This window comes from Globicephala melas, chromosome 2 (genome assembly GCF_963455315.2).
Source record: "Globicephala melas chromosome 2, mGloMel1.2, whole genome shotgun sequence".
Taxonomy (NCBI): domain Eukaryota; kingdom Metazoa; phylum Chordata; class Mammalia; order Artiodactyla; family Delphinidae; genus Globicephala; species Globicephala melas.
In genome coordinates, this window is record NC_083315.2 from 81,401,079 (window position 1) to 81,642,578 (window position 241,500).

At 38.1% G+C, this 241,500-nt stretch overlaps 3 protein-coding genes across 5 annotated transcripts; 1 reads left to right on the top strand and 2 right to left on the bottom strand.

Moving 5' to 3' along the window:
• Positions 1–9,344: 9,344 nt before the first annotated feature.
• Positions 9,345–170,880, top strand: DMXL2 (Dmx like 2). Of its 3 annotated transcripts, XM_030850330.3 has the most exons (44): positions 9,345–9,726; positions 45,371–45,496; positions 48,289–48,360; positions 52,731–52,809; positions 53,642–53,777; positions 54,443–54,509; positions 68,993–69,171; positions 70,905–71,088; positions 73,762–73,936; positions 75,597–75,833; positions 76,385–76,656; positions 77,296–77,992; positions 78,330–78,451; positions 94,760–94,849; positions 97,215–97,332; positions 101,687–101,806; positions 105,064–105,291; positions 107,445–109,121; positions 112,102–112,212; positions 122,535–122,704; positions 127,814–127,911; positions 128,350–128,515; positions 129,839–130,103; positions 140,741–141,819; positions 142,224–142,415; positions 144,421–144,497; positions 146,268–146,398; positions 148,238–148,486; positions 151,411–151,589; positions 155,276–155,406; positions 155,900–155,985; positions 156,416–156,617; positions 157,718–157,835; positions 161,125–161,187; positions 162,308–162,394; positions 162,479–162,600; positions 163,739–163,877; positions 164,538–164,598; positions 164,732–164,859; positions 165,414–165,491; positions 166,283–166,374; positions 167,080–167,132; positions 168,447–168,664; positions 169,391–170,880. In XM_030850330.3, exons 1-44 carry the CDS (start codon positions 9,640–9,642, stop codon positions 169,598–169,600), a joined length of 9,171 nt encoding a protein of 3,056 aa, XP_030706190.1. In that variant the 5' UTR covers positions 9,345–9,639; the 3' UTR covers positions 169,601–170,880. The 3 variants fall into 3 exon arrangements, with proteins under 3 accessions (XP_030706190.1, XP_060150245.1, XP_060150244.1); XM_060294262.2 differs by lacking the exon at positions 161,125–161,187 and having other exon boundaries at positions 9,346–9,726; positions 146,271–146,398; XM_060294261.2 differs by lacking the exon at positions 161,125–161,187 and having other exon boundaries at positions 9,347–9,726.
• LOC115849273 (RAD52 motif-containing protein 1-like) lies at positions 168,983–218,269 on the bottom strand. The gene is given in 10 exon segments (XM_060294265.1): positions 168,983–169,518; positions 171,274–171,339; positions 205,760–206,095; positions 207,517–209,541; positions 210,990–211,075; positions 212,721–212,819; positions 213,777–213,945; positions 214,320–214,442; positions 217,603–217,794; positions 218,174–218,269. Coding segments are annotated over 7 exon segments (867 nt in total). The 3' UTR covers positions 168,983–169,518; positions 171,274–171,339; positions 205,760–206,095; positions 207,517–209,439.
• On the bottom strand, positions 215,689–240,807 carry LOC115849279 (leucine-rich repeat-containing protein 37A3-like). Its single transcript, XM_060294264.1, is given in 6 exon segments — positions 215,689–215,797; positions 219,016–219,134; positions 227,689–227,759; positions 228,304–228,375; positions 234,570–234,650; positions 237,980–240,807. A coding segment is annotated over 1 exon segment (888 nt). The 5' UTR covers positions 239,696–240,807; the 3' UTR covers positions 215,689–215,797; positions 219,016–219,134; positions 227,689–227,759; positions 228,304–228,375; positions 234,570–234,650; positions 237,980–238,807.
• Between the last annotated feature and the right edge of the window lie 693 nt (positions 240,808–241,500).

Sequence of the window (241,500 nt, forward strand, 5' to 3'; positions counted from 1 at the left end):
CAATGGACACCACAGAAATACAAAGCATCTTAATAGACTGTTACAAGCAACTGTATGCCAATAAAATGGGCAACCTGGAAGAAAGAGACAAATTCTTAGAAAGGTATAACCTTCCAAGACTGAACCAGGAAGAACTAGAAAATATTAACAGACCAATCACAAGTAATGGAATTGAAACTGTAATTAAAAATCTTCCAACAAACAAAAGTCCAGGACCAGATGGCGTCACAGGTGAATCCTATCAAACATTTAGAGAAGAGCTAACATCCATCCTCCTCAAACTCTTCCAAAAAATTGCAGAGGAAGGAATACTCCCAAACTCATTCTAAGAGGCCACCAACACCCTGATACCAAAACCAGACAAAGATACTACAAAAAAAGAAAATTACAGACCAATATCAGTGATGAATATAGATGCAAAACTCCTCAACGAAATACTAGCAAACAGAATCCAACAGCACATTAAAAGGATCATACACCATGATCAAGTGGGATTTATCCCAGGGATTCAAGGATTCTTCAATATACACAAATCAATCAATGTGATACATCATATTAACAAATTGAAGACTAAAACCCATATGATCATCTCAATAGATGCAGAAAAAGCTTTTGACAAAATTCAACACCAACTTATGATAAAAACTCTCCAGAAAGTGGGCATAGAGGGAAACTACCTCAACATAATAAAGGTCTTATATGACAGACCCACAGCAAACATCATTCTCAATGGTGAGAAACTGAAAGCATTTCCTCTAAGATCAGGAACAAGACAAGGATGTCCACTCTTGCCACTATTATTCAACAGAGTTTTGGAAGTCCTAGCCACGGCAATCAGAGAAGGAAAAGAAATAAAAGGAATAGAAATTGGAAAAGAAGAAGTAAAGCTGTCACTGTTTGCAGATGAGATGATACTATACATAGAGAATCCTAAAGATGCCACCAGAAAATTACTAGAGCTAATTAATGAATTTGGTAACGTTGCAGGATACAAAAGGAATACACAGAAATCTCTTGCATTCCTATACATTAACAATGAAAGATCAGAAAGAGAAATTAAGAAAACAATCCCATTCACCATTGCAACAAAAAGAATAAAATACCCAGGAATAAATCTCCCTAAGGAGGTAAAAGACCTGTACTCAGAAAACTATAAGACACTGATGAAAGAAATCAAAGATGACACAAAGAGATGGAGAGATATACCATGTTCTTGGATTGGAAGAATCAATATTGTGAAGATGCCTGTACTACCCAAAGCAATGTACAAATTCAATGCAATCCCTATAAAATTACCAGTGGCATTTTTTATAGAACTAGAACAGAAAATCTTAAAATTTGTATGGAGATACAAAAGACCCCGAATAGCCAAAGCAGTCCTGAGGGAAAAAAAACGGACCTGGAGGAATCAGACTTCCTGACTTCAGACTATACTACAAAGCTACAGTAATCAAGACAATATGGTACTTGCACAAAAGCAGAAATACAGATAAATGGAACAGGATAGAAAGCCCAGAGATAAACCCATGCATCTATGGCCAACTAGTCTACGACAAAGGAGGCAAGGATATACAATGGAGAAAAGACAGTCTCTTTAATAAGTGGTGCTGGGAAAACTGGACAGCTACATATAAAAGGATGAAATTAGAACACTCCGTAGCACCATACAGAAAAATAAACTCAACATGGATTAGAGACCTAAATGTAAGACCGGACACTATAAAACTCTTAGAGGAAAACATAGGAAGATCAGTCTTTGACATAAATCACAGCAAGATCTTTTTGATCCACCTCCTAGAGTAATGGAAATAAAACCAAAAATAAACAAATGGGACCTAATGAAACTTAAAAGCTTTTGCACAGCAGAGGAAACTACAAACAAGACGAAAAGATAACCCACAGAATGGGAGAAAATATTTGCAAACGAATCAACAGACAAAGGATTAATCTCCAAAATATATAAACAGCGCATGCAGCTCAATATTAAAAAAACAAACAACCCAATCCAAAAATAGGCAGAAGACCTAAATATACATTTCTCCAAAGAAGACATAAAGATGGCCAAGAAGCACATGAAAAGCTGTTCAACATCACTAATTATTAGAGAAATGCAAACCAAAACTACAATGAGGTATCACCTCACACCAGTTAGAATGGGCATCATCAGAAAATCTACAAACAACAAATGCTGGACAGAGTGTGGAGAAAAGGGAACCCTCTTGCACTGTTGGTGGGAATGTAAATTGATACAGCCACTATGGAGAACAGTATGGAGGTTCCTTAAAAACTTAAAAATAGTATTACCATATGATCCAGCAACCCCACTACTGGGCATATACTCAGAGAAACCCATAATTCAAAAAGACACATGCGGGCTTCCCTGGTGGCGCAGTGCTTGAGAGTCCGCCTGCCCATGCAGGGGACACGGGTTCGTGCCGTGGTCCGGGAAGATCCCACATGCCGCGGAGCAGCTGGGCCTGTGAGCCATGGCCGCTGAGCCTGTGCTCCGCAACGGGAGAGGCCACAACAGTGAGAGGCCCGCGTACTGCAAAAAAAAAAAAAAAAAAGGCAAAGAAAAAAAATATGTGGGTATTAGACCCATCAAACAAATGGACTCACTTGGGAAATTCAATATTTAAAACATACAGATAGTTCACCAATAAAGAGCTGATAACAGATATATCAAAGGTCAGCATTACAGCATTCTAGATTTACGAGTAGAACTTCCAATTACCTCTGAAGGTAAGAAGAAGAGTGACACAAATGATGCCCCTTAATGCTTGAAGATAAAATCCTTGAGTTCTAGGTGTGGTAGTCAGCCTCCAAGGTGGCACCAAGTGATTCTCATTTCCTGGTATTCACTCTTTGGGGGAATATTCTCCCACACTAAATCATGGCTGGCCTGTGTATCTAATAAAATATGGTAGAAGTGATGGTGTGTGACTTCTGAGGCCAGGTTATAAAAGACATTGCAGTTTCCACTTTGGTCTCTCTCTTGGATCACTTGCTCTTGGAGAAGCCAGCTGCTATGTCTTGTAGTGCTATGGAGAGGACCACATAGCGAGGAACTGAGGCCTCCCCTCCCCTCCCTCCCTCCAGCTACCAGGATCAGCTTGGCAGCCAGAGAGTCTGCTATCTTGGATGAGGGTTCTTTAGTCTCAGTCAAGCCTTCAGATGACTGCAGCCCTGGCTGACACTTCTTTTTTAGATAGCTTTATTGAGGTTACAGTTTATTTATGATAAAATTCACTAATTTTAAGTGCATAATTCAGTGATTTCTAGTAAATTTACAGAGTTGTGCAACCATGACCACAATCTATTTTTAGGATATTTTCATCATGCCAAAAGAAACCCCATGCCCCTTAGCATTTACTTCCCATTCCACTACCAGCCCCAGGCAACCACTAATCTATTTTCTATGTCTATAGATTTGCCTTTTCAGAAAACTTAATTGAAATGGAATCATGCCGTATGTGGTCTTTTGTGTCTAGCTTCTTTTATTATCTAGCTGACATTTTGAGACACTCAGAACCAGAACGTCCCAACTAAGCCACTACTGAATCCTTGAGGCACAGAAACTTTGTGTTTATTGTTGATTTTAGCCACTAAGTTTTGGGGTAATTTGTTACACAGTAATTGATAACTAGTGCACACGAGTATGTGATTACTGCTGGGAAACTAAGTACCTCAGACATCCAGTGTTCCATTAAACCCAACCCCAAAGGTACAATATTTGTTACTATTAAAACTTGTAGACTTCTAGTTATAAAATAAATAAGTCATGGAGATGCAAGGTACAGCATGGCAACTATAGTTAATAATACTATATTGCATATTTGAAGGTGCTAAAGGAAGAGATCTTAAAAGTTCTCATCAAAAGAAAAAAATTTTTCATAACTATGTGAAGTCATGGATGGTTATGTTAGTCATGGTTAGCTAGACTTACTGTGGTGATCATTTTGCAAAATATACAAATAGCAAATCTTTATGTTGTATACCCGAAACTAATATATAACAATTATACCTCAATCAAAAACAAAAAGTTGTGGACATGAGAAGCCATACCTTACAGTTGTATTGGAATATTTTGTTAATGATACAAAACTGATACTGTTTCTAATTTTTAAAAGAAAGTCATTTCCAGATCAGAAGAAAGAATCCCCACTTTATTTTTAGGTCCATGCACAATGTTGATGAACAAGGAAGAAATGACTGTGGACAGTTAAAATGTGGTAAAGCTGTCCTAGTGGGTGGGCTACTAAGAAAACTTGCCATATTAGTCTGGAATGAGTTTTGGTTGATCAGATTGGACAACAAAGGTTTGGCTGTAATTCCAGGAGACTTGACCAGCCAGTTACAACTTTGAGATCAAGAAGTCATTTAAAGGATTCATGAGGGAAGAGAGGTATAGGTACATTCAGGCTTCAGATTTTGAGTTGATACCAAAAGGAAGAGGCCTCCAATTTCACAACTGTGTGAATGGGCCAAAACTTCATGGAATGTTGTAAAATGAGAGCCAATTGTAAAATGATTTAACTAATGTGAAATTAAAAATCCTATTGACAATCTGAGTATAAGTTTTTGTTTGGTAATGGTTTTGATTCAGTTTTCTTTTTTTTTTTGGCTGCACTGCCATGTGGCTTGTGGGATCTTAGTTCCCCGACCAGGGATTGAACCCAGGCCCTCAGCAGTGAAAGCACGGAGTCCTAACCATTGGACCAGCAGGGAATTCCTTGAGTCTGGTTCTATTTTTTTTGGACGCCTCGCACAACATGCGGGATCTTAGTTCTCTCACCAGGGATTGAACCCGTGCCCCTGCAGTGGAAGCACAGAGTCTTAACTACCAATGGACCAGCAGGGAAGTCCCTGACTCAGTTTCTAATGGAGCAAAAGTTGAAGATTAAGAAACTCATCTAAAATCCAGTAGTGGCAATGGGTTTCAAGCTTTGAAAATATGGGTTTCTAGTTTTGAGGGTGAAGATTAAATTCTTTATGACACTTACAAACAGTGTTCATTTATTTATTTTTTTAAGGGAACTATCTATTTATGTATGTATGTATGTATGTCTGAGTCTTCATTGCTGCGCACGGGCCCTCTAGCTGCAGTGAGTGGGGGCTACTCTCCGTTGCGGTGCTCAGGCTTCTCCTTGCGGTGGCTTCTCTTGTTGCGGAGCATGGGCTCTAGGCGGTCAGGCTTCAGTAGTTGCAGCATGTGGGCTCCGTTGTGGCTTGCGGGCTCTAGAGTGCAGGCTCAGCAGCCGTGGTGCACAGGCTTAGTTGCTCTGCGCCATGTGGGATCTTCCCGGACCAGGGCTCGAACCCGTCCGCTGTATTGGCAGGTGGATTCTTAACCACTGCGCCACCAGGGAAGTACCCAGTGTTCAGTTCTTAGTATACAGCTATTACTCACTAAAACAGTAGCTTCTATATCATATTCATTTTTTCTGTTATTCAACATGTATTACTGTTTAGTAAAATATCTGCCTTTATGTATGAACATGATGTTGGAATTTCTTCAAATCTATTAATTTGTTGTATGTTTTGCTCCCTTAAAAAATTTTTTTATTTTAATTTATTTTTGGCTGCGTTGGGTCTTCATTGCTGTGCGCGGGCTTTCTCTAGTTGTGGTGAGCAGGGACTATTCTTTGCTGCGGGGGGTGGGCTTCTCATTGCAGTGGCTTCTCTTGTTGTGGAGCATGGGCTCTAGGCGCGTGGGCTCAGTAGCTTTGCGGCATGTGGGATCTTCCTGGCCCAGGGATTGAACCCGTGTCCCCTGCATTGGCAGGCAGATTCTTAACCACTGTGCCAAAAGGGAAGTCCCTGTTCCTTCTTATAAAGGAATTTATTTAAATTTATTGTATCTAACTGCTTGCTTTATACCAATTTTTACTGATATATGCTGTATATATAGGAATTACCCCAAATTTATTTGATGCTGTCGCATGCTGTTTAGTTGCTAGTACCAAGATGCAGCACCAGTATTTGCCTTTGTGGTACTTCATGCATAGTGTGTGCATTTTGTTGTCTGCAATATTTTCACTATTTTTAAAAAAATGTGGCTTAGTACCTTTATTCATGGTTAGTAGTATACAATTAAATATACAGAACTTGTGATTTCCTAGAACCCAATATACTGTACATAGTATACTCCATTAACATGAGTATGTACTACTTCCTTCCACAAAACCACTGAAAATCATTTAAACAGTTTCACACACACAAATAAATACATGTATACTAACAGGTTCTTTTTTACCCCATAAATTTTTCATGAAAAATTGGGTGATCTTATTCACTTTAAAATCTTTTTTTTTTTTTTTTTTTTGCGGTACGCGGGCCTCTCACTGTTGTGCCCTCTCCCGTTGCAGAGCACAAGCTCCGGACGTGCAGGCTCAGCGGCCATGGCTCACAGGCCCAGCCGCTCCGTGGCATGTGGGATCTTCCCGGGCTGGGGCACGAACCCACGTCCTCTGCATCAGCAGCTGGACTCTCAACCACTGCACCACCAGGGAAGCCCTAAAATCTTGTAGGTCAGTACAAGTAAAGTACTATGATTCAGGCACCTGGGACACAGAGAAAATAAGATACTGATCCTGACTTGAAATATCTACAACTCTAGTAGAAGAAACAGACACAAACCAACAGTTTGATTGCTATGTGATATGTGTGTTTCAAGAGGAAGAAGCCTCAAGGTGTTTGGGGCTAGACAAGAAAGGTTTTACTGAGTAAGTGACTTTTAAACTAAATTGTGTTTTGTCAGATCGACAAGGGCAAGGAGGTCATTTCAGACAGAGCAAAGAGCAAAGACTGGGAAGATTAAGAGAACACAGTATGCCCTGGAGACAGCAAATAGCTCAGTGGGGCTGAAGCATAGTGGGTGTGAGGGAACAGCCTGAGATAAAACTGGAAGATTAGGCAGAAGCTGTAGGGAGTGGAGATTTTAAGCAGAGAAATTTTTCCCTTAAAAAGGTTTCTCAGGCCGCAGAGCTGTGGATGGATTGGAGAGCACAGAGTTGGAAGGCAGTCAAACCAGTTAGGAGGCTTTTAGGGTAATTACATGAGAAATGATGAGGTCTAAATGAAAGTAAAGGGAAGTAGGTATGATGAAGGGCATGAACTAGGGACCTCGAAAAGGGATCCTTGGATATAGACAACAGAGAGAATGGGGCTGAAATTGGCTCTGCGGTTTCTAGTTTGGGTGACTGGGGGAACAGTTACGCCATTAAATGCAAATGAAAATGCCCTAGGTCATTGGGAATTATCTTTGATTCCTTCTTCCACTCAACAGATTACCAACTCCTGCCAGGTCTTTGCCTGCAATCTTCCCCACCCTTCTAAATATCCTTCACACTGATATGAAGTTTGTAAGGTCGGATCTTAACAAACGGCACCGCGAAACAGAGGAAAGCTTCAAGTGAGCTTTATTAGGGAGCGCTCCCGGGCGAGGTTCACTGGTCCGAGAGAAAGCGGCCAGAGAAGTCGCACCCGGGCGAGGGTTGGGCAAGACTTTATAGGGGAAGAAGGGAAAGGGGTGTGGTGAATCTGGGAGGGCGCAGGGTATTCCTTATTTGGTGGTCTTTTCGGGTATCCTGGGGGACCGTTAGTCCCGCCCCTCGAAAGGCGGGAAGGCTGGGCGGGGTTCAAAGTCCCCAGGTCAGTTCCTGGAACTGGATGGTCCGGAATGTCTCCAGGGCAGTTTCTGGGACTGGGTGGTCCGGAGATTTTCGGTCTGATGCAACCTGTGAATCTGATTGTGTTCCCCTGCCTCGGGCCAGTTGGCCTTACAAAGTTACCTTCCTAAAGCAGCTGAGTGTATACATTACTGTTCACAGGGGCTTCCCTGGTGGCCCAGTGGTTGAGAGTCCGCCTGCCGATGCAGGAGACACGGGTTCGTGCCCCGGTCCGCGAAGATCCCACATGCCGCGGAGCGGCTGGGCCTGTGAGCCATGGCCGCTGAGCCTGTGCGTCCGGAGCCTGTGCTCCACAACGGGAGAGGCTACAACACTGAGAGGCCCGCGTACAGCAAAAAAAAAAATAAAAATAAAAAAATAAAAAATAAAAAAAATTTATACATTACTGCTCAGAAGCATTTGATGGACCCCCCCCCCCCCCACTGCTGCACGGGAATGAAATCTAAGCTTCTTTGTGGAGCATTCAAACCTCTACATGTTCAGGCTGGCCACAAGCTACCTCTTGGATGTATCCATCTCTTGTTAACTACCATTCCTTTTCTCACCCTACATATCTTCAGCCTTAAACATTAATCTAATCATTGTTTCTCTAACACATCCTGTCATTTTACACTTCTAAGCCTTAGCTTAGGCTATTTTCTCTATTTGAATGCAGCGTTTATGTCAGTTTCTCCATAACACTTTACCCATCCCCTTAGTCAAAAGTATTCTTCCTCTTCTGTGGTGCATAGACTTTTGTGTCTCAATCGTAACACTTTTTGCGTTCTGCCTGTTTTTATAGATAGTTGTAACTTAGTCCCTTCTACTTCCTTGCCCCAGTGACTTAATCACACACAGTATAGGCTTAAAGCCTTGTGACGAATTGAACTGGAGCATGGATCTGATCCCTGTATCAAAGGTTAACAGTCTGGAAAATTCAGGCGATTCTGCAAGAATCCATAACATCGCGCATGAAAAAAGAGCCTAGAGGAGTCACTCATTCCAGGGGCCCTTTCGCTGTCTAGAACAACCGTTACAAAAGGTGGGAACAAAATAATTTGCTGTTAGGGGAGTACGGCTTCTCTACACAGTTGCAAGATGTTTTTATTGTTTACATAAAGTAAAATATCTTATGCACTGTACTTGAAAAAAGCCCTAAGGGATCTAAGATTTCCCGAGGTGAATTTTCCGCTGACGGGTGTCCTCCTGAAGTCAACTGCACTGACCATCATGCAGTGTACTTGGTAATGGATTAAAGACTCATCGAAGCATACTCGCGGTGCTTCTCCGGAGAGGGACTGCGGCTTGGCCCGGAGCGACCTCCGCTCCGCCCTGCGGCCACCCCCACGACCGCCCCCAGCGGCCGCAGCCTGGAGGCTCCAAGGGAATTCCCGCACCTCTGCGCGCGCAATCCCGGGACAAGGATGCGCGCGGCGCGCGCAATTGCCCTGGAAACCTCTGCGCGCGCACGCGCAAACGCGGGGCGGGGGAGGACTGAGCTAAGGGTTTAGCAGCGGAAGGAGGGATTTACCCTTCCAGTCGACTGGCGCTGCCCCCAGGGTGGACGCGCGCTCCGCCCATCTCCCTCGGGTGGAGCGTCCCTTCCAGCACGCGCCCGGCCGCGCGCTCCCCAGCCCCTCCCCCTCCGCCCTCCCCACTTCACAAGCACCCTTGCCCTCCTCCCGCATTTGTGCGCCGGTGCAGCAGGCAGTGGGAGCATCCGGGCACTTCCGCAGCCGAGAGGCGATCCGGGCGGCGGCAGCTGCGGCGGCGGCGGCGGTCAAGGAGCTCCCATGGCTGGGACCAGGCTGGGGGAAGGCAAAAGGGGGGCGAGGCCTTAAGCCCGAGCCGCGGCGGGGTGGGTCCCGAGGGAGGCGGAGCGGGAAGCGCTCTCGCGGGCGGAGGAGGGCCGGGAGCGGGGCTCGTTCAGTCTTCTAGTGCGTTCGCCTGGCCAGCCGGGGCTCTGGAGATGCATCTACATCAGGTCCTCACCGGAGCTGTCAACCCTGGAGACAACTGCTATTCCGTGGGCAGCGTCGAAGATGTCCCCTTCACGGTGAGCGGTGTCCGGGAGCCCGAGGGGGAGAGACCGCAGTCTCTACGCGGGGGCCAAGACCCCCTGTCCGCGGCCCACGCCTCCCCGGGAGGCTGCGAGGTGTTGGTAGGCCCCACCCGAGTCCCCTTTGCACCCCAATTTAGCGGGGCGGGCCGTGGGACTGTGATTCCTGCGGCTGCTGTAGGAAATTGCCAGTCAGGGGAAAGGTTGAGGAATCCACCGCCCTGTCCGCCCTCAGCAAACGGGCCCCGGGGGTGACTGCACCAGACGGTTCGTCTCCTAGGATGGCCCCGGGTCTGTGGTGGAGGAAGGTGAAACCGCTGAAAGCCCAGAGCGTCCGTTTCGCACCTGCGTCCGTTTCGCACCTGCTCTGGGTTTGGAGGCGCAGAGACTCGGTCTTGTCTCCTCGCGGAGCGTGGAGGCGATGCTGCGTCTGGCTCCCCCTGCCCGTTGTGTTAGGACATTGAGGAGCCGCTGGAGCCGGTGGCTTTAAGCCCAACCCTCCGTACCTCCTGATATGCAGAACCTTAATTCCAACAAGAAAATGGAAAAATTAATTCTCTGCCCCCGAGAAATTTAGAATAGAATAATTAGAGTGACAGCGGTCTGGAGAGCTCTTATTTATGACGAGATCACGGTTTGGTAACCTCCCTAGATAATATTTTAATCCGTTTGCAAGGTAGGCTGGTTGGTTTGTTTCAAAGATAGGGCAATGTGAAAATTTTATGACAGTGTTTTTCCTGTTTGTGAGATTAAAGTGTATGTAAACGATAATGTGTTAGAACCTCTTAAAAATCTGGATGAAATAGACATGTTTCTCAAGGAGCTTGGATGGATTAATCCTTTTGAGAATGGAATGTTGTTAGTATAGCCAATTCAAACCAAGCTCTAGAGCTTCATTTACCCACAGAGAGACTCCCATGGATTAACATGAGTTTCTTTTTTGTGTTAAATTTAGACATGGTCCTCCTTGGAAGGAACTGTAGACAATTAGACCTCGATTAAATACACATTGTTGTTAATAATCATTCTCTTTGATGAAATTGGAAATAGCATAACGGTATGTTTTTAGACAAGGGAAACACTCTGATCTGATGTCTGCTTTCCAGTAGCATGTTTTTAAAGCTGCAGAAATAAGAAAAGCTTCTGCAAAACTGCAGAATCATTATGTAGCACAGTGCATTCAGGAGCAGAGTTTATCTAACATTGTGATACATTAGAAATAACCCCATAAGATTGTTTTCTGGCCATTTTAATTTTAAATGTAATCAACTTGGCTTTGTACCAGTTTAGAATGAACCCTTAAAAAATATAATTTGCCTGACTTATATTGTTACACCTATCCCTACCAATGGTGTCATCTGTGTTTTGTGTACTTGTGACCTGAAAGACCATATAGTGTTGAGCTTGCGCTTCAAGTGTGTAGACAATTTGGGGGGCATAGAGAGAAGAAATTTCCCTCTCCTCTAGTTGTGTATGTGGGGAGGAAGTTCCCCAGGCTTTCTCCATCAAGAAATGAATCTGGACTCTTGGCTTATGGGGTATCTCCACACTATTATGGTCGTGGTAGTTTTCTGTTTCCATCTAAGGTAGAGTGGTGTCTCATTGTGAGGCTGGTATATAGGGCTAAACAGGTTCAGGTGCAGTCTGGAAAAGCCAATGCCAGAACCATTAGTGCTGCACAGGTGTGGTTATGCTGTAGGCTGCTCATGACCAGGTCCTTGGAATCATTTTCAAATCTTTTTCCACCTCCCTTTCAACCTGTCACCAAATCTAGCTGACTCTCTGCAGTGACTACCAGATTTACCCCTTTTCATGTCCTTAGTTACCAGATTATTGTAGAACCTTATTTGTATTACTTAATATTAAAAACTTCCAAACTGGTTTCCTGACATCTCTGATCACTTCAATTCATCCTCCACACAGCTGCTGGTATAATAATCTTCAAATAGCATTTCACCATATCATTCTTGGCTCAAGAGTATGTAGTTGTTTCTAAGAGCTGTGGTGTGAAATTTAAATTTGTCAGATATTCTTCTGCCATCTTTGACTTTACATTTGATTATATATACTCCTCACCTTGGCCCCTCTGCTCTAGACATACCAATCTTCTCACTCTAGCCTACATTTTTATGTTGCAACAAGAGAATTCTTGCGTTTTGTTTTCCCAAATAATGACTCAAAATTTACCTGGTTTAGGATGCCTGCCTGTGACACTGATTATTTTGGCCCTTTGGCATTTACACACCCATGTTGCACACCATTTCATTTTAATATCTTAGTTTTTAAAAATATATTTATTTATTTATTTTGGTTGTGCCTGGTCTTAGTTGCGGCATGTGGGATCTTTAGATGCGGCATGTAGGCTTCTTAGTTGCGGCATGTGAACTCTTAGTTGTGGCATGCATGTGGGATCTAGTTCCCCGACCGGGGATCAAACCCTGGCCCCCTGCATTGGGAGCATGGAGTGTTACCCACTGGACCACCAGGGAAGTCCCAATATCTTAGTTTTGAATACACTGATCCAGTTATAATTTTGCCTTGAACTAGAAATGACCTTTTGGACTCTATGAAGAACAGAGTTGCTTGAAAAAATGAGAACAAGCTGTTTTCAAGTACTCAGGAATCAGCTAACAATTATTTCAATGCCTGTGTTAGTATAGTAAAAATGAAATTAAAAGAAAAGGTAAAACTCCTTTATGTAGAGCATGCCATTTGATTTGTATAGCAATCAGATGAAAAAACTTTAGTTCTGGGTCAGATGACTAACAAGGGGACCAGCCGGGACTGGAATGGAGGTCTTGTGACTTCTCATCTGGTGGGCTTTTCTCTGTAGCATGTTTCTTTCCTGTCAGAGTTCTTGCTCTGAAGGGTGTGTATATGTGGGGAGGGTCTAGACATGGCCAGTGTAGAAGGTAAGACTGTCTTGGAGCTAGCCAGTGGTAACCTGAGGACCTTTTCAAAATAGGGCAGATCATTTATTTCAGAGTCTATAAGCAAAGTTTTTTTTTTTTTTAAATTTTTCGGTACGCGGGCCTCTCACTGCTGTGGCCTCTCCCGTTGTGGAGCACAGGCTCCGGACGCGCAGGCTCAGCGGCCATGGCTCACGGGCCCAGCCGCTCCGCGGCATGTGGGATCTTCCCGGACCAGGGCACGAACCCGTGTCCCCTGCATAGGCAGGCGGACTCTCAACCACTGTGCCACCAGGGAAGCCCCAATATAAGCAAAGCTTTTGAAAAGGAATTGTTCTAAAAGAATTTTGAAGTGTTCATGACATTGTAATTGAAAAACAATCTGTTATATATATATTGCACTGTGCATGGGAGGTGGTGGGTGGTGGTGGTGTGATCGGCTGGGCAGTGAATGTCTGCTTGGTTATGTTGTCAGGGCACGATCTCTACTGTGTTGACATGGTGATGCAGTTGGTAGTGGACAAACCCAGTGATGAATACTTTTAGTGCTAGCATGTGGGCTGTGATGGTTTTTACTTGTGTTTTGGCAGTTAGGAGTTTTTTAAAACACTCAATTGTAATTTTATAAATACACTTGTATAAATATCACCTTTTGATCATTCTGTTCTTTTCAATATAAGATCTAAGTCCTGGGAAATATTGTTATCCTGTAATAAGTCAGGTCCCAGGTAGTCCAAAGGTTGATGTATGAGCTTTGTTGTAGTTTATTTTGCCATCGATACATTTCCAACTACCTTCTTACAGGTAAGTGGCTGTTTTAAGGCTTATTGCAACAGATAGTTTAAATTTCTCCTTATTTATGTTGTTTATTACTTTCTGAAAATAGTCCTTAGTTTTTTTTTATTTTACTTTTCTGTAAGCATTAGAATATTAATTAAAATAGTGATGGTACATGATGATTATTAATATAATTAAAATATTTTTTTCACCTAAGGAGTACAGACTGTATTTTCAGACATATAGGGGCAGTTGATGTTACTCCATTCTGATATGAATTCAATACATTGATGAAAAAAGTTTACAAAAATTAGTAAGTCATTTCCACTTTCAGGGGGCTTATAATATACTGGCAGAGATAAAAAATGATGTACATAATTACAATGTAAGTCAGGTGAAAGAGATCACATGTAGTTGGGAAGATAAAAGATTTCATGAAAGACTGACACTTGGAAAGACAGAGTAGTATTAAGCATTTCTAGATGGTAAGAACAACAAAAGCCAAGGAGTGGTGTGATATAAAGGATACATTATTGGGTGACTGTTCCTTCACAAAAGTGATTAAAAAAACAAAACAAAACACAGGACTTTAAAAACACCCCACAGGCCTTCTTTATTAAGTAGCGAATACTGTTAGAATTTTGAAAAATACGATTTGCAAACATTACCCTTAGCTTTTTAGGAAAATATATTTGTATTCTGACATTCTTGACTTTTGTTTTTGTTTTTTCTAGTAGTGAATGAAATGAATGAAAAAACATTTATTTAAAAGTTAGAAGATAATGTTATGTTACATGTTATATATGTCATATATGACCTTTTTTGGCATTTAGATATATTTTTATTCTACTGTAGCATAATAGCATTCTAGTCCTAGAATTATGGCAGCACCGAACTTTGAAAATAATCAGCTTGTTTATACATTTACAAATGTTTGCTGAACACGTGCATGTGTGTGGCTCTGTGGAGATTAAAAAAAATAATAAAAAAGAACAAAAAAAATAGTCCAGATTTCAGGGAGTTTATTAAAAAAGCTTAGGAAGCTGGTAATCTATCTACTAGGGGAGTTAAGATGTATACTTAACCACAGCAGGTCAGCTGTGTGGTATTGTGAGGCACTTAAATTCTTGTGGGAATTCAGAAGGAATAAGAGATCACTTTTGGCCAGGGGAATTGGAGAGTTGGACAGAAAAATGCTTTTGTACTGGCTAGTTATCAATAGGTATAATGACTTTACCTATTGACAGCCTATGCTGAGAATAAAGGGAAGGACAGAAGTCAAGAATTTAGAACGGGCTTGTTTCCCAAGAGAAATTGGCCCATTTATTCTTGGAGAGTAGCTTCTTGTTTATTTAAATTGATATCTTTTAGAGTTTGTGGCCTTGTGTTTGCTGTCAGCCTGTAGGTGAATATGAGGTTCTATAAGTTTTTACTTATGTCCCTAGGTAGATTGTTAATTAGCCTGCCTTCTAGAGTGAGAAGACTCCTAGCAGCTACCCTGAAACTCCGGTATAACCCCAAATAATGCCTTCTCAGAAATGGGAAGTCAGAGACCAACTACTTATATGACATTGGCCAAATTGCTGAAACTTTTTAGGTTTTTCATCTGTAAAATGAGGTTCTTAAATTAGGTTCTCTTTAACTATTCAGACCTTGGATGGCATTTATACAGACCTCTCTAGAGATTTCCAAGGGGCAAAGAGAAGATGGACCAGAAACGTAAAGTGATTGTGGTGAGGATATAGGTCTAGCGCCTCTGTGCCCTGCCACTTGTATGTATGTACAAGACTGTTGGTCAGACTCTACAGTCAGGGAGCCTGACTTCCTTTATCCTCAGGGATTAAGCCATGCAGAGCCTTTGTGAAGTAGTGGTTCTTCTTCGGGCTCACAGTCGAGAAGGAGGCTCTTGTTTATGATTGTATCCTCAGTATCTGGTAGATGGTACTGTCAGAGTACAGTGCAGAGTGGGAGATGGGCCAGGGTGATGGTATTCAACCACCCACTAAATAGATTTACTCCTTTACTTTCTGTTCTTAGCTTTTTGAGTATTTGAAGGATGACTTTAGAAATTATCTAAAAAATTGATACAAACGAACTTATTTGCAAAACAGATATAGACTCACAGACATAGAAAACAAACTTATGGTTATCAAAGGGGATAGTGGGGATGGGGGGAGAAAAATGAGGAGTTTGGGATTAACATACACACGACTATATATAAAATAAGTAAACAACAAGGACCTACTGTAGAGCACAGGGAACTATACTCAATATCGTGTAATAACCTATAATGGAAAAGAATCTGAAAAAGAATATATACATACATATGTATAACTGAATCACTTGAAACTAACTGTACACTTAAAACTAACACAACATTGTAAATATGTAAATACTTCAATTAAAAGAAGAAATTATAATCAGTATCTTAATTTGGATCTTGAGAAACTTTTAGAATAAATCAGAGTCTCAGTATTTTTTTTTTTTTTGCAGTACACGGGCCTCTCACTGCTGTGGCCTCTCCCGTTGCGGAGTACAGGCTCCGGACGCGCAGGTTCAGTGGCCATGGCTCATGGGCCCAGCCGCTCCGCGGCACGAACCCGCGTCCCCTGCATCAGCAGGCGGACTCTCAACCACTGCCACCAGGGAAGCCCAGAGTCTCAGTATTTAATCATCAAAAAGAGTATAGGATGTTGGGTTACAACAGTAATGGTGCAGTGGAAAAACAAGTCGTGCCTGACCAATTTAATTTCCTTCTGTGATAGAAAGGAAGGCAGTGTTTAAAAGGGGATAATAATAGAGAATATCTGTAATTCAGATTCAAGTAAGGCTCTTCTAGCTTATTTTTTTGTGGCTTATTTTTTAAACAAGTTTGGAAACTAAATATTTTAATAGGAGTTTTAGGGTTTTCAATCTTTTTGAGTTTGTAGTATCCTTTTTTCATTTTATTTTTGCTTTGGATCCCTAATTTGTGATATAACAGGATAGGACTTGTTATTGAGGAAGCAGGGAGGCAGGTGCAACTTTCACAGGTGGTGTGACTGTATTTTCTTGCTCTTAGAGATAGCTCATGTAACCCTGGCACTTGACGTATAATATGTGAAACCAATTGACTGTGCTTTTATTCTCAAACTTTCTCATTTCATGATTGCTAAAGGCTCCTTTAATGCTCCCCTTTGCCTCCATCCTAAACACCTAAAAATATGGTTAGCTTATATCTCTTTGATGGAGAAGTCACTAGCTATAAAGGGGTCACTGAATAGAACCAGACTCCTTTAAACACTACATGATAATTTGGTGGGGTGATTTGAAAGGCACAAATATCATCCTCTTAGATTATCATTGGAGATGTGTTCCTTTTGGGCTATTCCTCTAAAAATTGAGCCTTCTCAGGAATGATATTTAATTTAATTCATACTACGTCATGACGTTTTCCTCTTGTGATTTTAGAAGAAACCCAGGAAACCTGAAACTATATGGGCATTATGCAAGGCAGCATAGATTGGACCCCCTCTCCCCCAAAACATAAAAGTTTTGGCTTAGACTAAGTTCAAAGACACACATAGCTTATATGGTCTCCGCATTTCAATAACAAAATGCTGACATCTTCCTAGGAGTAATGACTTCGGTTTTGTTATATGCTGGCACCTTCCTCATGTCTTCTCTGGCCTTGACTGTATCTGTACTTAGGAGGATCTAATCAGAAGGAGATATTAAAATTACTCTCATGTACTGTAACCATAGCATCTTTTATATGGATGAATTGTCAGTGTTTCCAGGAAAGGCCAGTTCCTCCATTGGTACCGATGATCTTAAATTGGGAGTGATTTTGCCCCCTGGGACGTTTGGCAGTGTCTGGAGACATTTTTGATTGTTGACAAGGTTGTAGGGAAGGACTAGCATCTAGTGGGCAGAGGCCAGAGACCCTGATAAACATCCTCTTATGTGCAAGACAGCTCCCCACAATGAAGAATTACTCAGCCTAAAATGTCAATACTGCTGCAGTTGTGAGAAACCCCAGTTAATATCCCAGGTCCCATCCCCTCTTATCTACTCAAGCACATTGCTCTAACAGTTTCTCCTTTTCTGTCTTGTAAAATTGCTTTTTCTTCCTCATTGAAATAGTTTCTTTACTTAGCTCTGCTGGTTGTCCTTTACTTCCCTTAAGTACTCCTTCTCAACCTGATTTCAGATTTCTGTATCCAGCTTTTCTTTGACATCTCCCTTTTGAATGTCTAATAGCTGTCTCATAACACTCTCTTCCTCCAGCCTTCTCTAAAGCAGTAAATGGCTACCTTCCTTTTTTTTTTTCCAGTTCCCTTGGAATTTTTCACTGTTTTCTTTCATTTACACCCCAGATCTAATGTTGGCAACTTCTGTTGGCTATACCTTCAAAATGCATCCAGAATCTGTCTACTTATCACCTGTGCTGCTACCACCCTGGTCCAGGGCACCATCATCTCTTTCCAAGATTATGGCAATAGGCTCTTAACAGGTCTCCTTGCCTTCTCTGCCTTTAGTCTTATACTTCTTCAGTTTATTTTCAACATAATAGTGGAATGATCCTGTTACTGTATAAATCGGATCTTATTAGTCTCTTGTTCAAAATTTTCAAATGACTTCTTTTTTCACTCAGAGAAAAGACCTGAGTGCCTTCAATACCCTTTACTGCTATTTCATTAGCACCTAGAACAAAAATTTATTGGGTACAAAATAGTACCCAATAAATTAGTAAATAGAAACGGCGCTTAGTGTAATATACAACATCCTTAGAGTAAATATGGTGACCACTTTTATAAGGCTGTTTTTTACAATACTTTTTGATATAGGTCAATGGCATTAGGCCATATTTAGATAAATGAATTTTATAGGATGGAGGCAGGGAGAGCTAAGAGAATACAATCCAGGTATAAAGCTTAGCTGGTCTGGTTTAATCTAAGGATGCATATTAATGTACTGAGAGGAATTGACAAATTATGTGCTTATTAAGCAGTTCTAAAATTTTCACAATTTTGCTTTTGAAAGACTTTAATACATAAAAAATTAAGAGATTAACCTAATACCTGGACTGTAGAGATTTTTTTAAAATTATTTATTTATTTATTTATTTATTTTTGGCTGTGTTGGGTCTTCATTTCTGTGCGAGAGCTTTCTCTAGTTGTGGAGAGCAGGGGCCGCTCTTCCTTGCGGTGCGCGGGCCTCCCACTGTCGCGGCCTCTCTTGTTGTAGAGCACAGGCTCCAGACGCGCAGGCTCGGTAGTTGTGGCTCACGGGCATGTGGAATCTTCCCAGACCAGGGCTCGAACCTGTGCCCCCTGCATTGGCAGGCAGATTCTCAACCACTGTGCCACCATGGAAGCCTTGTAGAGATTTTTTATTTTAAGAGTTACAGATTTTAAAAAATAGCTGAGCTGGGCCTGGAATTGAAAATTGAGGAGCCTGACAAAGACAAGATTGAGGTGGTTGCCCCACCTGGTGGTAAACTGAACTCAGCCAAAGGAATATTCTTTTTTTTTTTTTTAACATCTTTATTGGGGTATAATTGCTTTACAATGGTGTGTTAGTTTCTGCTTTATAACAAAGTGAATCAGTTATACATATACATATGTTCCCATATCTCTTCCCTCTTGCGTCTCCCTCCCTCCCACCCTCCCTATCCCACCCCTCCAGGCGGTCACAAAGCACTGAGCCGATATCCCTGTGCCATGCGGCTGCTTCCCACTAGCTATCTACCTTACGTTTGGTAGTGTGTTTATGTCCATGACTCTCTCTCGCCCTGTCACAGCTCACCCTTCCCCCTCCCCATATCCTCAAGTCCATTCTCTAGTAGGTCTGTGTCTTTATTCCCACCTTACCCCTAGGTTCTTCATGACCTTTTTTTTTTCTTAGATTCCATATATATATGTGTTAGCATACGGTATTTGTCTTTCTCTTTCTGACTTACTTCACTCTATATGACAGACACTTAGGTCCATCCACCTCACTACAAATAACTCAATTTCGTTTCTTTTTATGGCTGAGTAATATTCCATTGTATATATGTGCCACATCTTCTTTATACATTCATCTGCTGATGGACACTTAGGTTGCTTCCATCTCCTGGCTATTGTAAATAGAGCTGCAATGAACATTTTGGTACATGACTCTTTTTAAATTATGGTTTTCTCAGGGTATATGCCCAGTAGTGGGATTGCTGGGTCATATGGTAGTTCTATTTGTAGTTTTTTAAGGAACCTCCATACTGTTCTCCATAGTGGCTGTACCAATTTACATTCCCACCAGCAGTGCAAAAGTGTTCCCTTTTCTCCACACCCTCTCCAGCATTTACTGTGGCTAGATTTTTTTTTTTTTTTTGGGGGGGGGGAAAGGCTGAGACATTGCTGTCCCATGAATTTTTTTTTTTTAACATCTTTATTGGGGTATAATTGCTTTACAATGGTGTGTTAGTTTCTGCTTTATAACAAAGTAAATCAGTCATACATAAACATATGTTCCCATATGTCTTCCCTCTTGCGTCTCCCTCCCTCCTGCCCTCCCTATCCCACCCCTCCAGGCTGTCACAAAGCACCGAGCCAATATCCCTGTGCCATGCGGCTGCTTCCCACTAGCTATCTACCTTACTACGTTTGTTAGTGTGTATATGTCCATGACTCTCTCTCGCCCTGTCACAGCTCACCCTTCCCCCTCCCCGTAACCTCAAGTCCGTTCTCTAGGAGGTCTGCGTCTTTATTCCTGCCTTACCCCTAGGTTCTTCATGACATTTTTTTTCTTAAATTCCATATGTATGTGTTAGCATACGGTATTTGTCTTCTTCTTTCTGACTTACTTCACTCTGCATGACAGACTCTAGGTCTATCCACCTCATTACAAATAGCTCAATTTCGTTTCTTTTTATGGCTGAGTAATATTCCATTGTATATATGTGCCACATCTTCTTTATCCATTCATCAGATGATGGGCACTTAGGTTGTTTCCATCTCTGGGCTATTGTAAATAGAGCTGCAATGAACATTTTGGTACATGACTCTTTTTGAATTTTGGTTTTCTCAGGGTATATGCCCAGTAGTGGGATTGCTGGGTCATATGGTAGTTCTATTTGTAGTTTTTTAAGGAACCTCCATACTGTTCTCCATAGTGGCTGAACCAATTCACATTCCCACCAGCAGTGCAAGAGTGTTTCCTTTTCTCCACACCCTCTCCAGCATTTATTGTTTCTAGATTTTTTGATGATGGCCATTCTGACCGGTGTGAGATGATATCTCATTGTAGTTTTGATTTGCATTTCTCTAATGATTAATGATGTTGAGCATTCTTTCATGTGTTTGTTGGCAATCTGTATATCTTCTTTGGAGAAATGTCTATTTAGGTCTTCTGCCCATTTTTGGATTGGGTTGTTTGTTTTTTTGTTATTGAGCTGCACGAGCTGCTTGTAAATTTTGGAGATTAATCCTTTGTCAGTTGCTTCATTTGCAAATATTTTCTCCCATTCTGAAGGTTGTCTTTTGGTCTTGTTTATGGTTTCGTTTGCTGTGCAAAAGGTTTGAAGTTTCATTAGGTCCCATTTGTTTATTTTTGTTTTTATTTCCATTTCTCTAGGAGGTGGGTCAAAAAGGATCTTGCTGTGATTTATGTCATGGAGTGTCTTGCCTATATTTTCCTCTAAGAGTTTGATAGTTTCTGGCCTTACATTTAGGTCTTTAATCCATTTTGAGCTTATTTTTGTGTATGATGTTAGGGAGTGTTCTAATCTCATACTTTTACATGGACCTGTCCAGTTTTCCCAGCACCACTTATTGAAGAGGCTGTCCTTTCTCCACTGTACATTCCTGCCTCCTTTATCAAAGATAAGGTGACCATATGTGCGTGGGTTTATCTCTGGGCTTTCTATCCTGTTCCATCGATCTATGGTTCTGTTTTTGTGCCAGTACCATATTAGAAGCAAGATTTTCTTTAGAAAGTAATTTTAAGAATGTTGGGAATTCCCTGGTGGTCCAGTGGTTAGGACTCCGTGCTTTCACTGCCGAGGATGAGGGTGCAGTCCCTGGTCTGGGAAAGCCGTGGGGTGCAGCCAAAGAAGAAAGAAGAATGTTTTAATACATAGACAAATGGAACATTTAAACATGGCTGTCATTTTATGCTAGAAAAATTTTATATAATCAAAAGCCCAATTTGGCCATTAAAATCAAAAAGCAAACAAAAACCATAAAGAACTCAATTTTTTGTTTTAACATTATTAATATAATATCTACATTGTGAAAAACTCATAATTCAAACAATGTTGAAATATAGAAAGTAAGAAGGAAAGTTTCCTTTTCCTAGTAGAATTTTGTTTAGCTTAACTTCCTGGTCATCCTTGATTCAAAAAATATTTGAGTGCCTAGGCATTGTGCATACTCTCTAAGGCAAACCAGCTATTAAATATGCACTGTTGTACACTGTTGGTGTATGTTGTTTTAAGGTATAAACTAGTTAAATTGGTAAAGTAGTTGAATTACAGCCCTTTTTTCTGGTAGTATTTAATAGTGCCAGTTGCATGTGGTTGATATATAGAAACACAATTTTTTTTGAAATGGAAGGATTAATATCCATCTTGTATGTTAAATTGGTATATGAAATGAAATATTTTACAATTTAGATCTAGTGTAGGAATTTTAGATCTAGGAATTAAAGAATTTAATCAAAGCTACACAGCAGACCCTATGGCAGAATTAAGACTGGAACCAATAAACAAATGGGACCTAATTAAGCTTAAAAGCTTTTACACAGCAAAGGAAATCATCAACAAAACCAAAAGACATCCTATGGAATGGAAAATATTTGCAAATGATATGACTGACAAGGGGATAGTTTCCAAAATATATAGGTAAAAAAAAAAAAATCAAAAAAACAAACAACCTAATAAAAAAAATGGGCAGAAGACCTGAATAGACATTTTTTTCCAAAGAAGACATACAGATGGCTAACAGGCGTATAAAAAAATGCCCAACATTGATAATTATTAGAGAAATGCACATCAAAACAACAAGATATCACCTCACACCTGTCAGAATGGCTGTCATCAAAAAGTCTACAAATACATGTTGGAGAGTATGTAGAGAAAACGGAACCCTTGTACACTGTTGGTAGGAATGTAAATGGTGATGCAGCCACTATGGAAAACAGTTCCTCAAAAAACTAAAAATAGAACTACCATATGATCCAGTAGTTCCACTTCTGAGTATATGTCCAGAAAAAATGAAAACACTAAGTTGAAAAGACACCTGCACCCCAATGTTTATAGCAGCACTAGTTATAATAGCTAAGATACGGAAGCAACCCAGGTGTCCATCAACAGATGAATGGATAAAGAAGATGTGATACATATCTACACAATGGAATAGTACTCAACCATAAAAAAGAATGAAATTCTGCCATTTGTAGCAATGTGGATGGACCTAGAGAATACTATGCTTAGTGAGATAAGTCAGAAAAAGACAAATACTGTATATCACTTATATGTGGAATCTAAAAATTAATGTAAACAAATGATATGCAAAACAGAAACAGACTCAGATATAGAAAACAAACTAGTGGTTACCAAAGGGGAGAGGGAAGGAGGGAGGGGCAAATTAGAAGAATGGGATTAAGAGATACAAAGTACTATATATAAAATAGGTAAGCAACAAGGATATATTGTAAAACACAGGGAATTATAGCTATTATCTTGTAATAACTTTTGATGGAGTATAATCTATAATTATACTCCATTAAAATACTGAATCGCTGTGCTCTACACCTGAAACTAACATAATATTGTAAATCAACTATACTTCAATGAGAGAGGGAAAAAAAAGGACTGGAACCTAAGGCTCCAAGTTCTTTTTTCTCCCCTTAAAATTTAAAAAGTAACACATGTCCTTGTAGATAGTTTGAAAAATGTAGAAGAAAGATAAAATCATTTGTAATTGTCCAATCCAGAGATAGCCCCTCTTACCATTTTGGTAAAGTGGACGGAGGCCCCATGGAGGAGGCTTATTTGATTTCAGAATGCTTATCTGTATTTTTTTCCTGAATGAGTTTTGGGTAGTTATTTTTGTAAGAATATATTCTTTTGTGTAGATATTCAAATTTATTAATTTAAAATTGTTCAGAGCCACCTCTTACTATCTTTTTGAGGTTTGCAGCATCTGTTATATTGCTTCTTTTCTCTTTACTATCATTGGTTATTTGTGGCTCCTCTTTTCCTTCAGTAGAGGTTTATCAACCTAATTAATCTTTTAAAATAACCCACTTCTAACTTTACTAGTTCTTTCTGTTATATATTTATTTTCTATTTCATTAACTCTTATTCTTGATTTATTATTTCCTTCTTTCTGCTTTATTTGGATTAGTTTTGCTGTTTTCTTCTTAATTTGAGATAAACATTCCAGCCTCTTTTTCTAATATATACATTTAAGGGTGTAAGTATTATATTCTTAAGACTTACATTACCTGCATACCACAAAGCTATTTTTAATTTTTATTTATTAAAAATTTTTTTAAATTGAAGTACAGTTGATTTATAGTGTTTCAGGTATACAGCAAAGTGATTCAGTTATACATATACATATATATGTATATTCTTTTTCAGATTCTTTTCCATTATAGGTTATTACAAGATATTGAGTATAGTTTCCTATGCTATAGAGTAGGTCCTTGTTGTTTATTTTATCTGTTAATTCAAAATTTCTACTTCATCCCTACCTCCCCTTCCCCCCTTGGTAACCGTAAGTTTGTTTTCTGTGTCTGTGAGTCTATTTCTGTTTTGTTAATAAGTTCATTTGTATCTTTTTTTTTTTAGATTCCACATATAAGTGATATCATATGATATTTGTGTTTCTCTCTCTGACTTACATCAGAGATAATGATAATCAGAGATAATGATAATCTCTAGGTCCATTCATGTTGCTGCAAATGGCATTATTTCATTCTTTTTTTATGGCTGAGTAATATTCCATTGTGTGTGTATCTGCTCTCTAATTGTGGTGTGCGGGCTCTAGAGCGCGCCGGCTTAGTTGCCCCATGGCATGTGGGATCTTAGTTCCCTGACCAGGGATCGAACCAGCATTCCCTGCATTGGAAGGCGGATTCTTAACCACTGGGCCACCAGGGAAGTCCCTTTGTGTTTCATTCTTGAAAGACATTTTTGCTTAGGTTGCATAGGTTGAGGATGGCAGTATTTTCTTTTCAGCATCTTGAAGATATCACTCCTTTATCTTCTTGCCTCCACTGTTTGTGTTGAGAAGTGAGCTGCCAGCTTGTTGCTTCTTTAGAAGTTGTATTTTAATTTTTTTCCCTCTAGCTGCTTGTAAGGTTTTTCTTGTCTTTCTGGTGTTTTACTGTGTTGTGTCTTGGTGTCCTTTATTTTTCTTTTTAATCCTGTTTGGGACTTTTGAAATTTTTGAATTTGTGAGTTGATGTATTTCATCAAATCTGGAAAATTTTCAGCTAATAGCTCTTCAAATATTGTTTCTGCCCCATTGACCTCAGGAGACTAATACATTAAATATATTAGGACTTCTCTGGTGGTGCAGTGGTTGAGAATCCGCCTGCCAATGCAGGGGACACGGGTTCGAGCCCTGGTCCGGAAAGATCCCACATTGCTATGGAACAACTAAGCCCATGTGCCACAACTACTGAGCTCCTGCAGCACAATTACTGAAGCCCGCATGTCCTAGAGCCCACGTGCTGCAACTACTGAAGCCTGCAGGCCTAGAGCCCGTGCTCTACAGCAAGAGAAGCCCTGCAATGAGAAGCCCACACACCACAACGAAGAGTAGCCCTTGCTCACAGCAACGGAGACCCAATGCAACCAAAAAAAAAATATATATATATACGTATATATATTAGATCTTCTCCCTTTAGTTCTATGTCTAAAATCCTCTCTACTATATTTTCTTTTCATCCTTTTTAGAATTCTAATTGGTTTTTTCTAATTCATTTGTTAATCCTTTCTTTTTTTTGTTTGTTTGTTTGGCTGCTTCAGGTCTTAGTTGTGGCACTCAGGATCTTCGTTAAGACATGCGGGATCTTTTGTTGCAGCTCAGGGCTTCTCTCTAGTTGTGGCGTGTGGGTTTTCTCTCTTTAGTTGTGGCACGTGGGCTCCAGAGTGTGTAGGCTCTGTAGTTTGCGGCATGCAGGCTCTCTAGTTGAGGCTCAGTAGTTGTGGCGCTGGGGCTTAGTTGCCCCGAGGCATGTGGGATCTTAGTTCCCCAACCAGGGATTGAAACCATGTTCCCTGCATTGGAAGGCAGATTCTTTACCACTGGACCACCAGGGAAGTCCTGCTAATCCTATCTTAAGTCATGTCTGATTTGCTCTATTGTACTTACTGAACTGACTAGTCCTAGATTTTGTTTTGTTTGCCCTTTATAAGATTGAAAAAATGTCCTTATATTCCTTTTTGCTGGAAGTTTTTATCATGAAGTCATCTTGAATATTGTCAAATGTTTTTTTTTTCATGATATGGTCTTGTGATTGTTTTTCTTCTTTAAACTGTTAGTGTGGTAGATTACATTGATTGATTTTTTGCAAATAAAATCAGCCTTGTATTACTGGTATAAGCCCCACTTAGTTATGGTGTGTATTATCCTTTTTATATAGGGCTAGATTTGATTTGCTAATATTCTGTTGAGTGTTTTTGCATCTATGTTCATTCTTGATCCATCGTCTTTTCCCCTCATATTGTTTTTGTTTGGTTTTGGTATTATTGTAATGCTGGTTTCATAAAATGAGTTTGTAAGTGTTCCTTCCTTTTCTATTTTCTGTCACGGATCAGGTAGAAATGGTTTCATTCTGTAAATTTTAGTAGGATTTTCCAGTGAAATCATCTGGGTTTTGACTTTTGTTTCAGAAGTTTTTTTTTTTTTTTTTTTTTTTTTTTTTTGCGGTACGTGGGCCTCTCACTGTTGTGGCCTCTCCTGTTGCAGAGCACAGGCTCTGGACGTGCAGGCTCAGCGGCCATGGTTCACAGGCCCAGCCGCTCCACGGCATGTGGGACCAGGGCACGAATCCGTGTCCCCTGCATCGGCAGGCGGACTCTCAACCACTGCGCCACCAGGGGAGCCCCAGAAGGTCTTTTTTTAAAAAATTGAGCTGTAGTTGATTTACAATATTAGTTTCAGTTGTACAGAATTTTAGGGTTTTATCTACACATTCAATTTCTTTAACAATTAAAGGACTATTAAGGTAATGTATTTCATTTGGGGTGTGTTTTTGTAGTTTCTGGTTTTGGAGGAATTAGTCTTTTTTTTTTCTATTTCACTGTCATATTTATGTGTATAGAGTTGTTTATAGTATTTTATTATCTTTTTAATGTTTGCAAGATTAGTACTGGTATTTTCTTTTATTCTTTTTTTATTTTTTAAAAGAAAAAAATTTTTTAAGTTATCTTTTTATTTTTCATTAATTAATTAATTTATTTTTGGCTGCATTGGGTCTTCGTTGCTGCATGCGGGCTTTCTCTAGTTGCGGTGAGCGGGGACTACTCTTTGTCGCAGCACGCGGGCTTCTCATTGCCGTGGCTTCTCTTGTTGCGGAGCTCAGGCTCTAGGCCCGTGGGCTTCAGTAGTTGCAGCACACGGGCTCAGTAGTTGTGGCATGAGGCCTCTAGGGCATGTGGGCTTCAGTAGTTGTGTTGTGCATGCTCACTAGTTGTGGCTCGTAGGCTCTAGAGCACAGGCTCAGTTGTGGTGCACGGGCTTAGTTGCTCCATGGCATGTGGGATCTTCCTGAACCAGGGCTTGGACCCACCATGTCCCCTGCATTGGCAGATGGATTCTTAACCACCACGCCACCAGGGAAGTCCCAATTTTTCTTTTTTCTTTGGTGTTGGTAATTTATGTCTTCTCTCTTTCTGTGTGTCTTTCTAGAGGTTTGTAAGTGTTACTGAAATTTTTCAAAGAACCAGATTTTTATTTTGTTCACATTATATACTGTTTTCCTGTTGTCACTTTGATTTCTCCTTTTATTTTTATTATTTCATGACTTCTGCATGCTTTGAATTTGTTTTGCTCTTTTTCTCATTGATTAATATGGAAGCTTAGATTACTGATCTGAGGGTATTTATATTTCTATGGCATTTTTATAGTAGTCACTTTAACATGTTTGTGTGTTAATTTCAAAGTCTGTGTCTGTTGATTGTCTTTTCCCATGTGAGTTGAGATTTTCTTAGCTCTTTTTATGCTCAGTAATTTTGCATTGTTACCTGGACTGTTTAAAATATTGTGTTATGCAACTCTAGGTCTTGTGTAAAGTTTATGGAGAATGTTGATATTTTGTTTTAGCAGGCAATCAGCTTATTTGGGTTCATGCCAAAAATTCTGACCAGCCTTCTATAGGTTGTAGTTTCAGCGTGAGTTCCATTTTCAAAGGCCTTGCAGTGCTAGTTGGATATAACCTGTGTACATGCCACAGGCGGCCAATATGAGACCTGGGCAGTGGTATCTCCTGTAGTTCAGATCCCAAAGGTGGTTATGCTGCTGTTTTAGGTATGATCTGTGCGTGTGCTGCCCGGGGATGCACCCAGGAGTTTATAAAAAAGTTTATTGGGTGGTTCTTCCAAGCTCTTCCCTTTTTGTGATTTCTGTGGTACTTTCTGTTTTGCTAGGGCTCCCCTTGGTGGTTCTCTGGCTGGAAAGTTGAGACTTTAGTTACCCTGCTCTGTGCTTCCTGTGACTGTATTTGTGTTCAGTGCCAAGCAGCAGTAGGACAGAGAAAGAAAAAAAAGCAACTGGGATTTCCCCCACTCTCTTGGGTTCATAGCTCTTTATATTGGAGCTCTGGGATTGCTTGGGGGCTGGGATGTGAGAAAATGGAGAAAAGCAAAGAAAAAAAAAGGATAAATGGGGAATTTTCTCTCCCTGTCTTTGAAAATTAAGAGTCTCTTTTCCTACTTTTTGAACCAAAAATAAATGGCTTCTCCTGGAGGTCTTTTTTTTTGTGTGTTTTGGTTTCGTCCTAAGTTTAAACTCTCTGCTAATACAGTGGATTTCAAATTCTGTTCTTTCCTCGTTCATCTACTACCATTTACTTTTCAGTTTAAAATATTTGTTCCATGCATTCTGTCCATGTTTTATGGCTGCATTCAGTGGGAGAGAGATATTGTTGTTTTTACTTGGAATCAAAGCTATGATACCATTTTTCATATCAAAAAATATCAAGGACCAGCAATAAGTCTAATAATACATGTAGAAGATTTCAGTGGGCAGAATTAATAAAACTTTATTGAGAAACCTAAATAAAGGGAGATAAATACCATGTTTATGGACTAGTATAAAGATATCAATTCTTTCCAAGCTAATTTATAGCTTTGATGTGTTCCCAGTCAAAAACTTAAAGAGGATTTGTGAAATTTGACAGAATGATGCCTAATTTTATGGAAAGAGATAGGGCCAAGAATAGATAAGGCTATCTTGAAGAACATTAAGATGAGAGGACTTCTACCAGCTGAAGACTTGTAGAAGTTGTAGTCATTAAGGTAGTGTGGTGGTGGCCTAAGAACAAATATACCAAACTAACAAAACAGAGCACCAGAAACAGACTCACACATTTATTGATGCCTGATTTTTTTTTTTTGGCCACACTGTGTGGCATGTGGGATCTCAGTTCCCTGATCAAGGCTCGAACCCACACCCCATGGAGTGGAAGCGTACTCTTAACCACTGGACTGCCAGGGAAGTCCCACCTGATGCTTGATTTATGTCAAAGATGACGTGGTAGAATAGTATAGAATGGTTGATCTTCTCAGTCAGTAGTGCTGGGACATTTTCTTATTTATATAGGAAAGAAATGAAACTTGGCCTCTAGCTCACCCCATACATAAAAATTAACTGCAGGTAGATTACAGATCTAGGTGTGAAAGAACAATAAAGATTTTAGAAGACAGTATAGAAAATTTATTCATTACCTTCAGGTTGCAAAATATTTCTTAAAACACCAAATATACCACAATTATAGATAAATAAATTAATTTATGATGTGAACCAGGTTTCTCATAATTGAAGAAGGGAGTTCAAAATATGGACTGTAGGAAGGCTAGAATGAATGGTGGATATAATCAGACCAGAGGCATGTGTATGACTTCATATGTATGTGTGTGTATCCATATATGTATATGTTATGTGTTTTTAATGTGTGAATCTGTGTGTGTGTATATATATATATATATATATATTTAGAGAGTGAGAAAGGTAGAGAGCAATGATGTATAGGTATAGAGGTATATAGATATGGTGGGGAGGTATGCATGTCCTGGATGTCGTTGCTTTTAAACCTTTCAATGGAGAGTTGTAACTGTATGTGGGTGTCTACATACACACACACACACATATGCATGTGTATTCAAGTGCACGAGCACACATGTCTGTTTCCTAGTTGCTCAGCTGAGAGGGCCTAGACACAGTTGGTACTCCAGTAGCAGAAACATAGCTGGCATCAAGATCTTGGTTTCTAAATACCATTCTCCACTAAAAAGAAACAGCATTCCTTGGAGAAATAGCTGATTCTAGGTTGGATGATAAGCCTAGATAAGCCTGGAATCTCTTATGCCAGAAAATAAGGAATTGTTCAAAGAATGACGAGAACATGTCAAAAGAAGACAGGGCTAGCTTGAAGGGTTCCTACTGGTCAAGTCTGGGACAGTTGGAATATGAAAATAAGTGATAGTAGTGGATTATCACCCTTTGAATGAGGTAAGAACTCGTGATCTTTAATATAAAAAGTACAAAAATGCATAAGAAAACTCCGGGGGAGGGATAAATTAGGAGTTTGGGATTAATATATATGCACTACTATATACAAAACAGATAAACAGCAAGGTCCTACTATATATAGCATAGGGAACTGTAGTTAATATCTTATAATAAACTTTAATGGAAAAGAATATGAAAAAGAATATATGTATAGCTAAATCACTTTGCTGTACACCAGAAACTAAGACAACATTGTAAATCAACTATACTTCAGTTAAAAAAAAATAAGAGGGGACTTCCCTGGTGGTCCAGTGGTTAGGACTCTGTGCTCTCACTGCCCAGGGCCCGGGTTTGATCCCTGGTCGGGGAACTAACATCCCACAAGCTGCGTGGTGAGGCCAAAAAAAAAAAAAAAAAAAGAAGAAAATTACCATTTGGCAGCCATCATAGTAATAACTGATTAGGCAAGAATCATCTAATGGATGCTAATATTAGCGGGTAAAAGTTTGATAAGTAACAAGATATTTATATAACCTCAAAATAGCTTCCCTCAAAATGCTTATTAATTACAAAGGAAAAAAATAGCTTTATAGAGGAGAAACTTGTCAGATACCACCTTTAACAACCGATCAAAGTTAACATCACCAGAGATGGGACAGGTAGACAAATGTGCCTCTTAGTAAAATGCAGTGAGAACATGGCTATATTTCTATGATGTTCCTGCCCAAAATGCATAACTGGAATCTAATTATAAGGAACAGTGAAAATGCAGGCCATGGACTTGGAAAAGATAATTGCATCACATATATTTGACAAAGGATTGGTATCCAGAATATAAAAATATCTATAAATCAATAAGAAAAGAACTGAGAACTTAATAGGAAGTGGATGAAAGTCTTGAACAGGCATTTCACAAAAAAGAAAGTCTAGATGACTAGCAAACATATGAAAAGAGAGGCTCTTCCTTATTAGTAATCAGAAATGCAAGTTGAAATCAGGAAGTACCATTGCATACCTACCACATTTGCAAAAGATTAATTTGACATATCTGGTGATGGCAAGAATATCCATAAATGGGAATCCTTACACACTGCTAGTGGGAGTATTAGTTCATACAGCTACTTTGGAAAATGCTTTATCATTATATACCAAAATTTAAGATACATATTCTCTATGATCTATCAGTTCTTCTCTCTCTATATTCTAGATAAATACATATAATATGCAGGATATGTCTACAAGAATGTTCAGAGCAGCATTTGTGTTTGTTTCTTAGAGCAGCATTGCTTTTAATAATATGCAAACAGTCCAGGAACATTAGAATGGATACATTGTGGTACATACAAGGGAATATTAATAAGTAATGAAAATGAATGAATCACAGCTATATGTGTCACGAATTAACCTCTGACCAAATGTTCATGAAAAGAGCAAGATAAAAGAATACATGCAGTATGATTTCACGTACACAAAGTTCAGAGGGCCGGCAAAACTAAGCCATGTTATTTAGGCATGCATGCAGAAGTAGAAAAACTACAAAGAAAAGCAAGGGAGTGATTTCCCAAAAAAGTCAGGGCAGTGCTACTTTGCTTGCGGGAGAGAAATGTCCTTTTGAAGGGACACACGGTCTTTTGGGTTGCTGGAAATAGTGTATTCTTTTTTTAAGTGGTGGTTATGCACACGTTCATTTTAGTGTATTCTTTGTGGTGTCTGTTTTATGTACACCTCTAGCTTTTAAAAAAAATCGACTTAATGGGGTTTTGTGAGGGAGTGGATATAGATGTATTTTGTTGTTTTATTTTTTTGTTTGCTATGTTAAATGAGAATCTCAAGCCTTCTTTGTAAATTAAAAAATACAAAAACAAAAACTTACCATCCACCTCTCCCTGTCCTCTGGCGAAATGTAAACTTCATGTGGTAGAGAGAGACCTGCCTCTTTTCCATCACATTCTGCCCTGTGTGCCTGGTCCACGCTAACTGCTTAGTAGATGTTTGTTGACTTGAATCCCCACAGTCATCCCGCTGTGAATATTTGTTGAGACTTAAATGGTACAAGGAACAAATTACCTTAAGCAATGGGGAATTATGAGAATACAGAAGAAGAGTAGAAGACTGTGAGGGAAAACTGTGGCCTGCCATATCAGTAAACAAAGGATGCTGTAGTAAACAAAGGATGCTGCATCCCCCCACCCCCACCCCGTGAGCCCTGAAGGAGCACAGGACAGAGGTGAATGGGCTGCCTGCTGTCAAGCTGTCAGCCACTGCAGCCACCCCCAAAGGTGCACCCCGAGGAGACTCAGGATGGGGAAGAATACTGGTCCTAGATAGCTAAGGTGCATATCAAAGCAATGCTTTCAATGAGCCCAGACTCTTGCATCTTCCCATACGAAGGAAAGTGCTAAATTCATTCACTTGAGATGTCTGGTTTTCTTTGGTTAACAGTAATCTTGTGTTGCGACTACCTGGTCTTTGTTGCAAAACTCCTATATATCCTGGCTTCTCCCTTACCTCTTCAGAGCAGTCCCTCAGAACTACCTGAGAGGCTGTCTCCTGGCCTTGAAGTCCTCAGAAAGTCCGCCAAATAAAATATAACTCTCACCGTTTAGGTTGTGTAATTTTTTTCAGTCGACAAGACAACTCTTCCAAGAATCTTCTAACACAAGTTGTACGTAGTACAACTGGGCCTCAGATATCAGGAACTTGGTCGGCTCGGGGGACTGGTTACTCTGTCTGTGTTGGACTGTGTGGCTGTCATAATATCTCAACCTCTCCCTGTGTTGGATCCATTAAAACTGGCTTGCATGAGGACCCCAGGGACTGCCCTGGCCTCTGTGTACATAAAGTCTGTACATAAAGTCCTTTTGCCTTTACTGCCTATTACTACCTGCTACATTTCTTGGTATTTCCTTGAATATCCAGAAAGTGGAATCTGGCCCAGCTCACCTTTTTTAAGCCAGGCCACATCATGGGTTGCTGGCCAGCCTGTAGCTTTTTTTTTTTTTTTAAACATCTTTATTGGGGTATAATTGCTTTACAATGGTGTGTTAGTTTCTGCTTTATAACGAAGTGAATCAGTTATACATATATATATGTTCCCATATCTCTTCCCTCTTGTGTCTCCCTCCCTCCCACCCTCCCTATCCCACCCCTCTAGGTGGTCACAAAGCACCGAGCTGATATCCCTGTGCTATGCGAGCTGATATCCCTGTGCTATGCGGCTGCTTCCCACTAGCTATCTACCTTACGTTTGGTAGTGTATATATGTCTATGCCTCTCTCTCTCTTTGTCACAGCTCACCCTTCCCCCTCCCCATATCCTCAAGTCCGTTCTCCAGTAGGTCTGTGTCTTTATTCCTGTCTTACCCCTAGGTTCTTTTGGTATTAAGTTCTTGGCCTTTGGAATCAGGTGTCACCCTGGTCCAATCAGTTGTATGCGGTGAGTGTTGGTCACGTTGTCTGCCCAGGCTATGGGTGGGGCAGTTTCGCTTAGAAACGTCTGCGAGTCTGATGGACAATACACTTGACATGATAACCATAATTTTTCTATTATGGGATGTTTAGGTTGTTTCCATTTTTTTTTTTATTACTTTAAATAATGCTGCAGTAAACATCTCGGTACTAGTTGTAATGTTTGTTTGCACATCTGAATGTTTTCTCAGGATAGAGTCCTAGAAATAGACATAATGAATGAAAGTACTTAAATCTCTTTGCAGTCTTTTAATTCATATTACCAAATTGCCTTCCAGAAAAGTCACATGTTTTTATACTGCAATAGTGTATGAGAGTGACGGGTGCACCATACTCTTGCTCATTGCTTTTTGCTGTTCATTCTTCAGAGCTGAAAAAAGTACATTTGGCTATTTAGTGCTCCAAAAGCCTTTCTCTAGTACATATTCTGGGTCCCACGGGATCACAGATCACTACTTTAGTAACTGTAACTTTATTATACATATTTTTTTTTGCCGGCTTTCTATCCTAGTGTCCTCATTGCTGCTGCTCTAATATCATGGACAATTCCATATTTTCCTTGAAGCCCTGCTCTGAATATCCCCAGTCTTTGTACCAGTTTTGGTTCCAGTCAGGGCAAGGGACAGATGAACTGAAGTAAAAACAAGGTTTATTTCAGTATACACAATGAATCATCAAAGAAGGGCACCTGAGCTTCAGCGTGATTAGAACTAAAAAGCTGGTAGAGTAAACCGCGTTTTCTTAGAGATTTTGCATACATGTTTTCTTGTGAGTTCTTTCTTATTTTCGGATATCTGATCCATTTGCTTCTCAAACTGGTGATTTCAGTTTCAAATTGCACATGGTTCTTAATGGCTGCCTTATCCCTGAATATGTATGACTATTCAGCTCAACTCTCCCTGCTAACTCTGGGTTTTCTGGTTTAAATTCCCCAGAATAGACTTCGGCATAGCTCATCTTTTTCAGCTATTAGCCACTGGTCATTATTCTGGACCCATCCTTGCCTCCTGTCAGCTTTGAGTAGGGGAAAGAGTCACCAGATGTAAAACATTTAGCTGGGGTTCTATGTAAAATAGGGTACACTGGATTATTTAATCTTTTTATCAAGACTTTTTGAAGCAAATTTGTGTACACTTAACAGAATCACAGTTTAGAAGTTGAAAGGGGTCTCAGAAGTGATCTAGTCACAATCTTTTGTTTGACTGATTAAGGAATTATCTGTAGAGAGACTGTGATTTGCCCATTGTTATAGTCAGTGTTAGCACCTCTAGATTCTCAAGAATGTACTCTTTCCATCATACTGCAGGATTGGAAGTTTAATTACAATTTAATAGTTTAATCATATTATTTGGGAAATATTTTTTTGAATACTGTCAGGACCATCTCCCTCAAAATATCAACATTTAGATTAAATGGTTTTCTGGAAATGGCCAGTAGTTAACAAAATAATTGAAAGTTGTCATAAACATTACATATTAATATTGCTACATAATATACTATTAACTTTAAAATCCTTTCAGATGGAAAATGTATTAAGAACAAATTAAGGAACAAGATATTAGGTACTTATTTTCTCTATTTCTAATAATTTAACGTCCAAAAAATCTCATTTTATTTCTTTAGACGTAGCAGTTTTAAAAAGTAGTATCTTACTTCAGTATTTTCTATGAGGCAAATTATTTTATACTCTAAGCTTTAGAGAACAACTTTGAGGCTGAAAGGTGACTCTTAGTTTTTATACCTGCTGGCCAGTCCACGGGGCTTATTGTTACCAGTATTACTATGATTTCCTTTATACATTTTTGATAATTAATACTTTGAATGGTTTATTCTTAGCACTGACATAAAATAGTTATTTATAAGAGAAGGTAATTTTTGGGTTTTATTTCCAGACCTACCTTTTAATGAGAATGCAGGCAAGCGGAAGATAGAGCTGGTTTTGTAATGGTTAATTAGAATTAATTAATTAATTAATTATGGCATATTTTTCTTTTCAAGGTCTCATTTTCCTTTCAGATGGTACTAGTATCAGTAAATTTAAAAAACATATGTTTGTTCTTGGTTCAAGGGTATAGAAATAGGCTTAGTTTGGAGTACAGGTGTCTGTTTCTTTTTATCTTAGTATTTAGAAGTTTTTTTATAGGTCCATCTTAGTAAATTATCAAAATTGGCTAGCTTTTGACTAATATTAAAAATAGTTCTTGTTTAAATTTAAAGTTTTAATTTTAATTAGAGAAAGTTCTACTTTCAGATCACTTGCTTCTCTGGGGTTGTTAGGAAGAAATTAAAACAAAAATCATTTTGTCTCTTACCCCTTAATCACAGATATGTAGTATTTTCTTCAATTTTCTTCTCTTCCTTTTTTCTGGCCATAAATTTTTGTTTTTACATGCTATTAATCTTTGTCTTATGTATCAATTAGCATACTGCTTGCAGCTTTGCTTTCTTCTACTGTTACTTATAAGTAGCCTGCTAATTTTGCATTTCCTGGTGTGGGTTGTTTCTAAGAGGAACAGTCCCTTTGGTTACCACACAAGTAGTCATAGTAGATTATTTCCAATGTTGCTTCACACATCATTGGCTTAGTCTGAGCTTTTTGCATAACATTTAGTTTTTGTTTGTTTTGTTTATTTTAATATATAGTTTCTTTCTCATTTATTTTGCTCATTCAGCATTGTTGAATGAACTTCAAACTGTTAGAATGATTGAATCATCTCAGTAAAATGTGTTCTTACTAGTGTGGAAGGAAGAGCTTCTTTTCAAATACTACCCTCTCGCCCTTTTCTAACTCTAGTTTAGACTTGTATCTGAATGACAGGAGGCTTATTTATTTTGGGGGGTGGTGGTAGGCAGTAATTGATAATGGTAAGGGTTTGACTTTAGGTGTAGAAACTTATAGGAAGACAGGTGAGGCTGATTGAATATATTGCTGATAATGAGTACTCATAGGAACTTCCCTGGTTGTCCAGTGGGTAAGACTCTGTGCTCCCAATGTAGGGGGGCCAGGGTTTGATACCTGGTCGGGGAACTGGATCCCACATGCATACCACCACTAAGATCCCGCATGCTGCAACTAAGACCCAGCGCAGCCAAAGAAAAAAAAACAGTACTCATTTTGTAGACTTAAATTTCATTTTGAGAACTCTCATTAAGTCCAGAAAGTGTATTTTTTATGCATAAGTCTATGGTTTCCTGGTAAGCCATAAATTAGGTTTTAAAAGTCAGTGGCTTCTTATGATCTATTTATAAAATTTTAAAAATTGGAATTGTGTATTATATTAATATACTATCTCAATTAAGAAAATGTTTTCTTTGGTATGTTTGCACCTTCATATGTCTTCAGCTCAGGCATTTTGTTAAAAAAAAAAGAATTCGTTAGCTACGTATGACAAAGGATAAGTTCTATGAAGAGCTCTTATAAATCACTGAGAACAACAGGACTAAAGACCTAGTTAAGAAATGGACCAGTGGGAGTTTCCTGGCAGTCCGGTGCTTAGGACTCCCCACTTCCACTGTCAGGGGCCCAGGTTCCATCCCTGGTCGGGGAACTAAGATCTCGCAAGCTGCGCTGTGTGGCAAAAAAAAAATACAGAAAAAGAAATGGACCAGTAACAGGAATAGTCAGTTTGAAGAGAAAGAAATATAAATGGCTGATAAATATATGAAAAGACGTTCCTAGTAAAAATACAAATTAAAACAAGTAGATGCCAGGTTTTGTTGGATTAGAAAGATTAAAACATTTGATAATGATCAGGATTAGTGATGAAGTGGACAAACAGGTACTTTTTTATATCTGGGGAGTATGATTTTTTTGAAGGGCGGTCTGCTTTAGTTTTTTTTTTTTTTTTTTTTTTTTTGCCATACGCGGGCCTCTCACTGTTGTGGCCTCTCCCTTTGAGGCTCCGGATGCGCAGGCTCAGTGGCCATGGCTCACGGGCCCAGCCGCTCCGTGGCATGTGGGATCTTCCGGGACCGGGGCACGAACCCGTGTCCCCTGCATCGGCAGGTGGACTCTCAACCACTGCGCCACCAGGGACGCCCTGCTTTAGTTATTAATTCTAATCACTGACGCAGCAAATAATGTCTTAGAATTTATTTTATGGGTATATTTCCATACATATGCATAGTATCATATACATGAAGATGTTCATTGAAACATTTTTTTGCAATAGTAAAAGACTGGAAACAACCTAAATTAATTATGGCAAAGCCACAAAATGGAATACTATGCAACTATTAAGAAGAATGAAGTAATTCCTTCTGTGGGATTTGGAAAGTTTTCAAGATATATTGTTAATCAAGTGGACAAGAAGTTGCAGAATTGTGTATAGCATAATCCCTTTATGTTAAAAAGAAAGATTTATATGTAGATACACTTGTATGTACTCTAAACATTTCAGGAAGAGTTCGTAGGCAACCGTTAAGTGATTCCTCCTTGGCTATGAGTGGGGACGGTCAAGTCTAAGAAGGTGACTTAATTTTCCTATATAGTTTTAAAATTTAGTACATGTGTTATTCTCTCTATAAAAAAGAATATTTTGTCATTGAAAGCATAAAACACTTTAAGTGGTTTATTTAGCTTTAATGGATAAGCACTATTTGAAAGTTCTAGCTTAATAAGGGATCCATTCAGCATTCAATAAGGAAACTTATTTATCCATTTTAGAAGTTAATTTTTAATTCTGTGAGTATCATAAGCAGTTAGGGTTTTAACTAGGTGACTAAAATGAAGAGAGGGAAAGGATGTTTTCTTGAGAAATTTTTGTTAATCTGTGCGTTGTTTTCTTGGTTGTAAAATTTTTTCATAGGTCAACACTGACCTCTTTAGACTATTTCCTGAAGGTGACTTGGTACAACCAAGTAATCATGAAAGCCCAGACAACCCTGTATTCTCTTTAGTTTTTTGTTTATAGAGCAGAAATCACAGCAGAAATGAAGAATATAAATGAATTTATGTAATTAACCAATAAGATGAACAAAAATTTAAGCACTAGAAAACAATATGATAGAAGATGGTCATTACTGAAGTGTATAAAACAGTGTAAAACGATCTAAATTTGCATGCCAGTATGTGTTTGCCTTGTGACTTTGATTAAATCATATGAACTTCCATTTCTTTATATTAAAGTGGGATTAATAACCAACTTCTAGGTTTACTGCAGTCTTGAAAGAGACTAGGAATGTGGAATGCATAGTACAATACTTGTACCCAGCAGGCTTTCAATAAGTGGCACCTCTTTCTTGTAATTATTTTTCTAGCTTTTAATAACATGTGCCTTATATTTATATGAATCAGAACTCTCAGGGGGAGGTGGGAGTTTAACAGTAACACTCTTGGTAGAGTATGCTTGTTAAATTAGACTATAACACGTTGTTAAATTAGTGAAACCTTTCAACATGCTTAGTACCTCTTGATTCATCAGTGCTATTCTTTTTAAAATTTAGACACATCTGTCAACAGTTGTCACTGATCTCAAACTTTGACCCTGTAACTACCAGGTTGTTAAAGCATCCAACTACTCCATAGAAAATGCCAGTATAATGTATTCATACTCTGTATTCTTATAGGAAAAGTCATGTTTGTGTAAGATTTATTACTCAGTCGTAAAAAGAAAAGAAATTGAGTTATTTGTAATGAGGTGGATCGACCTAGAGTCTGTCACACAGAGTGAAGTAAGTCAGAAAGAGAAAAACAAATACTGTATGCTAACACATATATATGGAATCTAAAAAAAAAGCCTCTGATGAACCTAGGGGCAAGACAGGAATAAAAACTCAGATGTAGAGAATGGACTTGAGGACACGGGGAGGGGAAAGGGTAAGCTGGGATGAAGTGACAGAGTAGCATATATACACTACCAAATGTAAAATAGATAGCTAGTGGGAAGCAGCTACATAGCATAGGGAGACCGACTTGGTGCTTTGTGACCACCTAGGGGAGTGGGATAGGGAGGGTGGGAGGGAGACGCAAGAGGGAGGGGATATGGGGATATATGTATAACTGATTCCCTTTGTTATACAGCAGAAACTAACACAACATTGTAAAGCAATTATACTCCAATAAAGATGTTTAAAAAAATAGGAAGAATAAATTTTAAAAAATTGAGAATTCCATGGTGGTCCAGTGGTTAGGACTCGGCACTTTCACTGCTCAGGGCCTGGGTTCAGTCCCTGGTAGGGAAACTAAGATCCCATAAGCCGCAAGGCGTGGCCCCCCCCAAAAAAAATTTCTTTACTTTACACTTTAATTTATCTAAGACTTAAGGGAAGTCTGAGAAATTAGAACAGTGTTTGAGATATGAGTATTACTTATTTGAAATACTACATTATGAAAATAATGTAGTCAAGGCAATTAGTATATATTAAACTGAGGTTAGAGAAGACTGAGTGTGTTATGCCTATTCAGCTACACTTAATCATTGTTCAGAATGACATTGAACCCTCTAGAGAAGGCAACAGTATTTTTATTATTGTCACGATAGTGTGTTCATTCAGAGGATTTTATGGCTTTAGAAAATGATACTTAAATTTTTTTCAAGTGTAACATTTTAATAAGGTAAAAGAAGAGGGTCACTTGTTTTTCAGCCTCAGCTAATTGACAGGGCTCTCCTAATGATATTTTGGATATCACAAATAAAAACATAGAATCTTGGTAATAACAACTACTCAGGTTTTTAGCTCCCATATAATAATTTTGGGATAACACACTTTGTCTAAGGAAGAGATTCTTTAAGACATAAACTAATGAAATCTATGGACCCAGTGAAAACCAGCACATTCACATGGCTTTAAATATAATTTCCAGGATTTCAAAGACCTCCTGAAACCATCTGTGATTCATACCCACTAGACTCAGGTTGAAAACTTCAGTCAGGTTGGAAATTTAGTTTCAGTGCTCAAAGTAGAGACTAGTTTTCTCTTTCCTGACAGGATGGATTCAGTCTCCAAAAGTAAGGTTAGAACAAGTGAGGGTTAGAGCATGTCTTTGCCTTTAGAACTTGTGCTACACAATTATCTCTTAGTTATAAACTGTCAGCTAGTTATTAATTCTTCATCATAAGGACAATTCAGTCCTTCCATAAAAGGAACTCCCACGTGAAGAGAAGGAAAGGATGTTTTTCTAAGATTCTTAGAAAAAGAATCTTGCGTTTGGGCCAATACCATATCCTTGACTTTGAGAAATATTTTATATACATCAGTACTGTTATTAGTGCAGGACACTGGTGTGTGGTGCTATGGCATAGGGGTGGTTCTCCCAGGAACCCAAGGGAAGAACTTGGTTAAGGGGTTCCATTTGTTCCAGAAAGGGCTTAGTGCCCTTTTCCCTGCTTCCCTGTAGTGATCCTGTAGCCTCTCTACCACATGTGGAATAGTTAGTTTATCCTCAGCCGAGTCAGAGATATTTATTTACCTAGTACAAAGAAGCCCATAGCCTGTACTCTCTGGGATCATTGTAGTATTTGTTTGCAGTCTCAGTGAGCGCCTGCTTTTCCTTCTGCACTATAAATTTTTCCTCTGGTAAAACTGAATTCTGAAAAAGAGGAATGAAACAAATTGCTTTTGACCTAAAATTGAAAGAATGGAAATCTCTTGAGTAATTATAGATTTTGTATATACCTTCTCAGCTGCTGGTCTTTACTCTGAGCTAGATGCTGTGGGAAATTATACTTGGGATTACAAATACGAACATGGGCCTTTTAGTGCTTATAAGACATCTTAGTGGAGTTGGGGTGATGCAATGGAAAGAGCAGGAGCTTTACTATGAAGCAAATGAATCCTCACTCTGTGAACTTGGGCGAGTTACTTATCCTTTCTGGACCTCAGTTTCTCCACCTTTAAAAGGGGGCCTGTGAAGATATGATATTCATAAAGACCCTAGCAGACTGCCTGATCATAGAAGGTATTCAATAAATGGTAAATTATTAAGGAAGGCTTTGATAGGTTCTCTTCTGGTAGGTCTTCTAAATCCATGACGCTGTTAGACTGGAAAATAAGCCAAAATATCTTTCTTTTTCTTTGTATAGCTACCATCATAAACTTGGCTAAATTATTAGCTTATATCAGCTGTCTGAACTCCAAGTTCTTTGACCAAGTTTCCAGGTACATAGACGAGCCAGAAATTAGGAAGATTTTGAATCATTTATTTGTTATACAGATATCTGTATCTATTGAGGGCTGTGCACATGCTGGGTGCTAGGACTACAGTGGTAAACAAGAACATGGTCCTTGCTCTGATGGACCTCTCAGTGTAGTAGGAACCAGACAAACAAACACACATGTATATAAATCATTAAAATCTTAGGCGCCTTCAGTTATAGAATGCATGTGATTCAGTACTGACTGATTATGAGTCCCCTGTTCTCGCACACTTGGCGTTATGTGTATTTTAGACTCTTTAGAGAAAGGTGAAGAATAATAATATTCAACTTCTGTACTTTTCCAGCTCTTTGTGTGCAGTAGTTTATGGGGTTCCGTTCTAGCCATGACCATGGATATTATATAAAAGAGTAGGTATTGCCTAGGTGTGGTTCCACAGGACGCTAGTGCCACACATGATTGTTCTGTTATGATGGTAATTACTAGTTTGATAAGGGATTTGAGACCATTTTAGACCAGTGGTCTCTAAACTTTTGGTAACTGCATAGTATTCTACTCGATGGATATTCAGTAACTTATTTAACCACTTCCCTACTGATAGATGGTATGATTATTTTCAGTTTTTGCTGCTTAAAATAATGAGGCAGTGAATATCCTTCTCTATATATTTTGGCAAGCTTTGCTAGTATGCTTATAGTAAAATAGGGACTTGTCAATCAAAGGGTATATTGTATTTAAAATTTTGATAGATATTGCCAAATTCTTTTATCCATGACGATCCTGATTTAGTAAGTCTGGGGTGGGACCACTCAGTTTGTATTTTTAACAAGTTCCCTAGGTGATTTTGATGCAGCCAGGTTTGAGAACTATTGCATTTCAGAAAAATGGCAAGATTCTCTACTTCTAAGGAGCATGGTACATGTCCTCTGGCAAAGGTCAGGCAATTATGGCTATCTAGGGAGGAGTAAAAATCCTCTTCAGTGACTGAGCAGTAAGAGCCTATGTCTAGAGCAGCTGTTGCTGGGGATGGCCCATCTTTAGAGAAGCAAGTGTGCTAATACTTATCTGAAATATTTTATGTCTCTTTGACATGTAATGTAGGGGAAAAGAACATAAGAATTGTAAGGACCTGAGTTTGAACATTTTCCACTTACTAACTGTATAATCTTGGGCAAATAAATGAACTTGAATCTTTCTTTATATAATGATAATGATACTCTCTTCCTCTCAGGTTTGTTGCAAAGATGAAAGGGGGAGTGATTTAATGTTTATTTACTTATTTTTTTGCTGCTTTGGGTCTTCGTCACTGCGCGTGGGCTTCCTCTAGTTACGGCGAGCGGAGGCTACTCTTGGTTGCGGTGTGCGGGTTTCTCATTGCGGTGGCTTCTCTTGTTGCAGAGCACGGGCTCTAGGCGCATGGGCTTCAGTAGTTGCAGCATGTGTGCTTCAGTAGTTGTGGTGCATGAGCTCAGTAGTTGTGGCTCGCAGGCTCTAGAACGCGGGCTCAGTAGTTGTGGTGCATGGGCTTAGTAGCCCCGCAGCATGTGGGATCTTCCCGGACCAGGGCTCGAACCCATGTCCCCTGCATAGGCAGGTGGATTCTTAACCACTGCGCCACCAGGGAAGTCCCGATTTAACATTCATTGAGTACCTTTTGTCTTTGCTGGTAACTTATAGATCTCTCTCTCTGTCGTGGCAATTTGTCATTTAGTTGTGATTGGTGATTCACTTGGTTGTCTCCCCAATAGACTCACTGGGACCACATCTTGTGTTTTGTATTCCCAGTTGCTAGCCCAGACTTGGGACATCATGCACTGTTTTGTGTCTTTAATGAGTGACGTGTGCTAAGCACTATGGAAATAGATTTTCTGTCCTAAGAAATAAGTATTATTTCTTCCATTCTACCACAAGGAACTGCTCAGAGAGCTTAAGTTAACTTGCTTAAGATCCTGTAGTACTGCAGAACCAACACTGAAAACCCTGCGTGTGGTGATTCCAAACTAGGTAAAGTTTTGCTCTTACCATCAATCTGCTTTGCTGAGATAATGCTATAAAGTACTTTGGAAATTGTGAAATGTTTAAGGGTAAGATTATTTTTGTTATTTTAATAATATAAGTGTAAAGGTTAGCATGGTGACACAAACATTTCTTCTACCTATACTCAGGATTCCCATTCAGTTTACCTTTCTTGAATGCATAGCATAGCAAATCTGCTTTGTCTATGAGAGTATATAAGTGGTTATTTCCCCCATAGTTCCTTTGTTTAAAATTCCATCTTTGTTTTTCATTTGGGAAACTTTCTGGTATATGCAAACACATGAGTTGAAGATAGTTTATAGTAGTTAGAGCAGGATTTTGGCAACACTGGAAGTTTCAGTGACCAGTAGAAGTAGTGTCTGTCTTCCTCTCTGGTCTTTATCTTCAGTTCCCTCTTTCATTACCAGCCATATGTGGACCTGATTTGGGAATTGATTTGGGAATTGACATTTTTAATATTCTTACATTAACTATTTTTGTAAAATGTGTCACAGTATCCTTTGCAATAGCAGCAAAAACTAAGATAAACTAAAGTAATTCACAAATTACATACCTTACTGGCTTAGCTGTCATCACATGTCAGCCCTATTTTGTAGGACATGACCATATTGCTTAAGGCTGTAGAAATAGTGGGAAGAAAATATCACCTCATAAACTTTATGTTGCTTTTTATGGGGCTTTTTCATTTGAGAATTACATTGTTAGGTTGTTTTAAATATTTAATCATAAGTTGAGTTTGGAAGAAAAAGAGAAATGTCCCCACCCTCTGGCCCTTATGTCATCATAAAATTCACAAAGTTGCAAAACAGGAATAGCATACACCAAGAAGAAGTGTGGCAATAGGAAGAAATACGCAGTTTTGCTCATTATAGTTCTTTTGAACAAGGGAATTTTCCAGGAACTTGACTTTGTGTTTTATTTTATTTTCCAGACCAAATACTTGCCACATTTTATATAAATCAGTTTATTTTTTATTTTGTTTAGCGTGTGTGTGTGTGTGTCTAACCACTTTGGATTGGTGTCCTCTCTCTGTCTCTGTCTCTGTGTCTTCCTCTCCTGCCTGGTAAGGTTGAGGGGAGGGGGCAGGCAGGCTGGCTTCATCATGGATTCACTTCGGCAGTTGAGTTTGTTTAGTGTTTGCCTTAGTGCATGTAATTCTGCCTCAGGGGTTCATGTCTATTTAACTAGCTCTTTAAGCCATGTGGAATTGTGTTGGAAAATGCATCTGATTTCTATCTTGATCTTCCTCAAGCCTGGTTTGAACCCTGGGAATGCAATTGCAGCCTTCAATACCTCATTACTTTCAGATGGAGGTTTTATTCTTTAGGGTTTACTGAGATGAGCTTCAGAGAGAAATTCTAAACCAAAAGATTTATGAGGGATGGAGGCTATAGTGTTTAAGACCTGGAAGAACCCTTTTCCTGTTAGTAGCATTTGTTGAATGATAATGCATGGTATGTCGTCACCCCATGTTTTTGGTGTGATTTTAATGTTCTGATTTGGGAATTGACATTTTTAATATTCTTACATTAACTATTTTTGTAAAATGTGTCACAGTATCCTTTGCAATAGCAGCAAAAACTAAGATAAACTAAAGTAATTCACAAATTACATACCTTACATAATGTAAAACTTTTCTTTTTAGGCATATGGATCGGGCTGTGATATTGTTATTTTGGCAAATGACTTTGAATGTGTGCAGATCATTCCTGGTGCTAAGCATGGAAACATCCAAGTCAGCTGTGTGGAGTGTTCTAACCAACATGGAAGAGTAAGGGATTTATGTACTTTATTAAATGTCATCTTTTAATGTATTTAACAATCTCAGAGAGTATTCTTATGCTTTTATATAAGGCTTGCCTACACTTTCTAATTATGTATTATACCTTGCTTAGATGGATGTTAATAGGAGTGGGTAAAATGATAGGTTATGTACAAATTTTAAAGAGCCATTAAGCTGATAAGTGATAATTAATTGTTCTACCTGTATATACTGTCTTAAAAGATTTGTAGGCTTCATATTCCTGTGTGTACTAATATTCTGCCAGTTGATAGTTCTAGCAGCTATTAAGCCAGTAGCAAGGAAGTAAACTTTTATCTTCTATATCTAGCATACCTTATCTCTCCCAAATTATAATAACATCAAATTTTTATCAAGAAATGTAGCAAGTTGTTAGCATCTAATATAATATTTGTCATGTAACTGATGCTTTGTAAAGTTTCTGTTAATGAAACTTTGTTGTTTGAAGAATGTTAAAGTTCATTCACTCAGACTTTAAACAGAGGATTTATTTTAAAATAATTCAAGTTTCATCATATGTTCCTTTCCCCCAAATTTCACACATAATATACATCAAATTTTGATTATATGTGAAGTAAATATAGCATAGTTGCTGTATATTCTAGCAATTCATTAAGGCCAATGTTGTGTAGCAGAGTTAAATGTTTCTATGGGAATATAAGTGATATTTTTCCTGTAATAATTGTAATAATTTAAACAGTTTTAGTGTTCTAAAAATTGTTCTTTACTAAGTAATAATAAATTTTATGAAGGATATGTTAAATCGGAATATTCATGGTAATAAATAGTAATCATGCAAATTTATACCAAATAATAAATTGTGATATTATATCATTTCTACTGTCCTACCCTGCTGTTTGTATTAAGCTTTAACATTTGGGTAAATGTGCCACTATATGACAATCCAATGATAAAATTGACATAGTATTGAAACACTGACTTTTCTGGTGTTTTCTGATGCTTGTTTCTTGCTTTTCTGAATTTTTTCCCCAGTCGTTCTCCCTAAGTATTGCTTACTCTTTAGAAAACACTCAGAGTGTCAGATTTCTCTCATTAATTTTTCATTGCTCATCTCCCTATTCCAAGCATGGTAGCTTTAAACCTGCTTAGAGTTGTTACGATAGTTGTCAGAGATGCATTTTAAAAAATTATTTATGTGCTGGTGATGATCACAATAAACAGATACTCTGGGAGCAAAATTTTTGTTTTTGTTTTCTTTTTTTTTTTTTAATATAGAAGCCCTTGGTTTTCATAACCATGTTTTTACTTTTTCTAACCTGGTTGAAGGTAAAGAAGCCCAAATTGTGACATCTCTGATTCATTGTCTTTTATTGCCATCTTCTTTTATTTCATTTATCCCCAGTCCTTGTGATGATTACTTTCAAATTTATGACTTTGTATTAACCAGTTATAATCATTCGTTCATTCATTCATTGACATGTTGAATGTGATCATTAATAACACTTTTTACCTAAGTGTTACCGTGGCCAGGCATTTTAAGTAACTCTCCCCCTACCATTGTGGAGTACAGCTTTTTCTTGGAAAGAAAGTTAGATATTAAATAACAATTAAAATCACTTTTTTGGGGACTTCCCTGATGGTTCAGTGGGTAAGACTCCGCGCTCCCAATGCAGGGGTTCTGGGTTTGATCCCTGTTCGGGGAACTAGATCCCACATGCGTGCCGCAACTAAGAAGTCCGCATACTGCAACTAAGGATCCTGCATCCTGCAACTAAATATGCCTCAACGAAGATCCTGTGTGGTGCAACTAAGACCTGGCACAGCCAAAGTAAATAAATAAATATTTAAAAATAAATAAATAAATAAATACACTCTGAGTGACTATAGATACTAAAAATAAATAAATAAATAAATAAATAAATAAATGAAATCACTTCTTTTGCATTAGAGTGCCCTGAAATCACAGTAGACCTTTTTGGCTTGCCTTAAAAACATGTATACCTAATTTAGCTTTATAGGTTAACCCATAGACCTAGAGGTGTGAGAAGAGATGGTTTTTAGTCTGTTTCCTGTAGTTGTTTCCCTCTTGCCAAGAGGAAGATAAACTGGGAACTGGCTTTCAAGGAATTATTGGAAAACAGGCTCTGGTAAGCTCCTGGGAACAGAGGAATTTGTGTTTCTTCTCATCAGGTATGTGACGTGGAGCAAAGTCCTCTTGGCCCACAAACTCCTAGCTTAAGTCCACTAGAGATGTCTATATCAGCTGTTTCTCCTCCAGTTGCAGTGGATGTCTCTCTGGTTTCTCCTTAGTCCATTTTCTCTATTCCTCCTTCTACATGGTGTTCCCAATTGGTATTTTTTATTTTTATTGGTATTTTATAGTTAATGGCATTTTATTTGATATATTTTTAAAACCTGTTGCCCTTTGATGTCTTTTTCTACTTCTCATGGTTTTTATATTATTTTCACTGAATTGTAAAGTTTCTGACAGATGTACCATTGAAATGTGTCTTCATTAATAAAAGTTATTTCTGTATTTAAAAATGAAATTTTTATAGGAAAGGATGATTTCTTTGAATAGGTCAACCTTGTATTTGATATGGAAAATAAAGCCTGCTGAATTTTTGATAAGAGAAGAGATTCTTAAGTCCAGTACTTTTCCAGTTATATTTATGGAAGGGAATAAACCATAAATACTGTATTGGGATTGTATGTAATCAGTTTATACATTATTGTGAAAAGGAAGTTACCTTTATTTTCTCTTTTCCTTAAATATTAATGCTTTGTTCATTCTTTTTTAGGTTGCAGCTTCATATGGTAATGCTGTTTGTATTTTTGAGCCCTTGGGCATAAATTCTCATAAGAGAAATTGTGTAAGTATTAAATGGTAGTAGAAAAGTTTTATAATTGAGTTTGGAATCCAGTTGACAGCAATAAAGAGCTCCTTAGGAGCTGGTGCTGAAGGTGGTCTGGAATATTAGTGTGAAGTTTGTCTGGTGCTTTATGGTAAGATCTTTTACATTCACTAGGAATATATTCCTAGGCCTTTTAGAAAATCAGTTTCCTAGAATATTGCTTATTGAGATTTGCCTTGTTAATTGGGATCTACCCCCAGGTGAACTCCTGTTGTTTCTTATGTAGATGACTAGTATCCTGTCTAATATCTGTCCCCTTGCCCTTTCTCTGTTCTCAGCAGAGTAGATCATGACATTTCTCTGCTAAAAACTCTAATGGCTCCATACTTCTCTCACATTTAAAGCCAGAAAGCCTTAGAATGGACTACAGCCCTTCTTCCTCCACCCCCGCCTTGCCCCCCACACCTGCACCCATTTATTACCTCTCAGAGCTCATCTACTATTCTTGTCCTCTCTGGTCACTCCAGCCACACTGGCATTTTCACTGTTCTTTGGCTAGTTACCCTCTCATCTTTGAGCCTTTGCATTGGTTGTTCTTTTGTCTGGAATGTCCTTCTTTCTCTAGGTAGCTCCAGGGCCAGTTCCTACAGATCCTTTAAGTTTTTGCTTAGTAATACCTTCTCAATGAGATATGCCTTGACCACCCTTCCCTTTTTTTAAAAAAATAATTATTTTCCTTAATTTTTTTTTTGGCTGTGTCGGGTTTTAGTTGCGGCACACGGGATCTTTGTTGAGGCATGCGGGATCTTTTCGTTATGGTGTACGGTCTGCTCAGGTTTCTCTCTATTTGTGGTGTGAGGGGTTCTCTCTAGTTGTGGTGTACGGGTTTTCTCTCTCTAGTTGGGGTGCGCGTAGGTTTCGGAACGTGGGCTCGCTCTTTGAGGCAGGCGGGCTAAGTTGCCCCGATGCATGTGGGATGTTAGTTCCCCGACCAGGGATCAAATTTGCATCCTGCATTGGAAGGCGGATTCTTTACCTCTGGACCACCAGGGAAGTCCCTTGAACACCCTTTTAAAAATTGCCACTTGATTCTCCCACTTTCCTTCTAACCTGCCTATCCTTCTATTTTTAAACCTTTTTCAGTAGAGCACTTATCTTGTTTATTTATTTATAGATTACTATTTAGAATGTAAGCTCCATGAGGGTAGGGAGCTTTGTTTCTTTTGTTCACTGATGCATCTCAAGTATCTGGAACATAACAGGTACTTCTAAATATTTGAATGAAGGAGTTAGGAGCTTAGGTAAACTCACTGGGTGCTGAATTATATTTTGTCTTACTTAATATTCAGAAAATCCAATATGGTTAGAAAAATTTTTTAATTTTAAAATTACTACATGCATTAGAACTCCACCATCACTCACAAATAGTTAAAACTGCCAGTGTGAAATCTGAACACCAAGATTTCACCTCTTGACATATTTACCAGTAATTAAAAAAAAATTGTATTCTTAACTGCAGTAAATAAAGTAAATAAGTGGTTTTGATATTTTTCATTAAATGTATGTATTTGAATTTTTTTTTACATTTACCCCCAGAAGTATATCATAGTCTCTTCCCTATGATAATATTATGAAATGCATATTAAATTTTCAGAGTACTGGACTTCCCTGGTGGCGCAGTGGTTGAGAGTCCACCTGCCGATGCAGGGGACACGGGTTCGTGCCCCAGTCTGGGAAGATCCCACATGCCGCGGAGCGGCTGGGCCCGTGAGCCATGGCCGCTGAGCCTGCGCGTCCGGAGCCTGTGCTCCGCAACGGGAGAGGCCACAACAGTGAGAGGCCCGCGTACCGCAAAAAAAAAAAAATTTTCAGAGTACTTAAGAGTCATCGAGAGTACATATTTAAAAATTCAGGGGCTTACCTGGAGGCACAGTGGTTAAGAATCTGCCTGACAATGCAGGGGACATGGGTTCGAGCCTTGATCTGGGAAGATCCCACATGCCGCAGAGCAACTAAGCCCCGTGCGCCACAACTACTGAGCCTGTGCTCTAGAGGCTGTGCGCCACAACTACCGAGGCTGTGCTCTAGAGCCCATGAGCCACCATTACTGAAGCCTGCGTGCCTGGAGCCCATGCTCCGCAACAAGAGAAGCCACCTCCATGAGAAGCCCTCACACCACAACGAAGAGTAGTCCTGACTCGCCACAAATAGAGAAAGCCTATGTGCAGTAATGAAGACCCAATGCAGCCAAAACTAAATAAATAAAATAAATAAATTTATAGAAAAAAAATCAGATTCCATAAATAAATGATACAAATGAACTTATTTACAAAACAAACAGATTTACAGACTTCGCAAACAAACTTGTGGTTACCAAAGGGGAAAGGTGGGGGTGTGTGTGGGAGGGATAAATGAGGAGTTTGGGATTAACATATACACGCTACTATATATAAAGTAGATAATCAACAAGGACCTACTATATAGCCCAGGGAACTCTACTCAATACTCTGTAATAACGTATATGGGAAAAAAATCTGAAAAAGAATAGATGTATGTATATGTATAACTGATTCACTTGTTGTACACTGGAAACTAACACAACATTTTAAATAACTATACTCCAATATAAATTAAAAATTAAATTTAAAAAAATGGAAAAAAAAATCAGATCCCAGACCTCACTCCCTGAAATTCTGCAGTGTAATTGGTCCACAGATTACACTCTGAGAAGCACTAATGGAAAGAATGTTAGGGATAGCTCTAGTTTTAGGAATGATTTTATTATTACTGTAAATAGTTCTGTTGAGCAGTATTTAAAATACTGTTGTGACTGTTGTTGGGTCAGCAGTGATAGGGTTTAAAAAATAACTTTTTCCCTGATTAATAAATATAAAATTACTTTTGGATACTGAAATTCAGGTTTTGTAGTTGTATTTGAAAATTCCACTTCTAGATAGTCATGAAATCTTGAATAAATTATTTTATTGTTAAATATTTTAGAAGTATTATAATAAGAGAGGGCATCGCCATTTATTAAATTATTACTTGCCAAGCAATTAATGTATAACTTGCCTATAAAAAGCCTTGACATGGCTTTACATTGCACTATATTTTCACAAAAGGACTTTTTTTTTTTTTTTTTGCGGTACATGGGCCTCTCACTGTTGTGGCCTCTCCCGTTGCAGAGCACAGGCTCCGGACGCGCAGGCTCAGCAGCCATGGCTCACAGGCCTAGTCACTCTGTGGCATGTGGGATCTTCCCGGACCAGGGCACGAACCCGTGTCCCCTGCATCGGCAGGCGGACTCTCAACCACTGCGCCACCAGGGAAGCCTACAAAAGGACATTTTATGTTTATCTACTGAAAAGAGATATCTAAACTTTTTTACTTACTGTATTTCATGGGAAAGCTGCGACTTTTAAATTTTAAATCTTTCTACACTTTAGAATGGAAACAGTAAGAAAATAGAATGGAAATTATTCAAATATAGGTCAGGCTTGTGGGTTTTATATATTATATGGTTCAAATTTGTTGGCTTTTTGGAAGGTGTATCTAGTTTTATTTTAGACATTGACTCCATAGGATTGTGTTAATTTGTACTTCTTTCTAATGTGCATTTACTTTGTTTTTATAAAGTTATTGAGCATCTGTGTACCAGTCATTACAACACTGAATACACAAAGCTCATTGTGGCATAATTCCTGCCCTTGAAGAGTTGCAGTGTAATAGGAGAGTCAGATATATAAACAAATAATTCAGTGTGACCAGTGTTATAATGGTAGAATGTAAGTAAAAAGTGCTCTGAGTGCTGCCAGGATGTCAGAAGAGGCTTCACTCTAGAGGTGATGATTTAGCTAGATCCTGATGTAACCACAGGAGTTTGTAGGCGGAAAAGAGAGGGAGGGATACCCTAAGAATAAGAATGTGTTTATAGGGGCCTCCCCTGGTGGTCCAGTGGGGAAGACTGCGCTCCCAGTGCAGGGGGCTTGGGTTCCATCCCTGGTCGGGGAACTAGATCCTGCATGCATGCCGCAACTAAGAGTTTGCATGCCACAACTAAGAAGCCTACATGCCTCATTGAAGATCCCGCATGCCGCAATGAAGACCCCGCGCAGCCCCCCCAAAGAAAAGATTGTGTTTATAGACATGGAAGGAAGCCTGGAAGACATGCTTTGTCTGGGTGTGGCAAACAGCCTGATATGGTAGAGTAGTAAGTGGAATCATTGGAAATTATTTTAAAAACAGTATTTTGAAAATAATAGTGAAATATTTACATCTTTGTTTCAGATCATTGTCTTCAGTTGAAGAAAATGATAATATGGTTGTGCTTGTGGATATTACTTTGAAAACATATCTTTCTCTTTTTTCTTCCTCTCTCTATGTTTCAGCAACTCAAGTGTCAGTGGCTTAAAACTGGGCAGTTTTTTTTGAGTTCCGTGACATACAATTTAGCATGGGACCCTCAAGGTATTGAGCAATTATCTTTAGAAATTATGAAAAGTTAATATTTGTTTTAAGTGTATGATTACAATGTGATATAGTCTACCATAATAAGAAGATGATCAGTAGTATTCTCTTTTTGCTAGTGAATGAGTATACTTTTTTCTTTTTCATATACACTGCTTTGTACAGTGCTTAATTTACTGTTAGTTCTGTGCTTTCCCCCGCTATTTTTGAATGTTTTGTTCCAAGAAACAATGATGATTTCTTTCATTAATTAATGTGCTGCACTTTACTCTTACTGTGTTTATTAAGAAATAAAATCAGAAATAAAACAAGATAAGAAAAACCCTATCTCACTTTGGTATTTGTATTTCGGGAAATTACTGTCTTTAATATTGAAAGTTTAGAAACTTTTGATGATAATGGCTGTTGTCCCTTTTTACATTCACAGCTAGTGAGGGTAATTTTAATAGTTCCTGTAGAAAAACAAATTTCATTAATCTTTAGTTATGTCTTATATCCTGAGAATATTCTGTGTTGTATATATTCTGTGTTGAATAGTCTGTGTTGGGGTTTGTTTTGTTATTCTACTTCTGTTGTTATTTTTTTTTAAAAGTTTTACCTGATAGACAATAGCTCTTTGTCAGGAGGCTTTTTTTTTTTGTTCTCAAGTTTCCCTCAAGTTTTCTTGTCAGTGGATTCTAACTTTTAAATGGATATACTCCACAAGTGTTTTTCATAGACAATATTGCTTATTTTTCACAGAATAGTTTATAGACCTAAGCAGAAGCCCGCATGTGCGTTTATTTCTCTAGATAATCCTTGCTTATTCATCTGAACATTCTTTAATTTTCAGATAACAGATTGTTGACAGCAACTGATTCTATTCAGTTGTGGGCTCCTCCAGGGGGTGACATTCTGGAAGAGGAGGAAGAAATCGATAATAAAATTCCTCCTGTTTTAAATGATTGGAAGTGCATCTGGCAGTGCAAGTTAGTGTCTAACTCTGTTATGTTCATTAATTAAAAAAATGCTTCCTGAGATACGTTCTTAGAAGCCTAGAAAAATAGACTTTTTCTAACCAAAACCCATTATAACATCATCCTTTAATCTGTGCTACAATTGATTGTTTTAAAAAAGGATAAAAGTATTTTCATAGTTAATAACCTCAGGACTTGGGTTGAGAAGGTTGATATGTAGGAATTATTCATTAATGCATGAGATATAGATGGCATAGGGAGAGGGAAGATGTGAAAGTTGTGAGACACTCTTTCAGGTGGAAGGATTATGTGAAGGGATCCATTAACAACATGGAGTATGTGAAGGGATCCAACTAGCCAGGGAAGATGATGAGCTCAGTTTTCAAAATGTTACATTAGGATGTTGGTGGGGCATGTAGGTTGCGATATCATTTATGCATGTTAATTGCATTCTTTTTTGGCTCCCCAAAGTGAGCTTTGGATTAGCTTTAATGAATTAATTTGTATTTTTAGCGAGGTGAAATACTTAGATTTATTTTTAGAGAGGTGAAAACACTCTTGTTTTGATGATGTTATGAAAATCTTTTTTTTTTAATTAAAAAAAATTTTTTTTGACCATTTATATATATAGTGTTCCAGATTTTAAAAATGCTAACTGTTCAATTTTGTTTTTTTAGAACCTCAGTATCTGTACATTTGATGGAGTGGTCCCCTGATGGTGAATATTTTGCTACTGCTGGAAAGGTAAAGGACCAAACAAAACATAAACAGAAAAAACAAAACAAAAGTGTTCCTTGTTCATTCTCATTTTCAGTTTTTTCATCTGTAAAATTAGGATAATCCTACATTACAAAGATGGCCTGAGGAATAGTGATAGTTTTTGTAAAAGATCTGCTATGTTTCCCATAGGTAGTTGGCGTTTGGGAAATAATGGCTATTATTTTTATTCTTATTTGACCCTTATGAAAATTTATGGTTTTTAAAATTAATTTTTAGGTTTAAAAAATAGCATAGGTACATAATTTGAAAAGTAAAATATTACTACTAGATTTACAATGAAAAGATGCACTCCCTTCTTCTAACTCTTAATTCCTGTGTCCTAGAGGCAGTGATTCATAAAATTGCAGTTTAGTATTTCTTTACATATTCTTTAGTAACTTGATTATGCTCCGATTTAAAATTTTTTTTATTTCTTTTCCTTTTGGTTTTATGTATAATTTCTGGCCATGCTACTATGGAGGCTGAGACTTTAGTTCTCTAGCTGATGTCCCAACCTCATCTCCACTTAGCACATACACATATTCACTTCCCTTCCTCCTGTCTTTCTGATATAAGCATCTCATAATATTTGGGAAAATCACTATTTATTATTCACATTATTAAGAATGTGTAAAAGATTTTTCATGGAATAATTACTTTGGTGTTAGTAATTACTTTGTTTTACTGTTTGCTTAGTTTTCTATATACCTAATTCATCCCTCACACCTCTGACATTCTTTGGATCTTCTCTCAGTATAATCCCACGTAGGAGGTATCCTGGAAATGTCTGTTCTCTTTGCTCCAATCTGGCTTAGTTGTTCTCTGAGTCTAAAATAATAGAGCTCTCATATCAGGATTTTCTTTTACCAGCCTCGGGAGATTCTCTTTGCCCATCTCCTTTGTTAAATTCCCTGTTACTTCACGTCATTTATCATCTTCTTTCCTTGTTTTGATGGAGATACCCTCCAGTAGGTTCCTGAGAAAAGATGAATGGGAAAAAAGCATTTTTGAGGCCTTGCAAGTCTGAACAGTTCTTTCTTCTTTGTTATGCTTTATTTTATTGGGCATAGCATTGGGTTGGAACTAACTTTCCTTCAGAATTTTAAAAATCATGCTTCTGTTGCCTGCCAGCTTCCAGTGTTGCTGTTTGAGAGGTATAGTGCCATTATGACCATGCTCTCCCAGCTCTAGCTTTTAGAGGTTTTAAGAATGTTCCCCTTATCCCGGTGTTCTAAAATTTCAATATATCGTGGTATGGGTCAGTCATCTATAAATATTTTAGTATGTATCTCTAAGGGATAAAGACTTTTTTTGTGCAGGCAATCTGATGTGCCTGTTCAGTCTGAAAACTCATGTCCTTCAGTTCAGGGGGACTATTTTATATTATTCCTTTTGTGTTATTTCCTTCCTTTCGTGTTCTCTTTTCTCTCTTTCTGGATCTCCCCTTATTCAGATGTGGATCCTTCTATACTGATCCTCTAATTTTCTTTTCTTTCCCCCCCTCGTCATTTTTTTTAATTTTTTTTTTGTTTGTTTAAATTCTGGGTGGGGTGTTCAGCTCTAACTTAGAAATAATTTTTCCCTGCTATCACATTTTTGAGTTTCAAGAATATTTTTCTGATTCTATGAATGCTCCTTTTTAAATACATAATACTTCCTAAGTATAAAATGAATATATGTAAAACTTATATATAAGATAATAATTAAACAAGTGCACATGTATGTACCTGCTACCCAGTTGAGACAAAGGACATAAAACTAATGGGTTACTATTTTCCTCTTGCATCTCCTCATTTTCCTCTCACCTATGCAACCGGAATCCTGAATTTTATGTTTTATTTCATTGCTTTAAAAAAAAAATAGTTTCACAGGTGTAAATTCCCAAAGAATATAATTTTTATTTTTGAATAGTTTTGAACTTATAAAAATGATACCATATGGTTATTGAAATATACCTTTAAGATATTAAAAAATAAATTTGTGACGATATCAATTATGTACTTCTTAGTTAATATATTCATTAAGAAAAAATTACATTTAAAAATCACAGATTAAAGTTTAATTGTATTTAGTTGTTGTGTATGAATTAAAATTTCCATATTATACTTTACAAGGCAAGGATAGGTTTTCCAAGAACATCAGAATTCACCCAAGGCTTTTTGAGTTAATCTTTAGTTGTAGAACACTCAACTGTTTTGTGGTTGAACGATTACTTGGCACAGAGGTAGTTAGTTGCTCAATAGTTGATGACATTATAGACAGGAAGACTGTATAACATTATAGACAGAAAGACTGCGATCATGTGCGGTTTAGCAGTAAACTAATAAATAACGGTTTCAATGTAGTGAGGAGTGTAAAAAATATTTGGAGGTATCTGCAGCAGCTGTCGTGTAATATTAAAACATCTGTGATTTCTGTTAGAGACAAAGTCACAAGTACTGCTAACATCATTTTGGTATGTTTATATTCATAACTGAACTTTAGCATTTCCTTCAATTAGCAGTTACAAAAATAGAGAAGTAATTTTTTTCCCCTACTCAAGTTCATTGTAACTCTGGGTCTTGGTTTTCTTGGTTTCTCAAGAAGCAGACCCCCAGACCCCCTCGAGTTCAAGTAATTAATATGGGCAATGCTCACAAAAACATATACTGGATTTGAGGCAGGGAAGTGAAGGTGCTTAAAAAAGAGTGTATTATCATGCAAGTGATTAACAAGATTAAATCTCTGGCTAACTCTGGGAGTTAGTGGTCCTCACAACATTATGTTCCTCACACTTGTTCTTCAGACACATCACACATACACACATGGGTTGAAGGCTGGTGAGAGCAGAGCATTAATTCTCAGCACTTACAAACAATTCCTGGAAAACTCAGGCAAAGATATGTGGCTGCTGTCAACTGGAACTGGCTCACTAAAATGCTAAGGCATGAGAGGATACAGTTGAGGTATCAGAAATATTTTTTATATCTTGAATTCTATCTGCAGGTGCCTTGGGTCAGAAGACCTCAGAACCTCTGGCCTAAAATCTGGACATTTAATTTTTTGCCTTCCACATTTAGATCTAAAACCTACGTGGAATAGTTTTTAGGTATGGTTTGAGGAAGAGGTCAGGTTTCACTTTTTCTGTATGGATATCCAGTTGTCCAGCACAATTTGTTGAAAAGCCTCTTGTTTCTCCATTGCTCTTTATTGCCACCTTTGTCAAAATCAAATGTCCATACTAGTGTGGCTCTGTTTCTGGATTCTTTTCTCTAGTCCACTGGGCTTTCCTTGTAGTAATGCCACCTTCGTTGCTATAGCTTTTAAATTGTCTTGATATCTGGTAGAGCAAGTCTTCCCATCTTGTTTTCCTTCTTTAAGATTATCCTATCTATTTTTGGCCCTTTGTATTTCCATATAAATTTTAGAATGAGCATAATAAATTTTATAAAACAAACAGAAAACCTCTTGTGATTTTGATTGATATTTCATTGACTCTATAGATCAGTTTTGGGAGAATTGACGTCTTTACAGTTGAGTCTTCTCATCTATGAACATGATATAGTCTTTAATTTAGATCTTTTTACTTCTCCCAGTAAGGTTTTATAATTTTTTCTAGAGGTCCTAAATATCTTTTGTTAGATTCATGCCTAGGTATTTGATATTTTTGATGTCAAAAATGATATGAATGGTATCATTTTATAATTATTACTGGTATATAGAAATGCAATTAATTTTTGTATATTGGGTTTATACCTAGCAATCTTAATAAACTCATTAATTCTAACAAGTCCTCTGTAGATCCTTTTGAATTTTCTATGTGCATAATTCTATTATTTGTGAATAATGGCAGTTTTATTTCATCTTTTCTAACTTTTAAGTGTTTTGTGTCTTCTTTTTTTCTGCAGTATCTAGGACCTCCAGTATAGTGTTGAGTAAAGGTGGTGAGAGTAGGTATCTTTTCCTTGTTCCCAGTATCAAAAAGATGCCTTTCACTGTGTCGCCATTAAGTGTGATATTTACTGTAGGTGTTTACTATAGATACTGTTTTTCAGATAAAGGAAGTTTCCTTCTTATTTGTAGATTGCTAGGATTTTTCTTTTTTAAATCACAAATGATGTTGAATCTTAGCAAATACTTTTTCTGCATCTAATGATATTATCATTATTTTCTTATTTAATAAGATGAAATATGTTGGACTTATTTTCAAGTGTTAAATAAATCTTGTGTTACTGGAATAATCTCAACTTGATTGTAATGTATTGTCCTTGCTGGATTTGCTTTGCTAATATTTTATTTAGGATTTATGAGATCTCTGTATTAAAGTGAGGCTTGGCAAATAATTTTTCCTTTTTTGTACAGGTATACCTGGTTTTATTGTGCTTTGCTTTCTTGTGCTTTGCAGATAATGTGTTTTTTAACACAGTGAAGGTTTGTTTCAACCCTGTGTTGTCAGATGATGGTTAGCATTTTTAGTAATAAAGTATTTTAAAATAGTAAGGTATGTACATTTTTAAAGATGTAATGCTATTGCACACTTAATAGTTTTTCTCAAACTTTTTTAGATGTTCAGCCTTTTTTGTTTTTCTCAGCCTTTTTTGTTTTTAATGTATACATTTAACACTATAGATTTCCCTTTAAGCTTAGCTTTATCCCATAAGTTTTTTTTAATTCCATAACTTTTGATGTGTATTATTTTTATTATTATTCTAAATATAAATTTTTATGATTTTCAGTGTGATTCACTTTTTGATTCATGGGTTGTCCAGAGTATGGATTAGAGTCAGGCTCAGTTGTTTTGGGGTGATGGTGGATGGTGCAGAAGTATTTTATTGGCGGTGACAATTTTATTTTGCGTTATTAAGTAAAACTTATGAGTAATTTTAGACTAATAAATACTGATACTGTTATGATAGTGACTGGTAGCTGTTGACTGTTACGTACCAGAAACTGTGCCTTCAAAAGCCTATGGGGCAACTGTTTTACAGAAGGGGAAACTGCAGTTTAAGAACTTCCCTGAGAATACAGAGATAGTCAGAAGGTGGAGCTGGGATTTTAACCCAGATGTTTTAGATTTCACAGCACCAAAATCAGCTGGCTTTGTATTTCATTGAGAAAATATTTATTGCAAATGCATTCGTAGGGATGCTTTGAGGCCTGGGTTGAGTATGCATTCTTCTAGGAAAGGTTCGTATAGTTTCTGCCAGGCACCTGGGGGCACACACAGTTTAAACTAAATTCTCAGCTTGGAAGTTGTGCCACACAGTGTGCGCTTGGGTCTCATGAGGCCTGTTTTGTCGTTACAGATGCCCAGCGGAGACTTTTTCCTTCACTCAGAGTTCAGGTGCAGATGAACCCTTCCTTACCATATTCCTTTACAGAGAGGGTTTTTTTCTTGATTTCATCCTTTCATTTAGGGATAGTCCTTAGGGGTCTTTTTCTTTGTTTGTTTGTTTTTTATGGTGTTATGCAGGCACCTCTGATCTGACTTATCACCTTGCGTGAACACCGTGTGTTGTCTCTATGTAGCTACTGTATTTTAAACTGAAGCTCTATGCCACTGGGTGTTGGTGGAGTCCCATATGACAGTCCATGCTCCCACTTTAGCATTTGTGTACTATGGATTCTTACCTGAGAAAATAGATGTAATCAGAAGAGAACTTTGATAAACTCCCACCACCTAGCTGTATCTGTTCATCTCCCTACATCTGTGCATGTATGTTCTGCCTTCCCTTGTGTTGCCATGGATGAATGGTCTGCTTTTATACAAGGCCAGTTCTTCCACTTGTAAACTAGATTCCGTTTGTCCTTGCTTATTCAGGGACCTCAGTATTGCAGTGCTCTCCTCTCTTCTCAATTAGTTTTCCCTTCTCCATTGGGGCATCACATTAGCATATGTTATGGACTGAATGTTTGTCCCCCCTCCCCATTCATATGCTGAAGCCCTAACCCCGCAAAGTGATGATCTTTGGAGATGGGACCTTTTGGAGGTTAAGGTTAGATAAAGTCATGAGGGTGGCCCTCATGATAGGAACAGTACCCTTATAAGAAGAGATACCAGAGAGCTTGTTCTCTCTCTACTACATGAAAACACAGTAAGAAGGCTGCTGTCAAAAAGCCAGGAAGAGAGGTCTCACCAGAACCTGACCATGCTGACACTCTGATCTTAAGACTTCTGGCCTCCAGAATTGTGAGAAAATAAATTTCTGTTGTTCAAGCCGCCCAGTCTATAGTATTTTGTTATGGCAGCCTGAGCTGACTAATACAGCACAGCATAGCGAATATGCTATAATCTTGCCCATTCTAAAACAAACGAACAGCAACAATAACAAAAACCATCTCTTGACCTTCTCTCTCAGTTTCTGTTAATTCTGTGCCCTCCTTATAACACCTCGAAAGGGTTGCTTATAGCTGCTGTCTCCAAGTTTTTCTCCTCATTTTCTATTGCAATTGTTATTCTCTTTACCCAGAAAAATCCTTCCCCCAGAGACCTGCGTGGCTTTTCCCCTTAACTTCTTAAATGTCACTGTCTCAGTGAGGCTTTACCTAAGCATCCCTTTAAATTGCATCTCACCTACCACTGTACTTTCTATTCCCTTTGCCTGCCTTAATTTTACTTGTAACACTATCACTAGGAGTTTGTATTAGTTTTCTGTTATTGCATAACAGAAATCGCCACAAACTTAGCAACTTAAGACCACACATTTATTATCTCAGCTTCCGTGGGTTTGGTGTCCGGACATAGCTGGGTGCCGTGATCAGGGCACTTTTGGCTGCAATAAAGGTGTCAGCTGGGATGAATTCTGACCTGGAGACTTGACTAGGGCAGAACCCTTTTCCAAGCTCACTCAGGTTGTTGGCAGAATTTATTTTTTTGTAGCTGAATGACAGGGCTTGTAGTCGATTTCCCTCATACATTCTTAATGTTTCTGATTATCTCCTTTTGCTCACCCAGCGTGTGACGTTTGCCTTTGCCGTGTGTTACAGCTGGCTAAACTTTGAGACTGTTTTAGGATATATGGTCGTTTGACAGGGTCACTTGTTGCTTTAAAAACTATTAATGAGCCATGAAAGATGATCTTTATTCATTGTCTAAACATCTTCTGATTATTTGAACTCCCTAATGAATCTGAAAGATACCTTTGTGCTTCAGACAAAAATATGTAAAAAGACTAAAAGTATGTCCTCTTAAATGGAGCAACTAGATTTTAAGCTCCTCAGAGGCGATTCTGTTTGTGCACTGCATAATGCCTAATACATTTTTTCTCTGAATTTTTATTGCACACAGCCTTAGCAATTGATTATTGAGTATGTTTTTTCATTGTATTAGTCATGTTCCGTTAAGCTTTTTTTTTTTTTTTTGCGGTACGCGGGCCTCTCACTGTTGTGCCCTCTCCCGTTGCGGAGCACAGACTCCGGACGCGCAGGCTCAGCGGCCATGGCTCACGGGCCCAGCCACTCCACGGCACGTAGGATCTTCCAGGACCGGGGCATGAACCTGTGTCCCCTGCATCGGCAGGCAGACTCTCAACCACTGCGCCACCAGGGAAGCACCCCCTCCTTAAGCTTTTAATGTTCAATTCTCCTAAGAGCTAAGTGTTTCACATTTCTGAGGGAAAGATAAGAATGCCTTTGAGATTCACATATATAAAATAGATAATAAGAACCTACTTTATAGCACAAGGATATATATATATATCCTACTATATATAAAATAGGTAACTAATAAGAACCTACCGTATAGCACAGGGAACTCTGCTCAATACTCTGTAATGACTTATATGGGAATAGAATCTAGAAAAGAGTGGATAACTGAGTCATTTTGCTGTACAGCAGAAACTAACACAACATTGTAAATCAACTATACTCCAATGAAAATTAATTGAAAAAAAAGAATGCCTTTGGGGGTTAATAAATTATGTCGTGGATTTTAAAAACTTATTTCTTCACTTTTTTGAGAAGATAACCACATCCAATTAAGATGATCTTAATAAAACGAACAGAAACTAACTTTGTAATGTTGGCTTCCTCTCCTCTTCAATCTGTTCTGCTGCTGTTAATAAAGCCAAGTTTGTCTGACTTGATGAAACAGATGGTGACTGTGATCTACCACTAGAAGGCATTTTCCAGAAGCCTCTGCTACACATGACAGAATTTCAACTCAGGTGTTTGGGGATTCAAATCCAATTACCTTCTGGATTTTTAATATTATAGTTCATTGAGTACTTTTGATGGTAGGATCTATTTTTTTTAAAAAAAAAATTTATTTATTTATGTATTTATTTTTGGCTGTGTTGGGTTTTCGTTGCTGTGTGTGGGCTTTCTCCAGTTGCGGCGAGGCGGGGCTACTCTTTGTTGCGGTGCTCGGGCTTCTAATTGCGGTGGCTTCTCCTGTTGGAGAGCACGGGCTCTAGGCACACGGGCTTCAGTAGGTGCGGCACACGGGCTCAGTAGTTGTGGCTTGCGGGCTCTAGAGTGCAGGCTCAGTAGTTGTGGCGCATGGGCTTAGTTGCTCCACGGCCTGTAAGATTTTCCCAGACCAGGGCTTGAGCCTGTGTCCCCTGCATTGGCAGGTGGATTCTTAACCACTGCACCACCAGGGAAGTCCTGTATATTAATTTTGTATCCAGCAACTTTACTGAATTCACTGACGAGCCCTAGTAGTTTTCTGGTAGTGTCTTTAGGATTTTCTATGAACAGTATCATGTCTGCAAACAGTGACAGTTTTACGTCTTCCTTTCCAATTTGTATTTCTTTTCTTTCTTTTTCTTCACGGATTGCTGTGGCTCAGACTTCCAAAACTATGTTGAATAAAAGTGGTGAGAGTAGACATCCTTGTCTTGTTCCTGATCTTAGAGGAAATGCTTTCAGCTTTTCACTGTTGAGTATGATGTTAGCTGTGGGCTTGTCATATATGACCTTTATTATGTTGAGGTAGGTTCCCTCTATGCCTACTTTCTGGAGAGTTTTTATCATTAATGGGTGTTGAATTTTGTCAGAAGCTTTTTCTGCATCTATTGAGATGATCATATGGTTTTTATTCTTCAGTTCATTAATGTGGTATATCACATTGATCTGCAGATATTGAAAACCCCTTGCCTCCCTGGGATAAATCCCACCTGATCATGGTGTATGATCCTTTTAATGTGTTGTTGGATTTGGTTTGCTAATATTTTGTTGAGGATTTTTTTTTTTTTTTTTTGCGGTACGCGGGCCTCTCTCACTGTTGTGGCCTCTCCCGTTGTGGAGCACAGGCTCCGGACGTGCAGGCTCAGCGGCCATGGCTCACGGGCCCAGCCGCTCCGTGGCATGTGGGATCTTCCCGGACCAGGGCACGAACCCGTGTCCCCTGCATTGGCAGGCGGACTCTTAACCACTGGGCCACCAGGGAAGCCCTGTTGAGGATTTTTGCATCTATGTTCATCAGTGATAATGGCCTGTAATTTTCTTTTTTTGTGATATCTTTGTCTGGTTTTTGTATCAGGGTGATGCCAGCCTCATAGAATGAGTTCAGCAGTATTCTTTCCTCTGCAGTGTTTTGGAATAGTTTCATAAGCATAGGTGTTAAGTCTTCTCTAAATATTTGGTAGAATTCACCAGTGAAGCCATCTGGTCCTGGACTTTTGTTTATTGGGAGTTTTAAAATTACTGATTCAATTTCATTACTGGTAATTGGCCTGTTCATATTTTCTATTTCTTCCTGGTTCAGTCTTGGGAGTTTGTACCTTTCTAAGAATTTGTCCATTTCTTCTAGGTTGTTCATTTTATTGGTGTATATTTGCTTGTAGTAGTCTCTTATGATCCTTTGTATTTCTGTGGTATCAGTTATAACTTCTCCTTTTCCATTTCTGATTTTATTGATTTGGGCCCTCCATGGTATGTGTGTGTATATACACACAATGAAATACAACTCAGCCATAAAAAAGAATGAAATTTTGCCATTTGCAGCAACATGGGTGGACTTGGAGGGCATTACACTAAGTGAAATAAGTCAGAGAGACAAATACTGTATGATATCACTTATATGTGGAATCTAAAAAATACGACAAACTAGTGAATAAAACAAAAAAGCAGACTCACAGATACAGAGAACAAACTAGTGGTTACCAGTGGGGAGAGGGAAGTGGGAGAGGGCAGTGTAGGGGTAGGGGATTTTAAAAGGGGGTTATTATGGGATTATATGAAATCGTGTGTGTGAAACTTTTGAAAATTGTAAAGCATTATATTTGTTCAATAAAAAATACTGTTCATGTTTATGAAGTTTATATCTGAACACTTTCTAAAATTTCTATTTTTTAAAATTTGAATGTAACTTAAAATAGCTTGGTTTTTTTCAAAACCATTTTTCTTTAATAGAGGATTACTCTTTTGAGAAAAAAACTGGGCTTTCTAAGAGCTAAGGTGAGAAGAATTTTTGAGGAGGGTGATTTTGGCGGGAAGGGAAGCAGCTGGCTACAGAATGTTCCCTGAAGCTTTTCCTCCTCTTGAGAGCGTGCCTCTGTACCTAGATTTAGTGTTTTGGTTATTTAAGGATTGGCTTATTGACCTTTATTCCCCCCCCCCCCCCTTTTTTTTTTGCGGTACGCGGGCCTCTCACTGCCGCGGCCTCTCTCGTTGCAGAGCACAGGCTCTGGACGTGCAGGCTCAGCGGCCATGGCTCACGGGCCCAGCCACTCCGCGGCATGTGGGATCTTCCCAGACCAGGCCACGAACCCGTGTCCCCTGCATCGTTAGGCGGACTCTCAACTACTGCACCACCAGGGAAGCCCTTTATTCCCCCTTTAACATGGAAATATCTTTACTTCTTTAACATAATATGTATTTATTATTAAGAGGAACATGCAGAGAAAATGAAAATCTCCAGCCAAATAGCCATACCCCCAGTAAAAAAAAAATGGCCACTGTTCTCTGTTTAATATATATTCTTTCAGACTTTTTGATGCCTTTGTAAACCACACAGAAGTGTGTGTGTGTACATATTCTTTAAGCTGATTTATTCACTTACTGTATCATAGATAGATTGATGTGTCAATACAGATATATCTTTTCTTTTTAAAGGCAACATAATTTGCCATTATATGAATGAATGTATACCATAGTTTAACTTAACCAGATAACTATTAATGAACATTTAGTAGTTCTCATTTTTTTCTATTGCCATTAAAAATGAACATCCTTTTATATAAATCTTGTTATGTCTTTTTTATAATTAACTTTATATGGTATAATTAAACCATATGTAATTAACCTAAAAGGTATAATTAACATAAAATGAAATTATTTTTTAAATGTGCAGTTCAGTATATTTTGACAAATTTAAAGACCTATGTAATCACCACCACGATCTAGTTATTGGACACTTACACCATCTCAAAAGGTTTCCTTTTGCTTCTTCCCAATTAATCCTTACTCCTATTCCTAGTTCCAGATAATAAATAGCTGCTCTGCTTTCTATCACTATTGATTAGATTGGTCTTCACTAGAGTTGTATGTAAATGAAATTGTGTCGTATACTCTATTGTGTCTGAGTTCTTGCACTTAGCACAGTGTTTTGCGATTCATCTGTGTTGTGTGCATCAGTAATTTGTTCTTTTTATTTGAGTTGTATTCTGTTATATGGATATATCATAATTTGTTTATCCATTCACCTGTTGATTGACATATAGGTTGTATGGAGTTTTAGGCTAAAATGAACAAAGCTACTATGACCATTCATTTGCAAGTCTTTGTATAAACATTTCACTTCTCATGGGTAAAAAATACCTATGAGTGGAATTGTTGGGTCACATGGTACTTTACAAAAAAGTACCAGGCGCTTTCCAAAGTTGTACCATTTTGCATACTCACCAACAATTGAATAATATCAGTTGCTCCACTTTCTTGCCAACATTTGGCATTGTCAGCATTTTTTAATATTAGCCATTCTAATAGTCTGGGTAGTGGTGTCTTATTGTGGTTTTCATATGTATTTCTCTGATTTCTGATGATGTTGAGCACATGCTTATTGCCTGTCTGTATACTTTTTTTTTTGGTAAAGTGTTTATTTGTCCTTTGCCCATTAAAAAAATTGGGTTTGTTTTCTCATTATTATAGAATTATGAGTTCTTTGTATATTTAGTACAATTGAAAGATAAATCTATTATATATATTTCCTCCCAGTCTGTAACTTGCCTTTTAATTTTTTTTAAATGATGTCTTTTGATGTGCAGAAGTTTTTAATTTTGAAGAAATCCAACATCAATTTTAAAAAATTGGTTTGTGCTTTTTGTGGCCTAGATTTAAAAAATCTTTGTCTACCTTGAAATCACAAAGATATTTTACTATGTTTTCTTTTAGAGGTTTTATAGTTTTGACTTTTACATTTTGGTTTTTTTGCATTTGATTTGAAGTCAGTTTTTCCGCAAAGGTATATCAAGATATTTCAGTGGCATTTTAAAAAGGCAATCCACTCTTCATTGAATTTCCTAGACAACTTTGTTGAAAATCAGCTTTCCATACGTGTGTGGATCTGATCCTGGCCTCTCTGTTTTGTTCCATTGTGATATGTGTGTGTGTGTGTGTGTGTATCCCCTTACGCTAATATTATGTGTCTTGATTATTGTGACTTTATAGTTAGTTCCAAAAACAAGTAGTTTCCTCTTTGTACTTTTCTTTTAAAATATTTTTGGTGGTGTCAGTCCTTTGATTTCCATACAGATTTTGTCAGTTTCTACAAAAAAGCCTGCTGTGATTTTGATACTATTTATATACATTGTATCTCTATAGAACAATTTGGGAAGAATTGTACATTAGTAACATTTGGTCTTTTTTTTAAAATTTTAAAATAGTTAATTTTTGGCTGCTTTGGGTCTTCGTTGCTGTATGTGGGCTTTCTCTAGTTGCAGCGAGTAGAGGCTACTCTTCGTTGCGGTGTGCAGGCTTCTTATTGTGGTGACTTCTCTTGTTGCAGAGTGGGGGCTCTAGGCGCATGGGCTTCAGTAGTTGTGGCTCGTGGGCTCTAGAACGCAGGCTCAGTAGTTGTGGTGCATGGGCTTAGTTGCTCCACAGCATGTGGGATCTTCCCGGACCAGGGATCGACCCATGTTCCCTGCATTGGCAGGCGGATTCTTAACCGCTGCGCCACTATGGAAGTCCCACATTTGGTCTTCTTATCTACGAATGTGGTATGTTTCTCTTTTTATTTAGGTTTTCTTTCTCTTAGCAGCGTTTCATAGTTTTCAGGGTACACAATTTAAGTTTATCTTCCTAATGTAAAAAGTATTTACAGAAATTACATTGCTAATTATTGTTAAATATAGAAATAGAATTGATTTTTGAATTTTGATCCTTAGTCTTATTACCTTGCTTATCAGTTCTAGCAGCCTTTTTGGGTAGTTTTCTTAGGATTTTGTGAAAAAAGACAATTTTACTTCTTCCTTTCTAATCTGTATACCTTTTATTTTTTTCCCTTACCCAATATATTGCAAGTACTAGGACCTCTTGTACAATGTTGAGTAGAACTGATGAGAGCAGACATTCTTGTATTGCTCCCAATTTTATGGGAAAAGCATTGTCTTGCACCATTATATATGACGTAAGTTGTAGGTTTATTGTAGAGTCACTCAACTTGATCATGTTGTATATGTTCCCTTTTATTTTTCCTATTCCTATATGCTGAGAGTGTTGTTCTCCCCGATGAATTAGTGTTTACTTTTGTCAAGTGCTGTTCCTGCATATAGTGAGTTAATTACTTAGGTTTTCTTTTTCATTCTGTTACTATGATGAAATGCAATTACTGATTTTTCCAGTGTTAAACCCACTTCACTTTGCTGGGATAAACTCCGCTTGGTCATTTAGAGTAGGAATCAGAACACTATGGCCCATGAACCAAGAATGGATTTTACATTTTTGAAGGGTTCTAAAAAAAAAAACAACCCAAGGAGAATCTGTGTCACAGGCTGTGTGGTCCACAAAGCCTAACTTACTTGGCCTTTTACAGGAAGAGTTTGCTGAGTCCTGATTTAGAGTAAGAAGCAATTCATATTTAAAAAGGGTTTGTCTCATCCTTTCAGATCTCTTCAAAATGGAGATGATAACAGTGACAGATAACATGGCCTCTTTCTTATCCAGGCTAGCATCTGGTTCCAGAGTCTTTTCTTTACAGTGACCCTTGTGTATTGAAGTGGGGGAATTTGACTTCAATCTCTGTTTGAAAAGTACCTTTGTGTAGAGAAGATTAATAATGAGCACACTGACCATTTATTTCTCAAGAATGGTATTATTTAGAATAATAAACATCATTTTAGGTTTAGTTTTGTATTATGTATAGGTCACATTTTAGTTTTTATATATAGCTTAATTTTTTTTCACACACACACTGTATTTTATTTTTACAAGAGATAAATAAACTGACACCAATATAGCTTAATTTTTAAAGCTTCTTCAAACCACTTAAATTTTGAAATGTGTAGATACAAATTAATTTTATATTGGCCTATATATTTTCACAGGATGATTGTCTTTTGAAAGTGTGGTACCCTATGACTGGTTGGAAGTCTTCAATTATACCTCCGGATCATCATGAAGTGGAAAGGAGACAGGCGTCTACCCAGTTTTCCTTTGTCTATTTGGCACATCCGCGAGCGGTGACAGGTTTTTCATGGCGTAAAACTAGCAAATATATGCCCAGGTTAGACAACTGTGTCATAGAACTTCATTTTGTATTACTTATATGTTTATAAAAATAATGAAAACGAAGGTCCTTTTAATTGACATGGTGGCAATGAATAGCAGAGGTTCTGGGCATCAACTGCCTGACTTCAGATTCTGCTGTTGTTATCAGCTTCGTGAGCTTTTGACTAAATTTCTTAAGCTCTCCATGCCTCTGTAGAATGGGGGTCGTAGTAGTACCTACCTCAGAGAGTTGTATGAGACTGAAATGTGTGAGTGAGTGTGAATGCTTATACAGGCCTTTGCACATTGTGTGTGCCAGGGCAGCGTTAGCTGGTATTGTCAGTATCAGCAGCAGCAGTAGATTCCAGGAAGGAGACGTTTGCAAGTAACAGGAAAGCACACACTGAGGGAGAATAAAACATAGTAATAAACTGTCAATAATATGCATTCTGGGAAGGCATATCATATACATACAGTGAATAAAGTGGCCAAGTTTTTCTTATCTTAGGGCTATCAACAGAAACTTCTCAAAGGATTTATTATAAGTTTTTCTTCATTGTTACAGCCATCTCTTAAAAGTGTTTAGAAGATAAAGCAAACTACAAAACAGCTCATACCAATGATTCCTGTATTATATATACAGTTCTAAAAATGCTTGCTTAGAAATCTGTATTCATTCTTGAGGAAGGGTTATTTCATCTGCTAAATATATCTGAGCACTGTTTGCACTTGATGGGAAATACAGCACACCTATTATGGAGGTGCTCAGTAAATGATAAAATGGGGAATATATACATTTTTGGAATCTAGATAAAAGGTTACTCTAAATCTGTTTAAGTTATTTGCATCTATGGAAAACATTTGCAGAACACTTTACCTTTGACTGAGTCAGATTGTATGTAAGCATTTTTTTAATGGGAAAATTTTTTTTTTCACGATGAGTGGTTAAACCACTTCAGCTGCTTGATGCTGTGACATTTTTGCTTAACTTAATGGAAATTGATTTATAGTTTGAATTTATAGTCTCCTTACAGTTTTATTATTAATAAGTTTGTTTACCTATTTATAACTGTTTAGATTATAAGAAGGATAAAACAAAATGCTGGAACTACTGCCATAAACCACATAGTTTAATTATAATTAATGATCTTTTATTATGGTCATTCTGCAAGTTGTAATGACAGAAATGTAGGTTTTCTTTTGATGTTTACTTTGTTTTGTTTAGGAGATACTAATCCTCCAGAGCCTTGTTTTCAAGCAGCACATGTATAATCTGGCATTAATTTCTGTTTCCTTCGTCAGGACCATTTCCTAGTTTTTATGATGTTCACAGCCGTACTGTGCGTGATTTCAAGCTCTTCCATTGATACTCTTTCTCCACACAATGTAATTTCTAAAGCAATTGGAAGCATACTATACTGTCATTTAGTTTAGCTGTTCAAGACATAAGTTTAATGAATTAAGGTGAGTGTCAGGGACAGTTAGGTTGTTCTTATTTTATGGTAACTGATTGCACCCTATGTCCAGCCTACCACCTTGCAGGTCTGAGCAGGTAATAAATGGGGTTTGGTAAGAGTGTGAAATAGTCAGTAGAAATCCATTATCATTATTGGAAAAATAACTACACATAGATCATACTGTTTTGCGTTAATGTCATCTTTAAGGATGAAGAACTAAATATTAATAGCCTTTAATTTTTCATGTTATTGATACTCACAGTAACTTTTGTTCATTTCTCTTTATCATTAGAGGTTCTGTCTGTAATGTGTTATTAACTTCATGCCATGATGGTGTCTGCCGGCTGTGGGCAGAAACCGTATTACCAGAAGACTGTCTTTTGGGTGAGCAGATTTGCGAGACTACCACTTCCAGCACTGCCAGCAGCCTTACTCATGCTGGAAGTCACAAAGACGGAGTACAACATGCTCTTGAGGTACTGTATTATTTAAAATGGTAAATGAATCTTGAAGATAATGTGAGTATGGTGGGAATTCATAAGCTAAGTTGCAGATGGTGCATGGTATACATAATGACGAAATTAATGGCAAAGAATTCTCACTTATTTTATGTCACTTAGAAGACAGATATAGACAGTAATGATCTCAGATATGTAGTCTAGATAAATAGTATAAATTTAATTCTTCCAGTTTGCATGTTGAGTGTGAAAATCTATAGGAGTAGGCAACTTTGATTAATAAAACATGTAAAAGTCTTTGAAATTGGTTGTAATTAAAAATGTTTTGTGGGGAATTCCCTGGCAGTCCAGTGGTTAGGACTTGGTGCTTTCACTGCTGGGGCCTGGGTTCGATCCCTGTTCAGGGAAGTAAGATCCCGCAAGCTGCGCGGCGCAGCAAAATAAATAAATAAAATAAACCACAGCAATCTTTAAAAAAATAAACAGATTAAAAATAAAAATATTTTGCTTTTGTTTCACGAGGATTAAATTTTACATTTATTTTTCTAATTAAAAATGACTATTATGAATAAGAATAAAGGTGTTGTTAAGATATTAAGTGAACTTATATAATTGCACAATTTTCACGGTTTAATATTTTGAAAGTGAAATAATTTTTCTAGTTTTTAAATACTATATATAAAACAAAAATGCTTTCTAAGAAATTAGATTATTTATAATATAGTATGAACTGTTGTGCCCATTATGATTAGCGAATAAAATGAGATAAACACATTATTAAAAATTACCAGAAATTTATTATAGTAAACCTAGATTGCTAATTTTCTTAATTTTTCATGTGACTTTATTACACAAAGAGTATATGCTTATTCTAAAATTAGATTAGGAAAAAGAAAAAAATGTAGAGTTTATAATCCAACTATTCCAATATGTGTTTGTACATTTTTTTTTATTTACAAGATTGAGATCATATTATGCAATAATGTTTTATAACTTGCTTTTTATACTTAATGTGTTATAAACATCTCTGTACATAACTAATTATACTTTTACATTGCACGTTTACATTAACACTTTAATGGTTGCATAGCCAAAATGGTTTTGCAGTTTTGGCGAGCAAAAATATTTTGGGGGTTTAATAGGCTAAGGATGTGGTCCTTTAAAGTTTTATGTAAAGTAGTCCTGCTCTGATGCTCTCTGTGATTGGGCACTATTTATACAGTTTTTTCCAACATTTAAAGCATAAATGAAATTAAAGCACAAGTCAGAACAGTTAGAGTTATGTTTTGCTATTGATTGAAAATTAGTGGGAAAAAGTACTTTATTTACTAGATGTTTACAATAATTTATATATATTTGTATAACATTTTATCTTTAAATTACATATGAGCTTTTGGAGACTAAGGGCTTTTAGATATCTTTATATCCTCCATGTTATCTAATATATTTCTTTTCAAGTGTTTGTTAAATCGAATTATTAACTGCTACATAAAATAAAAGAAAAAATAAAATGTAATCAGTGATTTGACACATTTTTGCTGCCTTTTAATAAAATGTTGTCAATTAGTAATGTTAAAATTGTTTTTAATAGAAAAAACCTGATTATCTGACTTATGAGCTATTTTGCTTTCTAATGTCCTTTCCTATAAAACCCCTAACTGCAAGGTCTATATAATTCTATATATACTTAAATTATACATTTTGTTCCTAGGAGAAGATAACTGACCAATATAGCACAGCCTTGGCAATCTAATTTAAAATAATGATAAATGTCAAAGATTGAGTGAAACTAATTTGATAGGTATAATCAAAGAAATAACTGGGGAGACCAGAGACAGAGGACACGCCATAGAACTGACACTGTTTTTCACATGAAAAGGGACAAGGGCTGTGGAATTGAAAGGAAGGACCAGATGTTTTATTTTACTGCAGAAAGAACTGAGAGGATGCCACATTTTATTTCATTGATTGCAAGGAACAAAGGAAAAGAACGGTATATTATTATTAAGCACGGTATTGTTAAGTGACAGAATAAGGAATTGCTGTGTGGTGGGGTTATGGTGTGGAGAAAAGATTGTGCTGAGAATTGACATGGTCCCGTGTCAGAATAGTTCAGATGATGGAGTATGCCAGTACAGAATTTTTATCATAGGCACATATCTCAGTTTGAACAAATTCCACAGGTCAATACTTTCATGGGGTCTTTCCTGGCTACTCTTATCTAAGTTAAGGTTCCCCTTGTTATTCTGTATTTTTGTACCCTCTTTTTGTCTTTATAATAGAGGTTATATATTAGATTATTTAGCTGGCTATTTAGTTCTAAGTGAGAATTTTGGGGAGGAATATTCTTCCTGGTAGGAAGATTTGGATTTTTTTTTTTTTTACACCCTTATGACTAGTAAATTTCGTCTCAGTACTGGAATATCCTAAAAAAACTAGACTTTGGACTCCTAATCTTTATAGGGGTTTCTGCAGATAATAAGTGTTTTTGAGCAACTACTGCCTTGAACTATAAAATTTGCAAGACCAGTGGAGAATATATTAAGTTGTTCTATTGTAGTTAAAGTTTCCCTTAAGATGGTCAGGTTTTACAGAGAGGAAAATTGTAAAACCCTTAATAATCAAAAGTACTTTGATCAGCACTTATTTTACTTCCTAGACTTGGATTTAGTAATTATTTTTCTATTTTAGACAATACACCATTTGAAAAATTTAAGGAAAGGACAAAGGAAGTCTTCCATTCTTGTAACGCACACTGAATTAATGCATGACCAGATGGCAACGCATGAGGTTCAAAGACACATTTCCCATCACGCAAATGTACTATGTCATTTTCACATTGCAGCGAGCATCAATCCCGCCACAGGTAAAGGATAGTAAAGTTTTATTTCTTATCTGCTGAAATAAGATAAATAAATAGAAAAGTGGGACTACTTTTATAACCTGTTTCTAATTTTATGCTAATACTCCATGTTTCCTTTTAAAATACTTCTTAATTGGAACAGAAATATAAGGTGCCATTTCTTAAATTGAGACTGTGTGATCCTCAGGGAATAACTTCAAATAAGTATTTTTGAGCACCATTGTTTGTCTACAATATGGCAAAGTTTCTAAGTAATTAGAGCTTTAGTTGAACCTGGAGATGAACACAAGTGGTGGCAGCCTGGTTAATTAGTGTGATTTCCCACCCTTTTGTATTTTCACTATTATTCTTTCTTCTCAACTCTTCTTTATAACTTTATCAAAGTATATTTTTGCATAGTTTTCCTTATATTTCAGCATATCTTGTTTTGTACCCTCATAGACTTTCTTGTCCTACACTTCGGGAAAGGTAGTGTTTCTTCTAACCTTGATGTTTTCTTTTTGCTCTTTTCCTCCTATGTCATTGAGAAGTATTTTGAGGCAGGTTCATTGTTGGCAAGAGCATATTTAAAGCTTCTATTTAAGGTCATTGTTTTCTTTCTGCATGAAAAACATATGACAAGGCCTATTAGTTTCATATTACATTGCTGGAAGAACTATAGTTGTATAAAGTTATAGTTACATTTTATTGAAATGGAAGTCTATTGCTTCAGGGTGCAGAGGATTTTATTTTTAAATGTTTATTTATATAAAGATAAGTATTTAGCAAATACAGTTCCAAAAGAGTGTTATCTGGATGCTTCCCCCCCAGTCTCTTTTTCTTTCTATTGAATGGATTATTTATAATTTGATTTGGGATTAAGGAGATTTTTTTTTTTTGAATTATACTGTTTTACGTGAACTGATCTATAGCATGAATTTCAGTTACCCCACATGGAGAAAATCTGCTATACTTAGAAATTTGCTTGCCTTCCTGTGTTCTTTCTTGGCATTATTTTTCCCCGACTTTTGAGGAAAGTTTAAAACAGTCAGAAAAGTTGGAAGAATAGTACAGTGAACACTCATTTCACCCACTTTGATTCAACAATTGCTAACATTTTGCCAGTTGCTTTATTCTCTCTGTATATACACACATATGTATGTTTATATGTGTGTGTGTGTGAGAGAGAAATTTTTTCTTAATGTTTTCAAAGTAAGTTACACATATCATGGCATATCACCCTTACATACTTCAGCAAGTATCTCCTAAGAATAAGGAAATTTTCTTACATAATCACAATATCATTATCATACCTAAGAAAATTAGAAATAATTCCATAATCTCTGATATTCAGTTCATATTTAAATTTCAGTCATCTCAAAAATGTCTTTTAGATTTGCTTTTCTGTTTTGTCTTTCTGTTCCCTCATCCCCAAACCAGGATTCAATAAAAGTTTGTGCATTTGGTGTGTTTCGTTTTTAAATTAGTAATTTAATTCCGTATGTCTATGCCATTAGTTCATTTACCATTAAATTCAATTAAAAATTTCAAACCGTGCTAGAGTTATGTTTACTTTTTGTTTATCACATTTTCTGTGTAATGGAATTAGTCTTTATAGGCACATGTAATATTTTAAAAGACATTAGAAATTCACATTGAAATTTTATCTTTTTTGATTCCACAGATATTCCAAATGTCTTGGTTGGCACTGTATTTAACATTGATGATGGAAATGGGGGCTTTGTAGTTCATTGGTTAAACAACAAAGAATTTCATTTTACATCATCTACTGAAATATTTATGCAGCAATTACGAAAACTTTCTGAAAAGCAGGTGGATCATGAAAACGACAAAGGAGATAGAGAAGATGAATGTTCACAGGAGGAAAGAGAGAGGGGTTTACATATGAAACTAGACCATGGTTAGTATCCTGTGTTCAGATTTTTCTTTTTTACAGGCTGACAGCTTTTTGTGAAACCACCTTTGGTTTGTAATCTTTCCTTCCTCCCCTCCTTCCTTTTCACTTTTCCATTCATTCCACAGGTCTTTACTGACCATCTACTATGGACCATCTACCATCTAACTTTGCTTTGTTATAACATATTGCTTTGAGTAATGTATTACTTTGGAAGCCATGCTTTTGGTGGGGGTAACAGGTTTTGCTAATAATGGTAATAATAAAGATAATGTGATAGTGTGAATGAAATTTTGATTTATCTAAAACTAAGAAATGTAGTAATTTTCAGTTCAGATCAGAAAAGAGTTTCCTTCCTTGGTTTTTTTTCCTGGCCATAAGTTGTAAAAGGGATTCATGATTTCTAAAGTTAGTATGCTATTTATTGATAGTCTAGTATGTAAATGATTTTCTGTAGTATAGTCTAGTATGTAAATGAATTTGATAGTCTAGTATGTAAATGAATTTTTTATAGTATTTCTGTTAGTATGTACTGATAAATTTATTTTCTGATTTAGAATTATCCCTGGATAGAGAATCTGAAGCAGGTACAGGATCATCAGAACATGAAGATGGAGAAAGAGAGGGAAGTCCTAGAACCTGTTCACGACCTAGTGTACCAATGCCACTGCCTACAGTCCTGCTTGATCGGAAGATCGAAATGCTGCTAACTGAATGGAATAAGAATCCTGACATGCTTTTTACTATACACCCGGTAGATGGTACCTTCCTAGTGTGGCATGTAAAGTATTTGGATGAATATAATCCTGGAATATTTAGACAAGTCCAGGTATATTTTACTGATGAAGCAATTTTTACACTTCTTAAAAAAGTAAAACAGTTGCTATTCAGATTTAGCAGGTTTTCAGAAATACTCGATGATTTTATTTTTGATAAGCAACTGAGAAGAGAATAACTTGCTACCAAAGGGGGTCAATGACCACAGATTTTATAAACTTGATTAATTTAAGTAAAATGAATTTGGCTTTGAAATGTGATAGTGAGTACTTGAATGTATGTGTATTCATTTTTTCTGGGAATTCACAATATTTTGAATAAACTTAAGAAACTACCCTAAAAATGTGACTCAGGATGTATCACCTCCACTTCTTCAGTTTTATTAATTAAATCTACTATCTTTATCGGTTATCTTTCTGAACAGTATTTGTTTAGATTTATGGTTGTAGTCATCTAGATGTACAGGCAAGTTTCAGGTTTCAAATACTTGAAATTATTTCTTCAGTTTTCTCATACGCGATGAATATATGATACTATATAAATAGAGGAAAAGGATTAGACCATAATAAGGTCGAAAATGATATATTTTGCTAGGAAGCTGAGGTTTGACAGTTTGAAAATGGAAGTATTTTTGGAAGACTTTGAGAGGAGGCAGACTGCTTGCACTGAATCATGTAATTGTGTTTTTCAGGTTTCTTTTTCTTCTCGGATTCCTGTTGCATTTCCATCTGGTGATGCAAGCTCTCTTAGTAAAAATATCATGATGTATGCCTGTATAAATGCTGCAAAAGATTCTCACCACACTCTGTTACACGAAGACATGATGGCTGAATGCAGTCCTCATGGATCACAGCTGCATTCTGGACCACACAGTACAAATATGAACATTTTAGCTCCCACAGTAATGATGGTCTCTAAACACATAGATGGCTCTTTAAATCAATGGGCAGTCACTTTTGCTGATAAGTCTGCCTTTACCACTGTTCTAACTGTATCTCACAAATTTAGATATTGTGGTCATAGATTTCACCTCAATGACCTGGCATGTCATTCAGTTTTACCATTATTATTGACATCATCTCATCATAATGCTCTGCTGACTCCTGAATCAGATTTTCAGTGGGACTCAGACAATAAATTAGGTAGATTAATGGATCCTGTAAGACACATAAAAGGTTCCTCGAAACAACCTCTCAGAAATGCAGCAACACGTACATTTCACGACCCGAATGCCATCTACAGTGAACTTATTCTGTGGCGCGTGGACCCAATAGGACCTTTGTCATACACTGGAGGAGTATCGGAGTTGGCACGAATTAACTCTTTACATACTTCAGCCTTCTCTAATGTTGCTTGGCTTCCAACTCTTATTCCTAGTTACTGTCTTGGTAAGTGTTCATTTTAATAGTGAAATTAATAAAAGCTTTAAAACAGTTATTTATATACAAAATGATTTGTATTTGTCATTAGGAAGATTTTTAATAAGTATTCAGAATGTAGGCATCAGACTTAAGTTTAGAGTTTCTAGACTTTTGTTTTTCATCTTTTCCCTCTCATAACCTATCTGTTGAATTTTTTTGGTTAATAATTTTATATCTATTAATTGTATCTGTGTTTCTGGACCATGGTTATGTCTAAAAAGAGAAGTGTGAATATTTTTTCTCATACTTCAGCCAGTAATAAAAATAAACTATATATTATAATGCAAAGTGTTTACTTTCTCAGGCACATATTGCAATTCTGCGAGTGCTTGCTTTGTTGCTTCTGATGGCAAAAATCTGAGACTTTACCAAGCTGTGGTAGATGCAAGAAAATTATTGGATGAACTGTCAGATCCAGAATCTTCAGTAAGTATTTCTTAATCTTTATTAATATATCTAAGCTAATAAGGAATTCTCTTTTAATTTGTCTAGGACGTTTATTTGTTAGTTGGTGTTCAGGGAGTGAGCATCTGTTCTGGGCTCTGTGTGACTAGTTTGTTTTCTCTTAACTTGTGTTCCAATTTACATGAATCAAAATTACAGTCTGTTGGCGCTTTCACTGCTGTGGCCCAGGTTCAGTCCCTTGTTGAGGAACTAAGATCCCACAAGCCACACAGTGTGGCCAAAAAGAAAAAAAAAATTACAGTCTGTATATCACATCACACATCAATACGTTTTACATTTAAAGAAATAAATACGATTTTTTTTCTAAAATGTGATTTTTTTCTTGACATTTTTCACCTTTAGTTTGGTTCTGTTAATCTTTTTTTGCTCAAGAAAGGCAGCTTTACCAACCTCTATGTTTAGGTTGGAAAATTTGAACTTTTCTGAGCTTGATTCACTATTTTAAAAGTCCTCTGGTTAGAATATGTTATCAGTGGGTGACAATGTCTCATTCTGGTAGTTCTCTATTTGAACTGCAAGTCATGCATATTAGTCAGTACTCAGATTTGAATGGTGAATTTTCCATTTACCTATAAAAACGTGCCTTTTAATAAAATAACTGTTCTAATAAAAATGTTTCCAATATTGAAAATCAAAGACTGTTTTTGTTTTGTTTAATTTTAATTAATTTATTTATTTACTTATGGCTGCATTGGGTCTTCATTGCTGCGCATGGACTTTCTCTAGTTTCAGCGAGCGGGATCTACCCTTCGTTGCGGTGCACAGGCTTCTCATTGCGGTGGCTTCTCTTGTCGCGGAGCATGGGCTCTAGGCGCACAGGCTTCAGTAGTTGTGGCTCGTGGGCTCTAGAGCACAGGCTCAGTAGTTGTAGCGCATGGGCTTAGTTGCTCCGCGGCATGTGGGATCTTCCCGGACTAGGGCTCAAACCCGTGTCCCCTGCATTGGCAGGCGGATTCTTAACCACTGCGCCACCAGGGAAGTCCCTCAAAGACTGGTTTTGAATGTCTGCCGTGTACCCCTAGACGTGTAGGGAATACAGTGTCTGCCTTTAAGGGGATTTAAATTTAGCAGAGGAGAGAAATTATTATAAAAGGTTAAATAACGGTTTAAGCCAGAAGCAGAGGTGTCTGAAGTTGGTATGTAATTAACTGCCAAACACTATTTCATAATTCAGGGGCAAGAGAGATCAGAGTAGGGTAGGCATAGAGGTTTTTATTAAGGACAGTATTTGAGTTCATTTTTGATAGATGCAGAAAGACAAATCCTTGGTCTTTGCTGAGTGATAGAATAGCCTGAGTGGATACAGGAAAGTACGTGTATAAATAAGGCTTGTTCCAGAAACAGTGGTAATTGGACTGAAGCCACAAGTTCGGCATAGAGAAAGTCTAGAAAAGTAGCATCTTTAAAATTATAGAGTTGGAAGATTTAAAGGTCCCCTAGTCTAACCAGCCATCTGATACTTTGTCTCTACCACATTCCTGCCAATTTGTCATCTGGCCCCCAAGGAGGGAAGCTCAACTCTAAACGCAGCTCATTCTGTCTTTGAATTACCATCACTATTATATTGAAATTAAACTTGTAATCCTTAAATTCTACTTGTTAGCTTTAGTTCCATTTAGAATAAGTCTAAGATTTCTTACATGTGAGAGCACCTCAGACACCTATGTTGGAACCCCTCAATTTTTTTCCTCAGGCCAAACCTGCTGCTCCTCTGCCTATAAATTTATCTAACTTTTATATTTGACCCTGGTTACTCTTCTGAGCAGTTTTCCGTTTGTTTATACACCGGGCATCGTAGGATCACTAGAATATAGCAGTACTGTGCCGTCTCTCAGTAGATACTATTATGTTTGGGCAGGCACGCCACATTCTTTGTATGTGATTCATATTGAGCTGACTTTCAATTAAATATCACGGAGTCTTTTTTTTTTTTTGCTAGTAAGCCATTCTGTATTTGTGCATTTGAATTTGGGACCCAAATATAGTCTTATTTCCCTATTACATTTCACCTTGCTAGGCTCAGCTCAACAGTACATCCTTTCAGTATCCTTTTGAATCCAGATTCTGTTACTGCTTTATGTGTTACTGCTTTATGACTTATATCACTGGCCTATTTGATGAGTGTTGTTCTACATCTTCATCTAAGTCAATTACAGAAATGTTAAACAGTACTGGACTGAAGAAAGAACCTAGCAGTATACATTTGAAATCTTTCTCCTTTTTTTTTTTTTTTTGCGGTATGCGGGCCTCTCACTGTTGTGGCCTCTCCCGTTGCAGAGCACAGGCTCCGGACACGCAGGCTCAGCGGCCATAGCTCACAGGCCCAGCCACTCCGTGGCATGTGGGATCTTCCCGGACCGGGGCACGAACCCGTGTCCCCTGCATCGGCAGGTGGACTCTCAACCACTGCGCCACCAGGGAAGCCCTGTTTCTCCATTTTTATTGTCTAGAATATTTCTCCAGCTTATCCCAAGGATTTGCATGAGGCAGCTTGTGGTGTACTTCACTGAAGTAAAATACACCCTGTCTGCCAAATCTTTTGCAGTCAAAAAAGGAAGTCAGATTTGTAGGAGATGATTGTTTTAATGTATAGTAGGTCGAATGTGTGTATCCTAATGTCTCTTGATGACTAAAACGTTGTACTAGATAGACATCAGGCTCTTTATTCTGACTTACAGAAGTATGTTATTTTCCTTTTTGAAAACTGGAATCTTTGCCTGTTTTTAGTCTTTTGGCTGTGGCAATCCCCATGATTTCTCAGAGAGAACATCCTCTGTAGTTCATTGTTCTCATTGGCAAAATTTCTTAATAACCTGGGCATTATCTTTTCCAGGAAAGTATACATTCATTTAGAGCAGTTGGATACATTCTTGGAATTCTAAAATTTATCTTGGTCTTCTGCTCCAATGTACTTACCAATGTACTTTTTTCTTAAACCCTCCTTTTTCATTATTTTTTTTAAACTTAAAAAGTAATACTTATTCATTGTAGAAAATTTTTGGTCCTTTTTACTTTTGCAAGCTAAATTCTTGAAATAGAAGACCAGAGACAAAGTAGGAATTAGGAGTTCTTTATTCTCCTGATCTTTATTAACATTAAACCATCAGCCTCTGTTAATGAGCCTATCTTTCTCTTTCTCTTTGTACTCTGAAAACAATAATTAATTCAGTGACTTAATTTTTCAAACAAATCTTTAATTTTAGAATAGTTTTAGGTTTACAGAAAAGTTGGAGATATACTGCAGTTTCCATATACCCCTATCGTTAACATCTTATATTACCAGAATACATTTGTCACAACTAAGAAACAGTTATTGGTGTGATATGATTAATTAAACCCCAGACTTTATTAAGACTTAACTGATTTTTTCCCACAAATGTCCTTTTCCACTAATGTTCCAGGACTTCATCCACAAAACCATATTACATTTAGTTGTCATGTCTCCTAAGTCTTCTGATCTTGGACAGTTTCTAAGTTTTCTTCATCTTCATCAGCTTTTTCTCATGACCTTGACAGTTTTGGGTAGTACCGGTGAGATATTTTATTGTATTTTCCTTTGACTTGAGTTTGTCTGCTATTTTTCTCATGGTTAGACTGGAGTTATGAGTTTTGGGGAAAAATACCTCAGGTGTGTGAAGTACGCTTCTTGTGTTACATCAGGAGCACATGCTAACAATATGGTTATTAGCATCTTCCCTCTTTTTTCTTTTCAGCTGGAAGTTTGTTAATTTATTGATGTTTTTAAAGAACCAGCTATTTGTTTCACTGAATGCTTTGGTTTTGTTTTAATTTTCATTAGTATCTGCCCTATCTTTATTATTTTCTTCCTTACGCTTGATTTATTTTGGTTTTCGTTTACTAGGTTTCTTGAGATAGGAGCTTAGGTTCTGGTTTTTTTTTTTTTTTTTGGCCAAGTTGTGCAGCATGTTGTATCTTAGTTCCTGAACCAGGGATCGAACCCGTGCCCCCTGTGGTGGAAGCATGAAGTCTTAACCACTGGACTGCCAGAGAAGTCCTAGGAGCTTAGATTCTTTTATTTTTTCCTTTTCTTTTGTTCTTTTCTTTCTTTATTTATTTTATATAGCAGGTGGAGCTTAGATTCTTGATTTGAAACTGTTCTTATTTTCTTTTTTTTTTTTAGGGAAGAATTACTCTTTAATTGAGGCTTTCTTTATACCTATTAACATCAAGTTTTTATAAATGTATTTTCAAAAACATTTTTAAATGTGTGCACAGTTTCAAAATTCAAACAGCATATACTGTACTGTTATTAAATAAAAACTCTGTATCACCTCCCCTATCCAAGTCCCACACTTTATTGGAAACCCCTTTAAACCTTTTGTTTTTAATTCTTTTGATAAGTTACCACCATAATTCTAAATGATATGCTTAGATTTCAGTTTCTTAATTTACCAGCAGTAGAAATCAAGTCATTTCCATCTTCTTTGATAGACAGGGAATTCAGCTCACATTCCACTTGCCTCTCTCTCTCCACTGAGTTTTGCTAGTTGTATTAGTGTGTGTGGTTTTTCTATTAGCTGCCTTTATACTTTTAAGTGATGTATACATAATCCTGTATTTTCGTTCCGTCTTCTTTACACAGTATCTCTTGTATCATCCCAAAGTAAAATGAAGAAAGTTGCACCCCTGCACTCACCCTTCCCTCCTCCTGCTCTCAACTTGACTTCTGCCAGCTGGAGCGTTACCTTTACAATGTCTTTTATGACATGCATGTTCTATTCTATAACTAAAATTAGGTCTTATGGTTTGATTTTAAAAATTGAAACTAGTAACCATCTAATTATAATTATGTAAATGTGATCATTTCAACTATTTGTCACTGATTTGTCACAGATTCTCTCAACGGAGAATGTCCAAAGCGTTAAAGTCAAATGACCTCTATTATATTCCATCAAGTGATCAGGCCACAGTTTTGCTCGTCTTGTATTTGAATCAAAACTTTTTTTCTCTAATTTTTCAGTTGTTTTCTTGGCATTTCTAATTTCTTGGGCTTCTTTTTTCTTGTTGAGAGGAAAAAAAAACCCTAAGTCTTCTTCCCCACTGGGCTAAGAGCTCCCAGCTTCTTAATTGTCCTGCCTGTTAAATCTTCCTCTTTCTCTTCTTGGAGGAATTCCTTTTAGGGTCTTTTGAGCTGGTGTTTTAATTTGAGCTGTGTTTTTCGGGTTGCTGCAGATGTGTCATCCTCTTCGTTTCACACCTGGAATTCCACCACTGTTTCCTGGACCATGAGCTGCTTTTCTCTCCTGTACTGTCGATAGATTACATCCTCAAATACTGTAAATTTTTTAAAAAGAAAGGTTGCCTGGTAGATAAGGATTCTGAAATCAGTCTGAATCCAACATGGCTGGAAAAGTGTTTATTTTACCTTCATATTTATTTTTTAAAATATTTATTTGGCTGCCCCGGGTCTTATTTGCGGCATACAGGCTCTTAGTTGCAGCATGTGGGATCTAGTTCCCTGAGCAGGGATTGAACCTGGGCTCCCTGCATTGGGAGCACAGAGTCTTAACTGCTGGACCACGAGGGAAGTCCCTTTCCCTTCATATTTAATTGATAAATTTGGCTGGATATTAAATTCTAGATTTAAGATCTTTTTTTTGCCCTCAGAAATTTAGAGACTGTTATTTCTGTCCTCCAGTGTTTTGATAAGAGGTCTTATACCTATAATACTCTTATTAGTAACCCCTCCCTCTCTCGCTCTTTCTCTTGATGCTTCTAGAACAGCAATGTACAATAGAAATATAAAGTGAGCCATACATGTAACTTAAAAATTTTCTAGCAACCATTTAAAAGTGAAAAGAAACTGGTGATATTACTTTTATAGCATGTTTTCATTAATCCAATATATCCAAAACAGAATTTCAACATGTAGTGAATATCTTACATTATTATTTTTTTAACATCTTTACTGGAGTATAATTGCTTTACAATGGTGTGTTAGTTTCTGCTTTATAACAAAGTGAATCAGCTATACATACACATATATCCCCATATCTCCTCCCTCTTGTGTCTCCCTCCCTCCCACCCTCCCTATCCCACCCCTCTAGGTGGACACAGAGCCCCGAGCTGATCTCCCTGTGCTATGCGGCTTCTTCCCACTACCTATCTATTTTACATTTGGTAGTGTATATACGTACATGCCACTCTATCGCTTTGTCCCAGCTTACCATTCCACCTAGCCATGTCCTCAAATCTATTCTCTACGTCTGTGTCTTTATTCCTGTCCTGTCCCTAGGTTCATTAGAACCACTTTTTTTTTTTTGATTCCATATCTTTGTATTAGCATATGGTATTTGTTTTTCTCTTTCTGACTGACTTCACTCTGTATGAGAGACTCTAGGTCTATCCACCTCACTACAAATAACTCAATTTCATTTCTTTTTATGGCTGAGTAATATTCCATTGTATATATGTGCCACATCTTCTTTATCCATTCATCTGTCGATGGACACTTAGGTTACTTCCATGTCCTGGCTATTGTAAATAGAGCTGCAATGAACATTGTGGTACATGACTCTTTTTGAAGTCTGGTTTTCTCAGGGTATATGCCCAGTAGTGGGATTGCTGGGTCATATGGTAGTTCTATTTTTAGTTTTTAAAGGAACCTCCATACTGTTCTCCATAGTGGCTGTACCACTTTACATTCCCACCAACAATGCAAGAGAGTTCCCTTTTCTCTACACTCCCTGCAGCATTTATTGTTAGTAGATTTTTTAATGATGGCCATTCTGACTGGTGTGAGGGGATGCCTTATTTTAGTTTTGATTTGCATTTCTCTAATGATTAGTGATGTTGAGCATCCTTTCATGTGTTTGTTGGCAATCTGTATATCTTCTTTGGAGAAATGTCTGTTTAGGTCTTCTGCCCATTTTTGGAGTGGGTTGTTTGGATATTGCGCTGCATGAGCTGCTTGTAAATTTTGGAGATTAATCCTTTGTCAGTTGCTTCGTTTGCAAATATTTTCTCCCATTCTGAGTGTTGTCTTTTCGTCTTGTTTATGTTTTCCTTTGCTGTGCAAAAGCTTTGAAGTTTCATTAGGTCCCATTTGTTTATTCTTGTTTTTTTTCCATTTCCATAAGAGGTGGGTCAAAAAGGATCTTGCTGTGATTTATGTCAGAGTGTTCTGTCTATGTTTTCCTCTAAGAGTTTTATAGTGTCTGGTCTTACATTTAGGTCTTTAATCCACTTTGAGTTTACTTTTGTGTATGGTGTTAGGGAGTGTTCTAATTTCATTCTTTTACATGTAGCTGTCCAATTTTCCCAGCACCACTTATTGAACAGACTGTCTTTTCTCCATTGTATATCCTTGCCTCTTTTATCAAAGATAAGGTGACCATATGTGCATAGGTTTATCTCTGGGCTTTCTATCCTGTTCCATTGATGTATGTTTCTGTTTTTGTGCCAGTACCATACTGTCTTGATTACTGTAGCTTTGTACTATAGTCTGAAGTCCAGGAGCCTGATTCCTCCAGCTCCATTTTTCTTTCTCAAGATTGCTTTGGCTATTCAGGGTCTTTTGTGTTTCCATACAAATTGTGAAATTTTTTGTTGTAGTTCTGTGAAAAATGCCATTGGTATTTTGATAGAAATTGCACTAAATCTGTAGATTGCTTTGGGTAGTATAGTCATTTTCACAATGTTGATTCTTCCAATCCAAGAACATGGTATATCTCTCCATCTATTTGTATCATCTTTAATTTCTTTCATCAGTGTCTTATAGATTTCTGCATACAGGTCTTTTGTCTTGTTACGTAGGTTTATTCATAGGTATTTTATTCTTTTTGTTGCAGTGGTAAATGGAAGTGTTTCCTTAATTTCCCTTTCAGATTTTTCATCATTAGTGTATAGGAATGCCAGAGATCTCTGTGCATTAATTTTGTATCCTGCAACTTTACCAGATTCGTTGATTAGCTCTAGTAGTTCTCTGGTAGCATCTTTAGGATTCTCTATATATAGTATCATGTCATCTGCAAAGAGTGACAACTTTACTTCTTTTTCCAATTTGGATTCCTTTTATTTCTTTTTTTTCTCTGATTGCTGTGGCTAAAACTTCCAAAACTATGTTGAATAACAGTGGTGAGAGTGGACATCCTTGTCGTGTACCTGATCTTAGAGGAAATGGTTTCAGTTTTTCACCATTGAGAATGATGTTGGCTGTGTGTTTGTCATATATGGCCTTTATTATGTTGAGGTAAGTTCCCTCTGTGCCTACTTTCTGGAGGGTTTTTTATCATAAACAGGTGTTGAATTTTGTCAAAAGCTTTTTATGCATCTATTGAGATGATGATATGGTTTTTCTCCTTCAATTTGTTAATATGGATTTTCACATTGATTGATTTGTGTATATTGGTAAATCCTTGCATTCCTGGGATAAACCCCATTTGATCATGGTGTATGATCCTTTTAATGTGTTATTGGATAATGTTTGCTAGTATTTTGTTGAGGATTTTTGCATCTATGTTCATCAGTGATATTGGCCTGTAGTTTTCTTTCTTTGTGGCATCTTTGTCTGGTTTTGGTATCAGGGTGATGGTGGCCTCGTAGAATGAGTTTTGGAGTGTTCCTCCTTCTGCTGTATTTTGGAAGAGTTTGAGAAGGATAGGTGTTAGCTCTTCTCTAAATGTTTGATAGAATTTGCCTGTGAAGCTATTTGGTCCTGGGCTTTTGTTTGTTGGCAGATTTTAAATCACAGTCTCAATTTCAATGCTTCTGATCAGTCTGTTTATATTTTCTGTTTCTTCCTGGTTCAGTCTCAGAAGGTTGTGCTTTTCTAAGAATTTGTCCATTTCTTCCAGGTTGTCCATTTTATTGGCATATAGGTGCTCGTAGTAATCTCTCATAATTCTTTGTATTTCTGCAGTGTCAGTTGTTACCTCTCCTTTTTCATTTGTAATTCTATTGATTTGAGTCTTCTCCCTTTTTTTCCTGATGAGTCTGGCTAATGGTTTATCAATTTTGTTTATCTTCTCAAAGAACCAGCTTTTAGTTTAATTGATCTTGGCTGTCATTTCCTTCATTTCTTTTTCATTTATTTCTGATCTGATCTTTATGATTTATTTCCTTCTGCTAAGTTTGGGTTTTTTTTTTGTTCTCTCTCTAATTGTTTTAGGTGTAAGATTAGGTTGTTTTCTTAGATGTTTCTTGTTTCTTGAGCTAGGATTGTATTGCTATAAACTGCCCTCTTAGAACGGCTTTTGCCACATCCCATAGGTTTTGGGTCTTCGAGTTTTCATTGTCATTTGTTTCTAGGAATTTTTTGATTTCCTCACTGGTCTCTTGGTTATTAACTAGTGTATTGTTTAGTCTCCATGTGTTTGTATTTTTTACAGACTTTTCTCCTGTAATTGATATCTAGTCTCATAACACTGTGGTCAGAAAAGATAATTGATATGATTTCAGTTTTCTTAAATTTACCGAGGCTTGATTTGTGACCCAGGATATGATCTATCGTGGAGAATGTTCCATGAGCACTTGAGAAGAAAGTGTATTCTGTTGTTTTTGGATGGAATGTCCTGTAAATATAAATTAATTTGATATTTACAAATTAATTGTTTAATTAATGTGTTTAATGTGTCATTTAAAGCTTGTGTTTCCTTATTTATTTTCTTTTTGGATGATCTGTCCATTGGTGAAAGTAGGGTGTTAAAGTCCCCTACTATGATTGTGTTACTGTTGATTTCCCCTTTTATGGCTGATAGCATTTGCCTTATGTATTGAAGTGCTCCTGTGTTGGATGCATAAATACTTAAGATTGTTATATCTTCTTCTTGGATTGATCCCTTGATCATTATGTAGTGTCCTTCTATGTCTCTTGTAATAATCTTTATTTTAAAGTCTATATTTTGTCTGATATGAGAATTGCTGCTCCAGCTTTCTTCTGATTTCCACTTGCATGGAATATCTTTTTCCATCCCCTCATTTTCAGTCTGTATGTGTCCCTAGGTGTGAAGTGGGTCTCTTGTAAACAGCATATATATGGGTCTTTTTTGTATCCATTCAGCCAGTCTGTGTCTTTTGGTGGGAGCATTTAATCCATTTACATTTAAGGTAATTATCGATATGTATGTTCCTATTCCCATTTTCTTAATTGGGTTTGTTATTGTAGGTCTTTTCCTTCTCTTGTGTTGCTTGCCTAGAGAAGTTCCTTTGGTATTTGTTGTAAAGCTGGTTTGGTGGTGCTGAATTCTCTTAGCTTTTGCTTGTATGTAAAGGTTTTAATTTCTCTGTTGAATCTGAATGAGATCCTTGCTGGGTAGAATAATCTTGGTTTTTCCCTTTCATCACTTTAAATATGTCCTGCCACTCCCTTCTGGCTTGCAGAGTTTCTGCTGAAAGATCAGCTGTTAACCTTATGGGGATTCCCTTGTATGTTATTTGTTGTTTTTCCCTTGCTACTTATAATATTTTTTCTTTGTATTTAATATTTGATATTTTGATTAATATGTGTCTTGGCGTGTTTCTTCTTGGATTTATCCTGTATGGGACTCTCTGTGCTTCCTGGACTTGATTAACTATTTCCTTTCCCATATTAGTGAAGTTTTCAACTATAATCTCTTCAAATATTTTCTCAGTCCCTTTCTTTTTCTCTTCTTCTTCTGGAACTCCTATAATTTGAATGTTGGTGCGTTTAATGTTGTCCCAGAGGTCTCTGAGACCGTCCTCCATTCTTTTCATTCATTTTTCTTTATTCTGCTCTGCAGTAGTTATTTCCATTATTTTATCTTCCAGCTCACTTATCCGTTCTTCTGCCTCAGTTATTCTACTATTGATTTCTTCTAGAGAATTTTTAATTTCATTTATTGTGTTGTTCATCATTGTTTGCTTTAGTTCTTCTAGGTCCTTGTTAAACGTTTCTTGTATTTTCTCCATTCTATTTCCAAGATTTGGGATCATCTTTACTATCATTACTCTGAATTCTTTTTCAGGTAGACTGCCTATTTCCTCTTCATTTGTTTGGTCTGGTGGGTGTTTACCTTGCTCCTTCATCTGTTGTGTGTTTCTCTGTCTTCTCGTTTTGCTTAACTTACTGTGTTTGGGGTCTCCTTTTCGCAGGCTGCAGGTTCGTAGTTCCCGTTGTTTTTGGTGTCTGTCCCCAGTGGCTAGGGTTGGTTCAGTGGGTTGTGTAGGCTTCCTGGTGGTGGGGACAGGTGTCTGTGTTCTGGTGGATGAGGCTGGATCTTGTCTTTCTGGTGGGCAGGACCGCATCTGGTGGTGTATTTTGGTGTGTCTGTGACCTTATTATGATTTTAGACAGCCTCTCTGCTAATGGATGGTGTTGTCTTCCGTCTTCCTAGTTGTTTGGCATAGGGTGTCCAGCACTGTAGCTTGCTGGTCATTGAGTGGAGCTGGGTTTTAGCGTTGAGATGGAGGTCCCTGGGAGAGGTTTTGCTATCTGATACTACATGGAGCTTGGAGGTCTATGGTGGACCAATGTCCTGAACTCAGCTTTCCCACTTCACAGGCTCAGGTCTGACCTCTGGCTGGAGCACCAAGACCCTGCCAGCCACACGGCTGAAAGAAAAGGGAGAAAAAAGGAAAGAAAGAAAAAATAAAATAAAATAAAGTTATTAAAATAAAATTTTTTTAAATTATTAAAAATAAAAAACGTTAAAAAGTAATAAAGAAAAGAAAGAAGAGAGCAACCAAACCAAAATACAAATCCACCAATGATAGCAAGCGCTAAAAACTATACTAATATGACAAACAAACAAAAAGAACACAACAAAGAAAACGGACAGACAGAACCCTAGGATAAATGGTAAAAACAAAGGTATACAGGCAGAAATCACACAAAGAAATATACACATGCACACTCCAAAAAGGGAAAAAGGAAAAAAAAAATATATGTATTAAAAAAAAAAGGAAGAGAGCAACCAAATCAATAAACAAGTCTACCAATAATAATAAACTCTAAATACTAAACTAATGTAAAGATAAAACCAGAAAAAAATTAGATGCAGAAAGCAAACCCCAAGTCTACAGTTGCTCCCAACGTCCACCACCTCAATTTTGGGATGATTTGTTGTCTACTTCGGTATTCCACAGATGCAGGGTACATCAAGTTGATTGTGGAGATTTCATCTGCTGCTCCTGAGGCTGCTGGGAGAGATTTCCCTTTCTCTTCTTTGGTTGCACAGCTCCTGGGGTTCAGCTTTGGATTTGGCCCCGCCTATGCATGTAGGTCACCTGAGGGCATCTATTCTTCCGCTCAGGCAGGATGGGGTTAAAGTAGCAGCTGATTAGGGGGCTCTGGCTCACTCATACCAGGGGCAGGGAGGGTATGGAATGCGGGGCGAGCCTGCAGTGGCACAGGCTGGTGTGACGTTGCAACAGCCTGAGGTGCACCATGTATTCTCCTGGGGAAGTTGCCTCTGGATCATGGGACCCTGGCAGTGGCGGGCTGCACAGGCTTCTGGGAGGGGAGGTGTGGATAGTGACCTGTGCTTGCACACAGGCTTCTTAGTGGCTGCAGAAGCAGCCTTAGCGTTTCATGCCTGTCTCTGGTGTCCGCACTGATAGGCACGGCTTGCGCCCGTCTCTGGACCTCATCTAGGCGGTGCTCTGAATCCCCTCTCCTCGTGCACACCGAAACCTCTTAGGCAGTTCCAGACTTTCCCCCAGACTCCCTCCCGGCTAGCCGTGGTGCACTAGCCCCCTTCAGGCTGTGTTCACGCAGCCAACCCCAGTCCTCTCCCTGGGATCTGACCTCCGAAATCTGAGCCTCAGCTCCCATCCCCTACCTGCCCTGGTGGGTGAGCAGACAAGCCTCTCAGGCTGGTGAGTGCTGGTCAGCACTGATCCTCTCTGCGGGAATCTGTCCACTTTGCCCTCTGTACCCTTGTTGCTGAGCTCTCCTCCGTGGCTCCGAAACATCTCCCCCGCCCACCCCATCTCTACCAGTGAAGGGGCTTCCTAGTGTGTGGAAACTTTTCCTCCTTCACTGCTCCCTCCCAGAGGTGCAGGTTCCAACCGTATTCTTTTGTCTCGTTTTTTCTTTTTTCTTTTGCCCTACTCACATACGTGTGGAGTTTCTTGCCTTTTGGGAAGTCTGAGGTCTTCTGCCAGCATTCAGTAGGTGTTTTGTAGGAGCAGTTATACATGTAGATGTATTTCTGATGTATTTGTGGGGAGGAAGACGATCTCCACGTCTTAGTCCTCCGCCATCTTGAGGGTCTCCCCTGTTCTTATTTTGTAATGTATGCATTTAGTGCTATAAGTTTTTGTCTCAGTCCTGAGAAGCATTATAAGTAGGATTTTTATTTTCATTCAGTTCACTATGATTTTCCTTGAGAATTCCTATTCCATGGATTATTTAGAAGTACGCTATTTAGTTTCAAGTGTTTAGAGATTTTCCTGTTATCCTGTTACTGACTTCTAGTTTGATCCCATTGTGGTAGGAGAACACACTCTTATGATTTTATTCCTTTTACATGTATTGAGGTTTGTTTTATGGCCCAGAACATGGTGTATCTTAGTATACATTTCATGGCACTTGAAAAGTATATATTCTGCTGTTGTTGGATTGGGTGTTCTGTCAATGTCTGATTCTGTTTTGATTGATGGTATTGTTGAGTTCTTCTAGTTCTTTGCTAAGTTTTTTTTTTAATTTATTTTACTTTTGGCTGTGTTGGGTCTTCGTTGCTGCATGCAGGCTTTCTCTAGTTGCAGCGAGCAGGGGCTCGTTGTGGTGCATGGGCTTCTCATTGCAGTGGCTTCTCTTGTTGTGGAGCATGGGCTCTAGGTGTGCATGCTTCAGTAGTTGTGGCACGTGGGCTTAGTTGCTGCACGGCATGTGGGATCTTCCCAGACCTGGGCTTGAACCCGTGTCCCCTGCATTGGCAGGTGGATTCCTAACCACTGCACCACCAGGGAAGCCCCTTTGCTAATTTTTTGCGTAGCTCTCTATCAGCTGTTGTGAGAAGGGTGTTGAAGTCTCCAACTGTAATTGTGAATTTGTCCATTTCTCCTTTCAGTTCTATGAGTTTTTGTTTCACATGTTCTGCAGTTCTGCTGTTTGCATATATTTAGTATGCAAATATATTTATATTTGCAGTACATTTAGTCTGAAATCAAGGTGTTAGCAGGTCCATGTTCTTCCTGAAGGCTCAAGGGGAAGAAGCTTTCTTGCCTCTTCTAGCTTCTGGTGGCTCTTGGCAATACTTGGTGCTCCTAGACTTGAAGCTGTAGCACTGTAGTCTCTGTCTCTGTTTTCACGCAGCTTTATTTTCTCTGAGTGTCCTCTCCTCTCCTTATATGGACACCAGACATTTGATTTATCTCCCTGATCCCATGTGACCTTACCTTAAACAGATTGTATTTGCAAACATCCCATTTCCAAATAAGATTACATTCTGAGATTCTGGGTGGACCTGAGTTTTTGAGGGGATACTATTCAACTCACTAAACTGACCAAGTTGTTTTCCTCATAAGTTATATCTGCAGTTGCATAGTCAGAAACCTTCAAAGTCTGTTGAGCCTCCCGACTCCTTGAGCCACTTTGACTTTCAGAGCCTCATGCTGAAATTTTTGAGATTCTTGCCTAATTCTGAGATTTTTGCCTTTTTAAAATACAGACTACAGAGCCTTACCCTTATTGTTGACCTTAAACTCTTAAGATAACATGCTGACTTTCTGTCAGGTTTCCATTATTCTCATTTTTTTCCTTTTAAGTCAGAGCAGCAGTTTTCCTAGTTACTTCCTCTACTAATATTGAGTTAAAGTATAGCAAGAAGTTGACACATGCTGTGCTCTTCCTCAAATGAGATTTTTAGTAGATCTGAGTAGAGACTAACTTTTTTTTTTTGAATTCCATGAGAAACATCTTGAATTTTGAATTTTACTCTGTGGATTTAGGGGCACTAGAGATTTTTGGACAGGGAGGTAAAGTGGTTAATCTGCAGGATGGGGAGTAGTTGATGGGTACTGGACGCATGGAGACGACGGGGAGTCTGTTGGGGTGGCACATGAATCATCTGGAGAGCTTGTTAAAATGCAGATGTGTTAGCTTTGGGGTCTGAGAGTCTGCGTTTATGAAAAGCTGTTGCTACTGGTCTAGTGACCACACTTTAAGTAGCTAAGATTCAGGATGTGTTAGAGAAATTCCGGTGTTTTAATCTCACCAACTGTAGGCCACAGTTGAGTCCAGATTTCAAGTGGACAAACCCAGCAGACCGTTGGCACCACTTCCGGGTGTCTCAGCCAACATTTTAAATCCTGAATCTTGGGTGAATATACCCATAACAATAAATTCAGCCCTACCCAAGCACATATTTTGTCCTCCTTTGTCTAATAACCCTATAATCTCTTCCCATTCATGCACTCTGGAATTCTGCTGATACAAATTGGAAAGATCCTACAGCTCTGGTGTATATGCTGCTCTCCCATAGCCAACCTTGTACTTAGACTCCTAGGCTAAGCTGGGATCTTATTCCTCTTAGTGGCCTGAAGGTAGTAAATAGTGGAGGTGGTGCTGAGGAGAATGGGCATCTCAGTTTTTTTTTTTTTTTTTTTTTTTTGGCGGTACGCGGGCCTCTCACTGTTGTGGCCTCTCCCGTTGCGGAGCACAGGCTCCGGATGCTCAGGCTTAGCGGCCATGGCTCACGGACCCAGCCGCTCCGCGGCATGTGGGATCTTCCCGGACCGGGGCATGAACCCGTGTCCCCTGCATCGGCAGGCAGACTCTCAACCACTGCGCCACAAGGGAAACCCGGCATCTCAGTTTTTATGCTAGAGAAGGCTGCTTGGAAGGAGGGAGAGGGAAAACTGCTTTTTTCAGCAGAAAGGTTTTGGGGTTTTGGGATTCAAAGTTAGGCTTCCTCTTAGTTTACACATCCCCATCCCAAGACACAGAGTCCCACTTCTCAACCTTCGCCCTTATCTTCGATCTGGCAGGGTTGTACTTTTAAATGGCGTTGCAGATCTGCAAACCATACACATAGGCATAGGGCTAGATCCTCAGCCAGATCTCTCATGGAGCATTAAGGTTGCTAAATGAAGACATGTTCAAAGAACTAGATGCCTTGAAGTTATATACTGTTTATGTAAACACTATAGAGTTTTTTCCTTAGTTAATTTTTAAAATGAGAATGAGTAAAGAAAGTTGAAATATTTCTTTGAATGTATGAATTGCCATTTGTTAGTCAGTGAATGTTTAGAAGGGCCTTTAATGTCCGAGATGCTGTGTCATATTGACAGTAGATTCATATGTTGTTGATCATTAACTTTTTTTTTTTTTTTTTTTTTTTACAGAAACTTATTGGAGAAGTGTTTAATATTGTGAGCCAACAGTCTACTGCTCGACCTGGGTGCATTATTGAGCTCAATGCAATAACCAACCAAGTAAAACCATGCTTGTGAATTGGTGTTACTAACATACTTTATCCCAGAGTGCTTAATATGCATAAGATACACAGTTGAACCTTGAACAACTTGGGGGTTAGGAGCACTGACCCTTCTCACTATAGAAAATCCACATATAACTTACGGTCAGCTTTCTGGATCCTCAGTTCTGCATCTGCATATACAGTTAACTGCAGATTGAGTAGTACTGTAATAATTACTATTGAAAAAATTTCCCACGTAAGGGGACCTGTGCCGTTCAAGAGTCAACTATATTTCATTGCAGAATAGTTCTCTTGTTTGATACTAAATATAGCCAACTTCTCTTGATTTCCTTAGTGAAAATCTCCAATGATTTACGAATTCTTTTTCTCCAGTTGAATTGTATCTGTAGCCTTATTTCCTGTTTAAAGGTCATTTGATTCAGTCAGGGAAACCATGAAGGAAAATACAGTACAGCTGCATAGAGGCATGGTTTGTGGTTTTTCTTTTTCTATTGTTACTCATTTCAACTCAGTAGATGGTGACATCAGCTTTAAGAGTGTTTGCTTTGTTAGGCTGAGTATTAGATATTTCTATGAGATCCATTAAAATGAAGATAGAAGTAGGATCAAAGTATGCATTTACTTTCTAAGTACAGGTCTTTCGTGTAGGCAGTGTTCTTTCCTAGCCCCTACCTAGAAAAGAAGGAGAACCCTTCCCTCTACAGGGAGTTTGTAAATCCCATCATAGCCCTCATATTTGTTTCTTCAGGATCATGTTTATGGACTGAAGGGGATAGAAGTAATATATTCATTCCAAATATGAAAAAAGGTTACTTTGATGAGGAAGTTACCAACTATTTTCAAACAAGGAAATGAAGAAAGAGCCAACCATATTTAAAAATAAACACAGTGTTATGTCATTATTTTTCCATGATGCCTTGCACATTCTGTTAGGGAAAATGTCATAATTTCCACCAATGTAGAGAAATGACCACATCAGCTCATGGCAACAGAAATGTGGCTGCCAGACTCAAATTACTAACGCCTCCTAGGAAACCCTTAACTTGTGATTTCCTTTTTTTCACTCTATAGGGATATGGGAGAAGAGTGTATTAGCTTCAACCCATAAATGTCTTAATTTTTAATGAACTGCGAGTTAAATTCATTTCCCCAGTGTAGCCCCTTCTCTACTCTGTACCGTGGGATATTATTACAGACCTCTTTCACCTAGCATTTTGCTTTTTACTTCATACTTTTTGAAGATTTTTCCCTTTCCATTTGTGGCTATCTTTGTCACAGGGCTGGTAAACTGCAAGCACTGATAAATGGCTTAGGCTTATAAATCATTCTGTGTTTCCCGTGTGCTGTATGATTTCTGTATCCATGAAAGCGTCACCCTTCCCTTTTCTTTCATTTATTCTTCTTCCCTGGGGAAGGTGACCTTTTATGCTATGAATGTGAAGGGATTTTTTTATGTTTCTTTATGGAGAGACATAAAATTACCTTATAACTTTCATAAAAATTTTGTGGGTCAACCTAATGTCATAGTCATTTTATTTCCTTCTATCAGTACTATGAAAGGAGGCTGATTTGCTTTATTCTCTAAGATTATAGCCCATACATTCAGTGCCAAGGTTATCATAGCTGCTTGCCTTCCTTGAAATCTGTGGGGCAGCCATCAAATTGTCTTGACCTACTTCCGTAATAAGCTTTTGTTTGGATTTAGCCTTTCCTTGAATTTCAGTTCACTTTTGTGATTCTAAGTAGCTATTTGTGATTATCTTTACTCTTCTTCTCTGTGTGGTCCCAAACATGATTTTGTAGCATCAGCTGACTGTGATGTTTCATCTATTCTTTTAGAAATCTTAGTTACTTAAATGTAAATACATTTCTTCAGAGATGTGTCATTCCTACTGGCTGTTATAGGATCCTTCATAATTCCCACTAGACAGACTTATTGGAAATACTTTGAGGACCTTTCTGGGTTTTTTTTTTGGTTTTCAAGTAGAATTAGAAAAAGAGCCTATGGTAGTGTGCTTAATATGGTCTGCATGGCCTTCTCCAGCCAGTCATGAGACCTGATATTTTTGAACTCAGAGTGGCCTAGGTTACTTAACTGTTTTTTTTTTTTTTTGAGATGCAGACCTGTTGATTTGTTTTTACTAGAGTTTCACAGTTCTGCTGTTGACTATAGCATCTTTGAAAGTAATTTATCTAATGATTTTTTTCTCTTGCTTTTTCCACTCTAATTAGTCATTCTATAAAGAATAGAAATTGTTAGAGAGTTTTTTTCTTCTGTTTTATATTAGGGTTCTTGGGGAGGTAGTGGGTGGAAGATACAGAATTTCAAAGATAAAACTTTACTTGTTTCATATTTGTAGTGTGGCTCAAATACACAGTTGCTTCATGTGTTTCAAGAAGACTTCATTAGAGGATATAAACCACATAAAGAAGATATGGAGAAAAAGGAAACAGAAATATTTTTTCAACCATCACAAGGTACTGTTAAAAAATAGTCTTGAGGGGCTTCCTTGGTGGCGCAGTGGTTGAGAGTCCGCCTGCCGATGCAGGGGACACGGGTTCGTGCCCCGGTCCGGGAAGATCCCACATGCCGCAGAGCGGCTGGGCCCGTGAGCCATGGCCGCTGAGCCTGTGCTCTGCAACGGAAGAGGCCACAACAGTGAGAGGCCCGCATACCGCAAAAAAAGAAAAAAAAAACAACACAGTTTGTAAAAAATAGTCTTGAGTTCAATACCTTAATCTTAGAAAACCTTCAAACTTTCATTGAGTGTGGATCTTTATATCTAAAGTCATCACTCGTGATTTTTGGCAAATACTCTAGTTCTATCAGAATTGCTTTTTTGTAGGTGAAGAACACATGAGGGTAAAAATTATATTTTGAAAGACAGGTTCTCTGGTGACATAGCCTTTTGCCGAGAAATGTTATTTATGAAACCTAGTTTAATTGTTTAAAAACTTAACTTCGGTTGTTCAACTCTACAATTAAATTGTTTTGGTTGGTAGTAAGTATCCTTCTGGTATCTTAAGGAAGCCAATTAATATAAGTTTACTAAAGATTACTGATAAATATAGGAGGGAGATATTATGTTGTATGGTATACCAGGAAGCTTAGGTACGCTTAGGTTTTATGTTGTATGGTATACCAGGAATTAAAGGTACCATCTCATAGTTTTCCTCTCTGAAGGGTTGTATTTATTTCTTCTTCTTGTGAAAGAAAGTAGTTCTCCTAAGACCTTTCAAGAACAAACCGTATGATATTTAAACTTTATTATTTAGCTTTAAATATTCCTTTTAGAAGTTATACTTTGTAATTATAAAACTTTCATGTTCTATTTGAAAATTAAATTTGAAAATAGAGCATACTGAGTAGAATACTTTCTGTATGAAGGTAGGAAAGACATGTCCTACTTTAAGAATTCATTTTCTGTGATTAATAGTTTTTAGTTTACAAAGGGTTTCCAGGTATTTTATCTCATTTGGTTATAGATTGTAAGTATCCAGAAGGACATATTTAATTTTCTTAGTATAGCTTTTATCACAGAATTATGTATAGTCATTTAAGGAAGGTATTTCTACTGAATTTGTACAGTTAATTTTGTTTTCTTTAGTGGAAAATCAGAATGAGTTCTGTCTTCTGTGAGGCTTAGCTCAAACATCTTTTCACCCCTCAGACTAATAATTTTTTCCCTTTCCTGCATCTTTCTTCATAGATCAGAACTTTTCTTCTTTCTAAGTTATTCAGTTGTCACGTTCAGTTTTATTTCAGTGTCACTATAGCATAACAGTACTGTATAGATTTAAAATGTGCTTTTCCATAGTATTTCACCTTTACTTGGGTTAAACTTTTTTATACGCTTTCCTGCAAATCTAACTATCAATTATCATGCTACTTCTAACAGGGAATACATGCCAACCTACTAGAAAACAATGCTTATATAAGGTTGGTATTTTTTAAATAATGTTTTTAATTGGAAGACCTGCATTTAAAAATATTATTTTATTTCCCTCTTTTGAGATATATATATTTATATTTTTTGGCTTGTGGGATCTTAGTTCCCCAATCAGGGATCGAACCTGGACCCATGGCAGTGAAAGCACCAAGTTCTAACCGCTGGACCGCCAGGGAATTCCCTTGATATTTCTTTTTCTTTTTTTTTCTTTTCTTTTTGTTGGGATATAGTTGCTTTACCATGTTGTGTTAGTTTCTGCTGTACAGCGAAGTGAATCAGCTATATGTATACATATATCCCCTCTTTTTTGGATTTCCTTCCCATTTAGGTCACCACAGAGCACTGAGTAGAGTTCCTTATGCTATATAGCAGGTTCTCATTAGTTATCTATTTTATACATATTAGTGTATATATGTCAATCCCAGATATTTCTTTATGTCACTGTGAAATCAGGCTGAAAGATTTCCTGATGCTTTTCTTGGTTTTCCTTTAGTTTTTGTACAAAGTTTCTCTTGATTTTATAGCTGTTTTCTTAAGGGACTTGAAATGTGTATTTCTCCTCTTCCCTGACCCTGCTGTATTTTGTACTTTCTAAGTTTTAGTTAAAAATTAATTACTCTTTTAATTAAGAAAAGTGCCAGTTACAGACAAAAGTAGCGTGCATAGTTAAATGAACCTTCCTATGCCCATAACTTAGATTGATGACTTTAAGATTTTGTCACCTGCTTTACCTACCCTATTTTCTTTTCTTTTCCTTTTTTCCTGAAATATTTTAAAGCAAACTCAGCCATCATGTTGTTTCGCTCCTGTGTACTTTATGCATTTCTAAAAATGACTTTCTTACATGTGTGCTGTTATCACATTGATAAAATAACAAAATTTCTCAGAATTCTGTAATAACTAGTCCATAGATTTACTTCATTTAATTGTCTCAAAAAAATGTCAGGGTTATTTGTTCTTAATTTGTTTGGATCCGTGTCCATATAGAGTCCACACATTGTGTTTCATTTTTTAAGAGTCTTTTAAGCTAAAGTAATCCCCCTTTATACTCTTACCATGCCACAGACTTGTGTTAGAGAAAGTTATTTTATAGGAATTTCTCTGACCAGTTACTTGTGACGTCATTTAAAATTTTTCCTGTAAAGTGCAAATTACCTCTGTAGACTTGATTTGACCCAGATTCAACTTCCTAGGTGTTGCTTTGTTCATCATAGAAGGTCATAAGAAAGAACGTAATGTTAGGATGTCTCATTTTTAGTGATGCTAAGATTCAGAAAATTCACCTGGTGGCACCAGTGTAAAATTTGCCAGCAATCTATTATCTTGTGGTTTCTTCCATTGATACTGTTGCTTTCCAATCAATTATTTCATTAAGGATTGCACAAGTGTGATTTTCTAGTTTTATCAGTTCTCATTTATTTATTAGCTGGAAAGCATTTGTAAGGAAAAGCTTTCCCTTATCCATGGCAGCTTTTTGGCTATTTTGAAATAGAGTTATTTTTAGGAAAGTGCTTAGTTCTTTCCCTTTAATTGATGATTTCAAAGGAGTTTGTGCCCAGGTTGCTGCTAGTGGTTATGGATGAATTTATTGTTGTTGTTGTCTTTCTTTTTATTTTGTGAATCATTATGAACCCATTTTAGAAAAACTGCTGAAGAATAATACACATACAAAGATATACTCCTATCACTCATGAATTTTTATGTACTTAGCATATTTCAGTCAGTTTGCAGTCATAATTCTAATTCTCACATTGTCCTGTAGTAGGCTAGTGAAGACCCTTTCAAGTTGGTCCTGAGTTCTTTTGACACAACCTCATTATTTTTGATAGTTTCCTTTCTTTCAGGCACAGCAAGATATGCCAGGCTTATCTTGTAGATAGCCTTTGCAAGAATGGAGTCATCCCTCCAGACTGTTCCTTCCAATGGAGCATGGTATTTAGAGGCCACAGTTTGAGTTTTAGCAATGCTCATTGCCAATGAGTTGCCATTATGGGTTTTCTTCTCTTTTTTCTCCTCCGTCCCTTCCTTCCTTCCTTTTTTATCGAATGAAAGAGTCTTTAAATTCTATACTGGTTCACAATTTTCAAAAGTTTCACACCCATAATTTCATATAATGTATAGGTTTTCATTTTTAAAGGAAGTTTTTGTTGTCCTTTGTAGATCTCATTTTCATATATGAAAAATGCAGTTGTCAGTAGGGAACATTATGTTCACAAATAATGTCTTTTCATAAAAAATGCATAAAATTTCTAAAAAGTCTCTCCTGCACCACCATCATTGGCCCTCCACCCATAACTATTAATTTTTTTAAAAAATGCTATTTTACATATAGAGAAAGCAGGATACATGTTTACTTCATTCTTTCCATTTACTTGCCAATTTTCCAGTTAAGGAGTTAGTGCCCCAGTTACTTCAGGGGGCATCCAGTGAGGCTGACTTGCTCCTGTTCTTTTTCTCCCTCTCTTGCTCTTGCATTCTCTCTCTGTGTCTTTCTCTTCTTTTCTCTCTTCCTTTCAGTTCTTCCTTCTGGTCCTCTTGTCCTTCCTTTCCTTTTTTTCTTATGTGCCCTCTCTCTTTTGGTATTCTTATGAACTCAATGTGTTTTAATAAATTGTATTCATTTTTATTCTTTGATGCTCAAATTGTCCCATCTTTGACCAATAGGTATCCCTTCATGTTCGCTTTTGTACTTTTGATGTAGCCGTGTTAGTCTTTGATAGCCACCTAACTTTTAGCACAAAAGTTATATAAAACTGCTTCTATACACCTATTCTTCCCTTTCCTCCCAACTTCTATACATATCAAGAGATTTTGTTTAAAATGTCTTTCTCTTAACCCTATAGAAACACGTTAACTTAAATATTCTTTTCCTTTAACAATAGGATATCGACCACCACCATTTTCAGAAAAGTTCTTTCTAGTAGTAATTGAAAAGGACAGCAATAATTGCTCTGTTCTCCACATGTGGCACCTTCATCTTAAATCTGTACAAGCATGTTTAGGTAAGTAATTATATTACAGTTTTATGTAGATATGATATGAAATAAATTCATTTTATTGGATATGCTTTAGGTTGGTTAATTCTTTAAAATGAAGATCCAGTGAACTGTAAATTGAGTTGCTGAACTGAAGTATGTATAGGCCAAACTTTTAATTACAAGGCCATAAATCATTAATGAAACAGGTTAATCTAAAAGCAAACCAGTCAACGGGCACATTAGACATATTGAAAAAAAAAGTTTGATTATTTTTTAATTAATATTTATTAAATGCCTATTATGACTCTGTTCTAGATACCATGTCCTATAAATCAGTTTTGCCCATAGAATTAATACTGTATTTTTTTGTTGGTTAATACACACTGCCATCTGATACCATGCACATTAGCTTTAGCATCACTAAAAGAAGGAGATTTGCTATTTAGAAAATGTGATTGAGCATCTGATGTTCAAAAGGGGAACTGGTTTTGTAGAGTATTAGGAAATGCAGCAGTGATTAAAAAAAATTATTTCAGCCGTGCTTTTGCTATACATATTGATGTCTTAGCAAATTAGAAGATCTGTAATATGAAGTACAGAAATTGATTATAAATCTTTCTTTTTAAAACAAACTTACTTTTTGAGAGATACTTGTTTAAATGAAGAATTGCATAGTTAGCCATATCAAACTGAATCTACTTTAAACTGATTAACCCAAAATATTTGAGTTTTGAAAATATTTTATTATTTCTGATGGTTACATAATTTTAATGATTTTATACACACTAAACATTTAATACAGAGAAATAATAATGTATATGTGTTTTGTTCTCTTCCTAATCCACATTATCACATAACTGTGTAAATAGCAGTTCTAACTGGGCCATGAACTGGGACTGGAAAAGCCAAATGATTCAATAGAACCTTTACCTGTGCCTAGTTGAGCCTAATCATCTTGTGGTAGGAGGAATCCAAAAAAATTTTCAAAGCCTTTGGCGTTAATTCTTGGCGTTACATGTTGTTCCACAGGAATGCAAGAGTAGAGTGATCTATTGATAAAAGCTTGTCAGGAAGAGAATTTTATTTTTATTTTTTTAAATTGAGGTAACATTGGTTTATAAAATTATATAAGTTTCATGTGTATAGCATTCTAATTTGACTTCTGTATACATTACAGTGTGCTCAGCACCAAAAGTATAGTTTCCATCTGTCACCATAGAGTTGACTCCCTTTACCCATTCTGCCCTTCCCCAACCCCTTTCCCCTCTGGTAACCACCAATCTGTTCTCTGTATCTATGTGTTAGTCTTTGTTTTGTTTTGTTTGTTCACTTACTACTTTAAAAAACTATTCCACATATGAGTGAAACCATGCAGTATTTGTCTTTCTCCGTCTGACTTATTTCATTTAGCATAATACCCTCCGGGAAGAGAATTCTTAACCCACCAGAGAATATAGTATTTTCTAGAGTTGAGCACAGAGCCAGGAATGGTTCTGAAGAGATTAATAGAGGTAGCAACAGATCCTTGTGGTAGGATAGGAATCATGTGATGCCTTCTGTCCCCCTGCTTATGAAGGAAGTATCCCACTGCTCTTCCCCTCAGGTCTGGGCTAGTATAGAGTTGCCTTGCTTACTCTGTTTTTGACAGCAGTAAAAGGTCACAAACAGTAAGATTACAGTAGAAGCAAACAAATCATATGCTATCTTTAGCTTTGACATAAAGCATCTATCTTGTGGTTCTAAAATGTGCAGCAGATTTAACATGGTGTACATTGCCATTAAAGCTGATACGTGAATTTAGCAGTGTGTTGAAAATCCTGGCAAAGGGTGAAGCGATAGACTAGACTTACATTTAGGTGGGGAAGGAACATTTGGAGTACCTTCTAGGTACCAGGCACTGAGATAGGTACTTTATATATGTGAGATAGATGTTACCTTCAGTTTACTAATGGAATAATATTAAGTAACTTGACCAAATGACACATCTAGTTTGTCACAGACTAAGTTTCAAAATTAGGTCTTCTGGCTTTAAAGCCTTTCTTTTGCTTTTTCCCCCTGCTCTTATTTTCTTTCTTTGCATGAGATATATGCATTAGAAAATTGCCTGGTTTACAGAAAGAGAAATGACTCAGTTCAGCCTTATTTTGCAGGTGAGAAAATAGCTAGAGATGATGAAGTACCTTGCTTAAGGCAACATATCTAGTTAGTTTTAGAGTAGGAGTAGTATTTCTGTCTTCTGACTACTGATTCAAGTTTGTCGTCTTATTCTATTTTACAAAAAATGTTCTCACATTTCTTATTTAGTGGTCTGCCATTATAAAAGAGATTGGCATATTTAAAATCCACCAGAAGCAAAAGGGGATTGATTATTATCTCTCCGTATTCTGGTGCTACTCGGGATGTATAAAGCTAATAAGACCTCATCCTTGCCCTTGATGAATTCATAGTCTAATGGCAGGGAGGGAGATGGACATACAAATAAATAAATGTGATGCAAGTATCTCTTACATGTAGCAGAAGCACAGATAACTAAATCTGCTTAGAGATTTACACTCCACCTGAATGTGAAAGCTGGAAGCTTTTTGGACAAAGATCAAGGTCAATATGCTTACAAAGCCATTCAACTAATACTATCTTAAATTTGTTTGGAACTTTTATATGTTCTTGGAACTTTTATATGTTCTTGTTTATTATCTTGTTTCAGCACTTGATAGTTAGTAGGCTGGTATTTTAATGTCTTCTTTACCGCTAGCTAATTTTATGACCTAAGGAAAATCAGTAAGCTTTCCAAGTTTAAATTTCTTCATCTATTAAGTGAGGCTGTACCTTGTTATTTCTCAAAGTTTGATTTATGACCCATCTGTTTCAGAAACACCTGGGCTGCTTATTAATGCAGATTTATGGGATCTACCCCAAAACAACTGAGTCAGTGTTTCTGTGGTTAGGCCTGAGAACCTTCATGTTAAAAGTTCCTCAAGCTTTTGATGTGTTTTAAAGGTTGAGAACACTGAGCTAGAGAACTTGTTTTTTTCCTAGATCTTACATGTTGTGATTCTTCACTGACAATATCCCTGTGATGCAATTGTTGATGCTAAGAAAGAATAAAATAGTTTTAAAAAAAAAATTCTATCAAGGTAACTGAGCAAAAGTTTGAAAATTGATCTTGTCTCCAGAGCACTTTTAAGAAATCATGTTTCTTAAATCATCACAAAATATTATCTAGCTCATGTAGATAGTGATGATACTAATATATTTCTTAATTTCTTAATTTATTTTCAAAGCTAAAGCTTCAGAAGGTGTTTCATCAGAGAGTCTACTTTCAGTCCCTGGACAGAAGAACATAGACTCTTCTCCAGAAACCTCTCCTAGTGTGAGCCCCATACCACATTCTTCATCAATCGCCAACCTTCAAACTGCTAGTAAACTGATTCTGAGTTCTAGACGGGTATATAGCCGACCTCTTGATCTCCCGGTAGGAGTTGAAGTAATAAGAGCAACGCCTTCAGCAGGTAACGTAACTTTAAGACCGGACAGTTGTAGCTCAGAGCAATCTTCAGTGCATAAAATGGGTGAACTCTTCTGAAATATGTGCAGAGTTGACACTGAAATAAAGATTTGTTTTCTACTAACGATACCTCTATTTAGAAACATGTCTATTTTAGAAATAATTTCCTGTGATAAATGTAATCAGCTTGACAGAAAATAGTGTGAATGTTTTAATGCAAGGTTTCTTGCCTATGCTGTGATTTCCTATAAATAGGAATACTGTGATAGTGAAATTGCAAAGAAAAATATGGTCGTATGTGAATTATTGAAGCTTTTTTTTTAAATTAAGGCTTTTCATCCACAGTATTGCTGTTATTAAGTATGTTTGACCAAGAGTTGGCAGATACTTTGGGGGAAAAATATAGGATACAGGATTAGAGTTTGGTTTGCCTAGAGCGATACTGACATTAGCAAGGTTGGTAAAATAGTTTAAAGAGCAGGACTGGCATCTGTATTTTAAAATGTTCTGTCATTGTGGAATTTGAATTGAGGAGTTCCTCGAATAGTGTTTTTGGGGAACCAGAATTGGAGGTTCAAGACTATTCCAATTACTGGTGAATGATTTTGAGTATGAGGTTCTCTTACTCATCCCTAACACAGGTTTGGAATCAGAGTTGGAAAGACCACATTAAGAGTTTACTCTGGGCTTTTGTGGCAGGTGCAGATTTAGGTCAGCTTTTGAATCTTTCAAAGTATTTGGAAAGTTTAGGATATACTCAAATAAGTTTATTGGAATTAATAATGATAAATTACATTTTGCGGGGACTCTGTAAAATGCTTTCAAATGTCTTGTTGGACAGTAAAACTCCAAGGGAAGTAGTAATATGATCCCTATTATTTATTTATTTAAATATTTATTTATTTATTATTTTTGGCTGTGTCGGGTCTTCATTTCTGTGCGAGGGCTTTCTCTATTTGCGGCAAGCGGGGGCCACTCTTCATCACGGTGCGCGGGCCTCTCACTGTCGCGGCCTCTCTTGTTGTAGAGCACAGGCTCCAGACGCACAGGCTCAGTAGTTGTGGCTCACGGGCCTAGTTGCTCCGTGGCATGTGGGATCTTCCCAGACCAGTGCTCGAACCCGTGTCCCCTGCATCGGCAGGCAGATTCTCAACCACTGCACCACCAGGGAAGCCCCTCCCTATTATTTAGATAGAACAGGCTCGGACGTTTAAGTGCCTTTCCCACTGTTAGGAAGGCATTGATAGAATGGAACTTGAATCCAGGCCTTCTGATCCCAACCTTAATCACTGTTACCCCTCATCTTATAGTTGTTTTTTTTTTTTTTAATTAATTTATTTAATTTATTTATTTTTGGCTGCGTTGGGTCTTTGTTGCTGCGTGCGGGCTTTCTCTCGTTGTGGCAAGTGGGGGCTACTCTTTGCTGTGGTACGCGGGCTTCTCGTTGCGGTGGCTTCTCTTGTTGTGGAGCACGGGCTCTAGGTGCGGGCCTTAGTAGTTGCAGCATGTGGGCTCAGTAGTTGTGGCGCACGGGCGTAGTTGCTCCACAGCATGTGGGATCTTCCAGGGCCAGGGCTCGAACCCGTGTCCCCTGCATTGGCAGGCGGACTTTCAACCACTGCACCACCAGGGAAGTCCCTCCTCTCATGTTATAGTTGACAATAGATGGGAAGTGTTAGTCTTTGGCAGTCAGGAATAAATATGAGGGTTCTGGTTCAGTGTTAGGAGAGCATGAATTAAACCTGGTTAAGAAGGTGAGATCTAGTGTCTGTTTAGCTGACTGAAAACATTTTGTGGTGGGGGTAGATCTAGTGTCTGGATTATTTGAGGGCCAGTTAGGGGAATTTGAAAGGCAAATTTTAATGACTACTTAAGTATTTATGATGAAAGTGATAAAAGATATAGAATGAAAGTCCAGTGAGGCATGTGTGGTAAAGACATATAAATTACAGCAGGTGACAGGTTTATTGATTAAGCATTGACTTGTTTCATTGCTTTTGAGTTTTATTTTAATGAAATATTTGGTTTAGCAGGGGACTGCAGAGTTACTCTGAAGAAGCTCATAGTGGATTTGGATTAATCACATTCTAGAATTTGATTATTAGCATATTATTTTGTGTTTCTATTATTATGACGATCTGCTTTTTCTTTTTTAAGGCCACCTGAGTTCCTCTTCAATTTATCCAGTGTGCCTGGCACCTTATTTAGTGGTTACAACTTGTTCTGACAATAAAGTACGCTTCTGGAAATGTAGTATGGAAACCAATCTACAATGTAAAAGTGATGAGAAGGAAACCTATCATTGGAGGAGATGGCCCTTGATGAATGATGAAGGAGAAGATAACAGCAGTACAGTGAGCATTGTGGGAAGACCAGTTGCTGTTAGCTGTTCATACACGGGTCGCCTTGCAGTGGCTTACAAACAACCTATCCACCACAATGGTTTTGTTTCTAAAGAATTTTCCATGCATGTTTGCATATTTGAATGTGAATCTACAGGAGGGTCAGAATGGGTTTTAGAACAAACAATTCATCTTGATGATTTGGTCAAAGTTGGGAGTGTACTTGATTCAAGGGTCAGTGTCGACAGTAATCTCTTTGTGTACAGCAAATCAGATGCACTTTTGAGCAAGGATAGATATCTTATTCCGAATATCAAACATTTAGTACATTTGGACTGGGTATCAAAAGAAGATGGCTCCCACATTCTCACAGTAGGGGTCGGTGCTAATATCTTCATGTATGGGCGGCTTTCAGGAATTGTGACTGAGCAAATCAATAGTAAGGATGGAGTAGCTGTCATTACTTTACCACTAGGTGGAAGTATCAAGCAAGGAGTTAGGTCAAGATGGGTTCTTCTTAGATCTATAGACTTAGTGTCTTCTGTTGATGGTACACCTTCACTGCCTGTTTCTCTCTCTTGGGTAAGAGATGGGATATTGGTGGTAGGAATGGATTGTGAAATGCATGTATATGCACAGTGGAAGCATGCTGTCAAATTTGGAGACGTTGACGCTGATGGTGCTGATGCAGAAGAGACAGCAGTACAAGATCATTTTGCCTTTAAATCTAATATGTTGTCAAGAAAAAGTATTGTTGAGGGAGCAGCCATTGCTGATGATATTTTTTGTTCACCAACTGTAGCTCAAGATGGTGGCTTATTTGAGGCTGCACATGTACTTTCCCCTACTCTCCCGCAGTATCATCCAACCCAGCTGTTAGAATTGATGGATTTAGGGAAAGTTCGCAGGGCTAAAGCTATTCTCTCTCATTTAGTAAAATGCATTGCAGGAGAAGTTGCAATAGTTAGAGATGCTGATGCTGGAGAAGGAACTAAGCGACATCTTTCTCGAACCATTAGTGTAAGTGGCAGTACAGCAAAGGATACAGTCACCATAGGGAAAGATGGTACTCGAGATTATACTGAGATAGATTCTATTCCCCCACTACCGTTATATGCATTGCTTGCTGCTGATCAAGATACAACCTACAGAATTTCAGAAGAAAGTACAAAAATACCACAGAGCTATGAAGATCATATGGAAAGTCAACCAGAGGATCAATATTCAGAGCTGTTCCAAATCCAGGATATAACAACAGATGATATTGACTTAGAGCCAGAAAAAAGAGAAAACAAATCAAAAGTAATAAATCTTTCTCAATACGGACCAGCTTACTTTGGCCAAGAACATGCTAGGGTACTTTCAAGTCATCTTATGCACTCAAGCCTACCAGGCCTTACCCGTTTGGAGCAGATGTTCCTTGTAGCTTTGGCTGATACAGTGGCTACCACCAGTACTGAGCTTGATGAAAACAGAGATAAGAGTTACTCAGGTAAATACTCTAACTAAAAATTTATAAAGTTATCATTAATAGAACTGTTTGTATTTATCTATATAATGACTCACATATTAAATTGCAGTCTTTCTTTAAACCTTGCAGGGAGATGACCTCTCTAGTTGATAGTTAGTATTTAATGATTAGTTGTAAAAGGAAAGGTGATTGGGGTAGGCTCTGACTTGTGCATGGGACTTTACGTATTTGTGATATCTGTGTGCATCCTCACATGAATTTTTACCCTGAAACCTTCATATCATTTTGGACATATAGTCTTTTGTTTTTTTTGAACAGATTGATTCCTATGGTTTATTTTAATTTTAGTGATAATAATGGCCCATTTGTTAATTTTACTATTGAACCACCAGGTTGTAAGGACCCCCTGGGCTCAACTTGTTCATCTTCACATTTCTAGGTATAAATAATTTTTATAATTACCTAATTTTCTCCAAAAAGTCTCTTGAGAAAGGGGTTTTCATACATTTTAATGTAACATGTGTCTTGCTTAATTCATTCTGTAACTGGAAAAATTTTGGCTGCCTCCTGAAACTAGATTTCATTCTTTTTTATGCAGATAGTTGAAGGTAATGGTGTTGATTCTAAATGATGACATTAGCAAAGGAAACCGAAAATGATTGATCATTCATTCATTCAGTAAATATTGTGGAGGAGTGAACAATTGCTATGTGCCAGGTGCTTCATGTACTTTATTGTATTTAATTATTACAACAGTCTTCTAGTAGGTAGCCACTATTATACGTAATTTTATAGACGAAGACTCTGATCCTTAGGGAGATTAAGTGACACATAAGGTCACATAGGTAGTAAATGGCAGAACTGGGGTTCAGATGTGGGTAAATCGTTGCCTCCAATCCTATACTCTTTTAATTATTTCACGAGATTTCCAAGTGTGAGGGAAAAAGACTGTTCCTCAAAGCTACCTGGAATATATCTCTTCGTATAGGTTTATGTCTTTATAATATATCTCCAAGGTTTTCTGTAGATTAAAATAACTAGTGACCTCTAGAGGATTTTGCCTATGAGTTATTTTCTAACCATATTAATTAAAAAAAATTTGAATCATTATGAGGTTGTGTGCAGTTGAGCAAGATTCTCCCCAGAACAGCCTTAAGCCTTTGTTGCAAACTTAATATATGTTAAGAGTTTTTACTTGAGACATTCAGAAAATAGATACATCATAATCCATGAAACATAGTTTAAATTTTCGGATACAGAACTGTATCCTTAGTTAGGCAATATAAAAATGGTTCCTCCTGGTCACAGTGGGTTTTCATTAGGTAGATAAGGCAGGAATGAATGTCTCCATTTCACAGGTAGCAAACCGAAGCTCAGAGATTAAATAGTTGCCATCTCAGTGAATGGATTCTAAGTAAATGAATCCTTCCATTTGTTCAAGTAAGACAATTTAGAGGTATTCCTGACTCTTGCTTTCTCTCCCGCCCTAATCCAGTCCATTGGCGAATGCTATTAGTTCTACTGTATGGAGACTCCAGTCATTTCTCATCACCTCTCCTGTTACCACTCTGGTCCAAGTCACGTCACATCCTGCCTAATTATTGACAAAGTCTCCTACTAAACTGTTTCGTTCTTGTTACCCCAGTCTGCTCTTCGCATAGGAACTAGTGATTATTTTAAAACAAAATCACATTAAATCTCTTCTCTGCTCAACAAACACTGTGGCTTCCCATCTCACTTTAGAACAAAAAGCCAAATGCTTCAGTGATCTACAAGGCTCTTTGTGATCTGTGCTCACTTCCATTCTACTGCATTGTCTTCCTTGCTGTCCCACAAACACACTAGGCCCATTCCTGTCTCAGAGTCTTCGCGCATATTGTTTCCTCTGCATAGAATACTTGTCTTCCAGATTTAGGTGTGCCTCATTCCCTTACCTCCTCAGATTTCTGCTGAAATGTCATCTTATTGGAATGTTCTTCCCTGGCCTCATATCAAATAGAACCCTCTTACCCCAGCACTCCCTTTCTCTCAGTCCTGCTTTATTTCTCTCAATAGCATTAATTTCCACTAGACACATTACCTCTTCATTGTTTGTCTCTGTCTCCTAAGATGTAAGCACCCTGAGAGTGGGGACTTTGCCTTATCCCTGCCAAACCCCCAGTACCTTAACTGTGCCTCCAATGTAGCGGATGCTTACTTTGTGAATGAATACATGAGTGAGTGGATGAACAAATATAGCTGATGGGAAGTAGAGGTGGAACTTTGACAATTTAAAACGTTTTATTTTCTTCAAGAAAATATTTGATTCAATACTCTTGAGTACTTCCTAAGTGGCAGTTACCAGGCTAGGCACTGTTAGTATTTTTCTGTTTCTTTTATCCAACAGTGGCTATAATTTTGAGTAAACTTGCCATGCTTTGATACCTCTGCTCAACTTTTGACTAAGAGTAAATTTGTGGAATCAAGGTTAGAGTTCAGCCTTAACTTGGTAACAGTAGCCTGGGGAGTCAAATTTGAAATCTTTGAATAATGAATCTTCTGTATTTCATTGGAGCTAACCAACCTAGAAAATATTACCTATTTAATCATATAATAAATAATTTTACTTTATTATGTAATTCCTGTTTTTAAATCTCATCTGAATTTGCACAGGAAATATTTTAAAAAATTATACCTAACTTACTATAGCTAATCTATTTTTTATTGGATTTCAAGATTTCTTTCCTTTTCATTTATTATGAGTAGCTCTAAGTACTATTATTACCTGTACTAATAGGTACTTATATTTTTCCCAATTATTTTTCATTTGGCAGTTTTAATATATACATATGCTTTTTGTAAAGCTGTATAAATAAAGATACTGAAGTGTTCAGAAAGGAATACACTCAAAAAAATATATATTTTTTGTGTAAATTATTGAATTTAATGTTTATTTTCTAACTTTTTACTGGTTTGTGATTTGTTGCATTCCTTTTTCCTTAAACATATTTCCTCTTTGCAGGAAGAGACACATTAGATGAGTGTGGTTTGCGGTACTTACTAGCTATGCGCTTGCACACTTGCCTTTTGACATCGCTGCCTCCTTTATACCGAGTACAGCTGCTTCATCAAGGTATTGTTTGAACCTTCGTGCAACTTTTATTTCGTACTGAAGTGGTTAGTATATTCATATTTGTGTCTGAGCATTAGTAAATCAACATATGCATACCTATCACCAGCCTTAAGATCTTCCTGTCACAGGAAAATAAGGTACCCACTTACCTTTTTTCTGTTATTTTTCAGCTGTATTCTGTGACTTTTGCTCATCTGTCTCAGTTTCTCAGACTTCAGTCACTAAAGTCATAGTAGTTTAAGTAAACTGGTATGCCTGAGGTTGTAACCTAAAGTGGCCCTGAATTTCTATGACGCCTGATACCTTTTCTTTAAAAATTATGTAAATTTTGTCCTATGCATTATTATTTGTGTTTATTTTAATATAAGCATTATGTTCTAAGTTATTTACTTACAAGTAAAGCTGATGTTTCATGAATATCTGCCGTACAGTAATCCAGTAGATTTGTGTACTTCTAGCACACTGCCACATACCCTGATTTGCGATGTATAGGTTTATATCAGCCCCCTAACTTAATAGATTAAAAAATCAAAACTATAGAGTTTAAAGTGACCTGCCAAGATACAGGGCTATTTGTTAATAGAGAATTCCAGTGCAGTGGGCTGTGTTCCTTTTGAAACCAGCATCCTGGATACAGCCCCATAAAATATGCTTTAGTATTGTAGGACCTGGAATACCAGACTTTATAGCTTGTTACTCTTACCCACAGTACTTACCCTTTACCCTCAGTAAATGTTCTTTGAAAATATGATTACAAACATATGTCATATTCTGTCGTGTTTTTAAACTATAATTCATCTATATAGTCTTTTATTTTTTTCTAAAAATACAAATTTAGCTGTTTTTTTTCTATTTGAATTATCACTGTTAATGAGTGACCTTATAACCTTACATATAAATATTTATGTATATATCTGATTACTTCCTCATGTTTGTTTTCTAGTAGTGAAATTACTGAATCAAAGGGCTTGAAAATTCTTTTTTTTTAAACATCTTTATTGGAGTATTGTTGCTTTACAATGGTGTGTTACTTTCTGCTTTATAACAAAGTGAATCAGATACATATACATATGTTCCCATATCTCTTCCCTCTTGCGTCTCCCTCCCTCCCACCTTCCCTATCCCACCCCTCTAGGTGGTCACAAACCACCTAGCTGATCTCCCTATGCTATGCGGCTGCTTCCCACTAGCTATCTATTTTATGTTTGGTAGTGTATATATGTCCATGACACTCTCTCACTTTGTCACAGCTTACCCTTCCCCCTCCCCATATCCTCAAGTCCATTCTCTAGTAGGTCTGTGTCTTTATTCCCATCTTGCCCCTAGGTTCTTCATGACATTTTTTTCCCCTTAGATTCCATATATATCTGTTAGCATACGGTATTTGTCTTTCTCTTTCTGACTTACTTCACTCTGTATGACAGACTCTAGGTCCATCCACCTCACTACAAATAACTCAATTTCGTTTCTTTTTATGGCTGAGTAATATTCCATTGTATATATGTGCCACAACTTTATCCATTCATCCGATGATGGACACTTAGGTTTCTTCCATGTCCTGGCTATTGTAAATAGAGCTGCAATGAACATTTTCATTCAGTACATGACTCTTATTGAATTATGGTGTTCTCAGGGTATATGCCCAGTACTGGGATTGCTGGGTCATATGGTAGTCCTATTTGTAGTTTTTTAAGGAACCTCCATACTGTTCTCCATAGTGGCTGTACCAATTCACATTCCCACCAACAGTGCAAGAGGGTTCCCTTTTCTCCACACCCTCTCCAGCATTTATTGTTTCTAGATTTTTTGATGATGGCCATTCTGACCGGTGTGAGATGAGATCTCATTGTAGTTTTGATTTGCATTTCTCTAATGATTAATGATGTTGAGCATTCTTTCATGTGTTTGTTGGCAATCTGTATATCTTCTTTGGAGAAATGTCTATTTAGGTCTTCTGCCCATGTTTGGATTGGGTTGTTTGTTTTTTTGTTATTAAGCTGCATGAGCTGCTTGTAAATTTTGGAGATTAATCCTTTGTCAGTTGCTTCATTTGCAAATATTTTCTCCCATTCTGAGGGTTTTCTTTTGGTCTTGTTTATGGTTTCCTTTGCTGTGCAATAGCTTTTTTTTTTTTGCAGTACGCGGGCCTCTCACTGCTGTGGCCTCTCCTGTTGCGGAGCACAGGCTCCGGACACACAGGCTTAGCAGCCATGGCTCACGGGCCCAGCCTGTGCACGGCATTTGGGATTCTCCCAGACCGGGGCATGAACCCGTGTCCCCTGCATCGGCAGGTGGACCCTCAACCGCTGTGCCACCAGGGAAGTCCTGTGCCAAAGCTTTTAAGTTTCATTCGATCCCATTTGTTTATTTTTGTTTTTATTTCCATTTCTCTAGAAGGTGGGTCAAAAAGGATCTTGCTGTGATTTATGTCATAGAGTGTTCTGCCTATATTTTCCTCTAAGAGTTTGATGGTGTCTGGCCTTACATTTAGGTCTTTAATCCATTTTGAGCTTATTTTTGTATATGGTGTTAGGGAGTGTTCTAATCTCATACTTTTACATGTACCTGTCCAGTTTTCCCAGCACCACTTATTGAAGAGGCTGTCCTTTCTCCACTGTACATTCCTGCCTCCTTTATCAAAGATAAGGTGACCATATGTGCGTGGGTTTATCTCTGGGCTTTGTATCCTGTTCCATTGATCTATCTTTCTGTTTTTGTGCCAATACCGTACTGTCTTGATTACTGTAGCTTTGTGGTATAGTCTGAAGTCAGGATGCCTGATTCCTCCAGCTCCGTTTTTCATTCTCAAGATTGCTTTGGCTATTCGGGGTCTTTTGTGTTTCCATACAAATTGTGAAATTTTTTGTTGTAGTTCTGTGAAAAATGCCAGTGGTACTTTGATAGGGATTGCATTGAATCTGTAGATTGCTTTGGGTAGTAGAGTCATTTTCACAATGTTGATTCTTCCAATCCAAGAACATGGTATATCTCTCCATCTATTTGTATCATCTTTAATTGCTTTCATCAGTGTCTTATAATTTTCTGCATACAGGTCTTTTGTCTCCTTAGGTAGGTTTATTCCTAGATATTTTATTCTTTTTGTTGCAGTGGTAAATGGAAGTGTTTCCTTAATTTCCCTTTCAGATTTTTCATCATTAGTGTATAGGAATGCCAGAGATTTCTGTGGATTAAATTTGTATCCTGCTACTTTACCAAATTCATTGATTAGCTCTAGTAGTTTTCTGGTAGCATCTTTAGGATTCTCTATGTATAGTATCATGTCAACTGCAAACGGTGACAGCTTTACTTCTTCTTTTCCGATTTGGATTCCTTTTATTTCCTTTTCTTCTCTGATTGCTGTGGCTAAAACTTCCAAAACTATGTTGAATAAGAGTGGTGAGAGTGGGCAACCTTGTCTTGTTCCTGATCTTAGTGGAAATGGTTTCAGTTTTTCACCATTGAGGACAATGTTGGCTGTGGGTTTGTCATATATGGCCTTTATTATGTTGAGGAAAGTTCCCTCTATGCCTACTTTCTGCAGGGTTTTTATCATAAATAGGTGTTGAATTTTGTCGAAAGCTTTCTCTACATCTATTGAGATGATCATATGGTTTTTCTCCTTCAGTTTGTTAATATGGTGTATCACACTGATGGATTTGCATATATTGAAGAATCCTTGCATACCTTGAATAAACCCCACTTGATCATGGTGTATGATCCTTTTAATGTGTTGTTGGATTCTGTTTGCTAGTATTTTGTTGAGGATATTTGCATCTATTTTCTTCAGTGATATTGGCCTGTAGTTTTCTTTCTTTGTCTGGTTTTGGTATCAGGGTGATGTTGGCCTCGTAGACTGTTTTGAGTGTTCCTCTTTCTGCTGTGTTTTGGAAGAGTTTGAGAAGGATAGGTGTTAGCTCTTCTCTAAATGTTTGATAGAATTCCCCTGTGAAGCCATTTGGTCCTGGGCTTTTGTTTGTTGGAAGATTTTTAATCACAGTTTTAATTTCAGTGCTTGTGATTGGTCTGTTCATATTTTCTATTTCTTCCTGATTCAGTCTTGGCAGCTTGTGCATTTCTAAAAATTTGTTCATTTCTTCCAGGTTGTCCATTTTATTGGCATAGAGTTGCTTGTAGTAATCTCTCATCATCTTTTGTATTTCTGCAGTGTCAGTTGTTACTTCTCCTTCATTTGTAATTCTATTGATTTGAGTCTTCTCCCTTTTTTTCTTGATGAATCTGGCTAATGGTTTATCAATTTCGTTTATGTTCTCAAAGAACCATCTTGTAGTTTTATTGATCTTGGCTGTCATTTCCTTCATTTTTTTTCATTTATGTCTGATCTGATCTTTATGATTTCTTTCCTTCTGCTAACTTTGGGGTTTTTTTGTTCTTCTTTCTCTAATTACTTTAGGTGCAAGGTTAGGTTGTTTATTCGAGGTGTTTCCTGTTTCTTAAGATTGGATTGTATTGCTATAAACTTCCCTCTTAGAACTGCTTTTGCTGCATCCCATTGATTTTGGGTCGTCGTGTCTCCATTGTCATTTGTTTCTAGGTATTTTTTGATTTCCTCCTTGATTTCTTCAGTGATCACTTCGTTATTAAGTAGTGTATTGTTTAGCCTCCATGTATTTGTATTTTTTACAGATCTTTTCTTATAATTGATATCTAGTCTCATAGCGTTGTGGTTGGAAAAGATACTTGATACAATTTCAGTTTTCTTAAATTTACCAAGGCTTGATTTGTGACCGAAGATATAATCTATCGTGGAGAATGTTCCATGAGCACTTGAGAAAAATGTGTATTCTGTTGTTTTTGGATGGAATGTCCTATAAATATCAATTAAGTCCATCTTGGTTAACGTATCATTTAAAGCCTGTGTTTCCTTATTTATTTTCTTTTTGGATGATCTGTCCATTGTTGAAAGTGGGCTGTTAAAGTCCCCTACTATGAATGTGTTACTATCGATTTCCCCTTTTGTGGCTGTTAGTATTTGCCTTATGTATTGAGGTGCTCGTATGTTGGGTGCATAAATATTTACAATTGTTATATCTTCTTCTTGGATCGATCCCTTGATCATTATGTAGTGTCCTTCTTTGTCTCTTGTAATAGTCTTTATTTTAAAGTCTATTTTGTCTGATATGAGAATTGCTACTCCAGCTTTCTTTTGATTTCCATTTACATGGAATATCTTTTTCCATCCCCTCACTTTCAGTCTGTATGTGTCCCTAGATCTGAAGTGGGTGTCTTGTAGACAGCATATATATGGGTCTTCTTTTTGTATGCATTCAACCAGTCTGTGTCTTTTGGTGGGAGCATTTAATCCATTTACATTTAAGGTAATTATCGATATATATGTTCCTATTCCCATTTTTTTAATTGTTTTGGGTTTGTTATTGTAGGTCTTTTCCTTCTCTTGTGTTGCTTGCCTAGAGAAGTTCCTTTAGCATTTGTTGTAAAGCTGGTTTGGTGGTGCTGAACTCTCTCAGGTTTTCCTTGTCAGTAAAGATTTTAATTTCTCCATCAAATCTGAATGAGATCCTTGCTGGGTAGAGTAATCTTGGTTGTAGGTTTTTCTCCTTCATCACTTTACATATGTCCTGCCACTCCCTTCTGGCTTGCAGAATTTCTGCTGAAAGATCAGCTGTTAACCTTATGGGGTTTCCCTTGTGTGTTATTTGTTGTTTTTCCCTTGCTGCTTTTAATACGTTTTCTTTGTATTTAATTTTTGATAGTTTGATTAATATGTGTCTTGTGTTTCTCCTTGGATTTATCCTGTATGGGACTCTCTGTGCTTCCTGGACTTGATTAACTATTTCCTTTGCCATATTAGGGAAGTTTTCAATTATAATCTCTTCAAATATTTTCTCAGTGCCTTTCTTTTTCTCTTCTTCTTCTGGGACCCCTATAATTCGAATGTTGGTGCGTTTAATGTTGTCCCAGAGGTCTCTGAGACTGTCCTCAGTTCTTTTCATTCTTTTTTCTTTATTGTGCTCTGCAGTAGTTATTTCCACTATTTTATCTTCCAGGTCACTTATCCGTTCTTCTGCCTCAGTTATTCTGCTATTGATCCCTTCTAGAGTATTTTTAATTTCATTTATTGTGTTGTTCATCGTTACCTGTTTCCTCTTTAGTTCTTCTTGGTCCTTGTTAAATGTTTCTTGCATTTTCTCTATTCTATTTCCAATATTTTGGATCATCTTTACTGTCATTATTCTGAATTCTTTTTCAGGTAGACTGCTATTTCTTCTTCATTTGTTAGGTCTGGTGGGTTTTTATCTTGCTCCTTCATCTGCTGTGTTTTTCTGTCTTCTCATTTTGCTTATGTTACTGTGTTTGGGGTCTCCTTTTCGCAGGCTGCAGGTTTGTAGTTCCCGTTGTTTTTGGTGTCTGTCCCCAGTGGCTAAGGTTGGTTCAGTGGGTTGTTTAGGTTTCCTGGTGGAGAGAACTAGTGCCTGTGTTCTGGTGGATGAGGCTGGATCTTGTCTTTCTGGTGGGCAGGTCCACGTCTGGTGGTGTGTTTGGGGGTGTCTGTGGCCTTATTATGATTTTAGGCAGCCACTCTGCTAATGGATGGGGTTGTGTTCCTGTCTTGCTAGTTGTTTGGCATAGGATGTCCTGCACTGTAGCTTGCTGGTCGTTTTTGCACCTTTTTGTATTATGTGGAGCTGGGAGGTCTCTTGTGGACCAGTGTCCTGAAGTTGGCTCTCCCACATCAGAGGCACAGCAGTGACTCCTGGCTGCAGCACCAAGAGCCTTTCATCCACACGGCTCAGAATAAAATGGAGAAAAGTAGAAAGAAAGAGAGAGAGAGAGAGAGAGAGAGGAAGGAAGGGAGGGAGGGAGAGGGAGGGAGGGAGGGAGGGAGGAAGAAAGGAAGAGAAAGAAAGGAAGGAAGGAAGAAAAAATAAAGATAAAATAAACTAGTTATTAAAATAAAAAATAATTATTAAGGAAAAAAATTTTTTTAAGTAAAAAAACAAAAGAACAAACAAAAATGGATGGACAGAACTCTAGGACAAATGGTGAAAGCAAAGCTATACAGACACACAGTCTCACACAGAAGCATACACATACACATTCACAAAAAGAGGAAAAGGGGAAAAAATAATATATTTTGCTCTCAAAGTCCACCTCCTCAATTTGGGATGATTTGTTGTCTATTCAGGTATTCCACCGATGCAGGGTACATCACCTTGATTGTGGTGATTTAATCCACTGCTCCTGAGGCTGCTGGGAGAAATTTCCCTTTCTCTTCTTTGTTCACAGAGCTCCGAGGTTAAGTTTTGGATTTGGCCCCGCCTCTGTGTGTAGGTCACCGGAGGGTGTCTGTTCTTCTCTCAGACAGGACGGGGTTAAAGGAGCAGCTGATTCGGGGGCTCTGGCTCACTGAGGCAGGGGCACGGAGTGCAGGGCGAGCCTGCGGTTGCAGAGGCCAGCATGACATTGCACCAGCCTGAGGCGCGCCATCCGTTCTCCCGGGGAAGTTGTCCCTGGATCACGGGACCCTGGCAGTGGCGGGCTGCACAGGCTCTGGGAGGGGAGGTGTGGATAGTGACCTGTGCTCGCACACAGGCTTCTTGGTGGCGGCTGCAGCGGCCTTAGCTTCTCAGGCCCGTCTCTGGGGTCCATGCTGATAGCCGTGTCTCGCGCCTGTCTTTGGAGCTCCTTTACGCAGCGCTCTTAACCCCCTCTCCTCGCGCACCAGGAAACAAAGAGGGAAGAAAAAGTCTCTTGCTTCTTCGTCAGGTCCAGACTTTTCCCCGGACTCCCTCCCGGCTAGCCATGGTGCACTAACCCCTTCAGGCTGTGTTCACGCCCCCAGTCCTCTCCCTGTGCTCTGACCAAAGCCCGAGCCTTATCTCCCTGCCCCCGCCCTTCCCGGCGGGTGAGCAGACAAGCCTCTGGGGCTGGTGAGTGCTGGTTGGCACCGATCCTCTGTGCGGGAATCTCTCCGCTTTGCCCTCCGCGCCCCTGTTGCTCTGCTCTCCTCCGTGGCTCCGAAGCTTCCCCCTCCGCCACCCGCAGTCTTCGCCCAGGAAGGGGCTTCCTAGTGTGTGGAAACCTTTCCTTCTTCACAGCTCTCTTCCCCTGGTGCAGGTCCTGTCACTATTCTTTTGTCTCTGTTTATTCTTTTTTCTTTTCCCCTACCCAGGTACGTGGGGAGTTTCTTGCCTTTTGGGAGGTCTGAGGTCTTCTGCCAGCGTTCAGTGGGTGTTCTGTAGGAGTTGTTCCACGTGTGATCTCCACATCTTACTCTTCGGCCATCTTCCCCCTCTCCCCTGAAAATTCTTAACTCTTGATAAATATTGTGACTTTCAGAAAGACCATGCTCATTTACAGTCCCAGAACCAGTATTTGATGATGCCAAAACTCAACTTATTGCAACACTTGATATTATCATTTAAAACAATCTATGGCATTTGGAATAGGTTTAAAAAGTGGTATCTCAAATTTTAGTTTTAAAATTTTAGTTTTAAATGATGGTCATATGGTACTGAATCACTTAATGACAATTGTGTATATTGCCTAGGGAGACCTAAAACACCTCAAATTTCTAAAGCTTTGTCAAATTCCATTTTCCCTTTGATACAGTTAAAACATTGGAGATGAGAAAAGTGACTGCTATTGTAGGTGATGGTCCGGGGAAAAACTTAAGTAGCTAGTAGACAAGCTAAGAAGAACAGAGATATATTGCAAAGAATAGCCTGCCATTGGTAGGCAAATAAAAATAAGTGCCTGCTGGTGCCCCTTGTTTTTTCTTCCTAATACCTTTTTACACTTCTAGTAGTTAGATTTCCAAATAGAGTTACTGATCTCTTCATCTTCTTTCTGAACCAAATTCCTCTGACATGTCTGTGTATATTTTTGTTTCCTTTTAGTCATACCAAAAATGTCATCAACCAAATTTCATTTAAGGGTATAGAATATACTTTATATTGTTACTTAATATTAAAATTTTTATATCAGCAAAAGTGTGCATTTTGCATTGCCTTATAATAGCAATTCCTAAAGCAAAGTGTTAGTTTTTTTATAGTTATTTCATTCAGTGATTATTTCTTGAATCAGACAGATTTAAATAGAGAATTAATCTGCTTTTTAGGTTCTGAAAAAATACAAGTTGATGTTTTTAAGTTTTGTCCATTTTCCCCCTAAATTTATAGTGACAGTTAAGGCTTGTTGCATTGATTTTGTGATATGATTTCAAACACAGTATATAAATGTTAGCAATGAGGAATTTAAAAGACTTAAGATTATTATTTAAAATGGTCCTAATAGTTTTTTTAATAATTTCCAAAGGAACTGTTGGGAAGCAGTCATTGTTAGAAAAGCTTTAAACTATATGGAAAATCTACATAGTAGTTGTTAATGAAAAAAATTATATGTGGTAATATTGATAGCCTTACAGCATTGGGAGTCCTGTGTTGTAATGTGGCTATCAGACTGTCATTGACCTCCGGCATTTCTTTGTTTCCAAAGGGATTCTAATAGATGGCTGATTCGACTAACCTGGCTTCTTTCCTGGGATCCTTGGGGTTCTTCCCAGTGGCATTCCCACTATCTAACATCACTCCTTGGTTCACTTCTCTCATGTTTCTTCTTCACCTGCTCTAAGTGGAGTAAAGTGTTATCAGTTGTTCAACTGTTGACAGACTCACTGAGGGTGTCACTAAACCGTATTTGTTGCCTCTAAATACAGCCTAGATCCCTGTCAGTCTTTTACCAGGGCATAAAAGTGTTTGCCATATGCCATCAGTAATTAGGCCGCTTTAAACTCTTTTTAACTGAGGCACCAAAGACAGAGGAATGTGCCTCTTGACTGTTCTTCCCCAGAACTCTCATCAAGTTTAAAGCTTGCTTTGAAGTGATATGTAACTCCTTGGCCCGAGGGATGAATGGGGCAGTTTTCCATATCCAGTACTGAAGGATATGGTCTGCAAGCAAGTGGCACTGTGAAACAACATCCACGTACATGGACCAACATATTTTGACTTGACCAGAGCTTTTACTCTTGATCAGTTTGGTGTGTGTACGTACATATGAACGGCTTGATATTCAAATATCTTTCTTTCCAGCAATTAAGTTTTAGTGTCTCTATTCTTGCAGCGAATACGTTTCAGAAAGATTTTGGTTTTGTGTATCCTGTCAGTGATCTCGTATGTAGAAGCTTATACTATAAAATCCTGAATGATGAAATCTTTTGATACTTTTTTTCAGCATGAAAATTCTCTCCAGAATGAATAAATACATGATTATGTAAAAAATTGGTTCTGTTTTTGTTTTGGTATAGTTCTGAAACTTATTATTTTGTATTTCTAATTTAGGTGTGTCTACTTGCCATTTTGCCTGGGCTTTTCATTCTGAGGCTGAGGAAGAGCTGATTAATATGATTCCGGCAATTCAGAGAGGGGACCCTCAGTGGTCTGAGTTAAGAGCTATGGGAATAGGTTGGTGGGTGAGGAATATTAACACTCTTCGAAGATGCATTGAAAAGGTAACTTTACTTCATTGGATTTTGAAGTTAAGTCTTTTCTTAAAGCATAAAAGATATTATCTTCCAGAAAACCTGTGGTGAGGGATTAGTATGTACATCTTGAGATCTTGAGAACTTCTTAAATAAAAATTTTTGGACCTTTAAAACTAAAATTTGACCTTTATAAAATGTCCAAGCAGTATATCAATTGTCTTTTGCCATATATACTAAGTATATAATATTTATGGAACAGATATTTTCTGCTATCAGTTGAGGTGCATCCTAGTTTAAGAAAATACAAACTGTATGTCAGTTACATACATTACATAGAAAAAAAGTTCTCTTCATTCATTCATTCATTCATTTATGCATGCTGCACTGCATGGCTTGCGGGATCTTAGTTCCCCAACCAGGATGGAACCCACACCCCCTGCAGTGGAAGCACAGAAACGTGGAGTCTTAACCTCTGGACCGCCAGGGAAGTCCCAAATCATTCTTTTTATATAAAAGATTCTCTGCATGGCTAGGTTAATAAATACCAAACTTCCTGTGCACTTTTAAAATACTATTCAAAAATTTTTGATTTGTGTGCACTTGAAGAATATATCTATGGCAGCAAATGACACATACTATAAATTTCTTTTTTAACTTATTTAATTAATTTTGTTTTTGCTACGTTGGGTCTTTGTTGCTGTGTGCGGGCTTTCTCCAGCTGCGGCATGCAAGGGCTACTCTTTGTTGCGGTGCGTGGGCTTCTCATTGTAGCGGCTTCTCTTGTTGCAGAGCACGGGCTCTAGGCGCTAGGGCTTCAGTAGTTGTGGCACGTGGGCTCAGTAGTTGTGGCGCATGGGCTTAGTTGCTCTGCGGCATGTGGGATTTTCCTGGACAAGGGATTGAACCTGTGTCCCCTGCATTGGCAGGCGAATTCTTAACCACTGCGCCAACAGGGAAGTCCCCTCATGCTATAAATTTTAAAATGGGTTTTTGGAATCAGTTTTCTAGTAGAAAATAAAATTGTTAAAAAATTTTTAGTAGAAGCTGAAAATTCTTTCAGTGTTGCAGAAACTAACCATTATTGAGCACCTTTTGTGTACCAGGTTTGGTTCTAGTTGCTTTTCATAAATTATTTCATATAATCTTCTCGTCAGCTGTATGTTACCATCTCGATTTTCCACCTGGTAGAACTACGACTCAGAGAGGTTGGGTAACCAGCCCAAACTCCCATCATTTAAAAGTGTTAGATTTAGTCTGTGCCCTTTCTACTCTGTCGTGATTAGGAGAGTGGGATTGTCATTGTTTTGTTTACTTTTAGGAGTCCATTGAAATTCTCGGAAGTACGATTAATGATACTACATTTGTGGAGTATGAATTCATTTCCCCCAAGAGGAATTTATTCCTCTACAGTAGTAGTTTCTAAATTTTAGTGTTTGAAGAATCACCTGGCAAACTTGTTTGAAACATACATCCCTCACTTCCACTCTCAGAAGTTTTCATTTAGTGGGTTGGAGGTGGTAGGGCTGTGGCATCTTCATCTGAATTAGCATCCTGTGATTCTGGTGTTCATGGTCCTCACATCACAGTTTGAAATGTAAGTGTAAAAGTGTCATTTTCCTGCTACATGTAAGGCTGCCAATAATATGTAAGTATTTCTCTTCTCAAAATAGGCAGATGTAAGAAGGAATTTGTTCTCATACCAACCAAGAGATGTAGTTTCTGATGTACAGGGAAATTAATTGTTATAGCATATAAATTACACAATATCTACGTTAACTTTTTTTTTTTTTTGGCCACGCCACATGGCTTGTGGGATCTTAAGATAGTTCCCAGACCGGGGATTGAACCTTTGCCCTCGGCAGTGAAAGCACCACTCGAGTCCTAACCACTGGACCACCAGGAAGTCCCCATTAAATTTTTTTCATATCCCAAAGCAATGGAAAAAGAGGAGGACATATTTTATCTGAAATGTTCTACAAAGTCTCTTCAGTTTCTTGTCATCAGTGTGTTGTGTCATTATAATTGAGTATTTCTCATATATACGTATGATTTATTTCCACAAGTAATTTATCTCTTAAAATTAAATCAAAAGGAAATGTAAAATTTTTTCCCTTGAAATATATGTTATATTGGGTTGGCCAAAAGGTTCATTCGTTTTTTTCTGTAGGATGGCTCTAGTAGCACTTAGTTGTCTTCAACTTCATTCGAAACAAATTTTTAGATTGTATTGTGACAGCTGTCATTATCAGCACGGATTTAAAAAACGCTTATCAGAATTGGTGAATTTTTGTGTAGCCATTTTAATATTGAAGATAGAAGGAAAAAAGCAACACTTTCGGCATATTATGCTTTATTATTTCAAGAAACGTAAAAACACAACTGAAACGCAAAAGAAGATTTGTGCAGTGTATGGAGCAGGCGCTGTGACTAATCAAACATGTCAAAAGTGGTTTGCGAAGTTTTGTGCTGGAGATTTCTCGAGAAGCTGGATGATGCTCCACGGTCGGGTAGACCAGTTGAAGTTGATAGGGATCAACTCAAGACATTAACTGAGAACAGTCAACGTTATACCACGCGGGAGATAGCCGGCATACTCAAAATGTCCAAATCAAGCATTGAAAATCATTTGCACCAGCTTGGTTATGTTAATCGCTTTGATGTTTGGGTTCCACGTAAGTTAAGCGAAAAAAACCTTCCTGACCGTATTTCCTCATGGGATTCTCTACTGAAAGGTACCAGAAACGTTCCGTTTCTAAAACAAATTGTGATGGGTAATGAAAAGTGGATACTGTACAATAATGTGGAATGGAAGAGATCATGGGGCAAGCGAAATGAACCACCGCCAACCACACCAAAGGCCGGTCTTCATCCAAGAAAGGTGATGTTATTTATATGGCGGGATTGGAAGGGAGTCCTCTATGATGAGCTCCTTCTGGAAAACCAAACGATTAATCCCAACAAGTACTGCTCCCAGTTAGACCAACTGAAAGCAGCACTTGACAAAAAGCATCTGGAATTAGTCAACAGAAAGCACATAATCTTCCATCAGGATAATGTAAGACCACATGTTTCTTTGATGACCAGGCAAAAACTGTTAGAGCTTGGCTGGGAAATTCTGATTCATCTGCTGTATTCATCAGACATTGCACCTTCGGATTTCCATGTATTTTGGTCTTTACAAAGTTCTCTTAATGGAAAATATTTCCATTCCCTGGAAGACTGTAAAAGGCACCTGGAACAGTTCTTTGCTCAAAAAGATAAAAAGTTTTGGGAAGATGGAATTATGAAGTTGCTTGAAAACTGGCAGAAGGTAGTAGAACAAAACAGTGAATACGTTGTTCAATAAAATTCTTGGTGAAAATGAAAAATGTGTATTTTATTTTTACTTAAAAACCAAAGGAACTTTTTGGCCAGCCCAAAAACTCATTAGCTGAAGATGAATAAAAATTCTTATAAGAATTATTAAACATTGAAGTACTAAGTTAAATGATTGAAGGCAGAGAAAATACTGAAAAAGGGGAAGAGGAATAAAAGCATTTTTGTGATGTGATTTTAGGTGTCTTTACCCCTCTTCACCATGCCTTGGTGGCTTCCTGCTCTACCATCAGTGTTCATTAATAAAACATCCATTGTTTTTAATCGTTATACCTCTCAACTTAGTTATTTGCAGAGGTTATATCAGTATCTTTGAGAAATATGTGGTCTGTATGGTACTGTATTCAAAACCGTATGATTATGTACAACAGTGTTACTGGCTTAATAATTTTTAAACTTACATTGAGTTGATTGGTTCTTTATAAATTCAGCAACTTTGGTCATATGGCTCAAAGGAGGTTATCAGTTATGGTACAAAGCGGAATTATATATTCATTAAGGCTTTTTCTCATGGAATTTCTAAGAACTAAAATTTGAAAGCCCTTCAAAATAATGGAGCTTCAACCACCTGTATTTTAATTACATGCCAGAAAGAATGTGTCAGTCCTTCAGAACTGTCAGAATTTGATTGAAAAATACTGGAGGGCTTCCCTGGTGGCGCAGTGGTTAAGAATCTGCCTGCCAATGCAGGGGACATGGGTTCGAGCCCTGGTCTGGGAAGATCCCACATGCCGCGGAGCAACTAGGCCCATGAGCCGCAACTACTGAGCCTGCGCGTCTGGAGCCTGTGCCCCGCAATAAGAGAGGCTGTGACATTGAAAGGCCCGCGCACCATGATGAAGAGCAGCCCCCGCTTGCCACAAATAGAGAAAGCCCTCGCACAGAAACAAAGACCCAACACAGCCAAAAATAAATTAATTAATTAATTTTAAAAAATACTGGAAAATTATGTTTAAAGAAAAAAACGAAAACATTAATTTTTGTATTTTTCAAAATGTGTGTGTATGCATGTGCGTGAGTATAACTGATATTTATTTACAGTTGTCTGTATCAGTATTAGTTGAGAGAGCTTTAAAATGTGAAATCACATATACATACCATAGAAGTCAGCATTTTAACTTTTACAAAACATTAAGAAATTTAATATGTCTGATTTTCAAGAAAAGGTCTCACTGGGAATTCCCTGGCGGTCCATGGTTAGGACTCTGTGCTTCCACTGCTGGGGGCCCGGGTTCGATCCCTGGTTGGGGAACTAACTTCCTGCAAGCTGTGCAGCACAGCCAGAAAAAAAAAAAAGAAAAGAAAAGGTCTTACCTATCAAATATTCTGCATTCTTTATTGTTTCCTATCTTAGACAGTTTTATTACTACCTGGGTTCTAATCCCTTTTACACCCCTTACTTACTGTGTGACCTTAGGCAATTCAGTTAACCTCTTTGTGTCTCAGTCGCCTCATGTGTAAAATGGGGATAATAATAGTACCTCTTGGATCGTGGTGATTCAGTAAGATAAGTGAAAGGTGTCTAGTACATGGTAAGTAGTCAGTAAATACTAGTTGCTGTTATTATTTTTATTGTAATTACTGGTATACAAAGTGTTGTTTGTAGGAGCATGTATTATAAGCTACTGGCGATTGTGGAATAGAGTCAGCTTTTCCCATCTGCATAGTTTGTGTCATCCATGGAAGTAGTAGGGAAGCATTAATTGTTGTAATTTGTTTATCAACTAGTTAATTCAGTATAACTTTTTATTGACTGTTTAGGTTGCCAAAGCTTCTTTTCAAAGGAACAATGATGCCTTGGATGCTGCATTATTCTACCTTTCAATGAAGAAGAAAGCAATAGTGTGGGGTCTGTTTAGGTAAATTTCCTCAACACTTAATATGGTTTAATGGAATGAAGATTGTGCTGTGACTCAGAAACATAATGCTTTTGAAAGTACTTAGATAAATCAGTTTCCTTTTTTGTGCCTTGATTCCTTTATCTGCAAAACAAATAGAATATCATTTGAACTTAACCTAAAGAGTGGGATATTGTTAAAAATAAGTTGATAAAAGCACTTTGGAAAGTAAAGAGTGCACTTGCTTCCTATTCATGTATACTTAAGGTATTTTGAGTTTTCTCCTTATTAGAAGAAACAAAGAGAAGCTTAATAACAAATACCTACCACTAAAGTTGTTATTGTTCTTCTTTTAGATGGATGTTTGAGGTTTTCATTTTCTATTTTCATATATTCTGTAAAGGATTAAAACTATTTTAAATTTGGTTTAACCACTGATGTTTGTGCTCTGGTTCCCAGGTCACAGCATGATGAAAAAATGACAACATTTTTCAGCCACAATTTTAATGAAGATAGATGGCGTAAAGCCGCTTTGAAAAACGCTTTCTCTTTACTTGGAAAACAACGCTTTGAACAATCTGCTGCTTTTTTCTTGTTAGCTGGTTCATTGAAAGATGCCATTGAGGTATAACTAAGAAAACATGCTATGAAATACCTGTAAGAGCTTGAAAACCTGGGAAGATCATGGAGGAGACTGTAATGTTTGGTCATATGTTTGTAAGGATAGAGGGTAGAGAATAACTACAGAGATTACTAACTTAAATAGTAGCACAATGATAATGGAATTATAAATAAATACATGTAGAAACATAAATGAAAAATTTTATATAGAGAATATTGCATTTCAAGATAAGTATTTCAAGTATAAGTGTATGGAAAAATGGTTTATGAATATCTTTTTCCTGACCATCTTGTGATTCGGAACTATTTAAGTATGTATAGGTCACAATCTCCTTACTTTGTGTAGACAGGCAGATATTTTAAGTTCTTTTTCGTCTAAATGAAATTCATAGATAAGGAACTGAGATTGCAGTTTATACTGTTTTGAAATATAGTCTTAGATATTGGAAGGTGAATGGGAAGAGATAAAAGTTCACATTTTTTGATACACAATCTTGGTAGCTGGTTAAGAGAATAATTACAAATATTTCTGTTGTTTATGAGATATTCCTTTTAGGATACCTATTATTATAGTGAATAATCCAAACAGGTGAAGGAAAAACATAATTGGAAATGATATATCATAGAAAAAATAGGAAATATCCAACAAAGTGAAAGTACTTTATGTTTAGAATTAGTCATATTTTCAGAATTATCTCAGATGTATGAGTTTTTAAAGTAACAAATATTTATAATTTTGAAATGGGAAGCTTATCCTAGAAGATACTCAGGCAAAGAAGAGAAATGTTGATTGAGTGAGAGATGCTCATATTGCCTGCATGACCTCAGACTCTCAGAGGAGTAGCTACTTTAGAATATAAACTCAGAGTAAGAATAGAGTATGTGGCTTTATTTCTTAAGTTATTTGCTATGTAAGTAGAAGATTCTTTTAAAATAGTAATAATTATGTTTATATGGAAATATATTTGGAAATTAACAGGAACTGATGTACATAAATTTAGATGTCATAAGTGGTATTTAATTTAAAGATGAATGTTATTTGAATTGATCTAAGTCTGAGATGGTGTTGATATACTTCATTTTATGCATTTTTTATAAATGATCTTTCTAGGCTGGAAGCTACTAAGTTCTAGTTTCTTAATCTTCCTGCTATTCCTTAATCTCCTTTCAAGCAAGCATATAACTACCCTTCACTGTCTCAACCTCTGGACCTCTTCCCTCCACTGTGAGAATATAAATAGTGGATAATTTCAGGATATCAGTTGGATATTTCATATCTCTAAATAATTATCATTAAATAAGTATTTCTTAATATTTAAATTTATAGGTATGTCTTGAAAAAATGGAAGATATCCAGCTAGCCATGGTAATTGCCCGTTTATATGAATCTGATTTTGAGACTTCATCCACTTATATATCCATCCTAAATCAGAAGATTTTGGGTTGCCAAAAGGATGCCTCAGGATTCGATTGCAAAAGATTACATCCTGATCCTTTCTTACGTAGTCTTGCATACTGGGTAATGAAAGATTATGCCCGAGCCTTGGACACGTTATTGGAACAAACACCAAAGGAGGATGATGAACGTCAAGGTAGAACATTTTGTGGATTTCTCTTTTTCTTTTTTAAAAGAAGACAGTTTCTGAACTGATGTTCACTTAGATAATACACACACACACACCCCCACACACACAACCGATCATTACCAGATTTACTTTTCAACTTTGAGAAATTAGTATCAAAATTTCTTGTGCGGCTAAAGGTTTAGTCACTTACTATCTATAATTGAATCTAGCATTTTGTTATCATAATTTGAGTAGTAAAAGAAGACTTCACACACATTTTTACTCTCATAGCTATATATCAAGGCATATAAGATTACCATACTATTCTAATTTCATATATATTAGACTGAAGCATACAGAATGTTTCCACATCACACAGCTCTTTCTATGTATCATAATAGCAGGTTTCCTAAAAAAGTGTAAATTTTGGCTGTTACACATGTTGGTTTAGTGTATGGGCCTACAAAAACTTTATTCTTGTGTGGCGAACTTTCTTTACTCTTAGTTATACCAAATAATTTAGATTTTTAAAAGCATTTGGAAGGTATCTAGCAGCATTGTTTGCAATAATTTAGAAAATGGAACATTTTAAATATTCATCAATACAATAGTTATATAAATTATAATATATCCGTACTATAGAAACAGTGTGCTATTAAAAATGGGGTAGAGTGATGTGTTAATATGTGCTGTATTATTAAGTGAAAAACTAAGATATAGAACAATATGGTTCTTGTTGCACTTTATGTATATATGTCGTACATATACACACGTGTGTGCACACACGTACTGTGTCTGGTTCCCACTCCCTCTCCATTTTTTGTGTTTTGGAACAAATCACAAGAAACTACCGGCACTGGTTATCTTTTGGGAATAGGAGTGGGGAGATACAAGCTTTTACTTTTCATTTTGTACTTTCCATAGTTATAATTTTCTAGCCTTTTATTTTTATTACATATTATTTTTAAACATTAAAAGAGCTTACATGAATAAAGAGATTCAGGCTCAATTTTTACTTCTTCTTTACAAAAAAGAAATATAATATTTTAATACACAGTACCCCCTTATCCACAGGGATTATGTTCCAAGACTCCCAGTGGATGACTGAAATTGTGGGTAGTACCAAATCCTATATAAACTATGTTTTTTAAATATATATATATAAAATAAAGTTTAATTTATAAATTAGGCACAGTAAGGGATTAACAACGGTGACTAATAGTAAAATAAAATAGAACAATTATAACAATATGCTGTAATGAAAGATGTTGTTTCTCTCACTCAGAATCTTATCATACAAATTTATTGCCTTTTCCATCTTAACTAAGCACTTACCATGCACTGTGCCCATAACTTTTGAAGTTTGAGGTGTGACAGAAAAACTAGCATGAATTTCTTTTTCCTGCTTCACAATTTCACGGACAGAAGATTCATTCTGACCTTAGATCTCAGTACCCTCAGCTTACAAATTTTTTTACTTTCCTTATTAAATAGAGAACTTTCAAATTTTCACTTAAAGGAAGCACTTACGCTTCTCTTTGGCATAGATGAACTGCCAGCATCACTACTTTTGCACGTGGGGCCGTTATTAAGTATTATAAAATGAGGGTGACTTCAACACAAGCACTGTGGTGCCGTGACAGTGGATCTGATAATCCAGGTGGCTACTAAATGACTAATGGGTGGAATACTCTGGACAGGATGGAGCGAGATTTTTGTCGTGCTACTCAGAACCACTCGCAATTTAAAACTTATAAATTGTTTATTTCTGAAATTTTCCATTTAATATTTTTGGACCTCAGTTGACCTCAGGTAACTGAATCTATGGAAAGCAAAACTGCAGATAAGGAGGGACTACTGTAAATATTTTTAAATTTATTTAAAGGAAAGGAAATAAAACCTTTAGAAGAAAAATATCTGACCTACCCAGGTAATTTTAATAAAATGTACACATTTTTACAGAAGGAAGATTCTGTTTATTTCTTAATCTTTTCCTGGTTAACTTTTAAAAGGTTGTGTGTTATTGGGGAAAATTTTATGTATACATAAAAGAGTGAATGATATAATGAAAGTCTCTGACTCTATCATCCAGTTTCAGTAGTTATCAACTCATAACCAACCTCGAGCCATATATATATTCCCATCCTTTCCACACCCTCCCATTCTCAATACTGTATAGATTCATTTTGAAGCAAACACAACAGATCATTTCATCTGTGAATATTGCAACATGCATCTCTAAAAACTAAGGACTCTTTAAAAAACAATAACACATGTCATTGTTATAACACATAACAATTTTATTAGTAATTAAATACTCAGTCTTCAAATTTCCCTGGTTCTCTCAAAACCTTATACAGTTGATTAATTTGAAACAAGATCCATATGATGCCTATATATTGTGATTGGCTGAGGTGACTCTTATGTCTGTTTTGATCCATATTTAGTTACCCCCTCCCCCTCCCCCAGTTTATTTGCTAAAGAAGTTGGATTGTTTGTCCTATAGTTTCTTTTTTTTTTTTTAACATCTTTATTGGAATATAATTGCTTTACAGTGGTGTGATAGTTTCTGCTTTATAACAAAGTGAATCAGTTATACATATACATATGTTCCCATATCTCTTCCCTCTTACGTCTCCCTCCCTCCAACCCCCCCATTTCCCCCCCCCAGGTGGTCACAAGCACCGAACTAATTTCCCTGTGCTATGCGGCTGCTTCCCACTAGCTATCTATTTTACGTTTGGTAGAGTATATATGTCCATGCCACTCTCTCACTTTGTCACAGCTTACCATTCCCCTCCCCATATCCTCAAGTCCATTCTCTAGTAGGTCTGTGTCTTTATTCCCGTCTTACCCCTAGGTTCTTCATGACATTTTTTTTTCTTAAGTTCCATATATATGTGTTAGCATATGGTATTTGTCTCTCTCTTTCTGACTTACTTCACTCTGTATGACAGACTCTAGGTCCATCCACCTCACTACAAATAACTCAATTTCGTTTCTTTTTATGGCTGAGTAATATTCCATTGTATATATGTGCCACATCTTCTTTATCCATTCATCCGATGATGGACACTTAGGTTGCTTCCATCTCCTGGCTATTGTAAATAGAGCTGCAATGAACATTTTGGTACATGACTCTTTTTAAATTATGGTTTTCTCAGGGTATATGCCCAGTAGTGGGATTACTGGGTCGTATGGTAGTTCTATTTGTAGTTTTTTAAGGAACCTCCATACTGTTCTCCATAGTGGCTATACCAATTCACATTCCCACCAACAGTGCAAGAGGGTTCCCTTTTCTCCACAACTTCTCCAGCATTTATCGTGTCTAGATTTTTTGATGATGGCCATTCTGACCGGTTTGAGATGATATCTCATTGTAGTTTTGATTTACATTTCTCTAATGATTAATGATGTTGAGCATTCTTTCATGTGTTTGTTGGCAATCTGTATATCTTCTTTGGAGAAATGTCTATTTAGGTCTTCTGCCCAGTTTTGGATTGGATTGTTTGTTTTTTTGTTATTGAGCTGTTTGAGCTGTTTGTAAATTTTGGAGATTAATCCTTTGTCAGTTGCTTCATTTACAAATATTTTCTCCCATTCTGAGGGTTTTCTTTTGGTCTTGTTTATGGTTTCCTTTGCTGTGCAAAAGCTTTTTTTTTTTTTTTTTTTGTGGTACGCGGGCCTCTCACTGCTGTGGCCTCTCCCGTTGCGGAGCACAGGCTCTGGACGCACAGGCTCAGCAGCCATGGCTCACGGGCCCAGCCCATCCAAGGCATTTGGGATCCTCCCAGACCGGGGCACGAACCCGCGTCCCCTGCATCAGCAGGTGAGCCCTCAACCACTGTGCCACCAGGGAAGCCCTGTGCAAAAGCTTTTAAGTTTCATTCAATCCCATTTGTTTATTTTTGTTTTTATTTCCATTTCTCTAGGAGGTGGGTCAAAAAGGATCTTGCTGTGATTTATGTCATAGCATGTTCTGCCTATGTTTTCCTCTAAGAGTTTGATGGTGCCTGGCCTTACATTTAGGTCTTTAATCCATTTTGAGCTTATTTTTGTGTATGGTGTTAGGGAGTGTTCTAATCTCATACTTTTACATGTACCTGTCCTGTTTTCCCAGCACCACTTATTGAAGAGGCTGTCCTTTCTCCACTGTACATTCCTGCCTCTTTTATCACAGATAAGGTGACCATATGTGCATGGGTTTATCTCTAGGCTTTGTATCCTGTTCCATTGATCTATCTTTCTGTTTTTGTGCCAATACCGTACTGTCTTGATTACTGTAGCTTTGTAGTATAGTCTGAAGTCAGGGAGCCTGATTCCTCCAGCTCCGTTTTTCATTCTCAAGATTGCTTTGGCTATTCGGGGTCTTTTGTGTTTCCATACAAATTGTGAAATTTTTTGTTGTAGTTCTGTGAAAAATGCCAGTGGTACTTTGATAGGGATTGCATTGAATCTGTAGATTGCTTTGGGTAGTAGAGTCATTTTCACAATGTTGATTCTTCCAATCCAAGAACATGGTATATCTCTCCATCTATTTGTATCATCTTTAATTGCTTTCATCAGTGTCTTATAATTTTCTGCATACAGGTCTTTTGTCTCCTTAGGTAGGTTTATTCCTAGATATTTTATTCTGTTTGTTGCAATGGTAAATGGGAGTGTTTTCTTAATTTCACTTTCAGATTTTTCCTCATTAGTGTATAGGAATGCCAGAGATTTCTGTGCATTAATTTTGTATCCTGCTACTATACCAAATTCATTGATTAGTAGTTTTCTGGTAGCATCTTTAGGATTCTCTATGTATAGTATCATGTCAACTGCAAACAGTGACAACTTTACTTCTTCTTTTCCTATTTGGATTCCTTTTATTTCTTTTTCTTCTCTGATTGCTGTGGCTAAAACTTCCAAAACTATGTTGAATAAGAGTGGTGAGAGTGGGCAACCTTGTCTTGTTCCTGATCTTAGTGGAAATGGTTTCAGTTTTTCACCATTGAGGACAATGTTGGCTGTGGGTTTGTCATATATGGCCTTTATTATGTTGAGGAAAGTTCCCTCTATGCCTACTTTCTGCAGGGTTTTTATCATAAATAGGTGTTGAATTTTGTCGAAAGTTTTCTCTGCATCTATTGAGATGATATGGTATTCTCCTTCAATTTGTTAATATGGTGTATCACGTTGATTGATTTGCGTATATTGAAGAATCCTTGCATTCCTGGGATAAACCCCACTTGTTCATGGTGTATGATCCTTTTAATGTGCTACTGGATTCTATTTCCTAGTATTTTGTTGAGGATTTTTGCATCTGTGTTCATCAGTAATATTGGTCTGTAGTTTTCTTTCTTTGTGACATCTTTGTCTGCTTTTCCAATCAGGGTGATGGTGGCCTTGTAGAGTGAGTTTGGGAGTGTTCCTCTGCTATAATCTGGAAGAGTTTGAGAAGGATAGGTGTTAGCTCTTCTCTAAATGTTTGATAGAATTCGCCTGTGAAGCCATCTGGTCCTGGGCTTTTGTTTGTTGGAAGATTTTTAATCACAGTTTTAATTTCAGTGCTTGTGATTGGTCTGTTCATATTTCCTATTTCTTCCTGGTTCAGTCACAGAAGGTTGTGCATTTCTAAGAATTTGTTCATTTCTTCCAGGTTGTCCATTTATTGGCATACAGTTGCTTGTAGTAATCTCTCATGATCCTTTGTATTTCTGCAGTGTCACTTGTTACTTCTCCTTTTTCATTTCTAATTCTATTGATTTGAGTCTTCCTTTTTTTCTTGATGAATCTGGCTAATGGTTTATCAATTTTTTTTGTCTTCTCAAAGAACCAGCTTTTAGTTTTATTGATCTTGGCTGTCATTTCCTTCATTTTTTTTTCATTTATTTCTGATCTGATCTTTATGATTTCTTTCCTTCTGCTAACTTTGGGGTTTTTTTTTTTCTTCTTTCTCTAATTTCTTTAGGTGTAGGTTAGGTTGTTTATATTAGATGTTTCTGTTTCTTAAGGTAGGATTGTATTACTATAAACTTCCCTATTAGAAATGCTTTTGCTGCATCCCATAGGTTTTAGGTCTTTGAGTTTTCATTGTCATTTGTTTCTAAGAATTTTTTGATTTCCTCACTGGTCTCTTGGTTATTAAGTAGTGTATTGTTTAGTCTCCACGTGTTTGTATTTTTTACAAATTTTTTTCCTGTAATTGATATCTAGTCTCATAACATTGTGGTTGGAAAAGATAGTTGATATGATTTCAGGTTCCTTATATTTACCAAGGCTTGATTTGTGACCCAGGATATTATCTATCCTGGAGAATGTTCCATGAGCACTTTGGAAGAATGTGTATTCTGTTATTTTTGGATGGAATGTCCTATAAATATCAATTAAGTCCATCTTGTTTAATGTATTGTTTAAAGCTTGTGTTTCCTTGTTTATTTTCATTTTGGATGATCTGTCCATTGGTGAAAGTGGGGTGTTAAAGTCCCCTACTATGATTGTGTTACTGTCAATTTCCCCTTTTATGGCTGTTAGTATTTGCCTTACGTATTGAGGTGCTCCTATGTTGGGTGCATAAATGTTTACAATTGTTATATCTTCTTCTTGGGTTGACCCCTTGATCATATGTAGTGTCCTTCTTTGTCTCTTGTAATAGTCTTTGGTTTAAAGTCTATTTTGTCTGATATGAGAATTGCTACTCCAGCTTTCTTTTGATTTCCATTTGCATGGACTATCTCTTTTCTGTCCCCTCACTTTCAGTCTGTATGTGTCCCTAGGTCTGAAGTGGGTCTTTCTTTGACAGCATGTATATGGGTCCTGTTTTTGTATCCATTCAGCCAGTCTTTGTCTTTTGGTGGGAGCATTTAATCCATTTACATTTGAGGTAATTATCAATATGTGTGTTTCTATTACCATTTTCTTAATTGTTTTGGGTTTGTTATTGTAGGTCTTTTCCTTCTTTTGTGTTTCCTGCTTAGAAAAGTTCCTTTAGCATTTGTTGTAAACCTGTTTGGTGGTGCTGAATTCTCTTAGGTTTTGCTTGTCTGTAAGGTTTTTAATTTCTCCATTGAATCTGAATGAGATCCTTGCTGGGTATAGTAATCTTGGTTGTAGGTTTTTCCGTTTCATCACTGTAAATATGTCCTGCCACTCCTTTCTGGCTTGCAGAGTTTCTGCTGAAAGATCAGCAGTTAACCTTATGGGGATTCTCTTGTATGTTGTATGTTGTTTTTCCCTCGTTGCTTTTAATATTTTTTCTTTGTACTTCATTTTTGATAGTTTGATTAATATGTGTCTTGGCATGTTTCTCCTTGGATTTATCCTGTATGGGACTCTCTGTGCTTCCTGGACTTGATTGACTATTTCCTTTCCCGTATTAGGGAAGTTTTCAACTATCATCTCTTCAAATGTTTTCTCAGTCCTTTACTTTTTCTCTTCTTCTGGGACCCCTATAATTCGAATGTTGGTGTATTTAATGTTGTCCCAGCGGTCTCTGAGACTGTCCTCAATTCTTTTCATTTGTTTTTCTTTATTCTGCTCTGCAGTAGTTATTTCCACTATTTTATCTTACAGGTCACATATCCGTTCTTGTGCCTCAGTTATTCTGCTATTGATTCCTTCTAGAGAGTTTTTAATTTCATTTATTGTGTTGTTCATCACTGTTTGTTTGCTCTTTAGTTCTTCTAGGTCCTTGTTAAACGTTCCTTGTATTTTCTCCATTCTATTTCCAAGATTTTGGATCATCTTTACTCTCATTATTCTGAATTTTTTTCCAGGTAGACTGCCTGTTTCTTCTTCATTTGTTTGGTCTGGTGGGTTTATTACCTTGTTCCTTCATCTGCTGTGTGTTTCTGTCTTCTCATTTTGCTTAACTTACTGTGTTTGAGGTCTCATTTTCGCAGGCTGCAAGTTCGTGGTTCCCGTTGTTTTTGGTGTCTGCCCCCAGTGGCTAGGGTTGGTTCAGTGGGTTGTGTAGGCTTCGTGGTGGAGGGGACTTGTGCCTGTGTTTTGGTGGCTGAGGCTGGATCTTGTCTTTCTGGTGTGCAGGACTGCGTCCGTTGGGTGTGTTTTGGTGTGTCTGTGACCTTACTATGATTTTAGGCAGCCTCTCTGCTAATGGCTGGGTTTGTGTTATTGTCTTGCTAGCTGTTTGGCATAGGATGTCAAGCACTGTAACTTGCTGGTCATTGAGTGGAGCTGGGTCTTAGCGTTGAGATGGAGATCTCTGGAAGAGCTTTTGCATTTGATATTACGTGGAGCCAGGAGGTCTGTGGTGGACCAGTGTCCTGAACTCAGGTCTCCCACCTCAGAGGCATAGGCGTGACACCTGGCCGGAGCACGAATACCCTGTCACCCACACGGCTCAGAAGAAAAGGGAGAAAAAATGAAACAGAGAAAGAAAAATAAAATAAAATAATATAAAGTTATTAAAATAAAAAATAATTATTAAAAAATTAAAAAGTAATAATAAAAGAAAGAAAGAATAGAGCAAGCAAACCAGAAAAACAAATCCATCAGTGATAGCAAGTGCTAAAAACTATACTAAAAAAACCCCCCAAACAAAAAATGGATAGACAGAACCCTAGGACAAATGGTAAAAGCAAAGCTATACAGACAAAATCATACGAAGAAGCATACACATACACACTCACAAAAAGAGAAAAAGGAAAAAAAAATCTATATATATAAAAGAAAAAAAAGGAGGATGAGAGCAACCAAATCAATAAACAAAGCTACCAATGATAATCAACTCTAAATACTAAACTAATATAAACATAAAGCCAGGAACAAATTAGATGCAGAAAGCAAACCCCAAATCTACAGTTGCTCCCAGCATCCACCACCTCAATTTTGGGATGATTTGTTGGCTGTTCAGGTATTCCACAGATGCAGGGTACATCGAGTTGACTGTGGAGATACAATCTGCTGTTCCTGAGGCTGCTGGGAGAGATTTCCCTTATCTCGTTTGTTTGCACAGCTCCTGGGGTTCAGCTCTGGGTTTGGCCCCGCCTCTGCGTGGAGGTCTCCTGAGGGTGTCTGTTCTTTCCTCAGACAGGACGGGGTTAAAGTAGCAGCTGATTAGGGGGTACTGGCTCACTCAGGCCGGGGTGAGGGAGGGGTACGGATGTGGGGCGAGCCTGTGGCGGCAGAGGCCAGCGTGACATTGCACCGGCCTGAGAGGCTCCCCATGTGTTCTCCCAGGGAAGTTGTCCCTGGGTCACGGGACCCTGGCAGTGGCGGGCTGCACAGGCTCCCGGAAGGGTAGGTGTGGAGAGTGACCTGTGCTCGCACACAGGCTTCTTGGTGGCGGCAGAAGTAGCATTAGCGTCTCATGCCCGTCTCTGGAGTCCGCGCTGATAGCTGCCGCTCGTGCCCATCTCTGGAGCTCGTTCAGGCAGTGCTCTGAATCCCCTCTCCTCGCACACCCCGAAACAGTGGTCTCTTGACTCTTAGGCAGTTCCAGACTTTTCCCCGGACTCCATCCCGGCTAGCTGTGGCGCACTAGCCCCTTTCAGGCTGTGTTCGTGCAGCCAACCCCAGTCCTCTCCCTGGGATCTGACCTCCGAAGCCCGAGCCTCAGGTCCCAGCCCCCGCCCGCCCCGGCGGGTGAGCAAAGAAGCCTCTCGGGCTGGTGAGTGCTGGTCGGCACCGATCATTTGTCCGCTTTGCCCTCTGCAGCCCTGTTGCTGCGTGCTCCTCCGTGGCTCCGAAGCTTCCCCCCTCTGCCACCCACAGTCTCCGCCCGAGAAGGGGCTTCCTAGTGTGTGGAAACTTTTCCTCCTTCACAGCTCCCTCCCACTGGTGCAGGTCCCATCCCTATTCTTTTGTCTCTGTTTTTTCTTTTGCCCTTCCCAGGTACGTGGGGGAGTTTCTTGCCTTTTGGGAGGTCTGAGGTCTTCTGCCAGCGTTCAGTAGGTGTTCTGTAGGAGTTGTTCCACATGCACATGTATTTTTGATGTATTTGTGGGGAAGAAGGTGATCTCCACGTCTTACTCCTCCACCATCTTGAAGGTCTCCCTCTTTGCAGTTCTTTTTGTTTTGATAGTATATCCCACTAAGGATGTTCAGTCAAATTACTTATTTTTTTTAAATTACTTATTTTTAAGTCACTTTATAGTTCCTCTCTTGTGGTTATGCTACCAACTTGATACAAAGAATAATTTGTTTAATTTTGCTTTTATTGTGAATTTTTTAAAATTAATTTTCTTTTAGAATTATATAAAATGTTGAAGTGGTTTTTAAATAAAAACAATAAAATCAAGGTATTTTCAGAGAAATCTAGCTTCTTTCCTCATCTCTCTACCCTGTTCTTGCCTCCCTTTTTTAGGGGACCAATTGAAAAAAAAATTGTGTGTTCTCCTTCCATTTAAAAAAATACAAGTGTGTGTGTGTGTGTGTGTGTGTGTGTGTGTGTGTGTGTGTGTGTATGTGTTCCCTCTTTACTTTCTTAGATAAAAGGTAGTTTAGTATCTTTTACTTAATATATTCTGGATATCACTCCATAGCAAAACAGGGAAATTCTTTTTATTTTAGCTGTATTTTGTGGGTATATCGTAGTTTAACTAATCCTAGGTTAATATTTAAGTGTCCTTTTTTTTGAGGAAATGCTGACATATTTTCTTCTTTTGTAATATAATTACAAGTTAACATAATACCTTGTGATTGTATCTGTTTGATTTCTGTAGTTATCAAATCTTGTAACCCAGTGGTGTTTAGTTTCTACAACTACCTTCGAACTCATCCTTTGCTTATTCGAAGAAACCTTGCCTCCCCTGAAGGAACTTTGGCAACCTTAGGTCTCAAAACGGAGAAGAACTTTGTTGATAAAATTAATCTCATAGAAAGAAAATTATTCTTTACTACAGCAAATGCTCATTTTAAAGTTGGATGTCCTGTTTTAGCCTTGGAGGTACTCTCCAAAATTCCAAAAGTTACCAAAGTGTCTGCCTTACCTTCAGACAAAGATCAGCCTGACTTCATTTCTAAAAAGACGGACTATGTACCTTCAGAATCAAAAACTCTGAGTGATGGTGATAGAAGTTCTGGAATTGATTGGTCAAACGTAACTTCATCACAGATTGACTGGAGTCAGCCAATAGTAAAAGTTGAAGAGGAACCTCTTACTCTTGATTGGGGTGAAGAGCACGATGGTGCCTTAGAAGAAGAGGAAGAAGATGCTGTCGGTTTAGTAATGAAAAGTACAGATGTCAGGGAAAAAGATAGACAAGAAGATCGGGAAGCCCCAGACCCTAATGTGTTATTGACTCCTCAGGAAGAGGATTGCCTGGAAGGTGATTCTGAAGTTGATGTGATTGCTGAACAACTAAAATTCAGAGCTTGTTTAAAGATCCTTATGACTGAACTAAGAACATTGGCTACAGGTTATGAAGTAGATGGTGGAAAACTCAGATTTCAACTCTATAACTGGCTTGAAAAGGAAATTGCTGCCTTGCATGAGATATGTAATCATGAATCAGTTATTAAAGAATATGCCAGTAAAATGTATTCCACAGTAGAGAGTGATATTCTGCATCAGGAAGAAATGGTGGACAAACCAGGTATTGGTTCCTATGAGTGGCACCAAATAGAAAGGCGGAGACTACAGGCTAAACGAGAGCATGCGGAAAGACGGAAGTTGTGGTTGCAGAAGAACCAAGATCTCCTCAGAGTGTTTCTTAGTTACTGTAGCCTTCATGGGGCCCAAGGTGGTGGTCTGGCCTCTGTAAGGATGGAACTCAAATTTTTGCTACAAGAATCACAGCAGGTATTGACTTTACTTTTGTTTTCAATCTTGGTTATTTTAATAATTTCAGTAACTTTCATTTATAGTTGTAAAGCTCTTTTTACTGGTTAATGTTAATGTGATTAGCTCCTCTATTCATAGGAGGCACATATTTACACTCTGCATGGGTCTTTTTAGACAAAAGTTTTGGTAATTAGGAGTAGGCTAAAAGCTTGAGAGCACAGCTGTTGTCAAACTCATCTTTACATCTTCTGCATCTAAGCATAGGACCTGGTATGCAATCAGTTTTTGTAGAATAAGTGAGCAAGCACATTAACATATTGCTTTTACTCAGATGTTTACTGCCAGTATTTTTATCATATAACTATTAATTGCTTTTTTTGTCCTTCATTTTAACTACGGAAAAAATAATCTATCACTCACAGGAAACTACAGTGAAGCAGCTCCAGTCTCCACTACCACTGCCTACCACCCTACCTCTGCTTTCAGCAAGTATTGCTTCAACAAAAACAGTCATAGCTAATCCTGTATTGTACTTAAATAATCACATCCATGATATACTTTACACTATTGTTCAGATGAAAACACCACCTCATCCCAGTATTGAAGATGTGAAGGTAATGCAGAGTTTATGATCATTTGGTATTGTACATACTGAGAAGGTAAATGTGTTATACTTGTCTTCCAATTTGAACTTAGAAGAAATATTTTACAGTACTCTTATCTGCTACCTTCTCAGTCGGACTAGTTCAAGACCATTTGTCCAATGAATGTAATTTGAAAGTAAGCATTCTTGAAATTCTCCCATTTGCCACAGCTTGGATGGAGTTTAAGCTAAGTGAAGTAAGTCGGACAGAAAGAAAAATACCATATGTTATCACTTAGATGTGGAATCTAAAAAATGAAACAAATGACTGTATAGAACAAAACAGAAACAGACTTCCAGACATAGAGAACAAACCAGTGGTTACCAAAGTGTGTGTGTGTGTGTGTGTGGGGCACATTATGGGTAGGGAAGTTAAGCGATACAAACTACTATAAGCATAAAATAGACAAGCAACAAGGATATATTGTACAGCTCAGGGAAATAGAGCCATTATTTTGTAATAACTTTAAAGGGGAGGATAATCTATAAAAATATTGAACCACTGTGCTGTATACCTGAAATTAATATGATAGTTTCTTCTTACTTGTGGAAAAGTTATTATCTTCCTTTAAGACAGGCAAATACTTTTTTGGTAATAAAATTCATTTTCTAGACAGTATTCTTGCCAGATATTCCTTTGGATTCTCCATCTCCTTTAAATGAATCATTAAGTAGAAATATTTATAACTGTTTGCTTAGATGCCAGGATATTATGAAAATACAAGTGCAGGGGGGTATCTTTGAGAGAACCATGATTGATTAGAAATAGTCCCAGAGAAAGTACCCTCATTACTGTCTCCCTGATGACTGTGTTTTGTTGGAGGCTGTGGAATAGTTTGGGGCAATTAGAGTTTTGGCAGAGTTACTACCCCAAATTAAAACTATATCCTATGGTGAAAACTTAAAAATGGATAGATTCTAAGAAACAGTAGGGAGTGTGGCAGGATCTGGAGAGATGATCAGACTTCCACTGTGCTAGCCTAAGTGTATTTGTACTGTACTTTTTCCAATTCCAGTGGCTGATGTCAGTTCAGGTCCCCAATATTTTTATTTTTAATTTTTTTGTTTGAAAGGCACATTCAATCTCTGGTAGTACATTCTTCTGAAGGACCCAAGGTTTACTGGTCATATCATCCTATTAGAGACTTCTAATCCATAGCATGAATTAATCTGTATCAGTATTTTAGCAGAGATTACTTAAATTATTTGATAGGTGAATATGGAAATGCAGAAAATGCATTCAATGCATATAAGCTCTAAGTAAACATTTCTAGTTCCTAGAAATTTGGATAAGCTTTCAAAAAGTATGAAACTATTTCTAAGATCCCTTCAAATTTTAAGATTGTGTGAGTCTCAAAATGCTGATTCAGTGTGGCATTGTAGGATGTGGTTTTTATATTATATTGATCATTTTTAAACTTTCAAAATTTAAAATTCTAAGACTGCATTACTTCTAAGTACTAAGTGGGTTACTTGCTTTCTGGAAAATTAAGCATTTCAGACAGTGATTGATATACTTTCTAAACATTTAATTCATTCTTACTGATAAGATCAAGTTTTTAGTTTCATCAAGGAGAAGTTTTCATAAGGCAACTTTAAATAAAAGCTCTAAAAATTCTAAGCTGATTTTGGTTCTGCTTTTTTTGAGTATTACTACTTAGGCTATTCATTAGCAGGCTAGGACACAGTCCCAGCAATGTGAACGTTGGCACTTTGCTTAGGGCCTGCTAAGTGGCAGGCTCACGGTAATAAATATTTGATAAAGATGCATATGAACCAGTTAGCTTTGTTGTGAGCATGGATATTGAATTGGATGAGTTTTATTTTAGAAGCTTTAAGGTAGAGTTAGTAGTCTCATGTAGGACCTAGTTTTATTTACGATATTGCTAGTTTCCTGGGTATTTTCTGATTTTTAACATACTACTGTTGTGTAGAAATATTAGTACAAAATGTAATTGTGGCTGTTTTGGTTTTAGGTGCACACACTTCATTCACTAGCAGCATCACTTTCTGCATCAATTTACCAAGCATTATGTGACAGTCATAGCTACAGGTAAAAAAAAAAAAAAAAAGTACCTAAATAGTATTAATACAGCAAAAGCATTAAACTGTTCCAGAGTTATATTAAAGTTCTGCTTCCTAGGGACTGAAAAATCCTCAAATATGACCACCATGTGTACTTTAATAGATGAGAATGGGAAATAAAATAATTATTTGTTTAGTTTAGCTATTACCTAGTAACAAGAGACATATAGAAAATGACAAATAGTAAAGGAAAATTATCATCACCATCTTTTTTTTTTTGTTTGTTTTCAAAAAAAGAAGTGTTCACTATCCAAAGTAATTTATGATATGAAGTTTTCTTATTTTTTGCCCCTTAGGAACTATTCCTTTTAGTGTTAGATTAGTTTCTGTTTGTTTGGTTTTCAGTTGAAAGAGGAAGAACTTTTGAAAAATGAGAAAGTACATTCCTATCATTGAACTATTAAAATCTATTTTACTTACCCATTTCTGTATGTCTTTAGAAGTGATATCAATATATGTAATGGTTTGAATTTTTGTTAAATGTCTAATTGCCTTCATCAGTGTATACTCTGTATTTTAATGACTAGGGCAGTGTAAGTAGTAAGAAATTGAATCACTTGGAAAGATGACCTAGATTTAAATGGATTGTATTAATAAATGAAAACTTTGTAATATAAGTAGAATCACATTAAATTTATATTACACATATATCTAGATTTTTTTCTTATAAATTCAGCAGCCTCTTGTGGGAAGATTTGTTATTGCATAGGGAATTACTCTCTCAAAATGGCCTGTTCTCTGATGTTAGCCTAATAAGGCCATGTCTAAGTAACTACAAAAACTTAAAACTGTAAATAAGTGAAAAAGAGTTTGTCTGGTTGACTGTGGTCATCTTTTTTTTTTTTTTTTTTTTTTCCTTTGCGGTACGCGGGCCTCTCACTATTGGGGCCCCTCCCGCTGCGGAGCACAGGCTCCGGACGCGCAGGCCCAGCGGCCATGGCTCAGCGGCCATGGCTCTCGGGCCCAGCCACTCCGCGGCATGCGGGACCCTCCCGGACCGGGGCACAAACCCGTGTCCCCTGCATCGGCAGGCGGACTCCCAACCACTGCGCCACCAGGGAAGCCCTGTGGTCATCTTAATGATCAAAGACAACTTGTTTGATATCAGTCACTGCTTAAAATGGCGCCAGATAAGAATCCAAATAAATTTTGTTTAAATGTGTATTTTCTAGTTTTTAGGCTGTGGTTGACTCTCCAGGGAGTCAGATTTATTTTCTTCTTTTGTACTTCCCCCACTCCATAAAGATGAGGGAAGTAAATATTTGGGCACATTTGGCTTTAGGACTAGGTATTTCTAAAATAGGATTCTTCAGATTTTAGTTGATGTTTTAATTCAGAGTTGAGCTTGCACGACTTTACAGAACTAAGAAATGCAACAAAATAGTGCCCTGAAACTTTCTGATATATCTTAGTACCATCAGTAGTCTCCTTACAGCAGACTTTAAAAAAAATACAAATAAGTGAATATAGAAAAGATTTTTAAGTATTAGGTGGCATTTGGAAAAGGTTTTAATGACTAAATGTCATCTGCCTAAATAGAAAATTTGGTATTTTGTTTTAAAAAGCTATCGATAAATATTTGTAACTAATTTAAAGAACTTTCTGAAATAAGTTTTTATTAGAACAGTGAACTCAGTTTTAAGAGTTTTGTTTTAGTTATCTAAAATAAATACGTATAGGGTATAATTGCTTGTTACCTCTATTAAGACCATAAATAACTGAACCCTATTTGTTTTAGCAGTCAGACAGAAGGGAACCAGTTTACAGGAATGGCTTATCAAGGACTTCTTTTAAGTGATCGTCGAAGGCTAAGGACAGAAAGCATTGAAGAACATGCAACACCAAATTCTTCTCCTGCTCAATGGCCTGGTGAGAATCTGAGTGGTGTTTTTTGTTTGTTTGTTTTTTAATCTTCTATTTGGCAACTCCTTTTTACAAAGCTACCAACTGGTTTCCTGATTGTTGTTGTTTGTGGATTTGGTGAATAGTTTTTTATTTGTTTGTTTTTGATGATGTTTTCTGCCATGGATTAGGAATTCTTAAGTACTGTAATGTTGTCTGAAGACTCAGAAAGTTAAGGCTTCAAAAACCAGCTGTGTTGACCAGCATAGAAAAGCAAGGTTTAACATCCTTCGCAAGGGTGAGCACGTCATGTTTCTTATCCTTAGACATCCCGAATTAGAATCTTAGAGAGCCAGTATCACAGAGCTTTTTTTCACAGATACATCAGAATACAGTTATTCTCAAGAGTGTAGATGTATGTTAGGAAAGGAGTGACCATTCTGTGGCACATATATTATGGTGTCTGCCAGTCCTCTTCCTCCGGTTGGCTCTTTCTCACTCTCCATAACAGTTATTTCAAACCTTCTCCACTCTCTTAATAAATGTACTTTCCTCGTCTGCCACGTCATTTAATTTTTGCTCTACTTGCCTTATAACTCTGTGGTTGCATGTTAATGATCATTGTGAAGAGTGCAGTAGAAGGAAGTGACGGACTCCAAGTGTGTATTTAAAATTCATTTATGCATAAGTTTCTCAAAACATATTGTTGTCGTTTTGGTATTTTATTGAAATAATTTCAGACTTAACAAAAGTTTCAAAAATGGTACAAACAATTCTTGTGTAACCTTCACCCGGATTCCCCAAACAGTGACATTTTACCATACTTGCTTTGTCATTCACTCCTCCTCTCTCACTCACTTATTGTGTGTCCGTGTGAATATATACTTTTTTCTGAAATATTTGAGGGTAAGTTGCAGACATGATGCCCCTTTACATCTAAATATATCAGTTTATCTTTCCTAAAAACAGACATTCTCTTATTGTACATAACCATAGCACTGTTATCAAATTCAGCATCTTAATATTGATACAATACTGCCCTCTAATCTATAGATTTTTTGACAATTTCACCTGTTGTCCCACTAAGGTCTTCCATGTAACATTTAGTTGTATTGTCTCATGAATCTCCTCTAATATGTATTCCTCCTTCTTTCTTTGTCTCTCATGACACTGACACTTTTGAAGAGCACTAGCCTATTATTTTTTAGTGTCCCTCCATTTGGGTTTTTCTGATGTCTTCTTAATATTAGATTCAGGTTATGAAGAGAGATTGTACCCTTCTCGGTGTAAAATATCAAGAGGCACATGATGCCACTTGGTCCCATCACTGGTGCCATTAACTGTGATCACTTCGTACGGTAGTTTCTGCCAGATTTCTCCTTTGTAAAGTTACTTTCTTTTCCTTTGCAATTAGTGAGTATCTTTTGAAGAGAATGTTTGAGATTGTGTAAAATATCATACTTTTACCCACTAATTATAGCATCCAGTGATGACTCCTGACTGAATCAGATATTACTGTGGGGATTACGAGATGGTGATTTTCTAATTCTATCCATCCTTCTACGTATTAGTTGAAACTGTTCTGTAAGGAAGAGCTTTCTCTTCTCTTCTTTTAATTTGTTTATTCACTCATTTATTATATCAGTAGGGATGAATGGATTCTTATTTTATTCTATAGCTTATAAACCATTCCTATCATTTTGTTGCTCAAATTATGGAGATATATATATCTCCATGTGTATATATTCACACTATATATATAGTATAATATAGATACATAATTTCGGTTAAACTGCAGATTTGGATTTTTTTTCCTTCTGGAGCTTTACGCTGATAGACTTCTTATAATATTATATACCCTTACAGGTGTGAGTTCACTTATTAATCTCTTGAGTTCAGCCCAAGATGAAGACCAGCCAAAATTGAACATTTTGTTGTGTGAAGCCGTTGTTGCTGTGTACTTAAGTTTATTGATACATGCTCTTGCCACAAATTCCTCCAATGAATTATTTCGACTTGCAGCCCACCCATTAAACAATCGAATGTGGGCTGCTGTTTTTGGGGGAGGTATAAAACTTGTTGTGAAGCCTCAAAGACAATCCGAAAATATTTCAGGTAAGATAAATTTGATACCAATAAGGTATGTAAATGTAAATAGTTTCCAATGTGAAAGTAAAAGATTTTTTTTAATGTTTTAAGAATTTTTATTTTGAAAATCACTGATGTTTAAGGTATAATCACTCTTGTTAGGGTAATAAATAACTAAACTTATGTTAGAATAAAGAATATAGTTTCAGTTTAACATTTTTTGGTAAACCAGGATAAATTTGAGGAGGATAAAAAAGAAAAAAGGAAAGGTAATGGTAAGCAAGGAGACAATGTTAAGGAATAAGGTCATGGAAAAAGGATAGTTTTTAATTAGAGAAAGATTTAAATAAATCCTCATAATCTTTACAGAGTATACCAGTAGTTGGCTTCAGATTAAGTTTATGGTAATAGACAAGAAGGCTGTTCCAATCATGCACATGGTTTTTAAATTCCATTTTCTGTCCTCTTTTTTCTTTCTTATGGACCAAAATAGATTTTTTAGCCCACTTTTTTAGGTGGTAGGATGGTAAGATATAGACTGATGCCACGGGAAAGGTTTACACCTTGGCGCTGAAACACAGAAATTGTCTGTCTTAATTCATCCTTAGAAATGGTCATATTACAGATGAGGAGTTAGTGGCACAGAGAGTTTAAATGGCACAGGTTCTAACCTGTGTCTTTACTGCCCAAGATCACATCAGATGGATAGGTTCCTACGTAAGTCAGAGTAAGGTAGGCCGTCTTATCGACTTGCGTTGTCTCCACTCCCGTTGCATGTGGATGACTCTTAATTTCCATCTTCCTACCTACTTGTAGTCCACTGTAAATTTAGAAGTTTTCCTCCCAAATTACTTCTTTTCTCTTCCTGAGTTTTCTATTATTTTTTCATGGTAGGTAATACATTCATCAAATCATCATGCTTAAACCTCTGAGTACGTATTCATGTTTGCATTTACTTACACCTGCTCTATGCCAGGCTTTTGGGGTATGGGAGTGAGCAGAACAGACAAATCCCTTACCTTCATGAAGCTTACATCCAGTAGAGGTAAACACAATAAATTAGCAAGTGATAATATTTCAGGTATGGGAAGAACTACGATAAAAATAAAAGAGAGTGACTGGACAGAGAATTATGAGGGAAAGGGGATGGGAACAGTTTAGTTAGGGTGATCAGAAGACACATTTCTGATTAGATAGCATTTGAGCAGAGTCCTAAGGAAGTTGGGAATCAGATCGTGCTGATATCTGGGGCCAGAGCATTTCAGGCAGACGGAGCAGTGAGTGCAAAAGTCATGAGGTAGGACTAGTTTGACCTTTTCCAGGAACTACAGTGGAGGCCAGAATGGCTATCCTGATTCAGGGGAGTGTGGTCAGAGATGAGGTAAGATAAGTAACTGGGGCCAAGGTCATTGAGGGTTTCATGGGTCATGTAAAACTATCGTTGTTGTTCTAAAGAAAGATAGGAAACTACTGGAGGGCTTTAAGCAGAGGAGTGACATAATCTGATTTAGGTTTTCAAAAGACCCACTCTAACTGCTATGTGGAGAATAGACTGTGAATGAATAAAAGTAGGGAGGCTATGTGGGAGGCTCTGGGAATAGCCCACTTAAAAGATAATTGTGGATTACCATCAAGAGTGAATGGATAAACAAAATGTGGTATATAAGTACAATGGAGTGTGATTCAGCTGTAAAAAAAGAATGAAGTATTAACACATGCTATATAGCTAGCATGAACCTCAAAAATATTATGCTGAGTGAAAGAAGCCAGGCACAAAAAGTCACACATTGCATGCTTCCATTTATATGAAATATTCAGAATAGGTAAAGCCATAGAGACAGAAAGCATACTGGTGGTTGCAGTGGGCTAGAGGGAGGGAGGAATGGGGGGTGACTGCTTAATGGGTATAGGGTTTTCATTTGGGGTAGTGAGAATGCTTTGCAGCTAGATAGGGATGGTGGTCACACAACAGTGTGAATGTACTAAATGCCACTGAATTGTACGCTTTAAAATGGTTAATTTTATGTAAATTTCACCTTAGTTAAAAAAAAGATAAAAGTGGTTTAGCCTAGTGATGGACAGAGTGAAAAGTGGTCATATTCATCAAAGAGAACTTGAGATAGAATTATCATTTTCTATGACGGGGAGCTTCAGAAGAGGGCCAGGTTGACTTCTTTCTGGTTCTCTCATATCCAATTAGTTCTGAGTCCTTTTGATATTTCTTTTATGTATTTCTCATATCTAATACTTCCTCTAGGTCTTTACCACCCACCATACTAGTTCAGGTCCTTCTTGTGTCAGATTCTTCCACCTTCCTCTCTAATTGATCCTGCAGACTATACCTCATCCTGTGCCTAGTTCAAGACACTTTCATGAGAATTGCCCATAGGATGAGCTCCCAGCTTCCTATCCACAGGCTTGTCCCACCCTAACTCCAGACTGTCGTTGTTATTCCCCTCCCTGGCACCTGTCTAGCAAAAGAAGTTTACTCCTCATTTAGCCAAACCTTTGGTCATTCATTTCTGGTGTCAACTTCCTCTTTACACAGTGAGCTTCTGCTTTTCTTTTAAGGCATGCTTTACATCCTACATATTCATTCAATGAATCTTTCTTGAACAACACAGCCAGAAATAATCACTCAAGCACTCTTTGTACTATTTGTTGAATATATCATTTATTTAATACACTGTATATAGAATCGCTTGAATTCTTATTCTATATAGCACATAGGCTGCTTCATTGCAAGTTAATCTTTTATACTCTATCCTCATCTGCATCTCTGCCATGATTGTTGGAAAACTGATGCAGTAACTAGAAAAGTTTAGAAGCACAGATGTAAGTAATTTAGTCTACACTGAAAACATGGCAAGAGTAGGATGAAAAGAAAGGTTAACTCTTTGAATTAATAATGGAAAATAAGGCCAGTTTTTTTTTTTTCTATCTTTATTCAGCACCTCCTGTTCCTTCTGAAGACATAGATAAACACCGCAGGAGGTTTAACATGCGAATGCTGGTTCCTGGAAGACCTGTAAAGGATGCTACCCCACCACCAGTGCCTGCAGAAAGACCATCTTACAAAGAAAAGTTTATTCCTCCTGAACTCAGTATGTGGGATTATTTTGTTGCCAAGGTAAGGGGCGTGAGGAATGCAAGCTTTATGTGTGTCTGTTTTATTAACTCTTATGTTTGCATCACATAGGAATGACGGGGCAGCTTCTGGGCTGAATCACCATAGTTTAGGCATTAATCTCTCAACTCCAGAAACTGAATAATCATTCAGGAATGATCAGATACTTGAAATGGACCAGACAAATTAAAATCATACGGGACTTAGGTATAAACCAAAAGTTAATTAACCTTTAATCAGCATCATCCTTTTCTAGGAACTGGAATACCTGTATCTACCATCTAACTTCCCTTCTTCTGCTTATCAGTAGTTCCCTTGGTCAGCATGAAATTAGAGCAGAAGGAGATGGATGGGTATTTGAGGGTTTCGTGAGACCATGGGTTTCATGAGGCCCCATGACATATCTCTGTTTCTCCAAAGCAGAGAAAACTTTTCTGGGGATCAGAATACTCATCGTGACTAGATCCAACATAGTCCCATTTTGTACCGTGTTGGGTGTGTGCTTTTCTGCACTTTGTTTTTTCAAGCACATCACCTTCTATTGATAGGTTTCCTTCTTTACCTGTGTTCCCTCTTTACATGTGTTTCATTTATACTTCTTCCCACTCCCCAGATTGGTTGGAAGCAAATCCAAACATCATGAAATTCCATTCATAAATATTTCACCATTTATTTTTTAAAAAGAAGGATTTTGAACCAGTACCACACTAGCATTATCACACACACACCACACACACCATACACACCGCACACACCACACATACATACACAATTCCTTAATATCATTAAGTATCCAGAGAGTGTTCACATTTTTCCCCATTACACCTTAAATGTTTTTGAACAGTTGGTTTGTTAAATCAGGGTCCAAAATAAGATTCACACATTGCAATTGGTTGATATGTCTTAAGTTTCTTTTAATCTATAAGTTCTACCTCCATCTCTCTTTGTTAAATTTACCCCCCTCCCCATTTTTTGCCCCCAAATTTGTCCTTTAAAATTTCTCAGTGGCTTTTGCTGATGGCATCCCCATGTTTGGTCTTCTGACCTTGTTCCCCTGATTTCTGTTTTTCTGTAAAGTGAAAGTTAAACTTAGAGGCTTTATCAGATTCCATTCTGATTGGATAGGGAAAGGGGAGTACAGGATTACTTCATAGGTGGTTTTGTGTATTTCCATCAGGAAACTCTCTTTTTGAGATGTTAGTTGATGATTTTTGCCTAAGTCCATTATTTTAAATTTAGGGTAGTTTTAAAATTATGATAATGATATCTTCTCATGTAGTCTTCATTTATTTGCTGGAATACTTTCTTCCATCAATCTATTTGGTTATCCTGAATTACCTTTTGAAAGAGAAAGACAGGATAAGTGCTTTATTCTTTGCTTCTTGTGCCAGTTTTCAAAGTGATGAGTTGATTCTCTAGCATCCTTCAGAGGAAGCAGTGAACTTTGTTTTGTTATTAGTTTTGTTATATTATGGATTTAAACGTATTTTATGTATTTTAATCCAGTACAGTTATTATTCTTATGGATGTTCAGATTGTCCCATCTTTGCCAATGAGAGCCTCTTCCAGTTGGCTCCTGAATCTTTTTGAGAACTCTTCCAATAGTCTTTGAGTTTCTTTTCTTTCTAGTTTAAGTCATTCTAGGCTAATTTTGCATGTTTCCTGCCCCAGAGTGGGAGCAACCTCCAAAGAACCTGGTTCCTTTTTGTGGGAAATTCTAATTTAGAAACCACAAGTGGGTATATGGGTGCTCATTGTCACTGGGTTTGTCATTGTTTCTAGGTACATATCATTTCTAATGACCAAATAACTATTCAGCTTGATGAGTATACTGTAGTTTACATAACCATTTGCCTATCAGTATTTGCTGTATTTATTTTTTCATTTTTATAAATAATGCTGAGATTAGTATCTTTTTAGATAAGCCTTGTTCACATTCTGATTATTTCAGATACATATCTGAAATATATATATATATATCTTCAGATTACTGATTTATACTCCCTTGAGAATAGTGAGCATGCATCTGACTTTACCCTCATTAAGTATTCCTTTTTCATTTTTGTTAATTTGATTAAATAATTTTTATTTCCTATTAATGATATCAAAAAATGTTAATGAACCTATTGCCATTAGGTTTTCTACTGTGAGGAATTGACTGTTCATGTTCTGAACAAAGTTATCTATTGGAATTGTAATGTTTTTCCTTACTTTTAATGAACTCTTTATTTTTAAGGATATTAACAATTTACCTTACTTGTGATACCTTTTCCAGATTCTTTGCCTTTTAATTTTGTTTATGTTTTTGACATACAGAAGTTTTAAAAAGTTTATTTAGTCATGTCTATCCATACTTTTAAAAAATGATTTATTTGCCTTTTGTTTGTTTTTGACATACGGAAGTTTTAAAGTTTAGTCATGTCTGTCCATACTTTTAAAAAATGATTTGTTACATTGTTTTTAAGCAGAGAAAGTCCTTTCCACTAATAAATGTTTACTTTTGTTCTTCTCCTCCTTTGTTTCCTCCACCTTCTCTTCCGCCTCATCCTTTTTTTTTTTTTAATTTATTTATTTTTGGCTATGTTGGGTCTTTGTTGCTGCGTGCAGGCTTTTCTCTAGTTGCTACAAGTGGTGGCTACTCTTTGTTGCGGTGCACAGGCTTCTCATTGCGGTGGCTTCTCTTGTTGTGGAGCACGGGCTCTAGGCACGCAGGCTTCAGTAGTTGCGGCACACGGGCTCAGTAGTTGTGGCTCATGGACTCTAGAGTGCAGGCTCAGTAGTTGTGGCACACAGGTTTAGTTGCTCCGCGGCATGTGGGATCTTCCCAGACCAGGGCTTGAACCTGGATTCTTAACCACTGCTCCACCAGGGAAGCCCATCTTCCTCCTAATTCTTTTTAACTTTTTAACTCTCTTTTTTTTAATTTCTAACTCTCCTGTTGATCTAAAATGAAGTGAAGATCAGACTTTAGTACCCTCTTTATCTTCTATTCTCACACTTATACTAGTTGTCCTTCCTTTCCTCCCAACGACGTAAGATGTTATATTTGTCATATATTAATTTCTTATTTATATACTCTTCTTGGACTATATTTTTCCACTTATCAATTGCTAGACTGCACTTATTTTAATTATTTATTTTAATATCCACTAAGAAATAGTATCTTTCACTTTAGAAAGATTTCTTAGCTAATCTTACCTATTATTTTCTTCCCTATGAACTTTACAATCATTGTCAAGTTTCAAAAAAGGAAAAGAAATCCCCATGGGGATTACCTAAAACCTGTAAATTAAAGAATGATAGTCTTTACGTGTTTCAGTCTCCTTATTTAGCTTTTAGAGGGATTTGTAATTTCCTTCACTGTAGCTCTTTCACAGTTTTCATAAAGTTTTTCCTTTGGTATTATGTTACTTAATACACCTTTTTTCTTCAGAGTTTTTGAACTAGTTATTGCTGATATATAAGAAAAAGACCATTGATTTTAAAAAAATATTTGTGTCGTATCTAGCTACTCAGTTATTTTATTGAATCTGAGAGTTTTAACCTGGTTTTCCTGACTTTCCTAGGTCTAGTATCATTTTCAAAAGAAAATTTTAGTTTAGGTTGACACCATTTAAAATGTTCAATATTAAGTTAGGATAAAAATAACCCAATTATACATTTAAAAATAACTTCACATTTTATTGCAGCCATTTCTCCCTTTGTCTGATAGTGGAGTTATATATGATTCTGATGAAAGCATTCATAGTGATGAAGAAGAAGATGATGCTTTTTTTTCAGATACACAGATACAGGAACACCAAGACCCTAACTCCTATAGGTAAATAAAGCTTTCCTCTTTTCTTTTTGTCTTTTCTTTTGTAGAAGTTCCTGATGTTACTAGTTTTAAGCAACATTACTATCATGAATTTATACAAGAACTGACCTATGTTCTCAGGTTAGGAATTCTGTACCTTTGAGGTACATTGCTAGATGGTAGAGTATTTCACATGCAGTTTCAAAGAATAGCTGGCACAAACATTTTTAGTGAGAAAAAATACATAATTTATTGATATGGTATTAAAATTCCATGTAGCTGTGTGGTAAATCTCTTTCCATTAGGTATTTCAGATAGTGCAAGTATAATACATTGTTGCATACCTTTTATTTTCAGAGACTACAAAGGTACTCTTTTTTAATAGTAAGTTGTTAGAAAAAAACAGCTTTTTTTCTGGGTGGGAGATTGGGCCAAACAGTTGACAGGGATCATTACTATATTCTCATGATTTTATTTTTCAATTAAGGAGAGTTTTTTTATTTGTCCCTTTGAACAGCTGGGCTCTTCTACATTTGACAATGGTTAAGCTAGTACTTCACAATGTCAAGAATTTCTTTCCCATTGCTGGACTGGAATTCTCTGGTAAGTTTGGAATTTGAAAATTAATGTTATTAAATACAACAAATTATCATCAAGTTTCTCTTTACAAAATCCATATAAAAGAACATGTGGTACTAAAAATATACAGCATTGGAGATGTTATGAGGTCTTATTTATCTTAGGCTCCAGTCTGTGGTTTTAATTCATATGGCAAGAATCACTGACTACCTAGAAGGTTGGAAGAAAAACCAGGAAACCAGCGTGGAGAAGCTGAACATTTTCTTAGCTCATTTTAGGAAGCTGGTCTTCTGTTTTGTTCAAAGCATTAAATATCAAAATGGTGTTAGATTAACATTTTCAGATTTATTTGTACTTTCAGAAGTTTTGGCTCTAAGAATTTGGATCTTGTAAATATGTGGTGATGGTCAACATTTTTAATCAAAGTAAAATATCATATTCTGTTACATTTTAGAGTTGCCTGTAACATCACCATTAGGTATTGCTGTGATTAAAAACTTGGAGAATTGGGAGCAGATCTTGCAAGAGAAAATGGATGAATTTGAAGGTCCTCCCCCCAACTATGTCAACACATATCCAACTGACCTTTCAGTAGGAGCTGGACCAGCTATTCTTCGAAATAAAGCAATGCTAGAACCTGAAAATACTCCATTCAAGTAAGAATTCTCTTACAATGGTAATGAGAGTGTAGCTTGGTTTAACCTTTTTGGAAGTCAGTTTGGCAAAATAATACGCCAGTAGCCTTCAAAACACTCATAACTTTGAACTTGCAATCCTGTTTCTAGCACTATATGCCAAGGAAACTATCAGAAATCTGGATAAAAAATTATTTTTCCCATATTACCTGTACTTCAAATAGACATACTAATTTTATAATCAGGACAAAACCTTTATTTTTGTCACCATTTTAGGAACTCTTAACAGAAATGTTTTGGGATAACAATCTACATATTCAAACAAGGTGCTACTGACCTTTTGTCAGTAATTTAATAGTAAACACATTAAGGTTTTTATTGCTGTTTTGATCTTCCATCTGTCCATCTAGGCCCCTTTTGATAAGCAGCATGCTTTTTTTGAGGCAGCCAGCCATGATTTAGAGTATTGCTCATAAGCTTGAAAGAGCAAGGCTTTTTTTTTTTTTTTTTTTTAGAGCAAGGCTTTAAATTTAGCTTGTTAGCTGTTAAAAATGAAATGTGGGACTTTATGTTCATTTATATTCATTGGTGATATGCTGTAACCAACAGAACCAACCTAAAGTATAATTTAAAAAGAGAATAATAAGGGCTTCCCTGGTGGCGCAGTGGTTGAGAGTCCACCTGCCGATGCAGGGGACACAGGTTCGTGCCCCGGTCCGGGAAGATCCCACATGCCACGGAGCGGCTGGGCCCATGAGCCATGGCCGCTGAGCCTGCGCATCCGGAGCCTGTGCTCCGCAATGGGAGAGGCCACAACAGTGAGAGGCCCGCGTACCGCAAAAAAAAAAAAAAAAAAAAAGAAAGAGAATAATAAGAGATTCAATTGACTCTCAGCTCAACCTGTCCATTTAGAGAATCTGTAGAGAATTAATTACTAGATGAAGGAATGATCTGTAGAACTAAAAATTAAAAGTGAAATAAATTATAAAATTTTGTTGAGCTTAATGCTGTATCTTCTTTGCAATAATGGAGGTTTTAAAAAAATTATCTGCAAATAATGAAACATTTTCTATAGACTAAAATAGTGTGATATGTTGATTTTTTTTTTTTTTTTAAACTAGATCCCGGGATTCTTCTGCGCTTCCAGTCAAACGACTTTGGCATTTCCTTGTTAAACAAGAAGTACTTCAACAGACATTTATTAGATATATTTTCACTAAGAAAAGAAAGCAGAGTGAGGTATTTTAGAAAAAAATATTCTCTCTTTTAATTTTCATTTGTTTTCTTTAACGTTTCTAATGAAGCCAGCTTGATTTATTTGAAATTTACTTTTGGTTGGAACTTATTATCTTTCATACATCATAGGTAATAGTTTATCAAACTACAGAGAATTTTTTTTAAGATAAAAACGTACAATTTTTATTTCATAACAATGAAACAACATAGGTCTTTCGACAAATCCTGTATAGTCAGGTGAAAGTGGTTATGTCCTTTATAATATTTGCTTTTGGGCCTTTACATGTAATAAACATTGTGAGGGATGGTTTGGGGAATTTAGTATATAAATGAGTATACTCTATGTTATGATTCTCTGAATATCATTTAAATGAAAATACAGCATAACCCTTTAAAAGCATTTTTATTTATTTAGCATTTAGAAATGAACAGCATAAACTGTAGAATAATTTTGTGAGACAGATTAAACTACAGAAACACCAAATATGAGATGAAGGAAGATTGATTGCATTTACAAAGTGAGGCAGAGATTCTACATTGCATGGTGATTTTTAAGCTAAACATAAGTTAATAATGTAATGCCATACAGGGTTCAAGAAGAATCATGAATTTGAGAGAGTCACACTTTAGAACTTAAAACGATCTCTTCATTATAAAATGAGGGGTACACAGATGTTTTATATATAAGCATTTCAGTCCATTTGGCTATTTAATGAGGTAATGAGCAGTTTGGAGAGTAGTGTTCAGAGTAGAGTGTCAGATGTGATTAAAGATTGGCAACAAAAACTATGAGAAAAGAAAAATTAATTATATTTCACTTAGAAAAGTGAAAACCGAGAGGGACAGTCTATGTGGCTCAATTTCCCAAGGTTGCATATAGAACTGCTTCTCAAATGTTCTCCATACCTAGGGCAGCAGAACCGACCAGATTCGTTCTTTTCTTTCCACTACTCACCCACTTACCTGGATGGTCATTGTGGGCAGTCCTGTGAACAGTCATTTATTTTTTTCTGTAGATTTAAAAATTATGTACTTATGTGAGGAATTAGAGGAATGAACTGTAGAGATTCTTTTGTGTCTTATAAGCTTATTTGATAGGAAAAGACCCCAGTGGTATTGAAATTATTGATGTAGGGTTTTGTTAGGGGACTAAGAGCCAAATTCATTTCCTCTTTCGTTTAATACATTGCTTACTGCATTTCCTATAGTGATACTGAGTTCTATAAAATAAGATATAGAAATCTAAGAAATAGATTTAAGATAAAAGATACTTGCTCACTTAGGGCTCTGTTATTCACAGAAAGAGAGTTCATTGAAGGATCAATTTTCTGAGTTGTTAGTTCTTCAAATTACTAAACACAGTGATATGCTTTAATTATTCATAAGGTTTCTAGCAGTTTTGTTTTGTTAGCTTGTCAGAGCCTCAGAGTGCTATAGAAAGACTGGGTCTGGGTTGCTGGGACCCTCAGACTCTTGTCTTGCTCTTGAGGATCTGTTGTCTCCTTTCTCGTTTCCCTCTTCCTTAACCAAGTTTCTCCCCGATTCTGCCCCTTACCTCCCCTTCTTTATGCCCCTCCATTTCTGTGCTCTTGGGATCAGCAGCCCAAGCTGTGTGTTCTTTTCTATTTTTCTACCCGAAGAGGCTCTCCATGTACAGGGAGGTGGGACAGAGATAAACTGAACATTTCTTAAAATGCTGTGTAAGCGTTGGTTGGCTCCAGGAAGGGAAGTACATGGCTGGGAGTTTGGATGGAAGAATTTTTATCATGTACCCTTTTGTACCTTTGAATTTTAAATTATTGAATGAAATTAATATCTTGTTGCATGCAGTCCAATAAAACTTTGTTGATAATGGAAATTTATGTCTGTTCTGTACAGTATAGTAGTCACCAGCCACATGTGGTTATTGAGCACTTGAAGTGGGCTAATGTGACTGAGGAACTGAATTTTTTATTTTGTTTAATTTAAATTTAAAGCCATATGTGTTTAGTGGCTACTGTATTGAATAGCACATTATCTGCTGAAAAATGGTTTTCATTTACGAAAAAAAATTATGAAAACAATGTGAAAGCTCTTGAGGCAAAGTAAAATTGGTCACTTAGTTCAGAAATATGCAGAATTTATTAAAACTACCCATCTAATAAGAGTGTTTTATCTTTTTAGATTGTTAAATAGGATATTGGTGGTCAATAAATTTGGTAAATTCAGTGAATTGATTAATTAGCAAAACTGGCAAAATAATCCTAAGAATGCTAAAATTGGCTAATTTTTTAAAATTACCTAATAAAACTAAAATTCTGAGAAATGCTGAAATTTTAGGTGTATTCAGAAGAAGGTATTTTTACTGAGTATGTTAGAGAAGACTATTCCACAAAACAGCTTTTTGTGAAATGGATAAAATGTGGCAAACTTAGCCACTTGATTAAAGGCAAATAGGTTCTTCTGCAGTTTGGCTTTTGCTGAGTTGGCCCTTGCACACTTGTACCATTCCTTCAGTGTCAGCTGCAGCAGCCCTTGAGCAGTTGCACAAGGCATGGAGAATTGGGTCCTGTTGGCTGAAAGAGAAGCAGGCACTTCAGGAAGTATTGGTAGGAATATATTGCTCTGATCAAACCTTCAGAGGTTTCCACAGCACAGCAGAAATGATATTTCTGATTATAGCCATTCCTAATGGCCCTGTCATGAACCAGGAGCAAGTTATTTGTGTGATTTCTTTCCCATGCCTCATCTCATCAAACATTTACTTATAAGGAGAAAATCATAAGATTATGTATAGTGTAATGGTTGATGTGAATTTTAACCCTTGACTGTCTCTTCATGGATATATTCCTTATGAGTAAGAGTGAAATAATTATCAGTACTTTTAATCTGTGTTTAGAAAAAAATAGTTTTTATTTATTTGAAATAAACCCCTATAGGTTAGGAATCTATGTAGTAGAGGATACATCTGCTTATACAAGTAGGTTTTATTTGTAGAGACTAGAGTTTAAGTTAGAACTTCCAAGTTACATAACTGACATACAAATAATGAATTTTTATTTTGAAGTTGCTTTTATATATGTAATACATTAATTTTGCCTGTTTTGCTTTGTGTTGTTTTTTCTGATGACATCACATTTTACTCAGTTTAATTTTTTTCTTGATGTGCTTTTAAATTTATTTTAAAGCTTGCAAATTCATTTTTACCATCTTTAAGTGATGGAGCAACCACTTCAGTTTGAAAACTTTCATTTCTTTTATAATTCCGTTTCATGCATGTGTTTTGTGTTTGTGACGGTGTGGTGTTGTTTAGTCTATAGAAGAACATGTGGAGCAGGTCAAACAAAACTGCATAGCAGAAGATTGCCACATCAAGGTAGTATTCCATGCTCTCGAATTTAGCTCATTCTTTAAAATTCAAGGAGCTAACCTCTCATCTCTGATACTAACCATGACCTGCCCAGCTGGCTAACTAGTCAGAGTGCTCACTGCTCCCACACACCTCACTGGCACAGGGTAGGAGATGCTCCACTGTGTCCAGCTTGATCTTTCTTGCCATTGGTTCTTCTCTTTCTTGCTTCCTTTTCGATCTTCAGTTCTGTCCCTTTTCCCCATCTGTTCTTAAACATGATTGTTTTATCTTGCCTCTTTCTTGATTCTGCCTCTTCTTTTCTCCCCATCACCTTCAACTCTGAGCATTACACCTTCCTCTCATCAATCTCCTTCATTACTTTTTTTTTTTAATTAAAAAATATTTATTTATTTATGGCTGCATTGGGTCTTAGTTGCTGCGTGCGGGCTTTCTCTAGTCGCGGTGCGCAGGCTTCTCATTGTGGTGGCTTCTCTTGTTGCAGAGAACGGGCTCTAGGCACGCGGGCTTAGTAGTTGTGGCTTGCAGGCTCTAGAGCACAAGCTTAGTAGTTGTGGTGCACGGGCTTAGGTGCTCCACGGCGTGTGGGATCTTCCCGGACTGGGGCGTGAACCCGTGTCCCCTGCATTGGCAGGTGGATTCTTAACCACTGCGCCACCAGGGAAGCCCTCTTTCATTACTTTCTAACTGTTCTTGTATCCAACTTCTTATTCCTATCTCATCACCCTTATTTAAAAATATTTAACTTCTTATGTGACTCCTTTGTCTTTCTGATTGTGTCTTTTTCTCTCACATTCTTACTGCTGTATCTTTGTGCACTTTTGGAAGAGATAAGAGACATTACTGTTATAAATACTAATGAAAATTATGTTAGCTATCTTTTGTGACAGTTACTCAGTATCCTGTAATCACAATGGAAATTTTTGTAATTGGGGTGATTACAGGGCATCAGAGAATCTAAGCTAATTCCACAGCTAATTTTCAACACACTAAAATTACTGGTACTTTTTTTCTTGCTGCTGCTGCTACTGCTACATTTTCTTCTTCTTTTAAGTTTTGTGGGATGTACATATATCTGTATGGAGCTGTGCTGCGACAACTAAAACTGCTGACAAATGTCTTGTAGGTTGAAGCAGATCTGGGCTATCCAGGAGGAAAGGCAAAAATCATTCATAAGGAGTCAGATATGATCATGGCATTTTCTGTTAATAAGGTAAAATCTTCAGTAATTATAAAGAATGTAGTACTTTGTTTTAGTGAAATTGCTTAAATTATTGACTTTGCGTTTGCTTTACAGGCAAACTGTAATGAAATTGTTTTGGCTTCAACGCATGATGTACAAGAACTCGATATTACTTCTCTTCTGGCCTGTCAGTCATACATATGGATTGGAGAAGAATATGACAGAGAATCCAAAAGGTTTGCTTGCCTTATGTAATCAATTTTAAATGTAGTTTTCTTCAAAAAGAACCTATTAAGTGGTTATGCACTTGATTTCAGTTGTCTTGAAAACTATGTATTTCTTTGGTGAGGAGACAAACATAATTGGTTTAGCTGCCAATAAAGGGCTCTGCTTACATCAGTGTACAAATTACTCCTACTTCTTCCATTAGACCCTGAATTATTCATAATGTTTGAGTCAGAATAATCCCCGACACCAGAGCCTAATGCTAACAACTGCCACTTTGACATTTAACCCCAAAGAAATGTCAGAAGTTACACAATATTCAATAAATTCAGCTGATCTGGATAATTACCATAAAAAGCAGAATACACTAATATATTAATTAGACTGATTGATGAGTCACATCTACTGAGTAATTTTCAGTGTTTCTTCTTGATTATCTCTCTATAAGCACACCTATTTTTCAGATAAAAATGTAGCCAACTTTACTTTTCAGTAAAACTATGGACACTGCACCAAGAGTGCAGTAATGCTTTCCTATTTGGGGGTTTCTCCTCCATGTTTTCCGTCCCTCTTGCTTTTCTCCAGACTCTCGGAAATTTTATGTTCTGGGAGTGGTGCCATGATGGCCTCCCTCATTTCTGTTTCTGTCTCATTGGTATATAATACAACTAGGTTTCAGTCACACTTCAGAGTAGATGTAACCATGTAATATGATATGGCCCATCATAAAAATTACTTTAACATTTAATGTGATAATTAGCACCTAAGTTTAAGAAAACTTTTAACTCCAGTTTCTTTAAAATGTTTGAATTTTATAAATGGGGTCTCTGTACTTGAAGAGAACATACAGTCTTTTTCTATACAGGATAAAAAGAAAATCTGTGTTAAATACTTCAAACATTTGTTCTAATTTGTGCAGCAATAAAATTCTCCCGAACATTAGACTAAACTTATATTTTGCCTAAGGGGAAAAAGTTAACCAGTACTAAAACTGGTGATGATTAGGACTTGTACCTACGTTTTTATTATGGATATTGATACTTTTTTTTAAAAATAAAGACTGTCCTTCAGATAGATAAAAAGCTCTGTAATTGGAATATGTGTTGAGAAAATGGAACTGTCACAGTAACACATGAATGTTTTCCACAGTTCAGATGATATTGATTATCGTGGTTCCACTACAACTCTTTATCAACCCAGTGCAACATCCCATTCAGCAAGTCAGGTGCATCCATCTTCATCTCTGCCGTGGCTGGGCAGTGGACAGACTAGCATTGGAGCTAGTGTGGTATGTTATTTACTATTAGGTATGGTTTCTGGATATGGACTCGCTCAAAAATAGGTTGAAATCACTTTGACATAGGAATGATGCTGAAGATCAGAGGCAGTGACCAGTTAGTATACCATAATAAGGATAGCTAGCATGCTGTGGGTTTCTTTATGTCAGGTGCATGCTTTTTCTTATAACAACACTAAGTGGTTTTCATTTTATAGATGAGCAAACTGAGAGGCACAAAGTGGTAAAGCAGAGCTAGAGAGGAATTCATGTCTACTCTAAGTGTTTGAAAAATGCCATCAATAACATTGTTGTTAGTCACTGTAGTTAAAGGGGTCCCATTCTCATGTTCTGCTCTGAAGAATCTGGAGATACTCCTGACTGTCCTTAGGGAGGGGCACTTGGAGGAGAGCTCCCTTTACAACTAGATGAAGCAGCATGGTATCTTCACAGTCCACACAGACCAGGGCACGCCAGTAAGTGACTGTGCTTTCCCAGACTGTTAGACAAGCGCCGTATATTTAGTGGGTCAGAAAATCCACAACAGGGTTTATTTTAGTAATAATCCAGTGTAAGAGAATAACTGTTATCAGAATTAGAGTTGGCCTGAATCATATCCTTCCTTATGTCTTCTGTGATGCAAAAGAAATTCATTTTTATCTTCTTTTAAAGCTTATGAAAAGGAATCTACATAATGTTAAGAGAATGACCTCCCACCCAGTCCATCAATACTGTGAGTATTTTATCTATGATCAAAGGACTGCAAGTGATCTCTATCATTTTGAAGTTGGCTTATAGAATGGGAAATGTTGGAACTCTTTCTTCAGCTTTGTTTCTTATTTTTTGCTTTTCCTTTTGCATCTCAGATCTTACAGGTGCTCAGGATGGCAGTGTACGAATGTTTGAATGGACAAGACCTCAGCAGCTTGTCTGTTTCCGCCAAGCTGGCAATGCAAGAGTTACCAGATTATATTTCAATTCACAAGGCAACAAGGTTAGTTCCTGGGGGTTACTGCTAAACTTGTCCGAAAAGAACTGCAGATATTTATGAGTAAATAGCTAGTAAAACTAGACTTAAAAACAAATTCAGTCCCTCTGGATTTGAGTTGAGCAGGCAGTCTGATGGTGTCTGTTTATATAGCCCCTTGGCTCTCAAGAAAAGCATAAATCCACAGAATTTTGTGTGGATTAATTAATCATCTACTTACAGATACTACGTATTCTGTGAGGGTAAAGAATTCTGTTTCTGTTGAGTGCATTGATGGTGCCTGTGTGCAGAGTCAGGCACCTAAGAGCAACCTTCCAATTTCTTACTAAGTTCTGCTACAGATGTTTGGAGGAAAACAGTGAAATAGGCATGGAAAAGAACTTAAAAGGTGGCAGGTTATTTACAGTACTTGGGCTTTCTTGAGAACTACAGCAGCAGGAGCATAGGTATAGGCAGAATGTTGGTTAAGTGGGGACTGAGTGACTCTCCATTTCATAAATGATTTTACCTTCGATACGGCTACTCAGAAGCTGTGTTTAATATTTACGCCATTCTTACAGTGTGGTGTCGCAGACGGAGAGGGTTTTCTGAGTATCTGGCAAGTAAACCAAACTGCATCAAATCCCAAACCTTACATGGTAAGTATCACTCAGCATTCGCAGAGCACATATGGAGGCCACTTTGTTTGTGAAGTGTTTGTTTCAGACAGCGAGTCCCATTGGTGGATCTGTTGGGAAAGGGACCACTCTGTCCAGCAGCCACGGCCCAGCACCATCATTGCCCTAGTTTTAGACTGAAATGACTAAAACGCAAAAAACTTGCTTTTCACAGCTTGAAGGGTGACCATTATATTTGAAATTTTTAGGGGCCTTCTCTGTGTGTGGTCTTATTCAGGATACATTTTTATTACACTTTTATCTGTTTTGAAATCTCTGACTTCTTAGTGATAGTTTTATAGTGATTCGTTTTAGGTACTGTATTAAGAACCAGACAGGTTCCATGTATGCCAGTTTGCTCCAGAATGTTTCTTATTAGATTATAAAATAACCAATCCCAATAGGCCACTTCATCCATTAATCCAAATCATGTTAGAACACGTGGTGATGCAGAAAAGCATGTCTGCACTTGGAGGGTCGGGGGCACGGTGACGCTGGAAGGTTAAGTTCATGTACTTCGTGTTTTATTCCTTTGTTACATAATCTTTAATTCCATGTTTCTGCCAACTCTTCCAGTTTTAAAAAATTATTGGGTATTAGCCAAGTAACATGCATATGACAGCTAATCCTCTTATCACTTATTCTTTATTCTAGATTTTAAAAACTGTTCTTAGGTCATGCATGTAGTATATGATTAGCAGAGCTGGGTGTGTGTACTGTACCACATTTTACTGGATTTTGAGATAACATCAGCTTGCACTTTGTTCCCATAGAGTTGGCAGTGCCACAGTAAAGCCACAAGTGACTTTGCATTTGTTACCTCTTCAAGTCTAGTTGCCACATCTGGACAGTCCAATGACAATAGGTAGGTTAACAGAGATGCAAAAAAGAAATAAGCATATTTTAGGCAGAAAGGTATTCTTGCTAGAAAGTATGGATTTCTGTTTAGTCAGGTTTTTCCACCTCAGGAATACAAAAACTTTGTTACATAATTCTTCAAGTAGTTTTCCTTACCAAAAAGAGAAAGACCAGAATTACTCCTAATGTAATCTACTAAAAAGTATGTGGAATTTTTATGTTAAAGCTATTTTTTTTATTGCTGTTAATACTGTCAAGTTTTTGAGGCTCTGTAGCCATCATTCTCAACATTTTCTTTGCCTCAGATTGTTTTCATTGGCAACATGTGCCCATGAATAACACCTCTCATTTCCCTGCAGTGTTTACCCCCAAGGATATAGAAGCATCTCTTCTACTCAGGAAATCATGTCTCATTTTCCGTGGAGTGATAATGGAAAAGAGATAGGGCCGGGGGATGAGATGGAGCAGAGTCAGGTGGGACCATGTGAGACAGACCCTGTAGTTTGAAAATGATAAACTCTTGGAAGAGATATATCCCCAGTCCCAACCTCTACCCTCATCCTAGTTGAGAATCACTGCTTTATAAATGTGAGTGAACAAAACAACATAAGATTCAATCAGTAAAAATATTTGATGTAAAGACACAGTTTATCCCAGTGATGACTTAGAACAATTTGTTTATGATGTGTTTTTGTTATTGTTTCTTTATTAGAAATGTATGCCTCTGGGACACATTGATATCACCCGGAAACAGCCTCATTCATGGTAAGTGAGCTAAGTCTTTGATTTTCAGTACACTGTGAAAGAATGCTTTCCTGGTTTTATTTTAACCAGTAAATCCAGTGCGTGTTTATTCACGGGTTAAAAATGGAGATAGAGTGAATAAAATTCTAAAAGTTAACTAGAATATCTGGCTACCTTGCTGAGGTAAATATATATGGTCACAGAAACCCAGCTAGCCTAGAATAATCTTTGTGTTGTATTCCATTCAGAAAATATGGTATGGAGAGTGGCACTACTAACAAGGCTGCTGAAGAAATCAGTTGCAAAGTATTCCTTGAGCTCAACAGAAATGAGGTGGTATTTCAGAGAATTAAATCTGACTGTAAACTAAAAGTCAGCCTTATGATTAGAAATCTGAATAATGCCGTTTAAACATTATTCCTTTTAAGACAGTGTCTTCCACATCGCTGTCCTAAAGATCACTCTTTCACATAATGCCACCAAGTGCTCAAAGCTCTAGTAAGTTTGGGTTAAACATAGCTAGGAGGACTTTGTTACAAAAAAAAAACAAAAAAAACCAAAACAGATTTGAGTCTTTTACTATGCTGACGTGTATTTTGAAAGGTGTAGTTATTTCCCAGTTTTGATTGCAAAATTCTTTGTTTTTGGCGAATAATTATTAACATCTCTTAAAGATTTGCCATATATTAGTTTAAGGTGTTAATCACATTAGAATGCAGAGAGTCCTGGGAAGGTTAACTCCTTAACTTGGGGCTGGTAATTTTCACACTAGTGTAGTTTCATTTACTTAGCTGAGAAGGACTTTAAAAATATATATATTTTATTGAAGTATAGTTGATTTACAATGCTGTGTTAATTTCTGCTTTATAGCAAAGTGATTCAGTTATACATATATTCTTTTTCATATTCTTTTCCATTATGGTTTATCTCAGGATATTAAATATATTTCCCTGTGAAGAACTTTTGATGAGGTTTTATGTATGGGCAGGAACTGGGAAAGGGTAAATACTTGTTATTGGTGGGTATTAATGAAGACATTGAGTATCATTGAGAAACTTGTTCTCCTCTACACTTTTGCTTCTACATTCTTATGAGACAGTATAACTTAGTTTGGGCATAAAGTTTAAACTTCCTGTGTATATGGGTGTGTGTTTTCATACTGAGATTATGTATGTTTTTTTCTGTTATTGCTTGCCATCTTCTTTGATCATGATTATAGAAATTAGAAGGGAAAATGTGACAGTAATTTCTGTATTACTTAAATGTGCATTTAAATATTACCAGAAGTGCTAAGGTAGACATCATTTGGGAAAGGCTCTTGATGTTTTTCTTCAGGTTTCACATGCCATGATCATGGTGCCACGGTACTTCAGTACGCGCCAAAACAGCAACTCCTAATATCTGGGGGCAGGAAAGGCTACATCTGCATTTTTGACATCAGGCAGAGACAGCTAATTCACACATTCCAGGCACATGACTCTGCAGTTAAGGCGCTGGCTCTTGATCCCTGTGAGGAATATTTTACTACAGGTTCAGCAGAAGGTAACATAAAGGTGAGTCAGTACAAGAGGCTGGAATGTGCTAAATATTATCTTTACCTGCTGTCAGGATTGATCGGGGAGGGGGAACCAGACCAAAAAACTCACCACCCTCTTCGTGCAAATATTGCTTCCTCCCTTACTTCTGTGTGGTTCTTTCTAAATTGTTAGGATCTAGAAAACCAGATAATCAATCTCAGTATACTCTCAGGTCATTAAAAAGCTTTAAAGAACTCTCTTTGAGAAGTGTATGAGTTTTTAATTAATGCATTGAGTTTTTGATGACATGAATTTGGTTTCTCACATCATCCCCCTCCCCTCTTCCCACCCCTGCCTCCAGTACCTGACTCTGTTTTGTACAGTTGAGGTCTCCAAAGAAGCCTTTTATATTGTCCCAGGACCTAACTTAGCGTTAGGAATGTATTTAACTGAATTAACTGAAATATTTAATTGAATTAGAGATGAGGTATATATGGTTAATATGAAACAAGAGGATGTGAAGAGAGGAATTTGAAAGAAGGTACAGGGAAGTGTAAGGATGGTAAATGAGCCCTGTGAATGGTATTATTTCCAATTAGGTAAACTGTTAGAAAAGAGGTAGTGGACAGGAAAGTTGGGCTTTAATGAGATCAGTTGGGCTGGGAGAACAGAGGTGAAGGCCACGTTTTTAAAAGTTTTTCGTCTCTTTATCTATTTTTTAAATGACTTACACTTTATGTTTTCACTTTTTCTTTAAACTAGGTTTGGAGGTTGACAGGCCATGGCCTACTTCATTCATTTAAAAATGAACACGCTAAACAGTCCATATTCAGAAACCTTGGGGCTGGAGTCATGCAGATTGACATCACCCAGGGCAACCGCATCTTCTCCTGTGGGGCAGATGGGACACTGAAGACGAGGGTTTTGCCCAGTGCTTTTAACATCCCTCATAGCATTCGTGACATTCTATAGACTTAAGATTGGGGCTTTATTTTTATAAACATTTCAATTAAAAAACACACTGCAGAAATTATTAGGCATTTCTGCTTTCCAAGCAGTTGTTAACCCATTGAAAACAATACAGAGAATCTCTGTGTAGAATTTGAATCTGATCCAAGCTGAGTTTTAGGCTGAGTTTTGCGTATATGGGCTGGTAGAATGACTGTGCATGTGTACCTTTTATCATGCCGACATACTTAAATAAAACAAAACCTAGTACTGTATGAAGGGTAGCTATTCTTTACAGCATTTAGCAAACCTGATTCAGAAAACATTTGAGGTTAGAAGTTAGCATATAAGTAAGTTAGTTATAATAATGAGAAGGACCTTTACACCAAATCAAGGAAGAAAATGTTGCTGTTTCAGGTTTTTCTTCCTATTCTTACCACTGATTGAAGCATGCCTGCAGTCTCCTTTGTTGAATGAGGAATAGTCATAAGGAGTTAGAAGCTTCAGGACACCAGAAACACACTGTAAGCAGCGTGTAAGCACACTTTGAAGCAGCGCATAGTGACTAGTTCTCTGCTGTGAGAGGTCGTTCCCATTCTTTCCTGCTGAATATTTTTCCTGTTAGTGTTTATACTGATCTAGTACTGTAATTTGCAAATGAGTGCAAATTTAAATGCAATGTTTTCCTCACAATTTGCACATTCACGTTTTTTGGACTGCTAGATTTTCTATTTAAATATTTGCCTTCATGTTAGGAATGTAATATGTGGACATGACATATTGGTAGTTAACCAAAACATACCAAGTTAGTACTTCTTTTTTAGTCCAGTTTAGTACTTTTTCTTTTCATGTATTCAAGGTTAAAACACCCACAATATTTTAAGGCTATGTTGAACCTACACCAGTAGAGCATTTCATATCATAATTAAAATGAATGTTAGGCTTTCTGTGGCCAGTTAATAGTTGATGAGATTGGTGATATTATTTATTACCACAGCCTATTGTATAAACTATGCAGAGTTAAATATTATTTGCTTGAAAAATGTTAGCCAGTGTTGTCATATTTTGATGTACTTCTTGGTTATGACCAAAAATATGTTCTTGAAATATTGAAACCAATGTCTGTGTTTAAATGTTTACCAGCAAATTGTCTCATCACGTTAATGAGAATGTTTAATGCCTGTGCAGTATATAGTAAAATATAATGGCATAAGAGCACCTTTCTCTGAAGGCAATGTGATGTTTGGGCTGTGAAATACATATGTAAAAGAAAAATAAATGTTATTTGTTAGAGTTTTACCTCAGTTTGGTCTGGCATTCTTTGATAATATTTTTAACAGTTGAGATAATTTTAACTTTGATAAAATGCTTAACTGTGAAAGAATTCTTAAGGTATTAGGCAGTTCATTCATTTACTCAAATATTTGAGTGCCTTCTGTATCAGAAGCCCTTCAAGGAAACGGGTTACAGGGGTGACCAGACAGAAGGTACACAATGTTGGGATTTAGCTGGGTAAGAACTAACTCCACTGTACCTTCTTGTTTATTGAACTGAGAGTGGATTTTGGCACCCACACTGGTGAAGGAGCTGAGCTGGGAATGGTGCTTATGTGGAATGGTGAAGAAAAGAGGAGGAGGGAGGATGCCTGAATACATAGGAACACAAGTTAGACAAAAATTGTAAATATATACACTTACCACAGCTCTGTATACAGTAATCTATAGATGTTGCATTCTCTCCATCATTCTATGTAATAATACAACCTACAAAAAAGGGGTATAGAAAAAGCATTTCTAAGAATTTCATAGCAATAAATGCCTACATCAAGAAGCAAACAAACAAAAAAATCTCAAATAAACAACCTAACTTTACACCTTAAGAAAGTAGAAAAAAAGAACAAATGAAGCCTCAAGTTAATAGAAGAAAGGAAATAATCAGAAGAGAAATAGATGAAATAGGGACTAAAAAGACAGTAGAGAAGATCAATGACACTAAAACCTGGCTCTTTCAAAATATAAATAAAATACAACAAAACTTTAGCTAGACTCATCAGAAAAAAAAATGTCTCAAAATCAGAAATAAAAGAGAAGTTACAACTGGTAACACAGAATTACAAAGGAACAAAAGAGACCACTAAGAAAAATTAGACATCCTAGAAGAAATGGAGAAATTCCTAGAAACATTCAACCTACAAAGACTGAATTATGATGAACTAGGAAATGTGAACAGACCAATTACTAGAAACAAGGTTGAATCAATTATCAGAAACCTCACAACAAACCAGAACCTATGGCCAGATGGCTTCATGGGTGAATTCCACCAAATATCCAAGGAAGAATTAATAGCAATTTCTTAAACTCTTGCAAAAAATAAGAAGGAACTCTCCCAAACTCATTTTATGAGGACAGCATTATTACCCTGATACCAAAACCAGACAAGGATGTCAAAGAAAAAGAAAATTAAAGGGATATTAAAAGGTCAATATCCCTAATGAACTTACTTGCAAAAATCCTCAACAAAATGTTAACAAACTGAATTCAACAATACATTAAAGGATCGTACAACATGATCAGGTAGAATCTACTTCAGGAATGCAAGGATTGTTCAACATCCACAAATCAGTCAATGTGATATAGCACATTGACAAAATAAAGGATAAAAACCATATGATCATCTCAATAGATACAGAAAAATCATTTAACAAAATTCAACATCCATTTATGATAAAAACTCCCAACATAGTGGGTATGGAGGAAATGAACCTCAACATAATAAAGACCATATATGAGGAATACTCAGTGACTCCTCTCCCAGCATGAGCACTGTGATCCCACCTACCTTATACTGAAGCTCAGAAATGGATCTAGGGGCATCTACTCCAACAACTAGGGAGCAGACCCTGCTCCCAACAGGGCTGTGATAACCACAGAGGAAAGAGGAGTCCCTGCTCAATAGCCAGTGCAGTCTCTGGTCATCACAACAGCAGTCTCACCCCCTATCAAGGGGATAACAGCCAGCACACACTGAGGAAAGACATGGCAGGCATCCATACTAAAAACAGCCCTCACACCAAAAATATTAAACTCACACAGGCTACACAGGGATGCTCCCACAAATAATAGCCCTTCAAGACTACAGTAGATAACTTTCTCCTAAAGTCATAGAGTCAGAGAAAGAGATACAAAATGAAGAAGCAGAGGAACCATTCCCAATTAAAAGATCAAGAGAATTTCTGTGAAAGAACAAACAATTAAACAGATATTTTCAGTCTAATAGACATCAAGTTCAAAAAGGAGATAATGAAAATACTCAAGGAGGGAGTTCCCTGGTGGTCTAGTTGTTAGGATTTGGCACTTTCACTGCCATGGCCCAGGTTCAATCCCTGGTTGGGGAACTGAGATTCCACAAACCTTGTGGCGTGGCCAAAATAAAAACTAAATAAAAAAAAAAAAGGAATTAAGAAAGGCTATTGATAGAAATGCAGATTACTGTAAAAAGGAACTAGAAACTATAAAGAACAAACAAGAAAAATAAGAAAACTCATTTGCTGAAATGAAAGCTGAGCTAAAGGCAATGAATAGCAGATTGAATAATGCAGAAGAACAAATAAGTAATCTGGAAGATAGAATAATGGAAACCAACCAATCAGAACAGCAGAAATAAAGACAAAAGAAAAAAAATGAAAGCAATGTAAGAGACCTATGGGATAACAGAAAGTGTGCCAATCTATGCATAATAGGGATCTCAGAAGGAGAACAAATTTAAAAGGGGATCAAAAATGCATTTGAAGAAATTATGGCTGAAAAATTCCCAAAGCTAAAGAAGGAAACATATATCCAGATACAGGAAGCACAGAGGGTCCCAAAGAAGATGAATCCAAACAGACCTACATGAAGACATAATTAAAATGGCAACCGTTAAAGAGAGAATTCTAAAGGCGGTAAGAGAAAAGCAAAGAGTTAATTACAAGGGAACCCCCATAAGGCTATCAGCTTATTTCTCTACAGAACCACTGCAGGCCAGAAGGGAGTAGCAAGATATATTCAAAGTCCTGGAAGGGAAAAACCTGCAATCTAGGATACTCTACCCTGCAAGATTATCATTTAGAATAGAAGGAGAGAGAAAGAATCTCAGACAAGAAAAACTAAAAGTGTACAGCAATACTAAACCTATCCTGAAATAAATATAGAAATGTTTTCTCTAAATAGAAATGAATCAAGAATCTATAGGAAAGAAAGTCACAACTGGAAAGTAAATCACTTAAAAGAGCCAGTACACAGATAAAAAAATTTTTTTGTGAAAGTGATGATAACCACAATGAACAGCAAAAGGATAAACATGAAGATATAAAAAGGATATCAAAATAATAAAATATGGGGGAGGAGAGTAAGAAAATACAGATCTTTTTAGAATGTGTTTGAGTCTATATGACTACCAGTCTAAAGCAAATAGATAGAGTTTTGGGTTAATATACTTGAAAACCAAAGTAACCACAAATCAAAAACATTCACAAAAACCAAAAAGAAAGGTACTCAAGCCTAATACAAAAGAAAACCATCAAACCACAATAGGAAAATCAAAAGGAACAAAGAAAAAATACAAAATCAACTGGAAAACAAGTTTTAAGATGACAATAAATACATATTTATCAAGAATTACCTTATATGTCAATGGAATAAATACACCAGTCAAAAGACACAGAGTTGCATATTGGATAATAAAATAAGAGCCTACAATATGCTGCCTACAAGAGACCCACTTTAGGGCAAAGGACACACACAGACTGAAAGTGAGGGTATGGAAAAAAGATATTTCATGCAAATGGAAATGACAAGAAAGTGGGGTAGCAATGGTCATATTAGACAAGACAGAGTTAAAAACAAAGGCCTCAAAGAAAGATATAGAAGGACACTATATAATGATAAAAGGATCAAGAAGAGGATATTACACTTGTTAATATATATGCACCCAATATAGGAGCACCCAAATACATAAATACTAACAGATATAAAGGGAGAAATTGACAGGAATAAAATAATATTAGGAGGCTTTAACACTCCACTCATTAGGAGGTTTTAACACTCCACTCACATCAATGGACAGATCTTCTAGACAGAAAAATCAATAGGCAACAGAAATCTTAAAGGATACAATAGAACAGTTAGACTTAATTGATATTTTCAGCACATTATATCCAATTAAAGCAGAATACACATTCTTTTCAAGTGCACATGGAACATTATCTAGGATTGACCACATACTAGGGCACAAAACAAGCCTCAACAAATTTAAGAGGAAATTATTTCAAGCTTTTCTGACCAAAACAGCATGAAACTAGAAATCAAACAAGGAAAAGAAGGGAAAAAAGATTACATGGAGATGAAATAACATGCTACCAAACAACCAATGGGCCAACAATGCAATCAAAGAGGAAATTTTAAAAATACCTTGAGACAAATGGCAATGAAAACACAACCATACAGAATCTATGGGATACAGCAAAAGCAGTCCTAAGAGGGAAGTTCAGAGAGATACAGGCCTTCCTCAAAAGAAGGAAAAAAACTCAAACAACGTAAACTGCCACCTAAAAGAACTACAAAAAAGAGAACAGTCAAGCCCTAAAGTCAGCAGAAGGAAGGAAATAATAAAGATCAGAGAAGAAATAAATAAGATAGAGATTTTAAAAACCAATAAAAACCAAGAGTTGGTTCTTTAAAAGGGTTAAACAATATCCACAAACCTCTGGCCAGGCTCACCAAGTAGGAGAGAGAGGACCCAAATAAACAATATAAGAAATGACAGAGGAGAAATTACAACCAATACCACAGAAATACAAAAAATCATAAAAGAATACTATGAACAATTATATGTCAACAAATTGGACAACCTAGTAGAAAAGGACAAGTTTCTAGAAACATACAGCCCACCAAAGCTGAATCAAGAAGAAATAGACCATTTGAACAGACCAATCACTAGAAGTGAAACAGAATCTGTAATTTACACAAACAAACAAAAAAACTCTCCCTGAGAACAAAGTCCAGGACCAGATGGCTTTACTGGGGAATTCTACCAAATATACAAAGAACTTACACCAATCCTTCTCAAAATCTTCCAAAAGGCTGAAGAGGAGGGAACACTCCCAAAGGCATTCTATGAAGCCACCATCACCCTGATACCAAAACCAGACAAAGACACTGACAAAAAAGAAAATTACAGGCCAGTATCTTTGGTGAATATTTATGTAAAAGTCCTCAACAAATATTAGCAAACCAAATCCAACGACACATAAAAAGGATCATATACCATGATCAAGCTGGATTCATTGCAGGGTTTCAAGGATGGTTCAACATATGCAAATCAATGTGATACATCACATCAACAAAAGAAAAGATAAAAATCACATGATCACCTCAATAGATGCAGAAAAATCACTGGATAAAATTCACATCCACTCATGATAAAAACTCTTACTGAAGTGGGCATAGAGGGAACATCTGTCAACATAATAAAAGCTATTTATGACAAACCCAGAGCCAACATAATATTCAACAGTGAAGAGCTGAAAGCCTTCCTGCTAATTCTGGAAGAAGATAAAGGATGCCAATTCTCACCCCTTCTATTCAACATAGTACTGGAAGTCCTAGCCACAGCAATCAGACAGGAAGAAGAAATAAAAAGTATCCAAATTGGAAGGGAAGAATTGTCATTATAGCATGACATGATATTAAACATAAAAAAACCTTAGAGACTCCACACAAAAACTACTATAACTGATAAAAACAAATTCAGCAACTTAGCAGGATACAAGATTAACATACAGAAATTGGTTGCATTTGTTTACACTAACAATGAAATATCAGAAAAAACAATCCCTTTTAAAGTCACATCAAGGGATTTCCCCTGGTGGTCCAGTGGTTAACAAACCACCTTCCAATGCAGGGGACGTCGGTTTGATCCCTGGTCAGGGAACTGATCCCTGGTCAGGGAACTAAGATCTGCCCAAGTGCCATTGGGCAACTGAGCCCACGGGCTGCAACTACTGAGCCCATGTGCCACAATTAGAGAGAAGCCCATGTGCCGCAAGAGCCTCTGCGCTGCAACAAAAGATTCCACACGCTGCAACTAAGACCTGATGCAGCAAAAAATTAAAAAAAAATAGTAAAAGAAATAAAGTCACATCAAAAAAACCCAAACAAACAGGAATAAGCCTGACCAAGGAGATAGAAGATTTATATGCTGAGAAGTATAAAATATTGATAAAGGAAATTGAAGATGATTTAAAGAAATGAAAAAATATCCCATGCTCTTGGATTGGAAGAATTAATATTGTTAAAATGGCCACAGTACCCAAAGAAATCTACAGTTTCATTGCAATTCCTATCACATTCATTACCCATGACATTTTTCACAGAACTAGAACAAATAATCCTAAAATTTATATGGAACCATATAAGACCCAGACTTGCCAAAGCAGTCTGGGAAGAAGAACAAAGCAAGAGGCATAACCTCCAAGACTTCACACAATACTACAAAGCTACAGTAATCAAAACATCATGGTATTGGCATAAAAACAGACATATGGATCAAAGGAACAGAATAGAGAGCCCAGAAATAAACCCACACACCTATGGTCAATTAAACTTCGACAAAAGAAGCAGGAATATAAAATGGGGAAAAGACAGTCTCTTCAGCAAGTGGTGTTTGGAAAGTTGGACAGATGCATGTAAATCATTGAAGTTGGAACACACCCTCACACCATGCTCAAAAATAAACTCAAAATGTCTTAAAGACTTAAATATAAGGCAAGAGAGCATAAAACTCCTAGAAGAGAACTTAAGCAAAACATTCTCTGACGTAAACGGTACCAATGTTTTCTTAGATCAGTCTATAAAGACAATGGAAATAAAAGCAAAAATAAACAAATGGAACCTAATCAAACTTATAAGATTTTGCACAGCAAAGGAGACCATAAGCAAAATGAAAAGACAACAAACAGACTGGGAGAAAATATTTTCAAACCATGTGACTGACAAGGGTTTAATTTCCAAAACATACAAACAGCTCATACAACAATATCAACAAACAAACAAATGAACAACCCAATCAAAACATGGGCAGAAGACATAAATAGACATTTCTCCAAAGAAGATATACTGATGGCAAATAGGCACATGAAAAGATGATCAACATTGCTAAATATTAGAGAAATGCAATCAAAACTACAGTGAGATACCACCTCACACCTGTCAGAATGGCCATCATTTAAAAAGTCATTAAAAATGCTGGAGGGGGTGTGGAGAAAAGGGAACCCTCCTACACGAGGGTGGGAGTGTAAATTGGTATAGCCACTGTAAAGAATAGTATGGAGGTTCCTCAAAATACTAAAACTATAGTTGCCATATGATCCAGCAATCCCACTCCTAGGCATATATCAGGACAAAAGTATAATTCAAAGACATACTTGCACCCCGATGTTCATAGCAGCATTATTTCTCAATAATGAATAATGATGAATGGATAAAGATGTGATATATATATATATGTATGTATTTATATCCACACACAATGGAATATTAGTCAGCCATAAAAAAGAATGAAATAATGCCATTTGCAGCTACATGGATGGACTTAGAGATTATCATGCTAAGCAAAGTAAATCAGAAAGAGAAAGACTAATACCATATGATATCACTTATGTCTGAAATCTAAAATATGACACAAATGAACTTATCTATGAAACAGAAACAGACACACAGAGAACAGACTTGTGGTTACCAAGGGGGAGGGGGGACTGGGGGATGGTAGGATTAGGAGTTTGGGATTAGCAGATGCAAAATATTATATATAGAATGGATAAACAAAATCCTATTGTATAGCACAGGAAACTATATTCAATATCCTGTAATAAGGCATAATGGAAAAGAATATGAAAAAGAATATATATATGCATATATATATGTATATATACATATGTATACATATATATGTGTGTCTGTATATAAGTGAATCCCTTTGCTGTACAGCAGAAACTAACACAATATTGTAAATCAAATATACTTCAATAGAAAACTATATTCTACCAATAAAAAAACAAAAAATAAAGGCCATATATATGACAAGCCCACAGCTAATATCATACTCAAAGGTGAAAAGCTGAAAGCTTCTCTAAGATGAGGAACAGGACAAGGATGGCCACTCTCACCACTTTTATTCAACACAGTAATGGAGACAGGATGGCAGAATAGAAGGATGTGAGCTCACGACTTCTTATGGAAACACCAAAATCAAAACTAACTGCTGAGCAACCACTGACAAAAAAAAATGCTGGAACCTACCAAAAAGGATACTCTACATCCAAAGGCAAAGAAGCCACAACAAGATGGTAGGAGGGGCACAACTGCAATAAAATCAAACCCCATACATGCCAGGTGGGTGACCCCAATACTGGAAAATAATTATACAGCAGAAGTCCTCTCACAGAAGTGAATGTTCTGAGCCCTGTCTCAGGCTCCCTAGCTTGGGTTCTGGCAATGGGAGGAGAAGCCCCTAGAAAATCTGTCTTTGAAGGCCAGTGAGGTTTGATCACAGGAATCCCACAGGACTGGGGGAAACAGAAACACCATTCGTGGAGTTTGCACACAGGGTTTCATGTGTACCAGGGCCCAGGAAAAAAAGTGGTGACCTCACAAGAGACTGGGCAAGAGCTACCTGCTAGTATTGGAGGGAGTCCTATGGATGCAGGGGGTAGCTATGGCTTACTGTGGGGACAAGGACACTGGTGGCAGCAGTTCTGGGGTATAGTCATTGGTGTGAGCCCTTTGGGAGGGTGCAATTTTCTCACCAAGACCTGGCCCCACCCAACAGTCTGTAGGCTCAGTGCTGGGACACCTCAGGCCAAACAAGCAACAAGGCAGGAACACAGCCCCACCCATCAGTAGACAGGCTGTTTAAAGTTTTCCTGAGCACACAGCTGCCCAATAAGTGACACCCCCTGATACAGCCCTGCTCACCAGAGGGATAAGACCTAGCTCCACCCACCAGTGGGCAGGTACCAGTCCCTCCCACCAGGAAGCCTGCAGAAACCTCTCAGACCACCTCATCCACCAAAGGGCAGACAGCAGAAACAAGAAGAACTACAACCCCACAGCCTGCAGAACAGAAATCACAATCACAGAAAGTTAGACAAAATGAGATGGCAGAGGAATATGTCTCAGATGAAGGAACAAGATAAAACCCCAGAAGAATAAATAACTGAAGTGGAGACAGGCCATCTACCTGAAAAAGAATTCTGAGTAATGATAGTAAAGATGATCCAAGATCTTGGAAAAAGAATGGAGGCACAGATGGAGAAGATAGAAGAAATGTTTAACAAAGACCTAGAAGAACTAAAGAACAAACAAACAGAGATGAGCAATACAATAACTGAAATGAAAAATACACTAGAAGTAATTAATAGCATAATAACTGAGGCAGAAGAATAGATAAGTGAACTGAAAAACAGAATGCTGGAAATAACTGCCATGGAACAGAATAAAGAAAAAAGAATGAAAAGAAATGAGGATAATCTAAGAGACCTCTGGGACAACATTAAACTCACCAGCATTCACATTATAGGGGTCCCAGAAGAAGAGAGAAAGGACCTGAGAAAATATGTGATGAGATAATAGTTGAAAATTTCCCTAATATGTGAAGGAAACAGTCATCCAAGTCCAGGAAGTGCAGAGTTCTAAGCAAGATAAATCCAAGGAAGAACATGCCAAGACACACAGTAATCAAATTGACAAAAATTAAAGACAAAAAAGATATTAAAAGCAAAAAGAGAAAAATAGCAAATAACATACAAGGGAACTCCCATAAGTTTATCAGCTGATTTTTCAGCAGAAACTCTGCAGGCCAGCAGGGAGATACATAATATATTTAAAGTGATGAAAGGAAAGAAACTATAACCAAAAATACTCTACCCAGCAAGGCTCTCATTCAGATTCAGTGGAGAAATCAAAAGCTTCAGAGAAGCAAAAGCTAAGAGAATTCAGCAGCATCAGACTAGCTTTCCAACAAATGCTAAAGGAACTTCTCTAGGTGGAAAAGAAGAGGCCACAACTAAAAACAAGAAAATTACAAATGGAAAAGCTCTCTGGTAAAGGCAACCATACAGTAAAGGTGGGAAATCATCTGCACACAAATCTGATATTAAAACCAGCAATTTTAAGAAGAGGAGACCGCAAATGCAGGATACTGGAAATGCACTTGAAATAAAAAGACCAGCAACTTAAAAGAATCTGGTTTATATATATACACTGCTATATCAAAACCTCATAGCAACTGCAAACCAAAAATCAACAAGAGATACACACACACAAAAGAAAAAGGAATCCAAACACTAAAGTTAGTCAACAAATCACAAAACAAGAGAAAAAATTAGGAAGGGAGGAAAAAACACCTGCAAAAACAAATCCAAAACAATTAACAAAATGGCAATAAGAACATACATACTGATAATTTCCTTAAACATAAATGGATTAAATGCTTCAACCAAAAGACACAGACTGGCTGAAATGGATACAAAAATAAGACCCGTATATATGCTATCTACTTTAGATCCAGGGACACACACAGACTAAAAGTGAGGGGATGGAAAGAAGGTATTCCATACAAATGGAAATCAAAAAAAAGCTGGAGTAGCAATACTCATATCAGACAAAATAGACTTTAAAATAAAGACTGTTACAAGAGACAAAGAAGTACCCTACATCACGATCAGGGGATCAATCCAAGAAGAAGATACAACAATTGGAAATATATATGCATCCAACACAGGAGCACCTCAATACATAAGGCAAATACTAACAGCCATAAAAGGTGAAATGGACAGTAACACAATAATAGTGGGGGACTTTAACACCTCACTTACAACAATAGACAGACATCCAAAATGAAAATAAATAAGGAAACAGAAGCTTTAAATGACACAATAGACCAGATAGATTTAATTGACATTTATAGGACATTCCATCCAAAAACAGCAGATTACACTTGCTGCTCAAGTGTGCACGGAACATTCTCCATGATAGATCACATCTTGGGTCACAAATCAACCCTCAGTAAATTTAAGAAAATGGAAATCATATCAAACATCTTTTCTGACCAAAACACTATGAGATTAGAAATGAATTACAGGGAGAAAAACGTAAAAAACACAAACACATGGAGGGTAAACAATACATTACTAAATAACCAAGGGATCACTGAAGAAATCAAAGGGGAAATTTAAAAATACCTAGAGAAAAATGACAATTTTTTTCACAATGATCCAAAACCTATGGGATGCAGCAAAAGCAGTTCTAAGAGGGAAGTTTATAGCTACACAAGCCTACCTCAAGAAACAAGAAAAATCTCAAATAAACAATCTAACCTTAAACCTAAAGGAACTAGAGAAACAAGAACAAAAAAAAACCCCCAAAGTTAGCAGAAGGAAAGAAATCATAAAAATCAGACCAGAAATAAATGAAATAGAAACAAAGAAAACAATAGCAAAGGTCAATAAAATTAAAGATGCTTCTTTGAGAAGATAAACAATATTGATAAACCATTAGCCAGACTCAACAAGAAAAAGAGGGAGAGGACTCAAATCAATAAAGTTAAAAATGAAAAAGGAGAAGTTACAACAGAAAACGCAGAAATAAAAAGCACACTAAGAGACAACTACAATCAACTCTATGCCAATAAAGTGGACAGCCTGGAAGAAATGGACAAATTCTTAGAAAGGTATAACCTTCCAAGACTGAACCAGGAAGAAACAGAAAATATGAACAGACCAATCACAAGTAATGAAATTGAAACTGTGATTAAAAATCGTCCAATAAACAAAAGTCCTGGACCAGATGGCTTCACAGGTGAATTCTATCAAACATTTAGAGAAGAGCTAACACCCATCCTTCTCAAACTCTTCCAAAAAATTGCAGAGGAAGGAACACTCCCAAACTCATTCTATGAGGCCACCATCACCCTGATACCAAAACCAGACAAACATAATACAAAAAAGAAAATTACAGACCAATATCACTGATGAATACAGATGCAAAAATCCTCAACAAAACACTAGCAAACAGAATCCAACAACACATCAAAAGGATCATACACCATGATCAAGTGGGATTTATCCCAGAGATGCAAGGATTCTTCAATATACGCAAATCAATCAATATGATACACCATATTAACAAATTGAAGAATAAAACCCATATGTTCATCTCAATAGACACAGAAAAAGCTTTTGACAAAATTCAACACCCATTTATGATAAAAACTCTCCAGAAAGTGGGATAGAAGGAACCTACCTCAACATAATTAAGGTCATATAGGACAAATCCACAGCAAACATTCTCAATGGTGAAAAACTGAAAGCATTTCCTCCAAGATCAGGAACGAGACAAGGATGTCCACTCTCACTACTATTATTCAACTTAGTTTTGGAAGTCCTAGCCATGGCAATCAGAGAAGAAAAAGGAATAAAAGGAACACAAATTGGAAAAGAAGAAGTAAAACTCACTGCTTGCAGATGACATGATACTATACATAGAGAATCCTAAAAATGCCACCAGAAAACTACTAGAGCTAATCAATGGATTTGGTAAAGTTGCAGGAACAAAATTAATGCGCAGAAATCTCTTGCATTCTTATACACTAATGATGAAAAATCTGAAAGAGAAATTATGGAAACATTCCCATTTACCATTGCAATGGAAAGAATAAAATACCTAGGAATAAACCTACCTAGGGAGACAAAAGGCCTGTATGCAGAAAACTGTAAGACACTGATGAACGAAATTAAAGATGATACCAACAGATGGAGAGATATACCATGTTCCTGGATTGGACGAATCAATATTGTGAAAATGACTATACTACCCAAAGCAATCTACAGGTTCAATGCAATCCCTATCAAATTACCAATGGCATTTTTTATGGAACTAGAACAAATCATCTTAAAATTTGTATGGACACACAAAAGACCCCGAATAGACAAAGCAGTCTTAAGGGAAAAAAACGGAGCTGGAGGAATCAGGCTCCCTGACTTCAGACTACACTAAAAGCTACAGTAATCAAGACAATATGGTACTGGCACAAAAACAGAAATATAGATCAATGGAACAAGATAGAAAGCCCAGAGTTAAACCCACGCACCTATGGTCAATGAATCTATGACAAAGGAGGCAAACATATACAATGGAGAAAAGATAGTCTCTTCAATAAGTGGTGCTGGGAAAACTGGACAGCTACATGTAAAAGAATGAAATTAGAACACTCCCTAACACCATACACAAAAATAAACTCAACATGGATTCGAGACCTAAATGTAAGACCGGACACTATAAAACTCTTAGAGGAAAACATAGGAAGAACACACTTTGACATAAATCACAGCAAGATATTTTTTGATCCACCTCTTAGAGTAATGGAAATAAAAACAAAAATGAACAAATGGGACCTAATGAAACTTAAAAGCTTTTGCCCAGCAAAGGAAACCATAAACAAGACGAAAAGACAACCCTCAGAATGGGAGAAAATATTTGCAAACAAATCAACCGACAAAGGATTAATCTCCAAAATATATAAACAGCTCATGCAGCTCAATATTATAAAAACAAACAACCGAATCCAAAAAAGGGCAGACCTAAATAAACATTTCTCCAAAGAAGTCATACAGGTGGCCAAGAAGCACACAAAAAGCTGCCCAACATCACTAATTATTAGAGAAATGCAAATCAAAACTACAATGAGGTATCACCTCACACCAGTTAGTATGGGCATCATCAGAAACTGTACAAACAACAAATGTTGGTGGGAGTGTGGAGAAAAGGGAACCCTCTTGCACTGTTGGTGGGAATGTAAACTGATAAAGCCAATATGGAGAACAGTAGGAGGTTCCTTAAAAAACTAAAAATTGAATAACCATATGATCCAGCAACCCCACTACTGGGCATATACCCAGAGAAAACCATAGTTCAAAAAGACACAGGCACCTCAATGTTCATTGCAGCACTTTTTACAATAGTCAGGTCATGGAAGCAGCCAAAACGCCCATCGACAGATGAATGAATAAAGAAGAAGTGGTATGTATATACAATGGAATATTACTCAGCCATAAAAAGGAACAAAATTGGGTCATGGGTAGAGACGTGGATGGATCTAGAGACTGTCATACAGAGTGAAGTAAGTTAGAAAGAGAAAAAACAAATACCGTATATTAACACATATGTGTGGAACCTAGAAAAATGGTACAGATGAACCGGTTTGCAGGGCAGAAATTGAGACACAGATGTAGAGAAAAAATGTATGGACACCAAGGGGGGAAAGCGGTGGTGGGGTAGGGGTGGTGGTGGGACGAATTGGGCAATTGGGATTGACATGTATACACTGATGTGTATAAAATTGATGACTAATAAGGACCTGCTGTATAAAAAAATAAATAAAATAAAATTCAAAAAAAATTTAGAGAAGAGAGCTAACACCTGTCCTTCTGAAACTATTCTAAAAAACCGCAGATGACGGAACACTCCCAACCTCATTCTATGAGGCCACCAACACTCTGATACCAAAACCGGACAAAGATTCCTCAAGAAAAAGAAAATTATCAGCCAATATCACTGATGAACATAAATACAAAAATGTGCAACAAAATACTAGGAAACTGAATCCAATAATACATGTAAAGGATCATACACCATGACCAAGTGGGATTTATCCCAGGGATGCAAATATTATTCAATACCTGCAAATCACTCAGCATGATTCACTACATCAACAAACTGAAGAATAAAAACCATGTGATCATCTCAATAGATGCAGAAAAAGCTTTTGACAAAATTCAACACCCATTTATGATAAAAACTCTCCTGAAAGCGGGCATAGAAGGAACCTACCTCAACATAATAAAGGTCATGTATGACAAACCCACAGCTAACATCATTCTCAAAAACTGAAAGCATTTCCTCTAAGATCAGGAACAAGACATAGATGTCCACCCTTTCCACTATTATTCAACATATTTTTGGAAATCGTATCCTTGGCAATCAGATAAGAAAAAGAAATAAAAGGAATACAAATCAGAAAAGAAGTAAAACTGTCACTGTTTATAGATGACATGATACTATACATAGAAAATCCTAAAGTTGCTACCAGAGAAATGCTACAGCTCATCAATGCATTTGGTAAAGTTGAAGGATACAAAAAAGTACAGAGATCTGTTGTATTTCTATACACTAATGATGAAATATCAGGAAAAGAAATTAAAGAAACAATGCCATTTATCATTACATCAAAAATAATAAAATACCTAGGAATACACCTAACTAAGAAGGCAAAAACCTGTACTCCAAAAACTATAAGATACTGATGAAAGAAATCAAATACGACACAAACAGATGGAAAGATATACTATGTTCTTGGACTGAAAGAATCAATCTTGTCAAAACGACTACTTCACCAAAGGCAATGTACAGATTCAATGCAATCCCTATCAAATTACCAATGACATTGTGCACAGAACGAGAACAAAATTTTTTAAAATTTGTATGGAAACAAGAAACGCCCTGAATAACCAAAGCAATCTTGAGAAAGAAAAACAGAACTAGACGAATCAGCCTCCCTGACTTCCAACTATACTACAAAGCTACTACAATCAAGACAGTATGGTACTGGCACAAAAACAGAAATGCAGATCAATGGAACAGGATAGATAGCCCAGAGATAAACCCACACACATATGGTCACCTTATTATTATTATTTGTGGCACATGGGCCTCTCACTGTTGTGGCCTCTCCTGTTGTGAAGCACAGGCTCCAGACACACAGGCTCAGCGGCCATGGCTCACGGGCCCAGCCACTCCGCGGCATGTGGGATCTTACCGGACTGGGGCACGAACCCGTGTCCCCTGCATCGGCAGGCCAGGTGGACTCTCAACCACTGCGCCACCAGGGAAGCCCGGTCACCTTATTTTTGGTAAAGGAGGCAAGAATATACAATGGAGAAAGACAGCCTCTTCAATAACTGGGGCTGGGAAAACTGGACAGCCACATGTAAAAGAGTGAAATTAGAACACTCCATAACACCATACACAAAAATAAACTCAAAATGGATTCAAGATCTAAATGTAAGATCAGACACTATAAAACTCTTAGAGGAAAACATAGGCATATCATTCTATGACATAAATCACATCAAGATCCTTTTTGACCCACCTCCTAGAGAAATGGAAATAAAAACAAAAATAGACAAATGGGACCTAATGAAACGTAAAAGCTTTTGCACAACAAAGGAAATCATAAACTAGATGAAAAGACAACCCTCACAATGGGATAAAATATTTGCCAATGAAGCAACTGACAAAGGATTAATCTCCAAAACTTACAAGCAGCTCATGCTGCTCAATATCAAAAAAACAGAAAACCCAATCCAAAAATGGGCAGAAGATCTAAATAGACATTTCTCCAAAGAAGATATACAGATTGCCAACAAACACATGAATGGATGTTCAACAGCACTAACCATTACAGAAATGCAAATCAAAACTACTAGGTATCTCCCCACACCAGTCAGAATGGAGATCATGAAAAAATGTACAAACAATAAATGCTGGAGAGGGTGTAGAGAAAAGGGAACCCTATTGCACTGTTGGTGGAAATGTAAATTGATAGAGCCACTATGGAGAACAGTATAGAGGTTCCTGAAAAAAAACTAAAAATAGAACTACTGTACAACACAGCAATCCCACTACTGGACATATACCTGGAGAAAACCATAATTCAAAAAGAGTCATGTACCACAATGTTCATTGCAGCTCTATTTACAATAGCCAGGGCATGGAAGCAACCTAAGTGTCCATCGACAGATGAACGGAGAAAGAAGATGTGGCACATATATACAATGGAATATTACTCAGCCATAAAAAGAAATGAAACTGAGTTATTTGTAGTGGGGTGGATGGACCTAGAGTCTGTCATACAGAGTGAAGTAATCAGAAAGAGTAAAACAAATACTGTATGCTAACACGTATATGTGGAATCTAAAAAAAAAAAAAAAGTTTATTAAGAACGTAGAGGCAGGACAGGAATAAAGATGCAGACGTAGAGACTGGACTTAAGGACAGGCGAGGGGAGAAATGGAGAAATGCCACAGCCTGCTGACCGTTTCCTGAAAAAGCAGCTTTAATCACACTGCTAAGGGTCACTTAATATTCACAAGAATTGCAGCTCTGTAAATGACACCTGCCCTCAAAAAAAAAACCTGGGTTCAAATATTGACGAAAAAATTCAAAAGAGGGCAACCTTTCAAGAAGACAATTTCAAGAGGCATATTTAACTCACATTTTTTCTTTCCTTTCTTTTTTTTTGTTTAACAAAAAAGGCCATGGAGAAAGCTCAACGTCAGGAATTAATAAAGACATGCAAATCCAATGTACAAAAACTTTTACCTGACAATAGTCAGAATGATCATAAGCAAAAATCTCTAAACAACAAATGCTCAAGGGGTTTTAGTGAACTGTGTACCCTCTAGCTGCTGGTGGGATGTCGACTGGTAACAGCCAGTAGTGAGAACAGAAAGGAGGTGCGTTTAGAGGTAAAACTGAGCTACCATATGACCTGGCAGGCCCACTACTGGCCCTATCACCTGAGAAGACCAGAATGAAAAGCCACAGGCTGACAATCCTACACTGCAGCACTATTTACCCTAGGCAAGACTTGGAACACCCAAAATGTCCATCAACAGATGAATCCACAGAGAAGAAGTGGTCCATGTACACAATGGAATATTACTCTGATAAAAATATGAATTAAATACAAAAAACAAACATAAGTAAGGAGACATAAGCTTTGGGGGTTTATTCGGACACATTCCACTCTAATTTACAACCAAGGAACACTACTTCCAAGAAGCGTCTGTTTCCCTAGCCACCAGAGTGGGGAATGTGGAAATGCTGATGCCCTGTGGCCGTTACCCACAAAAGCACCTTTAAAAACTGTGCTAAAGGTCAGTTCATATTCACAATTACTGCAGGGCTATAAATGACACCTGCCCTCAAAATGTCTTGAGAGAGGTAATGGCCCCAAAAATTCAAAATATGGCACATACTTCAAAAAGACAATTTGTATAGGTAAGTTGTACTCTTAAAAAAAAAAGGACATGACAAGAAGCTTGATATAAGTAATTATTAGACATATGCAAATGCAACCACAAAAAGGTATCAGCTCACACTGGTCAGAATGACCATCAGTAAAAAATTAAAAACAATAAATGCTGAAGGGGTGTAGAGAAATGCATACCCTCAAATTTAAGTGGGTCGTAAACTGGTAAGAGCCACTAAGGACAACAGAATTGGGGTGCCTTTAGAAGGTAAACAATTGAGTTACCATATGATTCAGCAGTACCACTCTTGGCCCTTTAACCTAAGAGGACAGAATTGGAAAGACACAGGCAACAATACTGCACTGCAGCAGAATTACAAAAGCCAAGACATTGAACCGACCAAAAAGTCCATCAACCAATCAATGTACAAAGAACAACTTGTACGTGTACAGATGTAATATTAGCCAAGGAAGAAAATGAAACAATACCGTTTGCAGCACCACAGATGAGTCTAGAGGTAATCACACAACTTGAAGTAAGTCAGAAAGTGAAGGACACATACCCTATGATATCAATTATAGGCATTACCAAAGAATTGATACCAATGAAGATATATCCAAACAGAAAGGCAATCACAGATTCAATAAACAAACACATGGTTAACCAAATGGAAAGGTGTGAGGACTGGATACATTAGGATATTTGGGTTAACAAAGATATACAAACACATGTGAAATTTACAATCACCAAAGACCTACGGAATACCAAGAGAAGATTACTACTCAACATTGTCTTATAACCTACATGGAAAATGGATCCAAGAATGAATACATACATGTATATGTGTAAAAGAAATACATCTTGCACACATAGAACAAAATATTGTAATCAAATATGCTGTGATAAAAAATAAAAATTAAATTAAAAAAACAAACAAAAAGTGATGAGGCAAAAAATGATGAGGGTTCTTTCTCCACACTGCATTCTAACTTACAGCCTTGGAACAAGGCTTCCAGGAAGGCTGTGTTGCCCTAGTAAGCAGATTTGGGAATGGAGAAATGCTGCACTGTTTTAGCCGTTTCCTGCAACAGCAGGTTTAAACCCAGTGCGAATGGTCACTTAAGAGTCAAAATGATTGCAGGTCTGTAAATCACACCTGCCCTCAAAAAAATTCCTGGGGTCGAAAACACACCAAAAAATGCAAAAGAGGGAAAACTTTCAAGAACACAATTTCAAGAGGCATATTTTACTCATATTTTTTCTTTTCTTTTTTTGTTCTTTAACCAAAAAGGGGCAGGGAAAAATGCTCAACATCAAAAAGTAATAAAGACATGAAAATCCAATCTACAAAAACGTACACCTCACAACAGTCAAAATGATCATTAGCAAAAAAGACTATAAACGATAAATTCTGAAAGGGTTGTAGAGAACTGTGTACCCTCTACCTGCTGGTGGGATGTAAAATGGTAAGAGCCAGCAGTGAGAACAAAATGGACGTGCGTTTAAAGGTAAAAATTGAGCTACCCTATGTTCTGGTTAGCTCACGGCTGGGCTCACCTGAGAAGGCCAGTATCAAAAAGACACACGCTGACAATCCTACACTGCAGCAATATTTACCATAGCCAAAACTTGGAAGCAACCAAAATCTCCATCAACAAATGAATGCACAAAGAAGAAGTGGTCCATGTACACAATGGAATATTAACCATGGAAAAGAATGAAACACTGCCGTTTTCACCAACAAAGAAGGGTCTAATCACACAACTTGAAGAAAAAAACCGAAATACAGATAGCCTATGATATCACTTATAGGTGTTACCTAAAACTTGATACCCATGAACTTATTTCCTAGAGAAGGACACTCGTAGATTAAGAAAACAAAATTACGTTTAACCAAATGGAAAGGTGTGAGGAATGGATAAATTAGGATATGGGGGTGACAGCCCTATACTAATACATATGAAACATATAATCACCAAAGACCTATGGAATACCAAGAGAGGTCTACTCAACACTCTGTAATAACCTACATGGTAAAGGATACAAAGATAAATAGATAGATACATAGATATAATGAACCAGATTCTGTACATCCAGAAAGAACACAATATTTTATCAAATTTGCTCTGACAAAAAGTAAAAATTAAATTTAAAAAACAAACAAGAAGTAAGGAGATATAAGCTGTTGGAGGTTTGACTTGGTACATTCCACTCTAATTTGCAGCCTACTAACACGATTTCCAGAAAGGCTCTCTTGCCCATGTACCCAGAGTTGTAAATGTAGAAATGCTGCCGCCTTGTGGCCATTTCCAGCAACAGCGGCTTTAAACCCACAGCTAAGGGTCACTTAATATTCACAAGGACTCAGGGCTGTAAAGGACATTTGCCCTCAAAAAATGTCCTGAGGGAGGGAATGGCCAAAAAAACTCAAAACAGTGCAAATTTTTCAAGAAAATCATATGAAAAATTAAGTTTTACTCACTATTTTAAAATTAAAAAAGGAAAATGGCTAAAAGCTCCACATCAGGAATTATTAGACTTGTGCAAATCTAATCTACAAAAAGGTTTCAACACACACCAGTCGAATGACCATCAGCAAAAAGTCTACAAAAACTATGCTGAAGAGGTTTTAGAGAACTGTGTACCTTCTAGCTGCTGGTGAGATGTAAAGTGGTAACAGCCAATAATGAGAACAGAAAGAAGCTGCGTTTTAAAGTAAAAATTGAGCTATCATTCGATCCATCTGGCCCACTGCTGGGCCTATCACCTGAGAAGACCAGAAATGACAAGACACAGGCTGGCAAAACTGCACTGCAACCATATTCACAATAGCCAAGAAACGGAAGCAACCAAAATGTCCCTCAACAGATGAATGCACAAGAAGAAGTGATCCATGTACACAATGGAATATTAACAATTGAAAACAGTGAAACACTGCTCTTTGCAGCACCATAAAATGGGCATAGAGATAATCACAGAACATGAGGAAAGGAAAAGACAAATATCATATCACTTATAGGTGTTATCTAACAACTGACACAAATGAACTTATTTCCACAGAGAAGACACTCACAGACTTAGAAAACAAATCTGGTTATCTAAAAGGAAAGGTGGGAGGAAAGGATAAATAAAGATTATGATTACCATACCTATACCAATACATATAAAATACATATATCAAAAAGATCGACCATATACCAAGGCAGGGCTACTGAACACTCTGTATTAATTTACATGAAAAGAGAATCTGTACTTGAATAGATATATATAATGTACAAATGAACCAGACTGTGGACACTTAGAACAAATAATATGCTAATCATTACCCTGATTAGAAAAAATACATTAAAACAACGAACAATAAGCACTGAGACATAAACTTATGGGGGTTTTTCCTGACAAATTCCATTCTAATTTACAACCTAGAAACACGACTTCCAGGAAAGATCTACTGCCCTCGTAACCAGATTTGGGAATGGAGAAACGCTCCCACCGATTCCCACAACTGCAGCTTTAAACCCAGCGCTAATGCTCACTTAATATTAACAATAATTTCAGGCCCCTAAACGACACCTGCCCTAAAAAAAAATCAAAGGTCGAAAATCGACCAAAAATTCAAAAGAGGGAAACGTTTCAGAATTCAGAACAATGATAGTGACAGTGATCCAGGGCCTTGGAAAAAGAATGAGGGCAAAGATCGAGAAGATGCAAGAAATGTTTAACAAACACCTAGAAGAATTAAGAAAGAAACACCTAGAAGATTTAAAGAACAAACAAACAGAGATGAAGAATACAATAACTGAAATGAAAAATACACAAGACGGAATCAACCTCAGAATAACTGAGGCAGAAGAATGGGTAAGTGACCTGGAGGCAGAATGGTGGAATTCACTTCCACGGAACAGAAAAAAGAAAAAAGAATGAAAAGAAATGAAGACAGCCTAAGAGACCTCTGGGACTATATTAAGCACAATAACATTCGCATTATAGGGGTCCCAGAAAGAGAAGAGAGAGAGAAAGGACATGAGAAAATATTTGAAGGGATTATCTTCGAAAACTTCCCTAACATGGGAAAGGAAATAGCCATCCAAGTCCAGGAAGGACAGCAAGTCCCATACAGTATAAACCCAAGGAGAAACATGCTGAGACACATAATAATCAAATTGACAAAAATTAAAGACAACGAAAAATTACTGAAAGCAACAAGGGAAAAATGACAAATAAAAGACAAGGGAACAGCTGATTTCTCAGCAGAAACTCTACAAGACAGAAGGGACTGGCACGTTATACTTAAAATGATGAAAGGGAAGAACCTACACCAAGAGTACTCTACCCAGCAAGGATCTCATTCAGATTCAACAGAGAAATCAAAAGCTTTACAGACAAGCAAAAGCTATGAGAGTTCAGCACCACCAAACCAGCTCTACAACACATGCTAAAAGAACTTCTCTATGTGGGAAACACAAGAGAGGAAAAGGACCTACAAAAATAAACCTGTAACAATTAAGAAAATGGTAATGGGAACATACATATTGATATTACCTTAAACGTGAATAGATTACATGCTCCAACCAAAAGACACAGATTGGCGGAATTGATACAGAAACAAGACCCATATATATGCTGTCTACGAGAGACCCACTTCAGACGTACGGACACATACAGACTGAAAGTGAGGGGATGGAAAAAGATATTCCATGCAAATGGAAATCAAAAGAAAACTGGTGTAGCAATACTCATCAGATTTTAAACCCTGGTGGCACAGTGGTTAAGAATCTGCCTGCCAATGCAGGAAACATGGGTTCGAGCCCTGGTCCGGGAAGATCCCACATGACCCAGAGCAACTAAGCCCATGTGTCATAACTACTGAGCCCGCATGCCACAACTAATGAAGCCTGTGAGCCTAGAGCCTGTGCTCCGCAACAAGAGAAGCCACCACAATAAGCATGTGCACCGCAACAAAGAGTAGCCCACACTCTCCACAACTAGAGAAGGCCCACGCACACCAACGAAGACCCAATGCAGCCAAAAATAAATAAATAAGTTATTTTTAAAAATAGACTTAGATTTAAATATATAGATTTTAATAGATTTAAATAGACTTTAAAATAAAGAATGTTACAATAGACAAGGAAGGACACCAAATAATGATCAAGGGATCAATCCAAGAAGAAGATATAACAATTATAAACATATATGCACCCAACATAGGAGCACCTCAATACATAAGGCAACTGCTAACATCTATAAATGAAGAAAGTGACAGTAACACAATAATAGAGGGGGAACTTAACACCTCACTTACACCAATGGACATATCATTCAAAATGAAAAATAAATAAGGAAACAGAAGCTTTAAAAGACACAATAGACCAGATAGAGTTAATTGATATTTATAGAACATTCCATCCAAAAACAGCAGGTAATATATCTTCTCAACTGCGCACGGTACATTCTCCAGTATAGATCACATCGTGGCTCACAAATCAAGCCTCAGTAAATTTAAGAAAGTCGACATCATATCAAGCATCTTTTCTGACCACAACGCTACGAGATTAGAAATTAATTACAGGGAAAAAAATGTCAAAAACACAAACACATGGAGGCTAAACAATACGTTACTAGATAACCAAGAGATAACTGAAGAAATCAAAGAGGAAATCAAAAAATACCTAGAGACAAATGACAATGAAAACATGATGATCCAAAACCTATGGGATGCAGCAAAAGCAGTTCTAAGAGGGACGTTTATAACTCTACAAGCCTACCTCAAGAAAAAAGAAAAGTCTCAAATAAACAATCTAACCTTACACCTAAAGAAACTAGAGGATAAAAAAAAACCCCAAAGTTAGCAAAAGGAAACAAATCATAAAAATCACAGCAGAAATAAATGAAATAGAAATGAAGAAAACAATAGAAAAGATCAATAAAACTAAAAGCTGCTTCTTTGAGAAGATAAACAATATTGAAAACCATTAGCTAGACTCATCAAGAAAAAGAGGGAGAGGACTCAAATCAAAAAAGTTAACAACGAAAAAGGAGAAGTTACAAGGGACACCACAGAAATACAAAGCATCCTAAGAGACTACTACAAGCAACTCTATGCCAATGAAATGGACAACCTGGAAGAAACGGACAAATTCCTAGAAAGGTATAACCTTCCAAGACTGAATCAGAAAGAAATACAAAATACAAACACACCAATCACAAGTAATGAAATGGAAACTATGATTAAAAATATTCCAACAAACAAAAGTCCTGGACCAGATGGCTTCACAGGTGAATTCTATCAAACAATTAGAGAAGAGCTAACACCCATCCTTCTCAAACTCTTCCAAAAAACTGCGGAGGAAGGAATACTCCCAAACTCATTCTATGAGGCCACCATCACCCTGATACCAAAACCAGACAAAGATACTACAAAAAAAGAAAATTACAGACCAATATCACTGATGAATATAGATGCAAAAATCCTGAACAAAATACTAGCAAACAGAATTCAGCAACACATTAAAAGGATCATACACCATGATCAAGTGGGATTTATCTCAGGTATGCAAGGATTCTTCAATATACGCAATATCATTCAGTGTGATATACCATATTAACAAACTGAAGAAGAAAAACCATATTATCATCTCAATAGATGCAGAAAAAGCTTTTGACAAAATTCAACACCGATTTATGATAAAAACTCTCCAGAAAGTGGGCATAGAGGGAACCTACCTCAACATAATAAAGGTCATATACGACAAACCCACAGCAAACAACATTCTCAATGGTGAGAAACTGAAAGCATTTCCTGTAAGATCAGGAACAAGACAAAAATGTCCACTCTTACCTCTATTATTCAAGATAGTTTTGAAGATCTAGCCACAGCAATCAGAGAAGAAAAAGGAATAAGAGGAATACAAATTGGAAAAGAAAAAGTAAAACTCACTGTTTGCAGATGAGATGATACTATACATAGAGAATCCTAAAGATGCTACCAGAAAACTATTAGAACTAATCAGTGAATCTGGTAAAGTAGCAGGATACAAAATAAATTCACAGAAATCTCTTGCATTCCAATACACTAATGATGAAAAATCTGTAAGGGAAATTAAGGAAACACTCCCATTTACCATTGCAACAAAAAGAATAAAATACCTTGGAATAATCCTACCTAGGGAGACAAAAGACCTCTACGCAGAAAACTATAAGACACTGATGAAAAATTAAAAATGATACCAACAGGTGGAGAGATATACCATGTTCTTGGACTGGAGGAATAAATACTGGGAAAATGACTGTACTATCCAAAGCAATCTACAGATTCAATGCAATCCCTATCAAACTACCAATGGCATTTTTCACAGAACTAGAATAAAAAATTTCACAATTTGTATGGAAACACAAAAGACCCCGAACAGCCAAAGAAATCTTGAGAACGAAAAATGGAGCTGGAGGAATCAGGCTCCCTGACTTCAGACTATACTACAAAGCCACAGTAATCAAGACAATATGGTACTGGCACAAAAACAGAAATATAGATCAATGGAACAAGATAGAAAGCCCAGAGATAAACCCATGCACCTAAGGTCAGCTAATCTATGAGAAAAGAAGCAAGGATATACAATGGAGAAAAGATAGTCTTTTCAATAATTGGTGCTGGTAAAACTGCACAACTACATGTAAAAGAATGGAATTAGAACACTCTCTAACACCATAAACAAAAATAAACTCAAAATGGATTAGAGACCTAAATGTAACACTGGACACTATAAAACTGTTAGAGGAAAACATAGGAAGAACACTCTTTGACATAAATCACAGCAAGATTTTTTTTTTTTTTTTTTTTTTTTTTGCGGTACGTGGGCCTCTCGCTGTTGTGGCCCCTCTCACTGCGGAGTGCAGGCTCCGGACACGAAGGCTCAGTGGCCATGGGTCACGGGTCCAGCCGCTCCACGGCATGTGGGATCTTCCCGGACTGGGGCACGAACCAGTGTCCCCTGCATCAGCAGGCAGACTCTCAACCACTTCGCCACCACGGAAGCCCACAAGATATTTTTTGATCCACCTCATAGAGTAATGGAAATAAAAATGAAAATATACAAATGGGACCTAATGAAACTTAAAAGCTTTTGCACAGCAAAGGAAAACATAAACAAGACAAAAAGGCAACCCTCAGAATGGGAGAAAATATTTGCAAACGAATCAATGGACAAAGGATTAATCTCCAAAATATATAAACAGCTCATGCAGCTCAATATTAGAAAAACAAAAACCCCATCCAAAAATGGGCAAAAGACCTTAATAGACATTTCTCCAAAGAAGACATACTGATGGCCAAGAAGCACATGAAAAGCTGCTCAACATCACTAATTATTAGAGAAATGCAAATCAAAACTACAATGAGGTATCACCTCGCACCTCTTAGAATGGGCATCATCAGAAAATCTACAAACAACTAATGCTGGAGAGGGTGTGGAGAAAAGGGAACTCTCTTGCACTGTTGGTGGGAATGTAAATTGATAGAGTCACTATGGAGAACAGTATGGAGGTTCCTTAAAAAACTAAAAATATAAATACCATGTGACCCAGCAATCCTGCATATACCCAGAGAACACCATAATTCAAAAAGACACATTCACTGCAATGTTCGCTGCAGCACAATTCACAGTAGCCAGGTCATGGAAACAACCTAAATGCCCATAGACAGACGAATGGATAAAGAAGATGTGGTACATATATACAAATGGAATATTACTCAGGCATAAAAAGGAGGAAAATTGGGTCATTTGTAGAGACATGTATGTATACAGAAACTGTCATACAGACTGAAGTAATTCAGGAAGAGAAAAACAAATATCGTATATTAATGCATTAATGTGGAACCGAGAAAAATGGTATTGATGAACCAGTATGCAGGGCAGAAATAGAGACACAGACGTAGAGAACAAACGTATGGACACCAAGGGGGGAAAGTGGCTGGGGGTGTGGGATGAATTAGGAGACTGGGATAGACATATATACACTCATATGTATAAAATAGATAAGTAATAAGAACCTGCTGTATAAAAAATAAAATTAAAAAATTAAAAAGCAATAAAACAAAGAAAAAGTTCTTCCCTTGCCATACACATATTTATATGAATGATTTCTATGCTAACATCTATACATACGAAAAAAAGGAATAAAACCTATCTTGAACCAAAAAAAGAAAAAAAAAGGGAAAAAAAACCAGAACCCACCAGTCATACAGAGGAAAACCCTATCAGAGCACTTGCTCCAGTGGTAAACAATTCTGAAGCTGGTCAGAGGTGGGGAATCGTCTCCCATGCAGCCAGCAGCCCCCCTGCAAGGAGCGTCCTCATTGCAAAGCTGGGGAACCTTGAAGAGGCGTCTCTGAGTAAACGTGAGCTGAGCCCCAGGCCACCTGCTGCTGAACTGTTCCCACCCTTCCCAGGTAAAACACCTGAATGTGTGCAAGGACTGGAAAGTCTAGAAGAAGGGCCGAGGAGCCACACCAGCGACAGCATGCCAGCTGACTTGGTGCCTGCAGGCCAGCCAGGATGGTCCTGGCCCTGGGTGCTCTTCTGGAAGATTTCCATTTCCCTGCCTGAGATACCCATCCTGTCCCTGCCCCCACTGCTTTTTTCCTTCCTCACCTCTGCCCAGGGAGCAATTCCAGCAGCAGGTATGGGTGACACATCCTCTTCTTTAGCAGGTGGCAGCCTGGCAACTGCTGCAGAAAGTCCAGCAGAGCCCCACTCACACTGGGCCACCCACAAAGCCGTGGCCTCTCACTCCCTCCCACCAGGCCAGCCCCGAGACTGCTGACAGGGCAGAGAAAATGGCGTCAGACACAGCTGCAGGGGCTCTTGCTGCCTGGAGTGGTATTTATATTGATCTCAACCCAGGCACACCTGGGGAGGGCTGGCCGGCACGGTAAGGCTGCCCAGGTCAGCCAATCATCACCCCTCAGGGGCTCACAGTTGCAGAAAATGGAACTTGCTGAACCAGCCAGGTCCAAGGAACAGGTGTGGGCTCCTGAGAGTCAGGATAGACAAGGGGCTGCAGCTTTGGCTTGTTTTCTAGTCATTTTATCTGGCCCATGAGTGGGAGACAACTTCAAGAAAAGCCTCTCCTAATGAGAGGAACCCAGGAGTCAGGGAGAGGAGGGGTGGGTGGTGGTTGGAGACAGAGGCCTGGTGCCCCGGGTGCAGTGGAAGTCTCTGGAAGACCAGGTGGAGGGAGGCCACACAGAGTGATGCCCAGGGTCACAGACCTGTCGGAGCTGCTGTTTGTTAGTTCAAGTCCTGCTCTGAGGTGCTCTGTGTCAGCTCTGAGCGACAGGTGAGCTGGGGGTGCTCTTCAATGAGGGCTATGTGCACGGTTCCTGTGTGCCCAGCCCTGCCACGGTACCTGCAAGGGTAGCTCTGTATCCTGGGAGGGGCCTGACCACGAGAGCCCCGTGGGCTGGGTTGGGGGTGGCGTACGTGCCCAGGAGAGCTCCATATCCTGGGATTGGCCTGACCACGAGAGCCCCATGGGCTGCTGGGGACCTGGTAAAGGATGTCAGGACAGTCAGTGAAGCCACCGAGGATATACCTCCAGTTGCTCCTAATTCCTACACCCTGCTGGTCATTCTACCAACCACCAGGACATGGTATTCTGTATTAGTCTTCAATGATGCCTTCTTTTGTATTCCATTAGTCCCAGAGTCACAAGAAATTTTGGCTTGTGAGTGGCAGGACTCAACATACAACTAAAACAATACTTCCGGGCCGTCTTGCCCCAAGGGTTCAAAAATTCCCACACCATCTTTGGGGAAAGCTTAGCTAAAGACCAAAAAGTTCTACCTCTGGAAAAGGAAACCCTCCTTCAATATGCAGACGACATTCTGATCGCCAGCCCTACTAAGGAGGCCTCTGAACTACCAAGCCAATAAAGGATAGAAGTTGTCCAAGAAAAAGCTCAAATATCACAGACTGCGGTGGCCTGCCTGGGCTTCATTCTCACAGAAGCTCGGAGAAGCCCATCCCAGGAAAGGGAAGAAACCATTTGCAGCCTTACCCCTTTCTAAAACTAGAAGACAGCTTAGGGGTTCCTGGGGAGGCCAGGGTTTGCTGCTTCTGGATCCCTAACTACAGTCTACTAGCTGGGCCTCTATATGAAACACTGAAAGGAAAAGATGATGATCCTTTTGAATAGAATCCAGAAGTGGTCTTTCAAGAATGGAAAGAGCAGTCAATTCAGACCCTTGCCCTGGAACTCTCTAATTGAGCTAAACCCTTTGACCTTTACATTCCGGTGAAAGGTGAATCGCCATTGGAGAATTAGTGCAAAACCTGGGACCACTTGAAATGGAACAACGCAAGAATGCCATCCAGGTAGGATAAACTACAGTCACCAAGGGGCTTGGCCCACTGCCACATCTGGCCAAGATACTGGCGGTATCTAAAAACGTGGAAATCAGCAGCCCAAAAGGCCACCTCCCTCCTAAGGGAAAAGGACCCCACGTGGTGATCTTAATCACCAACCATGCCCTGAAGTTGCAGAGTTCGCTCCGTGGGCACACTGACCTCGAGTGAGGAGGCCCTCCAACTCCAACATCCAGAGAGACAACCGGGGGCAACGGGGCACCATGACGACTCGTGTGAACATCACTTGACCTGGAGCTTCTCTCAGAAAACAAGTGTGTACCCCAAAAAAGCAGACTACTGCTTGCAGCACTTACTGCACCCAGAGGGGAGCTAATAAGCTTGGCGGCGGGGGAACCGTATATCACGCTGTCACCATAGAAAAGCCTACAGACACCGTGATGATGGTGGCCAATAAGACCGGCTGGACTCCTGGCTACTTCAAAAGGCCGTTGACTCAGTGGCCGTCGTGGTCCTGGATCACCACGGACGCTGGACTGTCTGGGAGTTGAGCGGGCAGGGCTCTGACACCTGGTGCTGTTTGTACGTTAATTCAGGGGCCTAATTGAAGAAAGAGCAGACTACTGGTCAGAGCATCTAGGCTGGCAGAAACGGTCAGCCTAAGGTGGCCGAACAAATGTGGGGCGGGGTGAAACCGGCCCCCACAGCGTCTCTGCACATCTCTTTCCTGGACCCTTAAAAGTCATTAGAATCTATAACACTTCCAATGCTGGTGCTCAGGCGGACGAGCAGGGAGGCAGGGGGCCTGGGGACAATCAACGTCACCTGGAGGCTGCTGGGGAGAAGTTCTGACTCTCGTCCCCGGGTATGAGGGCTCCCAACTCAGCACTCAGCAGTTACAGAAGAAGGGTCTGCACCCTCAGCACTCCAAGAATGAGGAACGGGACAAAAGGCAGAGGAGGGGTTTGTCCCCAGCAAAGCCCATGAAAAATCCCTGGGAGATAAAAATAGAATCTGGGCAATAAAGTTAACTCTAACCTTTTTTATCGTTTGTGCTTTGTCTAATTTCACGTGCTCCTAGGGTCTCGCATGCAGAGGTTCCACACCCGGCACTTCAGACCAGATTTCCTAGTGCAGAATGGCTGGGTCGACACCTCAGCTCCTGGGGCCCAGTGCAGACTCCGAGATACAGAGCCTGAGCTGCAGCCAACCCGGCCCTCGAGAGCTCCGCCCCCTCCCTCCCACTGACTCTGACAGGATCTCTACACAGCAGCCCAGCCCACAGCCCACGGGGTAGTGCATGCTCTCACCTCTCCATTCTCTGATCAAAATATAAAGTTTCCTTTGCTTGTGAACCAAACTCAGTCTCGATCTGTTGGCCCCAATGACACTGGGCAGGGGGACACTTGTTGGGGCCCACTCTGGAGGATCAGTAACCGAAATTGAGAACATTGTAACTTCAATGAACAGATGTGTGAGCCAAACTGTAATTAACATAGAGCAGTGTGTAAGGCTCGGATAAAATAAGATGTTTCTAACACTTCCATTTGATATTTCCATCACTTTATTATAAGCAAGTTCAGTGAAGATGTTTGTCCTATTTGTCAGGTCAATATTAGAGAAACGAAGTGATTTCTTTCCAAGGATGTACATCTAATAATCTTGGCTGAAGCTTCAATCTTGTTTTAAATGCTTTTCCACTGAAAGTGCTACCTCTCTTTCAGCTACCCCATTTCTGAGTAGTATGAAATCTTATAATTTATTATTACCAAAGGGGAAAGGTGGGAGGAGGGATAAATTAACAGTTTGGGATTAACACATACACACTGCTATGTATAAAACAGATCATCAACAAGGAACTACTGTATAGCACAGGGAACTACACTCAATATTTTGCAATAACCTATAAGGGGAAATAATCTGAAAAAGAATAGATATTTTTATCGACATCATCTATCAACGACAGATAAAATGTAACCTAAGGGAAGCCGATGGTGAGCGCTTCTGACCCTGAAGACTTCAATCATCTAAAGTTTGGACTCTGCCTACTTCCCAAGGCCCTTAATGAACATATGTGTAGCCGTAGCTTAAAAATTCCCCAGTTTGGGGTTCGGGGAGACACTGATTTGAAAAAATCCCCGGTGTTCTCCTTACATGCACGGAACCCTTGCTACTGCTAAAATATGCCTGTCACACCCAGAGGATGGTACACCGTCTGATCGGGAAGAGTTTGGAAAAGGCATCTCATCTGCTCATCTCTTGGTAGTCGGGTTCACCCCTCCAGCGTCTTTCCTAACAATCTCCCCACTTGGGGATGTCAGCACCGTCAACATCCTGTTGCACACAGTTTCGAATCTGTCCAGAGGATGAAGCGGAAGGATGAGGAACAATGAGAGACAAGTCCTAGGTATTCGGACAGGCACATGTCACTCTAATTTCCAATCAGGAAGACGTATTGACCAAAGGCTAAGATTACCCACGGAAACAGAATAGGGCTTGAGGAAATCCCACTGTTTTGTGGCCAGTTCCCAAAAGCACAAGTTGAAAAATGGAACTCAGGGGCACTAAAATTCACGAAACTGAAGAGCTGAAAGTATCTATTGTCGAAAAATGTCTTGAGGTAAGTCACCGAAAAGGACTTGTAAGCAAGGGAGAATGGCAGGAAAGGGATTTGAGGAGGTAGAAAGGACTCGCCATTAAGCACGAGGGCTGAACATCGCCAACAATGCAGTTGGCCAACAAAGGCGTATGCGTATTTTCTGAATATATTCAAGAAAAGGGCATACGCCCTTTTTAGCGAACCGAACAGGTGGGCACTGGAAAACAATACTACAAAATGTATCACTTCACATCAGTCAGAAGAGCCATCCTCATAAAGTGTAAACACCAGAAATGCAGGACAGGGCAAGGAGAAGAGGGAGCCCTGTGAGGCTTATAGTGGAAATGTATATTGCCAACGGCCATTCTGGAGAAGTGTATTGTGTTTACTAAAGCATCTAAAAAATGAGCTACAGAGCATAGGGCACTTGCACTCATGGGCGTATATCTTGGGAAAAACAAAAATCGAGAGGACACAGGCACCCCAATGTTTACTGCCTCTCTGTTTAAAAGATCCTCGACTAGGATATAACTTAAATGTCTCTGGAAGGAAAAAATGGATAAAAGAGATGTGGTACTTATGTAGAGTGGAATATTACTCAGCCTGGAAATCAATGAAATAAGGCCACTTGCAACAACTCCAAAGGAGTTACGTACGATCATTCTAAGTGACATAAGTCAAAAGGAAAAGACACATATCATAAGATATCACTTAAAGGTGGAATCAAAAATGGTTACACATGAAATAAATTACAAAAGATAAACATAGTCAAATATGTAGAAAACACACATAAGGCTGCTAAAGGGGAAAGGTGGGGAGGGGTGAGGCATTATCCAGGAGGTTGAAATTAGCAAATATACGGTTTCAAATACCAAATTGATAATCGAAAAGGCCTACACGGTACCTCAAACAACCGCACTCAGCACACTCAAGTCACCGGAAAAGAATATATACGACTGGTAAGAATCTGAAGAAGAATTTATTGATGTCTGTCTATAGGTGAATCAAGTGCATGTACAGCACAGCGAGAAACAGACCACTGAAAATCACCTGTAATCAATATAATAATAAATTTAAGAAAAAGGCACTGAGACAGAAAAATTCTTACACCTTTTGCTCAGGGGCTGTTAATCAACATGCATTGTACACATATAGACCCACAACAGGATGAGACATAACGCTAGAAACTGTTCGCGCTAACAGAATTACTGAGGTTGGGTGAGGAAATGCAGACCCTTTAAAGGAATACTGCCTGGTACCCATTCCATGGGTCCCAAATCTGCAGGTTCAAGGGAACTGCCTACAGGTAAAACATACATGGGAAATCCAGAGGACTGTACACCGTGTGAACGGGAAATGTGTCTAAAATGCACCTCATTCTTCATCTACTGGTGTTCGGGTTCGCCATTCTAGCCAGTTTACTAAAAATCTCCCCACTTGCAGAATCAGAGCCTTTAAACTCCTGTTTCGCACAGTTTCCAATTTGTGCAGAGGATGAACAGAAAGAAGGGGACCCAATGAGACACTAGCTGTGGGTGTTTCGACAGACACATGTCAGTTTAATTTCCCATCGTGAAGAAGAACTAACCAAAGGCTCAACCTGCCAGCCCGGAACCAGGATAGGGCCTGAAGCAATCCTGCGGTTTTGCAGCCAGTTCACAAGAGCGAGTTGAAAAATGGAGCTCAGGGGCAGTGCAATTCACAAAGCAGCAGAGTTATAAATGACACCTAACGTCCAAAAATATACTGAGGTAAGGCAACGAAGAGGCTCTGAATGCAAGGCAGAATTGCAGGAAACAGATTTCAGGCGGTAGATTGGTCTAGCCTTTAAAGCACATGAAAAGTGTCAGAACTTCGACAATGATGCACTTGGCGAAAAAACGCAAACGCCCTTTTTGGCCAATCAAGCAAGCGGGCAAAGCAAATCCGCACAACAAACAAATCTCATTTCCCACCACTCAAAAGGGCCATCAGAAAAGTGTGTAAAAGACACAAATGTAGGACAGGCCATTGGAGAACAGAGAGCCTTATTACGGGGATGTGCGCGGTGTAAAATGCTGAGAGCTACTCTGGAGAAGTGGATGGTGTTTTCAAAAATATTTAAAAAACAGAGCGACAGAGCATAGGGCACTTCCACTCAAGGGTGAATATCTTGGGAAGACTAAAAATAAACAAGACACAGGCACCACAAAGTATAGGGCTGCTCCGTGTTCAAGAACCTAGATTTCAGTTCACCTTAAATATCACAGGAAACAGAACACTGGAAAAAGAAGTTGTGGTACTTATGTACAATGGAATGTCACTCAGCCTTGAAATCACTGTCATAAGGCCAGCAGCAGCATAATGAGTGGATTTAGGTACGATGATTCTAAGTGAAAGAAGTCACACAGAAAAAGAAACTTATCATAAGATATCACTCACAGACGGAACGTAAACATGGCTACACATGAACTGAATTACAAAACAGAACACAGTCACACATTTAGAAGACGCACTTATGCCTGCTTAAGGGGAGAGGTGAGGAGGGGTGATGCATAAAACCAGAGTTTAAACTTAGCACGGATCCCGTTCCATAAACCAAATATGTAATAGAGAAGACCTACTCTTTGCTCAGTGAACTGGACTCAACACCCCCTATGCACCGCAGAGGAATATATGTGACAAGTCAGAATCTTAAAACCTATGTATTGATATGTCTCCGTAAGGGAATCAAGTGTGTGTAGGGCGGCAGAAATACTGCAGTGAAATTCAGCTGAAGCCCATTATAAAAATAAATTTCGAAAAACAAACAAAACACAAAGAGAGTGAAAGAGAGAGAAATTCTTACAAAATTCGTCCAGGGGCTGTGATGCACCCTGGATTGACCTTAGCTACCCCCTACAGCTGGATGACACATGAGGCTGGACACTTGGGGCTGAGAGGATTGGTGAGGTTGGGTGAGCAAATGCAGACCCTTTAAAGCAGTACTGCGCGCTACCCATTCCATGGGCCCCAACTCTCCAGGTTTAAGGGTATCTTCCTACAGCTAAAACACGCATGGGAAACCCAGAGGATGGTACACCGTGTGATCGGGAAAGGTTTCTCAAACGTACCTCACTTTTCCTCTCCTGGTGCTCGGGTTCGCCATTCCAGCCGCTTTACTAACAATCTCCCCATTTGGAGAGTCAGCGCCTTAAACCTCCTGTTTCGCACAGTCTGCAATCAGTGCGGAGGATGAACGGGATGACGAGGAACCAGTGAGAGAACAGCTGTAGGTGTTTGGACGGGCACATGCACCTCTAATTTCCCATCAGGAGGAAGAATTAACCAAAGCCTCAGCCTGCCGCCCCGGAACCAGAATAGGGCCTGAAGCAATCCTGCGGTTTTGCGGTCAGTTCACAAAAGAGCGAGTTGAAAAATGGAGCTCAGGGGCACTGCAGTTCACAAACCTGCAGAGTTAAAAAGGACAACTTTCGTCGAAAAATATATCGAGGTAAGGCAACGAAGAGGAGTTGAAACCAAGGCAGAATTGCAGCAAACAGGTTTCACCAGGTAGATTGGAGTCTCCTTTAAAGCACATGAAAAGCGGCCGAACTTCGACGATGACGCAGTTGCCCAAAAAGGGCGTATGCGTTTTTGCCTGAATATATTCAGGCAAAAACGCATACGCCCTTCTTGGCCAATCGAGGAAGCGGGCAATGGAAATCCGCACAGCAAAGAAGTCTCTCTTCAACCGGGCCAAAGGGCCATCCGAAAAAAGTGTAAGAACCAGAGAGGCAGGACAGGCCGTGCAGACCAGGGAGCCTTGTTACCCTGATTGGCCGGAATTTAATTGCCAACAGCCACTCTGGAGAAGTGTACGGTGTTTCCGGAAACATGTGAAAAACAGAGCTACAGAGCATAGGGCACTTCCACTCGTGGGCATATATCTTGGGAAATATAAAAATCAACAAGACACAGCCACCCCAAAGCTTAGGGCTCCTCTGTTTACAAAATCCTCCACTTGGGTACAACTTAAACACCCCAGGAAAGAGAAAAATGGATAAAGAAGTTGTGGTACTTATGTACAATGGAATGTCACTCAGCCTTGAAATCACTGTCATAAGGCCAGCAGCAGCATAATGAGTGGATTTAGGTACGATGATTCTAAGTGAAAGAAGTCACACAGAAAAAGAAACTTATCATAAGATATCACTCACAGACGGAATGTAAACATGGCTACACATGAACTGAATTACAAAACAGAACACAGTCACACATGTAGAAGACGCACTTATGCCTGCTTAAGGGGAGAGGTGAGGAGGGGTGATGCATAAAACCAGAGTTTAAACTTAGCACGGATCCCGTTCCATAAACCAAATATGTAATAGAGAAGACCTACTCTTTGCTCAGTGAACTGGACTCAACACCCGCTATGCACCGCAGAGGAATATATGTGACAAGTCAGAATCTTAAAACCTATGTATTGATATGTCTCCGTAAGGGAATCAAGTGTGTGTAGGGCGGCAGAAATACGGCAGTGAAATTCAGCTGAAGCCCATTATAAAAATAAATTTCGAAAAACAAACAAAACACAAAGAGAGTGAAAGAGAGAGAAATTCTTACAAAATTCGTCCAGGGGCTGTGATGCACCCTGGATTGACCTTAGCTACCCCCTACAGCTGGATGACACATGAGGCTGGACACTTGGGGCTGAGAGGATTGGTGAGGTTGGGTGAGCAAATGCAGACCCTTTAAAGCAGTACTGCGCGCTACCCATTCCATGGGCCCCAACTCTCCAGGTTTAAGGGTATCTTCCTACAGCTAAAACACGCATGGGAAACCCAGAGGATGGTACACCGTGTGATCGGGAAAGGTTTCTCAAATGTACCTCACTTTTCCTCTCCTGGTGCTCGGGTTCGCCATTCCAGCCGCTTTACTAACAATCTCCCCATTTGGAGAGTCAGCGCCTTAAACCTCCTGTTTCGCACAGTCTGCAATCAGTGCGGAGGATGAACGGGATGACGAGGAACCAGTGAGAGAACAGCTGTAGGTGTTTGGACGGGCACATGCACCTCTAATTTCCCATCAGGAGGAAGAATTAACCAAAGCCTCAGCCTGCCGCCCCGGAACCAGAATAGGGCCTGAAGCAATCCTGCGGTTTTGCGGTCAGTTCACAAAAGAGCGAGTTGAAAAATGGAGCTCAGGGGCACTGCAGTTCACAAACCTGCAGAGTTAAAAAGGACAACTTTCGTCGAAAAATATATTGAGGTAAGGCAACGAAGAGGAGTTGAAACCAAGGCAGAATTGCAGCAAACAGGTTTCACCAGGTAGATTGGAGTCTTCTTTAAAGCCCAGGAAAAGCCGCAGAAGTTTAGAAGACTGAAAGATTGAAAAAGATTCAGCCTGCTCAGGGCTTTGTGGATGCTGAGCAGGGGGCTCCTGTGGGGGTAAAGTTTCAGCCTCCTCAGTGAGCTCTGGATGAGGAGGTTGGGCCTCCTGCTGGGATGGAGAAGTTTCAGCTTCCTCTGGGGGCTCCATAGTTTAATCTGGGCTCCCAGAAAAATCCCTAGGTATGCTCTCCTCAGGTTAAATGGCATACATACTGGGATCTAAATAATGACCCTGCAACTGTTGTTCTAGACCCTGAGTGTTTTTTTTTGAAATTGGCCTGTAGTTCCAACAACAACTTTGGCATGCCGTTGATGTTGAATTAGATCTTTCTTCAGGTTTGGGGATGAAACCATAAACTTCATTGGTTTTGAGCTCTTACTACCTAGAGGTGGAACAAGTATTTCAAACGATTGGTGAGCTTCAGCCTGATCCATACCTGTGTCTTTAGTCTTACTTTTGTGTCCAGAAGGCAGAAACAAGGGCTAATTCTATCCCAGTCTAGAACTGGAACTGCCTCTGGGAGCTCTTGCACTGGAACTGCCTCTGGGAACTTTTGATGTTGGGTTTGCTTGTTATTCAGATCCTCACGTGGAACAGCAAACTGATCTGGCCCTGTAGGCATCTCTCCAACCGAATCCGTTTCCGGGTATGGAACCTCAGTCTCAGTCAACTCCTGATGAGGCGGGGCCAACATCTGGAATGGAGACAAGGACGTCAAGTAATTAAAGCCCCCGGCTTCTGCCAGGGATGTAAGGGGCATGGGGCAATTTGGGAGGGGTTCTGAGGTGTGTGAATACAAAGCCTCTGTCAGCCGCGGGGGGTTGGGGGTCACCTGGATGGGGCCCATGGCCCACTCCGGAGGCTGAACTGCCTGGACTAGAAGCCATCGTCCTTGCCATGTGAGGAAGAGCCGTGGAGCGCAGGCACGACACAGAGGCGCAGCCGCGACATAACATGCGGCGGCTCCCAGGCGCAGCGACCCAGGCCAGTGAGGAGCCGGAGCCACATCCTCCTTCAGAGCCAAACCGAACTTCTATGCCAGCACCCCGATGCGAGGGCTCACGTTAGCAACCGCGCGCCCCGGCCCCGCATAACGTCCCATCCGTTATTTATGACATCTTTAGTTGCGCCACAGTTATTAGGCTCGTGTGGAGATCCAATCCACGCCACCAGAATGGGCCTTTTTCCCAGAGTCCCCAGGACACAAGCCATCCTTCCCCTTGCAAAGGCAACAATTACCTCCTGCCGGCCCTCTTCCCAACCCCGCCCTGCCCACCCTGGCCCCAAACAATGAGGCAGGATTTAGGCTGCAGACCCGAGTGGCCCCAAACTCCAGCAGCCCAGGGGTGGAGGGGGTTGGGAAGGATGCAGAGCTTCCCGTGGAAACGAAAAACCTGGCATTCTGGGAAATTCAAAAGTGCTAGTCCAGTTCTGGCAATCTGAACTCTTCCTCCACAAAGCTGAAGTCTGAGAGACATTCTTCCTCCCTTTGGCCACACGGCTGACATGAAAAGTAGCTGACCTGCAAAATGAGCACCAGTTAGGGTGGCGGGAGGGGAACACTCCTTACAGTTATGCTAAAATGTTGCCATTTCCTCCAAACTCTCAGTATTCACGTCTCATGATTCATTCACAACTCTATTATTAGGGAGTCACCACTGAATCAGTGATGACTCCAGAACTTCTGTAGGAGGGGTTTGGGGCAGGTGAGCAATTCATTCTGGGAAAGAGAGTCTAAAACCAAGTGAATGTCCCTTTACATTAGCATGCGAAAACTTCCCCCATCCCACCTTGTCTCAACAGAGCCATTAATGTAGAAAAAACTACAGTGTCACTTTTCAGAGGTCTACCCTGTGTGAACATATGGAGAAGACACTTAGAATGTTAAAGTCAGCATGTTAAGTAATGTTCTTGAAATACTGTAACTAGCACCCAGTTTACTTTCTTCACAGTCCTTTCTATAATCTATTTAATTTTAGTCCTTTTTAATTGTCTGCTATACCTTTAGCACCTAAACTCCAAGAGACAAGGAGCTTCATCCTATTTCCAGTGCCTAGCACATAATGGTTTCTAAATGGAACTGATTCCACGATTGGCCTCATTTAGGAGTGGAACTGTTGTTATAATCAGGTTTCCAAAATCTTTAGTACCAATATGGAATCCTTTCCTCTCATATTTCACAGGAAGATAGACTTCTTAAAGCCCAAACATGGATACGTTTGAACTGTCCTTGACTGATTAAAATTGAACTGAAATAATTATTTTGTACAGGAAAAACTTTCAAAATTTTATCATTTTTCAGAACATAACCACCTTTTCTTTCTCTACCTTCGTCCCTTCAAAACAAACTTTGCAACATTAGGGTGAGTTAAATAATCAGAAATCTAGCCAAAAATTAAGCTCTCAATGGCATGAAACACATTTTCTGCTCCTTTAAAAAAATAATCCTTTATGCAGTACATTAATGTTTTCTTTTAGAAATTACGTTGACAACTTAATCCCTAATTCGAGGCATCCATATAACTGGTTTACAGAAAGGTTCTTTGGCAAAATATTTAACACAAGATATATAAGAGATCTGGGTAATACACCTTACTTGAAAGGTATGAATAGTTTTTAAACAGTGTAGCATAATCACACTTAAGACCATAGTTACTTTGTTCCCAAATCCCTGCAATTCTATTTGAGGGGAGTTCTAAAGGGCCTGTGTCTTCTCCTGTGTCCACAACCATAGATGTACACTGGTGGCCCTCAATCCTGCTCTCCAAACATCAAATAATGGACCAGAGACAAGGCTCGGAACTTGGAAAAGTCCTAGAAATTTCCTGCCTCAAAAGCAGTTTCAGAATTTCACATTTTCCTAAGGAAGACAGAGATGAGTAGATATGCTGAAGTCTTCCAAATCCTGCTGGTTGTTTTGAATTATGGCTACACTGGCTATGTACCTCTTGAGTTTTTAACTCCACATACTTGAATTAAATCCTGTAGTTCCTCTTCGGTTCTAGCATCTGTGACATCTTCACAGGGTCTATATGCCACAGGTGTTTTACCACTTTCTGTAATAGAGTTAACAAGGATCAATTCAGAAGTTTTCTTGTTCTAAAACTTCCTGTATACAATGGTAGCACCGAATAATTAGACATTCTTTTGACTTCTAAAAGCAGAAAATAAGAGCATTTTCCTAGAAGTTCCCTCATCAGACATGGCAGTTTTTATCATAATTATTTGTGAAAACATATATAAGAAGTATCAACTTTGGTTCAAAAACTTTATGAACTTAGAAATAAGAACTAAGGAATAAGGACATAGAAATTAAAAGCTGTGGAAACAAAAATGTTCAATCACAATACAATTAAATAGGAAGGCATCAGGTGGGAGTCAAAGTGAGTTCAAACCTGGGAGAGATACCACTGGACTATAATAGATACTTCCTATTAGAAGTAAGGCAAGTGCCTACTCCTTGGGACCAAAATTCTATCAGATACAATGAACATAGCTTTGGAGACAGAGACAGAGAGAGAGAGCATTTGAACACTCTACTGGCAGAAACTGGCCCATGTACATTTTGGACAATACAGCTTTCCTCAAGGCAAGCTATGGCCACCAGGCTTTTTGGTCTAAGGAGTTTTGGGTACATATAAGGAGTACATTGGCATATTAGGCACAAACAGCCCAGTCATTTAGTTTGGTCCTTAAAGCTTGTTACCCAGAGTTGACAGCGGATGGAGATTCTGCCTGATGACCAGGGAAATCACACTTCACTGGAAGGATTGCTCAGGCTGGAAAGCCAAGACCAGTCCAGGGTCAACTCTTACAAGCAAATAAGGTCTCTGACAACTTAGCTTGGATTTCTCAGTCTCTAACCCTGCAGGGCTGTGAAGCAGGGGAGCGATTCTGTTCCGGGAATCTACTGATCATAAAGTTTCGTTTGGGCACAGCCTGTGCCATTCTCACCGCTGCATAACTCGATAGGGAAGAAAATCAATCCTATTCAATCCATGACCACATTCAAGGTTTACAAAAACATAACTGATTATTATACAAGAATCATATTCACCCAATACATCAGAAATGAAAACGGAAATTAAACTGATTCCAAACACATAATCTAATAAACTCTTCAACAAGAAAACAGCAGTAATATTAATAGTCAATATATTTTGTCTGCTTACTATGTTTCAGGCATAGCTCTAAGCTTTTTAGATTCATCATCCCATTTACTCTTACAATATCCCCCATTTGGTGGTAAGCTGAATTACTAACCCTATTTGCAGATAAAGAAATTGCAGCTTAGAGATATTAAATACCTACAAATGTCTCTGGCTACAAAAATCTAAAATTGCAACAACAACAATATCTAAGAGACAAAGTTAGGACTCAAACACAGGTGTCCAAGGCTTATATTCACTACCCTATTCTGTATGATAAGCAAGCAATTGAGGAAGAACTGGATCAAACATTTTCTGTATGAACTGAGGCAAGTCATTCTACATCTAAACACTGGGGACAATAATATTTGCCGTCGTTCTTCTCATAAATGCCACAAAGAACAAATTTAAGACTGCTGCTGTGAAAGCATATGGTGAATGAAAGAATATGTAATGTTTTAGATAACCATTATTTTCATCCAATTAACTTTTCAAATAAGTTTATTTGCTCACTGAAACTGAAGTACTTCAAGGACAATCAAAAAGGTCTTACCTAAAACCACATTCAGCAATTTCTGGAATGCAGCTGTTACAGCTTTCTCAATAGCAAGCTTCTGGGTTACCTTCCTTCCCATAAGGAATGATAATGACCCTAAATCCAACCAAAACAGATGAATTTAAAATGCCTATATGAATAACTGATTTCTAGGTTATATGTTTAAAACTAAAAATGCATCTGTGATTCTTAGCTCATTACCTTAGTGATTAAGGGCAGGCACAACACTGGGGTACGGTGAATGTCTCCGTTGCAGGTATACCCTGGCATGGCACATTTTTACTGCTCAGATCTATTCTGGAAGTTCCTGAAATACTAGACGGGAAATGTAAACCAAAAACGTGGCACAAATCTCACATTACTCACAGATTTCAAACGGACAAGCTGAGGCTACACTGCTACAGACCCTGCTATCCTCTGCATCAAGGGCTGGATTCATACAGTGAGATAGATTTGGTTGTAGTGCACATGATCCGGCCTCTACGCAACCATCACCCACTCAGGTGAATGGTGGAGCCTCCTCCACCCCATTCGCTAACAGCCCTGCCTCTGACTTAAAACCCTAAGTCCAAGTGCCATGGATTCTAGGAAAAAACTCAGTACCAATCAGAATCCCCTTTCTAGGGATCTACATTTACTTATTCTGCTCAGGCTCTTTTATAGGAGGCAAAGGACTGAACATTTACACATGAGTTTATTTCAACCTTTAGAAATTGATTTTGTTGGGATAACTGAAGGACAGAAGACATCTGTATTTGAAGGACTATTTTAGCACAAAAATAATTATTAACCAAAAAAAAAAAATTCCTAACTAATTTTCCCTCCTCCGAAGCTTCCTGACAGGCAGTCAGTTCTAAAATTCTAAAGGTTAAGGTGCTGTCCGGTATTGCCTAAGATAAAAACCTATATTGTCAGGCAGAACAATTCTGCCCAGGGCTTTAGTTGCTCAGAAAAGGTGATGATGTAATTGAAAAGTTGAGTTTCAGAAAGAAAGGAAAAAAGAGAAATCCCACTCCCTCACCTCCCCACACACACACATACTGGAAAGCAGACCTTCCTCCAACTTATCCAAAGGTTCCTCAGCCATGCCAACTCCAGGACTCCTGCACTCGTGGGAGGTCAACACCACCTCTAAAGCACAGAAGAACTTCAGGCTTTGCTTCTGAAGTGGTGTCACAATATTTGTATTTTCCCTTTCTTCAAGGTTAGAATGATCCTGAAGCTGTTATGATTTTGAATTAAAGGCTAGACTTCAACATATTCTGTTGTTAGAAATAAATACCAAACTTCAGCAATCCCAGGTAATAGTTTAGGTATGCTATCCCTTCAAAATCAACTGAGACTTGCCAATGAATGACTAGATATGGACCACTGTTTTTTTTATGATATACCATACAAATACTGGAGAAAATTATGGACACCACCATCCAAGTCATTGAGATTAGCACTAATTCTAGGTGGCAGACCAATGCTCAGATACGTTCATGTGGAAGCCTCTCACATCTCCCCATAGCCCTGTTTTGTTCTGCTCTCTAAAGTCTAGGAGTTCAATGTTAAAATGAGTCTGGTTAGTCTAAGAAAATCTATAGAGTTTACCTTGATGATCCTTTTTGACGACCCACGGAAACCAAAGTTGTAATTTGCCAATTCTTGGCATCTGGAGCTCTTTAGTGCAAGTGTATTATGTTGAACCGCCTTAGGTCTGGTGCCGAGATGAACCTAAAGACATAAAAGACCTAAAAATATCACAACCCTACATAGAGACCTCATTTTGGATATACCTGAGATTTAACATTACCAATTTTATAGAGTGGTTGTGAAGATTAAGTAGGAAATTTTTAGCAATGAGTTCACAGTGATCCCTAAATAAATGTTATTTATTAAGTCAGTACTTTTCTGCACCATTTCCAGGACCCCTGATTAACCGGAAGGTTTCCTGACCTCTGGTGGTGAAAGTGATGATGAAAGAACCAAGGAAGCCTGGCAGAAGCCTATTATGGGGCTGGGGGTAAGCAAAGGAAGTGAACTGTTTTACTCGTCTCACCCTGTAGCTCCTGCTTGAGAATATGACGTGAAGAGGAGACAAGATGGACCTGCCACTGAATTAGGACCTTAATCTGTAGCACCCCCTCCCCAAGTTACTAACCCCTGTAAGAAGAGGGAATACATATACCTCTATGAATGTAAATAAAGGAGCCAAAAGAATTAGAGGTTCATCTGCATTAACAGGCTTCTTTGAGAGTGCAAATATTTCCAGTCTTAACTCTCTAAAGAACTTACATATTACTGTGGAGTTTTTATATCACTAGTTCTTTCTTAAAGGTCCATTTCCATTTTGAACAGGGTGTAGTATATAAATATAGTCATAAAAATTCAAATAATACAAATAAATTCAAAGCATTGTTAATTCTTTATTGATTTGTTTCTGCATCTTCCTCAGTCACTAGTTTATGAGCTCCTTAAGTGCTTGAAGGAACGATATATTATTCTTTCCTTGTTACCAGAAACAAGCATAGATCTTGGCATACAATAGAGGAGTGATGGTCTGTTGACTGAGTGAATGAATGAGTACATAAGAAAATGAAATTACTTTCTCCAACTGAAGCTGCCTGCTGGGAAGGAGAAATGAAGATTAATTTTTAAATGTTGAGTGTCGCATGGGATGCTAGGCCCTGTACGGTGAGTCATAATGGAGCTGTCTTGGACAATTAGGAATCTTCAGAAGGGCTCTGAGCCCCTGGGTAGTAGAGACGGCTGACATCTAGGATAAACTTGCCACAGTTCTTCCTGGCAAACCTTTCCCTTCGTGCACTGAGAAAAACTCAGATACATTAGGCCTTTCCTTCATTTTATTTTAAGATGTTATTCTCTTTTATGTATTTATAAAAAACAGAGGGGAAGTAAGATAAGAAGTATGTATACCTGCCAATGAAAAAAAGAACACGTAATTGGAACTTCCGTGCTGGTGCAGTGGTTAAGACTCCATGCTCCCAATGCAGGGGTCCTGGGGTCGATCCCTGGTCAGTGAACTAGGTCAGTGATCCCTGGTCAGTGAACTAGGTCTCACGTGTATGCTGCAACGAAGAGTTTGCACGCCACATTTCAGGAGCCTGCGAGCCACAAAAAAAGGAGCCTGCCTGCTGCAAATGGGGAGCCCAGATGCCACAACTGGGGAGCCCCTGAGCCGCAACTAAGGAGCTCACCTGCTGCAACTGAGACCTGGTGCAACCAAATAAATAAATAAAATTGAAAAAGAACGCATAAGTAAAGTAGGGAAAAATTTCGGGGTTGTGGGTAGTAAACTAAGGCTCTGCATTAAATAAAGAAATCTAATACGAATACCCTTTCCTCTCAACTCTATTGTGACTTGGAGAACTTTTCTTCATTATTCTATCAGTGATGGGCTTAATGCTGTGAAAATCTCCCAACCTACACTTATGGAATGGTCTTAATGTCCGATATAAGAAAAGAACTCATTACTCACAACTGATACCAAGTAACTGTTTCATAATCTTTCCAGGACCATCTGTAGTATCTGAGTGGTTATGTGAAATGGTCGCAGGGTCTGCAAATTAAAGAATGTCTGACACAAAATCATTTCAATCCCAGGGAGTACTGCCAGGATTGAAGTACTGCCAGGGTGTTAAACAAGATAAAGAAGTGGGTGGTAGTGTACCTGGAGTCACATCTGAGGAGAGTTCTCAGATTCAGTAAAGGTGAAATCAGTGAGTAAAGAAATATGGGTGAGAATAGGCAGCAAGGTCAGTAGGAAGTAGCCAGAACAAGAAGCCAATCAGAGAAGACACACAATTATAAAGGGAAAAGTCTGGGAAATCTAAGCCTCACTCACTTATTCAGAGGAATTGAAATGGTCCTTGAAAAAGGAATGGTGGCTGAATGGAGGCACATAATGAAATGTTAATTCTGGGGAAGTAAAATTGGATGGCATGTTGATATGGAATAAGGTTTCTACAATGCATTAAAGAATATTTTAACCATTTTCTGGAATCTGAACCGAGTTCTGAATAGGCAGTTTGAGAGTGATGAAGATGATGAAGCCTCCTTTATGTTACATCTAACCAAAGTTTGTCAAGCTCGGGACTTCCCTGGTGGCACAGTTGTTAAGAGTCCGCCTGCCAGTGCAGGGGACACAGGTTCGATCCCTGGTCCTGGAAAATCCCACATGCCGCAGAGCAACTAAGCCCGTGTGCCACATCTACTGAGCCTGTGCTCTAGAGCCTGTGAGCCAAAACTACTGAAGCCTGCGTGCCTAGAAACCGTGCTCCGCAACAAGAGAAGCCATCGCGATGAGAAGCCCACGCACCGCAACGAAGAGCAACCCCGCTCGCCACAAATAAAGCCGGCATGCAGCAACAAGACCCAATGCAGCCACAAATAAATTAATTAATTAATTTAAAAAAATTGTCAACCTCACACATTTAAAATCAACATAAAAGTAAATATAAGGAAGACTCTTGTGAAGATTTCTTAAATTAAGGGGCAGCATAAAATGACATGGGGTTTAACATCGGTTAAGTTTGGCTTTGGCCTAGTTTCCACATTTACTGTCATGAACCTTAAGTAAGTCACTTAACCATCCTGAGTTCGAGTTTCTTCATCTAAAAAAAAGAAAGAAACAACTAGGAAACTGGGGGATCAGTGGAGCAGTGCATCTGAGAGCACTCTGTACACCACAGTGCTGTAGAAACGCTGGCCTTTTTTTTTTCCCGCCCTGGTATCTTAGTTCCCAGACCAGGGATTGAACCAGCGCCCTCAGCAGTGAAAGTGCAGAGTCCTAACCACTGGACCACCAGGGAATTCCCGATGGCCTATTAGTTTTAAGTTCAGCACCACATCCCAGTAGAGCGAGGAATTCCACATTTGGACCCATCTTCACTGGAGATGTGTGAAAAAGCTGCTTCTGGTCACATGCCTTTTGGGCTCTGTGGGCATCCCTTGCTGAATGAAACTTGATGATGGCATAGAACCCAGGACCACCCACTGCTGCATTTGGGAAGACTCAGACAGAATACAGAAAGCCAAACCGGGAGAAGACTGTGAAGAGAGAATGCTGTAGGGTGGTCTCACACTAAGAAAGTGCAGTAAATTTCAGGCCCAGGAAACCAAACCGCCCATTCCCTTATATTCCCCCAGCCCTTTGCACACTTAACTGTGGTGAGCCTGGAACTCCAAACACTTCTCATTTCATGAACAAGTTTCCCTCTGAAATCCTAAGCTTCGAGAAGCATTAGGAGGCAATGCCTTCTGTTGGGAACTATGTCTCAAAAATCTATGGGGGTGAGATGACCGCTCAGGTCGTCTCTAGAACTAAGATTCCTCTCAGCGGAGACCACAGGCAGATGAGGTGCTGAAGAAGTACCCCGGGGCGCCCAGTTACTGGGGCGCGGGGCGGCTTCCTCCACCCTTCCCTCCGCTCCAGCTCCTCTCACTTGCAAGGCCTCGGCCGTGGATCCAGAGCTCAGCTCCCACACCAGCAAGGTTTTGTCACCCCCGATGAGAACCACAAAAGGTACCAAGTGCAGCATCCTAACATCACCGCGCGAGCGCTGCTCGGGGAACAAGCGGACTGCACCAGCAAACGGGCGCCCGTGCTTTTTAAAAAGTTAGTGCCAGTAAATCTAATATATAGAAAAATAGTTGAAAGCCCCTGAGTGTTTTGTGGATAGAAAAGCATGAGATTCAGAGCAAGTTCAGAGCTTGAGAGTCTAAGAATAAACTAGCTCTCCATTCCATTAGAAGGACTAGGTAGCAGCTTCTGGTTATGGAACCCGAAACTCTCAGGCTCCAAATAGGACATAAAACAGCATCACTTGTACTCTTTATAAAATTGCAGAAACAAACAAAATAAACAAAACTATATTTACACCTGTCCTATAAGACAAAGCGTACTTGAGACCTAATGTATATAAAATCAGTTAACAAACTGTGATGCACTATATCAATAAGTTCTCATTTGCACAGAGCACAGCATAGGATATGTGGCCATTAATGTTAATTCCCTTCCCCCTTGGATTCCTTTCTCTTGTTCCTTTAACTATGCGGATCCGTTACATTATTAAGCTAACAATGTAACTGAGCTATTATTAGCTTAATAATGTAACCAAGAATCTGATTTTTAGCCAGGGGGTAGTTCTTAGAAACTTAGGGAGCTGGAACTCTGAATGAATGAATTAAAATAATGCAATTACATCATTAATATTAAAATTTATCATCACTGATTAAAAATTAAAATATTAAATTAAAAATTTATTATCCTGCAATTGAGACTCACCACAACGTGTGACGTCTGTCAGGCATTCGCTGTCACAATGCAGCTTGACTGTCTTTCAGACAACCTCAAGAATATTTTTAAATTGGCAGAGGCAGCAGGCCATACGGCTAGGTAAGATCCTATAAATGGAAACACAGGTAATTAAATTCGTGGTAAAAGAGTTACTTGAGTAGGTAGAAGAGGTAGGCCAAGGACACCACAGACCAGTGCAAAAAGGAGTTCCTGGGGCATATGGACTGCAGAACTGGATAGGGGCCGGTTGGCCAATTGCTGCTCTTGACTGTTTTAAATAAATATAGAGGAGGAGAGAGGTGCCCAACAGAAGGATTAAGATGGCAGTAGATATGGTATGCCTAGAAAAAAGGGAATAGGGATTAGAATTGGGTGACACTGATCTGTAGTTTAAATCCGAAGTATCTCCTTCCAACCCCAATGCCTCACTTTGGGTTGAGAGTACACAGGAAGAAGGCACACTTCTAAGAAGAGTCTGAATAAGACCGCACCTTCTGGAGTCCCTTTCTCAGGTCCTATTTGTGAGTAGTAATATAGTAGAAATTATTCTAGTAATAGAAAAGCATCGTGTGGTTAAACAATAACAGAGGTCGCTTTGGCCAAATCTGGACAAAAGGAACATTCCAAAGAATAACATTATCATTATAATAAGGTATAACCTAGTTAACTTATAAAAAAGCACATAAGTTCATAATGATACTCAAATGAAAAGTGGGGGAGCTCTTCTTTATATAATAATGTCAACTAATAAATGCAAAAGGAATGATAGAATTAGGAAAGTGTCATTTTGCATCTATCAATGTAATAATCGATTCAGACAAGGATTATCATTGATGCACAGCTGGGTGAAGAGTTGTTTGAAAGTAGGATCTTTACTGATCCCAAAGTATCACCCCACATATGATTTATCAAATACCAAGGGGAAAAATAATTTTACAATGGAGAGATATGGAAGATACCACCTTAATCAAGTGATCAAACTTAGCACTGGGCCACCTGAACTGATGAAGTATGAAGAATACATCACCTACATAGTATTCTTCCCCAAAATATATACTTTGAATCCAATGAGGAAATAGACAAATCCAGATTGTCAGGCAATTTACAAGCTAACTGGCTTAGAGTCTTCAAAAATACCAATGTCATAAAAGACCAAAATAAAAATAGGGAAATATTCTAGATTAAAGGAAACAAAGATATGACATGCAATGCCTAATCTTTAATTGAACCCTGTATCAAAATAAAACAGACTGAATGTTATTGGCTTCTGGCCAAGATGAAGTAACAAGGACCAATTTAACCTCCCACCTGAAACAATGAAATCATCAGACAGAACATATGAAACAACAGTTTTCAAGAAACTGGACCTCAGGCAATAAAGTTCAGTGATCCCCAGGAGATGGGAAATAAATGAAGTGATCCCCATAATTGCCCTAACTTACTTCTCTGAGAGAGTTTCCAGGTCATGGTACAGGGAAGAGAAGTCCAGGCAGAGACTGGTGGACTCCCTGACTGACGAAATGGAGCTGACAGTCTGGGAAAACCAAGGTAACTAGAGTGCACAAAGCAGACTACCAGAGAGAAAAGAAGTGCACAGACAAAGAAGTCTGGAGATATGCAGAGGGATCTCTTGAGAATTCAACAAAGTATTTGTCAGTACATTTGTGTGAGGAATTACTTGATACCAGGAAAAGAACCACATGAAAGGATTAATAATAAGAATATCTGGATATCACACAGGGTTGTAGGAATAGTACCTGTTCCTACAGGTCAAACTGGAAAACCTCATGATACTCAGAAAAGACTTGTCTCAGTAGTTGCAAATAATGAGCTCCAGACTAAAGGCTACTTGGACTCCTACCCAATGAATCTTAAAAGCTAGACCTAAAAGAATAAAATTGTTTTGAGTAACTTCATTCCACCCAAAACAAAGCCCAAGCATTTTACAAGAATTTAATATATATAGCACACAAGAAACAAAAACGCACAGTATCGGGGATCATATGAAAAATTGCCAAGCATGCAAAGAAGTAGGAAACTATGACCCATAGTGAGGAGAAAAGGCAATCAATCAAAACTAACCCATAATCTATACAGATGTTAGAATTGGCAGAAAAGAACATTTTAAGTTTTTATACATGAAGAAAAGTTATTATAACTGTATTTCATATGTTCAAAAACCCAGACAAAACACTGAAAATGTTAAGAACAGGCACAGAAAACGTAAAACAGTCCCAAATTGAGCTTCTAGCAATTAAAAACAATGGCTAAATGAAAAAGACATTGAATGAGGTTAATTGCAGATTAGACACTGCAGAAGAAAGGGTCAGTGAACATTAAGGTATAGTAATAGAAACTATCCAAAATGAAACAAAAAGAGTAACAAAACTAAACAACAACAAAACTTAATAGAGCATCAGTGAGCTGTGCAACAACTTCAAGTGGCCTAATACATGTGAACTTAGAGTCCATGAAGGAGAGGAAAAATACAAAAATTTGAAGAAATAATAGCCAAAACTTTTCCAAATTGGTAAACAGTATAAAGCCACAAAGTCAAGAAGATCAATGAACTTTAAGCATAAGAAACATGGACGAAACTACACCAAGGCACAAAAAATAATCAAATTGCCCAGAACCAGCAATAAAGAGAAAAATTTAACAGTAGCCAGAGGAAAAACCTATACACTACATAGAGAGGAACAAAGATATCAATGACAGCAGAATTTTTGTTGGAAACAATGTAAATGAGAAGTCAGTGGTCAGTCAGCCAATTCTATCAAGCTAGAATTCTATACCCAGATGTATCAAAACAAAAGCAAAATAAAGACTGTCTCAGACATACAAAAGCTGCAAGAATTCTTTACAAGTAGAATTTCACTATAAGAAATGTTAAAAGAAGTATTTTTAAGCAAAAGGAAAATGACACCAGATTGGAATATGGATCTACACAAAAGATTAAGAATACTGCAATTGGGACTTCCCTGGTGGTTCAGTGGTTAACAACCTGCCTGCCTGCCAATGCAGGGGATATGGGTTCGATCCCTGGTCCGAGAAGATCCCACATGTTGCCAAGCAACTACGCCCGCACGGCACAACTACTGAGCCTGCACTCTAGAGCCTGTGTGCCACGACTACTGAAGGCCACGCACCTAGAGCCTGTGCTCTGCAACAAGAGAAGTCATCCAATGAGAAGCCAATGCACTGTAACGAAGAGGAGCCCCTGCTTGCCGCAACTAGAGAAAGCCCAGGCGAAGCAATAAAGACCCAACGCAGAAAAAATTAATTAAAAAAAATACTTAAAAAAATTTTTGAAAGGATTTTAGTCATTCAATATATGTCTCTGACCACAATGGAATTAAATTAGAAATTAACAAATCCGAAAAAGTTCCAAATATTTGGAAACCAAAGAACACTCTTCTGAGTAACTTTGTGGTCAAAGAAGAAATCAAAAGGGAAATCAGAAAGTATTTTGAACTCACGGAAACTGAAAACATAATATGTCAACATGTGGGTTATTGCTAATGCGGTACTCAGTTTCCTCAACTTCCACCTCAAACTGGGAAAACGAGAGCAAATTAATCACAGAGTAAGAGTAGAAAGAACACAATAAAGATCAAAGTAGAAATAAATAAAATGGAAAACAGAAAAATACTATAGATATTAAAAGGATAATAAGAGAATATATAGAATACTTTATACCAATAAATTCAAGATGAAATGGACAAATTCCTTGAAACACATGCACTGCTAAAGTTTATTCAAGAATACAGATATTAAAGAAATTGGGTGTGCAGTTTAAAACCTTCCAACAAAGAAAGCTTCAAGTTCAGGTGGCTTAGCTGATAAATTCTACCAAACATTTAAGGAATAAAATAATGCCAAGTCTACACAAACTCTACCAGAAAGTTGAAGAGAAGGGAATACTTCCCAACTTATTTTATAAGGCCAACTTTCACCGTATCAAGATTAGAAAATGACATTAGAAGAAAACTATAGACCAATATCTCTCATGAACACAGAAGCAAAAAATCTTAACAAAATTTTAGCATATCAAATCCAATAATATATGAAAAGATGATACATCATGACCAAGTGGGGTTTATCTCAAGAATGAAAGGTTGGTTTAATATTTGAAAATCAATTTACCAACTTACTACACTAAAAAAGAAAAATCAGGACATCTCTGGTGGGGCAGTGGTTAAGAATCCACCTGCCACTGCAGGGGACATGAGTTTGACCCCTGGTCAGTGAAGATCCCACATGCCACGGAGCAACTAAGCCCATGCACCAGAACTACTGAGCCTGAGCTCTAGAGCCCGTGAGTCACAACTACTGAGCCCATGTGCCACAACTAGTGAAGCCCGTGCACCTAGAGCCCATTCTCTGCAACAAGAGAAGCCACCGCAATGAGAAGCCGGCATACTGCAATGAAGAGTAGTCCCTGCTTGCCACAACTAGAGAAAGCCTGCGTGCAGGAATGGAGGCCCAATACAGTCCAAAAATAAATAAACAAATTAAGAAAACAAAAGAAGGGAAAAATCACATAATCATTGCAATAGATGCAGGAAAAGAATGAAAAAATCTAACATCCATTCCTGATTAAAGAAAAAAAACAGCTCTCAGCAGACGAGGAATGGAAGGAGACTTCCTCAACTTGATAAATGACTTCTACAAAACACTTAACATCATATTTAATGGTGAAGGACAAAGAACTTGCTCGCCAGTATCAGGACAAAGGCAAGGATGTCTGCTCTCATTACTTCTATTTGACATTGCACTGAAGGTTCTAGCCAGTGCAATAGGGCAACAAAAAGAAAAGAGATATTCAGAAAGGAAAGGAAGAACTAAACCTATGTTTATTTCCAGATAACATGATGACAGAGAAAACCTGATAGAATCTACAAAATTGCTACTGGAACTCATCAATGAGTTTCTCAAGTTTGCAGGGTACAAGATGAACATACAAAAAGATTAATTAATCTCAACAATCAGAGATCAAAGTTTTAAAATACTACTTATAATACAATCAAACATATAAAATACTTAGAATAAATCTGACAAAACATGTAGAAGACTTGCACAGTGAAAACTGTAAAATATTGCTGGGGGAAATTAAGGAAGACCTAAATAAATGAAGAGATAAAATGTATTCATGGATCAGAAGGTTCAATATTGTTAAGACATCATTTCTCCCCAAACTGATTTATAGATCAAAATACCAGTAGCCTTTTCTATAGAAATTGACAACCTAATTCTAAAATTCATGTGGAAATAAAATTTAGAATAACTAAAACAACGTTGAAAATGAACAAAGTTGAAGAACTAACAGTAACTGATTTCAAGGCTTATGAAGTAACACTTTCAAGACATTGTGATAGTAGTGTAAAGATAGACAAAAGGATCAAAGGAAGAGAATAGAAAGTTCAGAAGTAGAGAGATGTGGACAACTGACTTTCAGGTTCAAAGGCATTTAAGTGGAGAGATGATAGTCTTTTCACCAAATGATGCTGGAACAATTGAATACACAGGTGCAAAAACCAAACAAAAAAAAGAACTTCCATCCAAACCATATACAGAAATGAACTCAAATTGGTTCAAAGATCTAAATGTAAAACATAAAAGTATAAAATTTCTAGAACAAAACAGGTGAAAAATTTTATGACCTTGAGTTAGGCAAAATTTCTTAGATACAACACCAAAAGCATAACCCATGAAAGAAAAAAATAGATAAATTAGACACTATCAAAATTAAGAATTTCTGCCCTGCAAAAGACACTCCCGAGAGAACGGAAAGATGAGTCACAGAATGGGAGAAAATACTTAGCAACTTACATATTCGATAAAGGACTAATTTCCAGAATATATAAAGAACTCTCAAAACTCCAGAAAAATATATATAAAAGATAAAAAGATATACAGATGGAATATAAGCATATGAAAAGACGTTTGACATGATTAATCATTAGGGATGCTACAGTGAGATACAACTACTCACCTATTAAACTATCTGAAATTAAAAATACTGAGCATAGCAAGTGTTGGCCACAACGTGAAGAAAATGCAATTCTCATACACTGCTGGTAGAGATGTAAAATGATCAAACCACTATGGAAAATAGGTATTTTTTAAAAACTTAAACATACACTAACCAATGATCTAGCCATTCTACTTGCAGGTATTTACCCAAGAGAAATGGAAGTATACATCCACACAAACACTTGTACACAAATATTCATAGCAACTTTATCTGTAATAGACAAAGACTGAAACAACTCAATGTTCATCAATGGTGAATAGATAAATTGTGGTTCATCAATATAATGCAATACTATTCAGCAATAAACAGAAATGAATTACTGATATATACAACAATATGGATGAAAATTAAAATAATCATGCTGAGTTAGAAACGAGTTAGAAGAAAGTATACACTCTATGATTCCATCTACATACAATTCTAGAAAATGCAAACAGAAAGCAGAGCAAGGGTTGCATGGTGATTGGGAAGGGCAGGAACAATGGGAAGGAAGAATTACAAAGAGACGTTAAGAAACTTTCTGAGGAGATGGACATTTTGATTTTGGTGATGTCTTCATGGTGTTTATATATGCGTGTGTGTGAACACGGATTATTCTATGTCAATTATACCTCAAAAAGCTGTTAAAAGAAATGATATTATATGAGAGAGACAACTGGGGAAATTTGAATAGCAACTCTTTATCAGGTAATATCATTGTGTAGGAATTTAATTTCTTCAATACTGTGTGTTAACAGTATTGTAGTTACATAGGGAAATAATTTTTAATATCCAGAGAGGAAGGCATCTAGCTGACAAGAGAGGGATCACAATTGTGGCAGATGCTGTGGGAGGCTGAGGAAGATGAGGCTAGAGCAGTGAACAATGTGTGATGGCATGGTGAAGACAGTCATTTGTCAGCTGACCTGACAAAGACGGTTGGAACAGACTGCTAAATGCAGGGCCCTTTCTGCATACTAATCTCATGCAATCCCCTCACCTAGCCTTGGCATAACAGAAAGTTTCTATTAGCTTGCCATATTGGAGGGGGGATGGCACAGTTTAAGGTGCAGTAAGTTGTGTAATAAACTGTCACAATAGGGTCCTACAGAAATAGTTTTTAAACTGCAAAGAAATGAAACTTGACCCTTCCCTCAAAACATATATGAAAATTAACTCAAAATGAATCATAGACCTAAATGGAACTATACAACTTCTGGAAGAAAACATAGGAGAAAATCGTTGTGATTTTGGGTTAGACAATGGGGTCTCAGACAAAGATTTCTTAGATAAGACACAAAAAAGCACAAACCATCTAAGAAAAATTGCTAAGGGACTTCCCTGGTGGTTAAGACTCTGAGTTCCCAATGCAGGGACCCGGGTTTGATCCCTGGTCAGGGAACTAGTTCCCACATGCATGCCGCAACTAAGAGTTCGCATGCCACAACTAAGAAGCCCATGAGCCGCAACTAAGGAGCCCATCTGCCGCAACTAAGACCCAGAACAGCAAAATAAATAAATTAACTAAATATGAAAAACAAGAAAAATTGCTAAATTACAGATCATCAAAAATTTCAAACTTCTAGTCTTCAGAGACACTGTAATACAATGAAGATAAGTCACAATCTGGGAGAAGATATTTACTAAACACATATCTGAGAGAAAGGACTTTTTTCATTGCTTTTTATATAAAGCACTCTTAAAACTCAATATAAATATCCAATTTAAAAATGGATTTGAACAGACACTTCTTTAAAAAGATATTTGCACATCAACAGACACTCAACATCATCAGCTATTACAGAAATGCAAAATGTGGCAAAAACCATGAGATGCAACTACACACCTACGAGAAAGGCTAAATTTTTTAAAAAAACAAATATAAGGATCAGGTGATGATGTGGAGCAACTGAAACTCGCATAAACTGCTAGTGGGAAAGCAAAAAGGCACAGGCACTTTAGAAAACAGTTTAGCAGTTTCTTAAAAAGTTAAATATGCGCTTAGCATATGATGAAGCAATCCCACCCTTAGGTATTTTACCCCAAAGAAATGAAAACATATGCTCGCACAAAACATATGTTCACACATACGTGTGAGTGTTTTCAGAGGCTTTGTTCAAAACTGCCAAAAAACTAGAAAAAAGTCAAATGGTCATCAATCACTGAATACGTAAACAAACTGTATATCCACACAACTAGAATACTGCTCAGCAATAAAAAGGAATGAAATACTGACAGGTGCAACAAAACAGATAAATCTCCAAAGAGACTGACTAAGTGAAAGAAGCCAAAAACAAAAGGCTACATTCCACATGATTTCAGTTATAAGACATTCCGGAAAAGGCAACATTACATGGACAAAAATCAGACTGGTTGTTTCCAGGGGCTGGTAGTGGGAGGAGGATGGATTGACTACAAAGGGACATGAGGGGTCTTTTGGGAGTGCAGAAATGTTCTTTACCTCAAATGTGGTGGTGGCTACAGAACTAACTATACGTTTGTCAAAACACATCACACTGTATATTTAAAAACAGTGAATTTTGTGAAATGAAAATTATGCATAAATAAACCTGACTTAAGAAAATAATAAAACAAACCTAAAAAAAACAAATGAGTGAAAATAAATGTAAGAAAAATCAACTTACAGTTTTTCCAATTCAAGGGTCATCATGACGATGCTTTCAATTGCTGCGACACTTGTGTTGTTCCCATGTCTCTGAAGGAGAAGCCCAAACATGCATGATATAAAACCCAAAGACAAAAATTCTAAACTTCAAAAGATACTTAACATGTGATTACTTCAATTCTGGCTTCTGACTTGCCATAGGTGATAATTACAAAGAGCTCTTATTGAAGAAATTTAAATTTGCATCACCAAATGAATGACCTTGGTGCTGAACAGCACAATCATTTTTTATTATCCTAGCTTCTCATTTTCAATTGCATCTACCTCTTTGATCACTCTTTTTTAAAAAAATAATGTACCCCTTATTCCTTTTTGCTTTCTGGGATAAATAATATTCCTACATGCATCTACATCTTCCATAACTATATGTGTTCTTTAACACTGTTCTCATTCTCTGCTGGCTGTCTTACCCGTATATATTCTTTCTTAATCCTTTTCTTTGCCAATAACTCTTATTTTCAATAACCCAGTTAAAATCTAAATTATGACTTTTTACCCAAAGTACTCAATCTTTGATGAAAGAAAGAAGGAGCAGAAATTATCTCATGAGCCATGAAAGTGTTGCAATACTTACAAATATTTTAATGCTGGCAATTTAAAAAGATAAGAATCTTCACCTGTTGTCAAAGGATTACGATTGAGAATTCTGAAAAATGGAATGGAATTAAAATTATCTGCATTTTCAATTACTTCCATGAAAGCTTATATTCATTTTTTTTGGTATGGAACTTGAAGGTCAAAAAAAATCCATTTTCTCTCTTTACCTATAAATCACCATTAGAATTTGTAAAACACCCTTTCATTGGGAACTAGGCAGGTCTCTAGATGATAAAGTGGAGAAGAGAAACAAAAAAAATAGAAAAAAAGTGGCTAGCATAGAAAAATATGCCAAGGAACTTTTCAGGTTCAAAACCCTCGAAGTGACTATACTGGTAGGAAGCCCTTGCTCTGTAAAAAACTACTATTTCTAGTGTCCTCCATAATTCAAGGTGATTTCTTTTATCTCTACAAATTTTTTGAAAATTTCATGATTTAAACTACCCAATTAAAGACAAAAATAGGTCTAATTCCTTGGTTCTGGAGCCAAAGAAGAAGCAATAAATCCAAGAGGAACTTGTGAAAGCCATACTCCCATCACATACTCCCGTGTGTATTCTAGTATCATAGCCTTTGTTACTGTGTATGTAATCAATGGTTTACTTGTCAGTCTCCTACATTGTCAGCAACTTCAGAGCAGGGACCACACTTTACTGTCATTATTATTCCTGTGCCTGACATAGTGGCTATATATTTACTAGATATTTAATAAATGTTTGCTGAATAAATAAATAACATTTTGTTTATATATCAATAAAATAAACAAATCAATTTTGGAGAACAAAATTTTATTCCAAAATGCTGGAATAGATTTTCTTCTTAGTTCTTTCTTTCTTTTTTTTTTTCCTTTGCTCTGTAAAACAAATAAGGGGAAAAAAAACCCCCAAAAGAAACAGGAAGAAAGAAAAGAATATCTGACTTTAGGTTAACTCTACTCAAGAATTATTAGTGTACTTTTGCAGAATATTATAAAAATAATCATCAAAACTAATATCTTTTGGGTTGCCAGGGATCTGTGATCAGCATTTAACATTTAATCCTCATAGTAACCTTATGTGATAGATATATTACCCCGTTGTACAAATGAGGAAACAGAGGCACAGAGAAGTTACATAGCTTGTCCTAAGTCATCAAGCTAGTAAGAAGCAGAGCTGGAATTTGAACTCAGTTCTGACTCTAAAGTCTGTGTTTAACATGAATGAAAAAAAAAAGGGGGGGTTTTATAAAATATCTTTCACTTTAACCTTAATTTGGAGAGCACTAAATATAGAAATACCTTTTCAAACTTCATCTACCCATCTGGGAAAGCCTCTATGAGAATTATATTTTCTCTTTTTATTTATTTATTTATTTTTCCTTTTATTTATTTTTTCCTTAATCATCTCCCATAATAAATATTTAATTAGCCTATGGTCATTGAGACTTTAGAGATTTTAAAAAACATTGCAGGAAAATCAGTAATAAAATGATGGAGGAAGGACATCTAAAAATTCATCCCTCCATAGAAACAACAATAACAACAACAAAAAAAACTGGCAAAAATGGTCAGAATCAACTTCTTCTGAACTCTGGAAATTTAACCAACAGGCTTGCAACACACTGGGGGGCAATTTATTCAAGGAAAACAAATTAATTTCTGTAAGAACAATGAGATCTGTCTTGCTTGAACTTGTCCTTGACCTTTGCTCTCCATGCCAGTGGTAGCCTTGAAAAACAGCCCACATCCCTGGTACCAGAAGGAGCAGCATGGTCTGGGAGGTCCTTCAAAAAGACTCATTCCCAAAGAACTGTCATTGTTTTACATGTCTGGTGGTCCCCTGGAAGATCTCACGTGAAAGGCTTGTCTTTGACCTGACCACAAGCAGTCTAGTGAGAAAAGCCTCTCCTCAGGTGGCATTTCGGAAAACATTTTGAAGCAAATATTTTAACATGGCAGTTGCATGAGACAACGGATAACAGTTTGGGGCAAAAAACAGCCCAACCAAAAAGCTTAAAAAGAAAAGCTGAGGAATGAGATGTCCACAGACACTGAAATGTGCCAATGTATTCCTGGGAAACTGGAAGACCACAAGACATATTCCTGGGAATGTAGGAGAATAACTGTTAGCATTAATAAATGAATTCAGCAAGGTTTCAGGATATAAGATCAATATTATTTCTAGGGCTTCCCGGGTGGCGCAGTGGTTGAGAGTCCACCTGCCGATGCAGGGGACACAGGTTCGTGCCCCGGTATGGGAGGATCCCACATGCCGCGGGGCGGCTGGGCCCGTGAGCCATGGCCGCTGAGCCTGTGCGTCCGGAGCCTGTGCTCCACAATGGGTGAGGCCACAACAGTGAGAGGCAGCATACCACAAAAGAAAAAAAAAATTATTTCTACACACGAGCAATGAGTAATCCAAAGTGAAATTAAGAAAACAATTCCATGTGTAACAGCATCAAAACAAATAAAATACTTAGGGAAAAATTTAACCAAGTAAGTGCAAGATTCACACTGAAAAGTACAAAACTGTTGAAAGAAATTGAAGAAGATCTAAATAAATAAAAAGACATGCTGGATTCATGGACTGGAAGATAGTCATATTAAAATGTCACTACTTCCCAAATCAACCCATGGTTACATTGTAAATCCTTTCAAAATCCCAGCTGACCTCTTTCCAGAAACTGCCAAGCTAATTCTAAAATTCATATGGGAATTCAAGGAAACAGAATAACCAAAACAATATTGGTAAAGAACAAAGTGGGAGGACTCACACATCCTGGTTTCAAAACTCAGTTCAAAGCTACTGCAATCACAGTGTGGTACTGGAATAAGACAAGACATGTAAATCAATGGAACAGAAATGACAGTATAGAAATGAACCCTCATATTTATGGTCTATTGATTTTCAACAAGCGTACCAAAACAATTCAATGTGGTAAGAAGAGTCTTTCAAATGACGCTGGGACAACTGTACATCCACACACAAAATAATAAAGCTGCACTCCTACACTTCACACCATATATGAAAATTAACTCCAAATGGATCAAATTTCCAAATGTAAGAGCAAAGGCTATAAAACTCTTAGAAGAAAACACAGGAGTAGTCCTTGCAGTAGACAACAGTTTCGTAGATATAATACCCGAAGCACAAACAACCAAAGGAAAAATAGATGAATTGGATTTTATAAAAATTAAAAAGTTTGTGCTTCAAAGGACACTATCAAGAAAGTGAAAAAAACATACAGAATGGGAGAAAATACTACAGGTGGGAAGAATAAGACACAGTTGGGAGAAGAAAAGTATAGTAGTTGCTAGGTGTGACAGTCTCAAAATTTTGAACTATTACAAATAAAACAGCCACTCTAAGTCATGGCAAAGGGCAGACCCAGGTTATTTTTGTTTTTAGCATTTATGCCTTTCTAAATCTGAGAAGCTGCCAGGATTCCAGTACATAGCAAAAAGTGATGACAACACCCTGAAGTGTGTAAGCTTTTGTGTGTACATAGCTATCTAAAGGAAACCAGTGTTAGTTGACTGGAGGAGCATTAGTGTGGCTCTGTGACCGCAGCTCAATTTGCCTTCATAGTGTGGCCCCCCCCCCTCACTGATACTCTCAAAAATGGGGTAAATAATTTAATAGGGATAAGGCTTTGATTTTCCTCTTATTCTCTCTTGTTCTTGGTTCAATATTGGTGTACCACAGACAAGACAGCATGTGAATGCACTCTGTCTGGTTAAGTTATATAGCCTTTATATACTGCAGAGTCCTTCAGTTTCTAAAATCATGGAGCTTGTATTGTTAGAACCAATGAAGTGACTAAAAGAATTTTTAAAAATAAGCCATCAGTCTGGACCTGCATAGGTGAATGAAGGAGAAACACTGTAAATTCAGAAAGAAAAAGTATACTTAACATTTAGGATTATCAACCACTGCTGCTTTTCCATAATATATTTCATTCCTGATTTTATCCGAGAGAGATATGATTACTACCACCAGTCAAAAAGTGGTACTTTAATAATTAATAAACTCTTGGTTCATCTTTGAGGTAGATTTCGGATTTAAAATAGACTACCACACTGCTAACTACTTCACCTGATGTTTGTCAATAACATAGAAGCTTCATTCAAGAAACCTACTGACTTATAATTACCTGAAACCCGGTTATGAATCAAGGTTTTATGGGGCCTGAAGCTCATCTACTTTGGGAAATCCTATCTAATAAAAACATGCAAAGTTGTGAATACAAAAATCGCTAAGACCCCTCTCAAGACTTTGGAAGGGACCTATGCAAGTGAGGAGCCCTGAAGCCTAAGCTTCACTGAATTCATGATAAATCCACCTCAGCTGAGGCCCTCTTCCAAACTTATTTAATGCAGGCAACTTATAAACACCCTAATAATATGTCATTATAGGTAGTAAAATGACTTAACTCGAGGGTGGCATCTTCCCTTGGTGGCTAGCCTTTTGAAAGAGATGCAATAAACTTTTTATCTCACCATGGCAAATGTTTCCTGAATCAAATTAGCTTTGTCTATTAGAAAGACTTAGCCCAAAACAAAGACTTACTATACTGTGACAATCTTTTGAAAGTAACTGTGAATGAGTTTTAGGAGTACAGTACTAATTTATTTCCAACTCCAGATAGTTCTGATTATCTTTCACTAACTTTTTCGGCCATTAAAGAGGAAAACAAATTCAAAAGGAACAAGTTGGTGCCTCTTCCATTACAAATCTTTTCTAACCTACCACCCATTTTCTACTTCATCCCCCCCCCCTCCGTCACCTTGTTACCCTGCTGCATAGATGCTAGAATGGCTCTCATCTATGTTTTCCCATCAACTTTCATCTTTCTCCTTCCAGTATGAAAGCTTCTTGGGGACAACGTTCCTGCCCTATGCGCCTCTGTATCTCCAGCACGTAGTACAGTGCTGACACACAGTGGGCATGGTACTCAGTGAATGTTTTTGAATGAATTCTTAATCTTTAAACTGTGATTTATTTATTCATTTGTTTGGTTGGTTGTTTATTTATTTATTTCCACAATATATTTTCCGGTGTTGCCTACATAACTATAGTGAAACTCTGATTCTTATAAGGAACTCATTGTGTTATAGGATGTTTAGGAAAGGTGGTGAGTTTAAGACCTTGTATTGACGCTACTAAAACCTCCTGGTGAAGGGACCTCATCAGCCTGCTCTCCGATGTACTGGCAAAAGAACAACTGACCCTTGGTGCTCTCTCCCCAAGGTAGGCATCAGCAAACTAACAAGGGAAAGGAAGGAGGCCACTAAAGACAGGCATCTGCAGGAATTGCTAATCCAGTTCCAGACACAGCCTCAACACCTTCATTAACCCAAAATGTGTGAACTGTGTGAAACTGGATTTCTGACCCACAAGACAGGTAAGAGAGTCTTTTCCAAAGCCAGGTGTAGAAGAGCTCTTTTTTACCTTGAGTCTAAAATCGCCTTCGGTCCATTGAACGTACCCACTATCATTTCCTTGTGTCATGAGAAATCACAGAATTTTTGAGCTGAAGGGGTGTAAAACCCACACTTCTTATTGAAGAGTAGTCAGCAAAGAACGTATATTGTATTAGGCTACAGCAATGTATTTTCTTTATATTTTTCACACTACAGCTGAACACAAACAACGTCTTTTTCCATATCTCAAAAGTTCCTACTGGCCACAAATATTACACTTCAGAGATATATGCTTTTTGAAAAATAATGTTCTGGGTGGCTGGGGAGAGCCCTGTGGTGTGTGTTCAGGAATTCTTTCTGCTTTGCCATTTAAAAGAGCTAATAATGGTTGGGGAAGCACCCACACCTTTTGCTCCCTGAAGAATTCGGTGCTAAACTTAGTTCTTTGCAGCTCTGTGTTGCATACATTTTAAGCAGTTAGGAACTTTGCACATGAGCAGGAATCAAAGTTAAATTCAAAAGTGGAACTTCATGGGCCATTCGCATATTGGAGAGGCATCAGTGGGTTTCCATGACAACGCTAATTTGAGTGTTTTGGCTTGGTGCCTTTTATTGCCCGAGCCAAAGTTCAGTACTATGGAAAGCAAAGGGTTTCATATATGAGTTAAACAAGTGTCTTGGCCTCTTTGTACCTAAGTTTCCTCATTTGAAAAAAAATAAAATAAAGGGCTCTCAAGACATCCTTTCCAGAATTCATACTGGGCTTACACCCAGCTAACCAATAACTGCATGATGTTTTTATACACAGTTTTTTACATGTATTCATCTTCTATTTCACTTACTACTTGTGTAAAAACTTCATTCCATGCCAGGCCTGAAACGTTCCAAAGCTCAGTTCTGTGAGTAAACTGCAACCAAGATTTCTACAAAAAAAACACAAGCAAAATAAAAAGAAAAATATATATACTTTCAGAATATTTATCCTTTGGCAATAATTCTAATTTATACATGATGAAACATAACATCACTACTCCATACACTAAAGAAATCTCACTGTGGAAGATATTATGATTTATACTTTCATGATTATATATGTGGTGCATTAGATACAAAATAGTAAATGCTCATTAAATACTTGTGTTAAGTGATCTTTATTTCTCTAGAAAGGTAGCACTATAGACATTTTTGGCTGGATAATTCTTTGCTGTGGGAGGCTCTCCTGTACACTCTTGGATGTTTACTATCATCTCTGGCCTCTGTCCACTAGATGTCAGTAGCATATACAGATCTGACAAGCAAAAATATCTCCAGACACTACCAAATGTCACCTGCGTGCAAAATCACCCTGGGTGAGAACCACTGCTCTATAATGATTCACTCTGATCTGTGTAATAATTCTCACACTAATCTTTGCTAGAGACAAAAAGGATTTGCTACAAAATTTTACTGGTAATTTTAATCATATTTCAAAATGAGCAACAAATTAATTTTATAAAAAATTAAGCTTTATAAAAATTCCAAATATAATGAAGCTATATTCGTAACTTACATAAACTGCAAAAAAGGTAGTGGTTCTAATGTAATTTTTTCGACAGATGGTATTTTATTGCAGGAAAAATCTCTAGGAAAATTAAAAGGAGTATATTGCTTCAATTTGCTATTAGATACCTAATTAGTAGGAATAACTAGTAGAGATTAGAATGATAATAATAAATAAGAAGCTTTGGTCTAAACTCCAAACCTTAGGAATTACTATTTGAACCTTTCAGAGTTCCTAACCCTGCCTTCATCTCTCTTAAAAGTCTCACATTCAGGATCTTCATAAATTAAATATACAACTATAGATCCTGATAGATTTTGGAGGTAATCTTTCCTGAGAGAAGAAGCATTGATTAGATTCCACCTTTCGTTGTCTAATCAAATTCTAGATTATGAGCCCAAAGTTTTTATCTCTATATATCATTATAATTTCTTCTATTAAAAGGAATATTCTTATATTTACACATTTCCCAGTATAGTTCTGTTTTTCTATGCCAATTCATTACCAGAAGAAATAAAAGATAACCTTTCACACAACTTGAAAGGAAGTTATTCGTATCATTAACATGTAACGTTAATTCAGGATTACACTTTCTATCATTTTGACTTTTATTCGAAAATACCTACTCTTGACGATAGCTGACTATCTTATTTCCATTGATTCCAGCTTAGTCTCTCATTTCACCTGGATGGGTATAACTGTCTTCTGACTGCTGTTTCCATCTCTACCCTCTCCCTTTCTAAGCCATCCTCTACGCGATCCCCAGATTAACTCTCTGGAAGTGGTTCTGAAATACCAGCATCACTTGTGAATTAATGAAGATACAAATACTCAGCCCTACTCTGGACCTCTTGAATCAGTAACTGTGGGGGTGGAGCTTGTGTTTTCACAAGCCCTCCAAGTGATTGGTTCTGTTGCAGGCTAAAGCTTGTCCTAAAGCACTGCTGTGGTAACATGCTAGCTTGGCATGTTATCCTTGGCTTGGCCTCCAAAGCCCTAGATGATCTGGCTCTAATCTCCTACTCTTCCCACTTGTACTCTACAGGTACTCAGAGTATTTTTCCTGTGTTTTGCCTTTCTCCCACTTTCCTTTTCCAACCTTATTCTTCCCAAGATGTCTGTCATTGATACCCAATGGCCCTTCGAGGTCCCGTTTAAACAGCATTGCTCTAGTAACATCTTCCCTGATCCAATTTGAAGTCTTTTTTCCTTCTTTTGTGCTCCAGTACCAACTTGTAGCTCTCATTGCCCATATTCATTTCTTTCTTTAAATATAGCTCTTTTTGCAACCCATTTCCTCTGAGTATAAACTCCTTCAAAGTATGGACTAGATCCTGCTTATGTGCATCGTCTATCATATTTAAAGCCAACGCGTGGACATAAAGCAAACTCAAATATTTATAAAGTCAACAAATAGCTGGGGAATGGATAGAAGGAGGAAATGACTGTTTTAAAAGAAATGTAGTTTTATTACTTCATGGTGCCTCCACAGCACTTTGTCATTATGGTTTGAGCTTATATGCTTATTTTACCTATGAGATCATGAGTTGCTAAAAGGAATCCTGTCTTACCCATCTTCGTGTTTAAAATAAGCCTCTTGTTTTCATCATTTGTCTCTCTTGCTTGAAAACTTGCAGTGGCTCCCCATACCTTACAGTGGAACTTTCAAACCTGGATTGCCGATAGCCAAGGTTTTTCATAATCCTATCTTTTATTGTTACCTAACCCAATTATTTTCAGCCAGACTAATCTATTAAATTCTGATCATCCCTGCAGTCACACCTTTGCCTAGACTGTACTGCCTATTATTTTTCTGGCAAATCACAGCCAATCTTTAAGTCCCAGCTAAACACTGAGCTTATCCATGCAGCCTTCGGTGACCTCCACACCCCTGTGATTACAGGTTGTGGTGAACTACACCACCTACCTGTATTTCTCTTCATACTTATATATTACCTCCCTTTTAAGGCATATCCCCTTTCTTCCAACTTGTCATTGTCATTTCTGGAGACAATGCCATATACTTCTGTGGCTCCCAAAGTACTTAGCCCTGGGTTGGGCACAAAATGGGTGCTACATATAGAAAGCCAGGGGACAAAGATGAGTTCTAGATATAATTGAGGGATGGAATAATAATAATAGCTAACACTAAAGTATATGCTAGGCACTGATAGAAGAGCTTTACCTATATTAACTCATCTAAATCTCCCAATGAGATTGGAGTCATTGGGAGATTGAGGAGTCATAGGAGTCATCCTATGAGATGATGACTACCATAATCCCCATTTTACAGATGAGGAAATTGAGTCATAAAGCTAATAAATGACAGACCTGGGTTCAAACCCAGTTAGTCTGGCTCCGGAATTTCTACTCTTAACTACTTTGTTGTATTACCACCAATGAGATGGGGAGAGGGACATGTTGCTGTAAAGACGATGGAATAAAGATGGAAGAAGAGTAGATGTTAAGGAATTAAATAATGGGGTAAAAAATGGAGAAGGAAAAAATAAGGGCAATTACAAGTAAAAGACTGGAGGAGAGGGAAAAATGGTAAGAAGGAGAATGAAGATAAGGAATCATTGACAAACAAAAGGTGTAAACAGAAAGTCAGTCAGTGTGGATTGGGGAGAAAAGGAGGACCCAGGAAGACCTGAAGAAAGGCTGCCATGTCAGGCAGGATGCAGAGAACAAATGAGGAGAGGCGAATCTTACATGATGGTGAAGGTGCCATTGTAGGCGTTAGGCTCTGGCTCAGGCACTCTGTGGAGCTTCTGCTTTGGGCTGAGACCAACACACGACAGCGTCTCATTTGTGCAGGTACAGAGCTCACATATGCTGAAGTTTGTGGTGGCATTCTGTTCCGGCTGCTTCTTTTCTGGGGTATATTTTACACCAGGAAGGCCTGTGGATACTGAATACTGAGTCGAAGGAAAAAGAACTGTCTCAGATACCCTTGGTTGCTGAGATATGGTAACTCACAGGTCCACAGGTAGAACTGTGGCTTGAGTCAGGTTTGAGGTGCAAGTGTCACCTCAGGGTGTTTTGGAGGGGAAGCTGTAGTCTGCTGTAGGGATGTACAATGTCCAGCCTCCATAGTGGATTCTGGAGTGGTGGTTTGCTCTAGGTCCACATAATGAACTCTGACGCTGGATGATGTTGAATGCTGACCTTGATCCTTACTTGGATTTGGAACTGTCACCTCCTGCTGGAATGGAGATTGAAGTACAACATACTGAGGTGCCTCTGGAGGCTGAGTTGGGGTGTGCTGCATGATTGGAGAAGGTACAGTCTCCATATTGGATCCTGCAGTAATGGTAATTTCCACATCCATAGGTTGAATTGTGAGTTGAATCAGGTTTGGCTATGCAAGTGTCATCTCAGGGTGTTTTGGAGGGGGAGCTGTAGTCTGCTGCCAGGCTGCAGAATGTTCAGACTCTGTAGTAGGTTCTGGAGTTGTGGTAAGTTCCAGGTCCAAAGGTTTAACTGTGATACTGGGTGATACCGGATGCTCAGCATGACTCTGATCTGGTGCTGGAACTGTCACTTCGAAGTACAATGGGACTGAGCTACAACTTCCTTAATGAGCTCTGGAGGCTGAGCTTGGGTCTGCTGCATGGTTGGAGAAGGATCAACCTCCAAACTGGATTCCAGAGTTAACGTAAGCTCCAGGTCCAAAGGTTGAATTGTGTCCTCAGTCAAGGTTGGATGCTGAGCCTGAACTTGCTCTGGATTTGGAAGTGTCACCTCGTGGTATGTTGGAGGAACTACAGTCTCTTGCAGGGGTGTGGAATGTTCAGCCTCCATAGTAGGTTCTGGAGTTGTGGTAAGCCCCTGGTCTAAAGGTTGAACTGTGACACTGGGTGATGCTGGACGCTCAGTGTGATCCTGATCTGGTGTTGGAACTATTGGGTTCTGATATACTGGAAGCTGAGCTACAAAAACCTCCTTAGGTGGTTCTGGAGGCTGTGTTAAGTTATCCTGCATGGTTGGAGAAGGTTCATCCTCCTTAGTGGGTTGTGGCCTTATGGTCAGTTCAAGGTCCAAAGGTTGAACTGTGACCTCTGTCAAGGTTGGATGCTGAGCCTGAACTTGCTCTGCATTTGGAAATGTCACCTCGGGCTATGTTGGAGGAACTGCAGTCTGCTGCAGGGCTGCAGAATATTCAGCCTCCGTTGTAGGTTCTGGAGTTGTGGGAAGACCCTGGTTCAAAGGATTAACTGTGACTCTGGGCAAGTTTAAATGCTGAGCTTGATCCTGTCCTAGTGTTGGAACTGTCATCTCATAATGCACTGGAGTTTGTGCTACAACCTCCTTAGGTGGTGCTGGAGGCTGAGATGGGGCCTTCTGCTCAGCTGGAGAAGGTTCTGTCTCTTTAAGGGGTTCCAGAGGTAGGCCTGGGAACGCCTGTTGGACTGGAGAAGATTCCATGTTCACAGGGGGCTGTAGAAGGTGAGGAGGGTCCCTTGAGGGACTGGAAATGGTTCCACCTTTGCAGAGAGTTCTGATGAATGATCCTGAAGCTCCTCCTCTGTGGGAGAAGGTACCACCTCCCTAGGGGGCTACAGACATATAGTTGAGCTCCCCTGGGGAACCGGAGACTGAGCTGGGGCCTCGTCCTGGATTAAAGAAAGCTCTATCCCTCCAGGGGGATCTGGAGTCTGAGTAGGGTCCTCCTGCTGCACTGTAGGATGTTCAACCTCTTACTGGGCTCCAGAGTTAAGACAATCACAGGATCCACGGGTTTAACTGTGATATTAAGCAACACTGGGTGTTCAACTTCACCTGGACCTAGAGGTGAGAATGTCACTTCATTATGTACTAAAGGTTGAGCTGCACCATCTGTAGAGGACACTGGAGGCTGAATTGGGTGCTGATGCTGGACTGGAGAAGGTCCAACCCACTCAGTGGGCTTTGGATGCTGAGCTGAGCTCTCCTGCTGGATTGCAGAAGGGTCAGTTTCCTCAGGAAGCTCTTCAGGTTGAGTTGGGGCTTCCTGCTGAACTGGAGAAGGCAAACATTCTCAGAGGGGGTTGGATGCTGATCTGAAAATTCTTGCTGGACTGACAATGGTTCCAACTGCTCAGGGGACACTGTAGACTGAGCTGAGGTTTCTTGTTGGGGTGGAGAAGTTTCAACCTCATTAGTGAATGCTGGAGTTACGATAAGTACAAGATCCACGGGTTTAAAAGTGACATCGGGCTGCTGCAGAAGCTGAGCTTGATCCTGACCTAGAGGAGAAACTGTTGTCACAGGATGCTCTGGAGAGAAAACTACAGTCACATTAGAGAGTTCTGGAGACTGAGTTGGAGAGGATTCCACCTCACCATGAGACTCTGGATGCTGAGCTGTGGCTTCCTGCTGAGGTGGAGAAGGTACGTCAGGAGCCTGTGAAAGCTGATCTGGAGTCTACTGCTGGCTTGTGGCAGGTATAACCTCTTCTCCACGATGCTCTGGATACTGAGCTGGGGTCTCCTCTTGTACTGAAGGTTTATTATGTGTACTGTCTTCTAGAGTTCGGCTGCAGCCTCCTGCTGAACTGGCAAAAGTTCAACCTCCTCAGGTGCTGTGAAGGCAGTGTGGGGGCCTCATGTTGCATTGTAGAAAATTCTGCATTAGTAAGGGGCACTGAGGCTGAGCTGAAGGCTTACGCTGATTTGGAGAAGGTCCCACCTCTGGAGTGGGTTCTTTAGTTATGGTAAGCTCCACATCTGCATGTTTGACAATGACACTGGATAACTCTGAATGTTGAGCATGAGGGTGACTTGGAGGTGAACCTGTCATTTCATGATGCTCTGGAGGTTGAGCTGGCTGTTCCTGTTGAGTCAGAGAGGGTTCCACCTTCCCAGAAGGTGGCTCTGGAGGCTGAGCTGGTTGCTCCTGCAGGGCTGCAGAAGTTTCTATCTCCGCTGGAGACAAAGCTGGGATCTCCTGCTGGGTTGCAGAAGATTCTGCCTCATTAGGGGTCTCTGGATACTGAGCTGAGGCTTCCTCCTTGGTTGCAGAGGTTTCAGGTTCTCCAAAAGACTCTGAAAGCTGAGCTGGAATGTCTTGCTGGGTTGCTGTTTTCACCTCCTCAGGAGGCTCTGTAGGCTCAGAAGGCTGAGTCGGTTGATCCTGTTCACTTGGAGAAGGCTCAGCTTCCACAAGAGGCCCTGGGGGCTGACCTGTGGGCTCCTGCTGGGTTGGAGAAGGTTCAACTTCCCCAGGAGGCTCAGAAGGCTGAGCTGGTTGCT

Bases quoted from the DNA above. Each gene is read 5' to 3' on its own strand.
- DMXL2 (XM_030850330.3), top strand. From the start codon at position 9,640: ATGCATCTACATCAGGTCCTCACCGGAGCTGTCAACCCTGGAGACAAC. The intron at 76,657-77,295 runs GTATATTTTACT...TGTGTTTTTCAG, and splicing joins GAATATTTAGACAAGTCCAG to GTTTCTTTTTCTTCTCGGAT. The intron at 109,122-112,101 runs GTAAATACTCTA...TCCTCTTTGCAG, and splicing joins CAGAGATAAGAGTTACTCAG to GAAGAGACACATTAGATGAG.